We start from the raw sequence: 213,314 nt of genomic DNA on the forward strand, positions 1-213,314 counted from the left end.
CTCTACAGTTATATTGAAGTTTACATCATTTTACTGACTGGAAGGGTTACCCCACTGCTATGCAGCACACAGTCCTGATTTGCCACTGCTCTGCACTGAGTGGGGTTATTTACATACATGAAAAATAAGTGGGAAATTTTTAGGGGGGCATTTAGCATTGATGCTGACCAGATACCACTTGCTTTCAAGGAATGAAGACAATCTAGAGCATAATCTCAGGTAAGATTTTTATGGCAATGGTCACATCACATAAACTCCAGTGTATTCAGGATGTTCTTCACTGCTCTATTACCTAGAAATAGGTAGATATTTTATAAAAATACTTCAAATACACTTTTGAAAAGTTACAGGCCTGAAAATTACCTATGACAAATCTGGTCAATTGTGCAGAATCATTACAGAATTCCCGGAAGAATAATGAAACACCAAACAGAATACCTGCCTATAATTTTTTCTGGTAATCATGATGCATCACATCAAAGAACCTGTTAAAACAAATCTCAGTATAGGTTCAAAGTATATAAAACCTCGGTGGATACAGACAAGAATAGTTGCATTAATATACGTATCATTGCATACTGTTCCTGCACTCTCTGTTCGGCTGTTTCGAGGCTAACCACAAAGACTTTGGATATCTTCAAAAGAGAAATCAAACACTGAAGAAGCCTTGCAACATCTTTCAGCAAAAAGTAACAGTGACAGAGCAGAGAGCTGGATTTGGAAAGCTCTGACAAAAGCTTGACAAAATTGACGGGTGGGAGTGCAGGTGAACACAAGAAAATTATACAATGAAATAATGTACTCTAGCTTCACAAGAATACTTGCAGTTACACTCTTCAAAGCTTCCACTTACTTTATTGTATTGGAAGAGTATGCTGTTGTGGAACTGAGGTTACCTTTGTACACTTCACAAAATACCTAATGTCATAACCAGGAAGAACAGCAACATAATTCAGTGTTCACTAGCAAAATCTTGCTGTTAGATGGACAAAGCAAATCCATTTCCTCATTTCTGTGTTTTTCAGAGATTGTTTCATGTCTTAACTCCTTTCTCTTCCTTATCTAAGCTTGCTTTTTTTTTCCTTTCCTCATTATTAGTAAATATTTCTTTCCTTATGTTTTGCTTCTGATTTCTGTTTGTGACTCTCTCGCTGCAGTTGCCAGAGTGGCAGAGCGAAGTGCACCAATATGCAGCGTTTTCCAAAAGTGACTTGTCAGAAGGAGCATCTGCAGCCCTCCATAGGAATTCCCAGATAGGACTGATACTAACAGTTGTATGGTTATTTGAAGAATTGTTGACAATCCCACTGCCATTGTTAAAAGCGCTTTAGCTGAGAGGTGTAAGGCATTAGACACTATATCACTAAATCCCTGGAAGGCTTTAGTAGGAATTGAAGGCTGTTAACCTGTTGCCCTGGTAGAATGAATTGTTGCTCTGCCACCTAGTGGTAATGTGTCACAAACTAGCAATAATTGAGTATATTCACTCAATTAGGTATATTTGAGTATATTTTGAGTTCTGTTACAATTCTCACATTTTGATGTGAGAATCAGGCAGTATTCTTGTCTCTGTTATCAAAACAGAAGTGCTTGGAGTTTAACGAGCTGGCAAAGAGGAATACCTGGATAATAATTTTAATAGGGGTATCTAGATTTCATTTTTCTTTTGTATGTAGTAAACCCTCTTTGTAGTAATAGAAGTGCAAGTGTCAATCCATGTCAGAGCCTTAAGGAAAGTTCTTATATGTAGTGAGAAGCTTGAATAAGTAGGAGGGCCAAGAACAGTGAATAATTGTATTGTATTAGCATTGTATCAAGCACATCAAAAAACCCCCAGCATTTGAACAAAGTCAAAATAGGTGAGAAAGGAGAAAATAATATCAGTTTTGTAAAAAGTCATTTAGGGCTGGTTTCCTCATCTCCTAAATTATACATAAAACTCAGTGCTTAAACAAGAATTTAAATGCAAAAAAGCTAAGAAATGAACAGTGATTATTCCACTCACTCACCTACATCTTGTATATGTTCTACCCTGAACTGTACCCTCTTCTACCCTAGCCTGTCATCCACTGAGGATGTCTTCATGAAAAGTGTGATGGTTAGTTCACTAACAGATGTTCAACGGGTAGTGAAGCAATTTCTCCCATAAGAATTACTGTAAGAGAAGGGTGTGTGTACATGGATTGAAGAAACATTCGTAGTTTAACTACACAGGGACAGTATGTGTGGTTTGGAGGCTGGAAAGCAGGATCACCAGCTAGCTTTTAGGAGGCTGGTGCAGTGGATCGGCTCACTGTTCTGGAAGATCCCAGATACTTTATTTTGAACATCCAACTGGGGAAAAATAACCCTAGGCACCAGTACAAGCTGGGGGCTGACCTGTTGGAGAGCAGCTCTGCCGAGAAGGAGCTGGGAGTGCTGGTGGATGACAAGTTGACCATGAGCCAGCAATGTGCCCTTGTGGCCAAGAAGGCCAGTGGTCTTCTGGGGTGCACTGGGAAGAGTATTGCCAGCAGGTGGAGGGAGGTGATCCTGCCCCCTCTACTCAGCCCTGGGGAGGCCTCATCTGGAGTACTGCGTCCAGTTCTGGGCTCCCCAGTACAAGAGAGACATGGAGCTACTGGAGAGAGTCCAGCGTAGGGCTACGAAGATGATCAGAGGGCTGGAGCATCTGCCCTATGAGGAACGGCTGAGAGAGCTGGGCCTGTTTAGCCTGGGGAAGAGAAGACTGAGGGGGGATCTTATCAATGTGTACAAGTACCTGAAGGGAGGGTGTCAAGGGAATGGGGCCGAACTCTTTTCAGTTGTCCCGTGTGACAGGACAAGAGGCAATGGGCAGAAATTAAAGCACAGGAAGTTCTGCCTGAGTGTGAGGGGGAATTTCTTCCCTGTGAGAGTGACAGAGCACTGGAACAGGTTGCCCAGAGAGGTTGTGGAGTCTCCTTCTCTGGAGATATTCAAGGCCCACCTGGATGCAACCCTGTCTACCATGCTCTAGGTGACCCTGCTGAGCAGAGGGGTTGGACTAGATGATCTCCAGAGGTCCCTTCCAACCTTGCTGATTCTATGATTGTATGAACTGCTTTCCATCCCTTAACCATGATTGACTTGATTGAGCTTGATTTTTCTGGGGGAGAGAACAATGTGCTGTTCATAAAGAAACAGCAAAACCACTTACAGTGGAATATTTGCATTGGGGATCTGTCTGGGGAGAGATCAGGAAACGTGAGAGAGGCTGCAGCTTTGGGTAACAGAACACAAGATACGTGATACAAGATACAAGATGGTATGAGTCTAAGGATCAGTTTATGAGGCCTGAAAATGCAGGCCTCACTCCTGCTGTGTGAGTGGCCCTGTCAGACTGATCTCCCAGCACAAGTCACTTGTACCTAACTCAGCCTGTCCTGAAGCAGGATGGTAGCCTGAAATTAATTCTGAGCAATGACAGTGGTATGTAGCATAAAACCTTCTCCCTTAAAACAAGACTTACTTAGGTTGTGATGCTGTATGTCTATTCATTTTGAACTGCTCATAATGCAAGTTCCACACATTCTGAGCAGAATAATAAGGGGATTTTGATGCTGACTTCAGCATTGGCTCCTAAACACAGATATAGGCTCTGATCTTGCCTCTGCAAGGTGCTGCAGTTTGATTATGTCCCATGAAGCTCACTGAAACGTTTTGCACAGTCTCTGTGTACAGACTGCTTCACAGTCTACTTACATGTCGGAGGTCTTGGGACAAGGACAGAATACTTCCAAACATGAAGGAAATCCCTAGAAGCTATAATATATAGTATGAAATAATAGAACTGTCTTGGCAGGCATTCAAATGAAGTGATGTTTCCTGTTTATACGTAAATATTCTTCAGATAAATAGGGAAAATATTACAGAGAACCTTTATTAAAAAGTAGGACATTATCTGTCTCTCTAGGATAACCATAAAAATGGTATACATACAGTATGAACCAGTGGAAAGCAGGTTATCTGGTTACCCCCCTCAGATATAGTTTATATTGACTGGAGAGAGATGCATGCATACATATATTCTCTAGACACATACTTTTTTTTTTTTTTTTTTTAATACTCCTGGTGAAAAAAAGCATACTAAGATGTGGATAGATTCATCTTCCCAGTATGGAAAGTGACACACAGATAACGCTGTATCTTACGTGGTTTGGTATTTTTCACAGTTATTAACTTCTAAGTTAATTATAATTCTACTTTATAGCAATACTACCAGGATTTTATTTAGAGGATGGGGGAAAAGCAATATACCTTTATAAATCCATCTACTCTAATTAGTGACTACAAACACAAAACCCCCTCATAATAATAATGTACTTACAGTGTAACATTAACTGAGCCTTTCCAGATCTTTAAATGATCTGACTTTTTTTCCTGTTAACCTTAGCTCAGGATTTCTTGGGTGTATAATAGTTGATTTGGGGGACAATTACAGCACCTTTATAAACTTTTTACTCCTGAACTGATATAACACTTAGCAGTAATTCAATCTTGTCATCATTTTGCCTTGGTATAGTTGTATTAATAGGACATTAGTTAAAGCTGCTGCTGGTGAGCAGGACTTGTAAAGTCCTACATCTGTATTGTACTGTAAAGCCTGACAATTAATCTTCAAAAACTAATTCCTGCTAATGAGTTACTACTTCTGAATGCTTTCGCAGAGGCATTAACGATATATGCCAGATCTGCCAGCTGCACTGCTGCGAAGTCATGAGAGAACAAGCAAGGTCCAGGCAGCACATACAGACCGCAGGCAGCTGACAGGCAATTATGTAAAATAAGATATTACAGAAAACACAGCCCTGCAGGTGCAGCCCAAAGAAGCAACGCTGCAGCCACTGACATAGAAATGGGAAGGATTACTGAGATATGAACTAGTGGTACATCCTGGCTGCCCTGTGAAATACATGGTCCCAAGGGTGCAGTAAAAGCATTACCTCACCATTAGCTACAATTACGCAGGAGCTGGCTGTGAGAACAGAAGCAGCTGGAAGTGAATCTCTCGTAACATACATTTACATGGTCTTTTACAACGGATGGGTATAGCTGATGGGTTACTCATCTGCCTAAAAGATGTCATCCACATTTCAGCTACAGGCATCTCCCAGAGTGGAGGCCTGCATGCAGTCTTGCAGCAGGTACCTTGCCCCTCTGTTCATTCAGGAGGAAGCCTAGAGGTGCCAAAGGCTGCAGACTTAGGGTGCTACATGGACAGAAGGAAGCAGCACAGTTAAAGGCAGCAGCCTCATGTGTACCCCGCTACCTCAGTCACGTAGCTGCTTTCTGCCCCTTGCATTTGTGGCAAGAAGTGCCTTACGGCAGGGGAGGGCGATGAGGTGGACTCACAAAGGGACATGGTAGCACCTTGGGCGCATACTGTAGCAGCATCAGGGCAACGTTGACAGATTTCTCTGCTGACACACAAAGTTTCAAAGGATGGGCAACAAATTTGATCCTCAGTTTGGGTTAAGGCCCCTCCCTAATTCTTTCCCTGAGCTCCTGGTGCTGTACAGCCAATTAGAGACATGGCAGCTCTGCATCAGCCTTCGTGGATGATGCTGAATAGTCTTGCTATAGGCAGGTCAAACAGCATACACATATGTAATAAGTGCTTGTCTTAGCCTCTCCATGCATGGCTTCTGCCTCCTCCACAAGGAAGCGACCCTTGTGGGTCCTGTGACCCAGGAGGACAACAGTGTGGTGTGGGGCCTCTGAGATGACATTACTCTGGCAAGAACACCCTGTCCTCTTCCATGCTGGGTGTCAAGTTGACAGAGCGTTTGGAGATTCTCGCATTCCCTACACTGCACTCACACTGTCCCACAGGGAATATGGGTCTGTGGGTTTCCTACAATGACACCTAACCTGTTCTGCTCTGCAGCTCCCTGTGTTACAGACAGGAGTCCAGACACAGGCCTGGGATGTGATTGCATTGCAGCAGTCAGGGACTAGAAGGAAGAAGCAGTTTCCCACTGTCAGTTACTATCACAGCACTCTGCCAATAATGACCTCTATCCAGCTGGTGTGCAGAAGAAGGCCACCACACATGTGAGTGCCTGTTGTACATGATCGTAATTCCAGAGGTAGGACCGGGGCCATCTCCTGGGGCCATGGATTTCAGGCAGATGCCTCCCTTTTCTTGAGTGGAGACATGGATATGGCTTCTGTCCTCCTTTGGTCACTGGCTGATCATCATCTAGGCTATGCTGGACTTCTACATTTGACACCACAACAACTTTGACTGCTACCACCCTTCTCTCTTCACTGCTTAGAGAATGATCATACTGCCAGTGCTGCTGTTCCTTTGCATAGAATGACCCCGCAGAGCCACTCCAGCCTCTGCAGCTCCTGACAGCCTTTCCCTCCACAAAAGCTTTAGGGATGACTGGGATGGGATCCCCCATCACAACCCTAGGGGACAAGGGAACGGGGCGGGGGGCGCTAGCAGACCATTTCAGATCCTTCTTTCTCCTTAACACTATTGCTCTTGGCCCTCGCCTGTGTCTTGCAGAGCTGCTCATTCTCTCACTGTCCAGTTTTAAAGTTCATCTGAGGCCTTAACTTTCCCTAATCTGTGTTTACTCTAATTGACACCGGCTTTATATCAATCTAGTATACAAGTTCCTAAACAAGACTGCTGCCTCCACCAACCTCTTCTGCTGTCTCCGCTAACCTTTAGGCTAAGCAGCACAGGACTGGAGTTTTGATTACCAGTGAAAAACCTGCAATCTTGAAGCTTTGTCACAGTCTTTGCAGCTTGTCACAAGCACCTCATTCTAGAGATGCCTTTTTGGTGCAGTCATAGTTCTGTCACGCCTGGAGCTATGCATTGGGTATGAAATGCCTACCTCATAGAGCATGGATTACAGGTGATGTGTGTGTTGCATGTACATGAGAGTGACATTACAGGCATCTCTCAAAGCAAAACTGTCTGAATTGAGTGGCCTATCAAGTGCAGACACCTCAGTGCAGGAGATGGATGTGTTATAAAATTGTGCAGAAGTAGTCAAGATGAATCATCGTCAAGTACTACAATGTCTAAGACAGCACTAGATGCCTGCCTACTTTCAGTCCCAAGTCACACTCTCAGTGTCCTGTGAGTTGAGGGATTCCAAATCATCTTACTTTTATGCCAGTGACATGCAGCTCTCTCCTTGGGCATCAAGGTGAGGACAGACAGCTCTGCTCAAATTCTGCTGAGCAGTCTTACTAATTTTGGCTACATGGAGGCAAGTCTCCTAATTCTGTACTGAAATGCATAAATAAGTGATTTGATTTTCCAAAGCCCTGAGCATGAAATAGCCATTTGTCAGCTGAATTTCAATTTTCATTGTCTTAGTGGAGCAGTAAATTTGCATTGTCTTGGTGGAGCGGTGTGTACTGCCATATTTTTTCCTTAGGCTCCCTTACTAAAATGGTTACTGTGTATGTAAGCTTATTGCATCAGTAGTAATTTTCCCCAACTCCTCCACTACTTATTTTTAGATTTAAATGAGAAAAAAATACCATCTACAATTCTAGACACTGACAGTTATTTGGGATCAGAAGCAATGCAGAAATAATCATTCTCAGCCACAGCAACATTAAATTTCCTTAACCAAGCAGCAATTCAAAGCAGTAAAACAAGCCCCACCCCAGAACTGTTTTATCATCTATCCTCTTTTAAGAAGATTAAGCTGTTACATTTCTTTGTTATTGCTTTCATCTTCTCTCTGTGAGTGTCATCCAGGCCTCCAGGCAAGCTTAGCTGCTTATCCTCATCTGGAGACTTAAAGTCAGGAAAAACAAAAGAGAGCAAAAACCACAGACCTACTTGTCAACAAGCTCTGGATATATATGAGAAGAGCATGGTTAAAGAAAGTAACTGATGATCAGGGTAGATGTCTCATGCCTCAGATAAATGATTTGCTAAGACTATATTTCATAATGTCAAAGTGAGGACACTTTAAATTTTTTTACTGAGCAGTAACTCATTCATATACACTTTCAATGACATGCAGATCACTACTGTTTTTGGCACCTATTATTGTTGCCTCTGCAAATGTAACATAAAGGTCACAATTTCCTACTAGTTTACACTAATTAGTCCATCTAACTCATAGTTAAGGCATAGGGGAGAGGCCAGTGAAGATGACTTTCTGGACAGACCTAAGTATGAAAAATAAGGGACGTTTAAAAGAGACATTTTAGAGAAATGCTGTTTCTTTTGGTAGGTGTTTCTACTTTTTTCAGTCCTATGAATAATTTGTCAAACATTTCAGTTTGTTGTTTAAAATAGCACTTAGCAGCTTTAATACATATTAGAACACCTTCTTTAATCAATTCATGGAACAACTTACATGTGCAACCAATATTGTTTAACTGATAGTGCTGAGCTTCAAGTTAACATTTACTAGGTTCCTTGAATTTTATGAAGTATTATAGCATCCTTTGATGTTTGTATAAATGCAAACTGTTGTTTCTAACCAAATACAAAGGACTGGATTGCAAACCAGTATGGTGGTGATGTGGGGAAGTGAGACAGCATTTTGCAAAAGAAACCCATTATTCTAAAGATCTGAGTGCTCCCAGAACGCCTGAAATTCACCAGTCAAGCAACATATCTCAGCACACAGTTGGAGTTGCCTGTCCAGTTTGGTTTTTTTAAGGGAGACTTGTTCAGTGAGAGCATGTCACCTAAAGCACTAATTCAGTCCTTCACAAGGTCAGAGAAGCCTGTTTCTCTTCCAAGCCCTACCATACAGCTCTCTTCTTGCACTTCCACAGCAATTCAGAACACAAGCAGTAACAAAGCAGAGTAAAATCCTTCGACCCTCAAGTCTCTGCAGGCTGCTGAGCCCAAGGGGCAATTCCCAGGGAGGTCGGGAAGTGTCTCCCCAGAACCTTCCAGGTCCTTCCAAACCATTTTCCTTTTCCAGACCTTTCCCAGTACACAGTATTAACAGAACCTTTTCAAATAAAATGAAGAAGTTGTATTACGTGGCAAGCACTTGCTGTTTACAAAGGCAGTAACACATTTCCAGAGGCTTTCTTTTGCATGCCATTTGCATACCTTGGATACAAGTGCAAAAACAGAAGCCTGAGTAATGCTATGTTTTAACAGGCAGAATCTCAAACTCAAAGTCATGGCTGTGATTTCTATTTCAGATGTGCAGTGTAGTTGAGTTTAGCGCCACAAAAAAAGAAAATCTTTTATGAAAAGACTAGGATTCATTATTTCTGCTTTGAAAACCGGCTTTTATCCACAGTCGTACTGCTTAGTGTTGTCCTGCTAAGACTGATTCATTTGAAGAAATGTAGATCTAACTTCTAGCTAATTACTGGTTTAGTTGGTACTTTTTCTTATCACTTAACATTTATACTATAGTTCACCAAGCTATTTTAATGACAGTTTACATATTAATCTAACAAATACTGTATAGGTAGACTAACTGAAGAATTTATAGTCTCATCGAAACAGCAAATTTACAGTGCATATCAGTCACACTGGATGGTTTACACTTTGAATGCAGCTAGCTCTTTTAATTTTTAAAAATAAGATGGAAAGAAGGGCACACTGCTATTCTGCTTTCTTCTGATCTGGACTGGGGCTCCTTTTTGAGGTAACAGGCCATAGATTGTCCTCCTCCTCCACTTTACACCTCCACAAGCTGGAAAAGCTGGGAAAGCTCTTAAGGTAAAGTGAACCTATCACAGGAGACTACTCAGGGCTCCAAAGTGCTGGTTACATGAGCGGCAGTGTTGGAGCTGAGGCTTTCACAAAAACAACACTGTATTCAAGTGGTTTCATCAAATACTGCTCTTCCCATTCAAGCATGGACACATTTTTCTTTCTTGCAAGTGCCAGCATGCTGTTAGCCCTTCTTCACACCTTTTTTCTGTCCCCTGAATAGCAGTAAAAATAAAACATACTGTTCCAGTGTGGCTACTCTTTCCCTGGACGTTCCAGGTATCTTGTGTGGCATTTATTTCCACTATGTGGGCCACAGCAATCAGGATGTTTTACAAATCCTGAAGTCTGTGCCTCAGATCTAAGTGCATCAGTTACCTACTCCTGTTCCTACAGAGCTCTGTTAAAACTATTATTTCCTGAGCTTCTTATTTGGTGACAGTGTGGTAGGAAAGTGTGCAACAAAGCAAGAAAAGGGACTTCGACAAGAGACTTTCATTAGAATTACTGTTTCTAAGAGCACACAATTGCAGTATCTTTGAAAAATAGCTGAAGTACGGAACAATATGGAACTCAAACACCTGCCAGAGATCTCCCCTTACCTTCTACTTGTATACTGTATTTCTTATTCTTGCCATTCCCCTGTGACAAAAAACTTGCCCTTTTTAGGATACATAAATGCTTTTTTTTAGCTTTGTGCGTGTGTTCATGCAAAGATCTTAGAAGTGGTAATCTATCAAAAGCAAGTCAGCTAACAGATGAATTATCAGTGACTGTGTGCCAGATACATTTAATTCTTCATTTATACACTTGTACCTATCAAGGATATTCAGGCTATTCCAGCTTGCAGAAATTTCAACCCAAGACTGGAGAACTAACTGTCTCCAGCAAACAGTAAGAAAAGCTTTCCAATACCTTCTACTTAAACACCTTTATCATAACAAGTAACCACCCACAAATTTATTCCAAGACTAACAACTAATTCATCTATGAAGAAAGATTTCTAAAGCTGTAACAGTAGTACCCTATAGCGACATTATTGCCATAACAATAATTCTGACTTCAGAAGTGATATTCTGCACTTTTTTCTAAAGCTTGCTTTGATTTTTTTCATCTTGCCTTTTGATCCATTGTTTAATTCAGTGCCTTTCAATAGCTGGAAGGCATTTTGTAACATTCTCTGTTATTTGAAGAGCCCAGGTGAGGGCTATCATTTAAAGTGTCTAAAAAGTAGAGCCATTTTCATTATGTCTCAGAAATATCTGCTTTGAAATTCATTTTTTAATCTTCCAGTGCAGACTTCCAAGAGGATTTGCCTACTTCTGCTAGTGCCCTTCGTGAGGTAGGAGTTGCTGTTGCCTAAGGCAGGGAAATGCAATGCGATCATAATTACTTGTCTCATGTTGCATCTTAAGTGGTTAGCTGTTTGTCAGAGCAACTTATGCCAATCTTCATTAATACCTTACATGTGAACAACTCTATATAAGTACCTTTAAAAAGGAATTGTGTTGATTTTTTTTCCCTGGAACTTTTCAAATCTAGTAACCAAGCACATTCTGCACTTATTAATATGCACAGAAATTCCAATTTTACGTGTGTGTCTGTAAGATATAAAAAGAGAGACAGGTGAACATAGAATTTCTGTCATTTTATCAACCGACTTTCTTTCATAAAATCCATGGGCTGTTCTGGGCCCTGAACTTCCCCCTAATCTCATATTTCTCTTCAGATGACACCATGTAAAACTGACCTCTGCTGGAGAGAAAGCAGCTTGTCGGACATGCATAATTGCTCTGTTTTGTCCTCTCTACTGATTTAATAACACAGTTTGAGACTAGAATAACTACTTTCTGAATTCACAGGGTAAGAACTTTAAATTTCAAGTTTTGAAAGTAGTCTTATCCCTCCTTTGCACTCCCCTTGTAAATAAACCAGAAACATAATCATGTAATGCCTGATGATAGAATATAACTAATTGGTTAATTTATGGATTCTGTAAAATATAAAATTAGTACAAATCCTAGTGTATACTAAAATGACTAGATGTTTCTCATGAAATGGTGTTCAGAAGATATTACTGATCAGAATGACTTCTTGTAAAAATGAAAATAAATCTTTTTGAAAATAAAGTTTTTTATCCAGGCTTTGTAAGATAAATAGTAACACAATTGGTTTCTTTAGAACAAGAATTCCACAAAAGAATAGAGTATTGCTTGCAGGAGAAATAGTTATTCCCTTGGAAAACTCTTTAATTAGAGTAGTTGGGGTATGTGTATGTGTGGGGGGGAGTATGTGTGTGGTGTGTTCCCAAAGCTTTTTTTTAGTCCTAGGATCAAGAATACATAGATGCACTTGCTTTCCTCCTAATCTCCTCATAGTATCTGATTTTGAAGAGAAATTGTGTTATTTTTGTACTAGCCTAGTCATTGAAATTCTTTCCAAAGCCGTTTGGCCTCATTATGTTCACAGGATTTTTTTTCCTACCTTTTTCTTTGCATTTCCATTTCAGTGCTTAATTTTTACACTTTGAGAGGAGTAAAGCACCTCTGACAAATATTAGATTTACCCATCTAGCCTATCCAAAAATGTGAATATAACAAATATCAAAATTGTGTGCCACTGGGCTTGGGATTTGTAACAAAAATGTAGGGTTCAACAAGCTGTGAAGACAAATTTATGATGTATAAATAATACTTGTAATTTTTAATTTATAGCTACTTAATGTGAAATAGTCAAGAAAATGCTACTAGATTGTACATTTTTGACCCTCACTGTCAAAATGCCAGAGGACAGAGATACTGCACTCCTTTGTGTTGAAAAATGCCTAATATGTTTTGGGAACTACCATATTAACAATACTTGATCCTGATCAGGTATCGTGAAAAACCAATCTGATTTGTCAATTCAGGAATACTAACTGACCCCAAGGCCCTCTTAGAAACAAGTCAGGAATAAATTTAAATGAGTCAGATGAATTTGCAGGGAATTTGCAAGTGACACAATTCCAAAAAAACCTAAACAAATCCCAGGAGATCTATCCTAAAGCTGAGACTAAGGTCAATACTTTCAAAAGCAACCAGCAGTTTGGAAAGCTCAATTTGGAGTGTCTGGTTCTGAAGGGGCCTTATTTCAGAGAGGTATAAACTGAGTGCCCTCAAACTTTTTTGCCTTGAAACTTTACGAATTGCACTTTTAAAAACACAGTCTTTTTTCCTCACACCCCAACCTGCACAAGCAGATTTAAGGAATCCTATGGGAGAGCATGATACGAATCTTTCCTACTTCAACTCCAGGTTAACTGAGGAACCGTTACACCATCACGGAGTCCTCGCCAGCAACGGATGCTGTTGTTCCTCGTTGGTTCTTTGTTTCCTGGCCAGGTGCAGTCCAGCTGGGTCTGACAGGAATGAGATGTGATGCGAATCCTTGATGGCTTTTCAGTGGTCTGGATATACGATGCTCCGCTAAGGACAGGCCCTTGAACTGGAACGACAACGGCTGGATTTAGTGTTTCCCACAAAAACAAACCAAATATGGCTCCACGGACACATTTTAAAATGATACCTTTCCTGCTCACTCCGACCAAAGGGTTGGAAAGCAGTGGGTCATATGCCCAGGATATCAAGTTTTTTAAAAAACAAATGGTGTTACCAAAGGGCATGTGTTTTCTTCTTGCATGGGGGCAATGCACATGTGTGTAAAGAGGGAGAGGGAAGCTGAGTTTTCTGCACCAGGGATGGATGTGACCTGCAGGAGACATGGGCTAACTCCAAGAGCTCCACTCAGCTGCTCTCCCCCAGGAGATGGACGTGTGTTTTGGGGAAGGGCAGCCCTCCTGTGAGAGGGAGTCTCGCCTCCCTGCAGGCTCCAGTCCCCCCAGGAATGGCGTGAAGAAACGGGACTGAAACAAAACCCTCATCTTCTGCAGCCCGGGCAAGCCTACCTGCGAGCGGTCAGGTATCGCCGCCTGCTCTGGAGTGGCGGGATCCCCCCACCGGGGGGACAGGGCCTCCATGGGAGCCTGGCACCCCCAAGGCACCGGGCTAGGCTATGGGGAGGGTAACGGCTAGGTTGTTGTGGGGGTCATGGTGAGGTTTGTGTGGTTGTGATGGCTGAGATGATGGGGAGGGGGGTGGCCAGGGTGCTGTGGGGGGTGGCCAGGGTGCTGTGGGGGATAGCTGGGGTGCTTTTGGGGGGGTGGCCAGGGTGCTGTGGTGGCGATAGATGGGGTGCTGTGGGGGGGGGGGGTGGCTGGTGTGCTGTAGGGGGGGAATAGCTGGGGTGCTGTGAATGATAGCTGTGGTGCTGTGGGGGGAAGACTGGGGCGCTGTGCTGTGGGGGGGGGGGATAGCTGGGGCACTGTGGGGGGATAGCTGGGGTGCTGTGGGGTGAAGACTGGGGTGCTGTGGGGGGATAGCTGGGGTGCGGTGGGGCAAAGACCGGGGTGCTGTGGGGGGGGGATAGCTGGGGTGCTGTGGGGCAAAGACCGGGGTGCTGTGGGGGGGGGATAGCTGGGGTGCTGTGGGGGGATAGCTGGGGTGCTGTGGGGTGAAGACCGGGGTGCTGTGGGGGGGGGGATAGCTGGGGTGCTGTGGGGGGAAGACCGGGGTGCTGTGGGGCAAAGACCGGGGTGCTGTGGGGGGGGATAGCTGGGGTGCTGTGGGGTGAAGACCGGGGTGCTGTGGGGGGAAGACGGGGTGCTGTGGGGGGGGATAGCTGGGGTGCTGTGGGGGGGATAGCTGGGGTGCTGTGGGGGGAAGACGGGGTGCTGTGGGGGGGGGATAGCTGGGGTGCTGTGGGGGGAAGACGGGGTGCTGTGTGGGGGGATAGCTGGGGTGCTGTGGGGGGGATAGCTGGGGTGCTGTGGGGGGGGGATAGCTGGGGTGCTGTGGGGGGAAGACGGGGTGCTGTGGGGGGGGATAGCTGGGGTGCTGTGGGGGGGATAGCTGGGGTGCTGTGGGGGGGGGATAGCTGGGGTGCTGTGGGGGGGGATAGCTGGGGTGCTGTGGGGTGAAGACCGGGGTGCTGTGTGGGGGGATAGCTGGGGTGCTGTGGGGGGAAGACGGGGTGCTGTGGGGGGGGATAGCTGGGGTGCTGTGGGTGGGATAGCTGGGGTGCTGTGGGGGGATAGCTGGGGTGCTGTGGGGTGAAGACCGGGGTGCTGTGGGGGGGGATAGCTGGGGTGCTGTGGGGGGGATAGCTGGGGTGCTGTGGGGGGAAGACGGGGTGCTGTGGGGGGGGATAGCTGGGGTGCTGTGGGGGGGGGATAGCTGGGGTGCTGTGGGGGGAAGACGGGGTGCTGTGTGGGGGGGGATAGCTGGGGTGCTGTGGGGGGGATAGCTGGGGTGCTGTGGGGGGAAGACGGGGTGCTGTGGGGGGGGATAGCTGGGGTGCTGTGGGGGGGGGATAGCTGGGGTGCTGTGGGGGGAAGACGGGGTGCTGTGTGGGGGGATAGCTGGCGCGCTGTGGGGGCGGCCGGGCGCTGTGTGTGGGGGGGGGATGTCCCTGCCCGCCCGCCGGGCACCTGCCCGCGGCGGCCCCGCCCCGCCCCGCCGGGCCGCGCCCCGGGTGCCGCCGCCGGGCGCTGGGCTGCGGCGCGGCGACGGCGGGGGGCGTCGCTGCGGGGGGCGCGGGGGGAGGAGGAGGAGAGGGAGGGGGAGGGGGAGGAAGGCGGCGGCAGCGCTCGGGAGGAGCCTGTCCAGCGTGAGACAGCACATTCAGCCGGCGGCGGCGGTCCTGCGGCAGCGCGCACCGCCGCGGCGGGAGCAGCAGCCAGCCGCGCTCCCCGCCGGCCGTGCCGCGGCGCCGGCCCCCCGCGGCGCCGCCCGAGGTGAGGCTGCGCCGGGGCCGCGGAGGCGCCGCGGGGCGGCGGCGGGCGCCGCGGCAGGGCGGGCGGCGGCGGCGGTGCCCGGCGCTAGCGGCAGCCGGGCCGGGGGGAGGGAGGCGGCGGCGCGGGCTGCGCGGCGGCGGGGTGCGCGGCGGCGGGCGGCTCTTCCTCCCGCGGGGGGCGAGGGGCTGCCGCGGCCCCCGCGGCACCTGCTGGAGCCGCGGGCCCTGGCGGCCCCCGCGCGGTCCTTCCGCGGCCGCCGGCGGGTGCTGCGGTCCTGGCTCGGCGCGGAGCAGGTTACGGCCCAGGCGTGCGGGGGGCTGTGGGGGGTGGGGAAAAAAAAGTTTCCCGTGTTTATTTCTTTTTGCAGCTCAAAAAAGCAACAGCAGGGTTACTTAAGTCCGCAAAGAGAGCAGAGGGAGAATTCGGTCTGTGCCAGTCCCAAAAGTAATTCCTCAGAAGGGTGAGAGGAGGGTGGAATGAATGAGAAGCCTTTTTCACTAGCAGTCGATAGAAATACATTTTCAACGGGATGTTGTTACAGTTACATCCCTCCTAGGAATTCCCCTGGGTCAGCAGATTGCATAAAGCCCCTAGAAATTTCCTAGCTAAAGCCCCTGTTCTACTGACCTGCGCAAAGTATGGTTTTCTGTCAATATTAGCACTGACAGAAAGTACAAAATTCAACCATAAATACATAAAAGGATTCTAAGCAGACAAAGCCTTCTAACCTCCTGCTATCATGGGGATGAAATGGGAAGACCTGACATGAAGCTGGCACATGCCCTTGCCACCTGCACCTGGTACTCTATCCTGACATACAGGGCTTTGTCAGCTCTTCCCTTCTTCGTGAGGACATTAGACTGCCTCGAAATCACTCTAAATATTCCGAAGTGCAGTGCTGCAAAATACCTGTTTCAGAGTAGAGATCCAAGTCCAGGATTGTGCACTTCTCTCCTGCTAGAGGGTGTTACCAGAGCCTTTGGGAGGAATGCCATTGCTGTCACTACCAAAGTGTTTGGTTAAAGAGCCTCATTTGTTCTTGTTAAGGTAATAGGAAGGAGATAAGGAGATATATCCTTTCTGGTTCTCCTAAGTACTTTTTTTTTTTTTTTTTTTTTTTTTTTGCTTTCTTCCCATTTTAGAGGCCATCTCTAGCAGCCACCCCCACACTAAGTGAGGATGCATAAATTTCTTCCTAGAATTTCTGGGTAGTGTTTCTCAGCAAGAATGGTTTTCATCAGCATGAACATACTCACTGCCTTGAGATGGCACCTATGTATGTTCCCTTGGGAATGCTCAATCTCATAATCATCCTGTGTTCCATGGTGTTTTCCCCCAAACATCAATTTGTAGTCTATGAAAGTACAGAACATTTTGCCTCTGCCGCTGCTTCTTCTATCTACGTAGACTGTACAGAGGATTGCGACTTGCGACCTCTTCCTTGATATTTGAAAGACTTCTGAGGGCCTTACAGTATGCCAGATACATGAAGGTGAAACACACTGTTCAGGTCTGAATTAGCTATATTTCTCTTAGCTCTAACCACCTTTGCCTCAGAATAATCTATCCTAAAATGCATTAACTGCTGTGTCCTCTTGTCTACACTTTGAGAGAAGAATCTTCCCAAAGGTAGCAGCAGTAGAGCCACACCCAGCACATCCAGTGTTTATTCAGTTTGGAAGTCTGTGTACTCAAAGGATAATTCAGGCAAATACTCCTTGTATCCTGCAGAGCTTAAATGAAGAATCAGAGCTTCCAGCTCTTTCTGTAGAAGAGAGGGCAGTGCACAGCACCCCTTTGTGATGCCTTTCAGTAGCTAATTTTTTCAACATTGAAATGCATTTGCTTGTTTTCCTTTTTTTTTTTTTCCCAGCTTTTTGTTCCTGGCACTGTATCCTGTTATGTCTTCCCTCATAGATGAAAGCCTAGCAATTCTCGTTAGTGTAGGTACTGCTAGATGTTGCTCAAAGAACTTAACCAACTTTGTTTTCGAATAAGCAAATAGATCAAGTCTCTTAAATTGTTCTCCTTTTCCTTTTTAAGGCAAGTTTCCAGAATCATTCCATAGTGCCGTTAGTGTTCCATTCTGCAAGAAAATAGGGAATACTAGAGCTGGACACAATCTTTTGTAGTCTCACCATTGCAGTATACTGGACAATGAAGGGGAAGAGGGGTGGAAGTGAAAAAGATAGAGTGAGATAGAAAAAGATTGGGGAATAGAAAGGAAATGCTGTTTTTCAAAGCTTCACCAACTTATGCTAATATCTCGAGTAATTATGCAGGATCTTTGAACTCCTCAAATTTGACGTCCTCTCCCAGAGGTTTAAATATGTTCAGGGTATCTATGGGACTACTCAGGCTTTTTAGCTAGTACTATGCTTCAAGTGCCCTGTTGCATTTTTTTGGCATGGTTTGACTAACAACAGAAATAATAAACAGGAATCTTCTGGAGTTGCTCATGCCTAGAGCCAAAATGAGTTGCTGCTTGGGAGGTGATGGTGGGATCTTAACAGTAGGTTCTTCCCTGTCCTACCCATGTGCTTTAATTTTCAGGGAAGTTAGAGAGAGCTAACACTGAAATCCCCAGTGGTGGGATGAATGGGGAAATTCATAATACTCACAGGCATGGTCTGAGGCTTTCTGCAGCCACAGCTAGACTTCAGTGCAATACTCATTTGATATTTTCAGTTAAAAAAAAATGCAAAGAAAACAAACTGTGATGACCATAGACTTAGTTTGTGTATATAAAAGGGACATCCTCCAGCAGGGATTCTGATGGAGTGCGCTGGCAAAGTGCCTGTAGTACAAATGCATCTCATATTAGTAAAATTGTGCTTTTGCCAGTGTAGCTTATTTTAGTTAATCTGAGCAACACAAGTTATACAGGTGAATACACATTTATGCATCCACAAGAGGGTTTTGTTTTCCAGATGAGGGATCATATGCTCTTCCAATCTGCTGACCTATATAAGCAGGTAGAAATGGTAATGCAGAAATGACACTGTTTAAAAAAACAGAAGATCTGAAAAATCTCAAAAAACTGTCTAAAAAGCAGAGATGGCGGTCTGAGAGCAACACTGGCTCAAACTAAGCCTCACATAGACACTGTTTGTCCTTTTTGCTACTCAGTAGTTGCATTTAAAACTCTGCTCTTTTTAGACAAACATTGTTTTGGGAGCTGTTGTTCACTTGGCCATCTGCAAGCACTCAAAATGAGGCAGTATACATAAGCTTGCTCCCCCAATAGTATGCATTTTTAGATGGCATCTTGCCAACTTTTCTGAGAAATGGCTACTTTCCAACAGATGGCAGGAACTTCAGGAAACTGTGAACTGATGTGGGAGCCACTAGGTCTTATAGAGACAAGACACTTCTGATCATCAGTGAGAGCCATGATGCTCCATTTTCTTTTGAGCTTAAAGCTATTTGCCCTGAAAACTGCTCTTCAACATGCCTAAGAATTTCTCAGAATCATTGCTCCATGTGATGCAAGCCACAACCTGCACATATGGCCTCTTACTGTGCATAGTATCTTACATTTGGCAACACATTTGAGTGGACCCAGATGACCAGGTGATCTGGGTCATCTCTGCAAGTAACCTAACCCAGTCTTACAACGCTAGTGACCATCTGCCTCATCTGCAATGTATGCCAGCAGAGGTCATATTTTCTTCACACCACAACTACTAAAAATACCGAATGTAAGCAGACAGACGATTTTTTGTGGAATCCTTCTAAATCCTCCATCTGCTTCTTTGCTGTCCCTTAGTGACTGTGTATTGAGTCCTTTGTAGCCCCAGTTGTTGCAGGAACAGGTAAAGGGAGAAAAATTTTGCTTCTCAACATCTACCTGCAATGTGGCTATAGAATTCTTCAGCATATTTGTTTTCTCTTCTGAGGCAAAATTATTTTGGTGAGTGCACTAGAGTGCACTGCAGCGACAGAAGGCATGACGTAGGAATTGCATTTCTGGAAATGTTCTGTGGGAAGGAAGCTACAGTGCCCTGCTGAAGTTTCTGTGGGGATTAAGGGCAGAGCACACAGTACTATTGCTCCTGATAGTAAAAGGAGTTTCTCTGCAACTTCTCCAGGGGTAAACCTGGCCTCTAGGGTGATGTCAGTAACAGGTATTGTTTGAAAGCCATGAAGCATCTCTACACTCTATTGAAGTCAACAGGAGTCTTTGTATTGACTTACGGACCTTCAGTAAGATCCTGTGTAACTGCTGTGCTTTGCATGTATGCAAGTGGCTATGTTATTTGATGAGTAATCACTGCTCAGATGACTTGTGATTCTTGGCAGTTAATCTTAGCGTAAAAGTTTGTGTTATTGTGTTTTCATTCTTGATACTGTGCTGATGCCTGCAGATCAGCTTGTCTGACCTGGAGAGAGTAATCTATATAGCCCCGAGGTACAAAACCTCCCTGAAGTGCTTATGGACCTGTAGGGTTGTACTCTGTATCCTTCCCAGGTGCTGGCAGATTGTTCATGTTTGGCCCTAGAACAATTATTGAGTAATTCAGCAGAGGAAGCATGTTCATTTACTGCCACTCCGCAGAAAACTTACACCGAGACTCTTTTAAAGACTTAGCTTTTTGTTTCCAGTGGTATATTCTCCTTTTATTTCTTTCCTTTCTCTCTATTACTCCTTGAGACTTATCCTACTTTGTTTCTTCCTCAGTACTAATCTAGTGTTACTTCTCTTATCATCTTACCTTTCATCTTATTTTTTGTCTCATCTCGGGGGTGGGGGGATGGAGCTGATTCTGAATCCTTAGTTCTTCCTCCTTCCATGATGTGGTACAAATGATTCCAAATCCTGCTCCTCAGTTATTCATTTTTCACTTTCAACCCAGCATAAAGACATGGTGTGTTTTGTTTCTGAAGTTCAGAGAACTGAGGAGTTATAATAATGAGAAATAATGGAGCGATACAAAACTGCTTAATAAAATTAAAAATAAATATGTAGAATGGAGGATATGTTATTTATCTATTCATTTATCTTTTTATCTACCTACCTCCAAGCCTTTTTTAGTGCTTGATTTTAATATTATCAGATTGAATTTGACAGAAAAATTTATCCTCCAAACCATGCTGTGTTAGTATGAGAAGTTAATCACTGATAGGACCCAGATCACATACAGGAAAAATGTGGATCTCTCTTGCTTTAAGTTGTTCAACTCTTCCACTCTGTATCCATTAACACAGATCTTAGCTTTTAAAGTGTATAGATAGTGGTATTAAATCCATACTACTCAAGTCCTTGATTCCTGTTTTGCATATTAGGCCACCACTGTTAGGATCAGAGTGGTTACCAGGTCACTTGGTAATTGGGGCAAAGACATTTCAAATGATTGCTAGTGTATATTTTCAGAAATTAGAATATTTAACAAAGCAGGGTCACCGGGGAAAGAGAAACCCAGCAGACTTCTCTCTAACATGGTTCCTTGTATTTGAACCTGTCTGCTGAACCTGGTTTAAGGACTGTTCCACTGACTGAACACCAAAAAGGTTTTCTTTCTGATTCTCACAGTGCTAACCAAGCAAAGTTAGGAGATTGTCTAAACTCATCTGACTTGCTTCATAATACATGTTTGTATTCTCTTTAAGTTACATAAAAGAATCACCATTTTCATTAGTCACACTATTCAAAGTACTGTGACACTGGGTACTTTTGGTCAGTTAGTTTCTAGTAATATATTGAGCAGTTGTTGAACCAGAAGGGGTTTTATGTCATAATCCTAAAGGATTTCAGATCACAGTTGCCCCTTAATAAATTATTTTTTTCTTTTTCCTTTTTTTTAGCTCTTGAGTATTCATAGAGCTTTGGTGCACATTCATAGCAGTTTGTTAGGGACTATCAACTGCTGCTAGTTTTTGTTGGATAGGAATACAAAATAATTCTGGAAACTCCTCCAGAAAAAGATAGTTCATGTTCTATATATATATATTTATATATGTATAGGCTGTGTGGTGCATTAAATAATGAATGGCTTAAAAACCTGTATTCTTTTGGAACAAAATAAGAAATTTGACCTAAATCATACCCCCTAGGGTGCCGATAGCTATTCATGTATGTAATCTGCTGTACTTGGCAAAGCCTCTGAATGTTGTATTCCTGCCTTTCACTATCTCCATAGTAGTAATAATAATACGAAAAAATTGTGTTGATGGGATAGGAGGGTATTGTACTAAAGACAAAAAACACTGATGCCATTCTCTGTTTGTACTGAAAGAAACCGTGGGAAAACTGTCCCATTATTTCCCACAAGCTTTTCTTTTTTACAGAAAGTTGATTAATACCAAGAAAACAGAGGAAAGCCTAGTCTTTTAGCCTTTATAGGTTTCTTCAAATATATTAAAAATGCCTTGTGTATGTTCGTGCTATTTTTGCCTGGTAATTATAAATTATAGTCCTTCAGTCTTTTTCTTGTTTAAAGCATAGAATTAAAAAGATGTCAGTAATTTGTGTTTTCTGAAGGGGACCAAGATTAAAAAAAAAAAAAAAAAAAAAAAAAAAAAGATATGTTTTAGCTTTATGACTAATATATCCTATACATTTTATAGCAGCCTTTCTTTTATGCATATAACATGTATGGTCAATGAATGTTGGGACTGGGAAGTGAAGAACTGTAGGTAGCCACGTTGACATACAGACAAAAGTCTTTTCAAACAAAATGGTAATGCAATAGAATGTTAGTATTAGTAATATTTGTATGGACTTTGAAGTATTTAAAAGAAGACAATCTCTCCTAAGTGTTGATTCAATAAACTTTTAATTAGAGTTCTTCCCCTAAAAGTTTCTGATCTCACACTAATATCAGTGAAAAATTACGCATAACTATGATTAAAGTCAGTGACCTCTCATTTTTTGTATTATTTTCCTTAAAATAAGAAATACAGTATGTATCTGTAAAACAGCAAGAGTGCTGTGTCTTCTCATATCACATTATGTGCATTTTTGATAAAGGGCTGTTTTACTCATTCATCCAGGGTTCTCTTGTGATATTGCAATAGTTTCCAGAGTTTTTAAACCATGTACACCTCTTAACCCTGAAAACTTTCTCTGAGAGACAATAAGACTATACATTTTACTGTTTAATATGGCTGGGAACCAGGCATGAACCATTTCTGATTGCCTTGTGGACTGCTGGTGGTCTTATATTTTGAGAACCCCTGAAGTAAAGTTGTTTGATTTTTTCCAGAATTTCCTATCACAGCAGGGTTGGCCAGAGTTCCTGCTGAAGAGCAGCTGGTGATGTCTCACTGGTGTCCGTGGCTGAAATTGTGGGGGCAAGTTCCTTGTGCAAGAATCTTGCACCTAGGCCTTCTTCTGGGGATGTCCTGCCATGCATTCTGGCACCCTGATTCCACACTTTTCAGACACGGGACTTGTTTGCTTCTGCTCTCAGTCAGCGCCTTTGCCAGGTGTCTTGTTCGCAGAAACCACGGCACTGGAGAACTATGTGTGCCTGTGGAGAAGAGTTCATGCATAGCCAGCCTTGCCCTAGCAGGAAGCTTTGATGAAGGGGCAGAGCATGCTCACGTCTTGAATCTGAGACATGCACCTGGATTCTCCAGACTTGAAGTTATGATGCCTGGGCAACTCTGTTAAATCTGGACTGACAAAATGGTGTGGACACAGAATCTCAAACTACCGTTCTCAAAATCTCTGCTTGATTGTCACCTAATTCTTGAAGCACCTGAAATTTGTAAAAGCCTTCTTTCTCACCTTAGACATCTGCTTCTGCATATATTCTTATCCTCAAACCCCCAGATGCTACAAACTGGGTATCTGCTGCTCCTCTCTCCTAAGCTGCTTGATCTAGCTTGCATTTCACAAGGCCATCTGTCAAGCTGCAGAGCACATAGGTAGTTGATGGCATATGCTCCCTCTTTTAGTACTCCTTGGTTTTAAGAAGACTGCCCTAAGGTAAAGGAGTCTCAGGTAATTTTTGCCTTTGCTTAAAGAGATCCTTGCCTGCATCTATGCCCTAATCAGCTAGCTAAAGTGATACTGTGGTAAGAACCTTCTCAGTCTTTCCTGCTGAAACTGCTACACTCAAATCTGTGTGTGAAAAGGAAAAATGACTCTTCAGAGTCAAGAGTTCAAGAACTCAGCTACAAGGGGGAGTCCTGTGCTGCAGACACTAAACACAGCATTGTATTTTAAATTAACCGGTCATTGGGTATAATATAAACTAACCCTGAAACAAAGACTAGAACCCAGGGGCCTCGATTAGGGACTAATGTTCACTCTCTTGCATCTGCTTCTTCTGGTCCAATGAATCTCTGCAGAAAAGAAATTAATAGAAAGTAGCTTCAGTAGTTAAGAATGCACTCTCCATTCCTCTAGTCTTTCCCATCCATTAACCTACAGCCACCACAGGGATGTGGGTTTCAGTCCTCTCAAGACAAAACAAAAAGAAAAAAAAAATCATGTTTTCCCTATTTGGATGGAGTACTCTAATCACTGAGAAGACAAATAGAAGAGGTTAGTAGATTATTTCTCTGGTGAATATTTTCTAAAAGAAAGGAGTGACCTATTTCACCCTTTTGAAAGAAAAGGGTTTGGTCTACTGTAAGGAAAGGTTTGTGGACTGTGAATCTTAATAGAAGTAGGCATCTTCTGGGAGAATTGAATAAAGTACCAAATTCCCACAGAGAAGTGGAGTATAAAACTAGTTTCATACTGTAGGCGTACTTTGTTCAGCATAATGGCTTCTCATTCCAGGATGTCTGTAAGAACCCTGGGAGAAGAAGGGATCTTCATAGGATCAGATGCCTTAAAATGGCCTTGGTGAGCATTGTGGTAACCAGACCCTGAGGAACCTTAACCCCTTTGCCTTAATTTGCCCTAATTCTTCCTAGGTAAAACTGAAATAAATCATCCTTTCTGTTTCTTTCACTCTGCTATTTGAATTAGAAGATCCTCAAGGCTGGAACAGTCCCTTACTATTTGTCTCTGCAGCCTTCAGCTTGGCTGGGTCTTTTAGGCACTCTGATCATAATGAACGTCCCATAATAATATTACTCTGTTTTAATATCACATTGTGTATTCTACTTTATCTAGTATCAGCTAAAGGTCATTGATTGTCTTTAGATCTGGATCTGGAACATTTAAGTCTTCTTTGTGGATATGGAGCTCAGTGAGTAAATTCTGTATGTGACTCTTCCCCGTATAGACACCATGAGCTTGGTTCTCACTCCTCTCCCATATTCAAATTCTTTGTAGCTCTTTATACTTCCTTTTATAGCTGTTAGATATCAACATTTATCATCTTGCGGTTTTATCTTAACACATTTCTTTCTGTTTTTATGAATCCAGAGGAAAGATTGGCTAAGGCATAGCTCTAATCATTCACATTGCTTTGTTACTACAGCCAAAGAAACTCTGGGAAGTAGAAGGAGAGTGGTATTGATGTACCCTCTACATTGCTTCCCTGAAAATTTAAAAAATTCAAATCAGATATTCTGCATATTTCTCACAGCTGGAGCTATTCACTGTTTTCTAAGTCTTTAGGCATGTTGATTTTGCAGGTATTAAATCAGCGTGTAGTATTTTTAGCCTAATTTTGTAGTCATACTAGCATGTCACAAATACTAGTTGCAAAGCAAGGCACAGCATATTTTTGTTTTAAGAAAGAACTGATAGCTGGGTAAGTCTTCAAGTAAAATCTCTCTGTCAGCAGCACACTTTGTTCTTTGATACCTGTTTGCCTGGCAGTAGTTATAACTGGATTAAGTTAGTAAGCAGAGACTGGAACATGCATTTTTCATGTTTAAGTAGTTGGCTTTAAGTATCAGGTTGCTGGCCATATACCGCTGGGGATGTTTCAGGAGGAGCTTATAAAGTCCAGTTTTATCCTCAGTGAGGACTGGAAATATATATTTTAATATAAAAAATCTTTGTAGGATTGGAGAAAATGAGTCATTGTTCAACTAGGAGAGACTAAGATATCTTCAGGTGAAATACTATATTAGATGTTAGTAAGTCATGAAATATACTACTGGAAGGCATTTTTGTATTGTTACAATTTGTGTACTGGACAGAGTTATGCAGAACCAAATATTCCATGCAGGTTGCCAGGAAGCGAGGATCTGTTAGCAACCAATATCATTGAAATATGAGTAATACCTACAAAAGAAAATTGAATTCAGGAACATGAAATACAGGGCTCTTTTTTTTCTAGGCAAGTGACCTTCAGCTTGTGGATGAGATTTTGAAATCTATTTCACATTATCCATCTCTAAAATCATATCAATATATAGCTTCCATTTGGTTTTCTTTGAATGTCAGAGAGGTTCCTTAAATCCTCTTGTCAGGTTCTCCAATTCCTCTTTGAAGTGACCTAGAAAATCTACAGATGCATAGGGCATCTAATAGGACCCATAAATATAGGGGACACATAGAGTCACAAAGGTTCAGAATCAATAAGTCCGTTCTCAGTTGCATCCACAACCACATATAGAGCCCTACATTTTACTACAGCCAAACAGTGAAAGGTAATAGAGAAACAAAAACTGACACAGAGGAAGCTGACAAAGGATATACTGAAATCTTAAATTGCACAAGATCAAAATGTTGTCAGGCATGCTGTTGATCAGATAACTTGTTTTCTTCAAAGCATCAACTATGCATAAGTAGGGCACTATTTCTGGGACAGATCTTGAGGAGGTGCAAACCAGTGTTGCTTGTGTCATTGAGGATAGCTTCACAGCACCCCATCTGAGATCGCTGTGCTCTTTAGTGTTTATTTAGGGGAAATCCAAGACACTTCAAAAGACCTACTTTAATATCTAGTTTTCTTTGAGGTGTTACATTCAGTCAATTCCATGGAAATCAACAGGAAGGGAGGATATTTGATGGGAAACATGCAGCAGCTTTGCTACCATGACCAGTTAGTATGTAATTTACTTAAATTTATTATACTCCAAGCTAGAATGTCATGTGTTTCTTACTTTATCTCCATCTGGTTGTTGCCCACAACTTGTTCTCTTCAACCTTGATGACTCTTTCATGGAACTGTGCTTATTTGAATCAAAAAGGTAAATTTAAGAGGATAAGGGGGCATGAAAGAATGTGCTGATGAGCAGGTGATGCTTTATTGCCAGTAAGTGTGGTGTCAGAGTGGGCAATCTTAGAGCTTTGCTTATATGCTGCTTTATAAGGCTCTCGTAATTCTATCTGAACTGAGTTAATTTATGGAAGTACTATTATGGAAGAACGAGTGAAAAAATTAAGTGGTAATAGATTATAAGGGAAGTCTAGTTGAACAGCTGTGGGTATATATCTTGTGCCCTGTCAGCCTCAAAATAAACAGCCTAGAGATGCACTGACCTGTTGCATAGCAACCAGGAGGAAGCACAGTACCAAATCTCTGGATGCTGTGATTTGTAAAGATTTATAGAACAAAGTACAAGGCCTTTGCCCACCTACGGGAAATGTGCACAGATTAAGGAATAAAAATGGTACATTCCATGAAATCTAACACTTTAAAAAATGTTTTTCTTTTTAGGTAACCGTATAGATGTGGTGCCAAAAGTCTTGTCTGTTTTGCCTAAAGGTTACATAAAAAAACAATTTTTAGTCTCACCAATTTTACTTTGTGTTTTCTTGAATTCATCACACAGGAGATTCCTTAAAATACTGCAAATGATAAGTTTTTGCAGCTGCAAATATTTGACCATTATTGTGATCTTGTAAACATTAATATGCCTATTCAACAGAGGAATTTAAGGTATTGTACTGACGTAAAGTATGAGTTCTATTACATGGTGCAGATAGGTTCTCATATTTTTACTTAAAATCTTCTATCAAGGAGATAAGTCTAGCCCCTCTTGCCCATTTGAATTGTGTTTCATACTTTATTTTAAATGAATACCGTGGACTAGAACACCTTTATGCTAGGGGAACAGCACTCTGGTTTCCTGCAGACCAAGGATGTCTGTCTACTTTGCACAATTTCATACTTTGCATGCAGTTTCCATTTGTGAGAGTCTGAGATAGATCTCATGAGCATGTTTTCTATTGTAAAAATGGATAGTATTCCTAGCTGTGGGAAATGCACTAGTTTATACAAAATAGGGACAAACATAGTCCATAGTACAAATGAATCATTTCTTCCAGTAGAAAACTCAACATGCAACAGTTTCAATAGTAGTAGTACTCCCACTCTATAAAGCCATTCTTTGAAACCAAGAACTGTTGAATTACCTTTCAATCTAAAGGTGTTTTGCTGTCTTGGGTTCAAGAGTAACTAGTTACTAGATAAGTATTAGATCTTGCCTATTTATTTGAGAAAAGTATGAGTTACTTACTTATAACTAATTATACCTACTGGTTAATGCCCTGTGTAATATTATTTGGTGAAGCTTTTGATAATCACAACAGAGATAACCACAAAGAAGATAGCATAGGAACTCCAAAAACACAAAAAATTTTGAGGGTCATGAAATGGTAACTATAGTTTTACTGTAGTAGCAGAGCCTGTTAAAAGAACAGCATGTAAAAATCCTGAGAACACTAAAAAGCAATAAAATTTTAAGATGATCTTGATGATACTACACTGGCTGGATGCCATTCGAGGAGAAATAAAGTATTGGCTTTTAAAGGAGGGAGATGTGGTATCTTGCTTTCTTTTTCTGCTTATAGAAATCTGCACTTTATTCCTATTGGTTTGGTGTAAATATGCTGCTGCTATACTTCTGTAACTTTGTGGCTTTGTTAGTCTTGCAGGTATCAATTGGTTTACAGTTTTCAGACTTTAATTGTAGTAAGCTTCTTTAGATGCTGGTAGTTGTTCTTGCTGCTAAAGGCTCATACAATTGATTTCTAAATACATATTCAAATAATTGAATATTGATTACTGATTAAAACCCTGTAAGTTATAAAACTGTACAGTCTTTATCGACTTATAAATGGACTTGCATGGCTTTTAGTCAAACTGAAGCTAAACACTGTTTTTTGCATCTTCCGTGCTTTACTGCTGCCACTAAAAAAAAATGATCACGAGATGTTGCTACCTATATGATAATGTTAGGGGAGCAGTTCTGTGTATGTTTTGTATAGCAGTGAAGTTGGCACAAAGACTGTTCCTATTTTCAGAATACTATAAATGGCCTTCCAAAGATCCTGTTTCACATATTGCCAGGAAAAAAAGGAACTGCTCTGAGGATACGAGGGGTAGGATTCTTCTCATCTAGTTTTAGATATTTACAATGGAAATTTCTAGTGCTTAACTAATCACTTGGGGCCCCCTTTATCATCACTGGAGAGAAGCTGGTGATTATGAGGCATAGTTAATCTTGATCTCTGTTGGCTATCTGCTTTAGGAAAAGCAGCAGCACATCTTAGGCTAGCCAGACTGTATTGGCTAGACCTGCACTGACAATAACGGACACTTCTGCGTGTTCTTGCTGACTAGCCAGATTTAGTGAGGTAAGCCCAGTAGATGACGAAGTCCATGAATGCAGCCCTCAGAAGCCTTGGCTCTCTTTCTGCATGTGCCCAGGTGGCTGCCATCCTGACAGGTCTGCTCCCCCTTTCATTCCTAAGTGGAATTGGCTGCATTTCTAAGCCCACGAGAGGACTCTGGGACATGTTTAATGCATACAGGGAAAAGTGATATCTCCTTGAAATGCATCTCCTTGAAATGCAACAGCCAGTTTCATTAAAAATCACGCCAGGAGGAGCAGATTCCTTTATGCAGGAGCTCAAAGAAGGAATTCCCTCAGCGTATGGGAGGTGCAGCCTCTATTCATGGTAGCTCACAGCCACATATGCTGTGAAGCTTAAGAACCTGTCTTAGCACTTGGGCTGAAAGCTATTCTGGAGTGGGAAGATTCTCCTTTTAAAACTGTGTCACTTGGCAGTAAAGTGGGCCAAATGAAGCAAAATCTATATTTTATATGATGTCCAGTGTGCTAGGTCATATGCATTCCTTCTTCCAGGTAGGTGATTTCATTGCTTCACTGCAGACTCTGCTCCTTACTGTTTCCTTCTGACCAATGGTTTCTTCTGGGCAGTAGAAGATTAGGTCATACATAGGCCTTGCACTGTCACTGTGCACTACAGAGAATTTCACAAGTAAGTCTTTTTTATTGTTTGTCTTGGCTTCCCTTCTTGTGGCGTATCATTTGGCACGCGGAATGGCAGTTATTAGAACTGTGTTCCCAGGAATGAATACAGAATGTTAACTCCATGGTTAATGCCAAATACAGTGCTGAATGGATGAGCACACTGCCTCACTGTTATCTGCTGACTTGCTGATATCTGAGAAAGATGGTTACATATTCTCAGTGTTCAATTTGTTCTAAAATCATACATAATAATTTGCAGCTCATTTTTTGGGGGCGGAGGCTAAGGAATTGCTATAGTATATGCAGGAAGAAAGTAACTTGAGGTGATTTTCTGTCCTTGTGATAGAACCAGTGATATTCTTCAGGTGAAATTTAATGTGTCATCTTTATTGTATATAAGATCTGTTTTGTTTAAAATAGGACAAAGTTATAAGAGAACATAATCACATTGACTGGTGCTTTGTGAAGAAAGGGCTAAGGACTAAGTACTTCATGCATGAAATCAGGGAAGAAGCTAGTAAGTTTTCCTGGCATTAAGGGAACCAGTTTTTAGAAAGCTATTCGTTGATATCTGACAAACAGCTTGAAAGGGAAGGCAAACCCTCAGGGCTTCTGTCATGAGCCTTAAAATACATTTGCATATTTTCTGCATAGAAACAGGATCTCACTCTTTGTTGCCGAAGTGCAGAACTAAAAGGATGCAAAAATTCTATCTAGTCCAGAGGGCTCTAAGGGGAAACTCCATAATCAGAACTCAAATGAGGCAACAGATTAGGAAAATTACTTCAGCAGGATTTCAGCCATATCTGAGAGAGACCCAAAAATCCTGAACAGATTGATAGGTGAAATATTACCGACATTGTTGTTAAAAGCTAACATTCTTATCCAGTCATTTTCCACCTAAAAAATAGCTGATTGATGTCAACTGAAAACACAGATTAATGTTGCTTAGTGTGCTTGGGCTTAGATCTATTAATATCAAACACAGTTCTTCCAACAGTTTTGATTCCTCTTTCTCAAGTTGAAAACAATGGCTAAAATATTTATCATCGTGACTAGGATCAGAATGATAGAGGAATAAAAAATTATGGTCATCTACGTACGCCTAGCGCATCTAGTGGTCTGGTTTGTTAGACAATTTATGCTCCTGCTAGCTATAGTATTTACTGTAAGTTGTCATAAGTGAACTGAAGTCCCCAGGCGTTGAAGGACCCACAGAGTACCTTGCCAGAGCTGCCTGCTCTGCTGAAGTATGACTGCAGCATCTGTGACAGCTCAGAGCAGACCTGTTTTAAGTCCTACGGATGGGCTTCAGCTGGGTATTTAACTGAGGAGCATTAACATCCGTGGTGTGGTCTACACACGGATAGGTCTGTGCTGACCCTTCTGGCATCCTTCATACTGCTCTTGTGCCTGCAATTTTCAGTGAATAGTTTCCTCTTTTGATTCCACATTTTATTCTTTTCTTTCATAAAAGGAAAATATTTTCAATGACAACAAAGTATTTAGGGCCAGGATTGCATTTCACATGCAAGTGACATTTTGTTGACAGTATTCTCCTTATCATGGACTAATCACACTTCTGTCATTTTGAGATGAAAGCTTACGACTGCAGAGGAATTTATGATAGATGAAAGTGTCATATCATTTTTAGCACGTAGGTTTACTCTCAATCCACACAGACAATAATCTGGATGAAGTCCTTGTTGGTGTTAATGGAGAGTTGCTATTTAAATTTCCCGTGTATTGAGCAAACACTAGACCTCTGTCCCATATACATGCTTTGCCATTGATCTGATTGATTCTGAGCTGCAGTGGTAGATGTGGGCACTGATGTGTGAATTAATACTGGAAGGGCATAATTAACTCTTTCTGAGAAGGTTTGTATTAGTCAGGATTGTCTTTGAAGTAAAGTGCTAATGAGAAAATCTGTACTGATATGCTTAGATAACAACCCATAATAATTATGATGTTACAGGCTGAATAAATTATCAGTGATTTCAGTTACGGATTTGTGCAACACTGGTGGGATTTAAAAACTATAGGAAAGGTTGGTATGGTATGTTCTTTAGAGATCTAACTTTATTCCTGTGTGGTGTGACTGTGTATCTCTTTACCCTTCATTTTAAGGGCTTACTTAAAAAACAGCATAGGTTGTTAAAGGTTCAAACGGGAAGTGTGTACATGGCTTCTCTTCAGTTCCCTACAGAGAACTGTATGGACTAGATGGGGATAGTGGCGGTAGGATCTTTTAGTAGCTAAGAAGAAATCCTTTTGCCATGTTTGGTTATGTGAGTGGGCTTACCACAGGAATATCAAGAATATGAGGCACATCTGCTTCTTGGAAAGGTGATCTGAACACAAGGCTTCTACTTGTAGGTGGAGCTAGTCTACACCTTCATGTTCAAAAGGTACCACTTTGCTGGAGAAAAGTCAAAGTTTGCTAGGTTGCTAGTTCTGTACTTTTATGCCTGCAGGCTTTTTGGTTCAATGTCCCAGCTTTTTCTGGAAGGGTGGAGGAGACTCCCATAGAGAATAGCCTGCAGTATGGTGTGTGCGCTCCTGTGAGGGGTGAATATGTGAAGGAGGACACTGAAACAGAGCTGGCAGGTTGTATGGGGCAGTACAAGTGGAATATGGTGGAGTCTTAGGATGGCAGCAGTTCAGAGCATGTGTAGAAGCAAAAGCTATGAGGTTTCTGGTTTTGCCCATAAAATTCCTAATTGTCTAAGAGATTAGGGGCTGTCTTGGGGAATCTCATTCTTGTACTTAAATCTGAATCAGTCTGTGGATCTGGATCTTAGAGGTTCTACGTCTGGCAGAGTGTTACTGAAGCCAGTGGATCACATTAGCTTCAGTTCATAATAGCTTTAAAGCATTATTTTGGACATCAGATAAAAATGAATTTGTTTCACAAAGGTGATTTTCTAATAAATATAATGTGGAAATATATTTAATGTTTGGTGATGTTCTGGGATAATTTCTTAAAATAAAAATTGCCTAACAAATATCCTGCTTTCTACAATGTCACTGTAGTCCAAGGGCCAGCATTTGTATGAGTGCGTTTTTATAGCAATTTTAGAAACACTATTTTTGATATAATTATATACATTTTTTCAGTAAATAGAGAAAACATTTACTTCTGTTTTCACATTGGTTTCCCTAATTTTGTTTCCAGTAGAGTCAAAATGTCGGACAAAAGTGATTTAAAAGCAGAACTTGAGCGCAAAAAGCAGCGTTTGGCCCAGATAAGAGAAGAGAAGAAACGAAAGGAGGAAGAGAGGAAAAAGAAAGAGGTAAATATGCAAAAGCTCTTTTAAATAGTTCATGCTTGCAGAAAGGCCTTGCTGAGGTTTTGACTTTTCGGTATTGTATACTATAAGGTGTTGGTCATGTAGAATGAGAGCCTCAAATTCACCTCAGCCTAACCTTAAAATCAGAATGCTTATTTTTAGTCATGAAAGTTGGGGTCAGAGAATTGCTTTTAAAACCAATGTACTGTCAGCTGACAAGAATTTAGACAACATGATGTGCGTGTGTGTGTAGAAAGAAAAAATGATTTGCCACAATGCTTTTTCTTGGCTTCCCTTCAATAGAAAGGGAGTGGAGAGCAGGGAAAGACACAAAGAGGGCTCACATTTTTTTCAAGCCATTACAGTCTAAATACGTATTTTTGTACTCTTAAGACTAGCTTGATTACTGGCTAAGGTAACAGATTTACAATTATTATTCTTCAGTAAAGTAAAACATAATTGCAATTGCATTTTCATCTTCTGGCATGGGTGCATCTTTCAGTTCTGTTAAAGTTTGATTGACATATTAGTTTATTTGTCCTTGACAATATGCACTGGGTTTTTCATTAAGGGATTTATATTTCTTTTTGTTCAGTCACTTAATGGAATAGAGGTGAGAACTGACAGAGAATGGATATTCATTTTCATGCAAAGTCAGAGAAGCATTAAGTGATTATGTTTCTTCTCCTTCAAATGTCAACACTTATTGTAGTTTAAAGCACCTGTTATCCTTTACTAATAACTGGTTTCCTTTTAAACTGACACTTTAATATTGTACATGAATTTCATAGAATTATTGTGGAAATGTGATGTGATCCAAGAAATCAGTGTTCCAATTTTGATTGTCTTTCTAATCTTTTTTATTGAGGCATTTTTGTGCAATTACCAACAAACACTCCAGCGAGGCTTCCAGAGTCACTAGGGAAATCCTCTGTAAGTGGGACTTGAACATTTTCAGTGTTCGTTACTAGCACGTTAATGAATCAGAGAGCAGGGAGCCAAGCCAATGGCTCCAGGAAGCTATTAATTCCTTCCCTTTGTCCCCTGCCTCTGATTTTATGCCTCATGGAGATCCTGTGGTAGCTGGAACTTTCCGTTGACTCTGATGGTCAGATCCAGTTAAAGACACCTTGCTCTGCAAATTAAGCTGCGGTGCCTAGCTGTGGTGTGCTGTGATGTGTAACTTCGAAGTGCCTGGCCTCCAAGGGTGAAGTCTAACATTGAGTTAGATGCTTAGCCTTAGCCAGTGTCATGGAAGAGTTAACTAAAATCCTTCTTAGTGTGAGATACTTCATAGGAAGAGTTAAGCACAAGGATATGCCTGAACTTGATCTTCGTCTGTAAAAGAAGTAAAGAATTTTTTTTCTCCATTCTGGCTATATCTAAACTGGAGAACTTTGGGATGCTTCTGAACTCTGAGGTTTCTGTGTGTGCCTGGACCTATATCAACAATAGACTAAAGCATTGTGCAAGTCCCCTGTGCCCTATGCTATGGTTTTCTGGTGAAGGCTAGATAGGACCAGACAATTTACAAGCAACTTTATGATCCAAAGTGTTGAGGTAAGTGCCTTGTCTATGAGAACTGTACAGGATTTGCTGTTTTTAAGACATGATAAAATGATAGACGTGACTACTTGCATTTTGTTTTATACTTTACTGGTTGCTACACTGGACTAGGAAACAGCAAATGAGTTCAGTTCCCTCATCAACTTGGGAGAAAGTCTGCAAGACTGTTTTTTTTTTTTTAAGTGGAAAGAGTGCTCTAGTCACTAGGCTGTGGTAGGCATTTTCCATCCACCCTGCTAAACTGAGGAACAGTGTACCAAACACAAGAGATTCTGGCTAATGCAGATTTTGCTGCTCCTGGATCCTAGTAGGCCACAGAGAGAAGCTAGTGTGTGGGACCTCCAAGTAAATGTAGCTATCTGAGCTAAGAAGTAGGGGTCTTGTGGACCATTAGTTCTGATTGTTGTTGCCCATAGCTGCCAAAATCCCATTTTAGACATTTTAATCCATTTCTTTGCTCCTGCTAGATTTTGAAGTATAAGAAAATATTTTTTTCTTGCCAACAAGTACTTGGGACGTAGGGGGGCCTTTAACTTCATCATTGATGTTGCCTAGAATGTTATTTCTTGATCCCAGAGAGGGTAGGAATAAGGCTATTTTTAGGCAAGGTAATGATTTTTATTATTCTAGTGTCATTTCTCTCTGAAATTCCTTACATTTCTTAGCTGAATCAGTTAGCTTACTGGTATTTGAAATGTATTAAATTGTGTTGTGTGGAATTGGCAAAACTGAGTTTTCATTTCTCTATAAAGTAGCTGCATCTGACAAATAAGAGACAAAACATGTCCCATCAATGTGCTGTAAAAATCCTCGCAAAGGTCCTTGCGAAAGTCTTAAAGACCAGCTTTCTCATGTATTCAGGGAAAAATATTATTGCTAATAAATATCTGTATAAATGAGCTACCTAAAATGGTGGATTAAGTGTATTTCGTAGCATTCCTAGGTAATGGTTCCTATGAATATTCTCCATTTGCTTAATTGCAAGAACCTGATTATATGTGGATGAAACTGTTTTTTGAATTTTCCTTTTTTTTTTTTTTTTTTTAATTCAGGCTGATCTACAGCAAAAGAAAGAGCCAGCTCAGGAAGATTCTGACCTAGATCGCAAAAGAAGAGAGACAGAAGCTTTATTACAGAGCATTGGTATATCCCCAGAACCACCTCTAGGTATTTAAGAGAAGCATACTGTAAAACGTTCAGCTCTGCCACAATGAATGCATTCTCTTTGTTAAAGCATGCTTTGCTTTTTTGATTTTTGGCTGTATTAGTGAAGTGAACTCTTCTGTTTGAATGCCTACCATATCATTCATGTACACCAGTTCATGGCATTTTGAGTACTTACCATTGCCAAATACATCTCTGCCATTTCTTGAAGAAAATTTTGTGAAGATAAAGCAGCTTGTCTTTGTATACCAGTAGTGATTTCTTTTCTACTGATCTGTTTATCTTCTCTCACATCTATTTGACAACCCACAAAATAATTATAAATGCTGTACTTCATTAGCCCCAAGTTTTGTTTCTTAAGTACAGATTAAATATTTGCATAAAGGAAGGAGGAGCATAGTCATGTGGAGCTCCTATCGAATTCTTTAAAAATTCGAGCAAACTTCTGGGGAGGGAATAAAAAGACAAATCACAAATACCAAAAGATTTATCATCAGATCATTGTTGTAGATTTTAGATCTAGTTTAATGTGCTTTACTGCGTTTTTGATTTTGCCATTTTCTTCCAACCTTACTGATTCCATGATTCTATGAATTTTACATAGCTTCGGTTAACAAGGCTGCGGTTTCAAAATACATGTGGCAAAATTTATAATATCTGAATATTGGTTACCTTAATGTAAATAAGTTTTACATTTATAATGTTTTAAATTGTATGGCCTATTAAATGGCCTTAAAGTGAGAATTTTTTTTTTCTTTCTCATGTGCTTTCCTCTCCCAGCCTTATCAGTGGTCTAGCTGAAACCTTGGCCCTACTGGAGAAACTAAACCTTGTCATTAAATTCATTGGAGTCGGGTTTTACTCAGAGATACTTTTGCCTGTAACATTTAGGAAAACCACAACATTCAACAAAATATTGAAGCATTGATTTAGGAAAGCAATCAAACTGATGCTTGGGTGCATACACAAATAGAAGTTGATGTTCTGAATTGGGATTTCAATTCCTAGCTTCCAGCAATCAGTATCTCTTGAGATAGCTTGCTGTTTTTATAAGATACAATATATTGATTGAGCTTTTAAACACCACTTCTTTGAAGAATTTTCTGAAAAGTTAGATTATTTTGATATAATTTAGCGTATGTTTTGTAAATTATAGTGATATTATAAAAAGACTAATTTTTAATATTTTAGCATTTAAAATTTTTATATGTGTATCTAAAAATGGGATTATATTTCCTTATCATGTGATAAACTGAAAACATATGTATTCATGTTGCAAATTACCATACCAAGATGATTCATTTTAGTTAAACAGTTGTATTTTATCCTCTTTTTTCCTGTGTGTACACTGACAATTAGTATACAAAAGAGGATTTAATTCTGCTTTCATATATGCATATAGTACTCAGATCCCACAGCAAATATAGAATGCATAAACAGCTATGACATACCTGCAACCTGCCAAAGGGCTGTCATGAAGATGAATTCACTTTTTATGCTGCAGTCATTTCTGTGACAGTCTCTAGTGAGAATCTGCATGAAATGTTTGACCACATGGAAAATTCAAGTCACTTGACAGATCTGTCGTTGCACATTATACAGTCTAACAAAACAGTTAAAAGTTTTACTCTGTTAAATCCCTGAGAGGAAGTGCACATGATTTAAACCAAATGGGGAACTTCACTGCTGCACTAAAACCCCTTCTTCTGTTTTATTCAATGTGGCTGCTTGGAAGAATGCTTGCATTAAAATTTGACTGGAGTCATCTCTGCATTTTAAAATGTTTCTAAGAAACCATTTTAAAAGAAATTTAGATATTTTCACTCTTTTTTTTATCATTCCCTTGCTGAAGAGCTTTAACTTGGGCTGACCTGGAGCTATGAACTTCCTTTCCTGTTCAAGGAAACAAAACTGTCTTTGCATGAAATATACTTCAATAGCCCCTGCAAGCCAAAGAAAAAATCATTTCTAGAACCTGGACAAATAGTGTCTAAACTAAGGGAAATGTTTCCTTAAGTTTTGAAATTCTGTCCCTCAAAAAACGAAAAGTTTATACAACCTAAATTACTTAAGAAAACATGATCACTAAGCAAACTAAAGTATATTCTCAGCATCTTTGGGAAATGATTTTAACTAAGCTGGATTTTCTTATTTAGCTTGTATTTTTGATATCATTTCCACATTGCAGTCTTAGAACATATCCAATAGATGTTGGCTTTTAATTTAAATTCAAAATTTGAAAAATGTGCTTGTTCTATTGCCTACTTAACTTTATCAGAAGAGTTCACTTAGTTTTCTAACCAAACAACCCCCGATACTTCTTTATGACTTGAAGGTATGCACAAAAAAACAAGCGTTATTTTACTTCCACAGATATCTCCTCCATTGATTAGCTGTAAAATCACATTGGGCTTTCAGTCCTGTCTAAATTCATGTCAGTCTTAACACTTCCAAAAGACTTAAAATTCACTTGACTCTCTTCCTTTTCTTTTTCTTTCCTTTCCTTATTTGCTTTCGCCATTTCAAACTCTCCTAATCATTCATCCACTATCATTTTGGTCCATTGGTTTTGATTTGTCTGACACTGCTCTTCATCAGTGCAGTCGCTGCATGTGTTAACATGGGATACCTGTTATTTTCATTATTTAGTCCCAACCCCTATGTCTCCCTCTTCGAAATCAGTGAGCACACCCAGTGATGCAGGCAGCCAGGACTCTGGAGATCTGGGACCCATGGGAAGGTAAGGCATGGAGTCAACAGTGCTGAATAAATGTGTTTTTTCACTTCTTTTTCCCCTTGCCCCATTCTTACCTTTGCTTCCATAAATAAGAACATGCTGTATATAATGTGTATTTTTGTTTCTGCACACTCTGCTATGTGTTACCATTCAGTAAAGCTGCTCTCAAATGTGAAGTAAATAAATGCATGCAGCAAGCTGATCTTAAGATAAGAGCCACAAAAACTTATATAGGAAGCAGCCACTGAATTTATCCTTTTAAAGAGGCCCACAGAAATCTGTCATTCTTTGTGAACATGCAATAAAGGGAAGTGCCCAGTCATACACCCTGTTACTCATTGAGAATAATCTTTGTTCATATAAGCAATCTCCTTTGAAGTTATATTGGCTATGTCATTCCATGTGTAACACCAGGCTATCTTTGGTTCTTGTATTACTACCCATTGCAGTTTGTGGCACTTAAAGTGAGTTGGGAAGAGCTTCTGTAGAAAAAGGCTTGAACACCCCATGACAAACAGGCAGTTCTCTCTTGGAAACTGTGGATGTCAGCGAGTTTTGTGTGGAGTGGGAAGGAAGCAAATCTGTCCTTGTTAAATAGGTGGTGGTGTGTGTGTAAGGGATGGGCACAAGAGCAGTCTTCCTAACTTTGTTCACGTGGCTGAAATTGGGAATAAAAATCCCTGAAGAATTTGTAGTCTGGAGTAGAATATAAAGAAAGATGCTGCTGGTAAATGAGAATATATCCAAGTAAGAAGAGTTACAAGTGACTATTTCCTTTGACAAATCAGTAGACTGAGCATAGACATTAGAGGGGGAGCAGTGTAATCCCTAAGCTGCTAATAGCCTAGTCCCCAAGAAGTGATCATCATGGCTTGCCTGTTATTGTTGCTGCTAACTTTGCTGCAGAAATAACAAGCTCATACAGACTGGCAGAATTCCTGTAGACAGTCTTCCTATTCCTTGCTGAAATGATCTCCAAAGACTTGAATATCAAAAAAGAGCTGCAAAGTCAAAGATTTTTGTTCAACAGAGGAGATAATGCCTATGGGAGAAGTCCTACTTTGAAGAAGGCAAGAGAACTTTGTATGTTCTGCATTTGGGGCTGGAATTTCAAGAGCAGAATTAGCTTCTGTTCATACTGCTGTGAGTTATTGGCTCCTGGTAGTTGTCAGACTTATTCTCTCAATCCTAAACCAAGTAGAACAGAGGTACACTTTGATTGACAAGCACCTATGATTGCTTTTAGAATATTGAACATAGGTTAACGTAGTCTAGAAATGCCAGTTTCTGACATCCACTTTTCAGGAAGGATTTTGGTAAATTGGAGAGAGTTCAGACGATGTTGAGTAGTTGTTATCCTGGAACCATAAACCTCATTCTATCTTACTTAATGGGATGAAAGCTAGCTGGTGACTTGCTCAGTATGTATAATAGCTGTACGGGGAGTGAAAGGGCTCCAGCATACAGTGTGTGACAACAAGTTGGCATTAAAACTAGACAAATACAAAACCAGAAAAATTGTGTAAAATTTTAATGGTGAAAGATTAATCACTGAAGCAATTTACTTAAGACTCTATTGGATCTTCCATCACTGGACATTTCTCTTTCCAGATAATGTGCCGTCCAACAGACAGATAATAGCTCAAACAATAATTAATTCAGAAAAGTCATACAGCTTTTTGTTGCACAGGAAGAAAAGCTATGAGGTCACATTGGTCCCTTCTGGCATATGATCTATGCACTAGTAGTGCTGCTGACCTGCAACACCATTGTCCATTATCCCTTAACATAATAGCTGGAGAAATGCTGCCTTTCCCCTAATACCATTAAGCTTATTGGAGAAGGCATGGGCTGGGCTGTGTAAATAGCACTAAATTATGGAACCATTTCTGTATTGTACAGCCTAGGTTTTTGTGGATTTTGCTGCTTCCTGATTAGTACCACATTGCTAATTGTCATAGTCTTCTTACTAGGAATAACACTAGGTTTCAGAAACATTCCAACATCCCTTATGACAGGATAGTATGAGGGCTACAGTAAGAATGAGTAAATGTTAGATGAATAACAGTGCTAGAAACTACCAAAAGTTTTCTTTCAGTGCTTTCAGTTGGAGAAGACAGCCAACTTTTTTTTTCTTGGTGATCTTAGAAACTAATTCTTGGTAGGCAGAGATGCCTATACTTTGATTCTGGAAGATTTTACAAAAGCATTCTGCTAAACAGGTGGTAGATTTGGCATATGCTGTTCTTAGATATCAGGATGCTCTGAACAGTTCATTAAAGCTCTGTTAACAGAGAGCACCTTGCGTATTTCCACATTGCTTTGTGTACCCCATTTTACCTTTTTGCTGGCTAAGTTGCTTGTACTACTTGTACAGGATAGGACAAGAAAATTACATGCACAAGTATATGGACAGAGGGCTTTCTGCAGGGCTTTCTGCTATGATGTATTTTTTCCACAAGACAGTATTGGAGAATCCCATTAAGATTTTCACTGGAACAAAGTATCCTCTGCTTGGTTTTTCGGGATAATTATTTTGTCCATGGACATTGATGACCAGTTTCCTGGTTTGATGATCAGCTCATACGGCCATGCACACCTGAAACATAGATCACAGCTAACTAGATTTGATATATTTGATTTGAGTAAATGTCATGAAGAAAGGGGCTGAATTAAAGGCATTTGCTGAGAGCTCCCATGCTGTGGCATACTGTGAAGAACAAATTTGCCTTTTTTAGGGTATCAGCATTGACCATCTTCATGATAACTGTATACATCTTAGCCCTCTTCTGCAGCAGATAGTCTGAACTTCTGCCCCCTTCTTAAGGGGTGCCAGAGAGGATGCTAGCTGTCACAGTAAAACTGTGATAAAATCATGCCCATGAAGAGACAGGTTTTATTACCCAGCATACCTTAGATCTTTATGAATTTCATCTCAGCACTTGCAGCCATGCACAGCATGTTTGTGCCATCTGGGCAAGTGTACAGGAATAAGCCTTATGTAGTGCTTCGATGCCAGGCAGTGCAGTATTAGGGCTTCTGGGCTGAACCAGCTAAGCATGCCGCTCTAGAAAAGCCCCAATACCCTGTCACAGGTAGAGCCAGAGCACTGGGATCAATGATGCCAGTTACATATAGGGTAGCAGAAATATGTCTGTGCTGGAAGGACATGCTTTTGTGGCTTTTATGTGCTAATATTAACCTCTATTGGTATGAACCCTGGTTTTATCTGCAGCGTGTCTGTGTTTTCACTCTGCATATTGTATGCATGGAGGAATTCCGTTTGTGGACCACGGTGTGATTAATCTGTGTGGTCCATTTTTTACTTTATCTTTCACTGCTCCTGTATGTTCCCAGATAAGTTCATTCGTCCCACTTATTGCTGAACTGCCTGGGTTTTGTGTGTACATGTATATGTGTGCAGTTAAACTCCTTGCATGCAGCACTTTCCTGCTTACCTTTTATTCTTGAACATGAGATTCACATTAGGCTGTACAGAAGATTTCCGACCTTCAATCTGTTTAGTACACTGCACAAGGCTCAGCTGTCTTGGGCATGTAAAGTTAAATGGTTGTATTTCTTTCTGCAACAAGTTAATCTATGCTCTTCTAATCATAACTTTTCGATATTTTGTTGCCCATATGTTTAGATACCTGATTGTTTTGTGGACTACCATGAAGACTAAGGTGGTGGGAAGCATTTTTGATCTTCTGGTAGCTGCTTTCAGGGAATGATTATTTCAGTGTTGTGTTTTATCTTCTATAAAATCATACCAGCATCCAGGTGGATTGTTTTCTACTATTTTTCTCACAGTCCATGGATTTTGTGGGGGGTTTCTGGCTGTCACCACTTATTCTGTAAGTACATTCTAACTTGCATTAGGGCACTAAGGTGATACTAAGTTTAAGTGGGTCTTGCCTGAATTAACCTACATTTCCATCTCATTGATATCTCAGTTTCTGATACATTTTTAGTGCATTGAAATCAGATAACTTTCTTCTGTGTGTGAGGTTTATTTGAAGTAAAGCTTTGCAAGGTCAAGCCTTATTTAGATGAAGCCATAAATATTTAATGAAAGATACTGTGAGAATGAGTCTGAGCATAGCATTAGGTAATAACAACAACAAAAAAAAAGGAGAATCAGATTTTTGGAAGAGATTTTCTGGCAGCAGTATGCCATTTTTCATAGAAGTTTGGCCTCTGTGGAATCCTGATTGAGTCATCATTGTTACAGTTTTATTTCTAAATAAAATATTGTGAAGTACAGTGCATGGGCAGTTCTAAAAATAGAGCAGTTGTCTGTAAAGTTTGAGAACTTCTCTCTGAGGAGCAGTCTTACCTTTGGTTTTGGCTGTTGGCATATTTTTTTTGTCCGCTACATCAGTTCATCTTAAACTTAGTGTGACCTCTGAATGTATTCCCAAGTTGTATTCAACAGAATGCAGTAGCAGCTGTCACATTAAGTTGGATTAGATTCTGCCTGATAGAGACTCAGCAGCATGTTTTCTGTTTGGTCATTCTCTTTCCAAGTTTGCTGACAATATTAGTCTGTATTTGTATATGTTTTTGTCAGATATGACTTTGAGTTGCTTCCATCTACTCTGGCTACTTTGAGCCATTTGGGTATAAACAGAAATACATTAATATGTTTTCTTTTACTGTATCGATGTTTACCTTCAGTTTGTATTGGCCCAGTGCAGCAAGAAGCAGATATAATTCCAATCTTTTCTTTACAGTATATTATTTACTCATTTTTGTATAGTTATTAGGTGTTCTGCTTTTTAAAACAGTATTGAAACATACAGATAAACCATGTGTTAGTCCTGCATTGCTTCATGTCTGAATCTCAGACACAAACATTTCTTCTTCCTCAAATATAAATTCATAGGGAAAGATTTAGCTCTGAAGCACCTGGGCAGCCAGTGAGTCAGAGCATGTCATTTAAATGTTGCATTTACCTCTCCACAGTTTTGTATTCACTCTCTCTTGCCATCAGTCAAGTTAAAAAAAGGCACATCAAGTTAAGAAGTGTGTTGTTACCTCATTATAATTGTAGTTGCAAAGATTTTCTTTGTTGATCTCTCATGAGTGTATCTAAATGTCACTAAAGTCTTTCTTCGGATTCTGTGTTTTTCAGGCTTTTTGCTTTAAATCAAGTGACCCAGCTTTTATTTTCACTGTTTTATTTTTAAACAGCTCTTACCTGATGCTGTGATATAACACGTTGACAAGCTGAACAAAGGTTAGCAAGGTTCCAGTCTCCTTTTTTCAATGTCTGCTTTGCTGTTTAATTAGACACATAAAGGAAGTGAAGGAAGAAGGTGAATCCTGGTCTCTATTTCAGTTATACCAGAAGGTTGGATTCTTGCAGTAGGTTGTCTTTTACAGTCCATGCAGCATATTTCCTCTCTTCTTGTTAGGTTAGGTACACAAAAGATTTCTCCCAGACAGTAGCAAAATCATGCTTCTGTACGTTTAGCTATAGCCGCTTCTGCATAACTGTGTCGCCTCGGGCTTAGTTACTTTATCATGAAGTAAATGCGTTTGACAGGTTCTGTGCAGTGGTGCTGTTTCATCATTGCCACTCAGCTTTAAATTATCAGTGTTTCATTGTGTTACGGATTTCACAAATGACAGGACCCTCCTTAAAACTCTACCAATACAAATGGGCCTGTGTTACATTACCTCAGGAGTAGGAGCCATTACCGTTGCTAGTAGCAGCCTTTTTTTGGTGGTAGGTTTTTTTAAGATCACCTTATATGTACAAAATGGCCTATAAATGGCTGTTTTACTAGCACGTGTATTTCATAAATGGGCTGAGCCAGAGGGAGAGAAGGAACAGTGTAAAGACCCTGAGGGAGCTACAGGAAAGAAGCAATCTCTGTGGAGTTTGTACAGCTCGTAGCATCAGGAAAACTGTCGGACCCCGATCCAGAGTGCTATGCACTCTGATGAGAGATGGTAGAAATATAGACCTTTCAGTTTTTGTTCCCTTTCCCCTGCTCAGCTGTGTGTATATTCCAGCCCTTAGTTAAGGAATCGTAATGGAACTGAATAAAACTGGGACATAAGGACCTCTTCAGTTATACCTGTCCTGTGTTGGTGGCTAATACGAATGTGAGACTTTTTTAGTGGATAGTCAAGAGAACCATAAAATGGGTGGCTAGAGGTGAATGGGATAACCCATGGGATCCTGGAGTTCCCACTCTGGGTTGGTTGGTTTGGCTTTGGCATGGAAGGTTTCCAATTATGTAGTGAGACAGAAATACACACCTCAACTGTTAAATTTCTTTTTGTATATATCATGATGCCATCATCAGGATCTCTTGGCACATATGTTGTGTCTTACGGTTTCCTTCAGTGTTAGAGGCCAAATTGTGTCTTGAGTCTTCTTGACCTCAGTTGTGCTGGCATGTGTGAGCAGAGGGATGCTGTTGGCCCTCCGCCTTGCCCTGGGGATCCTGGCTGCCTGAGCTGTCATTGCCATGCCTACTCTGCTGCTGTTTAAATAGATGCAGCAAATCTTTCTCACACTTCCCATCCATGGCTCATTTTCAGGACAGTAACAGTGCTGGCCAGACCTCATCCCCCTGAGCACAGGCTGCTGCAAATACTGCCCTGAGCTGCTGCACACATCATGGCTTGCCCTGTGTAGGTTAATACCAGAGGTGGGAGGAGGGCAGGTTTCTTACAGTCTCTTCCTTCCTTTTGTGCCTGCACAGGGAAAGCCACAATCTTACTTCTTTATATTCGATATGTATTTAGCTCTAGATATCTGAAGACTCTCTATGCCATTTTTTTTAACCTATAAACATAATAGACACCTTAGGGACTGATATTTGGCAGTTGCTTTCAAGCATCTGTACATATGACCTAAAAAGCAAGGAGTAATTTTAAGTGCCTGCCAGGTATGAAGTCAAAATGATCTGTATTAATTAGAATCATCTGCAGTCCTTTTAGCATGTAAGCCTGTGGCATCATTAAGGATTTTCATGCTTTCATTCCTAAAGGATGGATAGAGTTCTGTCCTCCAGATCTTTGACTATTTTTCTCATTAGCAAGTATCTCCATGCTATAAATTAAAGGCGAAGGAAAGACTGCCATTCCCAGTGTGTTTCATAAAATTCCTTAGAAATCCCAGTCCCAGCTGCATTCAGAAGAAAATAATACTAGTGTATAAAGCCCCACTTAACTATTTAGGTTATCAGCCCATATGTAGTTGCTTTTCTGTAGTTATGTCCAGGCATATCAAGCCTGTAAGTATGACAATCAGATGATTTAGGAGACTAAAACTCTTAAAATGTTACTGTTAAAATGAATAATTTTAGTCATCTCAAAACCAACTTTCTTACTTGCTAAGGACCAGCTCAGCTTAAACAGAAGTTCTCTTGTACAGAATTTCATCTTGATTTGATTAAATTGTATGAGATCACCTCCTTTGTTAAACTGGTTAACATAGTTAAACTGGTGCAATTTGTGCATGTAGGTGTTTTCTTCTTCACTAGACCATTGAAAAGCCCTCAGAAAAACTCCATTCTCAATTTGATGTTTGATCTGGAAAAACAAGAAGAATCTCTAAGTAGCTATTGCAGTAACGTATTTTTTAAGGATTTTCTTGAAGCCCTTGAAAATGGGAACTACTGCCACTGGAAAGGTCCTGGTAAATCTCCAGATCAAACTTTTTCTTTTTAAAAGAAATTTTAAAACAGTCTAAGCATCCTGTATTAATTTTTTCATAAGCAAAGCATTTTGGTTTTCCTCCATTCAAAATTACTTTTCATTTAGAGATTTTAATTGTACTTATTTAATAATTCAAAGTCAGAAGAAAATCTTTCAGCTGGTCTACCAAAAGTCTGATAATTGAAAATTTTTGACATTTTGACTGCTGATGCAAGAAATTTCAACATTTTGATAACTTCCATAGAGTGAGCCTTATTTCCACCTAGTCATAGCAAAAATTTCACCTCTTCTGGAATGATTTTGCTGCGTACGTTCACACACATAGGTATATTAACACCAAATAAATTAAATAAAGGAAGGAAAACATCAATTTTTCTACCAGATAGCAATCACAGAATTTTAGCTCTAAAGCAAATGTGGAAATGATTCTAAAGTGTTTCATCATCTTTAGTTGAATAATACCAGACAATATGGTAAGTTCCAATCTGGATTGGATATGTTACCTGTTTGACTCTTCTGGATTTTCCTTCCTGGGTTTGTTTAATAAATGTAACATTGTCTTCTTTTATGGGAATATATCCAAAGCCTGTGAAGTTTATGAGAAAACTTCCCTTATATACATATCAGTCAGCTTTGGATCCTAACATCAGTACAGCAGTTCCCCTAGCGTGTCTACAGGAGCTGGTAACATGTAGAGTGTCTCCTACCAAATTCTTTCTTCACATCTGTGATTATCTGAGTTGTTTTGTCACTTATTCTTATAAAAAGGAATTTTTAAACTGCTTCAGGGTTTACTACAAGAGCAAACAATTTGTCTTTCCTCTCCTGATTGTTTTTTTTATTAATACACTTTCAAAACAACAGTTGATGCTTTCCAACACTTAGAGTAAATCTTTGTCATTCCATGGACTCAGCAGAAGCTTCTGTTTGACCTTATGTCCTAGCAGATACAGCCTGCTGCTCACAGTGGCACTTCCAGTAAACCAGCATAAATTTCCAGATTGCAATTTCTGCAGCTGTAGCATATAAATTGTGTGAATGACAAGGTTTATTAAATTGCCAGGAGGCTATATTCTGTAATGTAGACCTGAATCAAAGGACAGACTTTAAATATATCAAAAAATGAGTAGATTGAATTTATTTCACTTCTTACTCAGTGTAGTTCTACGAAATGGGAATCAACAAGGTGTTTGTCCCTTAATGTGTCCTTACTATTAAAGTCATGTTGGAGTTGCTCATTCTAATTTAAATTTCGGGTGGATTTTGAAAACTAATTAAATATACTCAGCAGCATAGCCTTAATTTAACAGGAGTTTTGGAATATACATATGTTTGTGTTTTAAATGCTTCCGTATCCAAGACATTTTATAAATGTATCTTAAAAAAAGGAAGATTATTTTAAACTCATACTCTACTGACAAGGGCTGTTGCGGTTGCCAGGCAGCTGAAAGATAGTGCTCTGCTCTCAGAGAGGTCACGGTTGCTCTTTCCGTGGGTTAAGACTGGAGGTCAGAGGTATCAGCCCATTTGGAAGTGGAAATGCAAACCCAAGTGTCTGGGCGTGCTCCAGCAGTGGTGTCAAACTCCTTGTTTGCTGAAAGTATTGTGGCATTTTGTTGTACAGTTACCAGTCCAGCTCTGAATACAACAGATGTCACATTGATGTCTGAGCTTTCTGCTCTGTAAGCCTAAGTGAGTGTCTTGTTGAGAGGCAGAAATCCTCCCTAAATACTGATAACCGTCTTGCTTTTAATGTGCTACAGAAAACAGTAGCACAAGGAAGATATTTTCTTTTTGCTAGTCCTTTAAAAGTGGAAGGCATCTGCAAAACAGAGAAGAGATGGCACCAGAAAAGTGGTTTAAGTGCAAAGCATCAATTGAGGCGAGTGGTACTTTTCCATCTCTGAGTAGCAGCTTTCAATCTTTTTCTTCGTGTATTTTGTTTTGGAGACACATTTTGAATTTATGACAAAGATCAGGAAGTGAAAATTATGGAGAAAAAGGATTAAAAAAATCTAGAATGAACAGACTGAAAACAAACAGCTTATAATGTATGTTTATATATGTATTTCTGAACATTGCAGTAATTTCTCACTAACAATCTTAAATTTTCTAATTAACTAACAGTAAAGTAGAAGCTTTGTAGAAGCTGATTGTGACAGAACAAAATAGATAAAACTCTAAATTTTTGTAAATAATTATGCAGCCTTAAATGCATCTGGCATCTCTCAAACCTTCAAAAAAGCCTAGAGACATGATAGATTGCAAACTAAATTTTCAAATAATATTGAATTGTATTGATCATACTGAAAAAACACATTCAAACATATGTCTTAAAAGTGTTGTATTTTACAAGTGATTTAAAAATAGCTCTCATATCTCACAATTGTTCTGTCATTTTTTAATGAATACATAAGTTGAATGGAAACTGTTTTTCAATATTTTGTCCAAGTACAGATGCACAGTTCTTCAATGTAAGTGATTCTGAATCTTGTGGAAATTGTAATCCAGATCAGCCTTTTAAGCATTGGTTGCCTCTTTGACTCAAGGTGAAAAACAAGAATCCTGTTGTTCCTTTCAGTTTTGGCCTTTCTAGTTTGCTTTTTTTTCCTAACTGACTTCCTTTGCTAGTTGCATTTGGAGTTAGAATGAAAGAAAGGAAGAACCAGACTGAAACTTGAAGGCTTTCAAGTAGCTCTTCTGTCAGTTGAGATAGCCCCTTGACTCCTCATTGAGTGCTAACAGCACAGATCACAGAATCATAGAATAACCTTAATTGAAGGGGGTCTTTGGAGATCATCTAGTCCAAGTCCACTGCTCAAAGCATGGTCAGCTAGAATAGCTTGCCCAACACTGTGTCCTGTCAAGTTTTGAATATCTCCAAATACTCACAACCTCTTAGGGCAGCCTCTTCCAGTGTCTGATTACCCTCACAATAAAAAAAAAAAATTTTCTTTTGTTTAAATAGCATTTCCTTTATTTCAGTTTGTGCCCATGATACCACTGAGAAGAATCTGGCTCCATCTTCTTTACTCCTCCCCTGGCCCCATCAGGTATTTATACACATGGATAAGATCCCCCCTTGAGTCTTCTTGTTTCCAGGCTAAACAGTCCCAGCTCTCTGTCATCGTGTGAGAGATGCTTCAGTCTCTTCATCGTCTTAGTGACCCTTTACTGAACTTGCTCTAGTATGTCTATGTCTCTCTTGTACTGAGGAGCCCAGAACTGGACACAGTGTTCCAGGTATGTCTTGTCGGTTCTGAGCAGAGGGGAAGGACCACCTCCCTCAACCTGCTGGCAACACGTTGCCTAATGCAGCCTCGGAGGCTATTGGCCTTCTTTGACACAAGGGCACATTTTCTAGCTCATGGTCAGCTTGTGGTCCAGCAAGACCCACAGGTCTTTTATCTGCAGAGCTGCTTTCCAGCCAGTTTTCCCCCAGACTGTACTGGTCCATGGGGATATTCCCCAGGTGCAGGACTTTACACTTCCCTTTGTTGAACGTCATGAGATTCCTCTCTGCCCTTTCCTCCAGTCTCTCAAGGCCCCTCTGAATAGCAGCACAACCATCTGGTGTATCAACCACTCCTCTCAGTTTTGTGTGATCTACAAACTTGCTGAGGTGGACTCTGTCCCATCATCCAGGTCATTAATAAAGATTTTAAACAATGTTGGATGAAAAATCAAACCCTGGGATACACCACTGGTGACTGACTTACGGCTGGACCTTGTGCTGATCACAACCCTCAGAGCCCGGCAGTTAGCCACTTTTCCATCCATCCACCTCACTTTCCATTTATCCAGCCTGTACTTCATCAGCTTTTTTATGAGGATGTTATGGGAGACAGTATCGAAAGCCTTATTAAAGTTGAGATAGACAACATCCACTGCTCTCGCCACATCCATCAAGCCAGTCATCTCATTGTAGAAAGCTTTCAACTCGGTTAGACACATTTTTCCCTTCATAGGACCATGCTGACTACTCCCAATCATCATTTTATCCATCACGTGCAAATCTGCCTCCAGGCGGATTTGCTCCATCACCTTCCCAGGCACTGAGGTGATGCTGGCCAGCCTGTAATTCCCCACATCCTCTTTTGAGCATAAGGTAGAAACTACTCATGATCCCACCATTACTGGCCTGGAGATGGATAGTTACTTGAGAACAGGATGCCAGAGAGTCGCACAGGCAGGTACCTCTGTTATTCCACTGTAGGCGCCTAACATAGGTGCTTTGGTGGGTTAATGTCCCTTGAACTCTTCATGGCAGCCATCTCTGAAAAGTCCTCAGAGCTGGAGTCTTACCTGGGTGCTCTGAACTGCTCTGGGAAGGAATTTCCTATCTTTCTGTTCCTGTGTGAGAGCCCATGGTGACTTGTTTCCTTGCTGGAGCACTGAATTCAGTGCTCCGAGTGCACTGAAGAGAGACAGTGCAAACACCCTCTGTAATGTCAAGATTCCCTGCTACCCTGGATGGGGAAAATGAGAATAGTCATTTTTTCCTATTATTCATTCCATTTTAGAAGCATTACTCTTTTAGGCAGAGGTGCTTTGAGACTTCATGTGCTGTGAGTGACTCCCTCCATCATTTCTGATCTCTCAGTTCTGCTTAGTGGGCCTGGCCTTTGATCTCTGAAAACCTCAGTGCAGCTTGATCTACGGAGTCATGGCCAGCTTCTTCACAGTATTTTAGAGTTTGGAGGACATACTTCTTCCCCACAAAAAGGGTCATTTTAGGATATTGCTGTTATTGCAAGAGAAGATGTTGGGTTTGGGACTTGTCGGCTCTAATAGTATTTCATTAGTGGCACATATGGATATCTCAGTTCAGCAGATCCCTCAGGACTCAGTACAGTGTGAGTGCCATTTTTTCCTGGTCTAGAAAGCACAACAGCTCTCAATGACAGGAAATGGCACAATATGGTGTTTCCTTTCTCCAATTCTGCTCAAAGGAGTGATTTGCAACATGGCAAAGAGATTTCTATCCTGGCAAGCTTTGCTGTTATTTCTGTGAGTAGCCTTTTTCAAAAGTGTGGATTTTCAGGCCTGGTTACTCTTGACCTGGGAAGGGAAGGTGGGGTAGAAAAGAAGTCATGCAGAACACGTTTTCTTCAGCATCAGCAATAGAAGAGGGAGGATTTGATTTTAGCTTCAGGGAAGCAGAGTGAGAACAAAGCTGCCAGCATGTTGCACACAGGTTGAATGAAAGGTGTTGGACTGAGGCATTTATTAGAGCTGAGTTGTGCTGCAATCTGACTATGATTCAGGATATTCAGTAGCATTTTATCATTGTGATTTAATAAGTATTTATATTGGCGCTTATGTGCCACATGTTTCATATGCTATTGCGAAGGCCAGATGCAAGTTTCCACATTTTTAGTCTACATAGTTGGCATTGTTCAATGCAAATAAAATCTTCTGGAAGTAAGAAAGATTCCACAAGGCATCCATATAGTGGAGTACCAGTTTTTCCTATGTAGTAGTAATTCAAAACAGGTAATGTTTTTGTTCAAATTATTTTCACTTTCTTCCTTGAATTCTGCAATTATCTTCTTAAAATTTGCTCTGAATCAGGGTCTACCTAATGCCTTGGACGTTAATTCAAAGTAGAAAAATCTCATGAGTTGCCTTAACATCCATCCCCTTTCACACATGCATGACAGCTTGTTCTCTTTTTCCTCTTTTTTTCTTTCTACAGGTTATTCCCTTACTGACTGGGGAGAAAGAAGATGCATTGTATCAAAATTAAATGGTACTTTCTCTGTACTAAGAGCTGAATCAGCACCAGCATCTAAGAGTACTATCCTAAATTCTAAGAAGATAGAATATTACTAAGGTTGTAGTATAGAGCTGATAGAGAATGCTAAAATAGAGAGATCTAAAGGAAGAATATGAAAACAAATCAGTTTTAAGGGAGGTAATAACCCTTGTGCCTTCTCTACTAAGTCTCAGTCCAAGATCTAAAAATCCTCATTCCTTTCATACTACGTTAGAACAATTTGTTATTTGATCATAGTTACACTGTTTTTATCCTGCAGTCAGCCAAGGGCAGCAATTGTCCACCAAACGTATAAAAGAAAGATTGATAGCAGGGCTATTGTTTGTTACTGTGTGGGAGACTTATATAACAAGCGGCATCGAAACAATGTCAGTCGTTCTGATGAAAGTAAGGTCTGCGCTTTCTGGGAACAGTCTGATCTGGCTCGGTCCTGATGGGGCCTCTCGTACTCCGTAAGTTTCCATTTGTGGGTTTTCTGGGGATTCTTCCCATGCCTGCGCACTCTGTTTAGCCGCAGGAGAGGGCTCAACTCAAATGGGTTGCAGGAAATTTATGGAAGTGCTGGAATGTCCAAGGAAGCACTGCTTTTCCTTGTTAGGTCTAATTCTCAAACAAACTACTGACTCCCACAGAGTAGGATCTGTCTGCTTTCATAAATTGTGGCATCAGGAGGAAGTGGTGTATCATACTCTCTGACTAGGAGAGTATAGCACTGGAAAATAGGCTTAATACAGGGTATATTAAATATATTCATCTATTTCCTTTGAAGTTGGAGTTAGTTATGCTGTAAGAGGCTAGAATTGGTCAGTGTTGCTCTACCTCTCACTAGATAAGTGTTTTTCTCATAAGTTGGAAGGATAATGTAGTGTGGTCCCAACTTAGCCACATGCCTTCTTTGTCCCCATAGCAGTGATTCACTCATTTCACAAAATACAAAAGAGATCTTGAAGCTAAGCAACATCATGTACATACATCAGAATGAAAAGTAATTTGCATACAAAGAGGATACTTCCATTTTATCTGTCCCTACTTTCAAAAACATTTATTGACCTTATTCTAGTTGTCATCATTCTTCTTGGATTTTTTAAACATATATAAAATGCAAAACATAGCTTGGAAGTCTCTTTTCCCCATTCAAATGGTAATGTAAAATGCTTTTCATTTCTTCTACATAGACCTGTGTCAAAATACATTGAAAGCAGTAGGAGGACTTTCATCCATTTATGCTTTCTAAAAAGGCCTGGAATGGGAGCAGAAGTGTCACTTCCCACCTGTGTCTCGATGCTGACCTACCAGCACTTACTCTGGTCTTTGGGGTCTGTAAAGTTGTTTCCTCTGCCCTGTCCTGGGTGACTAGAAGTCCCAAGGCTAATTTCAGTTTTCGTTTACTAGGAAGAAAGGAAAAAGAGGTATAACATCTAACCTTTTTATTCATGAAGAAACCTCTAGGAAGAGAACTCTAACTTTGGAAAAAAAAAAAAGGAAAAGATTGGCACTGATTTTTCACTGGGATCCAATGGCATTTCACAATCCCCCTTGAGTATTATCCACAGGAGAAGAAGCATAAAGGTAATGCTCTCCAGATGATCAAGGAATGTCATATAGTATGCCGGCTCAGCAGAAACAAATTTATTTTAATTTTCTAGTGTGTATAAGCACAGGCTATTCAACGTTGTATGTCCTTGGGTTGCTGATATGCTTAGAATCTCTTTTATTTCCTCTGTGTTATTGCCATCTAAACTGGCTAAATCATAGGCCCGGATTACTTAGCTTTACTATACACTCATTTTCATTTTGATCTGTAGACATATATCAGGTGGTAGGAAGAGGCAAAGGATAAACCAGTATAGTTCCTTGAAACCTGTAGTCAGTCTGTATGATCTCCAGCCTGTATTCTGTAAGTGCTTTCATTCACTTTCTATGTCTCTTAGGGCAAGAGACTTGAAACTCGAAGATCTGTTACATACAGCCTTGTTTTCTGGGGTAACTCAGTTCATGCAAGCTTGAGAGGTCAGAACAACACATTGATTTTGTTGTAAAAACAAAAAAAAGACAAACCAAACCAAACCCAAAATCTGCTTTCAAGCCTTTGCAGAGTGGTGACATAATGATGCAGAGAAAGCAATTACCATTTGGGGCACAAATCTAAGAAATGTTTTTCAAATCCACTGAAACTGTTAAAAACAGAAGTATTCAGGTGTCAAGGAAAATTGCTATTAAAAGTATATATCAGTGTCAAGAATGGTTAAATATCTCTGTCAGAATCCAGAAAGTGAAGTACTTTAGGGAAAAAAACATGTCTTCATTACATATATCGACTGCTTTTAACAAACGGTATCCCAAATCCTAGAAAGCGCAGCTGTAGAGTAAGGGTTAAAGTGATTTATTTACATTGGAAATTCTAGTAGTAGGTATTACTTTTCTCATATTTTGGGATTTGCGTACTATCATCTTGAGTGTGTGAGAGCTCAACACTAACTAAGTTTAGGCAATCAGTTGAATGCAAGGTAAATGTACCCTGTCTTGCAACTTGGTCTGGATTCTAAGAGGTGGAGTGTAAGTAAGTTCTGTATCTCTTCAGAGACCTACTGCAAACTCTAGTCTTAAACAGATGGTAATGGAGTTTCTTCTAATGAAATATTCTTTATCCCTTGGGAAGCTTCCTAGGTTTGAAAGTAGATGGAGGGGGAAAATGTGTATGTATATAGATCATGTATATTTTTCTTCTAAGTGTTCAGAAAACCTGAGTGTGCAAGTATAAGTAGCCCCTAGGCAGCTATAAAATGAGAAACTGGCATTTGCATAGCAAGTCTCATTATATGTTACTGACCTTGATAATATTACAAGAGCCATTTTCACACAAAGCATTTTTAATGGAGTATCTATAATGCATTAGTCACTGATGCTTTTGCCTTGCATCAGGCATTCAGATCCTTATGTCCCTTTTCTTTTCCACTCTTCTTGAGTTACAGTCAAATTACAGGGAAAAGTTCTGCTCTTCATCGTGCATTCATCCCTGACTTTTTTGCAATTCTCTTTCATTTTGGAGAAGTCCTGTATCACTGTAAGGTCTTTCATGCAGCGTACATCACTGCAGATTTTAAGAAGCTGAGAGGAGTAAGTGTTGTTTTGTTGCATGGAAAAGCACCTTAGTATTACAATTCTTCAATCTTTTTGTACATGCGGGGTGTTGAGATTGATTAGCTTTCACTTTGACATGACAGAGTGCAGCACATGCCCTTGTTCCTCTCTCTGGAGAGTGAGTTAACATTCGCAATAGCATGGGTGAGTATACTAAATACAGGAGGTAGCAGTAATTATACAGCTTTAAGAGATCTGCTTCTAATCTAATTCAATAACTTGCTAGTTTATATGGATGATTCATTGGCAAAGATTCCTGTTGTTGCAGAAGGACTCATGTAAATTGAGCATGGCTGGTTACATGGCTGATTTTGGCTGAACTGGTAAAATGATGTTCTCCATATGTTTAAAATTTGCACTTAAAAAGAAAAGAGAATTCATAGTTTGCAGGACTGTCATTATTCAGTGTGTCTACATGACTTGCTTTAGTGAAGGAGTGGAGATATGCTTTCCTTTGCACTGAGAACAGTGCATAATCTAGTATTTGTCTTACACGAAAAGGTGTTCAGGAGGCACTGTTCTTTTCCTGACTCTGTCATAGATTCTAGCAGATTTCTGGCATATGAGATATGACTTCATTAGGGAGGCAAAATAAAGTAAGATCAAGATGCAGGGAATGAATGGGCACTTTTGAAAATTTTGGTGTGAACCTATTAATTTCTGCACTTCTAAATTGGGGGATTAGAAGTATTTCACAGAATTCCTGGAGGGCTCTGTGAGTGTTTGCAAAGTATTTTAGGGATATTAGCATGGCAAGTTGCATTGCAGTGCAAAGAACAAAATCTTTACTTCAGACCATACCTCTGGAGCATTCATACATTTTGTGACAGTCCCATATGACAGCAGTCCATTAAGAGACTGTCATAGATCTTATTTCCCCAGCTGTTTCATTACCCTTTCACCCTGGAAATTTTACCTGGATGAAAATAAGAGGAATTTGTTTATTTGTCCCAGATGCCTCCAGAATGTGCCAGAGCAGCTGTTTATGGGCTCTTTGTTGGCATATGCACTGCATGATGTTTGGGCCTAGAGCAGTATTTACAAGATGGTTTATCATCAGGCTCAGAAATATATGAAGGGCTAGACTGTTCAGTGGAGTTCATGGCTCCGTTCACCTTATCGTAAAAACACAATTACAGTGAATTCTACCTGTCAATTTTATAGATTATTGTGGATTCATCAACCAGAGTTAGTGAGTTAGAAATCTCTTAGATTCTAAGAAATCTAACTAAAGAAAAAAAATGTTTTATTAACCAGTATCTGAAAGGAAACCCATCTTTTTCCCTTTGTTTACCAATAATATGTAATTTTAACAAGTTGCCCCTGTCGCAGGCTAGCATCAAACCTTGTTTGACCTACTGTGACTCCCCGTTGCACTTGCTGATTGAATGTAGTACATACAGCATGTAACTAATGAAATGTTTTTTTGTGCATCCTTTCAGTTAATTCTGTGTGTTCTTTTTTCCCCCTCCCACTTTGTGCTGCACGGCTGATTACCACCCTAGGACCTTGCAATGGGACACAGACCCCTCAGTGCTGCAGCTCCAGTCTGACTCTGAACTTGGGTATATGTCAGCTCTTTTGTTATTCATTTGTCATTTCTTTGCAAGAATTATGTTGAAAATGCTTCCCAGTTGAGCTGTTTTTGTGATTTTCATTTGCTTTGTTCACTCAAAAAGACCATAATTTAGGTTTCCTTTTTTTAGTAGCATCAATGAGAAGCTTCAGCAAAGCCATCTTTGTGGTAAAAAAACAACTGTTTTAAAGAAGCTCATGAAAAGATAAGCTGCTATTTCTGTTGCCTGAAAAACAATACAAATAACTATTTCATTACAGATGAAATGTTATTATTGTGGCACTTTAATGTGCATGTACAGTTTCACTGGTCTTGTTAGTACCTATTGATTCAGACTTTTCTTTCTGAATCATTTGCAAGGTACTTCTTCCCCTCCTTTCTGTCTTTGCCATAGTTATGTTGTTTCCACATGCAGTAACAATTACCTCTTTTTCCTTAGGATCGTATAAAGGATTTCTTTTATATGTGCTTACAGTTGTTCTTTCAAATATGATCACAGTCCGAGAGTTGTATTTTTAGTTGAATTCACATTAGTCAAGCATTTTTTAATTACATTTGGGCTAAAATTAGTATTTTCTATTTGGGATAGAACTTCCTTACCCAACAGTTATTTGGTAATTAGTTGCTTTAGATAACAGATCCTAAGTGTTGCAGTTAGCCAGCTGCACCTAAAATGTTTATAGTTTAAAAGGCTGCTGTATTAAGGAGCAAAAGTGTTCCTTGCAAATGCAGTATAGTGTCAAAAAAAGTCTGATAGCATGAACAGCTTATCTATTACGGACAAAATCAAATATCTGTGCTGCTGGAGTTGCTCTGCCTATGAACTTACAGGCTTGCTTCTCTGAATCTCCAGGCAAATATCTTGTGCTTCTACTAGTTCTTGGTATTTTCTCTCTGGCAATTCCTGTGAAGTTCAGCATGCTGTAGGCTGTAAGGAAAACTACAGTTTCCCTTAAAAACATCCACACAGCGTATTAAAAAGGATTTATCTGCCTCCAGAACTGTTAGGAATGTTTGTAATTTCCACTTGAGTGTGGCTTCAAATAGATCCATATTCTCGTTTACCTGAATAATACCAAAATGGCAGAGTTTCTCAAGCTGCTTTAAGATACAGAAGCCTTTTAGAGATCTTACCTGCCCTTTCCCAGAAGATGCAATTGAAAGATGAGCTCTCCCTGAAGCAAGGTTCCTCAAACGGCTATGCAGAGCAGAGTGGTTTATTTGACTCATGTAGATGTAAAACTGTGTATGCTTACAAGACTTCAATCTTCTATGAGCAGTCAGAACAAAGATAGAAAAGAAACATGCCAAAAAGATTGAATCCACATGTTGCTGAGTATACTCCATAATGGGAGTCCTCTCCGGTTTGAGAGAAAACAGTCTTGAAAACCAAGGCAAAGAAGGATCAGACTTACCACTGGTGACATGAGAATAAATAAAAAATGCATCATGCAGAAGAAATTCTGCAGTCAGTATGCAAATGTGCGTAGCTTAACACTTCTAACAGACACTTCTTTTTTTCTGGTTTCTACAGACAGGAACATATTTTTTTAAGGCATAAACTTTATTCTTCTCCTACTGACATCACATGGGAAGTTTGGAAAGGGATCCATCAAAGTGTCTGTGTTCTTGAAGGTGAAGCTTCAGCAAGCTGTAAATGAAAAGGCTTATTAGCATCTCAGGTGAAAAATGTGGATGGCAAAGCAAGATATAGTTGAGTGCTGCTCAAAAAAGAATTAGGAATTAGGGCATTACAGCCCATATTTGGTAGAGTCCAGGTACTGAAATAATGGTCCCGCTGTCCCTAAGTGCTTGGGACCCAAGGCTTGGCCAGCTTTTAGTTATGTGAAAACCATTATAAGTTGGTGAACAGAGGCAAAAAGAAATAGGAGGCCACATACCTTCAGATGAAGAAATACCACCCAGTATTCACCAATAATTACCAGGATATGGTTGACGTTAGATGTTTGTACAGCCCTCAGCAACCCTGAAAATAAGATTTTTTTTGGGGGGGGGGGAGTGGGAGGGAGAAATTCAGTGTATTCTCTCAGCAAAATGCTCTGGTCTGTAACTCATTTCTTGGTTAACAGTGTACAAAGAAGCTAAGCCAACTCTCTATTAGGGTCCATTCTCCCCATCATCCCACCAGTCACTCAAGAACTATGGAGTGATCTGGAAAACTTGCCATTTGGTGTACTTGGTGACTTTCTACACAGGTAGTGCGCAGGTCTAAATTAGGCACAGATTAGACACAGAATTAGTTAGAGTACTGATGCTTAACAAAGACCCCAGTTAAGAAACTGTTTCAATGCAAAGCTTATTTCTGTCTTCAGTAGCCTGGGATAGCAGGGGACTGACTATGGTAGGAAAGACTAGTTGACCAAGTAGGCAATGGTGGTTTGAAGTCTGGTGGTGGAGGAGGAAAAACTGCATGTGATTTTGCTGGGGTGTTGTTTCTTAAAGCTTGAATTCATACTGACACTCAGTTATAGCAGCTACAGAAAAGTAACATGGTATTGAGACTTTCATTAGCTGTTACAAATTTTTAAAGTATCACAAGGTGCAGAAGTTCTCCTGCCATCATGCAGGATTTTCAGACAATCATTGCTTTTGTTCTTATTAGCAGAGTCAGGTGTAAGAAGGGAAAGCTTGTTAATTTTTTTTTCAAAAGAAGACAGGCTCAAAGCTGTAACAACTATTATTGCTGTAGTGATTTGCTACATGGTATGGCTGATTCATACTGATTACCTGCTGAATCAGTGAATAAGGTGAATTGCATTCACCTTAATAACACTCTGCCAGGAAAATAGATTAGAAAAATAGATAGCTGATATAGCATTAACCAGCTGAAGAGTTCAGTAGGTGTCATCCAGTGATGCCAATTTCCTTTTGAGACTCTCATTTCCTTTAAGACATTATTCTTAATTGAATACCTAAACAACTATAAAAGAACTAGATAAAAAGCTTTGACCTCTGTTCTTCTGACAATCTGGAAGAGAGAAAGGATGTAGATAGTGTGTTTGAATTTGCTACTTTTCCAAATTGGTTTCTGTAATAGCATGGCAGTTCCGAAATTCTTTGCATCTATGAATCTATTTCCTATAAATGTATAAGCATGCTTATGCGTGTTGATCTAGACAACAAGATTTATTTATTTGATCCATTTATTATTTGCTTATTTTTTTTCTCTGATGAAAGCTGGCAATTTTTCCAGTACAACATTTGCAAGTAAACGTTTGTTATTCTTCCCCCTCTACAGATAATCAAATAACATTCAGGAAACAACTTTATTTTTCCCCAATTGATGAGTAAACTGTATGACTAGAAGTGTTCATGATTGTGTTCATCTGTCTCTCTCAGATCTATTTCTGTTACCCAGTCACAGTGTTATTTGGCTTTACTAATTTATTTTGTGTGTTTTATTTAAAGTTAGGAAAGCAATAGAAGAAGGCTATACTTGCCCTGTTCCAGCTGTGTCCCTGATGCTCCCTTGCAACCATTGCATTAGCACTCCAGTAACCATGGACCTACAGCAATTCCATTGCTAATGATTGCTGTGATAGGGAGAATCGCCTCCTTTATGGAAAGTACCCGCCTTGACATTTAAAGGCTCTGTCATTGCTCTCAGATGGACGTCTGAGAGATGCTCGTTTCCTCCCATTCCTAATCCAGCCTGTGTGTTTTATGCCCACTGTGTCCTTCCACTGTGTGTGTCTTGTTCTGATTACCTCTCTTGAGCTGGCAGAGCATTGCAGTAATACAGATATGATATAGAAAACCGCTTTTTGCATAGTTATGAGGGACATGAGCAGTTCATTTCTCTCTCGCATTTACAGTCTCTCTCAGCTACCTGATTTAGGTCCAGAGAGGTTCAGTAACCAGAAATTATTATGGCCCACACTTCCCAATTTAATTTTCTTCAGCAAAATTAGATGCTTCTTGTATGTAGTGTATTTTGTTTCATTTTAGAAAACATTGAAGTATTTTTCTCTAGCCTATTCATAAAAGCTATTGCTTTTCTTCCTGCTGCCACTTTGCACTTACATGACTAACCTTTTGATGTCATGTGTCCAATCTTAGACGCAGACTGCACAAACTAGGGGTGTCAAAGATTACCCAGGTTGATTTCTTACCTCGGGAAGTGGTGTCCTACTCCAAGGAGACTCAGACACCTATTGCCACACATCAGTCTGAAGGTAAGATATTTATTTTATTTTTCTAAAGTATTCTTGAAGAAAATAAGTCTTTAAGTAAGGCTTGAAGAATGTAAGAAAAATAATAGTAAATCATAATATAGCTGCTGATCACATTTTCTGCAAGCCAGGTATTGTTTATGTGATTAATAGCTGTTCTGGTGAGAATAATTGTAATAATGACTTTAAATTCAGGTGGAGCCAAACTGCAGGCTTACAATGGATTGTGTTTAGATAACAGTATAATGAGAACATATTTTCAAATAAATCATTATGAATATAATTAAAATAGTGCTTTATTTAATTTTTCTTGCTTTCTCAAGGAAGTTTCTTGTTCCATGCTTTGTAAAGAGGCAGTGATGGAAAGTTGCCCTAGTATATTAGGTCACTGCAATTGTGTCCCCCTCTAGTAGGTAACTTTGAGGAGAAGAGAAGTTACAGTTAAGCTATATGTGCTGAAGAAGGAGGCTTACACACTTTAATGTGGACAGTCCTGCTTCTCTCTGCTTACAGACAAATTATCTGTACTCATGGAGCTGTTTGTTAGCTGTTTGGCTTTTAAATAAATACCCTGGCTACTTACTACAGGAGGGCTTATCCAACTGTTACTTGGACTACATGCTTGCCGTTGTTGTACTAGACAAACTGATTGTAGTTACACTGAAACCAGTTAAACTGAATGCAAAACTATATATTAGCTTGGTATAATTTACACATTATTAGAAAGCAAATGGCAGAAAAACATCTAAAAAAATCTTGGAAAGATCAGTACTGGAAAAAGAGCAGTATGTGAGGCAAGATTATAATTGTTGCTGTTAAGGATGAAGATAATATAGAACCTCAGCAGGTTTCATACAGAAGAAGAATATTCAAATAGATTGCAAATGATGTAGGAGTAAATCTGCTTAAATATAAGTTACAGCCAGGGGAGATAAAAGATAAACATATCCAGCTCTTTTTCTGCATCTGGGTTACCACTTCTGCCATTAAAAGACTAGAAGACTCCTGTGCTACATAGTCCAATTCTACTTTCTCAGACCACAAGTTTACCTTCTAAGCTTTAGTCATCCATTGTCTAAAATTGTGCCTTCATGTATCATCATCCTACTGCTTGGATACAGCTTCCTGAGCAGTATGTCATGATAACATCCTCCCAGATACGCTCAGGAAGCATGGGTTAGATGAGTGGACAGTGAGGTGGATTGAGAACTGGCTGAAAGGCAGAGCTCAGAGGGTTGTCATCAGTGGCATGGAGTCTAGTTGGAGGCCTGTGGCTAGTGGCGTCCCCCAGGGCTCAGTACTGGGTCCCATCCTGTTCAACTTGTTCATCAGTGACCTGGGTGAGGGGACAGAGTGCCTCCTCAGCAAGTTTGCTGATGATACCAAGCTGGGAGGAGTGACTGACACACCTGAGGGCTGTGCTGCCATTCAGAGAGACCTGGACAGGCTGGAGAGCTGGGCAGAGAGGATCCTCCTGAGGTTCAACAAGGCGAAGTGCAGAGTCCTGCACCTAGGGAAAAATAACCCTAGGCACCAGTACAAGCTGGGGGCTGACCTGCTGGAGAGCAGCTCTGCAGAGCTGGGAGTGCTGGTGGATGACAAGTTGACCATGAGCCAGCAATGTGCCCTTGTGGCCAAGAAGGCCAGTGGTCTTCTGGGGTGCACTGGGAAGAGTATTGCCAGCAGGTGGAGGGAGGTGATCCTGCCCCCTCTACTCAGCCCTGGGGAGGCCTCATCTCGAGTACTGTGTCCGGTTCTGGGCTCCCCAGTCCAAGAGAGACATGGAGCTACTGGAGAGTCCAGCGCAGGGCTACGAAGATGATCAGAGGGCTGGAGCACCTGCCCTATGAGGAACGGCTGCGAGAGCTGGGCCTGTTTAGCCTGGGGAAGAGAAGAGTGAGGGAGGATCTTATCAGTGCGTACAAGTACCTGAAGGGAGGGTGTCAAGGGATGGGGCCGAACTCTTTTCAGTTGTCCCGTGTGACAGGACAAAAACCACAGGAAGTTCTGCCTGAGCGTGAGGGGGAATTTCTTCCCTGTGAGAGTGACGGAGCACTGGAACAGGTTGCCCAGAGAGGTTGTGGAGTCTCCTTCTCTGGAGATTCAAGGCCCACCTGGATGCAACCCTGTCTACCATGCTGTAGGTGACCCTGCATAGCAGGGGGGTTGGACGAGATGACCTCCAGAGGTCCCTTCCAACCTTACTGATTCTATGATTCTATGATTCTATGGCTTTGCCTCTTTGGGAAGAGGCAGAGGGAAGGGCTATCTGAGGAGCCTCCATAGTTCAATCCAGCTAATACCTCTGCTTGTCTGCCTGAGAGCTGCTGGAGGCCTGAAGAGGCGAGGTTTGTTGCTGAGGCCATCTGTTGCTGATTTGAGACTGGTAGGTTCCCAGCCCTGGAGCATTACCATAGTCATTGTTAGATGAGATGAAGAGGATGCCCTTCCTCCCTGACACAATGCCTTTATCCTGTATAAAAGCCTATGGATGCAAGGAGTAAAAGATACGCCTTTGATATGTTTACCTCTCTCAGGCTTGCAGCTCTGGCACTCAGTAAATGATCTGCCTTCCTGAGCATGCCAACCTCTCTTCTTCCAATAAATTCTTTTTGGATAGTAAAGCTTTTTTCCAAGGAGCTCTTCAATACTTACAAAATCCCTTCCTTGGGTGGACAAAAGGACAGCCTCCTACCCTTCAAGGGAAAAGAAACCGTTGTGCTGCTGTGGAACCTGACAGTCAAGATGGCAAGCACAGAGGGTAACATGAGCCTGTCTTGATTCCCCAGCATAAACTCTTGTTCCTCCCAAGTTTGATGGGGAATAAGCACAAGCACGAAAGGTCATGGACTTCAGACTGCTGAGGCCAAAGCAGTGATGAAAAATATCAGAAGGAAATAGGTGTATTTTATGACTGGTTTTACAATCTTTCATATTATCTGTGTTGTCACAGATAAGGAAACAGCGTCAACAAAAGTTTTAATATTTAAACAGAGAAAATATCACCCAATCACTTATCTCAGATGAATGGTAGAGAAAGCTGAAATTATATTTCCTTTCTAATTTGCTGCTAGGGTATTCTCTACATACAAGTTAGATGTGAATATGGCCCTTCCATTAGAAAGGAAGAGTCAGGAAAGTTAGTTATTCCGTTGAAATGGCAGTTAATTGGAAACTGAAAACTCTTATTTACCCCCGTAAATAAACTCCATGATTTTGATCTCCCAAGTGTGTTAAAAAATAGATCTTAGTTTTTTAATCTCCTAAATCTCTTTGTGAATGTTGAGCCCTTCATAGTGTCACTGTGAACATGTAACAGCAAATAGAGGGGAATTCCTTGGGAGAACAGTTTTCAGAAGTCTCTTCACTGTTCTTATGCATCCATATGATAAAATATAGCCATATCTTAAGAGAAAGAGTTGAACTGTTGCTATGTTTATAGCTCAGTTTATTCAGTTTGAAGCCTCAGATTTTGAGAAAAGAAAAAAAGAAACACTTTATTTACATAAAAAAGAGTCTGACTTTAGCTTTCAGAATTTATTCTTTAGTTGCATTACCTTGGCCAATGGAAATCTCAAAATGCAGAATTTTAGGATGAGGCTGTCACAGACTTGCTTTTGGGTTGGAAAAGTACAGCTAATAAATTTTGCCTATACGATTAAGTCACCAAGAGAAGAATTAGTGTTCTTTCAAAGTTCTGCAGCTTTTTGAAATGTCATTATCAGGTCTTGTGGAGTACCTTAGAGAGATTGCTGTTTTGGAGCTCAGGGGATGTGGGCCCTATCTGTGATAATGGCTATGCTCCACTAGTCTTTGTAAAACTAGTAAAGGAAAGCTTCATTATGGTAAGTACAGTGTGGTGCCAGAAAGCCAGATGCTATGAACACTGAAGCCTCAGCTAGTCAGCTGCTAATTTTAGAATACATTATATGGCATTATTCTTCACTGCATAAAAACAGATTAACTCCTTTTTTCAGAACAGGTAATTCTCTTTATTTCGGGGAAATAATGACATGTCATTTCCTCCACCCACTCTGTTATTTAGGGAGATGTGTGTATATGCATCATTCAGCTCTTCAATCACAAGTACCTAATTCTTCTGCTTTATTTAGGTCACAGTAAGCTTCTGTGTAACTTCAAAATGATTTCAGAAACACCCAGATCTTGCCTTTGGAACCTGAGAAAAAGTTGTACTCTCTATTTCTCCCCTCTTCCTCCTCTAATTGAACTTGAATTTAGGTATTCACAAGCTTTGAAAGACATTTCACTTGTGCTGCCTTTTCCATTCTGAAGTCAGTTAAGACCTAGTCTATGCCAAGTATTTTCTGAGAGGGCAGTCTTTGGGACATACTCCTTGACTGTGCAGAGACTCTAATACTGCCACACAGTGGCAATCCCTTGTAACCTTTGATGGTTGGACCCTTCAAAGTACCTCAGCTGTTGCTTTCCTGAAGGCACACCTAGGAGGAAGCAGCAACATGAAAGCCTAGCCTGACCTCTTTCCAGGAAGAATTCCTCACTGCCATGCAGTGGAGGAAGGATGTCTGTAAGTCTGCATACAAGCTAACTTGACAGGTAGGAGAACAGCCTGTACATTCAAGCCTTGCTGGGCACCTGCCTCAGCCCCAGCCTCAAAACCAGTCAGCAGGAAGGTGAAGGTTTGAGAGTTCTCTGGCTCTGATGCCCAATATCAGCAATGTCATTATTTGTTTGTCATGAAGTAGAGATTACTTCCTGGTTGATAAAATGATCTGTTTCACTTTTCTGGCTTGCCAAACTGTCATCGCAGGTAGGATAGTCTGAAATGCGTTGCTGAAAAAGTAGGTCCCTTGTACAGGGGAAGGCGATCTGAACTTTTAGTACAGTGAAGTCCTTTGTGCTTCACTTGTCTATCGTCTTTGACAGATGATTGTCCATATGGGGAAAACTAGCATGTTACCATAGTTACTTCATGAGCAGGATAGCCTCTTCCTACATCCAAATCTTTGCCCAATTTTCGAAAAGAACGCATGCTCTATCTGTTTAGCCTCAAATAGTGAGGACATTTTAGCTCCTAGGGAAAGAAGAAAAATGAGCTCTGTATTCAGTTTGGAAATAGACCAGAACAAAGTGGCCAGAGAGGTGAAACTTCAGAGACTAATAGCTGGGTTCAGTTCTTCATCTCACCTTACATTGTAATTCTTGGAATTAATGTTCCTGAAAGTTATTCTTTCTAAAGCACTGGGGGAGAGCATTGTGCCCACTGTCCAAGGCTCGTAAGACCAAGACACATGTATTTAGGTGTTCCTGTGTGTTACCAAATGCAGGTGACTACTGTAGAATGAACCAGAACTTTCTTTAGGCTCCACTGACTGCGTTAACTAGCTCTTCAGTGACTAGCTTAATAGCAGAGGACTACATGTAGACAAGTAAATGGGGGTTTCTCATTCTGAAGGCTGCGTCCCATCTTGAGTTTTGGTAACTGAATGAGGAATTACCTATGACTAGAACTGACAAACTCATTGCAGCAAAAATGAATCAGGCCTCCAGAAGTCCCAACATTAAAATCTATAGATGAAGTTATTTTTACTTCTGATTTCTAAGGATTGATGTTCTCCAGTTTAAGCAGTGTCTGTTCCATAAGATAACAAGCAGCAAGTCTTAAGCACAGTAGATTCTGTAGCTCACATGCTATACCTTCCCATAGCTGACTGCAGCTCAGCTCTAGCTAAGTGAAGGCATGCTGTACTTAAGACAAGCCAATCTCAGAACTGAGCTAGATCGTTCTTGAGCTTTCCCATACCCAGTTTCTTTAGAACTCATGTGTCAGAAGCTGGGAGTTAAGTTAAAGAGTTTATTTAGGCTTTCCCTTCCAGAGAATCTCAGAGCTCAGCTTCTGTCTGAAATGTGTGAGACAAATCTGGACCTGAGAATATCTCTGAACCTTTCATTTAGTGGGAAATATTGTACATTTGTGCATTGTCAAGCATGCAGCATACATGTCTGGATGCGTGAAAATGTGGGATGGGAAGGATGGAAGGACATTAGACATGATCAGATTGGAAAAGCAGAGGTTGTTGAAAATGAAAGATGGTGTTGGAAAGCAGAGCAGAACTGGGACATGTATCACTACTTGATAAAAAAGAGACAACCTAAAGAGGAATCAGTGCTAAAGCATCAGTTCTGTTTTTATATTTCACAGAGACAGAGTCTTAGTAGTAGTACTAATGGACACTAATTTTGTAAGAAAAATATTGTGGTCTCTCATAGGCAGTATCATGTATCTGTTGGGTGTTTTTAATTAGTTATAAAAATCTTATTTCCCTTTTCTTCTCAAACCTCAGCCCACCAGAGTCGTACTGTGGCTCTCAATAGCTGGCATAAACATCCTAATTCAAAACCGCTTTGTTTGATTAAATCAACAAAGCTTATTTTGTACTATTGTACCAGACTGTACAAGATTGGATGAGGCTAAAAGGAAGCAAAGTACAGATCTGAGGCATTGCACTGTATAACACTCTTTCAATGGTTCCTCTTTATGTCTGTCACAATTGCTCTCCTTTTCTAGATAACAAGATTCCCAAGGTGAGATTTTTTTATTTTTAAATTAAATTGTTCATAAAAATATTTCAAAGGCATTCAGGCAGCTCCCTCTGGTGGTGCACTGGTGAACCAACATGTCATGCATGGTGCTGTAAATGAGTGAGAGCTTCTGGTGTAATATGCAGATAAACATTGGCTTTATTTTTACCTACATCAAGAATTATATTCAGTAGAAGATGCTTGAGTTGTATTACTGAAAAACTGTATGAATAGGAGTGCTGATGAAAGAAATATAAAAAGAGCCCTAGCTATTAAACAGAACGTTGTAAAAAAAAAGAAAAAAAAATAACACTAAAGACATTATCTAGAAACTTAAAAAAGCAGCACTAAAAGCTTCATTTATAGATATTATGAAAAGATTCAGGGGAATAATACGCTGGTGAAGTCTGCTGCAAGCTGTGTTCTTGCCAGTCTCTCCTTAAAATACAGTCAGTAAAGTACAATTTAACAAAGTACGATTCTCAGTGACTTGAAAAACTTCTTATCTTTTACTACAGCATACTGTAAACTACAGCATATCAGCCAGATGACCAGGTATGGTGGGTCTGTGTTCCATACTTAGCAAGCTGCAGACAGTAGGTGTCTAAAGAAGTTCTAAAGACTTCTAGAGAAAGGTTTTTGTTAGACTCAAGATGGTTTCCAGCAAAGTCCTCTTAAATTGTTTTTAAAGGGCAGATCTGAGAATTTATTAAGCATAAGTAAATCTTGGGGAATTAACTAGTAAGAACTGGTTTAACAGAGGGAAGATTGGCCCTTAGTATGGCAGTAAAACCTACAACAGCAGGTCTGGGGAAAGAAAGGTTTTCAAGGATCTTGGACCTCCTCCCTGATAGTGTCATGATACATGGGAAGGTGCGAGTGATTTGACTCTTTGCCACTCCTCCGTAATCCTAACAGAACCTTGGGAAGGTCTTCTGAAAACCAGGCCCACATGCAGGGAAACTTCGTGCTCCGAAGTGGCCCTGGCCTTCTGCAAACCCCAGGTTCCGTTGCACAGTGTAGCTCAGCAGTAAGTGCAAGCCCAGGAGATTCATCTGATACGTAGAAAGCTGGAAGGAGAACAACAAACTTGCCACAGCTGCACCTGCACTTTTTGTAAACCATCTAGGCTTCAGGTTCCCACAGCTAGCAGATGGAAAAAACAAACAAACAAACAAACAAAAAAAAAACCTAGAAAGGTTAATCACCTTTCTCACTGAGATAAGGGACCAATTTTGAAGCTGTAGCTTCTTCTGGGGGGACTGTTATACAAGTGTCACTGTGGGCATGAAAGGAATACTGCCTTAAAGAAGCTGCCCACAGGATGGGGAAGGATAATGCTCTGCCTCCCCTTCTTACAGTTCCAACTTGATCCTAATGGATGATCCTTGCTGTATGCTTGTGAAAAAGTGGATCCCATCCTCCACTCAAGAGAGAAGCTACTCTTTTCTAGAATAAAACAAAAATATTATAGTCAACTCCTTTGTACAGAACTCAGATCTGTTCTTTTCGCTACAGTGGAAAGTATATAACTGAATGAGAATCTGGTACGTCTGGTATCGCTGAAAAACAAGAACTCTAATGTTGGCAGCCTTGACCTCAAACTTCTTTAACTAGCTGCAAGTCACCTTATTGTGCCTTTGACCCATTGTTGTGTCCCAGCTTCTGAAACTAACAGTGATCCTTGAATCCAGAGAGGAGCCTAGTAACACCTGTATGCAAACTGAATCCTTTTCTGGCTGAAAATGAAAGTGTTCATCCTAGTCTTTGCTCCCTGGGATAGATCCTGGCCATGTCTATATAGGAACAACTGCCATGTTTATTTATAATAACTGCTGATTTATTATCAGTCCCCCTAAAGCAGCCGAATAGTTATAAACTTATTTGCAAATATATGACTATCAATATATTTGAATTGGGACGTTTTACAAGATAACAAAAGGAAACTATTCTGCTAATAATAGGAGTGTGATTTCTAGGGTCAACAGTCAATGAAAACATAGTTGCTAATTTCTCTATTTGCCATTTCATTTCATGTGTTCTTTTTTTCCTCATTTTACTCTATCATTTCAATAGTATTCGGATATACTTTGAATTAAAAGTATATTGTACATATTACACAGCAATGTTCAAATTACACTATATATATTAAAATATAAAAGAGAGAAAGTTAACAGTGCTCCCAATAGAACAACAAAGACACGACTCTTTTCTTTGGAAACTAAGCCCAAACTATGCTTATTCCTACCATCTCTGTAATTCCTTCTTTGGCCTAATGGATGATCCCCATTCAGTATATATATAGGAAAGCTAATACCCAAACCCTTTTATTGCATGTTTAGTAACCTTTAGCAAACTCCGGCTTTATAACATGCACCAATCTCCACTGGAATTAAAAGGTAAGATTAAGAGAAATGTGCATTACAGAAGTAGCAATTATTAATCCTCAGTGCTCTAATTAGCACTTAATCTTTCTAATCCTGTAAGTAGATTCAAAATCAGTGCTGAAATAGACACAGGCCATAACGTGGAAAGCCCTTCATTAGTAGCATTAAAAAGACGTACAGAAAAAGACACCCCTTCTTTCTTCACACTTTCTGAGTTCTTAGCACTTATGACTCAAAGAAAAAGATTCATATGCCAAAATCTCTCCTCTGTTTTAACCCAAATTGCTAATGCACTTGGGTCAAAAATTATACAGCTGAAAATTCTCCTGTTCACTACCCCTGTCTGCACTTCTATAGCTGTACCACAACTCAAGAGTGGGACAATTGTGCCCCTTTATAGTTTCCTTTAATTGGCTCATTACCATAAGAGAGGCCACCTGCCTAGGCAGGAGGAGCACCAGCTGCTTAGCCTCAGACTAGCTGGAGAGGGAGCCAAGTGGCTGGGCTGGGTAAAATGAAGAGGCTTTGTGGCAAGCCGCATGGTTACCCGTGTTAAAGCTACAAAGGGATGCACCCCAGCCCAGGGCTTTGTTCTCGGAGGGTATCTTCTCAGTCTGGCCTGAGCACCTGTGCAGTGTCCTCCAGCGGAAACCTTGGGCCCTGCTTCTCCTTCCTCTTTTTCCCAAGAGCTGTTCCTAAGGTTGTGTAAAGCCATGTTGTATTTCTTATAATGACGAATTGCAGATCTGATCTTAAGTAGTTAGAAATCTTTCCTTGGAAATCAGTGGTAGCTGAATCCTTTCTAGAGAATCCTTTTGCCTGCTCACACATGCTCTTAAGAGATACTGTGAAAACTGAGAAAAAGGATCTGGATGAAGAAACTTTTAATGAAATGAATATGCCAGTAAAGTAAAAGTTTCAGTGTGAATTCCCACTGACCACTGTTAATAGAAGATGGAATTCTCTTTTGCTGCAATACAATAGACTGTCTCCACAAATAATGACACTTTTCATCCAGACCCTGGCTGCCCATCTGTCTTATTTTAAATAAACTTAGCATAAGTTTACTCTGAGATGCAATTAATTTAGATGTATGTCTTAGCTCTGTGCCTCCAAAACAGTGCTTTTTCTTCATGCAACTTAATGCCCTTCTTAAAGCCCACAGGAAGTGAGTAAATAATAATTTTTCTAAAAGTTGTTAGCTTTAAGCAATGAAGCTTCACACTTACCTAAAGTCTATAATTGTGTGTTGTTGCTGTGGATGCTCTTTTTGATGTTCTCATAAGAGCCACATAAGAGCTCCAAGCAGGTCCAGTTCTTCTAAACACGGTACAGCGGATCCCTTAGCTTACAAATAGCCTCTCTGGTTTCAGTAGTAGCTACTGGGTTTTGAGGACTCTTGCTGATCTCACTGCTTTGTTTGGAGCTGAACTTCCCTGAAGGTCTGGCCCCAGCTGTGAAGCTGGTGAATTTTGGAATTCTAGCCCTTAATCATGGTTGTTTTATGTTTTGTTTCTTGTCACCTCTACCCAGGGATTCAGGTCCTACACTCCCTCTCCTAGCCACCAGTTAGTCAGCAGTGGCATGCTCAAAACCACCACTCAGCTGCTATGAAACACAGAATAAACTTACAATTTTGCTTAAGACTGTGTGAAGAGCTATTTGTACTTTGATACTGCATTACAGATGATGCGCAGGCTGAAGACATAGCTCAACCAAACTTCCAGAATGTAGTCGCAAAATTGTCTTGACCTGCTGTCTTCAGGAAGAGAATATGTATGTGCATATCTAGAAAATTTTGCGAGCTTAGTAGCCAAACCTTGGAGGTTTCTTGTATAAGGTGCCTGGGATCAAGTCTTTGCTTTGCCTAATAGGTGAGTGCTTTAACCAGTAATATATCGTGTGATCTAGGACAAGTTACTTGTTGAACAGATACCAGAAACTTAATATTCTGTATTCTAGCTGAATGTTTGTTATCACCATGTTATAGAACTGATCTATCTATGGATTTTTGGAGCAGGCGTACTATCATATCCTAGTATTTACAGTAATGAGACATGGGCTACTGGCTTAATTTGGGTCCGTGTGTTTTTGGAGATAGAAAATTTGGTGATAGATTTCTCACTTTGGAAGAGACTCATTGTTGAGAATGCTGAGAAGTGATAAATGCTTGACTCTGGTCAGGTCAACAGCACAGGATATGTAGTGATACTAGAGATTGGTCCATGATGCCTGTGCCAATGGTTAAAATCTTTTGGATTTGAGTTGTATCCGTGTTGCTTCTTGTCAGACTCACACTATAGCTATCCCGTCATCTTACATTATGAGAACTTTTCTTGCATGCATTTCATCTACTTTTAATCTTTCACTTGAAGGGATGAATCAGGCCAGGAAAGCTGAACTCAAAATTAGCAGGTAGGATATAGACCCTAATCCTGAACGTCGTTCAGTCTGTGTCAAGGTTTCCATACCAAGAGAACTGCTTGGTTTTGGTCATGTATCAGCCTGGATTCAGGACCTTAACCCCTGAAACATCTTTGGGACTACTGTTGTTGTTACTTCCTTTCTTCAGCAACTTCATCTCTTACATACTCTTCTTCGAAGTTGTTTGTTGTGCCTGCGTGAAAGCAAAGTGAAAAAGCAGGCATGTTGTTTTCCTCTAAAAGCTGCGTAACTGGGGGTAGCATTTCTACAGTAGATATTTAAAGGCAATAGGAGAGAGAAGGAGTAGAAAAATGATTTTGTTCTTTTGTTTCTTTAATTAAATAGTGCTTTCTTACTAGTCAGAAGAATTTATTGGGTAGATTCAATGCTTAACGCACCACACTTTATGTTTTAACATACTGATTTTGATCCACCAACCTAATCTTCGTATTGTAGAGTTGGTCAAATGCGTGTTCAAAGCATATTCCTTATGCTAAAGTAAAATTAAAGCCAGTCAAATTCTTTGGCCAAAAGAGCACTCAGCAGCAAGAAAATACAGATTCAAGTCTAAAATTTATAGGATAATGGCTGTGAAATGAACAAGAAAACCACAGATTTGTTTACTGAGATATATGATGAGGAATCTACACTTTTACCACTCCTGTAACTCTTTCCCCACCTTCTATTTCTTGACTGAGAGGCTCTTGATAAACTGTGAAAATGAAGGCCGAGCTCTTCATGTATTAGCTGTGCTGTAAGTATGTTTTCAGAATTAATTACTTAATTAGGTAGTACTAGTTTACAGATATCCTTAATAAGTCTAGATTAGGTATGGTTAGTAAAAGTAACTTTGCTGTTTCACAGTTCATCAGCTTGAGATAATTTAGTAACAAAGACTCATGTTGCAATCAGGAAAAGGACTCCCACTGATTTCAATGGGAGCTGGACAGGGACCAAAATGAAGTGCTTGCCATGAGTCTAAATAGCTGACTTTGTCACTGACTCATCATGTGAAACCCTTCAGTACATTGTAGAATCATTTTATTTGGATTTGATTAAACATAAAAGTATTTTGCAAGGCTTTCCAGCTTTGAAAAACAAAGTCATTTACATAAGAGCTAAGCAACCACATAGCTATCCTCTTTTACCCTGGTTAATAACTTTAATCCTGCAAATATTTATGCATGGTTTTAGCTCTGTGCTCATGATTAGTCCTCTGGAATATTTGATTGTCTGACATCAGTCATTTGCAGGAGGAGGTCTGGTCCTGTAACACTCATTTGTTTTGTCCTGCTTTTCTGATGGACTGCAGGGTCTGAAGAACAGGAAATGCAGTTGTATATCATACTCAGTACAGTATATAGAATATGTGCTGTAAAGCAATACCCATCAAGAAAAAAATAGTTTTCTCTCCTTATATATGTATATATTAAGGGGAAAATATCCTTCTTTCCTCTATATTCCAGGTCGATTCACTTTGTCAGCAGCTAAAAATGTGCCTTTTATTATTAACACCTTTTATCAATCCAAAGAACAATAGAAACAGCAACTTTGCTCCAAGATCAGCCACATCTTGCAATAATTTATAAATGCCCCATATTAAAAGTAATACACTTACTTGAACTTTTCAAAATGTCCCAGGGTGAACAAATGCTTTTGTATTATTATTAGTTTTGACAAACGTGATTGTGTGCTGGCTATTGTTAAAGGGATCTATCTGCCCCCAAACCCATGGAGAGACAAAGCATTTTTAATGAATTTAATTAAAACTTTATGTGGTTTATGGTGTTCACCTCCAGCTGGTGTGCCATTCTTCCATGGTGAGTGAAGTTTCCTCTAATGCATAATGATGTGTTTTATATGAGGGATGTTTGAACCCCCTTCCTAGTGGCCCTGAGGTAGTTTCCATGATATGACACAGTGTTGAAGTATTTAAAATCATGTCTCTTAAACTTAAGTGAATTATGTATATGGTTAAATGCACATGCATCAATCCATAGGTATGAATCTTAAAATAAATTAAAAAATTTTTTTTCAAGAAACAGTTGTTGTGCACTAACTTATATGACCCATGCTGCTGAGCACTAGTATATACAAACAGGACATTGACATGAAAGAGTCTTCTTATATGATTGCTTATACTGGAATTAGTAAATTCAATGATCTAGCTGCCTTTGGTCACCACACTGAAAACTGAAATCTCTGTCAGTCCCAAGGTCCTGATCTTGATGGGCACTCCTGGTGCTGCTGTAATAAAAATGAGCAACAAAAACATCTAGATATTCCTCTGAGCAAATGTTTCAGTGCATTTTTGAGACAAATGGAGATGCTGCAACAGGCTGGGTCTTTCTCCTGGCTGACTAGGGTTAGTGGCTGAATTCTAGTTCTCCAAATCTCTGATGCAAACAGTGCTTTCATGCAGAGTCTGTAAAAAAGGCATTGAAATGTTTCTGCTTTCCCTGCAAGCTGTGCTCAGTCAATGTTTCTTCTCAAGGTCTTGGTAAAGGATGCAGGATGTTGATTAATTTTAGGCAGTTGCTTTTCAATGTCTTGAGTCTGGGTATGACCAAACAAGTACAAAGCTGTCTTTGAAGGCTGAAATCTCAGTTGTGCGAGGATCTTGATTCTCCAGGGAATGAATGAAGCAAGATGTCTTGAATCAAAGGAACACAATGCAGGAAGAACTCATATCTTTACAGAGAATAGCATGATCTGAGAAATCTCAGTAATGGAGTCTACAAACTTTCAGTGTTTTTGCAGAGACCAGAAAAACTTGGATGAATATGGAAAGGCATTTTCATAAAATGATACCTCTTGTTCTCTTGGCTGTGATAAGTTGGATAGAAGACTGGTTACAAAATCACCAAGTGCCAGCACCTCCCTTTCATATTACTGATGGTCTCATTGAGATGGGAGGATCCCTCTGTATGGCCTCATTGGAAGGTGGCTCAGAGGAGAGGCTTTCCGTGAGGTGGACCTGCAGTGTATCAGGTGAAAAAGCAATAATTGATAACTACCATTTGGAGATAAGACCTTTTTCTTGGAGGGATGGAACTTAAGTTTTTGAATCCATCTGGGATCTTTAATACAGTTTTCCAAGGATTAGGCAATAGCAATAAAAAAATAAATCCTCATATCTGTTCTCCAACTGAGGAAATGTTATACAGGTGGAGATCAGTCATAAGCTAAAACAGAAAAGGGTTTGGAGAAAATACTAAAAAGCAAGAGATTCAGCACTTGGTGGGATGTCAAAGAGCTGAAAAGCTGCAGGAGCACAGTGATCTAAAGAATAACTCCTGGCCGTGGGGAGGGACCAGAAATCAAGAAGAATAGTGCAAGCAGGCAGATGAATAATGGATTGTAAAGGATGGTGGAATAACAAAGAAGATGTGGAGGAAGTGCTGACAACCACAAAGATGTATTTTCCTAAGAAATTAAGAGAATGTTCCTGGAGGTGGAAGAAGGAAAGGATGTGAAGAACTGACATCCTGCACTGAGAGAAGTCTGATCATGGACTAATAAGTCATCATGTTGCATCTTTCCTGATTCCAGGTGCTCTGATTGCCGTTTACACTGCAGTTCTACTCTCATAGAGTAAAGGAGATGTTAACTCAGTCTGGTCAGCTGCAATATCCCCTCCTGAGAATGTAAGGCTTCTGCCAATCAACACAAGTAGCTTTGGAACTAAATGTACCAGCAGCTGAGCATCTGGGGAAGCTCTTGATTTGGGGGACAAACGTGCTTCAGAGAGGAACTCTGTTGAGTCTGTTCTCAGCACGTGGATTAGATATTGTGGAGAGGCAGTGTAAATCAGAAACAACCCTGATTTAGGCTTTGAGAGAATGTGGCAGTCTTGAAACTGTCCCTGTTTGCATCCTGGCTTGGGACATCTGTCTCTGGAGGTGTATGGAGCTGGATGAAAAGATCACACAGCCATAATGGCATGATGCATCATGCAACATGGGAGGGTGCACTGCTCTAAGCAGTATTGGTGGTCAGGGCATCAAAGGCCCTTTAACACACCTCCTGGTGAATCAGTGCTACTCTTTGGCATGTATTAATGTTGCCAAGTTGGCTAGGCTTTGTGGCTGCCATCTATATTTCTCTGGTCTTCTGCTCTGAAACAACATCATATCTATCTAGAACCCTTTGTTCCTGGAGCTACTTTTGACAAGCAGTTTTAGGGAAAAAAGAAAAGAAAAGCTTGGGATCACAAGGTAGACTTTGAACTGCATATCTACATGCAGTTTTTCATATCTGTGCTGCTATTTTTCATCAAGCTGTGAACACTGACAGCCTTGACAGTGGACCAGTGGGTCCTCTGCAGGCATAAGCAGGAAGACAGGGCAACATGAAAGTGCTGGCGTCCAGGTGCTGGTTTTAATCTTACTATTAAAAACAGAGGAAGAAAAAAAATAGGAGAGAAACAGAACCCTTGAACCCTTAGTTCATAGATACTTTGCACAAAGTGGCTAATTAACAAAGGTGGAAGACGCATGAGAGTCTGATTTATAGCAGGTTTTATTAGCACATGAAACTTCCACAGCAACAGTGATGATTGAAGAATAAGCTGAGCTTGAAAGCTCAGCTACTCCTGGCAGGCCTACTCTTAACCCCATGCCAGTCTCTGCACTGTGTCATGTCCTACAGTCCTGGTGCCTGATTGCTCCAGACTGGAGCACATTGTGCCTCCCTCTTCCAAAGGAAACCAGGGCAATAAGATGAGGCAGTTGGAAGGAGGAAGAGCACCCTGAAGTCTTGGCCTGACAAGTGGTCAGCGTAAAGCCAAGGCACACAGTTGGCATGTGCCACAGGGGACACTTGTTCTCCAGGGTGGACATAGATCTAGGTGACCTGAATGGGAACCTTCTAGATGGCTTGACCAATACTGAAAGTTGAAAGCAAATCTGTGCGTGGATGTCCTGGTGACAGGACAGAACTGGGAAACAGAAATGGGAATTCTGTGCGGATCAGTCTTTTGCCTGTTTGAAGGGCTTATTGAAGTACAAAGTGGTTTAGTGCTAGATAGGTCATTAGGAGGTACTTTATGTACATGGTACATGTCTGTATATAACACTGTCCGTTTCCTCTTTTTTTTTTTTTTTTTTTTTAACTTACCTTAAATGTTTCTTAGGAATCAGTCACACTTTTTAAAGATGAGTTTCTCACCTGCCTCTGAGGACTTTACTGTCACTGTCTTCTGTCTTGTTGCAGGATGGTTGCATGAGATGAGAATTAATTGATTTTGGTGCATTGTTTCATAATTTTGCATTTGAAATACTGTACAATTTTTGGAAATGATATATATCTGCATAGACATAGACTGACATCATTTTAGGGTGAAACAGCCTAATAGTGATTAAAAATATGGTAAGAAGTAAGATAATCTTTTAAATATTCTTGGACTGGAAAGACTGATTCTATCAGAATATAGGGAGAATTTTACAAAAATAGAAAAGAATAGTAATAACAGACTTTCAAAAATAATGGATGTTTAAGAAGTCTGCCTATATTTTTCTTTGGCTCTGACTTCAGGCCAGATTGTCCATACTTGGAATATCCTTATAAGCATAAGGAAATTAAACCATATTTTCTTCAGAAGAAATATGAGATTTGGCTCCTGTATCTTCCTTGAATGCTTGAAAATCATTGGATCAAAGCCCACAGAATCTCTCCTGAGGAGAGATTTGAATGTGGATAATAATGCAGGAAACTATGAGCACTTTTATGTTTCAGCTTCATTTACTATTTAAGTAGAAGTTAAAACGAAATAAAAAGATGTATCATGTCTTATCTTGACAGGTTTTTTTCTTTGTTTTGGAATCCAATATTCACACTGCCTCCAAAGGCATAATGAAAAATTTTATGTAGAATTAATTCCTATCTTTCTTCTAGTATTCTTTTTATTGAAAAATAGTCTCTTTGAAAAACAAAACTTTATGCAAAGCTTGCCAGTATTGTCAAAATGACACACTTTTTGTGCCCTTTTCTTAATCTGCATAAAAATTTTAGTTACTTTTGGTTGAGTATTTTTTTGTAGTTTAGAAAATACTGACCTATGTGTGCTTGTGTAGTTAGCAAAACTCATGAGTGCCTGCTCTTCTCAGGGCTAATTGTCCTCTCCTACACTCACTTGCTCATGCGAAACACAGTCTTTAGCATGAAGCCCTTTGATGCTTTTGACACTCGGATCATTTCAGGGAAGGGGCAGCAGTAAAAAGAGTTGGACAGCACAGATGATATAATTCAGTTGTGGAGGATATGAATCAATCATCTGGGTAGGATACAAGTCAATCACTACTTTGGCAGGTCGACACTCCTTCCACCACTTTATATTGAATGGCACTTACCACATCCGACAAACCTGCGGGTATGTGTCATGTAGCTGGGGTAGCCATTCCCTTCTTGGACTATGGGGTAGAAATACTGAAGGCAATTACAAAATCTGCGTTGACTACAATGAGATTAAAGTTTTAACCTAGGGATCTAAATACCTTCTATATCCAGGCTGCTTTACAATTTTGTGGCATGCTCTAAATCACATTTGCATTAGCTTTAAAACTCTTCTCCAGATCCGAGGCTGTATAAAGCAGCTTCAGTGTACCTGAAAGTCAGATCAGAATAATCTGCATACATTTGAATGATTTGTCCTGAAGTGATAACCTGAAGTGATAATCTGAAGTGAACTACAATGCCATGGCAGGAAAATCATCAACTTAGCCTGAGACATCCTCCCTCTGCTCACCCCAGCGCCACCATCCCATTCTCAGGCCAACTTAATTAGGTTCTGCTGTAAGAAATCCAGCTGAGAATTCATTAATGTTAAACATAGTACTACACAGGAAACAAAGAAAAGCACCTAAACATGTAACTGATGGATGCTATTTAGTAGACTCTGAGTCTCCACCATACAATAAGAACCTGATATCAAACAGGTCTTCAGACTTCCTCCCAGTATACCCCGATCCATTTCAGTAGTCATAATTTACAACATGGATTAATAAAAAAAAGTCAATGTATGTGTAATGATTAAAGTGTTGATAGTTCTGCAGCCTAGGGCTGACTCAGGAAACGATAGTCACTCTGCCTTGCTCCCTGGATTGCCTGCTTTATTAAGGTAGACATGCATGAACTTCATATCATTAGTCAGTGATGTGTTCTGTAGCTGTTATAAATATGTTTGGTTTTGGGTCAGGATTTAAAAAAAAACCAGTCTTTCTTATTTGTTGTAATAACGGTGTGCTGTCTGCACTGTGTCATTTTCCTTACCCTTGTAGTGGGATAACATACAATTAGGGACTGATGTCAGCCTGTAAAATTTTGGTGTAAAATTTTGGTCGCACCAAAATACCATACTTCTTAACAAAGCTGGCAGACGTGTCCTTTGGCAGCAGCTGCTTGCCATGTGATTTAAAACTTCCTGTCACTATAATTGATGTGTTTTTATTCTTTCCACTTCCTGAAGCCTGATCAGAATTAAAATTGCTGTTGGAATTTCCTGTCAAAGCAACTCATTTATTCGCTGAGCAGTGCACTGACAGTACTTTGATTGGACATTGCCTTCAGCTATTCTCGGGTAGAGAGATTGCTGTGAATTATACTCCTTGCACAGGTTTGACTCCCATGCATGCCACATCTGCAAATATATACAGATTGTCCATCATGTGGTAACCTTGTCCTAATGAAAACTCCACATGTAAAATGTTAATGATTTGAATATCAAACCTGGCCACCTGCTGGGGCCCTGGCTTTTGTGTTTATTTAGGAAACCCCACAGAGTTTTCGACTGATTGTCTCACCATAACTTTCATGTTGTCTACCAGAAAAGGCTGTGCTATATTTCTGCACTAAAGAGAGTTTACACCCTTTCCAACTTCTGTTTAAAAAAGCTAACTTATTTGTTGTTTTAAATTTCTGCTGCAGTATGCTAGCTGTGTTCCTTCCCAGAGACGGCTGTGTTACTTACACTGGCATGGGGCTGTCCTCCTTCCCAGAGGTGGCTGCATGATGCTGGCATGGGGCTGCCCTCCTCAGCTGTGATTCAGGGAGTTTATCTAGTGCTTTGGGATCATTCAGGGTGAAAGACACCATATATATGCAAATTGATGTTATTTGCAGTATAGGTGCAATAGGGTGGTAATTCTGCCCATTAAGAGAATAAGCTATTAAATGCACAGATGGATGGATCTTTCAGTTGCCCCATTTGTAATTCCGTTTTCCTGTTAGAGTTGCTAGAGAATTATAGGTTATTTTGGGAAGCTGAATAATGGATAAGTATTGGATTGTTCTGCAGTTATAACTGACACAAAGTCATTGTCACCTCAGAGTAGAATAGATATAATGATACTTACTTAACTGCCTTTGTAAAGTGTTTTGATAACCTGGGTTGAAACGTACTTACAAACCTACAAATTATTACTGTTATCATTATGGGCAATATATTGTTTTTAAAGTTTTAACCTATATTGTTTTGGGGAGGTCGTGGGAGTTTAAATATTCATGTGCAGTCTCCTTTCTTTGACCTAATTGGGTGCCAGGTGCTCTTCCAACATTTTAAGAAAATGACCGTGACTGTTTTGGTTGTTAGCAGTGGGGTGGTGTGAGACCGTTAAATCTCTGTGTGTGATTTGCACTCTACCTGCGGCTTGCAGAAGCAGCTCCCACTGGACTGTAGTCAGTGGCATAAGCTAGAGTTATGTATTTCTGAAATCTACCATTTTTCCCACATTAAAAAACAAGATTATTCTTTTTTAAAAACGTTGCTCAAAGAATTTTATTCTTTAGGCTTTGTTTGTGGTCAGGAACTTGGACGTTTTACCTAACACAGAAGCACTAAAGAGCATGCTCCTTACAAGCTCCTGCAATTCCTGCAGGAATAGAGGGGTATCCCCATGCTATCCAACTGAAAAAGTGGCCATGGGGATGGAGGTCTCTCTTGAGGGTGAGGACACACGGTTAGAAAGTAGGAGCTGTGGAAAGGAATGGGTTACAGTCCTATCAGGGAACATATGCTCAGGGTTGGCAGTGAGGAAGTAAAGGGATGGTTTTGCTTTCAAAGCCAGTGCCTGCCTCCACCCCACAGAGAAAATATCAGGTCTCCTCTGTATTCTGGGTCACTCTGCATTTAGATACATTTGGTATAGAGGAGAAAGCACTGAATAATGTGTTTGAAAGATGCCAAAAAGGGTGGTGTGAAGTCTCTACAGAAGTGTCCAACTGTGATGGGAAGGAGTGTTAAGAAGACTGTGAGGTTTCATTGACCAAATGATATGGCCAGAAAAGCTTCTGAAATTTTGTATTGTACTGGAGGAAAACAGAAGTAAAATCCTCCTTGGAAAAAACACTGCCTCCTACTCTTGGGGCCACGAAAAGGCTAATGACTGCTAATGAGTTATTTTAGTGCAGGGTTTAAGAAAGACTAAAGCTGTTCTAAAGCCGGTCTTTTGGGCAGAGCTGGATGAACAAAACCTCACACTAAAGGGAGGGTTGCGGAGGCCCACAGACACGTGTGCCATGAGACCAGGCAGCAGGAGCTCCACTGGCCAATCCTTAGAGATTGGAGATTTTTTTTTTTTTTTTAAAAAAAAGGTATCTGAGCAAGGCAGAGGGCAGTATCATATTTAAATAGTGTCAATAGGTCACTCCTGCATCCTAAGCAGATACCTGTTTCTGTTTGAGAAGCTATAGAGAGGAGTCTGTGTGTAGTAACATGTTTGGTAGAAGAGGCTCAAAGTGAATCTCCAGCATTGGGTTGGGAGCCTGTGAGTTGCGAGGGAGTGTTTGTAGACTTCTGAAAAGGAGTGGAAAAGATAGTTGAAGTGAGTTCAGTTCTCCTGACTTGCGGATTTGTTTTTCAGGAGAGGAGCCAGGATAGAGAGTGAAGTAAAATAAAAAACACAAACAAATAAACTTGGTATGCTGCTTCTTCAGCTGCCACGTCAGCCCAGCTGTAAGTGCCTAGTGTAAGAACAAGCCAAACCAACGGTCCCAAAGGCTCCAGGAAAGACATAATGCTGACACAACAGAAACTGAGTTCCCAACTGATTTCAATCACTAGATAAATATCAGTTTCAGCCCTAAATGATATTCTCAAGTAATTGTCCAGTGCCCAGTTGGGCTGGAACGGTGTTCCTTTGGAAGCAGCTCAGGCCAGCCTTAACTGCGTGGGAGTGCATGGCCAAGAGCAGGCTTATGTGCTGGAGCCTGAAATGCCATTAAACAGACTGTAGTCAAGAGGACAAAATGCCTCGTGTGTTTAGTCTAATACACCATGGGACTTGTTTGCTACAGTTACAGTATTAAAGCTGTAATTATAGTCAGTGAACCACAGATGTACTGTAGCCATAGGGTTTAAACAGGGTGTTATTGCAGTAGAAACCACCCCCAGTAGGTTATAAGTTCAAAGGGTCATTTTTTCTCTCTGTTTAATCAGATGCTCAAGCCAAAAGTCGTAGTAATTATCATCAGGTATTTAACGTCTCAACCTGTTTTCTTTCTGTCCTCCTCTCTGTTTCATTTTAGTCTTTTTTTCTGTAAAAAAGGGCAAAGCGTAATGCTCACATATGACTTCACAGTGTGAAGCGCGAATGGAATACCATTTTTGTAATGTTGCAATAGTCATTAGATACACATATGTGACCCTGCTGCTGCATTGAGCTACAATTCTCAGTAAGTAATGAAGTAGATGCTTTGTACTTGAGTGGAGATTGAAAATCATAGCAGAAAGCGTGGATTTTGGTGCAGGAAAGAACAAAAATAATCTCTCTGAAGCAGTGCAAGTGCAGAACATTTGGAGGCAGTAGCTAAATACAATTTTTTAAAGTGTATTTTTAAAGAGATTTAGGGTTTCTGGCACTGTCAGTGATACTACATGGGAGCAGTCTGTATGGAAATGGTCTGAATATGAACAAGCTTTTTGCTAGCTGGAATAGGTGTCTTAAGTCCAGATTTGAAGTGACTGAGGAAATGTCAAAATTCATATTCTTTTTGCTCCCTGTACTTGACAGAAAAAAAATTATATTGAATCCAAAGAGAGAAGATGATAGCTGAATTTTGACTTTCCATTTTAGCAGTGAACATAACCATTTTTTTTCTGATTAAGCAGGACTGTAATGGTTACCATGTAGGAAAATATAGGTAATATTAAACTGAAATATGTCTGTCTAGGGATCCATTCATTTCCCCAAAATAGCCAGCTTCTATTTATATATGAATGTCTGTATGTTTATATATATTTAAATGCCCCATTTGCTACACTGGTTTTAGCTTCTTGTTAGCATCACTTCTTGTTAGCATGATGTTCTACAGCACAAGGCAGCTGGAAAAGTGAAACATGTGTTCAAGAATTTATGCAGTGTCTTTACTTGCTTTCATTAAGAGAACTAACAATAATAGGTACATATTATAAGTTAGCAGTGTTAAGTAGTATGTTATAGCCATGTCTGACAGACATGTTGTTTACATTCATATTTTATATTGGTGAAACTGTAGCTTTTTTATCAACATGACATTTTTCAAGTGCAATATTTATACCTGTCCTTCCTACAGAGGAAACTTAGTCATCTAAAAACATGATATGTTTTAAGTCCTCTTGTCTCCTTTTCAATAATAAAATATTTCAAATGATTTCCCCAGCCAAATATGTAACTCAGCATGTTCTGTATTCCAGGCCTTCTATTAATTGACGAGAGAAAAAATTCTCACCTCATACTAACAATAACCCATCTTATTTTAACATGATTGAAACCTGCTTTGTGAGTGTGTATAACTTTCCCTGTTGCCTATAGGCGTTTCTTTAGGGCTATGTATACCCTCATTTTGTATGTGCTTTCTCTGCCAGTGTCAGTGGGAGTTCAGACAAAGCAAGAGCTTTGGAGCACTTCTTACCATTTCCCCAAGGAATATCCCTCCTAAATTGTCCAGCTGTGATCTCTGTGGACCTTGGAGACAGCTAAAAATGCAAAATCTTTTTATAGACATATACTCCAGAGAAATCCTGTGATAATGAGCTGTATGACCTAACTAAATTTTATGTGAATTAAATATATATATGACTTGAAAAGACATCTTTGGCACTAAAGTAAATAAACAAATAGATAACCAATCCACCTGAACATCATGCCTTTAAAAAACAGACATCGTTTACAGTGCTCTCTTACTGTATGCAACCAGCAGTCTGATACACAAGAGATACTTGATAATATAATTGCTAGTCTGATCAAGTCCAAGATCTATCCACCATAATACTTTGTTTTCAACAATATCCAGAAACAGGTATTTCAGAGGAAGCTTTCAGAAACTTGGAGAAGGAATATGTGGATAATTCCTCCTTCTTTTCATCACACACAGAAAGCTCTCTCTTAATATGTGAAGATTGCTTTAAATCCTTAAACATAAGGTTGCATTTTTGTTCCAGTACTCTTCTTTTTTAGCATTAACTATTGCAGCCCTGGAAATTGCCTCTATTTGAATAAATGCCTATGCGCTCATAAGGCCATAGCCCAAGCAACTTCCTGTTATAATGAGCACTAAGGTCCAATTACATCTTATTTGAAAAAAGTATTTCTTCCTTTCAAGTCTGAATTTGCTGCTGTTCAGTTTCACAGAATACTCTCTTGTTCTTGCATAGTGCAATGGGAATTTCAAACTGAAGCTTAGTCGTTCTGTGTTTTATACACAGCAGTACCTGAAATGTGTGCTGGTCTTCAACTGACACTCTTAATATTATAAGATTTTGCCAAGTTCACTAGTGAATCAAATCCATGTAGATAAAAGTAGCAAGACACAAAAACCTCTGATCGTAACTCTCCATTTATACAAGGGAAGGATGATTAGGCCCAGCAGGAAATATTCAGCAGGTCAGTGGTTGGTTAGGAGAAGGTACTATCTTAACCTCACTGCTAAAATTGCATGTAGTGAAAAACTGAGGTTGAAGTTCATGTTAGCAGAACAGGTTAGGCTGAGACTTATTCAGCATCAGAATGAAGTTAACAGGTTTCTCTGTAGGCTTCACTGGGACTAGAGGGAGTTTTTCAATTCTTAGCCCTCATCACTGGATGAGTTCTGCCCATATGTGAATATTGCTAGGTTCTGGCTTGCCCTGCGTTGCATTCTCCACAGCATCACTTAGCTGCATATTCCTGGTGATGACTTAAAGGGATGCTATGGTCATCTCTCTGAGCCAGTTGTTTCCCCTTTGATCTCTGCAGCACCTTTGGAGACGCTAGCCATATCACTGCATTTAGCACCTTGCTAAGACACCAGCTTTATTTGTGAAGTGCCTCATTTATGTTAGTTGCCTGGGTTCCCTGTGTGGTCAGATGCATATCTCTAGGTGCAATAATGCATCCAAAGAATCCAAAGTGGGATGAGCTGTCTTCGAGAGATGCCTGTATCCATCTGTTGACTGCACAGGGAGCCCAGATAGCTTGCTTAAACTGGACTAAATTTAGGTAGGAGAAGGCCCACTTTGTGTCAGCAGGCAACAGCTGCGGAGAGTGCAGCAGTGGGTCCTTGGTCCGCCAGCACGATCACAGATCACGTCTTGTCTGGCAGCCTGAGTACTAGGCAAAGGGTTTGAAAGATGCTTTGGGAAAGAGAAGGAACATCTCTCTGCTGCATGCAGCTGTCCATATGCTTAGTAATCAGTTTATGGGGGTCAAAGACTTTTTCCACATTTAGACAATGGAAGTAATGCTAGACAGCCCCTTGATTGCTTCCTATTTTGTACAATTGCAGGTTGTAGGAACATTTTTCTTCTACTTGTTCATGTTCTGTTAAGCTTTCAAAAAGTACTAGGTCATAAGACAGAAATAACTGTGCATTTTAGGCAGTTATTAAAATATAATTCTGAATCTGTGCATGTTAGAAGAATATGTTGGCATAGGCCTGATAATGAGCTGGTGTGATAGATAGATTTCTTCTCTACATTGGCGTGTATTTTAAAGTCTTAAAGGGCAATTTTGTGACTGTGTGAATGATTTTTCTAGAATTTTACTCAATGATTGTACAAAATGTTATTTGAGCAAATTTGGTAAAGAAACAGTAAAGGTGAAAACAATGCTAAGTGTACGTACCTTCTCTCATTTTTGTATGATTTGGGGAGTCCATTCATTTCTAATTATAATGGGAGAGATGCAAGCATGCAGGCTGGTTGATAGACTGTTGGGTTATCCTAAAGGGGATAAGTAAATAGCATGGATCCACGCAATAATGATCAGTATTGGACCTAGAGAAGGAAAAACGGCAGTAAGTGAGCAGGAACTAGCACACAAAACATAGTGGCTTTAGTGCTTCTATGGCTTTATATTTTGATTGCCTATGTTATACTCTTCTGGTTTTACTTTGGAGGATGGTATCTATGCACATTGTATTGTCTGCAGGCTCATTATACTGAACTAAATTCAAATTTTCCTCTCATCTGCTTTGCACATTCTGTATCTGCACAAGGATCTTTGCCACAATGTTACACACTTCTGGATATGAAAAAGACGTCAAGATTAATGAGATTCATTTTTATCTAGATATACAAACTAAATGCACTGGACCCTTATCACATAATCCATATCCTTTTTAAACCATCTGTACTATTTTATACTGGTTTTGCTGTTGCTAGACCCTTACTCACCAGAGCATTGCCTGCATTTTCGTGGAGTTCATCAGTCAGCTCCTTTGTATTGATCATTTAGGCCTATGGGATGTACCTTTATTCCAATAACAAAGCGAGACAGTGTGATTTCAGGAAATACTAAAATGGTCGAATGGTTTTGCCACCAGTGCCTGCTGTGGGAGAGCTGTTTCTGGCAAGTGGCTCTGTCAGTGGTCCTTGCCATCTGACCAATACACTGGCTTTGCTAAAACTATGCAATATAATTATTTCTGGTGAGAACTTGAAGGAAAAAAGGACCCATAGATGTCACCCCAACTGCTCAATGCTCTACTGAATAACACATTGGGTACTGTGGAGATGCAGATTTTAGAAGAAGAAATAGAAAGGGAGCACCTCTCCGAGGAATCTAGGGTTCTGGATAACATCCTGCTAGGATGAGTCCAGATTTAGAGACACTTGAAACATATGAAATGGGCACTGAGAATTCTGGCTTTGTAAGTTCAGACTGATTGTAATCACCATGTAAAAGGAAGTCCTTGTGCATCTGACCCTTTACCATTAGAAATGTCCTTTCTTAATTGATGCCATTGGGATGCAGAGAGCCTTGTGCCATGTGCTGGGAGCCCAGCACTGAGCAGGTCCCCTGAACTGGGAAGGATCGCAGTGCTGGGAGAAAGTTGTTTTCTGAAATGAACTGCTATAGTCGTATCCAGCCAGAACCTGGCCTTATTTTCTGCTAGTAAAATAAAAACAGCTGAATTTTAGTTTCTGGATATGAATTCCTTTGGCATGCTGAAAACCTTAACTGTCTCAAACCAACCATTCTTCTGAGCCCATGGAGGTATACCAGAGGAGAAGGTATGATAGGTTGATGCAGTACTCCCATAGTTAGTTCTCCGGGAGATAATGTTAACTAGAGTAATTTAGAACAGCCCTGAGGCTCCTCTCAGCCAGGAAACATTTCCACTGGTTCCAAGGTTGGGGAAGGAGGGAGGGTGTAAGTGTGAGGGAAAGGCATAGGAACATGGTTTTAGGATCTGAGCCAAAGTTACTGCAGTCAGGGGAAATCTTTCTATTGACTTCAAAAGATTTTGAATCAAGCTCTAAGGATGAAAGAATTTAAGATTGACTTACTGAATTATAATAGCAAAAGATTATAGCTTCTCTGACAGGGGTAAATGTTATCCCTCCATAGCTGTGAGAGAGAAAAGTGTGCAAAATCTATCGACTGCCCCAAAGATGCAGTTCTGCTAAAGCTATCAGCTGACACAGTCTTACCTGTCTGTTTTTCCGTGATACTGTATGTGATCATACATGCTTTTGTACAAACTGAAGTAGCTTCATGAAGCAAATTCTGTCATAGTTTCCAGATGATATAGCAGGGTACTCGATTCACTGATGTGATCCATTGAATGCAATCTCTTGTAAACATTAAAAAAAACCCTCTGAAAATTCTGTTGAGAACTTGATAAATAGGAGTTCAGTTCAGTGCCATTAAAAGAGTCTGAGTTTTGAGGAGATGTTATTGATTTGTTTTCATATAAACTAAAAATCACAGCTGCACATAAGAGCCAGTTTGACTTTCAGTGACCCCCGGGAATTGTCTCTTTCTCTGTAGAATAAAAACCTGGAAGTCTCATGCAATCATGTTGTCTCTTTTGTAGACAGTGTAAGAGTTCGGTTACGTTTCTTCACCTGCAAGCGAAGAACGCAAAATAATGTTAAGTGAATCTATATTAAAAATAGGTTATTTATAAAAATATTTTTGTGTAAATATGAAAAAAACATGTGGGAGTTGGGCTTTTTTGTTACAGTTTTTTCTTTTCAAACAATTCTGTGTAAATAGTAAAAATCTCTAGTTAGGAAGTACTTTAATAATGTTGTAAGTAGTCTGTACATAGGCAAAGCTGTAGATTGATTTAGAGGTTTTTGTAGAATTGTGATAAGCAAAATGCTTGCAAGAGAACTAAAATACTTGTAGTAGTGACATACTACAAATCGTTGCTTAAAATGAAAGTTATAAATTTCTTTCAGTCTGCTGCAGTGCATGAAGCTGATAGTTGTTTGTGAAACAAATGGTTTTGCTTTAGGAGTTGAGATTCATTTTCTTTACAGGCTAATTTATTATAACCTGAAATTTCCCTCTCTAGCTGGCATTCAGAAATGTGTGATATATTTAAGAGTGCAAGTCGGTTTTTTCAGAGTAATGTTTTTTTGGAATGTCTTGAATCAGTATATTTTGAAATGAAAAACACGTTAAGCTATTCAGTTACATGAAACTGAATTTTGGGTACTGGGTGCTAACAGCTGAAGGCTTACACAATGCTGGAGCACCAGTTTAACTGTCTTTTGTGGTCTAACACACAACTTGGCATGTAGGGCATATGTCTTTGAGATGGACTTTTCATCAGGGTGAATGACATCTCTTTGTAATGTACTCCATGCAAAATCAGCAAAATCACAGTCTTCAGTTTCATCAGTTGTATACTTTCCAGGCAAAATCGTATATTTGCACAGAGACACAAAGCTAAAGAACAGAAAAAATTTAACCACAAACATCTTGATAAGTATATAGACGTGCATTCTCCTGAGACTTGCTGTGCTAAAATGTGAAAGAGCCTTGAACCACTGAGCTAGTATGAAAGATAACATTTTAACCTTTATCATTGTATTTTCATTGTTAATATTAGTAACAACAGTATTATCCCCTGTGTCTGGTTAGTTAGACAATATTGTCACTAACTGTATTATTGGAAGAGTAAAAGATGATGATTTACAGTAATGCATGGGCTTTTAGCAAACTGCAAGGAAATAGCCAGTAGAGTGTGCTGCTCTCTTATGATGAAAAGAAAAATCATTAGTTATTGCTTTGCCTAAAACCTCCTACATTTGTTTTTTCATTATTATTCTTTAATATAAAATGAATCTTGCCAGGTTAGAATTTATATCCATCCCTTTATGGTTATGTTGCCTGGAGCAATATTCACAAAATCAGCAGGTAAACAATTCTGAATCATGCAGAGGACCGTGCATGCAGAGCCAGAGGTATAGTATAGGAAAGCAGTGGAATCAGATTATCTCATTTTTCTCTCAGCCTGAAGTTCCTATTCTGTGAGTCTCATTCATGAAGATCCAAAAAAAAGTGTTTACATTTCCAGTTTTCCAGCTGACCTTACCAGTTATCCTCTGACCCTGTGTTATGATCTCAAAACATCTGTGAAACCCTGGCAACTTCAGTATTCAGGGGAGGGCCAGAGAGGGGGAATTGAGGTTGTGCAGAATCTTTCATCGCCTTTTGCTCTTCTTATACGGACATTGCAGTACTTTCGTGCCAGAGCTTGCGTAAGAATATTTGAAGTTGTTTAATGAATTGTTTCTGAAAGTCTCTGTGATACGGTTATATTATCTTTTATGATGTTGTCATAAGGGTTTGGTTTTTGTTTGTTTGTTTGGTTTTTTTACAAACTTATTAGAAACAGCATTTCTCCATGTGTTTAAACTTTTCCCTACATGGCACTTTCCCACCAGTTGGAAGTAGAGGTGATGAGCATCCTTTGCAGCTGGAGAGTGCCACTCTTGGCTGGCTGATTAGCTGGCGTACGACGTATTGTGACAGCATGAAAAATGTCATGCGTTGGCAAGTGAACCCATGCCTTCAACCATGCATGCTGCACTTGGGCTGGGAGTTCAAAGGAAAAGGACATGAGTCATGCCTCAGAGTGGATGGCTTTTGCTGTTCACTATAATTTGAATAAGCCTCTATCTTCAATTTAAGGACTAGAAGAAAAGGTTGGAGTAGTTTTTAATCTCTACTGCTGTTAAAATCAGTAAGCAAAAAGAGGGCCCATATTCCCCTGGGTTCCACATTGTTCACTCCAGGCTTAGCGGGTTTTCAAACTTCGATATAACAAGAGAGGATCTCTCCAGATTATTGTTTTGGCTTTGTATCAACAAAGTATTGTGATTAAAACAAGCTTGTACCACTGGCATAATCTTAATTGTTTAACTAGAAACATGACTTTATGTATTCATTGGAGGGAAATAAAATTAAGTAGATCAGAAGAAATTTGACTTTAAAATTAATACGAATTGAGATTTCTGGAAACAATAATGGAAAAAAATGGCCATAATTAAAAAGATGGATTCAACAGGTAAAACTGTAAGTTTATGTGAGATCAAAAGAGAGCAGTACTCAAATGTAGACAGCTTTCTGTGGCTTGTATAAACAAGTGCTCCCATTGTTGCTACCTCTGTTGGAGCTGCAGGCATCATAACGATCACAGAAAACACTATGGAAAAGGGCAGATTTAGCAAATGCCTAAGATGACTGAGGGGAGATCACAGCTCTCTTAATGACATTTGTTGAACTTTTACAACCATGTATTTAGCAGGATAGCAGTGTACTGGCTTAAGTTAGGGTGAGTCTTCAAGACCCTAACGGTGTAGCTACTAGGAGGTCTAGCAAAATCAATATGAAGGTCCAAAGCCTATTACAGGTGCCATTTCTATTAACTAGTAGGGAGGATATTTCTAGTATGGGTTCCTCAGAGTACTCTTTCCGTGGCTACATGCTCAGCAATTTAACTAATAAACATTATCTCTTATGATTTATAAAGGGGAAACTAATACAGAGACAGCATGAGACTTCTTGAGGCATGATACTCTGGCTAGGTCTCTGCTGACCGTAGGCTTGTGGGCAGCGTGCTGCCCGAGCTGGGCTCCCTCCGTCTGCGGTGTGGGCCTCAAGACAAATCTAGGGACACGCGCGGTGCCGTGCTTTGTGTGGCGTTGGTGCTTCCACGAGGGTGCCTGGCCTGACATTGGCTGACGCTGGTTACCTGCTGCTGGTGAAGGGCAGTGTGAGTTGAACCTGGTAGACTCGGATCACGCAGGCCAGGATATGCCCATCCATGCTGTGGTAAAGCTTGTTGCCAGAGAGGGAGTTTTCATGTCTTTGTTTAGATCCTGGTCTTGTGCTGGGTCTTTGTGACAATACCTGAATCAGGTTCCTTGGCCAGAAAAATCATCCAATTTTTTTGCATGGCATTAATGAAACATATATTTTCCTTTGTTGCTCATCTTAAAAAAAAAAAAAATGCATATATGCCACATTTACTGTACTCTGTGGAAGCTGCACAGCTGACATGAAGATGGGAGTTCATTCTGCTTTCGTTTGCCGTACTCAGAGAATTGACTAGATAATGCTTTTGGAGTATTACTGTATATGCATATGACAGAGTTCATTACATTAGAACAAAGTGTATAGTATTCAGAAGGCACAGTCAATTCTGCCTGACTTAAAATATTTAAGTTAGTTAAAAATTTGAAGGTGTAGAATATAGTAGATTATTGTATGATGGTAGAATTACTACTGTAAAAATCACTCAGAGAGATCATCGCAAAGCCTGACATTTTGTGCAGGGAGGAAGGTGATGTAAAGAGAATGTGCTTTGTGTGCTTGTCCTTTGCCTGCATGCCTTTGTGATATAATTGCTAGGTAAAAATGTAAGAGTGCTAGAAAAACCATGGAATGTCTGAATGGTACAGCCTACTGCATATATACACAGTAGCAGAGGCTTCTCTTAAGTTCCCTGTGTCCCTACAGAGCTTGCAAAGTATGTATATGGTTTATATTAGGAAGGTCCAGCACTTGCGATGCAGTTGTTACACAAAGATCGAGATAGTGCCTTCCCTGAGGGATAACAGTGTGCTAAAGTCATTACTGTATTCCTTAAAAAAGTCTGTGAGAACAAACTGCTCCTGAGATACATGCTCTTCTGTTAACATCCACTATCCTTTTTGCTTGATGCTTCATCCTTCCCTCTCATGTGGCTTTTTCTTGTCTAAAAGAGCAATTCATTTTTTTTCATTATATTCCTTTTTTTTCTACAGCTATGTTTTGTTTCTTGTTCTGTACTACCTGGTTGAATAACACCATCTGGGGCAAAAGGCTAAGTTTTCAGAAGATAATCTGAAAGATCAGCCTGATTATCCCAGGTGGTTACCAAACAGTCACCTATCACAGACAGAAGATTTGTATCAGATGAAGTACGTGGCCTGATGGCAGTTTAATAGTGAGACCACTCAAAAGTTTAGAGAGGGAAGGAAAAAAATGGCAATGACATACATCTTTTCAAATGAAAAAGTGATCAAACATTGATCACACATTGAAAACCCTGCTGTCTCAAGGTCAAAAGGCTGCTGCTACCTTAGCAGTGCGTTGAGCTGACTTGGTTAAGGTACAACATACAAAGGAATATGGTTACTTGAAGGTGGCTTTAGGCATCTGTCCAGAAGAACTCAAAACTAGTGTCTATATGCATAGCAAAACACCTTAACCACTAAGCTCTGTGTGCTGTTGTAAACATATTTCTTATTTATACACATACGTATTTGCACACACTGAATGTATTGGTTTTGTCCGTGTGAATCCCAGTGTTTGCATGCCTGAGGGACAGCGTGTCAAAGCTGCACCCACAAAATAATGTGTATCTAGACCAGACTATCCTGGGTCTTTTAAAATGTGGCATTTGCTGTTTCAGAGATGTATTTTATTCTGAGAAATAAGTGCATAACTTGTGTGATTGCACTGGGATCTGGACTTTCTAATAAGAAAACAGATTTTTTTGACCCTAGAAGACTATAAAATGAACAGTTTTTGAAAAGTTTATCAAGCTACGTAAGTAGATTTGTGGCAGCTATCCAAAGATATCTACATAGGTTTCCCAGCACAGACAATTTACATTTTTAACTAGCACGTGGTTGCATTTTTTTTTCCCAGGTTTAATCATTAAACACTGAAAATCTTAATTTCATCAAATGCAATCAAAGAATTTTGTATAGTAGCAATTAAAAATATAAAACTGGCATTCGAGCTACAGCAAATTAAACAGCTGCATTGAAATATTTTTAGCATTCATCCCAATCAAAATGCACAAAGGGCTTTTATTTGTCTTAAGTAGTATTTGCCGGGTGTAGCTCTGGTTTCTGTAATTCTACAACCTCACTAAAAATACACATGGACTTTTAAAAATTCAGTTACTGATAAGCAAGAAATTATTTGTGGGTTTTTTTTGTTTTTGTTTTTTTCTCCCTACAAGGCAACTTAGGTGAGTAAGTTCAGAGGGCTGATGCTGGCTCACTTGTTTTGCAGAAAAGGAGCTTCCTAGCTGAACTATTAAAATAAGGAAACCAAGAGCTACTTTTTTGTTTCTGTTGCTTTTACTGTACTTCATGTGTGGCATTGAGTTTTCCATATTGTAAATGCCACCCATGAAGTAAGAGGACCTTGTTTCTCATCATTCCTAGCTGCTGCCACATTGTGGCAGTAGGTCTATTTTTTTTTATTTTTTTTTTTACTGAAATGCCCAAGCTTTTGTGTGTAAGTCAGCCAACAGAATCCTACATAATCAGCTATATAATTAACCAAGTGGTAATTTTAAGCTTCAAGTACCAACATGTTCCATTTCCCTATTTTGTTTAGAGACTGAATGGGGAAGTTTGGAGAAATTTTAGAAGCCTGTGCAACTCGGAGTTGCACCAGGGCATTTTGCCTCCACCTTCCCTATTCCAGGAGATATAAGAGACTCCAGTATGTCATATGATGAGACCTTGTAATATAGAAAAGGTCACAAGTTTAGTTTCTGTCCTGTCCCCCCAGAATCTTTCGACCAAGTGTCTGAGGGCAGAATGCAGAGCATATGCTCACAAAGTGATGCAGTGGGTCCAAGGCATGACACAGTTCTCTGCTATAGGCATGTGTGGAGAAAGAAATTTTGGAGTAGAAAGGAGAAGGGGTGGTGTATAGATACATAAGTAGCTCCATTGGCCTGCCTCTAATACAGCCATGGAGATACCTGTAACTGCAAGATGAGTTCACAGGTGCTCTACAATGACCTCAGCTGGGTTATCTTGAATCTATCCTACCATTACCCAGGTCCTTCATCTGCTGTGGCCTCACAAAGACCATTTGAGCCATGTAAAATAGGCATAAACTGACATGGTTTCATATCCAGTTCTCTCCTCAGCTTTTCCATTTATTTTTCCCCAAGAAGAATGAAATGAAAGTACTTCCTAAGCATCTATTGGAACAGAAATCTTGCTTTGTCTGCTAAACATTTAGGGGACCTGCGTCTGTCTCTTTGCATTGCCAGTCCTGTGCTCAGATACTGCATTCTCTTGCATTCTTCTGGCTTCCTCCTTCCTCGGTTTCACCCTCTGTTCTATCTGACTTTTGAGCCTTCTTGCTGTTTTGCAGATCAACTTCTGTTAATCAAAGCTGTACTCCCTCCTCTAGTGATTCATTTTATTGTCTCCCATGAAGTGCATTTGCTCTAAGTTAATGAACTTTCACCAGAGCTCTTTCCTGTTGCTTGCTGCCATGAAGCATCAATCAGTATCACAACAGTAAGTGTTAGTTTAGTGTGGATGACATCTTTAGAAGGAGGGATGCAGCTGAGGAGGTGAAGGCAAGCGGCTATTTAGAGCTCAAGTCATCAATTAAATTACTCAGTGATAAAGTCACTGTCTTGTTCTTTAGTGATGTTCATGTCATATTGCTGTGTTGGGAGGTGATGATGCATCATTGCACTCTGGTGCTTTAGGATGTTTTATCAGTGCTGGAGATATTTTGGGATAGTGCCAGTATTTTGCAAGCATTTCAGGCAGGAGATGCTATAATGAGCAGGAGAAATAATTATTGAATAACATCTCCTACTGCACTGGGATCTGGGGCTAGAACTGAGCTTTAGTTTAAGTGCATTTTGCTGAGTGAAAGAGCAGATCTCATAGCTGCTACCAAGCAGTAATGTCTGGGGCCAGCTGAAGAACATGTTTTCATATATCTTTATGCATGCTAAGAAAGCTTTTCAGGAAGTGACATTAAGTTTTTCACGCATATTTGAAACCTTTCAACCAATTCTATAGATAAACAAAACTAGTGTTGCTTCTTGTTGTGGTCTACTGCAATCAAGCTGACAGCTCTCTGGACTTTGGCATAACTGTGTTAATCCCTGATCACTGCCTAAAATTTTACTCTGACTTGTAAGGATGGAGTGTCGTTAACAGTTCCTCTGAGAGGGTTCTACAGAGGAAGTGTTTTCTTGAAAGGTCTTTTGGGGCAATAGTGAGTATAGTAGAATAGGAAAATATAGACATTCAAAACAGGGAGTAACACAACATGAAGAAGGGGTCGACTCCCCCAGCTTACTTCATGAACTGACTTCAATCAACATTGACTGGCAGAGTGTGCCGAAAAATATTAGAGAAGCTGCTTGTATGCAGGTAGACACATCTGTATGCTGTCAGCCACTCCTGGCCATACTGTGACAGTGACAGTGTGGAGTGTTCACCTAAATTCCAGTAATCAAACATTTTTCTTCCCTGGGACTGTTAATTCTGAATTTTGTAGACTCATTCTTGTGGAAACTGTGTCATGCACTATTGTTGTGAAAACACCTAGCTAAATATATGGAACACATGATTACAGTGGCATTAATTAAAAATGCTTATCAGTTTAACCTGTTGCCAGTAGTTGAAGAGGTTTCTAAGGGATTACACCATCAGCACTGTAAATTTTTTGTCAGTGAATGAAGAAAACATTGAATTGTTTATACTTCAGGGATATTCTCTTAATAAGTGACTGCCTGCCTGCCACCCTTAGTGTATATATATATATTTTTCCCTTCAGAAAGGTGTCTAAGGTGGAGGTCTGTTGTGGGAGTTAAGATACCATGATTATATTTTAAAAAGCAAGCCGAAGTCTTTAGATTTGGTCTCCAGCTGAGAGAAGCACACATTTAAAAATTACAACATTGGTATTGGCTATCTGGAGCTTTAGGAAGTGGCTGAGAATTGGCAGTCAATTAAAACTGGGCTGGAGTTCAGTATTAGAGTTATGCTGCCTGTTTTTGTAGGATGTGCTTGAATCCTGGGCTATGCTGCAATATGGTTTTGATGTAGAAGTATGTAGAAAGGAAATGTAACCCTTAGGAAGCTGTCTGCATTTTCTGGAACAGCTAGGTTGTTCTACATAACTCGAGTTCAGGACTACATTTGGGGTGGAAAGCTACACCCCACATCCTGTGATTCAGATCCTGATGCTGTAAACCTAGGGTAACTCTATTAATGTTGAGCAAGGAGCTGTGAACCTCCTTGCATATGTGCATCTCAGAGCATAGCTGAGGTCTGCCTTTCTGCCTCTCGCCAAATGCTTGGCTTTGGGGGGAGTTCTGTTCGGTGGCAGAAATAAGAGAGGATGCTTCTGCCAGACAAGGAAAGATGTATTCCTTTTTCTTTTTTTTTCTTTTTTTTTTTTTCTTTTTTTTCTTTCTTTTTTTTTCCAGTGCTCAGCAGCTCTGAAAGGTGTCACAATAGTGATTAGGCTCTAGTCACACAGACTGGGACCCTAAAAATCACGTGCCTTGTCTACTCACTGTGAATGAGTTGCCCAGATCTGTTACTAGTATCACATCTGGAGTTCACTGGAATCTTCTTGTTTCTGTCAGAGAAAGCAGATGAGATTCTTGTTCCAAAGACCTCTATTTCATCTTTTTCTCTTTCTTTCTTTTTTTCTTTTTTCTTTTTCTTGTTTCTTTTTTCTTTTTTTCCCTGACATGGTTTGGGGGTTGTAATAAGAGCATTTGGGAACATTTGCAGCACTGTTGTGTATTCATGAAAAATACCACCTCCTGGCCCCATGAGTTGGAGAACAAGTTTCGAAAAGGAATATTTGCCCTAAGGGCCTTCCCCAAAGACACTGAAACTAATTAAAAGGCTCCCATTAACTTCAAGAAGTTTTGGATCTGATCCCTGGTGTTTTTGTTTTCTGAGCTGACTGTAACCACAGTTTGCAAACCTCGGTGTGAGGCAACTTAGCTTCGATGGCATTCCCAGCAACTGATGCCCCTTGGAATAGGCCACAAATGTGTAAAACAGATTCTTCTGTTTACAAAACTATTCTCAAATGAACCCATTTAAACTCACTTTAAAAAGAAAGGAAATAATTGTTCCATTTGCTTTAAGGGTTAATTTTTCTGGCTAACTAGACTATGTAATGAGGAAAGGATCCAGGGATCTTAGGCCTAGGAGTGAAGTCATGCCCCTTACCAGTACAGAAAAGAATGGTAATTGCCTGCTGTGAGTATGAACATATTTTGCTGGCTAGCAAAGAAATGGCATTGACAACTGGCAAATGCACTCTTCTGAGGAAAAATGTATTTTTGAGGCAGGCACATAGCCAGCATTTTCATTCGGGAAGTCTCATAAGTGGAATCAAAACTCTTGCGGAGGTAACATGAAACTGTACGTTAGAAGGTTGTTTTTTTTAATCCCACATGTAATTCTGTCAACATTTCATGCTGGAATAAGAAAAATATTCCTTAGCTTGGCTTTAGTCAACTCCCCCTCATTTTTTCCCCCTCAGTTCCTTTCTCCACCCTTCTCCTCAACATTTCTTTCAGCAACATCTTTGTTTAGAAAGCGGTGGTCTTCAGGAAGATGGTGATAGGGTCTCCTCTCGGGCATGCCATGCGAGCAGCACTGCGCATTTCATACTTGGCCCAGATCTGGGGAGCTGCTGAATACCATGGATTCACGCAGGAGGGATGGTCCGGTGGGTGAGGGCCAGGCCTGGGGACCAGCAACCCCCCCTTCCACCTCGGATGCAGACTTCCTCTGTGACCCTTCCTACCCTCACATAGTGATGACGGCTTTGCATTGAGATAAGAATTCCTAAAAACCTGTGTATCAGTGAAATACACTGCAGATGAAAGGGCAGAACTGAGGCTTAAAAAATGGGACAACTTCTACACAGCGCGTATGACAGCAGTAATAATAGCAATTAATTGTTATAGTGTATTTATGAATAGTCTTAGGGTCATGTCTGCCAATAAATCTAGGTCCTGTTTAGCCTAAGATAAGCAGCAGACTTTTTAATTGATTCCCTACAAACCTTGAGGTAGCTGAAATGGAATTATCTGTTACTGAGATCTTCAGAAAATTTACCCTACAGAGTAGATTTGTATGTAATTTTAATTTAACTAAGAACTGAGAACCTCTGAAATATTAATCCTCTGCTTTTGTACTTAAGATTTATAAAGAGCTGAAACTTTGGCTCCTCCATCTGTACACAGGCACTTAAACAAATAGCCTGGTTACCCAAAGTGCTGAGCACTCAGCCTCTCTGCTTGACTTCAGTAGGGTTTGGCCTAAAAAGGGACTATTGAGCTGAGCTCCAGTCTTTCCTTTCCTTTCCTTTCCTCCCCCACTTTTTAGTGGTTTAAACTGTGTTCTTCTCTGCAGTACTTTATTTTGCAGTCATGTCTACTGCATTTCCTGTGTAGCAGTTCCCAAATGAATCCCTAAATGGCACTGCATGCACACCTTGAAATCACAGGTATCCTGCAATTACTACAATGTGATTCCCTTTTTGTACCAAACACTTCATTTTAGCAAAATTGGTTGACAATCCCATTTTTAGTTAAACCCCTATTGCTCTTTGTGCCTTTCCCATTCTTGATCTCTTAATACTTGCAGCATAGCTTACAGTTAGTTTATGCTATCGGTATTTGTCTATTAGTAATTAGACCATGGTCACCTTCTTGCTTTATATACGCTGTCAAACAGCTATCAGATAACAGTTCCTTCTTGTCATCAGACAGAATTTGATCTGTGACATAGAAGTGAAAGTTCCTTAAAACCATTTCGTTGTACCATTCATTTCCCCAAATGTTACCCTTCCTTACAACTTGAACATGGTAATAAATGCTCTGTTGTTTAAGGTTTAACTTGGTCCAATTAAGTTCAGTCTTCTGATCTTTGTTGATTGTATTTGGTGCCGTTCTTTATCACCAAGAACCTTACTTTAGGGGAAATAAAATAAATATCTGATGCCTTAAATTTCTGTTAGTGCATGTTTTTGAGAGACTTCATAGATGAGCAAATTTGTTGACAGAGAACTGGTTTGTTCAGGCTTTTCTATTTGTCACAGAAAAAGTAGCATAACAATACATATATATATACATATATATGTACATATAACAGTACAAATATGCAACAAACTTACATAACAGTGGAAGACTATTTGAAACGGAACCTGTAAGCAGGCTTCATTGTGGCCTTATTTATGGATAAACTTTAAAAAAGGATTCAGAGGCAGAAAATAAATATTTCTTTTTTCTATGAACGATGTACTGTTGTTGTAGAGTTTCCTGGCAATTTTCTGATGGCCCTGCAGTGGCAAAACGGAGCGCAAAATCAAAATTCCTTAAATTCTTAGACAAGTAAAGAAACCTAAGATGATTTTTAGTGCCAGAAAGAAAAAAAAAAAGACATTTTAGAAGTCTGTCTGGATTTCCTGTAAACAAAGATGAAAGTCATTTTGGATGGATCACTGCTCAGAACAGATGGAGATTTTTTTGCCCAGCATTGTTTTCTGATACTGCCAAAAAAGTGTGATTGATGGAGGTGAATATGAAAGATAAGATGTATTTGTCATTAACTCTGGGAAATACTTTTTGTCTTTTTATAAAGGCATTCATAATAACTTTAATGGGACTGAAAAGTCAGGGGCAGACAGACGTCCTCTACTGAGTCAGGGATACAGAGCACCTGTCCACCATTTTACTTGGCCTGCGTATAAATGGAGGGCTTTGGACCAGGTTGCCATTAATCTCTCATCGTTCGTTATTATTCAGTAATTTAATCCATAAAATACTTTAAGTGGTATATTATAGACCTTTGATTTCTAAATGATTTTCCTCACGGATCTTTTTCTCCCTGTGTGTCTATTGCCTTCCGGTGCAAATGGCAAGTCTGTGTCTGCTCGCAAGGCGAGAGCAAAGTTTTCGGAGCAGCAGAGAGCTCACCCTTGCTTTTGGAGGGTGAAGTCCAGCTGACGAGAGGCTGGGCCCCGGCGAGCAGCCGAGGGGAGCGGAGAGCGAGCAGACTCTGCAGGATGGAGCCCTGCAGACGCAGGGCTGGCTCTGCGCCTGTCCCTGCCCTCGCTGAAATTATGAGAGAGGCGTGTGGCACGGGGCCTTGCTTGTGATGCCTAAGAAAAGCCTCTGAATGGAAATGAAACTTAGGAGGAGGGTCTAGATGTGTTTCATTATTGTAGGCTCTGGAGGAATTAGCAGAGGTGAAAGAACGGCACTTTCCACTCCCCCCCCCCACTAGATATAAATAAATAGCTCTGATTTAGAAGATCTAGAAGATTTAGAAGATTCAGGCTATCAAAAAGGAGGAGGTGGAGACCTCAGCAACCTACTGAGGTGAGCTGTTTGCTGAGAAATGCATGTAGCTATTTATTAGCAAGTGCTGGTAATAGGAATGTTCGAATAAAAAAAAAAAAACAGTGATTCATCTTCTGTCCAAACCTCAAACAACTTGTATTTTTGTAGATAAAGATAACTTTATTTTTTAGTCAGTCTTTTCCTCTAACACTTTTTGGGCTTGAGTGAACCCAAGAAACAGGAATATGGGCAAACCGCAAAATACCATCTGTGACGTGGCTGAAGCCTGAATGATCTGGAGATTTGAGAGTAAAGAGATTTTCTTGTGAAATTTCCAGTGTACTTTCAGAAAGGGAAAAAAAAAAAAATAACGATGTTGGAATGAAGCCCTTTAAACTTTGGAGAATCATCTGAACTCTGGGATATTCACCAAACCAGATTTAAAAAATAAAAGGAGCATTAAGATGAAATAAATGTTTATAAAAGAGGAAAGATTGACATCTGTGGAGATCAAGCATTTCTGCTCATGCACGGCGCTGTTGGCAATGCGAGTTCACACACACCAGCCTGCCAGTGTTCCTCAGAGCTGGACTGATACACTGCTTTGCCCCAAGTGAACTGCAAGCCCTATGTCCACAAGCCTTTAATTCTTCTGTTTCACTGAAGGATCGCTCCAAAAAAGTCCCAGTATTCCCTCTTTATAGTGTTAGGAATCTCTAGCTGGTGAGTTTTATCATTGACATCAGTGGAAGTTGTGGTTTCACTATCTGTTTTCATTTCTCTTCATTCATGTCTTTCCCAAAATAGGTAATTGAGTATTATTTCGCTGTAATTTCTCCCAGAAGTTGACTAGTAGACCAGTTACAATACTTGTGTAGTTTTGTCTCTAAGTTTGACTTCTTGTGATCTGTTTTCATAGCTCCTTCTCCTCACAGACATGGTTGACTTTTGAAGCTACCAAGTGAACACTCCAAAAATCATAATTCCCACTGCCCAAAGATGCATTGATGCATCTTAACTTTAGTAGAGAAAGCTTGCTTTTAAGAATAAGAGACTAATTCAATATCTTGTCCCTTTTCCAAGACAACCAAGCCGCATGTTAGCTAGTGGAGACACCTGTCTCTTAGGCCTGGAGAGAGAGACTCAGCTCTTCACCCCATTTCATTGCAGTCCTTCTATATTGGAAACAGATTATGGACCACTTTAATAATTGCCTTCTTTTGTTTGTTTGTTTTTTCGTTAATAGGAAAAAACAGAAACATTCTAAACCAAGTTCAAAGGGAACTTGTTCATCTCTATTTCCCCATCCAGGAGGAAAGGGGTAGAATCTGTTTTGAGTTTAGCTATCAATCTAGAAGTAAATTGAATTAAATACGAAAATGTTTGAAAGCCGAGTTGTATTTCATTCCAACGGCATCGCTGATTTAAATGGGGTAGTGGAAGGGGGGAAAGGGCTTAAATATTCAGCATTTTTATGATTAAGTATCCCTTGTGCCCCCACCACACCTCCTCTGAAAACAAAAAACAAAGCGTGCTTGGAACAGCTCGTTACTGCTACTCATCAAGGCCTGATGACTGTTCTGTTAAAGCATAGCCCAGAGCAAGGTGAAGTGCTGAGCCACAGCAGTGCACGTTGGCACTGTGTATTTGAATTTGTGTGTGTATGTGCTTGCACATGCACGTTAGGCCTTGTACAAAGATATAACAAGAGCCAGAACCCGTGCTCTGTATATGTTACAGTGGTCTTGAAAGGCAAAATGAGGGAAAGAAACAAATGTTTCCTGAATTACAAAGCATGGTGGTGGAAGCAAAGCTATTTGAATGATCAGTGGGCTGAAGGAGAATAATGTTATTTAGAGTTTTCCAGAGGCAGGAAAAGAAAGCCCTATTCTGGTGCTGAGTTCTGAATTCCATAAGCAGGACAGGGAGGGAAGTATATCTCTGCTATCTATTTCATGTAAGAAATAAATCACTGCAAGTGATCTGTGTCACTGATTTGTATAGAATATTCTTTGATCCTTGTAGTATTAGGGAGGCTCACAGGATGACTGATAAACCAATTGAAATGAAAAAAAAGGGAGGCTCACAGGATGACTGATAAACCAATTGAAATGAAAAAAAAAAACACAGTGGAAAAAGACATGCAAGTCTGAGAAAATATTGTACCTACACTGAGTCTGCTGGAATGCTAATTCTTTATAGGTATGTGTGTGTAAGTTCGAATTGCTGATGGACTGTGCATTGTCTGAAGAAAGCAGCTGTGCTGCAAATAAATATATATTCTTTTCAATGAGAGATAAATGGGATTGTCATTTTCTGAAAACACTAGTAGTTAAGAATAGTTCATATGAACACTATTGAGATGCACAGAGATGAAGGCTGCTATTCACTATATTTCAGCATACCCAGAAAGTTCAGCATGAACAGCAAAGCTGGCACCATACTGGTGTAGTCTTTGAACAGCGGTACTTGTTCAGACCCCAGCAGATCTGAAGTATATTTCTGATGCTACATACTGCTGTCAGTCTTGATTTGGTCACTTACACATGCTGTTGTTTAAGGCATCGGATCAAAATAAGAAGCCCTGGGTTCAATCCCAGCTCTGACACTTGGGCTGTTTCTTTCTGTTGTGATGAGTGTTTAGAGTCTGAGCCTACAACTCAAGCCTGAATGCCTTGATTCATATTACCCAACTGTTGACTTGCAGTCTGGCAGAAGGACAGAGTCAGCCAACTGCAGCCGCAAGGCAGAGAAACTGATTTGAGCTCAAATCTCAGCTCTGCAAGCAGGATGGATGTAGTTGGCTGAAGCCACATGGCATATCCACGAATGCATGTTCCGACTTGGCTAAATAGGAAAGGCCTTAACTGGCCATGGACTCATGAGGTGGGAAATGCTGAACAGGTATGTCAGACACTGAGCCGTGTTCTGATTTGTGTCAGGAGTCTAGGCAGATATAAAGAGTCAAGGCAGCAAAACTTGACAGGAGGAAGCTGGGGTGGCAGTAATATTTATGTGCCATTGATAAAGCTTAATTCTGTGCTGTTTGTAAAGAGCTCTAAGGTGCACTGTCCAGAAGCTAGTGAAAAAGACTGTTAGATTAACCTACACTGATTTTACCTCAGTTTATATGGGAAGATACATACTTTTAACATTAATTCTGCTGCATCTCTAAATGAGATGTATTTTACAATGTAATTAAGAAACCCTTCTTTTCGCACAGTTGTCAGGCTCACACTTTTCCCACTTTGCTAATGCCTCCAATGCACAAAAGCCATGAAGAAAATCTTTCCGTGACATGATGGCATTACCAGCTCTTTTCAAGTGGGAGGACTGTACTCCTACACATCAGATTTTCCCTGTGTTGTGGTATTCATGCAGCAAAGAGCTGTACTTCTGAAGGGTTTCTTGTTTAAGCTCTTTCATGCTTCTTGCCTTGGAGACTTCTTTTAGACTTGTAGCCAAGAGGAGGTCAGGAAGTGCTCCGTGCTGCAGCTTCTTTTTCTGTATATGTTTCTATGTGGTTCTCCACAGATCCGTGGAGCACATTCCCTTCCATCTCTCTCCCTTTCAGAATAGTTTGTGTTTCATTATTTGCAGATGGAAAAATGATAACTTGACAAACAGAGGAGAATCTTTTTATTTAAATCATCGTCTTCTTTCAAGCTCCAATGTACTGTGTAACAGGATGATACTGAGAATACAAAAAACTATCAGATTTTATTTGTCCAGTGCATTAAAAATGAGCTTCCTTGCATTTTCCATGTGAGATTATTTTTAGTTGTCATTCTGCTGATGGAATCTGCCCATCTTTGTGACTTGCAGATTTGACAAAACTAGTGATGGAGTTACTGCCTTTGATTTCAGGTGGCTGAATCTGGCTTTAAGAAGGCTGTATTTCCATCCCTTTTGCAATTCTCTTTCATTGCTAAGTACACAGAGTAACAACCAGGGATAAATGAAAACTTCAAAAAGCCACTAGGAGTTCGGCAGCCAGAACTATCCCATCTGACCCAAGACACACAAGCTCCATTCTCCAGTTTTGTTTATCTTTTCCTGCCATGATTTACAGCCAAAATGCACTAACTATGCTTGCTCCTCATATCCCAGTCACAAAACCAGGAAAGATTCTTGAACCCAGCAGCTCTGTTAAGCTCATGTCTCACAGTTTCAGATTCATTTAACCATGAGGACGAATGCATGTTAGTAGGAGCCCTGAAAAGTTGTGGAGTTTGAGGGCAATGCCCTGCCCTTTGTTTGTGCTAAGTTTCTTCCTCTGCTATTGAATTTCAGTGCTGTAGGGGAAATGAAGCTCTGACAGAGCATGAGGCTGTTAGCCAGAGCCGATTCCAAATCTGTCAGCAGCGTATGCAAAACTGAGTGGTGGAGAAGCATGGGACAGGCGCAGGGCTGAACCTGTCTGGTAGTGGAGCAGTAAGCCCAGGGAACCAGAGATATGCACCAACTGGGTTTGTCCCAACCATTGCTTCCCTGTCTCTCCTTCCACCTTGCTGGTCTGCCCAGTGAGGACAGTGCTTCCACTTTTCTTCTGAGGACCGAGGGCCATTGGCTGGAGTGCTTTGCTGCCTGGTTGGCTAATCTGATTATACCTAAAGCCAACCTAGCCTGTAACGCTGTAATCAAGAGCAGCAAGACTGAGTTTGTAGCATAGAGGTGCTACACAGCTGGAGATTTGGCAGAGCTGAGCTTGGGGAGTAAAGAGGACGTTCTTTTGCCTTTGTGCACTCGTGGCCCAGGAGGACAGTGCGTGGTCTGACCACTGCAGTCACTACTGCAGTTTGCTTTTGTGTCCACTGAAACAGATGTAGTGCACCTTAAGATCTCTTGCAGCATCCCAGTTTTCTAGCACAGCGACTGAACGTTGAAGTGACACGTGTCCATGAAAGCAAGTAATTAGTTCGTAGCAGCACATACTTTCAACAACCTGTATTAAGAGCCAGGAGCAAATCTCTAAACTTTCCTTTATCTGATGTTACTGGAATATGTGTTTTTATGACACTGATGTCATAGAATCAAAACAAAATGCTTCTTTGCTGTCTGTGTTTTGCAGTGAATCATGGTTGTCACTGCAGTATAAAGTTTGCTGTTATCTTCGTGTTCTCCCCCAAAAAATGAACCCATAAAAACCTGTCTGGATTTTAGCCACCTGGTTATAGTTAGTTTCTTATTTTAAAATAGCTTTCAAAATAGATCAGATATTACACTGTTAAAAACAATTTTCCCTGTAGGTATTGAATATCATACAGGGCTTGTAGTAATAACTGATAGGTATCTAGAATAATCTTCAGTATGAACTGAGACTACAAAGATCTGTCAATCACTGCATTTAACTTTAAACACAGATGATTTGAATTCATGTTAGCAGCATGAGGAAGTCAAAAAGATGGAATGGTGCTGTTTGGAGAAAAGATGATAGGATTACCTCTGCTGTTAGCCTTTCCTGCTACTTGTTTGAGATACTAAATCAAGGTGAAGTTTATGAAAAAGGCTACAACTGGCGTTTCTAACTCTTCGTTCCTGCTGGGATTTTCCTATTATAAATCTGCTGTCAGAAATGAGTGCTTTACTTGTGGTTTAATTTTATGCAGGCACAAACACTTTAGTTCAACACGTTTTGCCAGAGACAGTCTTGACTGTCTTAATGCAACAGAGTCCTCATTAACCGGGACTTGTGAAAAAGAAAAATGCACACATGCTCTTTTGTTGTTGGTCATTCATGAGCAGTCCGATGAAAACTGAAATAAAACATAAATCCTGAGGTGGTGTGGAGCTGGTGTGGAGCTAGTGTGGAGACATAAATGTTTGAATCACACAGCTTATGTGAATTACCCATCTCAAAGAACCTTACACTCCACCTTTTGAATGAAGTTTCATTAATGTGGTACAATGCTTACAGTTTCTGCTGTGGCTGCTAAATTTAGCACTATTCCCAATGCCCACTCCCAAAGAAAACACCTCTGTTGTGGTGATCTTTTTCTTTTCTATTGAAGTATATAACAGTACAGGCGCTAAGACAATTATTTCAGAGCAGCTCGTCAAACTTGCTTAGGCAGTTCTTCTTTCTCCATGCAAGGGCCGTCAGGATGGCAGGATGGATTATGCTTGATGGTACTTTGCTGGCTTCATAAAGTCCCATTTGTTTAGAGCTCTGCATGCTAAAAAAAAAAAAAAAAAAAAAAAAAAAAAGAAAAGAAAAAAGAAAAGAAAAAAAGGCAGGATCAGGTTTCCAAAGTGATAAATGCCCATTTGCATATTTACTCCTAAATTTGGCACTGTCTTGTATATTGGGCAGCATTTCAAATGTGCTCTGAGTAGATTTGTCATCTGCCCCTGTTATCTTCTTGCAGGACATGGATGTGAATTTTGCCTTCAGGCAATGAGGACTGCAAGTATGATTTCAAGTCTGATTTATCAAAAAGAAGTGAATAACCTGTAGTCGTAGGATAGGGATTCTCAGATCACAAGGAAAAAGATCTTGTCATTACTGTGATGAAAGACATGCTTACTGCCGATCTGCACTTCTGCATTGCTTTAATATCAGATTTCAAAATGCTCACTCAGCTAAGAATGCATCACTTAGGAAGTGACAGAATTACAGCCACTTTTAGATGGAATTCCCATTTTAGACTGTATTTTGAAATTTCGAAACATAATTTTATTCCAGTTCAGAGAGGACTCCAATACACTTAAAGTCCAATTTAAATAAAATTTTGCCTATTTTCTAATCTAATCAGTCAGCACATGTAAGTTTTAACAAAAATGAAATCTTTTAATTTTGTTCTTTTGTCTCATATTTTTAAAAAATATTTTTAAAAAGGAAAAAATGTAAGAAGTGCTGTCTAATAGAAAACACCCAAAAAATCTACTCAGAAAATGTCAAAATAGTCTGTTTTGACATTCCTAGAATTGTCTTTCCCTCTTTTGCTTTTTTTGTCTGCACTCTCCATAAAGAAATTGGCACCATTTTGCAAAAGATAGATTTTATGGAATAACACTTCTTCTCAAATGGGGAAAGGCTAAGAGAGCTGGGACTCTTCACCTGGAGAGAGAAATCTGAAGGGGAAACTTCTCAATGTGTATAAATATCTGAATGGAGGGTGTAGAGAGGATGGGGCCAGACCCATCAGTGGTGCCCAGAAATAAGATGGGAGGCAGCGGGGACAAACTGAAGCACAGGAAGTTCTGTCTGAACATGAGGAAAAATTCTTTTACTGTGAGGCTGACTGAGCATGGGAGCAGGTTGCCCAGGAAGGTTGTGGAGTCTCCACTCTTGAAGATACTCAGAAGCCATCTGGACATGGTCCTGGGCAACATGCTCTAGGTGACCCTGGTTGAGCAGGGGGATTTGACTAGATGATCTCCAGAGGTCCCTTCCAATCTCAACTATTCTCTGATTCTCTAAATATGGCCACATTTATTTTTTTTTCTGATCCACTCTAGATAGAATAGTCAACGGGTGAAATATAATGTGCTTTGAATTATCTCAGCAAAATGCTTTACTTGTGGTGAATGCACTGGCGTGTGTGCACATGGTGTTTCCTCAGATCAGAGTGACAAGCTCGTTGCTGGCTGGCTGGTGGAATCCCACGTGAACACGTGGAAACTTCGCAGCTGGGAGCCGTGTTACAGCTGAAGGGACGTGGGAGCTGAATCTAGCAAGTTACTTCTTTTGTTTTTCTGTAAAAAAAAAAGTCTACGCAAAGATGCCTCCCTCTTCAAGTGAAAGACTATGAAGCAGCATAATCGACTTTATTTTTAGTTATCTCCATTTTCGTGTGGTTGTCTTGACTTAACAGCCTTGTCTGTAGCTGAGAGTTCCTGAAAGCTGTCTGAAGCAAGGCTGTTTATAGTGTTTCAGGAGAAAAGGAAGGATTTTGCTTTACAGGCAGCCTATTGTATGGCACTTCAAAGCATCCATTTTCCAAAGTGTGAAAGATAAAAAGTAGCCACAGAAGTGATACTCCTGATGAATTTGAGCTGTGAAGTGGAAAAAGAGAAGTGTATTGCAGTGACCAGTCATTGTACAGTTTAATCTTGCGCTGCATCCGAAACACAAATGTTATCTGGCCATTTAGATCGTCTGAAGTGATTGAGCTCGGTTCAGTTTAAGCATCGCACAGACTGGATGCTCAAAACTGCAGTGGATAAGCTGAGTTCTTTCACTATAAAAATTGGGAACTTTGAGGGAAGGGGCTTATTTTTTAAATTAGTGCCTTAGAAACAGAGCTCCAAAAGTCCTTCAGCTAAGCATCCAAATTTGAGGATATTTCTATGTCAAACAGGTATCTGCAGGTGGGAATGGCTCTCCACACGCACAGACCACTAGCTTGCAGGTCGGAGATTTTTGGTATCTGCTGCAGGAAGACTGATGCTGGGGAGACTGGAGAGGGGCCAGGAGAGGCCTTCCAGCAGGGGAGCTGGAGACCTCCACGTGCCACCCTGAGCAGAGCCGGGCTAGAAATGGCCGGAGCCTCCTGCCGCACGGCCCGGAGGGGGACGGAGGGGCAGCAGGAGTCAGCCCAGAGGCGCTCAGTCTGGGCAGCTCCCGAGGGAGGAAGACGAGGGTCGGGGAGGAGGTGGCAGGCAGTGAGGCCACCTGGCGCGGGGGCAGCAGCACAGAGCACAGGCTGCTCAGTAGGCAGGTTGCAACAAGCGGTTTGGGGAAACGGGCTGTGATTTTTAGCAGCTGGTATGTTTGAGGCTGAACAGCCTCCGAAGCAGCCCTGATTGCGTGCCTGAGGGGAAGCACTGGCTGAAGGATCTTACTGGGAGTCAGGAGACCAGGATCTTTTTCCGTTGTCTGCGGCTACTTCAAGTGTCACTTTGGGCAAACAGCTGAGGTGCCTGCACCTTGGTTCCCCCACCACCGAAAGGGAGGAGATTTAACTCACTAATGGACTTTGATATCCCCCCCCAAAAAGACATTAGAAGAGGAAGCCTCTACTCTTCCAGTATCGTAGGACAAAAGCAGTGAAATTAAAATATGGCAAGTTCCAAACAGTCCAAGGGAATTCCTTTTTCACACACACAGATGCAAATCAAGGCTAACACCAATGACTAAGGTGAAGTGGCGTCAGTGGGAAACAGAGTTAAGTGGGGTCTGTTCAGTGCCTATGTAAGTAATAAGCACATACTCATAGGGCCCCGGCCTAGCTATTCTTCTGCAGTTTATTTTTTAATAAAACATTTTTGTCTGCCCTTTTTTTAAGACAAATGTTGAAATGAATCTTTGCTCATGCAAAATACATTTGCAAAATGACTAATGGTTATTTTTAAAGTGCTGAGCAAAGTGTATGCATGTGTATGTCAGGGAGACAAAGGGAGGGAGGTTCTGTGTACTCGCTATGGTAATTGTTTATGAATATAGCTTTTTTCCCAATTATCCTTGTAATACATCGGCAGTCTTCTCTCTGTTTCTCTCTGTTGAGGTTTGCATAAAAGTGTAGAGATTCGTGCTCTTGATATTTCAGTTACAAAAGTTGATGCCTTGTTTTAAGTATTGATTTTTATTCTTAACGTGCCATAGAACAGAGGGAGCAAGAATTGTGTAGGAGATGGAGTTAAAAGTTAAACTGTGGTCATGCAAGCAGCTATGTGGTCATAAAACTAATTTCAGGGTCTTGGACTAAAGCGATACCTCATACCCAGAAAGCAAAGGAGAGACAAACTCTTAAAGGCCCACCCAGTCAAAGAGCTCTTGCTCTTTGCCTGACAGAAGTTCAGCCCTGAGTTAAGGTTGCAGAATTTGTCCTGAAGTTAATTAGTGTGACTGCACTGACAGGCACACAGCATAGAAATGGGGAGTGATTTTATTCCACAATGACAAGCTTTCATAATGTTACTCAAGCAAAAGCACCATGGAAAATGGGAGAAGTGGCCTATGCAGTGTAGTGGCATTTGCAGCTCGAATGAGTGAATGTATGAGTGAAGTCCTGGCTCCCGTAAGCCAGCAGGAAAAACCCCACAGACTGCCCTCGCTCTAGAACGTAGCTTTAACTACCTAGTGCCCGGCTGAGGGCCTGACTTCCGAATTGGGTGCTATATAATGTCAATACATCATTTGTTTCTCTGTGTGTGTGTGTGTGTGTAAAGTGAAAGCAGCTTTTGTTTTACAATTGCCGTTAGTGCCATAGGTCCTGGGGGCTGGTTTTCATTAACATACTTAGACTTTTGTGACTTAACACCATTACATGATCTGAGTGTTTGAAAATGACTTTAAGAGGCCCAGTCCACTAAATCTGCCACGTATTTTGGTGCACTTTCTCAGGGCAAGAGTTGTTTAATGCTACTGGCACTAGGTGATTTCCTCCAGTAGCACAGGAGGGAATGAGCTCCTCTAGGTTTCAGAGGTTCTGAAAACCTGCATGACTTAGCAACCCCATCTTCCATGGAAATGAAAGATCTCTAGCCCTCTCTTCCTCAAAGGCAACACTATCAGAGTTATTCTACAGTAGGATATTTTAAACTTAAACTGATTGTTTTCAGAGCTGGAGGTCTGCTAATGCCTCTGTAAGGATTCTACTGTTCTACCATTATTTCATGTTGGCATTCGTATTTGAAGGTCCAACCATGGCCAAGAAAAGGAAACTTCTGTACTTTTTGTTTTGTGTTACATCTTCCAGTTGGAATATTTTCAAACACAATAGAATTGAACATGAGCTTTGGGGCGGGGAGGAAGAGGAGAAAATGGAATCAGTGGAAAGAGATGATGACTCCAGTGGGGTTCTCTGCAGTTTAGCTCTCTGGGGATTGAGAAATGCTTTCAACCAATGTGATGTTGCAACAGTCCAAAAGAGGAGAGAAAAATCCGTGTCTGGTCTAGACCGACCAGAAACTAAAAACAAGGGACACTTTGAATTCTGAGACTCTTACCACAACTGAAAACTGTGCTCAGGCCAAGTAACTGGAAAATCAGTTTCTGGGGTTAGGCAAAAGCTTCTCTTAAGAATTAGAGGCAGCTTTCCATTTTAATTAGTAAAGAAATTATTATATTCTGAGGCGTTGATTCTAATGTTTGAACCAATGCAAGGACTTGTAATCAGAACTGTGAAGAGATTTGGATATTTTAATATGGAGCTTTGTGAAATGTTAGAGTAAAATAAAAACCATTTTTTGTGACATTTTCTTGCCATTTGGCTGTGATAATCTATCATTTGTCACAAAATGGAAAAATGAGATCTGTCTTCATAATGTACCAGAAAGAAGTATGACTGCAAACATAAGTCAGGAAAAGGCATAGGAACAAGAGCTGAGTGGTGAAACACTAGATCAGGAGATGGTTATGAGAAATCATATACCAGAAGACCTGAGAATGCCCTGACCAGGAGTAATTCAATGCAGTAGTTGTTATGGAGAGCTTTACAAAGAAATGTTGAGTAAAAATTACTTATGAGGTACTTACTTTGAGAGAGAAGTGTAGTAAATTTCAGGACAAATTTTTAAGCCGTAATGGTACAGACGTGGCCTATATGTATTTTCTGAACTAAATGGCTCCTCTCAGTCATTCAGGCTGCAGTGTTTTGTTTTCTGGGTGAAATGTGGATTTCCTTCCTTACTCTGGTACAAGGATGGCTGAAGCCTGAGAGGAGGACTCGAGGGATCTGGTTGTAATGCCCACCAGTGTCACCTGCTCCTTATGGGGTGATGGGTGAGCCTTGCAGAGATTTGCATCACAGAACAAGGAATGGAATCAGAAAACCCTTTTAGGATATGGCAGACTAATAAATTTAGTTTTGCAAGAAACAAGAAGAAAACTTACAATTTTGTCTCTTAGTCCTACACTTGTAAAACTGGTTTAATATTACTAGCCTGCTCGTTGTGGAAGACATTAGGCTAAATGTATTAATTCCAGGGAAAAGTACCCTGGAATTTCCATGATTACAGTGATACATAAATGGAAACATTATCAATTTTGTTTTATGATTAAATTTTAAAACTATATTTTCCTCAAGAAAATACGGAGTGTATACTTCAGGCTGGAAAAAAGCAATTTGATTTACACAGCCTATATTTTAACAACATGTGAAACCACTCTTTTACAGAAGAGCAAGATAGCACTTCAAGATAAAAAAAGGGAGTTTGAAGATGCTAGCTAGTCTTCTTGCAGTGCTGTGATTTATTCTTGCACTTGCAGAACTGCATTCAAAGAAAATACAGATTTTTTTTTTCAGGCAAAGGCATAGAAGGAAAGTGAAGTAAGAGTGTCACAGGCTTCTGTTCAAGTCCTCTAGGTCCTGTGGCAGTATAATAGTTCCAGACATTCATTCATCTTATTTTGCCCTCTTTTCCTTCAGTTCTCTTTACATATTGTGAACAGGATGTCGTTAGAAAACTTGGCTTCTTTGTACTAGTTCATAAAGACAATATGATGTGCTGGAAGCGTGTTGGGTCAGGGATGTGGAACTCCAGGAGGATGCTTTGAATCTTTTTAATGTTGCTGTGTTCTTGCAACACACATTCAAGTGTCTTTCTGGGAAGGAGGCAGAGATACCTTGCATGCATATGTTACTTAGATGGAAATACACTTGCAAGCTCAGTCTCACATGAAATTCTAATCTGGAATTTGTTGCCCTTTGCACAGAGCTTAAGCCAAGATCTGTTCGCCTTTGTTTTTCTCACTATTCAGCAGTGAGTAGTCTTCCTTGCTTTGGCTAACTGGAATGCATTTTAGGAGGCAGCTGCCTATTGCCAAAAGAGCCTGCATGCAAGAATATTTCCATCTGGGATGACTAACATGTGCCCAATATATGTCCAGTCTCACATCCCACTCTGCAAACAAAATCTGCTGATGAATTAATTCTCTTCTTGCTTCAAAGGGCAGTCAAAAGATGAAAGTGAAAAACTGGACATATTTCAAAAAATTACATTATATGAAAAATAGGTCATTCAGCCAGATTGCAAATCATAGATTTTCAAAAATGTGAAATGTCAAGCAGTCCTATTTGAAAAAGTATGTGTTTCCTTGCTTGTTGAATATTTTGCTAGTGATGGAAAGAACATACTCAAAGAGGAAAGATAATGTTTTAACTCTTTCTGAGGACAGTGCCAGTAATATTTACCCTGTTTGAGATCCAGGCTTATGCTAATATAAAAACAGATGCTTGCTCAGTTTATAATTCATTCATTTCAGAAACAGCAAAATGAACAGTTCTAAGTATAAAAGTGATGCAACAGTTTCTGGTATTTCACAGTTGCAAATATCAAATCTACTTCTTGTGAAGACACTTGGTTTTGTTAAATGCATCTCATGCACCGAAGGAAGGTAAATGCTGATACAAAAGCCAGTATAACAAGCCACTGGCATCAGTGACTCACACAATAAAATAAACAATTGGGATGCTAATTAAATTTCAATTTTAAAGATACATCATTAATAAGGAGATTGTTTGTACATACCCAGGATTAAAAACAGACCTGTCAGTCTAATTCATTATAGCTGTCAATACTTAAAACAATACACAGAAGCTGGAACTTCTTAGCTGGTCTCAAAGGTGCAGGTCTGAGGAGGTGTAAATCCTCAACCCAAGAGGAATGCATAACATGCAGCCTGCTGTTGAACTGGTGGCACATATATTAGCAGAGCACAGGCCTGTGTTATATAAATCCTCCAAAGAAATTTGCTACGTAGTAAACGGTTTGAGCAGTACCAGTGCTTAGCTACCTAAAGTTGGCAATCTGAAACTCAAGTTTGGCTCAACCAACACAGTGTGCAACAGTATGCAAGAATTAAAAACCTAAGCCAGTCTCCTGTGCAGTCTTCTCAGATGAAATTTTTGTTTTGCTCAGATAACATTAGAAATTATCTGAACCAAGAATACTGCCTTCTATTTCATCCTAAATGTACCTAGTATGTTTTTATATGCTGTAAAAATAAATACAGTGATTTAAAACCTGGAAAGTCCAAGCAGATAATAAGTAGTCCAGCCATCTGAAAATGTGAGGTCTGACTTTTTGAGATCATCTGTAATTCTGTGCACTGTGTGGACATTTGGTGCAATTCAGCACATCTGGACATTTCCTCTGCAGGTGCGAGAGGGTTAGCCACATGTTTACAGGGCTTTCCCTCCATTTATTGTGATTGCAAAATGGTGATCCCTCCTTGTGGAGGCCAAGGCAAAGGCCAGGCATAGAACAGGCTCATTGGAGCTAATAGTTGGGCAGCACAAGAAAATTAGTAGTTTATGCACAGCTTAAGTAAAGCTAGGTTTTTAGGGAGAGGTCATACTGTTAGAGCAATTTCTATAGCTGGAAAGAACAGGCAAGCTTTTGGACATGCAAGACCTTCTTCTGGTCTGGAACAAAACCAGGAATCTTCAAAGCCAAATACAAGTTGAGAACAATTGCTCTGCTTTTACTTGATCATGTTAAACAAAGCACTGTCAGGACTAATTGGCCACAAACTCATCAGGCTCTGAGTTAAGAAGAAACAGTGTTTGGACCAGCTATGTCAAACTATATTAATCCCATGTATGGCACCACCAACTTCAGCATCTTGTTTAACCTAAGCATTGAAAGGTCGTTTCCATGGAGGAAGGGTTTATTCGCAGTGAAAGGCAGGGTGGCCGAGTGGGCAGAACGCTAGACCGAGACTCTGAAGTCACTCTGTTCCCCGCACAGCTGCAGGCCTGCTGAGTGCTCTGCAGTGATGCAGGGAGTGGGTCGGCTTCTGCACAGATAGCGGGGATAATAAAACCGGCCTCCTTGCAAACTGCTTTGAGATCTGCAAAGGATAAGTGTTACACTGCAGCTATATACTTCTTCGTTACTGGCTCTTTTTCATGTGGTTCTTTTAATAGACATTTGAGTTCTGGTCTGGATCTTTTGAACGGGGTGTAACGCTACTGGTGTTAGTAGCGACTCTTGTGTTTGCCAAAGAGCGACTACAGATCTCTCACTCCTGCTATGTAAGCACCTAAAAAGTAGTTTCTCTAAACTTCTCAGGGTCAGATAGACTCTTAAATCGGGAAGGGCAATTTGTGCTCAGGAACTTCAGAACGGCTTTCATCTCCCTCCCAACTCCTGCTGTGCCATATCCAGTCTGAGTAAGCATACGTGGAAACAAATAACTGTGTAGACACAGGTTTTCCAGTAAGTGTACAATTAATGTTATCTTTTTCATGTTATGTAAAGAACAGGAAAATGGAGGCTGAAGCATTCCCATTATTTTGTAACCTATGTATATGTGTACAGTCAAACATACAAATGCATAACTGTACTTATGCATAATTATGTACGGATATACTATGAATGCCTTCATCAAAAATAAATAATGCATAATATCCAAAAGAACTATGGCAGATAAGCATTCAGGTTATGAAGCCATGTGGAATTAAATGTTCCAGAATGCAGGTTTCCTGGGTATCCTTAATTAGCTCTTTTGAATATGCATGATGATACAGTTTTAATTACATGATAACCTTTCTCTTTTCCTCACCGGATTTTTGTTTCAGCCAGTCAATGGGGAGTCAGTTTTTAACCCTTCTGGTTTTTATCCTCTGCCTTTCTTTGTATTCGGCTTAGACCTTATGTTCATGCACATGGTCCAAGCGTTACTCTGAAAACAAAAAACATTAATCACTTCTCAAGCTTTTGTTTCTCTGGTGCTCCCATGGCAGTGTCTGAATATGCTCCAAATCTCAATGAATATTTTTGCAACAGTTCTGTGCAGTATGAGAATATTATTATCTTCATATGATTATTGTCTTCATGCTTCAAAGTATTGAGGCACAGGGAGAGAAAGGGCAAAATGTCAGAATGACAACGATTAATAGAAGCTGAATGTGAAATATTTGGGAGCTTTAGCACTCTTAGCATTTCCATAGCACTCCAAGCACAGGCCCAGCTGACTTTAGCTCTCTGCACTTCTGCATTTCAGGCCCCAGGTGTCTCATGTTGAGCACCCAGAAAATGAGGCCAAGCACTCAAGAGAGAGGAAATTCCAGCATGATGTCATCCTGCCTGTACATGGGGAGGGGGAAGGCACTGATCGTGCCCAGGCAATCCAAATTCTGGCATTTGCTAACATTTTAGCAGTTGGCTTGTAACCATATCATTTTTAGCTGAGTTCTTCTGTGTATGTATATACATTTCTGTGTAAATAAATAAGGATATCTAATCTAACCTACTACAAGCTCTTGTGCTACCTTCCCAGTAAAAATAACATATCAATGTATATGCCCACAGAAAAAGGCATGGCTTGTGTTGTAATAACCTTTGCTTATTTTTCCTGCTCCAATTAAATCTAGAGAAATTCAAGGAAACTTAGTTTTGATTGTTCCCAGAAGGGGAAGGAAGGGAAGCAGAGAAGATCTACCTTAGTTAGTGCTGCAGTATCAGTATACCCTCCTGCTCCAGCTCTGCCACAGCCATTCCTTCACTGCTTTAGAAGCAGGAATAGCAATAGACAGGTGAGCAGTTTGGCACCCTAAATTAGGGGGATCAAGGATGTTTGGGGAACGGGGATCAATTTGGTTCACTTCAATCCGAAAACATGCTACTAAATCTCAGGTTCTATATTTGGTACATTTTCCCTGTCCATTAGCAAATTACAAGTCAGGCACTAAAAACTTAGCAAGCTGCCTTAGAAATCACAATATTTTAAATTAAATATTGGCCCTTTTTTGTTTGCTTTCTGCAGGTTTTCTCAAACCACTTACCTATTGAAACTTTTCTCTGTGAGCAGACAGGTTGGAAACAGGTTAAAAATGGAAGCTGAAATCCATATGTAGACAGCTGGTTCCAAGAGTTTGTGCTCTAGGGAACCAAAACTTGTTGCAAGATGCACAAAACTCTTGTGGGAGTTGGCTTCATTATGTATCTCTCATAAGTCTGTCTGTGTGCATATGTCCATGCACAGTTGTGGTCCTATCTGTGTGTGCGTGTGTACATGAGCTTAGCAAAACATTCATTCCCCTACTGCTCCTCTCTCTGGTCGCTCCTCTCTGTTCTCCCTCTTCTGACGTCTTCTTTGAAACTGGGAGTGTCACTCTGCCATCTCAACAGTTCCTTCAGGATGGGGATTAGCTTATATCTTGCATACATTCCCATCTCCACTATGCACCGCAAGCTGATGACGTGGTTGTTTTTTATCCTTCCTATGCATGTTCAACAGGTGGACTTTTCTCACTGACTCTCTGCTGACTCTGTTGCATGCTATCTGCCTTTTAGCCATCAGATAGAGCAGTGTATTTACCCTGCCCAACTTATGTGTTCTGAGTTGTTCTCTAAAAGCTCTTCCAATGAAAATAAAGGGTAATGTAATAGCCAAGTGAGGCATCAAAGTTAGGCATTATGAATTTCCTACTGTCCACCCCATCAGAGAAACTGTTTCCTCATGATCTGACTGATCCCCAGTGAAGGGGAAGCATTTGTAAGCAGTGCTTTTAATACTGGAAATACCTCCCCTTCCATTCTCAGTTCTTGTCCCCTTCACAGCCTGGGGAGTACATGATTCTGTCTTCCTCTTGAAGACCAGGAGCTTTCCCTCTTTTTCCAAGAGGAAAAAGCCTATCTGTCCATGCTGAGACAGTTCCTTACGGCGTATGGCTGAGCCGTACTCAGCAGCTGTGATGTCAGCTAGCAACAAGAACTCTGTGGGCATCTGGGAAAAGTTCTGGGCTAGGCAGAGTGTTGGGAATAGTGTGGTGCCTATTAGGCTATTGAAAACAGAATGCAGCTGTGTGTTACTGTTGGCTGAAAGCAATCTGTCAGCACCAGCATCTCCATAAGAAGCCAGGAACGGCTTCCTGCTTCCAGGCCCGCTGTTAACTCAGTAGTGTAAGAATTGCCAAACACCACAACTGCAAAGTGTAAGGGGCATGTTGTCAGGTCAGAGAAGCAGTGAGCATGTCTGGAGAAGTGCCATGTCATGAGGAACCATATGGTAATATGCAGATTGCTCAGAAAGCCCAGAGGAACCACAATGTTTTGCCAAGTGCTCTGGGTCAGGAAGACCCTTTTCTTGCAATGGACAGACCCAGTGCACTGGTGGTGCTTGCTCTGCCTTGGCAATATGTCTTTGCTCCACAATCCCTGAAAAATAATGTGTGCATAGTCTAAGAACTTGTTTATCCTAATTTTTAATTACCGTAGCTTCCATTTTTAGGACTAGGGCTATTTTCAGTCTTCATAGTTCATTAAATCTAGAAGACTCTGCATTCCTGCCCTCTCATGGATGTGTGTTGTGTGCAGGCCTGGGGCATGGAATCATGTTGCAGTTGGCATCAAGACAGTTGAACCAAGTAATGAGATTTAGGTAGGTTTTTGAGCCTTTTTGGTGCAACGCTGTTTTTCATCTCTAATATGTGCTTTGGTCCTCACAGTCAGAACCCTTGTAACTTCAGATGAACATAAAGGCAAAGAATGAGTAGTTTGCCCTTCTGAATAAAATGAGAACATGTGAATGTGGAGAGAGAGGGAAAAGGAGAGAGGTATTTGCATAGGTCAGGAAAGGTCATTAAAACATCTGGCAGTAGTAACTGACATGTGTCAAATTTTAGTGTTCATTAAATTCATATTAATGCAAGAATGGTTCTTAAGCTCCAAATACCACTTTTAGTTGCTGTGTTCCCCCACTTGATGGTGATGACTTTTCAGAACTGTATCATGCTTGTTTGCTTGCTAGTGGCATCTGACCTGAGGTCAGTCTTCTATTTAACCCCTTCCTGTAGGTCAAAAGACAAATTAATCTAGTGAGAATTGAATTGGTAATGAGGTGTCTGGATAACAGGTGTCCTAACTGTGGAATTGTTGCCAGGCTGAAACATGTTTGCATCTGTTCTTATGCCATCCAAGAAGTCATCTTCAAGGTCAGGGAGACATTCAGATGACATCTGAGATGGGAAGTTGCCACAGGGAGCACAAGTGACAGGTGCCCTGTGTTAGCATAATTTCTTGCAGTCTGGGGGTAATTTCTGAGAGGTACATTTTGAGTACAAATGTAGACATTTCCTTTTGCTATGAACTTTGTTCCACTTGTGTTTACCATACCAGATTATATTTATAAAGATGATACACTATTTCCCTTCCCCTTAAAGAGGAGAATCTCACAATTCCTTATTTCTTTTTTTAGAGGATGAAGATGATGAAGAGATGGTGGAACCAAAAGCGCAGGATGACTTGGAGATGGAAAATCAAGATCAGAAGCAGGAAGTGAAAGAAGGTACTTTAAAAATAAAAGTAATTTTGTTAAAGTTTTAAAGGACTAAGTTCTGTAAGTAGTTATTCTTGTAAGTAGATTCTATTATTGAGAACAATGAAAAATAGAAAGAGTCACAAGTCGTGAATGATGTAAAAGCAGTAAACTATACCCAGTGGCCCAGCCAGCAGATCTGAGAAGCTTGTGAAAGGCACAGGACTTTGGCCATCTAGAAGAAGCAACATGGCCGTATAATTTGAAGACCAGAGTAGGGATTCTTGGATTCCAGGACTGGTGCTTACTTGTCCTCTGGCTTAAATGGCCTAGTTAAGTGAAGTATTTAAAATGTGAATGCCAAGCATTCCAGCAGCGCCATAAAGTTGGTTGATCTTCAAAGGTACTTAGAGCCCTTAGCTGTCGGTCTATTTGAGAAGGGCAGGCTTAAACCTAGCGGTAGTCAGGAATCTTCCAGCAGAAAATCATTTCACTGGAAAATACAGACTGTCAAAATCAAAACCTTTTGTGGGAGTCCCCCTCCTCATCCCCCTGCTCCCTGCAGGGAACTTAAGGTCAAAGCTGAAGCTAGGTTGTTCTAGTCCTTTTTTCCATTCATCTGGATTGAGACACTCTCGTGTTATGAGAGGCAAAGATTCAGGCTTCTACTTCTCTGTGGTGCAGATATGGGACTTAGGTTAAGCTGGTGCATGTCAGGTGAGAATACAAAGCGTTGAATGCACTACATGTTCTGGGTGCCTCTCATTTGCTTCTCTTGGTTCTAATTTTCAAAATTAGAACAGGGATATGAATTTTGGTCTTCCTCATCTTTGGGAATTTACTAGGTTATTGGCTATTCTGGTGTATCACTTTGACTAGTCAGTGTTCACTTCTGTATGGAATGAAGGCATAAAGCGGAAATATCAGCAACTCCAATGTGAGAGGAAATGTGTTTCTCATCCAGTATTTCTTAGCTCTGTATTGCCAGGATTATTAACAACGCTGTTTACCCTCTTGAAAGGTAACTTACCTCCTCAGATAGGGCCTCAGTCACTTCCTGCTGCAGTGATCATTATCAGAATGATCCTGTGGCTTTGGCTGTGCTTTTCACAACATAGTCTCACTATGGGAAAAATACGGAGTTATTTCACTGACGAGTCCATGAAAGCATTATCTGTGGATACAGCAGTGGATGCTGCTCCTTTCTCCTCTAAGGGAGCCTGGCATGATTTACATCAATGCCAGAAAGAGCTCAGTTTGCTGGGCTGTGACCACATCTGCTATCCTCATACACTGAAGTGATTTCCAGTACTAGCCGTACTGTTTTGGTTAGAAATTGATCTTTTTTCCTTTTTCATAGAAATCATTGTGGAAATAGATCATCGTAGAAATAGCCAGTGCCTTAAGTACCACAGTACCTGTTGTTCATTTGGTCCTTGTAGACACATTAAATAGGGAGCTCACTCCCCATCCCCTACAAGCCCTTAACGTGGTGCTGCCTCCATTGATGCTGCTTCTGCTGCTGCACTGGCATGACGCCCACAACTGCCACTCCTCTGGCCGCTGCTTCTCCTGCAGCCCTGTCACTGCAGCTCTGTGCTGAGCTCAAGAAGCAGCAATGGCAGAACTGAAGACATGAGGAAGGGACACGACAGAAATGAAAGATGATTTTTTCCTAAAAATGATCTTCCCTTCCAAAACTGTGATGTCAGCTTAGGTATGGGCTCCAGCAATCACTGGGCCTAACACAGAGAAGCCATAAAAACTGGTATCACTGCACTTAGGCACTGTCCTGAGTTGCTGAATGTTCCCATAATATTCAGCTTACCGTTGATCCCTTCCCCATTTACTTCCACATAAAGATAATGCTAGCATTTGTACCTGGGGAAAAGTAGAGATTCTTGTATGAAGAGAAGAAGAAAAAATCTAAATACAATCCTAAAACAGTTTATTTTAGTTTTTCATGGGCTTTCAAGAGAGCCTTCTACACGCTTTGCTGATCAAGTGCCATCCCCAGCATCTCCTGTTTCTGTGTTGTAGTTTAGTCTAGGGGAAGCGCTTCCCTTCCTTGCCTAGGAGACCTCACAGAAGTGGTAGCTCAGCTGGATGAGTTTAGCCCTAGTCTCTCTGACACACAGACTGCAGAATGGAAAAGCAAGGCACAGCTTGTTTTAGCAGAACCGGCTTTGTGAGGTGCTAACACTTTACTGGGTTCAAGAAAGAAGAAAATGCACTCGTTCCTGCTAGAAAGTGAACTTGACCTGTAGTGTGTGTTGTGGCAGAGATAAAATAGCAGCATGCTGTTGGCTAACATTAAATGCTGTGAATCAAATGAAGCACTTGCCCCCAAATTGACAGACAACGGAATCCCATTTTTATTGCTTGGTGTCGTTCTCTCTCTGTTGGCTTTAGCCCTTTCGCCAACAATCGTGTTTGCCTCTCTGTTGTAATCCCCCTTCTCATGTTCTGAGCAGCATTCAGAGTTTGAAGCCATCGTTTGTGTTTCATGGAAGTGATTAAAACCATGTTACAAGTCAAACAGGAGTCTGGAAGAACATTTCCTGTTGGTGCTGCACTCTGTGTGCCGACTCAGAATTAATAGCTTTTCTGCAAATTAGCACATAATGGGTTAAAAGCATGTTTATGTTGGCATTAAGTACTCTGGCTTCTTTTTCTCTGCAAGGCAAGACAATATTTTGCAAACTTTTTAAAGAATCTCTAATAGATATTATAGTGGCGCCATTCACACTGCTATATAGTAGTTAAGGCTGTGTCAGCACTTCCATTATGAATCCTGTTTTTCAGGGATTTATAACCCAGCCATAAAAATTTGCTCTGGGCTGAAATTTGGTTTCAGCTCAGGGAGCACATTTTTTAACAGATTAAAAAAAATCAGTGTGGCCTTTTTTGAGTTATAGGAGTGTAAAAAAAACCATGAGAGAGAGAAGTGTGGGGAGAGAGAGGCAGACAATTTTTTCAGGAGTGTAACTCAAAAATAGGTCAGTATGAAAAATAAAGATTGGATCCAGCCTGTTCAGTCTCCCTCTCCCCAAAGCCAATAAGACAGGAGTGTTCTATTTTTATAATGGTATTTTAAGAGGAAATGTGATTTTTTTTTTCTCCATGGTTTATAGGTACTCCAATTTAATTCTACAGACATTTATTGCATGCTTAATTTCCTCATTTTCCCCCCACATACCCCAGGGTTGCACTGCTGGGTTTGGTGAGCTTATTCAGCAGGCACAGGCTGTTGCAGGATGTGAACCTGGTGTTGGACTGATCTCAAAGTCACCGTGGAGCACTAAATGCACCTGCAATGCAGCAGCCTGCCTGACACAACGCCTCCTGCAGCCCTTTGGCACCCACAAGGCACTAAGGGCAGAGCAGCAGCCATAGCCCCCAAAACTATTCCTGGCATGAAAGGTGAAGACCTGCTTGAAGAGTAGTTTTGAGCTTTGGGACCCATGTTTGTTTCTTCCATGTGGCTGCCTGTTGTCACCTGTATGTGAGACTGATGGTCTGCATGCTGTGCTTGGAAAAGCCAAGCGTGGGATATCGGCTGGTGAACTTGGCTCAGCCCTAGCTTTTCCCAGCCACTCCTGACCATGTAAACAGGAGGCTGGTCTCCTACTGTGGCGTCGAGTGGGATGGGGCTTTCCACCGCCAGAGAGCTTTGGAGCTCCACCTAAGGTGCCTCTTTGTGTCAAGGCAAACCACATGAACAGCAGGATGGGCTGGGTCTTGAAAGTGGGCCCCAGCCTGCATTTATCTAAAGCTTTAGCTATATCCACAGGACTTGCATGAAAGGCTGTGACGGGGCCGCCTGGGCTCCGCAGCTTCAAAGAGCTGAGCACCCACCTCTCGCTCTGGATGTGTGTGCTCTGCAGGCTGTGGGGGGGAGACAGCAGAGCTGAAGCCAACTCAAGGATCAGTAATGGTGAAAACAAAACAAAACTGGTTGCTGTGTTTGCCCCTGCAATCTTAGTGGGTTTGCCAGCAGATCTGTAATGCCACAGTTTCACTGATACCATAGCTGTCTGGACCAAAGCTAGCTCAGATGTGCCGATATATCCTGTCACCGCAGTTTAGCTATACTCTGGGGATGTTCCTTCAGCCCAGCCATTAGAGAAGCTGTATCTGCTGTGAGATGTCCACCCAGGCAGAATAGTCTCTGCCTTGCAGAGGGCTATTTAAGTGCATTTAAGGCACTGAATCCTGCTATTCTGGGATTGAAAAGTTCCTAAATGCGTTTCAAAATCTCCCTTTATCCCTTGCAGTTGTGTCATGCAAGGACTTGCATTTTAAACCCAATGCAACCAAGATATGCAATTGTGTGGCATATATCAAGACTGACATGAAAGTGAGAAGTGCAAAAAGAGCAAGAGGATCACAGGCCATCAGGGGACAAGGATCAGAGCTACTGAGAGTGGCTCAGCACCTTGCTGTTCTCACGCTGCACTTCTGTACTGTACTCAGTAGTCAGCACATCTGAAGTTTACATGATTTTAAATACACACTGAAAGAAATAACACAGCTCTTAAAAGGTTTATACTAATCTCCTTCTGTCTCTCATTATATCTCTGTGCTCATAACAAGGCTGCTTCCTGCTTTATTGTTTTTATTAGTTTGTTCATTCTTTCTTTCATTTATTATTTCTGGTTTTTCTTTTATGCCCTTAATGGACTTCACTTATTCAGTGAAGTTTCAGTGAACTTCAGTTTTTTACAATTACTTAAGTTCCAGGAGAATATTTTTATTTTCCAGTTCCAGGAGAATATTTTTATATTCTATTATACTTATTATACTTATTTAAATATGAGTCTTTTTCTGTTTTTTAAATATCTTTTGGGCTTCCTCAGGAGAAGACTTAAATCCTACTATTTAAATATTCGTAGACTTAATCCTGTACTGTCATCCCACTTATTTGTATTATATTACATTTACTACAGTCTTGCATCAGATAAGGACAAGACTGGAGGATTTATTATCGTAGTTCTTAGCTGTCCATGGACTTTTTTTTAAATCAAAGTGGTTTTTTTCTGTTTTGTCCAAGGAAATCTGTGGACTAAGGACCTGATGTGAAAGGTGATATTTTTGAGGATCATGTTAAATCACTTGTAAAATAATAAAATGCTCTTATTTTTCATAAATAAGAGTTGAATAAATCTGTTGTCTTCATAGCATGGTCAGTTTTTGTTACTTATTTTAGGCCTTTTGGTTCATGCCTGAGTGTAGAATATCTTTCATTACAGAAACACTCCACATTTTGTTCCTCTTCAGTGTCCTCTGTGCATATATAACTGTAGGGCGCTTTAATTTTAAATGTGAATTCTATTTTATTTTGTGTGTTACGATACATTAAAACGCGTACAAAGCTTCGGTGATACACGGTGTTGCCCTCGTAACTCCAGAGACAGCAGGACACGGCTGCTCGTGGCGCCGTGGCTGAGTTACAGCGTTCCCTGGTTAACTTGGCTTCCCAGTGTTGCCGGCTGTTAGGAGCCGGCAGGGCTCAGCGCTCCCGGGGAGGCTGCAGCGCCGGTCCCGCCGCAACGCACGCGAGCAACGAGCTGTGCGGGGCCGGGGAGCAGCTCAGCAGGTCTCCCGGCTCCGGCCGGGACACGATGGCTCGTTTCAAAGCTGCGGCGTTTAAGCAAGAGCAAAGTCTTGCTCTTCTGTAGCTTTCATTGCACTTGGGGAAATGAGCACGTAGCTTTTAGGAGTAAGCCAAGCATCATATTAGGCTTATTAGATGTGGAAGGTTAGACATGGTTTGTTTGGTTTTCACTCCAGGTAAAGCATATATTTGAAGCCAAATGCTATATTCTTAAATAGAATTTCTGAAGATACTGTCACATCACATAGGTCTCTGTAACAAAACAAAAAAAAATACTTTGATCAGCTACTTACATTTCTCCTAGTTTTCCTTGAAGAGTGTCTGTAGAGTCTGTGTCTGTTGAAAGCTGAGATCAAAGTAACTGTAAGCTTCCAGATAGGAAGAAAAATTGCAGAAAATTGCATGGAGTCTTTTTATTTTATTTAAGGTAATGGACAGAAAGGAAAAAGGAACAAGGGGAAAATGGAAGTGGCTCTGAAAGATAAATGGTTAGAAAATCTTCATATTTGAAAGAACAAGCTTGTCTGTTTGGGATTTTTGCTTATACTTCATGTATTTGCAGTAGTTACAGAAATGTTTTACACTGGAAAAAGTAATGATGTTAACATTCTTGTAAGAAGAGATTGCCTCAAATAAAACTTCAGAGGCAGCCGAATGAAAGAAGAAAATAAGGTTAAAATATGAAGCTTAATATCGCCAGGGGGCATCTGGTGTGTCAGTCAGATGAATGAGGTAAGCTGATTTATGCCCTACAAACTTTAGCCAAGGTGTTTCTGATGCCGAAGAGGGTTTAATAGACTGCTGGCCTCCCACAGATCGTTGCTAACTGCAAGAGAGATTTTGCTGAGGTAGAACTGCAATCATTTCTGTCTCCATTTCTTGTGAACCCTCCAGAGCTCCCAAGCTGTTTATTTTTTGCTTTTCCCCCTTCTATTGATTTTTGGTTGTATTTTCTTTGCCAGTTGTAGTTGGCAGTTGCCCAAGTAATAAATTTAGATTTCCAAGCTGCAGAGAGGATTCGATTTAGCAAATAATTTTTACCATTTGGAGCAGTTTAAAATGAGTTTTCCAGTTGCCTTTGCAGCTATTTTCTCCCTTTTTGTGCTGTTTTGCTGCATTGTCATGCTTGTTGTCTTTGATTCTCGGAAAGCAATGCTTTAGCGGTGACAGTGGGATATTGCCTCATTACAGGCTGCCTTGCCAGATGAGTTCACTTAGAGCCAATTATTATTCAGTTGTGGATGCCGCAATAGGTCAACCTGTACTTTTTGCTAGTCATTCTTTTTTTTCACACACCTTGCTTGAGTCTAAAGCACTTAGAGGCAAATTGTGCTCCTGCCTTGGTAATTGTTGCTCTGCAATACAGGGGGACCACGCAGGGGGATGTAGATGTTCTCAGGGATGTGTGGAGCTCCGCGGGGACCACTAACCTGGAGGTAGGAAGCATAGGGCCAGGGCCATAGGAGAGCATCAAAGGCTAAAGTTTCTAACTTCGTAGCTGCTTCGTCTCTGGAGGGCCCAATTGGTCCTCCATCCTTTGCATTTTTCCTACCCTCTATATTTAGACCAGGTGCGGTGCAGAGATTTGGGTTTTTAAGAGCTAAAGCTTTGACCAGTTTAGGCAAATCTATGCAAGGTGATAACAACCTCTCCCTACCACAGGGAGCTCTCTAAAAGTAAGTACACTGAAAACTGGGGGAGCCAAGTACTATGGGCATGCTGGCCAGGTAAATACTCCTGCCTGTTGCTGAGCTTTGAATCTGTCCTGGCCCTCGGGTGCATGCTGGTATTGGACGTGGGCACTGGAGGGCAACAAAATCTAGTGTAAAAATTAGATGCATCGTTCTGGTTTCTGAAAGAAGTAACCAGTGCAGCACAGCACGGCAACTGGAAAATAATTTTAAACTGCAACTTTAGCTGTGTCATTCTGCATTTTATTAAGCATTAAGATATGACAGGGTTTGGAGTTAAACTTTAATATATTCCTGGGTGTTCTCAGAGGCACAGTGCTGAATTACCTTTTTTGACTGATGCTATTTTTACCCAATATGGCCTAGAGAGACTGCAAGGTCATTTCAAAAGTAAAAATCTCAAATCTGTCATATAAGGCCCGATACTGGAGACGTTTGATTGACAATTAAGCTGTGAGTACAGGTCTCTGCAATTTTACAATAAATCTATCTATCTGCTTATGATGCATTGTTTATATGTCTAATTTGTATGTCTGAATTTGGAACAAAATTTCCTGCGACTTCAATAGGGCTTTTCAAGCTGGGGATTTAGCACAGTTGCAAGGCCAGCGTGGTATAACTTTAAAGATTTTTTTTGAAATGCAAGTAATTTTGAAATAAAACTAGAATAGCGATCATTTAAAATCACACGTGGGCAAAGGCCCCGCGGAGGTACAGCAAGAGCGACGCCCCGGTTTCCCTTGCTGGCGGTGCTCCCGTTTGGGTCGTAGCGTCCCGGCGGCTGGCGACGCCGAGCTGCGGGAGCGGAGCCGCGGGCCGCTGCCCTGCCGGCGGCGAAGTGTCGGCTTTCCGCTGGGCTTCTCGTGCTGCTCCCTCAGAAGGGACCCTCGGTTATTCACTCCCGTTGCTCACCCGAGCTCTAAAACAGAGACAAAGTTTACCCGGGACGCCAAGAAATTGGAAGAAGCGGAGGGAGAGGTTATGTGAGGCAGCATCTGGGGGCCCTTTCGTACAAAGAACCGTAGTATAAATTAAGAAGATTATTTTATCATTGGCTTTTTTTTTTTTTTTTTTTTTAAGTTATCTGCTTTTAAACAGGTCCCCTGTTATATAAATGTTCTACGTTTTCAAGTTAGGTATTGCCTAAATGTCAGTCAGAACTATTTCCTGAAATAGGAACACTGGGTTTATTTAATTCTGCATTTTAAGTATTTTCCATTCCAGAATAATAAATACATAAGATATAGGATCTCTTCTACGTAAGTGGGAATGTACAGAAGTATATTTAGATATATTAAAAAAATTCTTAGTCGTGATTGTAAAAGCAAAGCTTCGGGTTTTGTCCTGTCAGTGCTACAGCGAGCTTTCACATCAAAAGAAACTCTTGCTAAAGATGTTGATTCATTTGGCAAGGGGTAAAACGTTGTACTTTTAACTGTATCTTTTCACTTTGCAAGCTCCTCCTAGAGAACTGACAGAAGAAGAAAAACAACAAGTTCTGCATTCAGAAGAATTCTTGATATTTTTTGACCGGACAATACGTGTCATCGAGCGAGCTTTGGCTGAAGATTCAGACATATTCTTCGACTACAGTGGCAGAGATGTGGAAGAGAAAGATGGGTCAGCTTTTTTTTTTTTTTTTTTTTTTTTTTTGAGGGGAGGGTTTACTTTTGTAAAACAATCTTTAAAAACAAACTACCATACTAAGAAAACTTGACCCAGGCCTTTGAGAAGAGGCTTTAACCTTTTCTTGATCATAAAAAATGTTTCAGTTAGTTTTAAAATTACACTTTGCTATCCTAAATTTTATTGTGAAACAGCTTCATGCTTTATTGCTCTAGGTTTTTTCCTTTAAATTATTTGGCAGATGGTTTAATAATTTATTTCAACGTTCTGGTGACATATCAAATCCTGAAGAGAAATATTAATAATTTTAATATATAAATATATATATTGGTATGTGCATACGTGCATGCATGTGGTCCAGTGGTGTATATCTGTGTGTTTATATCATGATATTTTTACAAATTCAGATTACTGTGGTTTATGACATAGTAGTGTCTCAGGTCCATGATCAGTCCTCCTGTGCTATGCACTATATGAGCATGCATGAAAATGATGATATCTCAAGGTGCTTGCAGTCCCAGCGTATATGATGAGAGGTGACAGGCTCTCATGGCAAAGCAGTAGCTGTGGGGCACTCGTGCCGCTGGCAGCTCACCCCTGGGTACTGCACCAGCGGCCGGCCAGCACTGAACTTCCAGCACTGAACGGTGCTGGAAAGCACCAGCCATCCATGTGATTGGGTTGGAGGTGCTCTGACTTCATCACTTCAGGAGGAAAAAAAAAAAGAGAGAGATTTGGGTATAGGCTGGATATGAGGATGCAGAAAAGGGGGAGCTGCATGCCAAGGCCAGGTGGAAGGCGACAGAGGTGTCCCAGGGCAGTCTGGAAAAGTCAACCAGAAAAGATTCAAGAAGGCAGTGAGAAATTAAAAACTCTGTTTTCCTGAAACACATGTAAAATGTGTTCCTTTTGCAAAATTGTTACCCCAGCAAGACAGTCAATGAGATGAATTCAGTCAAGGTGGCAGACTTCTCCGTCTGGGCTGGGATTTGAGAAAAAGAGTAGCCAAAAACTTTGACATTGGTTGTCACTACATTTGAATCTCCATTGTTTAAAAAGTGTAACTTTGTTGTTTAACTCCACTTAGAGACGTTCAAGCAGGAGCCAACCTTTCCTTTAATCGTCAGTTTTATGATGAGCACTGGTCGAAGCATCGTGTAGTCACCTGTATGGATTGGTCTCTTCAGGTAAGGCGTAATGCTAGGAGCTGTTTCTATGTTACTTCCAACTTCTGTATAGAAAAATGTGGACAGGCTCATTTGCACTTTGTTATGTAGATTGGGATGTTGTTTCTTAGCTAACAGGAGGGCGCTAAGTGACTGCATGTTCCTCTGTAATGAAGAGTAGTGGACAATAATGAAGCTGTCTTATGCTTGTATATGTTACTTGATCTTCAAAACCAGGGCTTTATATTAAAACTACACATTAACAAACCTACCAAGAGGTTGGAACCTACACTTTTCCTGCCCCTCCAATAACTCCTTCAGCACATGAAATTGTTTTAGGACAATTGTTTTAGGACAAAAGGTTTACAATTAAACCAATTAAAAATAATTAAAACAACTGAACTATTAGCAGTTTATTTAATAAACAATTATACAAAATACTATGCAAAAATAAAAACAGTGAGTAATAAAATTTAGGTTTTTGATGTACTAGAACTCAAAATGTGGAAGTATCTGAACAGCTCCGGTTGAAAGGGGATTTTTCTAAAGATGCTGGACCCTCTCCTCAAACCTATGAAGGACGAGACTGCAACTGGCCAGGGAACAGGCTGAAGTACCATGCCTGGAACATGTCCGATAGCTGCCAGTTGCTAGAAAGACATAGCAGGCAGCGGAGGGGAGAGGAGTTAGAGGGGCCTGCAAGCGTAGCTGGTGGCTGTGCCAGCCTGGCTGACCCACCAAGACTGTAGGTGTGCCCTCAGCAGCCAGCTGCAACCTCTCCCGTGTGTGCAGAGAGGCTTCTTTTAATACTTGCACCCTATGTATGAAATGAAGATTTTATGTCTTTGCTTTCATACAAAATATCAGCTTAATAACAGGTATGCACTGGTGTGATGTGGGTGGCCTTTAAGCACATATGGATTTCCACAGGAATCAAACATAAGCCTGAGGAAACACTTATCTTAGGTTGTTCACTTGTTCAGGGGCTGGAAATTACATGGAATTCTTATCTGATATTCTCCTAACAGGCAGCTCTTACTGTATTCCCAGGGCAGCAAGAAAAAAAGCCGCCTCAGAAGAGCACTGCCAAATGTAATTGCTCAACCCCCGGGGCACAGGGGCATGTTCTGCTTCCCACCTCTTTGTTGCAGGGTGGCCCCACCTGCCTTCCCCTCTTGTTAACTCCTCGCACGCACCTCCTGGCACCCCAGCCGGGCTTCTCCGCGCCACCCCTGCCAGCTGGCGAGGGGGCACTGTGGCCTCTTTTGCCTGCTTCACGGGGTTTAAGGTGGTAGAAAATGGAGCTGGACAGAGGTATTTTACTTAACTCAAGCTTGCTTCTCACATGCGCGCTGAGACACTGCAGCGTCCAGTATGCCAAAGGATAACTTGAATACTCATGGGAACTGCAGAACACATTGCTCATTTTTCTGTGATAAAACTAGCTGCAAAACATCCTGAGGCAAATAGAAGCTTAAGCAAACAACGTACCTTGATGCATTGATTAAACAAATTATTCTGTTCCCCAGTCACATGTACAATATGGTCGCAAACATGTGGGATCACTCATGCCATTAAAGCTAACCCGCTAGTCCCTTGAGTTTTTTACAGAGCAAAGGGGAAAAGGCTTAGATCCTTAATCAAGGATCTAAGGGAAATGCCCAATAGATTTAGTGTAAACATAGTGAGTGGGATGGGATCACCTTGCTTTTTCCATGAGGTTACTTGGCTCATCTGAAGCCAGCCAGGTTACAGTCTCAGAGATGCTGCTGAGTCCCTCTTGACTCTCAGAGAGCAGCCTGGTATGCTGTTTCACATAGCAGTATTTCCATACTTTTTTCAGCTGCATTCAAAGGACAGCCAGGCACCTAGTGAAGTCCAAAATTCTGTAAATGCAAGTGGATTGAAGGAAGCAGCGACTGAGCAGTGGTAGCATGAATTTATGGTCCTGCAACTGTCTCTCTTTTGTAGGATCAAAAAGCCTCAAAACAATGCTGCCCAGCTAGGTGTGACTTCAGCATCTGAGAGCAACCTTGAAACTGTATTTCCAATCTGATGCATCAACTGTGATTGCAAAATGTACACCTAGACCGGCAAGGCTCGGGGCAGAGTTTGTTTCTGCCAGACACTCTGCCAACCAGAGCATGCTCACTAACCTCTCCAGGAGCATGAGCCAACCCCAAAGTGCCTGTTAGCAGGCACTTCAGACCTGATTGCACGTCCTGCTTGAGCGCAGCTGTGTTGGTGGAAAAGGCTGTCGCCTCTACCTGCCCTGGGCACGGCCCCACGAGCATGCTGGCTCAGCTGCTCGTGTCCCAGGTACCCGACCTCTGCAGTCAGAGCGCAAAACGCTGGCAAAAGTCTGCTGCACACACTGTTTACTTGAACCTGGGCCAATATTGGATGAAAAGGTTCAAAGAAGAAGTTAGCTGAGTCAGCTGTTAGAAGCAGTTGTAATCTCTGTCCCGGGAGAAGCTGAAGAGAAGCAGGACTGGCAGCCTGGGGGAGAGCAGCAGAGGACAGGCTGCCGCAGAGGCTGTGCCAGCAGCCCTCGGCTGTGGGGTCAAGGCACTGTCAGCTCCCTCCGTTCTCAGGGAGAGGGAAGGGTAGTGGGTCTAGTGCATGGGTGCCAAATTGTCCTTGCAAGCTGGGCCAGCAGGCAGCATCTGTTAGGATGTAGGTGCAACCCAGTCAGAGCCTCTTGTATTCCCTTTTTTTCAGAAAGTGAGAGAAGCAGCTAAGGCAGCCACATGTTGTTGCTGGGTTCCCCCCAACATGGGGTATGGTCCAGGACTTGGAAATCTTGAGGGAAAGCATTTATAGTTGACAGGGAAGAGTGTGGATCCTGTGGACCTTGGGCTGTTAGCTCACTGGTCTGCCGGAATCCATGTACTTTTCTCTGAAGATGCTGTAAGGTCCATGGCCTTGCTATCCCGAGGGAGGGATAGAGATTATAAAAGGTGCCTAGAGTCAGACATGAGAGTAGGGAGCTGGATGCCATCATATAGCAATTGATATTTGGGGGGGAGTTTTGTTACTTTTTTTTGCTGCTGATAGTTTATAAGAGTGTGCAGAACATACTGTAAAAGTGCTCAGCAAACAAAAGGCTGAGAAATGTGCATAATTTAAGCCCCTTCTGCTAATTGTAAATATGATTTTGTTTTAGCAAAAGTTTCAGCAAGTCAAGGTAAGATTGTGTTGTACAGAGTCTCAGTGTAACTATTGCCAAGTAAAGAGTATTGTATCAGCAGTGTGTGTGTGTGTATATATATATGTATATACACACACACATATATGTGTGTGTGTATATACATATATATACACACATATATACATATATATATATACACACTTTTGACTTACTGTGCTCTGACTATTGAGCTTATGCTGCTTCAGAACAACACAATGTCAACAGTATGAAATTCTTTTTTTTCATACCTGACATTATGTATGTACATATATATATATATAAATAAATACACATAACAAAATACATAATTATATGTGTGTGGTGCATATCTATTTATATACACCAATGGATACTGGGTGTACGAGAAAATATGGATCTGATTTTAGAGTGCTCATTGCGTCAATCTTCCTGAGTCAGTGGAATTCAAGGTCACCCAGTGCTTTACAAGATGACCTCAGCATCTTGCAAAATTGAGCTTCTGTGAAGAAAATGTTCTATTTACTATTTGAATCATCAAGAAGAGCTTTCAAGTTGATTCTGTGTATAAATGAATAGGAAAAGTGCATAATGAAATAAGAAAGAATAGGTTTCTGGGGTGTGGAAGAACTGTGAACTTCAGAATAAGAGTCAATGATATACTGGTTTTATTACCAAAATGAATTAAGACAATGGTTTATCTCTGCAAAAATAATTTACAATTACACAACATTTCAGATTTTTCTTCTTAATAGAATTTCTTGTTTTGCATTCCCTTTATGAATATCCTCCTAGTTGTCTTTTCTGAGATTTACCTGTGGAAAATAACATTGTGTGTGGTATCTGAGAATAACTGATACAGAGCAAAGAGCAGGGGTTCTAAGGACTTCATGGACCAGTAAAATTTAAAACCAAAATACAGCTAAAAACTGTGATTGGAATAATGTGTATTATTATTAAAACCAGATATTCCACATGTACTGTGAGATTGCTTCTGCCTCATCTGATTTTGCATATCTTCTCCATTATCCAGCTTATTTCAGTTGCATGTACTTTTTTTCTAGTACCCCGAACTGATGGTTGCTTCTTATAACAATAATGAAGATGCTCCCCATGAGCCCGATGGGGTGGCCTTAGTCTGGAACATGAAATTCAAGAAAACCACACCAGAATATGTTTTCCATTGTCAGGTAAGACCAAGAAAGCCATTCATTTCTTGCTAGACAAAACAGACTTTACTACGTGGTGCATCCGCCCACTGTTTATATGATAAGGGTGAGGCTAAAAATAGGCTTTTTTGGAAAAAGTGCAAGCAGCAGTCCAGTGTTTTTAGAAGGCATGCAGCCTTCTTAACAATACTGCAAGCCTGTCAGGGACTGTGTGTCTTTCTTTGTCTATTTAAAATAGTTCCTAAGAGATTTAGTTTATAAAGCCCTTGCACTTATGAAGTAACTGTGGTGTACCACTTCCTCATCCAGGCAGCAACATGTGCTTTCCCACCCACATTAGCTTCCTCGCGTCCGCTGTATTCCAGTCGACTACTCTTGCCTTGGTTCTGCTCAATGTCATGGTTTGCTTTTAAAATTCCTAAGTACACTGCATTTCTGGGCATGCGTCTTTCTTACAGCTCGATTAAAAACTGTCCTAACTACAAGGATTGCTCCACGGATTCCTGTTTGACTATCCTTTAAGTTAGCAAAGCAGTATTTCACCTTTCCCAGTGCTATTTTATCACCACTTTAGAATTCTACAGACAATTCAAAAGTAGCTGGATGTTTTATTTCTGTAGGTCTGTTTGCTTCTTTTTTGCCACTGCTTTTGTGTGCGAAATAGCACAGCCTCATGTTGACAAAACTGTTCTGCTCATTGGCTCTGTCTCCATCAAACTGACCAAACTGTGGAACAGCATTTGGGCCAAATTTCCAACCTCTTTATTAATATCCTTCTGTGGTAATTAAATACAGGACAGTTGCATTCAAAAAGCCATATGGAAAAGTTTCAGTAAGTAAAACTTAACAATCAGAGATTAGTAAAATGGAGATTATTCTGCGGTAAAAATTGCCTCTCTTGGAAGGATATGTATTACCTGGCTAGTTGTGTAAGCTAAGTGTCATTTTACATTCAAGGACCAAACATCTTTTTGAACTAAGTTTATGTTTGGACTTGGGTACATTATCAGATGTAACATAGTGGGAGGGAGTTGCTGGAATTGAAGTTACTGCTTCAACCTGATTAAGTAACCTTTAATTCTGGGCATGTTTTTCTAATTTGCTATACTGAAAAACAACTTCACAAGGAGTCCAGGCCTGTACAGCAAATATGCCATGCAGATCTGTATACGTGTGTGTGTTTGTGTGTGTGTGTGTCCATGCATACACATGCATGTATTACCTTTGAAATGAGTACTTTTTTTTTTTCTGGATATCATATTCGGCAGTCTGATGTGTTCTTTCAGACTGCTTAAGAGCATAGCTCAGATTCCAGCTCAGATCCTTCTAGGATGTTCATTCAGCTTAGTGTTTTAAATAAAATATTCAAGAGAAGAGATTGCCCATTGTCTTTTAGGGAGAATAATTCTAAACCTATATTGATTTTGCAAGTTAATAACCAGATTCAGCATAGCTCTACTGAGTACACAAAGGGAAGACTGACTACAGATGTAACAATGTGCTCTATAAATTAAAAATTCTATCTTGTTTTAAAAGTAAGTACGCTTAAACAAGGGGAGGTATGACTCACTAAAATGAAAGCATTGAGACAGGCTTGCTCCCCCATTAGGAAGATACTTATAGAACAAAGTGGTGGCTTGAGATTTGGCCTGACTGAGCTTCTGTCTGATCCTCCCATTACAATGGATGTCCCCCTTTTTTAACACTGGAACCTTAATACCTGTGAATTTGAGAGACACATGGCACTGTGCTTTCATATCCATCCTGGATTAATCATCTTCCAGTGAAATCAGGTCAGTTCTTGTGTCCATGAGCAATACTTACTTGCTTGGTCAAACTGTCCACAGATAATTTGCATTATGAGTTCATTATGAGTTGGAGCCATGTTTGAACCACCATTTTGGGGCTTCTGACATGTGGGATAGCGTCTGCATCTCAGACTGGATGGGCATACCCACATGAGATTAAATAGAGAAGCAGAAATCATTTGACTTGGTCTCTTGAACACAGGCTTTGCGCGATCTGACTCAGATGGAAAATAAGAAAAAAATTATCTTAGCTCAGAGTCTGGAATCCAGTTCTGTACATCATCTTGTTATTCTGTTAGTGGAAACCAACTGTGTTATTAGTTAGCCCCATATCATTTATATTACTGTTTTGCAAGAAGAACATTCCCTGACTCAATCCTGATTCAGTCATTTCTCCAGGTCTTCTGTGAGGCATGTCCAATTTTTCTTCAGCTTTACGTGACTTTAGAGCAGTCCAGCAGACAGGGATGAACACACACCTTGTCACTACAGCTAAGTTGCCCAGATATGGTGACCGCATTACTTTGGTCATATTCTCCCAATAGACTATATTCTTTTCCAAAGAGTTTCTAAGTAACCATGGTCTTAATCAATACTATTTGATTGTGACTATTAACTTTTGCCTTTCAAATTTTGAGGTGCAGAGCAAGATACAAGCAGATAGAAACTCTTCTCAGATGTAAACTGTCAAGGAACTCATGCAAACCCTTTCTGCAAAGCCTGATGAATAAGTATGTTAATAAATCCATTTCTCAACAGGTTCTAAGAAATTCCCCCTCAGAAGTTCTGATAACATCAGTAGAAACAGATGTGTAAAACCTCTCCGGACAGCTACAGAGTTAGGTGAGCTTCAGGAGGTAGAACTTTAGATGATTTTACCACTTAAGTACCTTTGGTAAATTCTGAAAACTAGGAGCCATAATCTTGTTTATCTGTCTTTCCTAATATATAGTAAAGATTTAGAGAAATGATTACCACAGAATGTATTTATTTTTTAAAATTCTTCTGTGACCTTTTGTAATCTTACATAGGATCATGGAAATGACCAACAGTCTGTCTTTCCCAATACCCTCTGTGAAAGTTGCCAGAACCAGGGGCTTCAACTGAAGTTGTCTAGGAGGCACAGCTGACAATGATGCAAAAATATACCAGTGGTGATGTCTCTTCCCAACATCAGTCAGTGAAATGTTTGATTTTGGTCCTAAAATGCACATAGCATTTTATTTACTTATTGTTATAATATAACAATAAATAGCTATCTTAGCTGTTGTCATTAATGATATTATGGTTATTATTCATATAAACTTCTTGACCATTTTAAAGTCATACTGAGCTCTTGGCTCATTAATGTAGTGTATATGGTACTAAATTTCATAACTCCATAATATGTTGTGCTACAAATACTGGGTCATTTAAAAATAAGTTGCTGTTTGATTTAAGTTAATATGTATTAAGGGAAGAATGACCATCAACCAACTAGACTTGTTTACTCAGCTCATTAATTTATGTGAACACTCATGTGATCTATGATATCCTTTCTAAACAAAACATTTCTCCTGGCTTCTGCATATTCCTCCTGTGGAATACTTCTTTTCCTCTACTCATTTTTGCCCTTCTTTAGGTTTTTCTATTTCTGCTTTTCTTGGTGATGTGCTGCCAGTATTTTAGCTGGGAGTCCCACAGATTTTTTCCTGTATAGCTCATCATGCATCTTTTTACCACAAGGTTAGAAATGGAAAGGAAAGGAAGAGTGAGGGATTGGGCAATATATTCATTTGTTTTCCCATACAAGCAAAAAAATGTCTGAGCAGCATAATGAATTTAGAAGGTGATATCATTTGCCAAAGAAATAAATGCTCAAAGCTTTATTTGGGTAATGAAGAAAAAATTGAGCATTTAGCTAATACTGCAGGGTGAAGCCTGGGAATTTCCTTGTAGGGAAGATTCAGGGATGTCCTCTTCCCCACACTAGAGCATCACAAACTCTTGGTGTAATGCAGTGCATTCCAAAGGCAAAAACAAGCCTTTCAGAAGCAGTTTTTTGAGGCCGTACGATGAGTCATTCCTGGTGGGATGGTTTGGCAGTATCTAGAGAGGGAAAGAATTTCAGCAAAGACAAGGAAATCCCACTGACTCTCAGTTTGGTGGCAACATTTTAAGCTGTAGTTTACACAACTTCTCTCAGCTACTGTAGATCTACTTTTAAAATGAGGTGATGAAAGTGAAAATAGTATGGCATGGTTTTTGAATGATATGACTCAACATGAGTTCAATGTTGTATTGATTCATGTGATTTGTGGAGCTGATCTTGTATGCCAAGTGAATGTTCCTATGCAATCAATTGATAGAGTGGCATCATGATACTTCTCAGTCTTATTCTCTACCTCTTTCTTAGGAAGTGCTTCTATAATATTTTTTTGCTTTTCCCCGAACAAACAAATGGAAATCTGGATTATTCATTAATTATGAGGATTATTTGTCATACAGTGCCTACTGTTTATGTACCACTCGTCACCTGTACTCGTGAGGTTGCTTCTGTTTCCTGATGGGCTGATCTAAGCTTTCAAAGCCAAAGTGACCTGAAGAAGTATCTGAAGCGTTACTTTGACATATGTGGTCGAGTGAGGCAAGTAAGAACTGTCTGTCTTTGCCCTAAGCTGGCCAGTTGTGAGTTCTGTTCCACGAGCCATGCTGCAGCGTTCATGCAGCTCCGAGTTTGAACTAAAATACCTTCCCTCCCAGTAGGGCCTATTGGCATGGGTACAGAACTGCTCTTTTACAACATCTCATAGCTTCTGTGTTGGAGCTGATCTGCAGGCTCCGAGGACAAAAGGGGTACAAATGATCAGTGAGTCTAGGGGGAGCTTTAGGATATTACAATCCCTTTCCTTTCTCTGGAAATAGATAGGTTATTAAGTTGGTTAATGTATCTGGATCTCAGCTTTAATCAACATTCATCATGTCCTGACGAGAGCTGGGGAGTGGGGGGAAGACAGCTAAAGATATTAGCTTCTTGCAGATAAAACAAATTGAATCTTATTTTCTGATTTGGAGGACTCTGCATTGTGTTTGGAAAGTTTCGTGAATTCTATAGTTCATGAGTTTTCTATAACCAATCTGAAAATGCCAATAGCAACAAAAAATGAATATATTAACTGCATTTTGATTTATTTTATTTCCTGATCTATTAATTTCCTCTTTCTCAGCTATTTCTTTTCAAAATATCTCAAAAGGGCAGTGAGATGTACAGATCTGACACTTAGAAGCGACTCCATTCAGCGTATTTTTAAGTAAGGAGAGCACATGTGAAGTAGCTTTTATTTCAGGAAGCAGTAACCATTTCAGAGTTCTTTCAAGGAGTCAGATAGACTTTTAGCATAATCATAAAAAGATTTCAGCAGTATATCACTTTTAATAGCTGCAGCTATTTCTGTTCATTTCCTAAAATGCCATGCAGTCAGATTTACTTGGTTGGTTCCATCTCCTTACCAAACTGTCAGTTTTTTTGTGGGATATGAGACTTGTGTTTTCTATTTTAATTTCAATAAAAGCTGTCCATGCTTGGAAAATATTGGTGGATTGGGTATAGAAATCAGCCACTCAGCCACACCACAAAATGTTTCATTCTCCCCTACTTTTTTTGTAGTGGCTTCTATACACTGTCATTAAGTTATGTGTTTGACCACTCTTCATTGCTTATCCTGGTGTGGTCTTTCCCTTTTCAACTGAATGGATGGAGTCAGAAATGCGTATCTTAGAATTAGATGCACTGAGGTAAGTGAAGAGCTATATTTAGTGGCTGATATTGGCCAGAGTTGCCTTTTTTTTTCCTGATTTGGTTCCTTTGTTGTTGTCTGCTGTTTCAAAATCAACATAAATTCCTTCAGATGTGCTTTTTGCTTCAGTAGCCTGCCTTGTAAAGGTGCTGAGCATCCAGATCCATGAGACCTCACGTGTGGAGCAGGCTGAGGTAATAGCATATATGACTAATACCCTCCTTTTTCTCTTGTCCTTGTTTCCTTCTCTGTGGAAGCCAACCAGAGTTCAGTTCCTCCAGGACATAAAAAAGAAAAGTACTGCACCAAATTTAATTGTCAAGAAAGCATACTTGAAATACTCTAAAAATCTCTGATAATTATACTGATGCTTTTCTACACTGACTTCCTTACTTTGTTGCTGCTATCTAAATTTCAGGGAAGGATGGTCCATAATATCCACACATTGCACCTCCATGTTTCAGTCATCGTGATTTTCACAAGGAAATGATTTCTTTGTCTCTTTGTCACTTTGGCACTTCAGAGCCATGGAAGCTCCCCAGAATTGCCTAAGCAAAAGCAAGGTGAAGAACCAGCAACATTTCTAGTCCCTGAAATGAATTTTCTAATTCCTAACTTTCTAATGAAAGAGGGAACCTGTGGTCTTTTTGAAAAGTAGTGTAAAAAAAAAAAGAAAAGAAAATGAAAAGATATGTGGCTCTGAGCTGACTGCAGATTTTCCAGTGAAAAGTCTTTCTCATCAAAAAAACGTCCAGTTCTTAAAATAGAACTGGTCTACAGAGGAGAATTTGTTTGATGGATTACCACGAAAGTGCTGGAAGAATGAGAGACAGCGGGCATAAGTTGAAGTAAGGGAGGTTCAGACTGCTTATAAGGAAAAGCTTTTTCACCATTGGAACAGTCAAGTATTGGAGCAGGTTGCCCGGAGAGGCTGTGCAACCTCCATTCTCAGAGATTTTTCAAAATCAGGCTGGATAAAGCCCTGAGCAGCCTGCTCAAATCTTGTAGCTGACCCTGCTTGGAGCAGGAGGTTGGACTGGAGACCTTCTCTGTCTCTTCCAACCTGAATGATCCCATGATCCTAAATCAGATCCTGCCCATTTTCTTAGCAGTTTTCCTGGTGAAGGCTATGGATCTCCAAATGCCTGGCTGTAAGGATGCTGGGGCAGCTCCCATACTGGGAATGCACTGGGACCCAGGGACCAAATCTGTGGAGAATTTTTGTAAAGCATACCAATATGGTATAAAATGGAACTGATTAGGTAGGGCTCCATCATAGATGCAGAGGTTGTTTTATTTTCATTTCTGCTTTTTCCTCCTTTTATATGCTATTCATAAATGATCTTTGTAGAGCTGTGTAGCGCTCTTCTGTGCATGAAACTTTGCTGCTGTTCAGATGTGACTATACTCATTTGCACTCCATAATAATGCACGAAAATGCATAGATACACTATTTCACATTCAAATTTGGGGAAATTTGTAGTTATACTTCTAAGGAAGGGGAACAGTTTCAACTATAGCTTGTGATAGAAGGACTTTTTTCTTCTTACCTTAGAACGTATTGTTTTTTGCTGTCTTGTTGTGTTAGTCCAGACTAGATCATAGCAATGCAAACCATACCCTGTGCTCTGAGGATTTCAGTAAACAAGAGTTCATGGCTTTTCTCTTAGATTTTTGTTTTAAATTTTTCCTCCTGTTCTCAGCTGCTAACATGTGTCTTTTTTTGCTCTTCTTAGTGGAGTTTACACCACCCCCAGTCTTTGGCAGTTAAAAATAACTATCATCTGGCCCAAGATTAGTGCTCCAGTACTTGTGGGGAGATTGCATGTGAGTCAGTAGGAGTTACACCCATGCATCCAAAGGCTGCATCTAGTCCTTGGAAAATGTTTTTTCCTCTCTGTCTTAGGTGAGAGGAGAGGGTTGCCTTCAGCAGATATGCCAGGGGGCCAAAGAGGAGCAAATACGCAAGAGACAGTACCCTGCCTCCCAGATAATAGCGAGCTAGAGGCATCGAGAGAGGAGGGCAGAAAATGCTTTGGAAATGTATGTTCAGTCCTGTGTGTCCCACTGTCTCATCCAGGCCTGAGATCACCGGTGTGAAATGCCCCATGTGAGCCCCAACTCCTGCTTTGCAGCTGAAATACCACTGCTATTAATGTGGTACTGTTAGCATCCTCAGCTTAAGGAAAAGTATGTCGTATTTTCCGCAGAGCCTTTCAGTCCTAGCCGCTCTTAAAAGTGCCTTTATTTCCAGACAAGATCAGACCGTACTACTGTCCATAACTGGAGTAGCGAGAAGGGAGGCTCTGAGAGAAACGAAGCGCCGGTGTTTAGGTCCGTTCTGAATGGACTCACCAAGGTGTATGCCTTCCCTTGGGTTTGCCTTTGGCTTTCCCAGTCCTTAGCAATGCTGGTTTTCCCACAATGACTCTAATCTCTTGCTATCTTGTGCGGAAGCCAGCGAAGCAGCGCGCCCATCAAAGCCAACGTGCGCGTTATACCAGCGTAATTGTACGCCGTACCGCATCAGCCTGCGAAATGACTGCTAACACAAAGAGATGGGTGCAGTTCCCGTGTTACTGATCAGCAGTCTGAATTACCTGAGGGCTGTGTTTCTACATACCCGGTCTGCCAGCAGCAGAATGCACCTTTGCTTACAGCAACGCGCAGCATAGATCTTGCACACTTGAAACTAAGATTTCAGTTATGAATCAAAGAATTAGGAAGTGATAAGACTTGCTTTTCTTGGATAGAAAAATTTAGGCAGTTCCAGCTTCTAAGTCTTTTTGGAGAGGGTAGAGTGTTATATGCTTAAATGATATGCTGTCACCGCTAGTTATAGTGTTGTGCATTTTATATGTGTTAAAATAGTGATTTGTAATGAATCTTTATGGTATTTCTCTTCTTAAAGTTCACATATTTTTCCCTTCAGACCAAATTTAAAGAAGATATCAGCTGTTCTTATTTAATGTGGTAGGCATTTTGTTTTTAAGAGTTTCTTATTTTGTTTCACTGATAACTTGCATTGAACATTTTTGAATTATTGGCATCTAGTGTGTAACATGCAAATAATGCAGTTTGGAGAAAACCTAACCTTTGAATTTGCAGAGTTAAGACATGAAGTATTTTTAAAGCTTTAGCTAGCTAAGGAGAAAAAAAGATCTCAGTCAAAAACTATATTTCATAAGAGAAAATTATAGTGATATTGATGGTTTGCCAAAACCTCAAGCAGTGACAAAATCCACAGAGTGTCCTGAAAGAGATGCCTTTGCAAAACCATTCCTTTGCAGATGGCTTAGATTATTGATGCTTATAAACACATGACAGTATTCGTTTGGCTTAGAATTTTGAAAAACTCTGTTGATAAAAAATGCAAATTTGTCATACTATCCCAAAATTGCAGGAAAAAAATCACCAAATCCTGCAATTGTTCCTGAGGGTGTTTTATAGGCTAGTAGTTGTTGATTTGGTTACATTTTAACATGATCTAGTGTAAAATATTTTAAGAAAAAGGGAAGAGGGAAGGAAAAAAACCCATAGCTTTCCTTTGTTGATGTGAACATTACATTTCAAAGTTTTTCTTGTATATGTGAAACTCCCAGTGCTAAAAGGGTTTTGAGTGAGCAAGAAATGCCGGATCAGATGTGAAATCAATAAGTAAGACAGATCCTTCCACAGAATTTCCTTCCATAAAGGATATAAAATACCATGCAATTCCCCAGTAGCACTGGAAATGATAGATAAACAGCCATAGGCATGACTTTTTTGTTTAGGTTATGTAACTGTTCTCTGTGCAAGCTACTTGCAACAGAGAGTACATTTGGTCCAAATTCAAGAAAATTATTTCACCTCATGATTTTTGTCTCTGTGGGAGCTCTATGTGAGGAGTGAAGCCTCATTCTGTGTTACCTGGCACAAAATATGAAACAGTTACTCTTTTAAAGTGCTGCAAAAGTCCCCAGAAACGAAGGAATCCATCATTAGAGCCCTGGATATGACTGTCCTCTACTTTATGTCTAAAATCAACAGCTTCTCGCCCTCTGCCCCCACTGCTGGATGACTGACAAGTAACTCCCTGAAAAGAACTTTTGTGTAAGGACAGCATTGATTTAACGATGATTAACACTCCAGGCCTTCCATGAAGTGAAAGGAGAAGCACGTGCTTCCTGGCTGAGATACCGATACTAGCCTGGGAAGGCTTCTCATGCGGGCCAGAGAATCCTCTGGAAACCAGCAAAACGGGAAATCTCTGTCCACCCACTTAGAGACTGGCTGGTAATGGTTGTTGTATGGGCATGACTCTGCCTAATGGTACCAGATTTACTCTCACTGATGTGCTCACAGGATGATAATAAAACAGGAGCCTTTATTAATAATAAGAAACCCTTATGAAGTCATTCATCGTGTTCTACAATAATTTCACGATCCATTATATAACCATAGATGATTATAGAATACAAATGATGCCAAATGCCATAGATTTAACTTTCACAAAGCAGATAACGTCTGATGAAATTTTATTAAAACAGGATTGTCCTTGTCGTGAAAAATATCAGAGAACTCAACGTACCATTTTTTTCAGTGTGAGATGAAAATGTCTTCTGTGCAAGAAGAGATAGGCTTTTAAAAACTTGTCACGTTGGAGAGATGGTGTTTTCATTTTCTGTAAGACAAAATGGGCTAGGGTGCACTAAGATCTATGATTAATACGTTTTGATTACTCTTCTAACAATGTTTAGTATTTTTGTAGCTAAATATATCTATTCCCCTTCAGTTCCTTATTGTTCTTGGACATACAGTGAATCACCAATCATTTCATGTGGAGAGCATGCTTAACATATCTCATGTTTACATCTATAAATAAATAGACTAAGTGCAGTTTGGATTAGGTTAACAATGTATAGGAGTTGTGCAGAATTGCTGTTTGCAAGGAATTGCCTGGGGTAAATCCATTCTTCCTGGAAGGATAGCGATGAGTTATAAAATGTCCTGTCGCTGATGAGAGTGGATGACTCCTGCAAGCTCTTTGTTGAGCAAGATGTGCTTCTCTGTTACTGCAGGAGTTAGCTAATGTATGCTGGCATAACTATGCTGGTTTATGGTAGCTAGGACTTCGACTTTTGAGACTTGAAAACTGCTCATCTCATTCCTTCCTCCTGTCCAAAACTACATGGAAAAACACAGCAGAACCCAAACAGCAGCACCTTGCAGGTGCAAATGTGGGAGTTGTGAAACTTCAAGAAGCTACGGTTTGTTTGGAGAAAGCAAGATTAAAAATTGGGCTTATAATGGGAAACAGTCATCTTTTCCTGAGAAGCCATAGCTGTTCCCTAATGCTCTATGGGTGCACAGCCAGGCTACTCCTATCACAGTAGGTGCAGTAACTTACTGTAACAGAAATGAACAGTGTGACGACAGCTCACGTGTTCCTTCTCTCTTCCTTAAACACAGACTCGCCTGTGGTATCTTCTGCATTTCCACTAGATAGCTGTGCTTTTCAGTCTCTCAATCCTAGTATCTACGTGCAATGTTTAATTAATTCTCAATTATTTCCAATTATCTTGTGACATTAGTACAAATGATACATAATTGAAAGTGATGGATTTGGGCAAATATAATAGCCTGTCAGTCTTCATTAGAAGCTACAATTAAATAAAAAAAAAATAAAAGATTACTGTAATTATTTTGACAGTGAACTGATAGGAGTTTGCCCAAGTGACACAGACTACAGGGTATGAAATGCCAGTTGCTTAGAAGCAAGTAAAATAAGATATACTATTACCCTTTGGCTTGCTTGGGACTGCCTGCTGAAGTCATCTCATAGCCTTAATTGGGAAAAAAAATCAGGTGACCTATCTCCAAGACTTGTAAGGTCCTTGATAAGTAGAAATGGGCCTAGTAAATACAGATTTGTTCAGTTCTGGACTCTCCAGTAGGAGAAAGACACACACATGCTGGAGTGAGTTTAGCAAAGGGTCACTAAGATGATCAAGGGACTGGAGCATCACTCATACGAGGAGAGGCTGAGAGACCTGGAATTGCCTGGAGAAGAGAAGGCTCAGAGGAATCTTATAAATTTGCATAAATACCTGGTGGTACAAAGAAGGTAAAGGAAACAGAGCTAGACTGTTTACAGTGGTGCCCAGGACAAGAGGCAATGCGTACAAATTGAAATACAGGAAATTTTGTCAAAATATAGGAGAAAACTTTTTTATTTTGAGGGTGATTGAACACAGGAACAGATTGTCCAAAGAAGTTGTGGAGTCTCTATCCTTGGAGATATTCAAAAGCTGTCTGGGCACAGCCTGGACAACCTGCTGTAGCTGACCCTGCTTTGAGCAGCAGGGTTAGACAAGGTTATCTCCAGAGGTCCCTCCAACCTCAGCTGTTCTGTGATTCTGTGATTCTGTCTCCGATGTTTCAGGCTCTTTTTGCCTTCTCTGTAATTCTGAGGTTATGCAGAAGTCAGCTGGGCTTTAATTGTTGGTTAAAATACTCTCTCTAATTCTACAGAAACTTCCAGAAATTTCTGAATGTGACGGCCTCCTTCCTTCCTCCCCAAAAGAAGGCCACAGGCTCTCAAAAGTCCTGATTCAAGAAAGCTCTGTTTAGGAAAGCACTTACCGATTTGCTTGGCTGTGAGTGGGCTCTTGAGTCATTGAAGTCATGGGGGACTTAAAGAACTACCTACAATTAAATTTGTGGCTAAATGTCTTTTTGAGAAGAGATGGACTTAAGCACATGGTTAAGTTCTTTCCTTAGCTGGGGCCTTGAAGCCTTCTTTATCTAGTAGTCTCAACCTTCTGCCTGTGCCTAGATACCCATGGCTTGTACGTTAGTTGTAGGCGGTTGGACAGCGTGCTATGCTTGAGTTTTATTCGCAGCCCCCTTATAAGCAGTTGTGACTAATATGCCCAACTTCACAGGCTCTGTTTGTAGATAGTTGTCCTCACAGCGTCTGTACTGGCTTCTAATTCATCTCTGGCCTCACATGGTTTGATTGATCTATAATGCACTGTGTGGTTTGGGGAACTGCTGCCATAGAAACCACCAAGTGACCATCACAGCTCAGGAACAACTCGTGTTTCTGTTCCTGTTCTCTCAGCTTGGAATTTGCTGCCTCTGTGTGCTCTGTAGAGCCCAATTCTGATACTTTCCAGAACTTACCATCAAGTGACCAGCTGTTTTGCTTTCTTGGTGAGAAAAGTCCAGAATACATTAACGTATTAGCTGACAGAGACCAAGAGCAGTTTGTTTTCTTTGTTACGGTTGTATGTGAGGTCAGTGGCTTGAGATGCAATGTGGTGCTTACGAACACCAAGGGGAAGCTTTCCATTGCCTTCAAGGTGTTTCATATCCATTTTTTTTAATTCAAGTAACACTAGGCCATATGTTAAAAGATGCTTAAAGCTTTTTTTTATGCACTTGAAAGTTAGACACAAGGGCAGACACAATCAAGGTATTTGGGTAAATTAGGTGTTATTTAAGCAAAACATTGCCAAGAGAGAGCAATTCAGGGTAAGGCTGAACCTAATCTACTTAGGCCATCCAGATGGCTGAGTTGAGGCTAATGGGAAAGTACAGCAATAGCTGATATTTATTCAACTGAGTTGTTTTTTTGGTTAAAGCTACTAGAGTTTCTGGAAAGTGGCATCGTGGTATGTAAAAACCTGCAGAACACCAGGATGCCAGGCAAGTCTGGCCCATACCTCACTCACGGAGCCTTCACTGAGCGATCTCTTCCACTTTTACATATTAGCCCACAGAGTGAGCAAAATGGGTCTAAACTTTTCCCAAGTCTAAAGAAGTTTGAACAAATTGTTATTGCTGCTCCAGCATATGCCTTGGCAGCAAGATGAGGATTGAACCTGCCAAGGTTGCAGGTTCAATCCCCGTACGGGCTATGCAGAGGGTTGGACTAGATGATCTCCAGAGGTCCCTTCCAACCTTACCATCCTATGATTGCTTCTAATGATTGTTTGCTGCAGTTCTTGTCTTAATTAAATTGATCCTAAATTTCCGAAGAGATGATGTCTTTAAGCATATTTCTTTAGGGTCTGTAGCGATGGAGAATAAAGCATTTCAGTAGAACTGTAAAGTCAAATGTAAAATCCTTTTATTCACTTCAGTTGTTCTCATTTAATGAATTATTGCAGCCAGTTTGCTATAATTACTGATTTTCTGAACTCAGATGAAACCCAAACATAGCAAAGCTAATATGCAGATTGTGTTACTACTTCCGAAGGAGGGTGATCACAGTAGAGCAAAATGGTGTTCGTGGTTTGGTTGAGGTGCTTCCTCTGGGGTAGCTGTGTTTTATTAGCCCTTTAATATTAGGAATCCAGTCTAGTACACTCTTTCTTACAAAAATGAGGGGTGACAATTGCAACCTGATATTAGTGACTGCTGAAAGGAAAATCTACACCCTCCATAGCAAACAGTGAGCAAGCAGAAATGTTGGAGTATCATGACCTAAATAAAACAGGCAGACCAAGGAAGTGCTTTGTTCTCCAGTTAACACACAGGCACAAGGACATTAAGGAGTTGATCCTAAAACTTGATAAGCAGCCAGGTCCTAATCAGAGAAAACTGACAAATACTTAACATTTAGGTACTGAATATTTAAGCTTTTCCACTTAGGTAGAAAGAAAACTTGATACTGATGTACTCTGCTGATCAAATTGCTTATTATCTCTCCATTAAGTCCTTCATCCTCAGACTAACAAAGCAAATATGATATTTAGCAAAGATTGCATACCTGAACTTCCATATATGTGTAGTAATTCAGGGTTACCAAATTGAATTGTTATTTCAGTCACAGATAAATGCAAGCAGTATCTCCCCATATCTCATCTGAGAAGTTTCATATTTATCCATTTCTGCAATACAACTAACAATTTTGCTGTTTTTTTGAGTCATCTCAACACCATTGAATAACATTATCAAATGCACTTTCCAAAAGGGTTGAAGTGCAGATTCCACTTTGGCAAAACAATTCGTGGACTTTCTTCTGGTTATTTATTCTTGTAGCTACACAAGCTGAACCTGCAGTTATGGAGGTGAAAGTACAAAGCTTCAGCTTTCTGCCCTGCTTAAAATGTAAGTATGAGATTGGATATTGCCTTTCTGCAAACTTGGCCAGGGTGCTCTGATTCTTCTGCAGTGCTCTGATGTCAGCACTGAGGTTAGATGTCAAAGTTACCTACCCTGTAAACTTTGCTAAGAAGGAGCTGTGTTTCCTGACATACGCTCTTCCTTCTTTTTAAGGACTTAGTACTTTTTCAATAAAAATAAATTTAATTTGTGGCTACATTTCAGCTCCACTGGTTTGATGGTATAAGTGGAGCAATACCAGCTTTGGACTTCGTAGTCGTGTGGCTGAGTCTCTCTGTGCAGCTTTCATGTGGTCAAGTGAGACATTCTTAGAATCCCCAAACATTTTTGAAGATCCTAAACTGGAGACATTCACAATTCTTCCCTCCCTTTTTACCATTAATCCTTCATGTTTTAACAAGCACTGAAGTTAATACAGCCTACACTCTTTCCTGTCACACTGGGCCCCCCCTCCCTCCTTTCTTTCCCTTGAATAAAGCAATCTGTTCTTTCCAGTCCATACTATCATAAATCAAACAGATAGATGTCAACACACACCATAACCAAGTATAAACTTCCTTTTTTAATTAAACAGAATTGTGACATTTGGTTTGATGAAGTGTTTATTTGGTTTTATTTCTTTTTTTTAAATATATGAAGGATGTCAATTGCTTTATTTTTAGTAGAAGCCATATTTTGTATGGTACAACAAATAATCTCTAGTACAAAATCTGTCAGATGCTATTCTGTAGTTCAGTAGGAAGAGAGATGGGGGAAGGGAGTAACACAGTCTATCATTTAGGACTTTTAAAACTTAAGAGTTAACCTCTTTGGTAAAAGTTTCTGTACACAGAAATCATGTTTTTTGGTACATTTTCAAACTTAGTTGGGAAAAACAATTGTAATTCTGTTGCTATCCTCTCTGCCTTTGCTTATTATCTCATAACTGTTAATTACACTTAGATGTTTATGTGGACCACAGAAATATCCAGAATCGTAATAGTTGACACTAAAAATAAGCTAGACTCTTGGAAGGAACATAGTCTCTATTTTGATGTGCCAATTCACCTATCGTAGAAGCCAGAGCAGATTCATATTAGAATTCCCTCTTTCAAAGTATCTCGCACCTTCTTTTGTGGTGCAAAAGGAAAGGAGTAGGATGTTAAGATGAACCAGTGTTCTGATCTGTCATCACTATTTGCTATGCTGAGTCTCAGTCCTTGGTCTGACTAGAAGAAAAAATTTTATTTAGTGTCTCAGTTGCTATTTTTTTCTATATGACAATTTTAAACCACCTTTGCAGTATATCATGAGTGTCTATTCTGGGGCCACATACAAGTGTGTATAGCAATGCATGTATGTGGAGACAGTCTCCTGCTTTCCTGGACAGAAGAAGGTGTGACAGCTCTTACAGGGATTGTAAGTGCTTAGACTGTTCAAATGCTATTCTTCATGAGCAGTAGTGAGAAAAAAAAAGGAGCAAATGATACCTGTATTTTGGGATTTTGTCCTCAGTTATTTATTCCTCAGGAGGACAAGCATAAGGAGGCAGAAGTTCAGCTCATATTCTACAGTTCTTATGCCTCAGTGACTATTGATTTGGCAGCTATTCATGTTTCTATTTAAGTGATGGTACCACAGCTTTGTCCCTGTGTGCTCAGTCTCTCTAAGCTGATTCCCTGATGCAAGAAACAGTATTTACCTCTTCCTCTCGGGCTTAGCACCTCTAGGCTGCAGTAAATTATACTGCCTGCTACTGTCTGTGCTAGACTGACCTATTGTAATGTGACAGAGATTGCAGTACTTTTTCACATGTGTTTGCTGGAAAGTCTACCCAGGAGTTTCCTGAGTGCCTGCTGCAATATAACCTGGTGTTCTGGAGTCTAGAAATGCCTGTGAACTCTTCGGATCCCTTCTTCCCACTGATGAAATATTGTTTGGAGATCCATCTGGTGTCAAGTGTAGGCATATGGCACCAGTATGGCAACACTGCCTATGGGGGTGGTTTCCTGCCCAAGAGATCTCACTGAATATAGTAGTCATTGCCTGCTTAAAGTCATTACTGCTTAGCACCCAGGTCTTTGTGAACTTGTTCAACTGGTGGCTGGGCAGAGCACCATCCAGATCTATGGACATGAGCACAATCTCTGGGGCCTTACGCACATCAGATGTGGATACTGAGGTTAGGCTTCGCAATAAGGAACATCTAAATGACTGTCTGTCCTGAGCATATGTATCTGTGGTTAAAGGGATATACCATCATTAATCCAAATCTGGGCTGGATTAAGCTTCTAAAATGAAAAACAGATCTGCCAGCCACTTGAAGAGAGTTTGGGGCCTGTTTGGAATCGAGTGCATCAGTGTGGAGAGAGGAGGTGAAGGCAGTGGAACAAAGTCACCACCGCTGTTGTCTCTGTAGCACTTCTCTGCGTACAGGGTGAAACAAGCTGACAACAGTCAAAATAGGTCACTGGGATGTGATGTCTTGTTCCCTTGGCTAGCAGGCCTCTGAAGGGGAGGATAACATCTATTTTTCTGAGACTAGCCCTTTCTTTGCTGTGCCAAGGGTACAGCCATTTCGTGTTTTGCTTCTTAACTTGTTTTCAAAGATGTTCTTGATATTATAGCGAGAAGCAGAAGTTTGGGGAGTGTGAGTACCAGTTTGCCAGACAAAAATCTCAGGTTTATGAGCCTGAGCTGACTCTCCCATTCGCCTGGAGGTAATTCTGACCGACCTGGAAGTAATTTGGCCTTGCTCATCTGGTCATTGGAGAGCTGCTCACACCCTTGGAGTGAGAGGACATGCCCAAGAGATGTGGCAGCAGTGGCAGCATGGCAGGGCCCTCCAGAAAGTCATCACAAAGATAAAGGAGCAGAAAATGTGAGTGGAAGATGACAAAGGCCAAAAGTACTTTGGTGGGGATGATGAGAAAACCAAAGAGAGCCAGAGAAAGCTAAATCTATAGATGGTGTATTTGTTTAGAGAGAAAACACTAGGGCATTAAGACAAGCAATGAAATTTTTCACAGCCCTGAACAATTCAGAAGAATAGAAGTGACCAAATACTGGACGTTCCTTGGCTGTTGAGGGTCCAGACAACTTGTAGACACAGATGTTCTGTTGCACCTATGAAAAGATAATTTCGTTAAACCCATATTCTAAATGCTGCTATTGTATCATGGTCATGCAGACTCGTTATGGAATCTCCTTTTGACATTATCCCTAAGCTGCTCTGTGCAGCAATGCCACATGCTGTGAAACCAGCTTCTTTCCTCTGCAGGAAGTAACTGAGCAGCTACAGCAGGTAAAATTTACCTAACTGAAAAACTGGGAAGCTTTACTGTTTCATTATGAGAAAGTGCTGTGGGATTGCCCTAGAAAGGTGTGGTAGAAGTGCAGAGGAAGATATACTGTTATTTTAAAACCTGACCATATGCTGGTTCCACTGCCTTTGAAGTCAGGGTCAAAACTCAGTTTTAGGGGAGATAGATAGATAGATTACTTGAATCTGCAAACAAGATGCAGCCTGGAGGCAGAAGAGGCTTACGGGGAACGGCTTCTGCTACTCGCCTGGAGCACAGAGCTGTTCAGACAGACTGGAGACCTGTCTGCTGCTCTCTCCCATTAAGGCTAAGAAATGAATGCTTTTAAAGTTGTTAAATGAATGGGCTGGATCTTACAGCCCTTACTCATCTGAGTACTGCCATTAACTAAGAAAATAATCACTTTATTAAGTGCTATAGAGTGGAGTCCTTAAATTGTTAAATTCTAATATTTGGCAGAAGTTTTTCTTCATTAGAAAAATAATATTGACGTAATTAAAAGGATGTGAACATTTCATCAGTTGGAGAATGTGAGTTACTTTGGAACGATATGTAAAACTAGAAGTAGCATAAGGGGCATAAGTCCGTGTGTCATGTCTATAGGTTATTTTTGAACTTTATGAAAAACACACTTTAGCAGTTTATATCTTGACCATTCAACTGTATTCTGGGATTCTGAATTCAAAAACATTCTAACCATGAAAACACAACATTTAAAAATACACTCTCCACTTGGTTCTTTGCCCTGTTTCAGAGTCTCCCAAGTTTGTTTCGGACAAACTGAGAACTTTGTTGTGGAATGACTGTTTGAATTTGGGTTTCTTAAAATATATGTGGAGTCTTGTAGGTGCTGTGGGGTGTACACAGTGGTGTAGCTGTACTATTTTAAAATCATCTGGCTATTTCACTTCATGTAAGAATATCTGTCATCTTACTTATAATGAATGAGAGGGGTTGATTAAAACAACTCATGAAGCCATTAAACAAAGAGATAAAATGTAGAACATGTGCTGTAGGGTCGTTTTAATTATAATGTATGGGAGATCTGTGGAAACCATATGGCAGCTGCATTGTAGGTGAATTTTAAATGCCTTTTAGCAGTACTGAGGTACTACTACTCAGAGGTGAACTTTTCTTACATATAATGCTAGTAAGTCCTTCGGAAATGGTGTTCGGAACCTGCATTTTGTTGCTGCTACTGACTATAGTATGATTATTATGCTCAAATGCAAAGATAGATATGGATGAAAGTAGATATTTATATGTGCTAATGGTCTAGATGCTAGATACTAGACCACATAACATCACAGAAACATATAAAAAAACTTTAGTAGAGAAGGGATCAAACATGTCAAGTGAACACTCATGAGAACTCAGAGAGACTGGGGAAAGAAAAGGTAGTGACAAGTTATTTCATTGTCTTGGTGATCTTACTAGGTCAGAAATACATGACTGAATATATTTCTGTATGCTAGAAGTATTTTTACTAGGTTATTTTGGAATATAATCTAGCTTTGAACAATAAATATCAGACAGCCACATGAATTCAGTAGAAGCTGAGCATTTTGATTTATTCTTTTTAATCTATATAACTAGTGACTTCCTGTCCAGAGACAGGAAGTGTCCGCTGGAGGACACTGGATCTAGTTCGGTTTGATGGCTCTTCTGTTTCCAGTTCAAGAAAGTTAACTTAAATATCTGCAATGCTATTTATGCAACTGAAATGTGATAATTTGGCTAACCTTTCATCATTGAGTAAAATGGACTCTCATTTCAGGAATATCACCATTTCATATCACCACCTCAAAACATCCCCTCATTACACTATAACAAAGATTTGTTCCCAAAACTGGTTGGAAAATGTCAGAAGATGAAATTTTAAAAATATGACCACTAACTGTGAATTGAACATTCTGGCTGTAACTGACACAGCAGTGAAAGTCGCTCTGTGGCTTTTAAGCACTGCTAAGGCTGCCCATGGAAAAATGACATTTGCTTTTGTTTGCAAACTATGTCTTTATGAGCTTATGAATTCTCAGGACATTATATGAATGCTGTAACTTTTATTTTCCAATTTGCATGAAACAGAGACAAAACATGCAGGACCAATTATAGAAAAAAAAAAGGGGGGGAAATAATTTATTGAAAAGAGAATGAAGGAGTTGAAGGAGTTACTGCTTGTTGCTCTTGGCTGTAGCTTTTTGGCACATGATGGTTCTGGGGAGTGTTCCCTTGAGGATTTCAGAGGTTGTATGCTATTTTAAAGAGCCTATGAGGAGGTAGTTGGGATAGATATCCATCTCCATACTGGCTTGTGGCACACTTTACTGGATAGTCAGGGCAACTGTTACGCCAGTCTGGCTCCTTAACATCCTCAGTGAAAGAAAATGTACAGAGGCAACCCAGCTGTCACTAAGATGAGGAAACTTATTTCTGCTCAAGCAGTGCTTACACTTACACTTACACATATATGATTGCTTTTGCTATTAGAAAAGTACTTTTCTGTAGCAGGGAAATCAGCCGTTTGGCGGATCCAAGATCCCGCTCTTCAGTCAGTGCTCTCAAGGCAGTCCACCCTGAGGTGCACTTTGGAGGGTCTTTCACAGACTCATCCCAAACTATTTAAGAGTTAAAAGTTAGAGAGAGCAATAGGGGAAGAGCTCTCCCTGTGAGGAAAGCCTCAGGCAGGAGCCTCTCTGTTGAGTTAGCATCCGATTACTTCAAGTTCTTCTGGAAAGGAAAGGAAGCACTTTCCCATCGCTGTCATGGAGAGAGTATCTCTGGGTTTTAGCATCGTGCTAATATTCATCCTGTGACTCATATCTTCTCCAGGAGCAGTGGAACTGCACATTTTAGTCTCAAATTAGCTCTTTGCATATGTCTTACTGGCTTTCGTAGAAGTTACTGTTGTGCAAGGAAAGTGAACAGGGGTCATGCACTGACTTTTAAACTACTAGAATACTAATTAAAACGCATTTCCTTAAGCAGGAGAATTGAAGGTGATTGACCATGCAACTCCTCTTTTCTTCTCTACCCTCTAGTCTTCCGTGATGTCCGTCTGTTTTGCTCGTTTTCACCCAAACCTGGTTGTTGGTGGGACATACTCTGGCCAAATTGTCTTGTGGGATAATCGCAGTCACAGGCGGACTCCAGTTCAGCGAACTCCTTTATCTGCAGCTGCTCACACGGTAAGGATAAAAGTCACCTCATCTTTTCTTGGGAGGAAGAGGTCAGCAGGGAAGTGGAACTGTCTAGCTGTGCCTGCAATGCCAGATGTCACACACATGCAAATTAAGTGTGGTCCTTGAGGGGAAAGAAATAGAAACAGCTATTTTAAGTGTTTAACCATCACACTTTGTATGGTAACCTCAGGTCAGGAGGAGATCATCCTTTTGAAGAGGACAGGAGCAGTTACAAAACCTGAGTGAGGCACCTATGTGCCACCTCAGTGGCACTGTGCTTCTTCCTTTCTATTGCCTGTATAAAGGAGCCAGGTCACGGTATAGGAACCGTGGTATACGGCACTCCTCTGGCAGGCAACTTGAATCACTTAGTGTTCTCGTGTTGTGCACTACATCAGAGTTTGGTTTTTAAGCAGATTAGGCACCTAGAGTGATCAAAATGGAATCCCTTAAGTAAACACTGTTGCCCTTGAAGAGTGTGGGACAGTTTACTTCTGTTTTCTAATAAAGGAATAAGTAAATCACTGGTACGATCTTTCCTCTTCCAGACAGGGCCACGGGGCAGAGCTAGCACAGTGAGGGGGAGTTTGTTTCCAAAGAATCATGTGGGAGCGCATTTTGCCCCCGCCCCCCACACACAGACATTTACAGACATAGTGATGGTGGCACAGGACTGTGGTGATATCTGGGGATATGCAGGCAGAGCAGTAGCACAAAATGCCTGAGAAGGGAGGGAGTTCCTCACTGACACAAAGATCATGTCTGTGCTAGAAGACACTGAGACACTGTTACATTGTGAAGTACCCACATTGTGCAGGAAGAAGAGACAAGCCTGGATTACCAGCTATAGAGTCCTCAATCTGCTATAATGCTGACCTCCATCCAACCCATCTTTCACTAAAATGCTGAATATCCTTGAGCTCTCCTCTTCCAGAGTTTGGGCTCAGGCACCCTCTTCATGTGAGCAGACTGATTCTGTGGATGGTGAACATGTATGATCTTGGGACCGGGCTTGGGACCATCCTGACTTGTTCTTGGGGATGTACCCAAAAGTCTCACTTGGAGTAACTGGAAGGGGAAGTGGAAAAGAAAATGTAGGCTGAAAGGAGGAGGAAAACGTAATGATGTGATAGAAGAAAGCAGAAAATCGTAGAATATTTCCTGAAACTTAAGAAACTGAGCTACACAAAGCACTCTGAGAGATAAGAAAATAATCTTGTTCTAACAGAGAGAAGGATTAGACAAAGTAATAGGTCTTTTACACCTCCAGCTTTTACAATTCTGTGATTCTTATCTTTGGAATTTGCAGATCAAGGTTCAGCTTTTAGTTGGCTGTGACAGCATAATCCCCGGAGTTAAGATACAACGTCTAAAAGCCGTGTCACGTGAATTAATGCAAAAGATTCAGTCTGGGACCAGCATTATGATTCTATGCCTCTTATATTAAAAAATGGCAGGTGTGAACAGACACACTTAGTCGGCCAGGCAGTACAAAATATTGTTCCCTAAACTTCCACTCTCATGAATGTTGATGTAATAATCTAACGATCTGTGCCATGGGTTGCAACTTCAACATTGCTTTTCATTTCCCTAATGTTTTTGCTCATTTTGTTGCCAGTATCTATCTGAACTAATGTTGTTCAGCCTGCATGAAAGGAAACAGTCTCTTCTGGAAGTGCAATTTAGAGATGTAGCAGACCAGAAAACTAGTGGCAAGAAACTGATTATCACTGTAAATTGAACAACTGGGACCCAAAACCTAGTGGCAAAGATTAGTGGGAAGAAATTTGTTTATACTCCAAGAAATGTTTAAGACAAAACTGGACCTCCTGGAATTATATACTAAACTAGTTTTATTATTGCAGTAGAAAAATATGTGATGTTTTGCTTTTGACAAATATAAATAAATGACTTTTTGTTAGTTGTGAATATATACTTTACGTACTGGTTTAAGTGTTTACATACCCTAACATGAAGAAGCATGATTTTTTAAGGAGTGATCACTTTTTTGCAATAAAAGAGTGTTTGCTTTCTGTTCACATATAGGAATCACATGAACTTTAAATGAAAGTGTTGGATGCAGAAAGCTGACTTGAACCCTAATTGTCAAGAAAAAAAAAAGGATTAAATTAAGATTGTAGTGAGGCACTTGTTATTTTGTGTACTGCTAGATAAATAGTTTGAATAGTGATGTTTTTAATTTGAAACTATGCCATATATGAAAAAAATTTTTTTCTCTTTTCCTTCTCTCATTGTAGTTTTCTGAAACAGACTGTGTTGTTATCACTGATATAAACCTTCCTTAAGTTTAGTCTCGCTGACTGATGCTTGGATTCACCAGGAAAGGGAATTCTACTCACAGCTTACTCACTGATTTCCTTTCACACCCACCACACATCTGCATTTGGGACAACAGGAAATTTTAATTAAGGCAAAAGCCTTTTGCATGATGATTTCATTTCCAAAACAAATAAAAGCAAGCTGGCAGCAACCCTTTGAAAGGAAGGAGTCTGTTTAGACTTTCTGTTACATACAGTTGGTTGTCTTTTTCCTCCCATTTGCCTTATGTCTTTTCATTTCTGCCGTGAGTTTTATTGTGCGTGAAATTAATGGCTGGCAACCCTGATTAAAGCCAGACCTGGCACAGGGAGATGCTGCTGGAATGACATAGCTCTCCCCCCACCCCTTCCCCTTAAATAGCCTAGCTACTCCAGCGCTTGCGTTAGCTTCCTCCTGTTCTCTCTATCCCAGTCAGTTTGGCCTACTGGAGGACAAACACCCATTAAAAATTAGGACTGTGTTTGTTTCACACATCACTATGAGTTAATCATTTTTAGCACTGCGGTACTTAGCTCACCACAAGGGAGCAAGTAAAGGTCCACCCTGGTACTAATACCATGAGCCACATCTGGGGGACAGATTTGGATCCAGTGTATGGTCTAATATCCATTTGATGATCCAGGGGATATCAGGTGCTAATCTTGACAGATAGAAATCAAGGTCAGAATACAGCTTGTGATTTAGTACTCTTTGGTGGGTGCAGGTGGCCTCCAATTGCAAGGTAACTTTTCAGCAGCAATTGCTACTCAGCCCTCCTTTGGCGTGTGCTCCCCTGCATTCAGGTGCTGCAGGTTTCATGCTTAGAGATGGGGGCATTTGCTGGACCCACTTAGGTATCTACCTAGAGAACTAACCTGCAGTCTGAAGATCTGCCTTTCACTATTGACTAATAGGTGAGCTGGGATCTTAAGGCAGTCTAAAATAAGTGGTAGGTCTGCCATTCATTTTGGTAGGATCAAATGCTATGTTTCTAACCCTAAATGCGGTTGGCTTGGAAGCTGGATAGGGATCTCTTGTAAATTTGGTCCTAATTTTCTTTAAGGTATTAGGGATAAGCATTTTTTCTTCATAGAGATGTAGGTCTTCTATTCATTTGCAGAAGAGGCAGAGAATTACAGTTTTGCTTTGGCTACCTTCTATGCATCTTATCCTTCATTCAGAGAGATCACTTGTAATGGTCAAAGGAACTTAAATCTCATTGTTCAGTCTCCCTGATTTTTCTCCCTGAAGATTGCTGAACTTGAAGGAGCACCTAATCCCTCCTATGTCACCATCAGATGTCAGCTGACACTTTAGACTCAGAATATTGCCAGGTCCTTGAAAAATGAAGACACCAAGTTTCATTATTATATGCTAAAAGGAATTCAGCCCCCATGGACAAATGCCATCTACTATTGTGAACTTGATGTAACACTATGAGTAAATTTAGTCACTCCACATTTATACCAATCTAAAAAAGTATATAGGCCAGTGATAGAGAAGGCTGAGGGGCTTGTTCATATTTTTCTATTGGAGTACATTTGCAAGTATTTGGCATGAAATCTAGATTTTGGCAAAGTTCAAGTTTTACACAGCTGTTTTCTTGAATAAAGTTTTCATTTTAATTCCATTTGGACAATTTGCTTCATTCTGCCAATTATTTTCAGTGTCAAAATCCATCAATAGAAGGATACATATCCCTGTGGGTGAAATCTCATCCATATAATTCAGCATTTTCACAGCATTACTCAGCTGAGTTGTTTTATGATGAGGAACATGAAACTCTGAAAACATTTCCACCTCTATAACATGCTTTTTAAATTTTAAATAAAAAAAAGCATATTTAATTCCTGTCTGGCAAAAGCTGAGTCCTGTAGTTTCCTGGCATTGTGTGACTACTTAATCATTCTTTAAAATAATGTATGAGGCACTAGGAACTAGTTTTTGAAGATGTGCGAATGGGTCTCTGATTTCCAGTGTTAATGTGTTTCCAGCATCCTGTGTACTGTGTCAACGTAGTTGGAACACAGAATGCGCACAATCTCATTACGGTCTCTACGGACGGCAAAATGTGCTCCTGGAGCCTGGATATGCTCTCAACTCCACAGGTGGGTTTGTTTTCACCTATAGAGGAAAAAAACACCTTAGTTAAAGTCGGATACCTGCTTAATGGAACATAGTTCCTAAAAGCCAAAACCTCACATCCTATACAAACTAAAACCAATGGATGCACTTGAAAGAGTACAGCTTGCTTCCAGCAGTCTCTGCTAAGAGCCAAAACCCATTTCCTTTACCACAAATCATGTAATTATTGTAATACGTTAATACATAGGTCAGTTTCAAGTGAAAATGAAATAATCCATTTTAAAGCGCAGTAATTACAGAAGTCGCCTGTGGTATAAATTGTACTTACTCTACAGCATTGTTTAACAAATATGGACTAGATTGCGCTGCTGCTTGAACACACCCTGGGCACTAAGGGTTTCGAAGGCACAAAGGCAGAAAGCTTACTTTATTGCTTCCCTTTGGTAGCCAAAGGAACAAATGATGCAAATCAAAATTTTTAGAATTACTCTCCCCGCCCCGGAATGTTTTTTACTATTGTCTTTTCCCTCCTCTTCTGCTTTGTATTAGAAGTGAAAGGAAATCCAGGAAAAATGTCCAAACTACTACTGATTAGAGTAATGGAAAGCAAGCAAAGAATCTGATGCTGAAAGGGCTCTATGGAGAATGCCTTTTAAGTGTTATATTTTGGAGTAGTACTTTTTCTGTTCCAATGCATCACTCATTATTCATTCATCATTTCTTACACTGAAACTATGTTTTATTATCATTTTCATTAAACATCATAGGATCTGATCTTGTTTCAATATGCTTAGTAGAAACTCCTCTTAATGAATCTATTAACCGTCCATTACCATGCATTAATGTGCAATTACTATTGAGTTATTTGTTTTTCAGTGTTGACATGAGAGGTGGGACTCTTCTCTCCTAACCTTTGGCATCTAATTTAGGTCTGTGTCAAGTCTAAGTTAGTCATCAAGAGTTCCCTTTATAGTTAATCTTTTGAGAGACTGGACACATCTCAAGGACAATTCATCCCATCCAAATGTGAAATACAATTTCAGATACCACAGAGTATAGAATTGTCAAATCATAGAGCAGAAGGGACCTCTGGAGATCATCCAGTCTAATCCCTATTCAGAGTGAGGCCAACTTCAAGCTTAGATCATGCTGCTCTTGCTCATTTGAGACAACAGCATGAGTCTGGTAGTTGTGTCATGGGACTATGGGAAATAAATACTCTTCTGGAATAGAAATAGAAGCATCTAAAATGTCCCAAATATATATGTTTAGGCACATGAATCCCTTCCCGAACTTCTCACCTAAATAGAGACCAGATAAATGCCACCTTTACACATTTGCTTACTGGAATACTATATTTTGAAGCAGATTTGTAAAGGTTTGTGAACATCTCAGTTCCAGGACTTCACCACTCAGATGGAATTTCCCAGCTCCAAAACTGGCTTTCAACAAGTGAAAGCATCACATAGGAGACTGAAAAGTCAGTGCATGGCACTCTTGCAAAGAAAGGCATCAGATTTGAAGTCAGCTGTGCACCATAGCTTTGAATTGGGGGGGAGCAGAGTGTTGCTGGTTTGTGTCAGTCTGAAACTTTCCAAAGACACAGATCCAGGAGCAGTCATGTATGGCAATGGCTTAGGCACCAGGAAGAGAGGGTCCACCACAATATCTGACTGTGCTTCCACAGAGACACTAAATGATGATCTCGTTCCAGAACATTTTCATAGAAATATATGGTCCATGGGCACTCTGCCAATGCATATTCCAGGCCTTCTATTGCCTTTTTAGTAGAACTAAATGTATTTCAAAGATAAGTATAAATCAAGCAACAGTATTTCCCTATGGATTTGCAGCCTTCGACTCTCACAGGGCCTCACAGTTTATTTAGCTGCAGCAAAAAGCCCTTCTGAAAATTAGTGCTACAGGATTTGGCCCTAGAAGACTAGCAGCTTAGGTATTTTAAACATACAAAATATACCCACTTAAATAGCTAGAAAGGAAAATTGCTAAATCATTCATCCCCTTTGTGGATTCTTGGGTTTCACCATTTAAGCTGCACAATCAAAAAGTTTAGATAGGGGAAAGATCTGCTCAAAGCATATGCATCGTGCAATGGTCACAAACTGTTCATGCTAGTCATACTTGCAATAGCAAAAATGGGCATACCGATTTGCTTTGAACTATAGCTACAAAATAAAAAAAGAAAATATGCTTGCTGGCTTGTAGCTTGACGGTGGACTTGAGAGAGAATGTTTATGGCTTCAGAAATACTCTGAAAAATTGCTTAGAAAGACAGCAGTGACACTAACCCAAGTCTCTAGAGGGACAATATGGCACTATCTGATAAATGCCCCAGGTGCACATAATATTATGTGTGTTTCCTGGCAAACAACTGATTTCAAAAATGTTTGTAAATAGAAGGGTATTGTGTATTTTATTAGAGCCTTGGGCTGGCAAGTGTAGCCATTAAGGTATTATCTTTAGTTTCTGCACCATTAGTTTTTAAATTCTCACCTGTCATCTCTGCCTGATTTAAGATTATGCAGCACAGATCAGTGCATTTCAGCCACTCTGAAAGGTGTGATAGACAGTGGCAGGGGTGGCAGGAGCTGTGCATCCTAATTTTGTGTCTTCTTGCGATAGCAAGATCCAGAAACTAAAATCCTGTGATTGGGTCAAATGATTTATTCTTTCTCCCCCTCCTGCTACCCTGTATAATCATTTAGAAACAAATTAGTAAAAAAGAACACAGCAAAACAACCACAGAATAATAACTAAGCCCTGTTTTGGTAGGAGAGCATGGAGCTGGTGTACAATAAGTCCAAACCAGTGGCGGTTACAGGAATGGCTTTCCCGACTGGAGATGTCAATAACTTTGTCGTTGGCAGCGAAGAGGGGACAGTCTACACAGCTTGTCGTCATGGAAGGTGATGTTCAGTATTTTGTTCTTAAATAACATTGTGTATCTGTGTTGGTGTGAAATAGCCAAGTGTGTGTGTGTGTGGGGGGTTAATTTTTGTCTCTTGGACCAACAGTATCAGTGCTGTTCTGTTTCACGTGATGAGGATGGGAGTTGCCTAACTTTGGGCATCTGCATTATAGCCATTTATACTGGGCTAGTTGCCCTAGGCTCTCTGTGTAGTCAGTGGGGAGCAATAACTGCTTTTAGGGTTTGATTTCTCTGACCTTTTTCAGACGCCTGCTTGAAGATGACTGGCCCCTGAGAAATGCCTCTTTCTCACAGAGATTATAAGGGAAGTCTAGACAGCTAGCTCAGATGCAGATGTCTATGTCTGGGCAGGCTGAACAAGACCTAGGAGACAATGTTGTAGGGTAATCAGACCTAAACCACTTGTAAGAGATGGTAATCCACTTTATTTATTTTTTTTTACACCATTCTCAGCTTCATTGTCAGTCTCCACAGGCATATAGTAGAGAAAAGCAACTATGGGCATGTCTACTTGTGAGAAACAGAGCATGTGAGTCCAAATAAAAGGCCATCCTAATGCAGTTATATACTTTGGACTCAGGCTAGTATTTCCACCCAGTACTATGGGCTACTATGGCCCATAGCTAGCTACACTAGCAGACTAACTGGGCTGGGGTCCGTTCTCAGTGGGCAGTTTGGATATGCTCACTCCTTTTTGGAGGGCAAGAGAATTTTGTTGTACAGACAAAAACCACATCATACCATTTGGCCTCAAGGCCTGAGTCTGGGTTGCTGCCTGTTTAATTTGCTAATATAGACATAGTCACAGTGTGCCAAAAGGATGTGCTGGTTTGGGTTGAGCCTCTATCAGGATTGCACCCTGTGTTCTCTTACACAGTGTAGTCACATCCCTTCCTTGCTAAATTGTATGTCCAGACTGTAGTTTAATACTACAAAAAAAGGTCAAAATTCTGTCCTTGCCCCTCAAAACCTCTCCCTGATGGAGACAAGCCAGGGAAAAATGTACTAAGCCAGAGATATTCTATCTGCAGAGGCCAACAGCAAGGCCAGCAGTGAGGATGGAGCAAAGACTATCACTCTAAATTTTCCTGTGCGTGCACCACACTTCTGGTGTGCTGCTGACTGTAATGTGCTGAGGTCTGACTGCAGCCCTGCACGACTGACTGGCTCTTCCTCTGCCCTTAAATGTGAAGCACCCTGTCTTTTTTTTTTTTTTTTTTTTTTTTTTTTTCTCTCTATTTTGGCTATGCTACACCAGGCTGCTAGGATAATTTTTCTCAGGACATCTCTGTAACTCAGATCCAAGTTTTATCTCAGTGTTGTTCAGCTGGGGTCTGACTTTGCAATATTCTGCCCTCTGTCCTATATTTTTGCAGATACTGTGTCTGAGTAGTCTTGACAGACCATTAATGTAGGACTTGATAAAGTGACCTGGGAAAAGCTTAGTCTACTGGAGTATTTTCTAACATCATTTGGAATGATAGCCAAATTGCATTTTTTTTTCCAAATATAAAATATGTCTCTTAATGAGTAGAGTCTGAGTGCTGTGTTCCAGCACTGATCTTTTGCTTCTAAGGTGAGGAAGGTGCAAATCCATTCCAATAATTTAAACCAATTCTTTATTCTGCACACTGTAAACTCTTTCAGGATCCAGTTAGGAGCAAGGGGACTCTCCCCACAGGCCACTTCAAAGATCAGTTCCTCTTGTTCATTAAAATGAGCTGCAGCATGCTTGCATTCTCTGTTAGCTTCTGTTAGTAGTTTCATCCTCCAAGGTGCTCAAATGCCTTTTGTAAAAAACAAACACTGGTAGGTTTAAATTTTTCCCCTACACTTCACTAGTTTTCTATATTCTCTGAATTCATATTTTATCATATTTCTTCTTTTTAATGAACACTTGCTCATTTAAACACAATAGACATTGCTATACTGGTTTAAGACACATTCCTAATACTGTGCAAGTACAGTTTTATCTATATTTGTAAAATAATTTTTATTTAAGCCTGATTGATTGCTGATATCATTTCAATATTGTTTTTATTTAGGCATTATACTGATAGGCTGTGTAGTGACTGGTGGTTTGAATTGATCTTAGGCTGCTGGATAAATGAAACATGCCCAAGGGCTTTACTCACATCTGATCTTTCAAACGTGCCTGGCTTGCCCCTCACAAGAGGAAGATGGTGTCATATCCTCTTGTTCTCCTATCTTTTTAGCAAGGCCTCTCCTTGAGGAATATAAACCTTTCCCATTCCTGCCTTTCTCCCCAGAGTTTTTGGTATCATCCCATTTGGTTTTGAGAGGCTCCTGTGTTCTTCAGCGCAGCACAGTGGAAAGCCAGATGGTATTCTGGGAAAAGCTGTGTCAGAACATGAGAGATGTGCAAGATGTTGCTCCTCATGCACTGCAGCTCCACATACTGTGCTGACTGCGTGGCAAAAAGATGGGGATGAAAGAAGAGGTGTGTTTTGTACCAACAGCTGCAGGCCAAAATGCACAGAACGTGGCAGCAGAATTCAGGCCCTGGTCCAGTTGCTGCAGCAGGGCTCGAGAGGAGGACACATGACTAGGGCTGATAGGAAGTCTGCAGGAGGCCACCTTGCCATGCTCAGCAGGAGCTCTGGGTGAACACCATACTGTCAGTTTTGCTGTGCAGTGTGAGGGACCAGTTTCCTTCCATGCAGCTCCTTGCCTCTTTGGGTCCTCTGTCTTCACTGTGGCACAGAGCTGGCAGCCTTTTCACAGCTGTGGTTATTTCAAATGCATTTCTTTCCTTTGGTGATTTTTATGTAAACATGTAACTAAAACATGTAAACATGTAACTAAAAGGGTAATTTCATCATTCCCTTTTCTGTATATAGTGTGGGGCAGCACTGGTAACTGATTTGGCGCTATTTGTTTATAGGAGGAACAAAACTCTGTGCACAATCTCTCTTACAGAGTTGTATTTTTCCTACCTCATGCTAATGAAATACACATCTTCTGTAATGACTGTATAATACCTGATCATGTGAATAGTTCCTTCACATTTGATAAAAAAGGTTTTGCTTTTTGGTGACTTGGCTGACTGCTGTGGAAACTTATTTTAGATTTAAGAGGAAAAGAAGTTGTTAATGACAAGTCATTGACATATTCACTTTTTAATTTTAATGACTATTCCTTGTGATAAGAACTTACTCAGATCTATAAGCTATAATACATAATTATTTTATAATTATCCATAAGTATTATTTCAAACCATAGAGGTATACATCGTTACAGTAATGCATAACTTCAGAGGTAAGAGAATGTCTCCACATGTTGGATCTTGAATATTAATTGTATGCAGCAAAAAAGCTTTTTCAGCCAAACACCTTAGTGAAAGAAGGGAACATTACTGATTAAACGGAAGTTTAAAAGGAAACAGAAATCTAAGAGTAAAGAAAGATGTCTGGTGTTAAATCACAGTCTCTGAAAGCAATTCTCTCTTCTTCCTGCAGTAAAGCGGGCATTGGTGAAATTTTTGAAGGCCACCAAGGACCCGTTACAGGAATCAACTGTCACATGGCAGTGGGTCCAATTGACTTTTCCCATCTCTTTGTCACATCATCGTTTGACTGGACAGTCAAGTTGTGGACCACAAAGGTGAGAAATCTAAACTTGAATGGGATAGACACATCTTAGTATGTGTGAGCAACGGAAATGTGAGCAATAAAAATGAATATACAGTTCTGTGAAACTTGGAGAACACAACACCCAGTAGAACCACCTGACTATAAGATAATGACAGGGTGAATGAAAAATGTGGGACAGATTAAACAGTCTAGCCTGTTTCATTGTGCAGGCTGAGTAAAACAAGAGTGAGGGATAAAAAGAAAATTAGGTTAATATTCTAATTGTCTAAACAGTTATTTTTGTCATATACTAAAGTAGAGAGCTGCCTTTTAAATGCCAGGCTTTTGTCTTGATGGTGTCCGTGTTTGGTTCCCATCTTGAGCTGCACCCAACAGAGTTCCAATAGGGGGACGATGACCCCATCAGAAAATATCCCAGTGTGTTCCTCGGAGACACCAGGGTTTGGAGATGCTGGGACAGATGCACTTCAAATATAAATACAGAACTGTTCCCCAAGGGCAGTGTGACAGTCTTGTGCTGTAAACAGAAGCACAGTTACCTACATAATAACTTGAATCATCCTCTTCGATGGCTTCATAATGTGTTTGTTAGGGGCCTGATCCAATGCATGTGCTAACAAATAGACATCTTTTCCTGAACTTCAGTGACCACAGCTGTCAGTTTTGTCTTGAGTGTTACATTTTAGCAAACTTTTTAGGAAGCAATTTGCAAGATTTACATAATTTGCATATAACTATATATATCAGCAATAGTCAGTGGAGCAAGACTTAACCAGTGCATAAATGGGACTGGACAGTAGTCGTAGGCAGGCAGGAATGAGCCTTAGACGGTAAATATTAGAAAGGGCTGCAGGGTAACCAAGTGATAGAGAACATGGATTTTAGCTGGTTGGGGGTCTCTTGACTATTTGGTGTCCAAGATAAGGAAGCACTGATCAACGGTAATTGTTGCAAAGGAATATTGGATAGTGGAAGATGAAGCTGTATAAAAAGAAAAAGAAGTGGTGGGGACTGGGTGAAAGATGAAAAGTACTGGAGTATGTACATTCCAAATAGAGACATTCAGAATCGTCCAGGGCAAGTATCAGGCCCTCAGCTTGGGGTTAAGTCTGTCCATAAGAATCTGATCGATCAGCAGCTTGAATGAAATTGTATTAAGGAATAATAAGGCCTGGTTTTTATGTTGAACTATTGGAATTTTAGACGTTTACAGAAACATTATCACAAGCATATTTGGGGCAGAAAGACACTGCAGTTAGCATTCCACACACTGTTAGCAATCAGTGATATGCCCATCAGCATGTTTGATTACTTGAAAAAAAAAAAGTGGATTAATTTAAAATATCAAGTACTACTGCAGGTTTGTGACAGTTTACTCTAAATTGTTTTATTCCTTTGATTTCTTACTTGTAAATTTAACCTCCTATCAGCATCCAAAGCCATATTGCTTTTCTGCTCCTACTAGTGTTGTCTACTTAATCCTGTGCACATTATCCTCTTTGGTCATGAAATTCAATTCCCTTCTGTTTCACAGATTCAGAGTCAATGTCCAATTGTAAAGTGAACCATAAAAGCTCTATGTTTATATTGCCTATTGATGTTGTGTACCACCCTGGGGTGCTTACAAGAAAAGAACTTTCATAGCAGGCATTTGACTGATGGATTGAAAGCATTGTCTCCCTTAAAAACTCTGACTTGACATTTTATAATCTGTTCTTATGGTTAACACATTTTCCATCTAAAGGCAGTTCAACCAGGAGACTCAGCACAAGATTTTCACTTAACAGAAGAATAAAGGTTTTGTAGATAACACTAATAAAAGGTTCACATTTATCACCTATCATATTAGCCAATAATTAGAACCTTGGGTGCATAGGGAGCAGCCAGAATAAGTAGGAAAAGAAAAGTAATTTGTAAGGATAGTCACTTGATATCCAGGGCATTACCTGGGTCCAGATGAAATCAATAGGGCTTTCACCTTGAATTCATGCTATACCATGTGAGCAAGTCTTGGATGTAGAGCTGTCAAAGGAAAGTCCTGATGTGAAGTGTCAAGCTCTGCCCTTAATTAGGTATTGTCTGTATGATGCTTTGAAGAGGTAGAGTGCTAAGTGGAAATGCTAAGTGTTGTTAATTAATTAAGCACTAATCCTCATGAAGGAATAGCATGAGGTTAAATAATGAAATGTAAGTATTGTTATTATTACAGCAATTGCTGTGTGGAGTGGAAATTTGTAGATACTATGTCAAGGGACAGAGGCTAACCTGAAATTGTTAAAGTGTAGCAGAACATAAGCTAGTTTCAGCCAAAGCTTAGAGGATGCTTGTTTGCTGCTGAGGGATTTGGTAAAGGTCTGGATAGAGAGCTGGATTTTGTAGCTCTTTCATCTCTCCCATGTCTCCTTTATCCCTTATCCTTCCATTGAGGGGAAATGCTAATGACTGATTTTGTTTTTCTCCTCGAGTCTATGCCTAACTGATGGTTAGATGGGCAACTGAGGAGAAGAGAGATTGGTGTAACAGTGCAATAACAGCATTGCTGTAGTTCCCTGTCCATTCTTATTTTCATCTTTGCCTAATGTTCTAGTAAAGGTGATGAGTGCTATAATCAGAGGGAGGTAAGGAGATTGGCGGACTGGTAAGGGGATCGATCACCTTGTAACTATTAGCAAGGACTAACTAAGCCAGAGATCACATGTGCCTTCAGTGACTAACTCTTGCTTTTGTGTCCTTGCTCATTTTTGCATTGCTAGTATGTGCATTAATGGTAACTGCTTCTTCTCAGTGTCTCTCCTTTTGCTTTTTTTTCTAATGCTCTTCACGTCTTGCTCTTCTCTTTTGGTATTCTGTGTTGTATGTCCAGTCTGCAGCCTGTTCTGCTTATTGATAAAACCACATTTTAAACAGCAAAATTGATATTTCTGGGCTATGTACCTTTGTGTACATTTCTGTACCTTCAGTTTCTTTTTCTCATCTGTTAACTGATGATCTTGGTATGAGCCAGTCCTCCTGACTCTCTGAATAAATGATTTTACCTTGCACTTTCATAGCTTCGTATATGAAGATACCTGGTTACTGGCTCAGGTTTGTTCTAATATAATTTCAGTCAAATTAAGTGAGTCAGTGACAACCTCTTGTGTTTACAGATAGCATTGCCTGAAGTTAAAGACCCAAGTAGAGATACTGTCAAATACTATTCATGATAAAAGGACAGTAAACTTAGCAGAAACACTGTGGCAGCTTGGTGAATTCTCTCTCATAAAAATGTTCTTTTAACACTAGTCAGAAATGCTGGAGTTAATTACTTGATTTAGAGAAGTCACAGGCAGGTGATTACAGTGGATTGTAGACTAGAGACACTGAGGCTAGTGGTTGAAGGTATATAGCATTCCCCTGCCCTGTGGAAAATATTCCCATTCTAGTGAATGTCTAATTACTTGTGAAGACTCTAAGAGCTCTATGGGAGTATTCCATAAACCAGTGGTTTGGGCATTAAACCACGCCGCACAGGACTGCCTGAGTAGGACTTGAACATGTGTCTCCCCTAAGGGGAGGAAGTGAGTGCTATAAAGGTCTTGCCATTTTGCTCAAAGCTCTATCTTGTGCCTATGAACTCATTTGGTTTCATTCACAGTAGGATCTTCCTAAAGTAAAGCTTTGATTTTAATATGCTGATGCTTCGTGATGAAAACCAGTTTTGTCCACTTGAGGCTAGCCCTGCTTCTCCAGTTTGTAACAGGATGAGACTGGTCTCTGACAGTGGAATGGACCAGTAAAATGCAGAGATTTCAGAAAGAATCTGCTGGTGGCCTTAAAGTTAGTGTTCCTGGGTAAAATTGGGGGGGATGGAAGTGTGTGGGTGAATAGAACTTACATGACCAGGTCCTTAATGCATAATTTTTGCTTAAAAAAAAAAACAAAAATAATTTCTTGGCATTATTTCAGATTTTAGTCCCTTACTTTGTCTTACATACACTAAGTGTAAATGAGAGCTGGATTCAGTAAAATTTACAAAGTAGTACTACTTTCAGTCTTGAACCTGTTCATTTTTGGTGTTACTTTCTATGCTTTCCTAAATCTTTTGGGCCATTTTCAGTCTCCTCACCTTAGCACAAGAGGCAATTTAGGTATCTTCTATTGCATTTGAAGTTGGATGCTCTTAGATCCTTTATTATTTAAGGCTTCAATACTTTGGTTCTCTATGCAGCCCCTGGAAAGAAGCAGTACATACCAATATAGAAGCAGTACATATATAATGCATACATTAGATGACTCTTGGGTGTACCACTATAGTTTTCCTCCACAGCTATACAGGAGCCAGGGTCTGGCAGCTTTAGATAATCAGTTTGGGGAGCTTTGGGTGCCTTTTTTGCATTTTGAAAACCTCAGGTTATATCTAAACCAGCAGATGGGGCACCACTTCTGAGCTGCTGGGTCTGTGTTCTGCTTTGATCATCTTTCAAACTGCTACCAGGACAGAATTGACTAAGTGCTTCTTTACGCCATGCCGTACACACATACAGCCACACCTTGGTTCTGCAGACAAAAAAGCTATCCATGTATCCACAAGCAGAAGAGACCTGGGGTGTGCTCTGGCCAGATGCTAAACCAAATGATAGGGGTATCAAGGCCTCTGGCTTTCTGCAGTTAATACTCCACTGAATCTGGATACAATCTACATCTGTCTCTAGTGTCATGGTGAGTGATCTGCATAGGACTTAAGAGTTTAGGGAGGCATAAGAAATAACATCAAGAGGAAAAAGAAAAGAAATAATGATCTGTGAGGGAGACCACAGTTTTAGTCTGTTTTGAGAGTAGGTGGACTGAATACAGACTGTTCTCCCTATTTTCTTCTATAGAATCCTTTACTGTTCCCTTCCTACCACTGATTTTGGTGGGGCTGAAACTTCCAGCTCAGTGGACAATTTAACTCCTATTATTTTGGATTATTTTGGTCTCCCCCTCCACTGCTGGATTAAAACATAGGGCTTCTTCTTGAATCCACTCATAAGGCAATCCCCCTCCTTTGATCACACTCATTTCCAGTACAGACTTCTTTTTTTCTTTGATAAAAGTAATTAAAATGATTAATCTGATTAATCACTGCACAAATGCTAATTTTATCTGATTACAGAGAAAGACAAAGGGCGATAAAAGAGCATGCTGAATTTCATGGAAATGGTCTCTCTGTGGTGTGAGTTCAGAATTTTGAGTTTTGTCCAAAAACAAGGCTATGAATGAATTTGCTTCAGAACTCACTTTCTGTCAGAAGGCCAAGCTGACTTGGGGAAGAGGGTGGAGCTGCCTGTTCAGACAGGATTTTTTTAGTTTTGCCCTTTACCTCTGGAGCCAGAGGTCTGGCTCTCATCCAGTTGTACAAAAAAGATTATGGTATTTTCTAGGTAATTTTAAAGAGCAAAACCAAAGTGAGGTCAGGTGGCTTGAAATGAGCCCCAAGTTCTTCACATGAAATGTTTCTCATGATTTTGGTTTTCAGTGTAGCCATATTTGAAAAGTGATAGGAAAATATGCTTCAGCTGACTGGCATATTTAATTTACTCATGTGAACCATGTTTCTTCTTTATGAAACATTTTTGTGAAGAACTGCACACACAAAAAATAAAACAAGCACCTAAAATAGTGCAGCTGTTGTGAAAAACTCACTGGGTGAAACTCTATTTCAGAAAACCCTAACAAATCCAGTTGTAGTCACTGAAAGCTTTATTTGCATATGGAAAGCAAAATTTGATTTCAGGAGTTCATATAAGCTGTACAAAAAAAGTCGTGATCCCCTTTTCCCTCAAATCAAAATGCAAACCTCCCACTGACTGCTCTGTTGCAGAATTATGCTGAACGACCAGCCTCACATGTAATAGTAAAACATTTCAGGAAAATTTCCAGTATATAAAACACAGGGTTTATACACTAATGGGAATCTTCTCCCACCTGCTTCATGCAGCAGTCTTCTCTGTGCTATGTGAGAGACTTTTGTTATCAGTAAAAAAGAACTGTATTCAAAATCCTACAAGATTGAGTTCTCTTCAATAACAATTAGCCTCAAAATCATTGCTCGCTGACCCAAAAAAGCTCTGCAAGCATCCTGGTGATAGCAGCTACAAATACTAGTCTTGACTGTTCAGCAGACGGTGCTGTAGCATCAGGCTGTATTTGACATTCTGCAGTATTCCTCACACATCAGCCCGTACTTCCCAGCAACAGGAATGGTGAAACTGGAACAATAGAGTTGCTTGGAGGCCTGCTAATTCTGAGTTCACAAGGAACGCAGGGCCAGGTACCGTGTGATGAAGCAGTATTCTCCATGTTCAGATCAGAATCACGGGGAAGAGCCTGCCAGGCTCTGTAATTTGACCACCAAAGACACTGGAAGCAGGGCAAAGGGTGGAGAGGAAAGAGAAGGATATCAACTTCAGTGTTTCTAAACATTGGGGGAGTGAGCCTCCTAATTTAACAGCAGTAGTAAAATCCTACCACAAGATTTTTGTTCTAGAGCTTTGTCCCTGGGGTCTGGAACACACACGGCATCGAGTTTTCTGTAAACAGAAAAATAAATATGCAATTCAAGCTAACTGCCTCTCTTTAACAACCTGAGGCCTGAAGATAGTCCCATCGCCTCAAGCAGAAACAGGCAGAGGCGAGGGAGCACCGCTGCCTCTCCTGCCTGACAGGAGAGCCCTTGCATGGTGATTTGGCTTTCCCCGAAATATCCCCCTCGGTCTCCAGTCCACTTATGTGGGATATAAATGGGGAGCGACCAGTGAAGGGCCAATACCAAATCAGTTCTTCTTTGGTACTTCACACCTAAACTGGATTTGGTGATTCTTCCTTCTGCCAGTCTAGCAAAACAATACCTGACATACTTCTCAGCAAGTCCCTACAGCCCTTCTCTGAAAAAAAATCCAGAAAAATATAAACACAAAGGCAGGAGTATGAGCTACATATAAATTGTAAGTCAGTAGCTAGTCTGGGACAATAAGACCTTCTGTAGTGTTTTGAGCTTCTTAAAGAAAAAAAGAGCTATCTTTAGAAGTAGGGAGAAACTACAGAAGAAAATGTTAGTATTTTCTAAGAAATCTGGTGACTGAAATGCATAGTTAGTAGCATAGGAAGAAGTGATGGCATGCTTAAAGCACGTTTTAAATAGAAGGTGGAAAACTTACTCAACATTTAGCAATAAAATAAGAAGTCTGAAGAAATATGGAGCAAATGTCAAATACCTATACAGTGTTCTCCACCATTGCCATCCACATAACAATCACTTTTACGTGAAATAAGTTGGGCAAATGCATCAGAATGTACTAACCTCAGGTAGTAGGAACCTATAGGCACAACTGTAGTAAGTGTGGAGTAGGAGGGGCTGGGAATAAAACTGGGTGATCTAAAACACAGAATCAAGCATAAACCAGTCTGGCTAGTAGGAACTGAGGAGAAAATGAGCTGGGGAACATTACATGGTGCCTCATGGTAACCCAGTCTGCATATCGGTCTCTGCATGCAATCTTTCCTAAGTCTGTTTCGTAGCGTTTCGAGGCCATGCATACCTCCTGATACATTGGAAAGTTCAGCTATGGCAAGCAGATGTCTTTCATTAATTCATCTACATTTAGAAATTAATGATCAACTAATACACATTTATATCAAACTCACTGAAAACAGTTCCTCAACTAATATGCACTAGTAAAGAGGCATGCCATACCTCATGCTTTTTTTCTTGATAAAGTAAAAAAGTCTTTCTCTGTTAACTAAGTGGGAGGGCAGGGTAGAAGAAAGCTGAAAGACCAAAGTGAACAACATAAGTCTAGCAGCACAGCCTGAATGTGTTACATCTCTGCAGAGAGCTTAAAACAGTAAGGAGGATTAACCAAATCAACAGTTTACCTGTCAGTATAATTTACAGGCTATCTCCACACACACTGAAATCTTTGCTGTCTGACTTTCCGATGTTCCTAAAAGTCAGGTGATGTCTGACTTCCCAAGTTCTTTTATTCTTTTTCTCCATGCCACAGTGTTAGACATTGAGATCGGTTCTCATTAAAACCGCCTGTGCCAATCATCAAACCTTTTTTCCTTTGCTTCCTTCTTGTAAGCTCACCCATGACGCTTTGACTTTGAAGGAAACCACAAAAATGTAATCATCATGCTATCTCCAGACTCGGTCTGCTCTCATACCCCCTTCCCTTTCAGTCCCACCCTTATCCCCCTCCTCCATCTATAATAATTCCCACATGTTTATGCAAAAATATTGGACTTTCTAAAATTATTGACAATTAAGAGAGGCAACAGTTTCAGCATCTCTGCAACAACAGTGATTTATAAATGTGAAAAACTTTCTGCCTTGACTGTCAGCAACCTTTAGGATGCCAAAAAAAACAATCAGTTTAGTAACCCCACAGTACTTAAATAAAACAGGGCCTTGAAGAGTATAGGGATCATTTCCACACTGGTTTCTTCCTCCTGTCCCTACTGAATCTAAAAATAAAGCCTGTTCCCTTGTCTGAAAATGCCATTTAGAGCTGATTTAGGGACTTAATCACCTGATAGCGTGTCTAAGACTTTTTGTAAATGGATGCAGGCACCATCATCTTTGAAGTGTCAGAAAAGGTGCATGTATTGGGAAACAATTTTGTGAGGCACTGAATTTCTGTCATTCCCACTGCCTTCTTTAGGAGCTCAGCATTTTGAAGAATTTTCCTCCATACATTGTAAACAAAGTAAGTGCAATGCATCTAACAGCGAATATTTACAGACTTGAGGAGCAATAGTCCAGTAAATGGTAATGTTTCCATTTATTTCAAGAGGGCCAGGCAACCAATCACACCCTGAAAAGTGAAGGTCAAAGCAGAGGGGGGCTTTATTGTTTGACAACCTGTTTAAACAATACTGGACCATAATATTTAAAAATACGGATAGTATCCCACTAGCATAATGCACTAATCATTGTCCATAGACACTATAGGCTGTGGACCATATCTTAGGGTACTTACATGTACATAGGTCATAGCCCAGGGAAGTGCCCACTGAGTCCATGGGCTTGTCTGTGATTCAGGAGTGAATCTAATGGCCAGAAGGAGAGATTATTCATATAGCTCAATTTATTAGCCTGTGAAATCAGGTGGCTAAAGCCAAAGAGCATAAACATCCCCCATTTGCTCTCCCACTGTCACCTTTGAAGGTCTGGCTAGGCCTGGAGAAGGTGGAGCAGACTGCAAGTTGTTAATTGTATAGTACTGGGGTGCATGAGATAGCAATGCCTTTTGGCATAATGCAGATGACCTTTGCTGAGCCATCGTGGATGTACCTGCAACTAGCACCTCTGATTTATGGCATTCTAGTGCTAGCTCTGCCCAGACAATTTAACAGTTCCTGGGACAACTATGTCTTTTTAAAGTATACATAGCAGAGTAGGACAGAACTGAGTCTGTGGACTTATTCCCCCACTACAAGATATAATAACAAATAACCCCAAACAAGTGTTTTCACCCCAAACAGCTACTAACTGGCATCATCAGAAAGGAAGAGATGAACCTGTATTCAACAGAGTAGTAAGCTGCCTCTCAAGATGGAGAGACTGAGCCTAGCAGTCTTGGTCTATAAACAGTGGAAGAGCCCAGATCCTAACCTAAGTGTTAGTCCCTTGAACTATGCCTTATTCTGATTTCTTTTGTATTCCTTTCTGACAGCTTTACATTTGTTTAAATATAGACAGCACAGACTGGCTTAACTGTATGCTATGTATGCAAGAAGTGATATCATTTTTTGATGTTATTTGTAGTTTGTTTTTTTAATGAATAAAGTCTATTTATACAAGCTGCCTCGTATAGAGGCCAAATTCCCTGTTTTTTTTCCAAGGCCAGGCCCAACAGCAGCCACTCTGCTCAAGATCACTCTGAGATTATTCTTTCCAAGTGCTCAAGAATAAAAGTTTGAGCCTAAATAAACATATCAGTCAGTTTGGAAAGTTTCTATGCCAAAAACTAATGAATCTGTCATATTTGCAGCACACCTAAACAAAAAAGGTAGCTTAAATCAGTTTATAACTGCACTTCATTCATGGTTGTTGTTAATCATTGTAAGCCAGAACTGAAGATCTGTCCCATTGTCTTTAGAATGAAAGATGAGGGAGTGAAAACTAAAAAGGGGTGACAAAATGCTCTGTAAATAGAATATATGGTGTAACATCTGTGCTGTTGAATGCACAGTCTAGGGAAGTACCTTTAGGTGGAGCTGATACCCATAGAAATTGTGCCAATGTGTAAAGCTTTCTTTCAGAAAGAGGCAAAGCCAATAGCTTTTTCTATGGCTTTTAAGAAGTCAGATGCTAGTTAAAACCTGTGAATATGTATACATTCCTTTATATGGATAATTAGCCACTTTATGTGTGGCGCCTCCTGGATTAAAGAAAATTTTTCTATGCAAATAAGAAATGAAATAGACTGGTCAAATTTATATGTGGAAAAATACCTCTTTTATATAAACATGTAATACTTAGATGAGTTTATTATTTCATTGGCAAGTGCTAATTCCTAGACAGCTCCCATGCATTTAAAATCTGTTGTTCACTCAGCATTCTGTTAAAGAATGCCTGTATACAAACACTGAGGATGAACAATGGATTTTGTAGGCACATGTTTAAATAAATGAGACAAAAACACGTGTCTTAGAACTGCTTCCCCCCTCCCTTTTTTTTCACTAAATACTCAAATTCTGATCCTACCGAAATCAATGGCAAAACTTCATTGACTTCAGTAGGGTCAGATTTTTAGCCCAAACTGTCTTTTTCAGTAATACATAGATTTGGTCCAAGTTTGTCTCACTATTGCTTTGAACTATTTCTTCTGTTCTTTTGAATAACAGAGTGGGTTGATATTTAAGAATGAAAGCTCATCAAGTTTAAATTTCAGTTGTTTTTGTAATAATAGCCATATGTTTGTCGTAGATTGTGTAAGTCTGAATTTTTGGTAATTTAAAACTGCTTTAAAGTGACCTTTGCATGGTTCCACATTTTAACATTTTCTAGAAGTGGTTGGTATTGGTCTTTTCGCATAAATCCTTACATTAAAAGAATATGCAGGCCTAGGCCCTTAACAGGCTTATAGTAAGCAGTTCCTGCAAACATTTATAAACACACTTAAACTTTCAAATCGAGTCTTCACATTGAAATCAACGTTAACTGCTCTCAGTAGGTAAAGTCAGATCAAGATGAAATGTTAGCTTTTAAGAAAGAGCATTATCTTTTCTTTAATTATGGTAGACTGGTTGCTAAGCAAGATGAGATCTTTAGGTTGAGCCTCTACAGCTGTTCTTATGGTCTTCTCTATTTAAAGGGTGCAGTACATAAAGAAATTGTATGGGAAATAAAATTTTTTCCTAGTAGCAGGTTAGTGTTACTGGGGAAACTATGAAGGCTGTACAGCCCAGCCCTACTACCACTGCTTGGTAGTGCCACGTGATAGGTTTTCTTCCCATTTTCCCAACCACATTGCAGTGGTATCTCGTCTTTTACTTGGGCTGCTTGGGTGGCATAAAGTTCTTGCTTCTCTGTAATGCTCCATACCCTCTTCACCTTCATTCGTGTCTCACTCCTTGCATGTCTAAAAGGCCACATTATTCTGCTCATACAGATTTTCCCGACTTCATATCTGGCTTTGAGTCTTTTCACTGTTATGGTAGATGCAATATGCAGTGCATATCTGCAGTGCTTTTCACTGCACACCCCCAGCACCTCAAAGCGTTTTCACTTTGCAAACAGGGAAACTGAGGCACATTCGCTGAAGTTGTTTGCCTGAGATTGTAGAGTAAATCAACAGCAAGATTCAGACTGGAACTACATCTCCTGACCTCTTCCTTCCAGTGTCTGTTCTTTAGTCATGAGCTGGAAAATAGCCTAACAGAACTGAAAGTGCATAAAAAGTGTCACACTCAAAATAAGATCAAAACAAGTTTTGGTATGTCAACAAAAAAGAAATGTTGATTGAAATGTGCTGTGGTTTGATTGATATCTTAATGGTCCCCTTACTTGTGTGGAACTTTTTTACTTCTCCTATGACATTTAATATTAAAGTGCTGTGTGTGCAGCACATTTTCCATGTATGAGAAGGATATTGGCCACCTAACAGTTGGCCAGATTTCCTTTACCTTAAATATACTATTGTGTTCAAAGAACAGTTATTCAGCATTTAGATGGTTGATATATTTGAACCTAAATCAGATGGTTTTGGTGAAAATGTACAGTATGGTAGACAGGCATTGTGGATCTATATGCCCCCCTCTAAATTCTGTTTCCTGACTCAATGGCTGAAGAAATTCACTGTCACATTTCCTATGAAGTACCTCTGCCTCTTGAAAGGCTTAGTCTTCATTTGGCCCTCAATACTGCAAATGCTTTAGCACAGGCATGCAAGTAATTCCATTAACACATGTAAGTAACTCCACTGGTACTGATCATACACTAAGCAGATACATATGTGTTTGCAGAATCAGGTCTTGTTTAGGTAAGAAAATATTCTTGTAGGTTTTTTTTTCTTTTTGCAAAACTCCAGTTTTGGAAAGGAAATAAAAATGTTATATAAATTTCAGGCAATAAATTCAAGCTCCAATATCATTTTATTGTCAAATAAAACAAAATGTTTAATATTCTTAGGAAATACACAAAAATATTAGGCCAATTATGAAAACTTGGGACCTGATCCTGCAGCCATACAAAGTGTCTTCTATTAATTCAAGTATAATAAAAATTGGCATATAGAATTCAATCCTGTTGTATTTGCAGGCAAAGGCATGCAATTAAACCTCTGAATATTTATAGTTTTGTACTACCTATAATAAATAGAAATATTTTAAAACTATTTACAGTACTGCAGTAAAAATATTTCATATGCACACTGACAAATAGTGCAGATATAGAGATACATGTGCATATATGCACTCTCCCATATGCAGAGGTATAGTTTTTGCAGCCCAAACATCAAACGAAGCATTATGTAGTGCAGGAGGACAGAAAATAAAACTGGCAAGGACCTACTTGTAAATAGAGATTAAGCTGATTGCTTTATTATTCAAAATAAGTAATATACAAAAGAAAAAGAATAATTACAGTCAGTCACGTCAGTTTTAGGAAAAATGATTTACAGCCACATAAATATATTGTAGGCATTCCTAATATTAACATAAATTGTTTCCTTTGTAAAATGAAGAGGTGTATTCTGAAGTACCCTGAGATAGTGAGAGATCCTATTTTCGATTTTTTACAAAGATTTCCCGTGTGATACTTCATTTCTTACTGAAGCCGTCACAAAATACAGGATCCGGACTTTAGAGTTTTCCTCTCGCTTTCCTTTGATCTCTGCTGTGCCCTGCTTGTGCAGACGCTGAACCAAACGTTAGAGCTGTTGCAGACAGCTGATGGGGTGAGGAAGACAGTTAAAAAATCCCATTGTTTAGATTTCTGTCACAAGCCACGGGAATACTTAATTTCCTTTATCTCTGGAGTTCTCATTATCATTTAAATTTCATTTCCCATTAATTGATCAGGGATTAGTGCAGCCATTATGCAAAAATTAGACAAGCCAGATGCGATGAATAATTCATGGCGGACAATTACGTTTCATTTCTGCTGCGCTCTCGAACCCGCCGCCGACGCGCGGGCCGTTGGAGACGGCAGCGTGCGCGCCACGCCGCGCGCGCGGCCACGCCCCCGCCCAACGGCCGCGCCGCCCCCGCCCCCCTCCCCGCACGTCGGTTTTCATGGCGGTTGCGGAGGTCTCGCCCGCGCTGGGGGCCCGGCGCGGCCCCCTGAAGTGACATGGCGCGGAGACCGGGGCTGAGGGAGGCCCCGGCGCCGCCGCAGCGCCGCGCGGGCCCGGCCGCCGCTAGGTGGCAGCCGTCGCCCGCGGTGCGCGGGGCGCCGTGGAGGCTGCGGCGCGGCTCGCCTCGCCTCGCCTCGCCTCGCCGGCCGGTTGGGCCGCGCCGCGCCGCGCCGCGCCAGGCCGGGCACGGCGCTTCCCACCACCGCCGCCCGGCGCCGGTGTGCCAGCCTCGAGCCGCGCTCCCCCCGCCCGTCCCACGCCCCTCGCGCCGGGCATCCCATCCATCCCGCCGCGCGGCCGTTGCCCCATTAAAGCTCCGTCCCACCCTTCGCCAGGACCTTTAATCTGGGGAAGTTTTATGACACTTTGTAAATGTGCAAAGTTTTTAATTAGACTCGCCAGACAGCCCGAGGCAGCACTAGCGCCACGAAGTCTTCATGCTTCTCCCTGCTTTGCAGCACAACAAGCCGCTCTACTCCTTTGAAGACAACGCCGACTATGTCTACGACGTCATGTGGTCGCCCGTGCACCCCGCGCTCTTCGCCTGCGTGGACGGGATGGGGCGCCTGGACCTCTGGAACCTCAACAACGACACCGAGGTGCGCGCGCCCGCGCCGCCGGGCGGGGGGGGGGGCGCACGGCGGGACGGGACGGGACGGGGCGGGGCGGGGGGGAGCGGCGCTGCCCGGCGCGGCGCGGCGCGGCGCGTCCCGCCCCGCCCCGCCCCGCCCCGCCCGCGGGGGCTGCGGGCGCCCCGCCGCCGGGGAGCCGGGCGTGGGGCGCGGCGCGGCGCGGCCGGGCCGCCGCGCTCGGTACCTGCGGGGCCGGGGGAGGGGCGGCCTCCGCCAAGCCCGCCGGGCAGCGGCGCGCAAATAAAGACGCGCCGTGCCTGCCCGGGACGGGCTCTCCCTCCCCTCAGTGTTATTTTAAGGTACGCTTCTAAAACCTCTCCCATTTCGTTTTTTTTTTCTTTCTTTCTTTCTTTTCTTTTTTTTTCTGTTTTTTCCTGGCACACCGCGCTTCAGCGAGGCACTTGAAACACCGCTTTTTTGATGCTTCCTCTTATTCAGGGTGTCACAACTTGACAGCCCTGCAACAACTGCACGGACCTGCCAAGCCTCACTCCTCTGGCATGCGGGATCCCGCGGCTGGGATGCACTTTGAAGGCAGCTTTTTTTTTTTCTTGTTTTTTTCTTTTTTTTTTTCCTTTTTTTTTTTTTTTTTTTTTTTTTTTTTGGCGAAGCTTCCTGCGCGCTTAGGACTGTTTGTTTGTTATTTTTTTCGTGTTTCAGTGAGAGATTTAATTTTCCTTCGTAATTATCCCCTGTTCCAAATGTTCCTGAGATTCTAACAGCTTGCAAGCCCCGTAATAGTGCCTCCATCCTGATAGAAATCAAATGTTTCCATGTTCCCTTTTCACCTCATACCTTTCTGAATAACTAGGGATTCTGTTTTTTTATTTATTTTTTTTTTAGGGAATCTTTTTCACGTGTTACTTGTTATTTTCTGCTCTTCTGCCTTTTTTTCCTCTTCAAAATTTGCAGATGCCTGCTGTGACATTTAAAAGCATGAATGCAAAAGAAAAATAAAACAGATTTTTATCCTGTTGTGTTAACTGAATAGAAAGGACCATTGGGGATAAAATGTCACAGCTTTAAATTCCACTGATGCAGAAAGGATTAATCATAGAGCTTTTTGCAAAGACTCAGAATAGAAAATACTGTTTTGGTTTTTTAAAAAGTTGCTTCCTAAATATGATGAGTGCCCCCTTTTTTGTTTCCTCCTATTATTTCAGAAAAAAACACTGCAGATTTGTGTTGACATTATTTTTGCTGGATTTGAATTTCCTTTTGAAGATGATTTTGAGAAAAGCTGTCACGTTACCCAAAATCATATTTGACCAGCAATCAATATTCAGAATGAGAATTGAAATATTTTTCCATAATTGAAGTCTTACATATTTTTACTCAATTCTGTGTAAAATTAAGAACAAAAGTACAGCATAAAAACAGGGCCATGTATTAACTGACAAATTCTTTTTATTTTTGAGAAAGAAAAGATCCAGAGCACAAACGGCGATATTCCCCCCGCCCCCTGCCCCACACACCCTGTTTCCTACAGTGTTTTTTCTTTGAGATTAGTTTGTTCATTAATATGCCTTTCATGTAAACATGATATACATTTCAGCCAAAGTAAAATACAGGCACAGTTTGTGGTTTCCAGTGAATGGTGCTTGCCATAAATAAGTATGGACAGGTAAGAGGAACCAACACCACATACTGTATTGTCAAGTGGAGCAGTAAGGCCTTTTGAAGTCCTCTGAGCAGGAAGCAGTGCAGCCTTTTTAATTAGAACACATACAGCTGGAGGATATACAGGAGGAGTCTCCGCAGAATTTATTTTGGGAAGGGAGGGACATATCCTTCAGGTGTTCTCATTAATGCAGGCTTAAACACAGAGCATAAAACCCAGCATTTTAAGAAGGAAAAAAAAAAAAAACAAAAAACTTTCTCCCCAAATACCAGGGCTGAAGTCTTGTTCTGCCTGAAGTCAACTGATGTTTTGCCATTTAGTTCAGTGAGACTATAGTTTCTTTCCAAAAAATTAGTATGGACCGCTTGATCCCATTCCCATCAATAAGAAGGCTGAATGTAGAAGACTGGTGATATATTTTCAGTGTGTTTACATATAAATACATAGGAACATCAAAATTAATTTCAAGCTCAATCCTACATTTCTTTTGTATGTAAGGCCACCTTGGATTTCACAAATGATTTCCATTCTGAGAATTCAAAATCAGCTGTCATGTAAGGATTGGATTGGGATTATCTCTGTGGTATTATAGCTTTGTATTTTCAATGAGAATTGAATTTGGATCTCTGGAGGAAGAAGTACTATTTGGTTTCCTTACTGAGCACTGATGAAACAAATTAAAAATCTCTAGAAATGATAAACTGGCAGAATCGGAATATATGTGTGGTTTTGTTATGCAAGAGAAGCAGTATTGGACACACAAGCGCCACTGAAAAGGAGAACTTTAAGCAGTTCTTTTAAACATCGTGACTGAAAGTGATCATTGTTTGTTTTAACCTTCTATCTGATAGGTCATAATTAGTTTATAATTTTCAAGATTTCCATAACTGTTTATGCAAGTGAAATCTGCTCTACTATTTACTAAGAAAAAGTCTTTGTGAGCACTTAATCTTTGTAATAAAAAATCTTGAAACAGCTATGCATCTTATTAGTTTTTAGATGTCAGATGTATGATGTCAAAGTATTTACGGAGACTGTAGAAAATGACAGGTATATTAATGTTTTAACTGCTAGCTATTCATAAAAATCTCTGTGTAAGAACTATATATGATTGTTCTTAATGAGACTTGGTTTTGTTTAATTTGAGAAATAAACCACATTATTATTTAGTATTATTTTGTAAGCTGATAATACCTGAGTTTAGTTACAGTAAGTTACCTTCAGATTTTTGAACTGTAACACAGTTGCCGCTAGTGTTATTCCACATATTTATTAAAAACATTTTGCCCACGTTCTAGGTGCTTTCCGATCAAAATGACTAAAATCATTTGACCACACCACAAATTTAATAACTCTTAATTGTTTAAAATGACAGGAGTGTTAGTGTGCTGCATTTTGATTTGTGGATACTAGAAATGATTTTTGTAATAGCAATGCAAAAGATCACGATTTATATTTGTTAAATGAATATAAAAAAACAAGCAAAAAACTTGCTCCACTTCTTCAGTCTTTTGCAAACTGAATTAATATTTCTATGGCTGAGTGCGTGAAAATTGCATATAGCTTCAGGATAGCAATTGCTGATTTCTTACCTGTGTATCTGTAAAATTTCTTTTTGGATCAATGTTAGAAAAGGTCTCTGGGTTATTGATGAGTCTTATTATCTATAAATAGTATTACACTGATTTATACATTTATATATATCTGCTGTATTACGTTGCTTTCAAGTAAACTTCTCTTTTGTATGTCATACCTTTGCTTTGAAAGTCTGAAGATACTGTCTATTCCTAGAAATAGATAAAAGCTATATTTACAAGCAGGTTTTGACACTATCTAAGCACGAAAAGTAAAGAAGTATATTCTTATTGTTCAGTATGTTCTCAGTATGTCGTTCTCAATCTGTAACCTGTAAACTCTCATTTCAGAATGGTTAAAAATCTGACAAGCACCAACTTTACAGATTTATAAAGTATTTTAAATATAGTTTTAAAAACATAATGCTACTGTATCTCCATTATAAAATAAACTTAGATCTTTGAAATCTAAAATAGGTATGTGTAATTTAACCTATCAGTATTCAAAGCAGGGAAATCTATTTTAGGATAATAGGATTTGACTGTATTTCTCTCCGTACCACTGGAGGAAGGGTTTTTATTTAGATTTTTAAAAGACTGTTTCATGATTACTTTTTGTTTTGTTAGACAGCTTTGTGGAGTAGTAATAGGATTTTAAAAAACGATTGGATTTTTAAAAATAGGTTGTGTTTTGTATCTGCAGCCTGCATGCTGTTTGTTTTTATGTGGAATACTGAAAGAGTGCTGTATTAACAACAACAAAAACAATTTCAGTAGTGTATATTTTAGCCTTCTGAAAGATCTACTAAAAAATCAGTGTCTTAAATGTACACTGTGTAGTTCATTTGAAACAAGTATCTTTGATCTACATTTTGCTGAGAAACGTAGCTTGTTAGTGGATTAGTACTCTAAAAACGTAGCATTTAGTTGCTGTTTGACAAAACCGTTTCCAAGTGTTAATTAATTTTGGCTGGAATTAAAATAGTTTTTTTGTTTGGTTTTTTTTTTTTTTTTTTTTTTTTTTTTAGAAATGAGTGGTCACAGGAGTGAAACTTGCCTCTTTTTTAATGTGATTTTGTCATGGGTCAATGACCCAGTGTCAGATTTGAGCCACTGACTCAAACACACTAAGCAGTAATGTGGTTGGGATGAGGAGTTACAGTGGATGCCAGCTTTTAATGGTAATGCTGCCTTGGACAGAACCTAGACCTGAAACAATGGAGAGATGAGTTCAGTGCCTTATGTGCCTCTGAATAACTTTTTAAAGGGGGAAGACGGTCTCCACTTTCCGATTGCTAACCAGCATTATTTCTAAATCATTCCACAAACAAAATCTTTTTTCATTTCCCGTGTGGCATTGGGGGATTGGGGACAGCCACTGTGCAGCTGTTTACAGAGATGCTGAGTTAGCTTGCCAAGCCCATTGTGCTAGGATGTACCAGTTTGGTTTTACAGCCTTTAGTCAGAGTCAGTGACAAAAAGAAATGGGGAGTTTCCAGATGGAGAGGTGCAAGGCAGCAGTCCTGCCTTTGAATCATTGCTCTGCTGTTAGAGAGGCTGTGCACGCTGTGGCCAGAGCTGGAGTCTCCAGAAATCTGCAAAGGTTTTGCTTCCTTCTGTTACCAATCCTGTGTGACATGCTGAAGGGGTTAGAGCAGAGAAGAGGGAGATTGGTGTGGAAGTATGAAAACATTGTCTTAAGGTTATTTTTCTTGTGGATCTTTGCACTCCAATATAAAACTACAGCCTAAAAGCTGAGATGAAGTTAGTTGAACATTGTTTTTGTTAACCTTGTTGGTTTCTCAATTTACCAACTGATCTTGATATCATCTTTAAGCTTCCTTCTTCCTGCTTCTGCACAGTGTGTCCCCCCAACAAGGGCAGGAGTAGCTGTCACTCCTGCAGATGTAGCCCAGGCTCTGGTTCCTATTCAAATGCCTCTTCCTGCTTGGACTGATCTTCAATTACATGTCCAGTCATAGATCCAGGGACATTCCGTTGTCCCCATCCCTCCAGGTGACTAAGACTTGTTCCTGCAGATTAGTCTGATGAAGGAGCTGCTTTTGCAACTGCCATCCTGTGCCATTTGCTCTGACCTAGACGCACAAAAGCTAAAAACCTTTGTTCAGAGATCTGCCAAACTGTAGACTCCTTACTTGGGCAAGTTCTCCTACTAAAGGTGGCTAGGTGGAACATTAGCAGACTTACAGGTTACCTGTCATGTGTCTTATGAGGTGACCTAAATCAACTGTATGATCTACCTATATGGGACAAACACCCACACAAATTCTTCCTCCTCCAGCATCTCTGCGATGGCTTAATTCCAGTAGAGATTACAAATACAACTCCAAAGATAATGTACATTGCTGTATTCATCCTACATGCTAACCAGAATCTTCCATGTGTCCTAGTGGATCATCTGTGGATTTGTTCGTTGACTGTGGGAGGATTAAATAGCATCTAGCTATATTTAACCCATAAGGTGGTTCCTGGGAATATGAGACAAATGTAAAAGAGAATTGTGAGAATATAGGAGTTTCTAAACATGAATTCAGTTGATCTTATTTCTGTTGCATCCTCACTCTTAAGTAATTCTCAGGGCTCTTCTTAAGTAATACCTGAGCTTTGACCTCTATATCTAGCCACAAATTTGAATATAAATTCAAATATGTCAACATGAATATTAGGATTTTTCTGTGATCAGTCAGGTTATTTGGGTCCAAGTAATGGGTAAGAATCCAGGGTAAGACTGAAATGACTCTCGGACAGTTAACTCTTGGTCATAAATCAGTGTCTTTGAGAAAGCTGATGTGGTTTTGCATGTCTCTGAAGTTAAGGAAAATTGGTTTGTCTACTGCCCTTTACTGTGGTAAAGTCTTCCTTACCCATTCCAAGCAGTATCTTAGTCTTCCTTCTTTTTAGCGCGTGTGATTTAAGAAACAATGAACCTTTCTTTTTCTTTCCACCTAAGGAGAGTTGTAGGTTACTCTAAGCAATGCCAGGGGACTTATAACTCATCCAGCTAAACAGAACGTTCTAAACTGTTCTAAACTGACCCGTAGAGGCACAAGTAGCATGATTTTATTGTCATTTCTATTGCTATTGTTTCAACAGGTTCCCACAGCCAGTGTGACAATTGAAGGAGCTTCTGCCCTCAACCGTGTCCGCTGGGCACAGGCTGGGAAGGAAGTAGCAGTTGGTGATTCAGAAGGCCGCATATGGATCTATGATGTTGGAGAGGTATGTCTTTTTCTTTTTCTTTTTCTTTTTTTTTTAAGACTCGACTCCTGGAGTATACCACCTCTGAGTTTGAGAAAAGATGAAAAAATCATACATCACTACATACGAGTAGGACACATCCAGCAGAGAAGGAGCCAGATGACTTTCAGTGGAATCTGCATTGATTTTGAGTTGCCAACAGTGTGGTAGTTGTAAAAGTACCTTGCAAAAGAGTTAGCTAGTGAAAGTCTAATGAGGGAAGTCTGTTTTGAGTGTCTTCAATATTTCTTAACATTTTTTAATTCATTTAAGAAGTGGTTCCTTGAGTACAGTTGGAAGAAGTTACAAAGGAACATTAAGAGGACCATGCAGTTGCAAAAAGATGCATTGTTCTGAAGTTGATCTTGTAGGATTCACCTTTTATATTTTAATCTTTCTGACTTTATGACTATTATAATGTTGCAAATTTTCTCAGCATGGCATGTGAAGAACAAATCTGTTCTTTTAATACCACTGTCTGAATATGTGCAAGGGTGCTAAGAGGAGAAAAAGAGAGGTGTCACTCTGAAGGACCGTAGATGCATGAGCGATAAAGAGAATATGTAGGCACTGAGAAAATAGCAGGATGTGTATTCTGTGTATAAGGCTGCTCCCAATTCACCCTACTATATTCTATAAAAACCATCTAAACTGCAGTATGTTCAGCAGTGATGGAATCTGTCTCTTTGTTGATGAATACAGTGTAAAGTGTTCTGTCGGCATTACAATTCCTTGGAACAGTCAAGGATGAATCTATGAGCAATCAGCTTTTATGTAGAGAATTTGTTTTCCATCATTATCTGTGATAGGAAACTGAGATATCCATCTCTACACAGTAGGGAAACATTATAGAATACATACAGAATTATCTGTAACTCTCATAAAGTGATTTTATGGCCCATAGCAAAATTGCTTGTGCATGACTCATATTTTTGGATTGCATTCACTTGTGCTGGAGTTACCTTTCTTCACAAATGTTTGCTGAAACTTCTTGCTGTATTGTTAGCATAATTTCTAAATTGTGTAAGGTTATTATATTCAGATTTTCATTACAGCACTGGCAGGTCAGGCTGTTTTTATTTATTTTTTATTTTTTCATGATTGTTCTGAAATGGTGGGTTTTCTGTCTTCAAAATGGTATGACAGGCTATGGAAATGCCTCTGATGACAACAGTCTGATCTTGTCTGGGAGTCTAGACAGGCTGTAGAAACGTCTCTTTTTGCATATCATACACCAAACCATTCACAGGATTGTTTATCCCTGCAAGCTCACCCAGGAGAAAATAGATTTAGTGTTCTCTGCAGAGGTAATGTATAAGTTTTTGGCCTTTTCACTGCATAATCAGAATTCAACTTGCAAAATGAGTCACAGTGATACACTCGGATCAAAAAGAAAGTCAGGCTTCTATTGCTTGAGAAGAAGAGAGCCATTCAAAAGTAGTTATTTGTGTGAGTCCAGATCAGTGTTATATAACGTGTTCTGCTTCACGGATGTTACATACTCGGTCTGCGCAGAGCCCCAGTGTCTCCAGCTCAGCTCCATACATACTTAGGCAAATAGATAAATGTGCATCCATACAGCTGCTGACATGTCATGGGCCACTGACACTTGCAAAATAAAGAATTTACAAATTTGTTGCCTAATTCATTTGCAGTTCTTTTTGCAGTTACTGCTCATTTTGGCAGTATCGGTCTCTGCAGTAATTCCTGTGTAAAATTTAGGAGAGGTGGTCTGGACTGCTGCTTTAGATATTACCAGGATTGCTGTGTTGTTAGGAGTATTTTCTGGTTTAAAAAAGAAGGGTGCTCAGCTCTTCTGCAGCACGGCTCTTGTCATTACAAAGCACTCCCTTAAGGGAGAAGCAGAAATACTTTGCAGTTCTAATGCTTGCAGCTAAGGGCTTGTACAGTGAATAGTAGCTTCTTTGCTCACTAACTCTCTGTGTCAGTTCATAAAGAGCCCTCTGATGAGTTACATGAGTTAAATAGCTGTCCCCAGGCATGATGCACAGTGGATCCACAGCATGTACATGCATTTCTGGAAGTGTCTGGCAGAAATACAGCAGCCTTTGAGGCTCCCTCTTCCCTTAAATACGTAGACACTGATTAGTGAGACCCTTGGCTAATAATGAGATCCTCCTTAGACTCTCCTTTTCATGTGGGTTTGATTCTGGGATATGGCTAGGCTGGGCTCAGGGTTCAGTTTAAAAGGAGCAACTCTGCTCCCACTGTCAGCTGATCAATCCCTAGTCATGTACTTTGCTATCTTTTCTTTATGTCCCCTTCATGTCCCCCCTCCCCCATAACTAGTGCTTATCTGACCTCACATTGTGGTGGAAGAAGTTAAAACAGTGGAGCAGTATTGACCCTTTTTTCTTTTTCTTTCCCTAGAGGTTTTTTCCTCTATGAACTAACTGACTCTGCGAGAGCAGATGGGCACCAATGGCAGTACAAGGGAAGTGATGTGAACATGTGGCTGGGGGCAGGGAGCTGAATTGCACAGTGCTTGGCTCTCACATTTGACTCAACCATATCATAAAACCTCATGCTCAGCCATGATAGTTGATCTTTCAGCTCTAGAACGGTCCTCTTCTTGCACTGACTTCTGAAAAGGTGTCATCACCAGAAGAGCTGGTGTGCCATTAGATTTCAGTCTCTTTAAAACTCACCCCTGACTGATGGATTACCTAATATCATCCATTTATTTGAAGAAGTCTCTCTCTGATTTGGGATGGGTGGGTGTGATTGCTTCCATCAGAGAATCAGCAGGCTTTTACAAAGATCTAAATACATTCACTGAAAACATTAATACTTCCTACTGTACCCTTTTTTAAACCTCTCTTTTCTCATGACTGTTCCAAACATCTCACTAAATTAGCTATAAAGTTCAAATAAGTTGGTTTTATCATGAAAAGAGCTGGATATATGTGTTGTTGCAGTGTAATACAGCACAGTGTCTTTGAAGGTCACATTGGTGTATAAGCAGATCTTCTTACCTGTTTGAATAAGCAGAATGGATTCAATGAATTTTGGTCAGAGCAGCAAATATACTAAGATATCAAATCATTAAGGAAGATATCAAATCATGTAAGTGATAGGAATTCTTACTATATTCATCACTGTTTTAAAGATCTCTTCTAGAGAGAGAGTAGTAAATTTATTGCTGCAATCAACCAACCCATGGTTATGGTGTAAAGAAAAAATATATGGCTAAGTGAAAACCTAAGGCTTAAGGCCTAACCTCGCATCTTTTGCAAAGGCAGGAAGTTTAAGATCAGGGCAACTTTTCTTGTATAAGAATTCAGGATTTGGTCCTTTTCATTCTGACATGTCATCCAGTCATCGTCTTTATGACAAACAGCAGAAATATGAAGAATATGACAAAGTCCATGACCAGGGAGTTAAAAGTAATGGTGATATTTTCAGTTAGGCTATATAATGTTATCTCCTTAGACTGTGTACTTTTAGTTGTTTGATTTCAGCATCGTGTCTGAAAATAACTGAACACATTTATTTTCACAGTGAGGGGTCTATTTTCTCCTCAATGCTTGTGCTGTGTGCCCATTAGCATTAATGGGAGTTATACACACTTCCAGGGGAGAAGAGACTTAAATAGTCCATATAGATGTGCTCTTGTAGATCAGTAACCACTGGTTTAAAGAATGTGAATTTAAGAAGAAAACAAATCTGGTTGTTTCAGTGTGATGTCATCTTAAACCTAAATCACTTACTCAGAGAATTTAACCAGTCATAACTATGCTTTGCTCTCTGTGAGATCTAAATATACACACCTTTTATATTCTAAAAGTTGAGATATTACTATTGTGGTGGTATGTAAAATATATCATTTTAGCTTCTGTGGTCTTATGGCTTATTTACTGGGCAGCAAGTTTTCTAGATGGTAAAAGTTGATTTTAACAGAGCATGGACCACTGACTATAGATTTATTCACATGTCCAGATGATTGATAGTTAGACCTAACTACATGTCTCTTTTGTAGATATATTTTATAAAAAGCTTGCTCCCATTGTGCATGCTTCAGTGATGTTACACAGTTGCCGCTCTCATAAATATTCTCTGACAACCACATTTGTTGCTTACCTGGCTCATTTAGAATGCTGTTTGTGCCTTCAGTTGTGAAAGAAGCAGCTTCTCTTCCACCTTCCATTATTTCTTTTTTCCATTAATCTCTTCTAGGGCATAATTTGTTTGCAGTTTGAATAAATAGATAGAAACTGTAAATCAATGATTTATTATTTGATTGTAGTAAAATAAAAAGTGAAAATAAGTTTTCAGCACAGGATTGCAGAATAGTGTTTGAAATTGTAATCACAGGGAGTTTGTTGCTGTATATTGTTTGTTTTGTTAAGCTAGTAACCAGACAAACTGTTGCATCTGTTTGGCAGTGTTTCAGATAGTTGATTCTAGTCATGCTTTTAAAGGATGACCTGCATGCCAGGTGAAACTGGAGAAAAGTAAGAAAAGGTGTTTCTCTAGAGCATCCAGGAGAGCTGGCTGTGCCCCCTAGGCTGTGTCAAAGAATGCAGTTCCATGGAAAATCTTTGCATAGTTATCATCCATTTCCTCTCTTCCTTGCAATGAAATCAGCATCATATTTACATTTACATAACTTGTTAGGTGTAAAAGTTAATGTCTGCTTAAGCCCCTTTACAGCTGCTGCACTGGGCTGTTTGCAGTGTACATTGAAAAGGACATTGAGATTGACTCACATTTAAAGTGTAGTTGTTGCATGAAAATGGCAAAAGTCTTAATTGCAGCACTTCAAAGTGAAATGAAAAGCATTGATTCTCATGGGTAAAATGACATCCTCGAGGACAGCAATCATGAATGAACCAACTTACTCTTTGATTGGTGTTGTAGGAGAACAACATGGGATAAAAATATAAGATGTGTTACTAGTCTTGTCTGACTGCTAAATTTACAAAAGGGGTAAAAGCCCAAGAGAGTCTTGCCTACACGTTTGCTCCATGACATGTGTTAGTCCTGTGCCACATTTTGAAGTACATGATCAGTGATGGAAGAGTTGGCAACTGCCTCGAATATGTGGACGAAGTGATACAATAGGGATTAGCTATAAAATAGTCGGTAGCTATAAATTAATTCCCTTTGATTTTGGAAGCCTTTAGCTGCTGCTCTGGCATTCTTAAGGTTTGAGGCAGAGAAAAATGCATATTCATGACCGACTCTCACATTTCAGCATGACTATTAAGTCACTTATTTTTCTGAGTTCAGTGGGGAAGGTTTGGTATTTTGTACATCTATGCCGAAATCCCTGTGTTTCACTACGATTCTGTATGGAAAACATAGCCAGTGTCTGTTTTATGCACTGACTGTGTTTAAAAACTGCTGTAGTCCAGAAGAGAGTAATACAAAGCTAGGTTTTGTGTTGTGTAGTTATCTGAGTAGATTTTCTTGTAGAATTTCTTCTACCATCATAAAGCACTTGTATAATATATATTGTTTTAGGAAAAGGGATGCTTTTTCCACAAAAGTTTAAGTGATACTTGCCATAAAGTATTTTTTTAAAAATCTGAGATGAGCTGTGAGAATTCTTGGAACACAGGTGAATAGCTCACACATATTGTGAAAGTAAATTTGAGCAATAATAGGGATTTATACTTGCACCAAGTTTTATTCAAAAGTGTACGAAGATCAAGTAAGATACAGTGGTTAAAACAATCCAGGCATTAAAGCATAATTAAATAGATTGTGAGGCAGCGTTGGTATTTTTGCTGTGGAGTTTTGAATGTTGGCCTCAGAGGATTTTAAAAGCTTATTTTAACAAAGCAGGATCTCTAACTAATTGCTGGAAAATGTAAAGAACTAGGAGTTTGATTTGTTTTTCCTCTGTCCCCAGTTTTATAATGTTCAATCTTGAGAAACTTTTTAAAAACGGAAGCTCTTGGATGACCAAACAGAGTAAGAATGACCACATACTAGGTACTCTGACTTTTTACTTAAATAATAACTGAAATCCTGAACAGAACAAACTCTTCATCCCTCATCATTTAAATTTTGACTGATATAGCCACTATTCACAAAGGGATTTTTGAAGTAGGTTAAATAAGAACTCCCTAATGAAAAAAATGCACTAGTTTGAAATCAGTCAATTTAATTACTGTGTTTTATGAAGGCCATTACCCGTTGCTGATTACTAGGGTGATAAAATCTTTAAGCTTTGGTAGCCTCCATAGGGGGTGAGCCGATCTAAGTAGAGCAAAGTCCAGTCATTATCACCCTAAATGCTTGTGTTTCTCATTACAATATTCATTACTTTAGGTCACTGTGAATGCTTTGAGGTCTTTATGTAAGCGCAGCTTTATTCTCCTACGAAAAAACAATGTTGTTACATTGGTAGGTTAAAACGAAACATTTAAATGCTTCTGCAGTTTAAAACAAGGCTGGGCTGTATTCATAGTATAAATAATGTACAGTTATGCCTGTGAGAACATATATACACCCCTATCCATGACTGTACTATGTATGTCAGTACAGTTGTAGTGCTAGTCTGATAAGAAATGGAAAAGGGTGTGAGTTATCTTGTTCTTTCAGTGTGTTTTGGTACTTAAATAACCTTCGTCACAGCAGATTGGAGAGCCTTACAGAACAAAGGCTGCTATTCCTCGTGACAGTGCATTGTTAGGGAAGTATTTTTCAAGTAGGAAAACCAAACTATGACTGAACTGAAATGACTTTTCCAAGACCTGTTGTTGAGGGTTGAAACTATGTATCTGCCGTGTCAGCCCAGGCCTTGTCTGCTACCTTGCAGTTTCCATTCCTTGCAGGTTTTGCGCTTCATGCTGTGCCACTGGCACCCTGCCCTACTAAGTCACCTTCATTATGATCTCCTACTTTACAAAGCAGCTTTAGAAAACTGACAATATTTAAAAGATGATTTCAAAATTGTTCCCCCTCTCCCACTTAAAAATACAAATATTTTTAAAGAATATTTGAAGCATATTCATCTGGGAAACAAGACTAGCTTATAGAAAGCGACTAAAGAACTTGGTGTGGATGGCTGATCCTGAGAGGAATAATTTTGGTTCATATGTTTATAGACATAGGAGTACTCAGGGCCAGAGAGAGAGCTAATGAGGTTGAAGACAGGGCTGTCCCAGAAACACGTGGTTTCAAACTGACTGTGTATTGGCTTAAGTCAAATACTGGAAGAATATTTTTAACTATCAAAAGACTGAAGTTCCAGAACAGGTAGGGACAGTGGGGAAAAAAACAGCCTCTCTGCAGTCAAGGTGGAGCTTATGAACAGGGTTGTGTAATGTGCTTGTGTGTGGTATAACAGTAGATGGAACTTCGTTGACGGTGAGGTCACTTTCCCGTTTGATGCCCTGATGTACGTTCATTCTTAATAAAGATAGATTTTCTTCTGTTTGATAATAAATGAGTATGAAGTTCAACTTTCATTTTACTACTGGAAGATGACTTGTGAAAACTAAAGGTGGAAGTACCACATTCTGAAGTTAAATGGACATTAGTGAAAGCAGACAGAAAAGAGAGTTAAATAGTCGTCCTAAAGGTTCCCTTGACTCTTCATCCTTACCTTTCAGTTACTTATAATAAAATGTGTCAGTAGTTCTCCAGAGATAATCTCTTACTAGCTCCCCAGAGACTTCCACAGGGTAAAAAGACATGAGTTTCCAGTATGATGCAAATATCTTGCATAAGAATTCCTCAGGTCCTCATCATACAAAATAAAAAAGCTTAAGAAAACCAACCAAAGAACCCCCAAAATCTGATTCCAGTCCTTTTTATTCGTTTGCACAGTACTTTTAAAGCTGACGTATGTTTCCTTTTCCCTTGTAAAGGCCCAGATTCTCCCCCTGCAGAGAGCATCAGAGGGAATAAGCCACATGTGACAGGAGTTAATCATGTAGCTTAATGCACTATTAGAAGGCGCTCAGATAACGAAGTGATGAGAGCAACAGAAGAGAAACTGTAAGAGATCATTCTCTTTCTGCCCAGTAAAGCCTGCAGGAGGGGGAGAAGCGATACCAGCATGTAAGAGTCTTCCTATAGATACTCTCCTGTATTTTCCTGCTGAAAGAGGAAACAGTACGGAGGAGAGAGAGAAAGAACAAAAGGCAGCCTGCTGATCTGATGTACTGGTCCATCAATCGGATGCTTGATGCATTTGTAGTAGCAGTGGCTTCACTAGTAGGTCCTCGGTTTCTGCTTCTCCTGAAAGCCCTCAAAGAGGCTCAGTGGAAAAGGTCATCTAGATTCAGGCTTTTCATTGTAGTTGTACATGAGGTAGTGGAGACTGAGTGAATACTTCAGCTGGCCTTCTCTGTTCTGACCCACCAACCTCAAAAATTGGTGGGGAAGGGGGCTGAAGTAAATGTATGCTGATAGTTTCATGGAGTATATATTTTAAATAATTAATTAGTTAGTAGGAGAATAAAATGTCTTCTCTGAAAAATTTTTTCCCCTTTTTTATCCTGATATAAAAAGAAGTGCAACTGGAAAATGCTTATAGCCTTAAGCAATGAAGAGTATGAAAGGGGAGAAATACCAAACGCAAAATTCAGTTTTAACTCAGTTTGTGTGCAGCAATTTGCAGTTTTCATTGAAATTCATATACTATCATTGTGGTGTTAAACAATTCTGAGAAAAGAGCTATTTTGTATAATTAACAATCGTATGATGCTTCTGTGGTTTCAACCTGTCACATTCAATAGCAGTTTTCATTTTGAGAATCCTTAATTATGTTTTTAATTTTTTATGGTTTGAAAAACAGTATAACATGAAAAACTATTTAATTCATGACTTATAAAATAGCATTTCGACCTAGAATATCAGATAAGGAAAACTCTGGCCCATAATACATCCTCCTATTCAGCAGCTAAAATTCCATATTCAGTGTTTAATTTAAATGTGAAATGTATCCTTTAGTGCCTACTATGTGATGTGATGGAAAAGTGATTGAAAAGTGTGTGTCTGAAAGGCAGAAACCCCAGCTATTTTGTGGATAAGCTTTCACAAATAATGGAATGCATCCAGAATCTCAGGGATGGCAGTGATACTCGTGCAAATCAAGAACACTGAACAGTCCGTTCCCTCATTTTGGTTAGAGTGACCATTTGCCAACACGTTGCCAGAAAGCAGTGGCAGCAAGTCCTTTACAATTCCTGCTCCTGTAGATTTCCTGGAGTGAGTCATGGAACAGCCGTGGCCGATTTGGTTTAGAAAGGAAGCAAGCTAAGCAAAGACACAGTGATTTATTTCCTCCCTGAGGCAGTAGTCCTTTATTCAGCTGAACTTTTAGGGAGACATTTTTACCAGTCCATTACCCCATAGGGCTGAAGCTCTGGTATTTCAAGTAAAAATGTTGAGGCAACTCTCCCAGGTAAAAGTAGCTGACAATAAAAAATCAAAGGATTTGAATAAAGAATAGATGGAAGGCTCCTTTCATTTACCTTCTAGTTTTGATCAATTTGGCATTTTTAGGCTTTCTACTGCAATGGAGGCATAATTTGGTAGAGAAAGAATTCTTATGTAATCACTTAAAGCATTAAATGCCCAGAAATTCATGCAAAAAATTACAGGTTTTCAATGACTTTGAGAAATGGTCATCAAAGCAGGACTGAAATCCTTATAGGAGCTGAATGGCATGCAGTGTGCCTCACTGTTTTTCTTAACTTTACCTGTAAATTGATGATTCTGCAGGAGTGATGGATATGGATAGAAACTGTGAGACCTTTGCTGCTTAGGACACCACCTCTTTTGAAGCTTCTCTGAAGCATGGCAGGCATATGATAATGCTCCACTGCTCCTGTAGTTAATGACTAGACAAAAAGTTTAATTATATTGTCTTCCTGTTCCGAGGGACCTGGACAGCCGTATAGGCACTGCCATTGAAAGGATCCCATGAGGAGGTCCATAGAAGAGAATCACTATGACATGAGTGGTGCAAGCAGTCTGGTGTTAGGTGGATTAGCCTACAGTCTGTGTTCTCCACCTTGGGCAAAGCAGAGCGCTCTCGGCCTAGACTGTTAGTTGCCGCAGTTGGTAAAAGAGCTGTCATTTGGTGCTGTCAGCCGCACACCTTTTCTGCAGAAACTGAAGCCAACAATGGAAATTCTTATAGCTTGATGTTCATATTTTAAAAGTAAGAGATGATCTAAGGAACCTGGAGTAGTCTAAATTTCAAGTTTCAGTCATCTCTGTCAAGAATCTTGTGATTACTCAATATTTTATTCTCCATAGTGGAATATCATGCAGCTATTTTATGCATTAACTCTTTCATAGCTTGGACCTCATTCTTTTTAGTTTAGGAAAGTCTGTGCCAGCTCTGATACTATAGGTGGATCTGTAGCATTGTCTGTAATTAAAGATGCTTTCCACTTCCTTGTTTTCTTTTCCATATGCTCTATCAAGTTTTTGTCCTTTGAGATGAAATTTTCCATAAATGATGTTTACATCCAGTGCAGGTTTAGTTTTTTCGTTTCTTTCTTTTAGAAAGATTAAAGACTGTATCATAAAGCAAAATGATAACACAGTCAAATTAAAGGAGTTAACTTAAACTCCATTTCCTGACTTTGGAGTGTTAGAATCTCTAGTCTTAATGTTCTGCTAGTGTGCATTTGTGTGTGATGCACGTATAATTTACAGACTACATTTCAGACTGCTCTCCTGTTAGCTTGGTACCAAGAGGACTGCTGTGGACAAAGAGGTTTAATTCAAGAAAGAATCGGTAGGTGTTCAAACGTGTGAATTCATATGGAGGCCCTTTATACAGGATATCTGTGCACATTACAGACAAATTATTAAAACACCACCATTGTTGGTTTTGTATTCAAAACATAACTTACCATCAAATACTTAACAATTTACTAGCTACTGTTCCCCTTATGAGGAAAAAGTCAAAGTTTCCTGAAAAATGTATTCTATTTCTGTTTGAAATTAAGCTTTTTTTGTCATATAAGCTAATATTTTGTCTTCTTTTTACTATGGCAGCACTAGTTAAATCAGACCCTGCTGGTGAGTCGCAAAGAAATAAATCACAACAGACATTAATCTAGATGAAGACTAAGTAAATAACTTTGTAGAAGGGTAGTGTATACTGTGTCTGTGACACTAGGCTGACTGCTGTGCATTGAATAAATGCAGTATTTAGGCTGCCTATGGTATTCCACCCCTTCAATTAAGTAAACAAATATATATAGAGCTACTCTGGAGTGTATCCTTTGTGGTCTAAACACTGTGTCTTATTAAAATCATCTGCATGGAGTATGTGGGGTTTGAGTTCCTGCCAGTGGTTTCATCCATTGTTAACAGTGATGCTGGGCTCTCCCAAGAGTTAAATACAGTGCGACTGCAGTTATGTGAAAAGGGTGCTCTTGGTTACTTTGGTGGCCATTTCATTGCATATTACCTCCCACTTTGTTTCCATCCATGTGTGTGGCATAGGGTGTTGCCTGGAAAAATATAGGCTTTTTCAGGAAAAAAAAATCCATATAGGTTGAGGAGAATATCAAAGGCATTTTGTAATTGATTCTGTGGGGCAGGATCAGGGCCAGAATAGGTGCATGCCTGCCTACTGTATGTGTGTGTATCAAGATACTTAATATTTATATATGCATATCTATTTTCACCCCCAATCATCCCTAAACAAGGATAAAACATCTGTTGAACTCCTGAGGATAGGATCAGTTGTTTAAAAGAGAACTGTATATTTTTTTAACTTGTAAGCATTATAGTCCTTATCCTGCAAGTGCTCTCTCTTACCCAGAGAACTAGGCCCATTGCTTGTTCTACTTTTTAGAGAAGATCATGCTGAAATAGTTATATTTTATCGTCATAAAAATATTTTTCCAAACAATGTCATAAATGCATTCAGATGATAATCCATTGCACAAGTATTTGCAGCAGGTTTCTTTTCAACACAACACTTAGTTTAGAGGGTGATATGGACAGTACAGGTTGACAAAAATTCTGCTCAGAGAAAACTGCTAAGATAATATTCTCCTGAAGCTACATTTATTTAATGACACTATTAAATTGAAGGAATATAAAAATGGTGATAAACCACTCAGAAAAAGAACTTACTAGGAAGTCTGAGAGTTTAGTCATTAAAGCTAGTTTACCATACTTGCTGTTTTTCACAAACTCAAATCAATCTAAATATTTTCTCATTTAATTACCTAGTTTATCAAAGAATGTTTACCTGCTTTTCTCAAAAATTATAATAGCAGGAAGGTATTCTAAAAATGAGAGATGAGTTTTCATGTAGTTTTTTCTTTCCCTTGTTGAATATGAGACTTTTTTGCAAAGGCAGATTTATGGAAATAGAAGTAAATAGATTGTCTAAAATAAGGCAAGACTTCATGCTTCTTCTCCACTGCCCCAATAGCAACAAACCCAAATGCAGTTAATAAGAGATGCATATTAATCCAATTTTCTCATCTCAGGAACATGATGAGTAGCTATAGAGTCCCTCCAAGTAACTGAGAGTTTCTGTAGACAAGAAAATAAAGCACAGAGTACCTCTATAAAGTGTGTTTGAGTGGTTCGCAGATTTTTGAATCAGGAACCACTATCACCCTTGAAGTGGATCTCGGACCACCATGCAGGCTCGTCTGTAAACTGTTAATTGAAAACACTATATGGCAAAATAGTTCCCTGGACCAGCTGCAGACCACATACTTTGGCCTAGCAGATGGTTCCAAATTGTGGTGTAACGGATCATTTTCAGATTCTCCTTTTACACCTGTATTCACAGGACGTTGACGTTTGAAGTGATTAGATGGTTCTGGCTGGAAAAAATCACTGCTTAAGAGCTTGCATCAGCCAGAGACGATGTTAGGAAAGTTTATCCAACACCTATTTCTGGTCTAAGGCATCTGAGCACAAATTTTAATTATTAATCTGGTGATTGGGATTCCAAAATACTTTCACCAGTAATCAGTGCTGCAGTTTATTAACCGGTATCGCAGTGACACACAAATTTACCCAGCCAGTACAGTCATTAAAAGTAAAAGCAATGGTTTGCATACAGACCACCAAGCTCTCTTGAGAATACAGGAAACTGGCTCCTCCGAAGCGGAGGCTGCTGGCACAGAAAGTACTGCTGCGCCTTTCCCCCTTCTCAGCAGGGCCCCAGCCCTCGGAGGGGAGCTGAGCTGGGCAGGGGCATGGCGAGACAGAGGCAGAGGAGTTGTCAGCTCCCATCCTGGAGATCGAGAAGCTCCAGGGAGGAAAAAGAACCAGGAATAAATGAAACATCCTCAATAGTAGTTGATAGTAGAGTAGTTAATTTGATGGAGGGTGGGGGTATTTTTCAGATAAACTAGCTATTCTGAGATTTGGACAACTTGAGCTGAAACAACTTTGGTCACAAAAAAAAAGATCGATGGGAGAAGAATATGCTGATGAACTTGAAATATGTCTTGTTTCAGCCTTCTGGCTGGATTACTTTAAAAGGCATTTTCAAAACTCTTTTTGTTGTCTCAAAAGAAAGAGCATTGTTATTTTTAAAATAGGCCTAAATTAAAAGAACAAATGTTACCAGAAGGGGTTAAATGATCTGAAAATGAGAAGAAATCTATGCCGATTTGTGCCTTCAGACACAGTTTTTCTATTGTTTTTTTGCTCGCTTGGCCAATCCATCACTAGCTGGCGCATATGACAGTGATGACAGTTGGCTGTAATTCTGAGCATATCCTTTTCCTGAGTTCTGTATTACAAGTTTAAGAGCAGAAATATTCAGTGAAATTTATAATAGTTCAGTTTCTGTGAAAACATAGAAAATTGAGTTCGCTTGTGTAAGATCTTGGGCAGCCTTCTGGTACGTAGATGGGAAGCTTTACAAAATGAGGAACTCTCTGCCTTGATAAGCCGATGAAGGAGGCTCTTCCTGGTGAAACCCAGCATTTGCCCTGCTGTCTGTGACTGACTGGCAGCGTGAGCCACCGAGAGAGCTCTGATGCTGTTTTACCACAACGCATGATGTTCATCTCCTTGGTCAGAATTAGGGTTACGGGGAATGCTACGAACATATGTTTGTGCTTCAAGACCAGAAAACTAACAGATAATTGACATGCTTGCTAGAATGATCACCCAGGAAACCCAGAGAAGAACCTCAGTTTCAAAACATCCAAAGACTTTGTGGTGGTACCTCGAGATACAGTTTTTCTCATGTGGCTGGAACTGCTGAGTGGGCAGGAGCTGGCCACCTTTACCAGAAGGGAAGGAGGAGAACAAGAGGGTAGGGAGATCTAAGATCCTAATTTCTAACGCGTATGTTTTTGCATCCTGTCATCTCACTTTCTAGGCACTTTGCGTTCCCTCTGTGCAGTTGATAATTGCCTTCCCTCAGTGTGTTTAAGTGTGGTGGGCGGGGGGAACCATAAGCTGGGGATGAATCACATAGGTATAATGTTATTCACTTCTAATGGCATAAACTGGTAACTGTAACAGACATCCCAAAGCACGGGCAGAAATCCGGTTAGTGTTACTGCCGGAATTCAGCCCCTTGGCTTGCTGAAGTTAACAGCTCTCTGGTGTGCTACAAACTGTGGCTGCTGCACATCAGTGCTGGAGCCTCAGCTCGGGGCTGAACTGAGCTTGCTTGGCACAGGGGGCTGCCAGCAGCTCCCTGAGCTGCTACCCAGGAGGCTCCCGCCTCCAGCCGCCCCTCTGCTCAGGAGCCCACGCGCTGCCCCCGTCAGCCAGGAGGAGCATTCGAGGCTCACCTCTTCTTCCCTGAAATCTGCTTATCTAAAATGACAGTGATGGAGCTGGTGGAAAACTTAATTCTCAGAGTTTGTATTACATCATTCAGTTTTTGCATATCAGCAAGAAACAGTTTGTGAACTATTTAAAATGATAAAACCTTAAATGTGCATAGTATTGAGTAAGTTACAAGTCTTTAAATTTCATTGTTGGTCATGTTACAAATATTCATTTTATAGATACTGAGTGTTTTTGCAAGGATATATTTAGGGAAGTGATTTGGGGGAGAGAGACTGTAAAAAAGTGATAGTGATATGAACAAACTTTGATTTGAGAAATGAGAGAAAGACACCAGTTGCCCTGAATTAAATATCTTCACCCAAATAAAAATATAATTACCATTTTAACCTCTTAAAAACATGTTATCTGTCCTAAATTCTGTCTCCTGTAACCAGCTGAGCACATGTGCAACTTCAGAAGAGAAGCAGGTTTATTTGGATGTGTAAACTCGTAGCCATGCTTGCCAGGCTGCAGGCCTGCAGCTTAAACTCTTTTTGATATTTTTAAGCCAGGCAGAAGGTAAAGCTACCCATCATACAGCAACTTAACATACAAAAGATGGCAAAATCTACCATGTTGCTTCGATAATACTATTTTTCCTCATTAGAATTACTGTCTGTTGCAATCTAAATATAACCTGATGGTATTTAGATTAAAGCAGAGTGAGTAATTCAGTCAATTAATGAGATGCAGGTAGTGCTTGTGTTCCATAGTGCTGGGATCAGAGGAGAATATTTAATAACATTTATGTTCTTGTCCTGCTCCATACCTTAGTGTCAGTTTGTTCCAATAACCTTATGACCCAAATGTATTAAATGTATTAAGTTCCTATCTTTCAGTGAACATTTCTACTCTATGTAATGATCGTGACTGTGGGAACTCTACGGATGTTGCTTTGTAGTACTCGAAGTGGATAGAAAAATGGCAAAAATGGCAAACGAGTGAGGGACCTCTAGCTAGCCCTGATGCCCTGCCCATTTGCCCCTGTCCTGGTATTTGCAGTGTGAGCTCAGAAAAGATGAAATGAAGATCCATAGATAGACACAGGCCTGCAACGTTTACGTGGGTGAGTATCGCCAGGTGGGGGAATTTCAATGGAAGGGGAGCATTCTGACACCAAAAAATACATACATACATACATACATATACATATATATATATGTAAATGTGAATGTGAGCTTGTGGATGTTTTTTATTTGTGGGCTTTTGCTTTGTAACTATTTTGGTTGAATGTTAGACCCTTCACAAAATAAACATCAACTTTGCCCTTGACTTCACTTTGGTCAGGACTTCTCTCCTCGTCCCTGAGGAATTTACATTAGAGGGGCTTGCTCTAACAGCCTGTTAGCAGGATTGGCCTCCCATTGCAAATAATGTGCAATAAATGAGATACGTGAGGTAAAATAAGACAAAGTTTAAAATAACTAGATTGCATGTGGACAATGAAATCTCTGTGCTAAATGTGTTCATTTCAATCATTAATTGTTTTGTGTATTCAGTCGTTAAAAAGGCTCAGGTCCTGCAAACACTGTCAGTTAAGTGTAATGCATACTTCCATTTGCAGGGAATATTTTCAAGCTTGAGATCTAAAATTGTTCTAACAGTCTGCCTTTTGTATTTATTTGTCTGTGGTTGTGCTGGGGAGAAAAGGAAATTAAATTATCTCAGTGTAATAAATGTATTTCATTTTCTTCCTTTAGAATGACATATTGTCTCCTTGAGCCATTTAACACGATGTAATGCCATTCAGGACTTTCACAGACGAGAAGTGTGGCTTTATTAAATTCATAAGTCCTTTGCCTTGGATATTGTTCCACTTCCGTGATTTTACTACTTTTCTTCTGTGATTTTACTTCTGTGATTTTACTACTAATCATACATATCACAAGAAATAAACTTTCAGGACAGCAGCAACAATAACAATGAATTTGCTACTCAGATGTTTTTGACTGTATCTGTGACAGAAGGATCTTTGCACGGTCCCTTAACTTACTTCATAGTAGCTTGGGTAGGTGTGTGATTGGGACCAAAGCTGCGCTGTGGATACCCATGCGTTGGCACAGACCTGTGTTTTGGTTTTACAATTCCTTCTGCTTACAGATTTTTTCAAAGAACAGAGATTTCTTTCAAATAAAGAGCATAACAGGTCCACCACTCTCTGTGCACATGCATGAGAGAGAAAGAGAGCGTGAGCTGTCTCATATGATTTACTCCTTTATCTTTCTATTCCTGAGAAAAGTCAAGGAGAAAAATGCAAAAAGTGGAAGATGGAGAAGGGAAAACCTAGAGACAAGAGTCCAGGCACACATACTGAGGGCTGAGATAGTGTTCACACAGATTGTATTTCTCTGTCTGTAACCTCAGTGAGTACTGAGCCAGATTTCGTTACTTGCTTTTTGCCTGCTGAAATATCAAACTTACTGTAAACCAGCTTTTCCTGATGTAACTGAATTATTGGTGTATACAGTATATATGGGAAACTTTTAAACACATACTGTATTTTCCCCCAAAATATTGGGTGTGGAGTCAAAGCCAGACATGAAATAGCTGAGAAAACTCACTGACCCTGGTAAGATACAGAGGAGATATTTAGGTTCGGTATTGCAAATACCTATCTGCATGATGAGCATTAAACTTGCAGCAGTGCACATGGAGCGTTTTACCGCATAGTTAACATTAGGCCTATATGCGAGTTCTTGCCCAAGTGGGGCTTGCTAGTTCCTGAAATACACACTTTTCTCAATCTCCAATTATATAGGTGGCTCTTGGGGGGTGATGAGAGGGATTTCATTGCACTCCAGTGCGGTGTACCGTCCTGCTTCTTGTCCTCCTGTACTCTGCTGGTTCCAAATTAACATAATCAACATACCGCTTGCAAGACATTTTTGGTATTGTTTTAAAAGAAGTGAGCCAATATAGGCTGTATATTAGGTACCACAAACCGGATTAGCCATGGTCATACTCATTTTGTAGTCTAAAGGTATTCCTTTTTCTAATATGCACAGCAGTTTATTGTATTCTCTGTACATATCATACTGTTCCCTGTTTCCAAAGAGTTGCCTTCTTCAGTACCAAGCACTGCATAATGTCTTTAAACAGTTATTTTTTCATATTGTATCAAGGACACGATCACAGGGCTTTAAGATGGCAGTAAAAATGTGCATGGATAATCTGGATGCTTGTTACCATTTTCTGGAATTCAAAATGATGAAAATGTTCTTTGAGGAAACTTCTTGCATTTTTTCATAATTGTCTCAATCTCAGTTTGCGTTATCTTCCAGAAATTGCAATGTTATATCCAGCTGGAAATGACTGCAGTATTATTTTGCCATATCACTAAAGCATTTCTTCTGGAAGTTTAACTATTTAGATTACATTTTCCTCTTGAAGCCTAATGTTCAACAGCTCTTCATTAGAAACATCAATGGTATTAAATGGAAATGGATCTTGCATGACGATTTCAAAAATCAGATCAGTAATGCAGTATCCACTTGGTATAACATTTCTATTATAATGCACTTCTTGTAATTTTAAATTCCTTAACACAGAGGAGGGTAACTAAAATAACACAATATATTTATTTTACTATTAAGAGCTTTAATGAACTTAAGGAAAATAGTTTCAATACAGTGTTCTAAAGCCTCTGTTACCTTATGCACATTGACCTCGGTCCTGCAAACAATTATACTTAGGCACAGCCTCACTGACTTCAAATGGACAGCTCACATGTGTAAAGTTAAACATACGTGTATATATTTGTAGAGATCAAGGCCTCACATTATTTTGGAAAATCTGAACTATGTTAACAAAGGGGTAGATTTTGCATCAGTACTCCAGCAAAAAACTTTTCCTTAAAGTCAAGCAGATAAAACTTTTCTCTGTCACTGACTGTTTCCAGCCAGTTCTGAATAGAAAGCTGCCAGATTTGTCCTGGGAGCTTGGCTGTACTTTACGGCTGTAGAAGTAACCAAGCCCTGGGGTTCTTTGTGTGGGGCCCATGCCACAGTCCTGCGTCTTGCACAACTGCACTGATTGCAACAGGAGCTCGCCTCAAAGGAGGTGCCTGGATTTCAGGCCAAAGATAAGACCAGCCTCCCCACACAGTCTTTTAATGCCACGTTGTGTTTCTTCCCTAGCTGGCAGTTCCACACAACGACGAATGGACCCGTTTTGCTCGGACCTTGGTGGAAATCCGTGCCAACCGGGCAGACAGTGAGGAAGAAGGGGCAGTGGAGCTATCGGCCTAGAGGAAGAAACTGAGCAGCAGCCACCGTGGTCACAACAGCAGCTGTCCCTGTTGAGTATGTTGGTGTTCAGTGTCCAAGTCAGTCTTGCTGTGGCTTCCGATGCCAGTTTACGTGCCAGTATTGCTCAAAGCATTCCATATTAATCACACTGCTCTACACAAGGCTGAAAACATCCAGAGCATTTTCATACTTTATATTTCTGTCTGAAAAGTAAGAAAGAAAAGACAAATCAAACCTTTATGGGTTTAGTTGTTGCCTTTTAACTACTTAGTAGCTGTACTTAATAGCTAGGAACCCCTGGTTAAACTTGTGCTCACATTGCCCTTCTGGCATAGTCCTATTAAATCCATATGAAGCCAGATATGATTATGTGCAGATGTGGTGTGCTTCACTGTATGGGACTGGGCCAAAGACTTTAGATGTGGTGTTTCACATGGTGACTTACATTATGAATGGATGTACTATACGAAAGTTGCTGCTCCTTATTTATTGCGGTGTGCTGCATGGAACATATTTATTTGAAAGCATTAAAATAAACGATCCTAAAGCATGTGCATAATGAGAGAACTGCATTGTCTGTGTGCTGCTGTAGAGGTTACATTAAAGTCCACATAACAATTACAGTACATCAGTTGTGCTAAGGATGTAAGATCTATAAAGGTTGACTTGAATGGATGGAATGACTTTCCTTTTTTTTTAATGCCTATTATTTCTAGGCATTTTAACAATATTTCAAATACAGTTGATCACTGATATTTGTCATGCAAGTTAACACTAACAGTCTGACAAAGGGTTGTGGTTCCTGAATATGACACTAGTCCTGCCAATAAAATGTATCAAGCCCATTCTGTAGCAATGTGGTTAATCTTTCCTTGCCAGCAGTGCTCAGCGTGTTCATTACCGGTCACTGGCGAGGCACAGGGAAAATGTGACTTCCTTGACTTGCAGAATGGTCATGCTGCTGCTATGTAAATAGATACCTTCGGGTACTGGGACTGGTCAATAATGCACGTAATGCATCAGGTCCTGCTACAAATTTTGTGAGTAGAGACAAATCCCCATTTGCATCGAAGCCTTGGGTTTTTTCCCCATCCTGAGCTGTGCATGGTTACTTACATATATGCGCAGAGCAGCAGCATGCTGCTCTGTGTACTGAAAGAGAAGGAGATGATGGACTGACAACGCCTCTGCAAACTGTCTTGAGAGAAATGTTTGGGTAGGGGACAAGGGAATATTCTCCTTTTTGAAACAAACCGCCTTGTGGGTTGAGCAAGGCAGCTGAGCTGCAGACTCAGCTCATTCTTGCTGTGGCCTGGAGGAACATCGCTGAATGGCTGACCTTGATGGTAAGGCTGCTAGTTAAGTTTGCATCACAAGTTATATTGAGCCAGAACATCACAGTGACGCCTGGGATCAACAGCATGGCTCATACTGTCACTCAGGCAGGCAGATGAACCATTACAGCAAGAAACACTGAAAGTCGGACAGCAACAGATTTTGTAAGTTAGCAGGGAACTGAGTTTCAGCTCAGTCATATTTAGGACTGTATCAGCTAGTGCTCTTCAGAGCTGCTCCCCCCAGAACTGGTGGGAAGTCTCTGCAGTGGTAAAAGCCAGGGTAGGCTCAGAACATATTATGGCCACATAAAAGCATTTGGAGGAGCTGGATCTCCTTTACCCTCCAAGCTTGGTGGTTAGGAATATTCAGAGGGAGGAAGAGGGAGAAGGAGGAGGGAGAGCAAGGCCACCTCACTATGTTCTGTTGGTTCCTGTGCATTGTAAACTGTTGCCAAATTTGCTTCCACTTTTTCTATATTACCTTTCAGTTTTGGAACCTAAGGGGGGGGGAATATGTGTTTATCTTCCAAGTTCTCCCCACCCCATGGCCTGAACCGCTTGTAAAGTAGTTTTAAGAGAGGTCTCAGAAGACCTTAAGAATTTTCTGCTGTGTGCAAATGAAAAATGACCAAAGTCCTTCTTCCTCTCCAGCATAACAGTGGGAAGGGCTCACAAAGATGAGCGTATTTCCTCCAAAGGCCTCGTCTCTTCTCGTCTCTTCTCGTCTCGTCTCGTCTTGTCTCGTCTCATCTCTTTTCTCTTTCTGTTCTCTCTTCTCCTTTCTCCTTTCCTTTCTCTTTTCCTTCCCTTCCCTTCCCTTCCCTTCCCTTTTTTTTTCTTTTTTTCTCTTTTTCCTTTTCCTTTTCCTTTTCCTTTTCCTTTTCTTTTTTCTTTTTCTTTTCTTTGCCCCCTTCTTCTTCTGTTTGTGTAGAGAGTGTAGCAGTATACACAGGGCACAAGGAAATGATTCAGCTTTCCAGAAAAGAAAGACCAGGGTTGTATGTACAGAGCAAAACTTGGGAGGACCATTACAGTGCAGTCAAAGCAGATGGAAGAGCCCCCCCGCCCCCAGCCCCCTACAAGAAGCAACTATTAGCCAGGTGCTGATTCCCCTTCAGCTGGCAGTGACTGCAGTATGGTAGACTTCATGGCCATCCCTTGTTGCTTTCCTAGGCTATTTAGCAGGCTTTTTTCTGTTGCTAAACAAATAGCTCTACCTTACCAGCTTTCCAAATGAACAGTTACGATAAGTAAGTAAGTCCCTCAGTATCTGCCAAGGAAGGAACTAAACATAACATGCATCTTCTCTAGGCCTGTTTGCCCACAAACATCCAGAGCCCAGAAGCAAGAGTGTAAAGCATGTGCGCCATGTGTTTGCACTGCCTGTGCCTATGGGTCAAGAATGAGTTAGTTGTTAGAAAACGGTCCCTGCTCTGCTTTGGACCATCAGACCTGAGCTTGCTTTGAAGTGAAAAGGAGAAAACTGGCCACTTCTTTTAGAACAGTCTAGAAGGAGCATCATAAACAAAAACAAGTGCAAACCCCACCAAGGAAGAAGCAGGTAGCTGGAATGGGAAGGTTAGTGATGTGGGTATGGGCTAAGAGATGGGTTGACTTGTAAACAAGATTTAGAGCAGGGGAAAGAATGGTGAGGGGGATGTGGGAGAGCCATAGAGCTGACTCTCTTCTCTGCTTGATGAAGAGCAGAGACTGCTTCGATGTCAAGAGCAAAAAGTGCTACCAACAGAAGAGCAAGGCAGAGGGAGACTCAGGACTGCTTGTGAGAGGACATGGCACTGGAGGAGATATGAACGTCAGGCACTAGCTGAAAGGGCCAACAGGGTTACTTCACCCTTGTGGCATGTGCTCTGTTCAAGAGGCCCCCCCCCCCCCCTTGATAACAAATGACGATGATGGTCAAGGCTGAAAGCATGTACATCATCTGCCAACATGGAATTTGGCTAAGACACAATGATGTCCTACACTCCTAAAACAAACAAACAAAAAAACATAGGCATGAAACACTTCAAGACTAAAACATGTAAATAATGCCACTTGGAAAAAAAAGAGCTGTTTGAAATGTGAAAAGGCCCTCCTCCAGGGTCTGAAAGCATTGTAGACATATCCAAGGAAAGGCCAACAGAGTAAGTATTTACTGCCAGAGTGTAAGCTCAGTAAAAAGTTGCCTCAAGATCATTATTTTCGAGAGATAATAAGGCAAGAGGAAAAAATGGTGCTGGGTCATGATGATCCAGTATCTGCAGAAATTCCTGCAGGGTACTCAGCGATGCTTCATGGTGGCTGTGCCAAGGTGAAGAGTGCTGCCTTCCTGGGTTTCAACCCTCAACTGCCCAAACGCAGCTTCTGAAAACGTAAGCACCCCTTCGCCATCCTCGAACATCATGAATTCTTACTGCAGATTACAACCTGCATCACCTCACTGCTGTGGAAACAGTAAATTGGGAAGAAGTTCTTTCCTATAAGATGTATGGGGAAAGCTCTAACTCCATCTGGGTTTTAGCAACCTTTTAATAAAAAGCAAACACAGCAGAAGACTGGAAATCCCTCAGAGCAAGCTGACATCCCATGGAGAGTGGGATGATTCCCACTGACAAGAGACAGAGGAGACTCCGCTATTGCAATGGCAGCATCAGATCAAGCGGAGGATGCATAGCATCTTTTCTAGGAGCAGCAGTCAGTCTAGTATGACCAGTTTAAGAGTGGTTCTCCCTCAAATTCATAAGCAGAGTTAATTTGGCAGTAACACTAATATGTCCAGTATACACTGGTTTCATATCCTGGTGTGTGAGCAAGTGCACAGTGAGAGAGGTCAGACAGTTCTTTGTAAAATAACTGGAGCAGTTGGAATGAATTTTACAAGCAATGGCATTGCTTTCTAATGCCATGAGGAGTAGTGCAAGGAGCAGTTAAAAACATTAACATATGTCTTAAAATGCCCTTCTCTGTCTGAAAGGCAACGGACACCGTGATTGCATCCTCATGTTGCAGCTCCATCTGGATGCCTTGGCTGCATGGACTCCCAGCAAGAGCTCTCCACTGCCCACTGAGCAGAAAGCAGAACTGTACTACCGCACGTGGCATTAAAACAAGCACTTCTTCCACAGCTGCTTTGGTGTTTTCCCTGTGTTTGAAGCTCTCTGGAGACAGTTAAAATACTAGTGTCCTGAGATTTATGTATTATTAACTATTAAATAACTTGTGTGTGATTATGGTCTCTAGAAACTGCTTTCTTGCTTATGCAAAAGTATCAAATATTTTAACTGAAGACCATGCAGGGTCTGAATTTTGTATCAGCTATTATAATGGGCCAAGGTTGGCCAATTCCAGTTCCTCCTGCTTCCTTGCACAGAGCTGCACAGGTTAGCAGTGCACCATGTACATCATGGAGCCTGCAGAAGGGACATTCCTGAGCAAACTGTCCCCTCCTAAGAAAGATGCAGAGTGGTTTGTTGGGTTTCTTATTTTTAGCAGGTTTAGAAAAACCTGCCCAAGTTATTTTTGAAGTCTGTGGTATGTTTGCTCACAGAAGTGTCCCTGCAAACTGTCAATATTAAACCAGTTTAAACCCAACCCATTCCCTAGGGACTAGGCAAAGAAGCATCTCTCAGCTTCTGGTGGGCTGAGAATCAGAACTACAGGCTTAGTGCTGACATTCCCTGCCACTGTGTGCCGACAGGTAAGATTACCAATATTTGATCATTTCTTTTTTCTGCTAAGTCCTGTCATGGCTAGTTAACTGGCCTGCAGGAAGCAAGTGAGGTAACATTTTATCTAGTTCCTCCCACACTTTGCATAACTCACCCAGAAATCCAGCAAGGACAAACATTGTCCTTGGGGCGTTTTGTTTGTTTGTAGGCAGTATCTGACCACATCTCGGCCCGTAAACCTGCCAGAGCAGCAATGCATCCTTTTGTGTCTGAAGAACTGTGCACATAGATCTGCCCCAGGATCTCCGGGCAGAGCTGTTAAATGCTTTCAAATATTTTTAATTGGGTCACACGTCTGAAGCAGTTGCTGGCTTTTTCTTAAACTCTTCCCCCACCCTCGCATCAGGCTCCTCTGGTTGGTCCCGGACCAAAGGGTAGAAGATGCCCCCGAGCAGCTGCTTTGGAGGAGAAGGGCCACCACGGGCACAGTCTAGCCTTGCTCATCGGGCCTACAGTGAGTGCGTGAGGGCTGCGCTCTGCTGAGATGGACCTGGTGGGCATCATGGCCTGAGTCTTGCCCTCGGGCTGGACACAGGGCAGGCACTGACGTATTGCCCTGCCAGGCCTGGGAAACAGAAAGTAACACTAAGTAGGGAAGCTGGTTCATGATTTGCTTTTTTACAATGCAAGCAACAGTCTTATCACATGAGCTAGAATGAAAAGTTTGTAATAATCTAATTATAATTCCTCATCCTCTACTGGCTGTGAATCCCCCAGAGATGCTCGGGTGTAGCGCTGCACAGCGGAGGAGTGCACTCAGCCTAGGACGTTCGCTCAACCCTCTCCCGCTGCGCGAGACGTGAGCAATCGCCGACTGGATCTGCGCCGCGAACACGCGCTCGCTCTGAAGCACCAGGGCAAACGGGCAGCTGAGTATTCAGAAATCCTCCCTGAGCTGCTCATTTTCCACATCTCTATTTGACAAGGTAAATGAGGCAAGTGTGAAGGACAAAGTTTATAAACAATTCCTGAATGGCCAAAAATCTGAGTGTCAAGCACAGGCAGCTCCCAGTAAGAAAGTTTCGCTTTTACGATAACACTTAAAAAAAAAAAATCCTGATAGTTAATTTTGGAGAAATACAAGGGGCGGCGTTCTTTCCCTGTTTTTTAAACCAAGAAGGTGTCATTTTGGGAGACTCAGACACGCAGAGTTGGGAGGTACCAGCCTGTGCTTCCAAGAGCCCAATGGCTCTGCATGAGGCTCTGCATGAAGCTCACTGGTTTGGTCTGGTTCCTGAGACAGAATTGCAAATAAACTTCTCCCCTCATTTCCAAGCATGTGAATACTGCAGCTGCTATTCCTGTCAGGATTCCACATCCTGGTAACTTTGAAATGTGAATTAGTCCAAGAAAATAATTTTCATGGTGACCCAAACATGAATGCAATACAGCAATTTCCATTTCAATATTTCAACAAGTTATAATATGATATGCTATCAGAAACCTAACTAACTCTTCTGCAAAGATATTGCAATTGCACATTTCCACAGTTTACAGTCAACACTGACGGCAAATTAAAACCAAAACCAAGCACTCTTCTTCTATAAAGGCTTAATTCAGCCTGGTCTTAAGTACTGCCACATCAGGTACCCAACAGTGGCTTAAACTGACCAGGTAGTTAGACTTTATAACATATTA

At 40.3% G+C, this 213,314-nt stretch overlaps 1 protein-coding gene across 5 annotated transcripts; it reads left to right on the plus strand.

The window, feature by feature from the left end:
* The first annotated feature begins 15,468 nt into the window (after positions 1-15,468).
* DYNC1I1 (dynein cytoplasmic 1 intermediate chain 1) lies at positions 15,469-207,456 on the plus strand. 5 transcript variants are annotated; one of them, XM_062567754.1, is made up of 17 exons: positions 15,469-15,527; positions 32,788-32,905; positions 35,521-35,635; positions 38,282-38,372; positions 56,475-56,534; positions 60,626-60,741; positions 120,040-120,129; positions 128,865-129,027; positions 130,121-130,220; positions 134,430-134,555; positions 155,576-155,722; positions 160,030-160,143; positions 162,914-163,047; positions 166,550-166,694; positions 180,966-181,106; positions 187,449-187,574; positions 206,501-207,456. In XM_062567754.1, the coding sequence occupies exons 2-17, from the start codon at positions 32,798-32,800 to the stop codon at positions 206,609-206,611; spliced, it is 1,887 nt and encodes a 628-aa protein (XP_062423738.1). In that variant the 5' UTR covers positions 15,469-15,527; positions 32,788-32,797; the 3' UTR covers positions 206,612-207,456. The 5 variants fall into 5 exon arrangements, with proteins under 5 accessions (XP_062423738.1, XP_062423740.1, XP_062423741.1 ...); XM_062567756.1 differs by having other exon boundaries at positions 38,315-38,372; XM_062567755.1 differs by lacking the exon at positions 15,469-15,527 and adding an exon at positions 29,578-29,616.
* Positions 207,457-213,314: the final 5,858 nt, after the last annotated feature.

This window comes from Rhea pennata, chromosome 2 (assembly GCF_028389875.1).
Source record: "Rhea pennata isolate bPtePen1 chromosome 2, bPtePen1.pri, whole genome shotgun sequence".
NCBI lineage: Eukaryota > Metazoa > Chordata > Aves > Rheiformes > Rheidae > Rhea > Rhea pennata.

Excerpts from the sequence above, each read along its gene's own strand:
- DYNC1I1 (XM_062567754.1), top strand. The coding sequence starts at position 32,798 with ATGTCGGACAAAAGTGATTTAAAAGCAGAACTTGAGCGCAAAAAGCAG. Across the intron at positions 155,723-160,029 it reads TATCTGCAGCTGCTCACACG|CATCCTGTGTACTGTGTCAA; the intron begins GTAAGGATAAAA and ends ATGTGTTTCCAG. Across the intron at positions 166,695-180,965 it reads TCAAGTTGTGGACCACAAAG|CACAACAAGCCGCTCTACTC; the intron begins GTGAGAAATCTA and ends CCTGCTTTGCAG.